The 231,361-nt window shown below is 40.2% G+C and overlaps 1 protein-coding gene across 1 annotated transcript; it reads right to left on the reverse strand.

Annotated features, from left to right (window-relative positions):
• Nucleotides 1-746: 746 nt before the first annotated feature.
• Nucleotides 747-195,777, reverse strand: NCKAP5 (NCK associated protein 5). Its single transcript, XM_063400949.1, has 17 exons — nucleotides 195,719-195,777; nucleotides 172,560-172,693; nucleotides 130,011-130,101; nucleotides 115,989-116,138; nucleotides 93,854-93,922; nucleotides 87,567-87,605; nucleotides 82,211-82,330; nucleotides 63,109-63,213; nucleotides 59,459-59,647; nucleotides 55,139-58,983; nucleotides 54,264-54,384; nucleotides 50,023-50,101; nucleotides 31,522-31,836; nucleotides 29,235-29,371; nucleotides 27,686-27,815; nucleotides 24,957-25,144; nucleotides 747-1,028 (listed from the first exon to the last, which is right to left on the reverse strand). Exons 1-17 carry the CDS (start codon nucleotides 195,719-195,721, stop codon nucleotides 747-749), a joined length of 5,997 nt encoding a protein of 1,998 aa, XP_063257019.1. The 5' UTR covers nucleotides 195,722-195,777.
• Nucleotides 195,778-231,361: the final 35,584 nt, after the last annotated feature.

Consider the following 231,361-nt stretch of genomic DNA (forward strand, 5'->3'; position numbering starts at 1 on the left):
CTACAAGACTCCTGTTTGTGTCAGCAGTGAATTGCTTTGACCCTGATCTTTCAAACAGTTATGTGCATGATTGATGAAGCCAATGCCAGCAGTTATCAGGCCTTTTAATCTATTCATTTTCTTGCCATGTCAAAAGTCAAAACCCTTTTGAAATAAGACACCTGTTGTGAAGTTGTAATAACTGAAATGCGGGTTCCCCTAGAATACCTGTATTGAATTGCACTAAAAGGAAAATATAAAATATGTTTTCTAAAAGGGAGACCATGAGAGTTTATTAAAGACAATCTGGCAGGCCCAAGTTTATGGTAATGCAGTGCTTCTACATACAGTTTTAAGACTAGGACAATTATAACTCTTTTTAAAAAAATCTACTAGCTTTTCTTGTTAATATTAACACCAATTTCTTTAAGTTAGTAATCTGCCATTACAGGAGCATAGCACCAATTTAATATTTATTGCTGTCGTGTACCCCTACAAATATTTTCCCAAGGTATTTACAACTGTACAAATATTCACAAAAGTGCAAAATTAAGACTTTATTCTGTGTGTTGGTTGTGTTGGGTGTGTTGAGCCCCACGCACCACCGTGACACTGCCCTGCCTTATTGCTGTGTGCTGGGGGGTCACAACACCCTGATGTGAGCACAGCCAGCTCGAGGGGGAGTTTTCAAACACAGCCTCCTCTCCCTCCTCACTGCACGCTCCCCTCCAGCTCCATTCCGTGCTGCAGCCCACTGGGAAACGTCCCTAAACGTCGTTGGAGCCTTGGCTGGTGCAAGAGGAGAAGCTGTCGTACAGGGAATCACTCAAGGATTCCAAATTGTCCACATCCTGCCGACCCGAGCTGTTCAAGGATGCTGCTTCCTTCTTTCCATTTTCTTCCTTCTGTCCTTCAACCTTGTTCAGACAGTTCTTCTCTTTTTCCAATAAAAGTACATTATTGCTGTTAAATTTATTGAGAGACTCCAGGGAAATCTGAGATACTCTGTTCTGGGGATCTTCTTTTGTTTCTTCAGTTTGCTTCAATTTCTGTAAAAGTGAGGGAAATATTAAAAGTATATTCCTTAAAAAGTTATCCTGTTGTACACCATTAATTACCATCTTTCCAAAGTTCACAGGGTGAGAGGAAATAGATTGTTAGATGCTTAAATAACTGTTAGGATTAAATAGAACATTAGTGTCCATTTTAGGATAAATCATGACTTGAATGATTCTGCTGGACTCCATTTATGTAACACTCAAGTGCAATTCATGTCCTAAGTCTCAGACCCTGGCTATGCACGTGTTAAACTTCTCCAGCTTCCTCACAGTAATTTAGATCTTCTCCTGCGTGAATACTTTGGGGGGTATATTTAAATAGGTATTTGTTTAAGTAGAGTTTAAAAAAAAAAAAAAAAGTGCAGAGGAGAAAACAGCATTTTCCATAAATTAAGGATGCAAATGAAACTTGCTAGGGAATAGCCTCACATTTTGCGTATATAAGCCTATTGATTTCCACAAACCCAAACTCTCTCTAATAGACAAGAAAGCAACAAGACAGGAAATTACACTCAACTGGGCCAATCCCCACAGACCAGAATCAATCAGGTATTGGCCAGGCCTTCTCGGAGAAGTGGTGTAATTCTGTGGGAACACTGGGCAATGTATTAGCACATTATATTAAAAACACACAGTAGGATTGTACCAGAGTAGTTTTATCCCTTTGTCAGCTACTGGTATTTTCAATCAGAGATCTGACCAAGGAATCATTAGGGAACCGTGTAGGGAGCAGCTCAATAAAAATGACCTGCTGTTTATATAGAGAGTGTTTCAAAATCTGAGTAACTAACTCCTCTCACAGATCATATTACCAGAGAAATATGGGATAGCATTCAACATTTTACAATCAGCATTCAATAACCTCCTGGGCAGATAAGATGCAAGCATTCTGAGACATGCCATCAGAGTGCAAAGCCATTCCTCATTTTTGGTAGTGCCATCAGATGGCAAAGACAGACTCAGTAAATTACCATAAATCCAAGGCATCAATATTTTTGTTTAGCTAGAAAATGAGATGGCATTTCAAGCACACTGAAGGTGCAGCTTGGGCAGACGTGTGGATGCTGTGGGTCATTACGTGTGCAGTTATAAAGGGTCCTTAGAATTTTCTGAAGAATTCAAGCTTCAAGTCAGTCAAATGTTGTGCACGCTGTGCTGCTTCTCCTTGGAAATCTTTGGCAAGAGGAAGACAAATTGTTACAGTTTGATTGCTTGTTTTGATGGCCAGTTAGATAAAAATTGAAATGCCAGTCCAATGACTGTTTTTGTTCTGATCTTGTCACATTTCATAAGATGACAGTGCATGGATTAGATTACTATTTTTGGAAAATGTTTCAAACAAACTTAAGCAAAGCAACAGGAGATCCTAAAGTCTTAGCAAATGAACATTTTCTGCTTGGTGCATTAATTAATCTTGAGTCTAAAAGGTTTTAGGGAATGTTGTGTTGGATTCTAATTTTAGATGACAGTTAAAACTTAGGTCTTCAATATCTGTAATTAAAATGTTTTCTGAGATAGAGGAATATAACCCTTGGAAATGGGAATGAACACAAATTTAGGACCCTACAATAGAAATTTTTCACAATTTCACCTTAAAATGTTCTTCCCTTTGCCCTCATTTGAAATACTGAAAAAGCTGTTTCACTTCTCTGTAGGCCAGATGAGAAAATTCTCAGCCATGGCATCAATAACAAACATTAACACTTTTTGCTTTTCAGAGTGCTAAGCCTAAAATACTTTTATTATAGACAGACGAAATGATTCTTCTTTGTCTTTAGTTTTCCCACTTCACAGCTTTCCTTTAGATAAATTGAATGTGAGTAGTTAGCACAGACTTGGGACCGCAGGACTCAATACTGGAGTTGGTAAGGCCTGTGATAAAACTCTTATTGATTCAAATGGAGGCAATTCCAACTCCTGGCAGGAGGAGCACAGACACCTGGAGAATCTGCAGGACAGAGCAGGCTGGGTAAAGCAGCACAATCAGAGGAGGATTCGGGCTGTCCTGCTGAAGGATGGATTTACACTTCAGGACAGACCAGACTGAGTTCATTGGTATATTCTGCATATATGCAGAATCAATAATTTTTTATACCCTTCAAGCACAACCTAGGCTACAATCCTACTTTAATCACATCCTAGATTCTCATTTATTTTATAGAGTACATTAGAGAAACTGCAGGGAATAAAAGTACTCTACAAATTTCAAGCAACAACATTGAATCATGTGAAGTTGAAGCAAACTGCAAGTAAAAGCAACCTGCCAGTAAAAGATCCTGAGCAGTGAACAGTGCATCTACAATACATCAGGGCTTAAAGGGAAAACTAATTCTAACAGTGGTAGCAAAATTTATTACCAAAACAAGAAACAACTCAGAAATAAGTTATGGGTATTTTTCGGATAATAGTTGGTCTTTTTAGGTGTCCTAGTGCCTAGCTACATCCTTCTGTAAACAAACCCCCTGAAATTTCCTTTCTTTAACACATAAAACTCATAAGCCAGAACAAAACTTTAACCAGAGATATTAATGTAAGAAGCTGCACAATCAACAAATCATTTTCTCTCACAGTAACACAATTATGTACATTCCTAGACCTGAAAAGTCACTGGTCATTTCCTTAACCTCAATTTGTGTCAGAACAGAAATGTTAACCCAAGTTAAGAATTTTTTCTCTAGTTACTATAGATACAATTTGTAAAAAATTACCAAAGAGTGTTTATTTAGATTCATGCTTAAATACGTTTCTCATTATTCACGGCAGTCTCAAAAGCTGCTAGATGAAACAAAAAACAAAAACAACTATTGTGAGAATTTGATTGATAAATTGCATATGTGGTTACACAATATCTTTGGGGGTTTTTATGTAGATTTGCTATTGACTGCAGCAGAGTCACAGTCTAACAAAGAACAAGGGTTAGACCAAAGACGTTAGCATGGTTTATTTTAAGGTAATTAGTTCATTAATGCATTTGAGAGCCACACTAATGTGATCAGCAGCTGCTTCTGCAGAGTGGAACATGGGGTGGGTGTGTCCCACATCCAGGGGATCAAGGTGAGATTGGGTAAGAAGTGCAGAGAGCACCTGACCCCTAAACCACAGCTTCCAGTCAGCTCTCTCCTGATCAGGGGTGGCTTTCTGCACACTGAACAGGAGGTTTTGTCACCACAGCAAAGACAAGGACTCCAGGATTTTGCTCAGTGCTGCTACAGGAGCTGAGATGGGTCCAACAATATTTGCTTGCTCTCACTCAGGATCCTTCTCAGCAGTAATGCTTGAAGCCATTTCAGCCCTAAAGTGTCGACTTTGCTGCTGACTACTCTGATCTGTTCTGTGAACAAGGGGAGTGCTGCACTTGCTGTGGACTCTGCATGTTTTCCTAAGTATTAATTAAGGGAAAAGACAAAAACATGTTGTCCGAGATTTTGGTCTACAGCAGACAGATAAGAGTAAAAAAGGAAAAAAGGCTCAGTGCAGATAAAAACTGTAGTTTTCACAGTGCCTCTGTAAGAACTCTGGCCCATCACCCTAAAGCAGATCAATGGGTAGCTTGTTTTACTCATCCTAAGTGTATTTTTGCATGGAAAATCTGTACCATTATGGCCTTAGGGTACAGGGAGCATTTCTTGCTCTGCTCCACTCTATAGGTGGAGAGCTTCCCACGGCTGGAGTCTCTTACCTGCCCACCTGAGAACAGTGACCAGTTGTCAGGAGAGGAGAAACTCTTCCTGACATACACAGACACTCATCACGAGCCACATCACTTTGAAATAAACCCATGTGTCATGAATCAGAATAATGTTTCCTTGCTGGCAACATCCTAAAGGGAATAACTAAAACCCATTAGTGATGTAATAAAATCTGGCATGTCACTTCAAGCACAGCAAATTAGGAAAACAAAACTAGCCTGCAGTTACACTGATACATTATAAATAGGTGTTATTTCTACATTAATACATCAAATTAGGTTTTCTGCAAACTGTAAAAATGAGAGGTTACGTGTGGGTAGAATGCCTTTTCAGATCAAGGAGCAGGAAGAACTGCAGCCCCTCTGCAGGGCACAGGGATTCCTCAGGTGCAGTGGGAAGGAGGAGCAGGGGAGGGTGGGCTGGTTCACAGGCACACAGGACCCCACTCGTGGGCACCAAGGAAGCAGCAGCAAGGCCATTTCTCCAGTGGGGTAACACACACAAGCTCTGATTATCTGGAGGTCAGGCTGTGCTTATAAGTCCTGCCAGAACCCAGAAATAGCAGTGAACCGTTCTGCAGGATAAATGTATTTTCCAGCTGTCTAAGTTTAGTTAACCAGCACTTTAAAGAGCTCAGAATCAGTTACAAAAAGGAATAAAACGAACTTTATTTATGTCTCTCATGCATTGGGCAATTTAGTTTTTAGATTAACACAAAAGCAAGGAGGGCATTGCTTCAAATGAAGTATAACTGCAAAACACTATTGGTAAAACAAACAAAATTGTGATAAGAATTAAACATAAATCAACAAAATCAATACTTAATTGTATAACTCAAGGTCTTTCATTTCAGATCTGATCTCTAATAGAAGATACAAAGTATGTTCCCTTTTGATATTTTTTAGTTATTGCTCATAACTTTATTTTGAGGGAAAGCAATTTTCTAGATTTTTACTTTTTAAAAACTGCTTGTTACTTTGTCTGCATATGCTCAGGGTAAACTTGATCCCAGGAGCCTCTATTTCTTATTTTAAATTCACAGTTCTTCCAGTTTAGATACCCTCCAAGTCCTGTAAGTGCTTTGTATTTATGACACAATGGGTCTAAGTGGGATACGCTGTGTGCTGCTCATACATGACCTGTTTAGTGGGATAATTTTAATATGTTCACAGCTTTTTGAAGAGCAGGTGCAAGCAGAGGCAGGGCAGTTTTCTGACCAGAGATGGTCTGATCAGAGGCAACCTCTCCCTGCATTCTCTGGTGCTGTTTGCAGTGGAAGGTGTCACGTGGAAAGGGCTGGGCAGTGGCTGTCTGTCCTCCAGCCAGGACAGAATGCCAGGCAGGCTCTCTGTGCAAAGGGAACCATCTCCAGATCCACTGAACATCGGGTGAACAAGCAACACTCTGCAGTGGAAACAGCAGTACAGCCACATCCAGCAAACTACAAAGGTGAAAGCTGTAACTGCGTGACCTCTGCTGCATTACAGCTGAGCTAAAAATGGGACGTTTGAACTTCTTTCTCTTTAAAGCATAACTTTAAATAATAAGATAAGCCTTGCTCTCCATTATACATAGTCAGAAGCTTTCATCTGTTTTCTGGACTGACAGTAAAATAATTTCTGAAATAATTTTTCTTTTTTTCTACTTGAACAGAAATCCCAGAATTATTTTGCTGTAGCAGATAATGACATTCTCAGAGACACACCATCAGATTTCCATAATAAACAGTAAGTGGCAGCTTCTTTTGTGGGAAAAAAATGCATTGCTAGGAAACATTTTTAAGTTGATTAGTCTGTTCCGCAGTTGATAGGAAAGCCAGATATACATTGTTATGTATCATCTCCTGATGGCATTATGGGTTGTGTAACAATGACAACATAATCAAAGTTTACCTACTGTATTTCAGAGTATAAAAATCGACAAATATATTTTAGTATCACAAGGAAAGCGTTTCTCATGATCCTGCATTGTAAGTGAATCACCTTAGAGGAAAACCAGCTATTGCCTAATGAACAGGTGGCCAAGGAGTCGAGACTCATGTTGTCTGTATCTTGTATTCTTGTGTGATTTAGGAGAGAATAGAATTTAGTTTCGTGAATTGGGCCTTATGCTTTCAAAAGCATAATTTTCATAAAATGATGAGAGGACTCAGAACATTCAGCATTCTAATGCCAAGATTACCATCCTCACACATGAGTATTTCCTTGACATGACAAGACTGTTTGACCTGATTAGGTTTACACCAGCCCTCTCTGAACTTCTGCATAATTTAATAAATCAGATTGTTGAGGTCTGAGTTCCCAGGCCTTTTGCCTTCTGTTCAGGTACAAACTGAATGGCACAAACGGGGTTGTTCTGTCACAGTGCCACAGAATGGCCACTGGCTCCATCAACTCTGCATGGACAAAGTTTATTTAAAAAGGAACAAGAAAATACAATTCTAAGTGGCAATACCTTGGAAAATGATAACGGTGCTGGTGCTCAGCCAAGTGTGTTGAGGCGATGCATTGAAAAGAAAAGCAATTAAACACCAGTACTTTCTCCAGAAGGCAAAGCACAGCCTCACTCTGTTCACATTGGCAGAATCACCAATTCTGCTTCTCACAGAGGGAATCTACCCACTAAAAGCAATGCTTAGTGCAATCAGGAGCTCACCACAAGGCATTAAGGAAGAAATATCCATGGTGAGAAAGGAAGCTGTTACTCAGTTTTTAGAACCTGATGGACTGAAAATGAACAAGAGATGTATAGGATTCACTTAACTTCTCAGAGATCCTTTTAGCTTTACTTGTAGAGGGAGTTAAATAGCAAAAATTTTCTGGTTTTCTACTGATTGAAAAAAATGGCAGTGAAAAAATAGTCCTGCTGAAAGGTGAGATTAGTGACAAAGTTATTGAACTTGACTTAACCATTTGAAGGTAGTACTCTTCCCTGACAGAATTATACGAAGGGTTATGTTGTCAGTGATAACCAAATGGTGCTGGAACTATGCAGTCCTAAATAACTTCACTATTTCAATCTTCAGACTCTATTTCACCTCACAGAATTTAAATATACAGAGGTTTGTCCTACTGAATGAAAGTAGTTATCCTTACCTTGATGAAACTATGGCAGATTGTTTTAATAAAAAAGAAATTTTGTACAAAAAAGGGGGCTATTATTTTATCCTAGACTAGAGCTTTGGATGATTTTTTTAAATTGGAATACTTACACGGACCTGAATCCAGGAGGAGAAAAAAGTATAGTTCAAAGTCGTGGGGGTTTTTTTATCCAGTGCCAAATGCAGTTCTTAAAGAGATAGGTTCTATCTCCTATTTGACTGATGATAAAAAATCCTCTCAAACTCAGTAAATGCAGGATTGTACTCATATAACATATAATCTCACTGACATTTTCAGTAATCAGAGTAATTTTTTCTGTATGGCTGAGCTGTTCTCAGACTCCTGTTCCTGAATTAGCTGCGTTCTTGCCTGTCTTCATCTTCCACCTTTGGCTTTTTTGAATAAGACAATACATTTTGGTAGTTACAAGGACACTTATCCCCTCTCTCCCTGGTGATGCTCCTGGCCTGTAATGTCTGTGTCATTCACCCGGAATACTGGAACTAGAAAAATGGAATTGCACTCCAAGACTGTACTGCAAAAGGGAATTGCAAGTGGGTAATGATTTTCCTCACTAGTAATCCTGTCTTTTGTGTACTAGACTAGATTCATAGCCTATGATCATCCAGCTGACCTGTGGGCAAGAAGACAGAAGCAGTGGAAGGAGAATCATGGAATAACAGGACTGTTGAGGTTGGAAAAGATCTTTAAGATCATTGAGTCCAGCCACTGAAGAAGCAAGGTTATGTGGCAGGGTCAAGAGGAAATCAGCAGGATGACAAAACCACGTAGAAATAATTCTCCCAGCTATGGAGCTTGCTATGGGCTTTATGAGGGCTGTGCTGTCTGGGGGAGAGTTCAATGAGTGTGAATCTCTGCTGAAGACCTGCAGAGGAAGGAAAGGGAATGTCCCTTCTTGCAAGTTCTCAAAATGATTCAGGGACGTAGTTTAAACATAGGAGTGAGTTCCCCAGCAAATAGGGCTTTTTATTTTTAGCCTCTGAGGAGGAAGGAAATCTGGGGAGAGACAAACAATCTTTCCAGACCCATCAGTTCCCCTCTGTGTGACCACAGTGCTCGGCTGCTGCAGAGGGAGCCCTCATGTCCATCACAGCAGAACTAAAGCTCCTCCAAGCTCTCACTGGGAATACAGAGGTCAAAATTTTAGATTTGGAAACTGGGTCTTCTTCATTGTTAAAATTTTCTGAATTAGCTTGCTTAAACCCCAGTCCAGCTACATAGTTTATTTTAGGAGCCTGAAGCTGACATTTCCCTTTCCACTACAGATTTTAATCAACTCTGCGTAACGGAGATTTTTTACCTCTAATGATTCTGACCAAAACCCACTGTCCTTTCTTTCCCCTTCTGTGACCCTTGGTTTCTGAAAGGCACTCATGAAACCCACTGGGTCCTCCTCTGCACCTTCCCTGAGTGAGGGTGAGGGGCTGGGCACTCCTGCACTGGGGTAGGTGCTCCTGGAGGAGCAGGGAGCACAGCCCAGGCTGCCTTCCCAGTAAATCTGTAGCAGCCTGAACCACATGCACACTGTTTTCTGACTCTGTGCAATGAGACTGGAGAAGTTCCTTTGTAATCAGAGAAAAGAGGGACGGGGCAGATGCAAATAATGATGCTGGTGACATGACTGCACTTGCCACCTCTCCAGCTGATGTTCTGAGCTGCACGGAGTTCAGCACTGATTCAAGCAAAGCATGAACTGCAGATGGGAACCTATGTTTTAAGTTCATCTGCTATCAAATCCCACATAACAGTGCAGTTATTTACAGGGACTTTCTAAATTTATGCAAACAATTTATCTCTGCTGTAGGGCAGAGTATTTCAGGGACAGCAGCACAACACGCACAAAAACCCAAGACAGAATTTCAGGCACAGGCTGCAGAACCAAATTAAAGCAGAAGGATAAATCCTCTCTTGCAATTTTTAGTTCATTTCAGTACAGCAAGTTGTATCAATAAAAAGCCTATAGTATAAGTCAGCTAGAAAATAAATGCTATGAAGGATGTTCCATTTTATGTTGTTTGAATTTGATTAGTGATTAGTCCTGGCGGTTAAACCACACGGGAACAGCAATCAAGGGTTCTCTACTGCGGTTCTGTAACAACTGGAAAACACTGTTGGCTCATGTCCTATTCCATGATGGGATATTAACCTAAAATCTAATTAATATATGAGTGAATTACGTTTCTAGAAACATACTATATTATAATCAACTTTAAGTGAGTTCCTAACAGGAGATAAGATGAAGAAAAAGCTGTAGAATTACCAGAGGCTGATAAATTCTGTTTACTGTGACTGATGATTTTTATGGAGGATAATTTTACAATCCATCAAACTTTTGTCAGCTCAAGAATCATGCTGCCAAACGTATGCAGTAAATTAATTTTTAAATTTACATATTTATTAAAAATCTTATTGAAAACAGCAGGAAGTAAGCCTTGTTTGAATAATAAAATAACTTGTTATTCTACTGGAAAGAAAACAAAAAACCCCCAACCTCCTATTAAGATGATTTTATAGCAAGGCAATAATTATAAACAATTACAGGAATTAGTTAACCAAACACTGTTTTAAATAGCCAACCCAAAAATTAATCAAGAATTTATAAAAACCTTTTTGGAAGATAATCATGTAAAAAATGCAATTTAAAAGCTAAGAAATTCATGGCTGAGTTTCAGATGTGCTGGAGGACAGGTTTTGCAACGCAGGCCTGTTGGCTGGAGCTCCTGGAACCTGGGGAAGCCCTGAGGAGCTGCAGGTGCCTGCCTGTGGCTGAAGGTGCTGGGGAGGAGAGGATGTCACCAATGCTCCCATGCACAGGGACACAGGGACGTGCCCACTGGGATGTGGCATCTTGGGTCCCTTCCCTGCCCACTGGGATGTGGGATCTTGGGTCCCTTCCCTGCCCACTGGGATGTGGCATCTTGGGTCCCTTCCCTGCCCACTGGGATGTGGGATCTTGGGTCCCTTCCCTGCAGTTTTCTTTGGCTGCTCCTGACACTGGGGCCTGCCCTTCACACTCTTAAAACACCAACTTTGTGTGTACAAAATGGGAGTACCTGCAGGGACATGAGCACTTAGGACAATTTATGTCCTAAATGCTCATGGCAGGTGACAGTCCTTTTTCAACTCTGTAAGACATTCAACAAGAAACACTATTTCTCTATTATTAGGAGAATTAAGAATTAGAATTATTAGAGATAAGAATTTAGAATTAAGCAGAGCAATGCTGGGCACCAAGATGACCACTGCTGCAGATGCAGATGGAAGCTCCTACAGCCAGGAGATTTATAAATGTTGAACTTGCCTCCTCACTGAATTAAAGCAGTGCTATCCATGTTGATTAACATGCATATCATCTGGCTGTGATCCGAGGGGAATTTTAGTTAATTTATGGATTTAGATGTGTTTACTTCATCTTTTGGAAACGAGTACATCTGTTTCTGGTCATGAGAAGCTCTATCCTGCTCCGTGGCTCAGCCAGGCATACAGAATGTCTCCCACTGGGATCTGGCAGGAGGCATTAATGGTTGCAAACTCTCTGTCAGGGGCACAGCCTCAAAACAGAAAACTCAAGGACAAGTTCTGGACAGACCTTTCCACCTTCAGCTCCCCTGGATGCCAGCAAGGCTCAGGTGAAGCACTAACAGGACCTGAAAGGGTGGAAACTGTGCTGAGCCCAGCTGGGCTGTAAAAGGCCCTTCCCACGTTGTGAGGTGATATTTTGGCAAGGCTTTTGAGGCTTTTTCAGAGAAAGAAGGCACAGTGAAAAGATGTATTGGGAACCCTGGTTTTGTGGGTTCTGACCCTCCTTGTCTGCCTGTGAGAAAACCTCTGCTGGGCAGGACTGAAGGAGGAATTTGGTGTGAAGAAGCAGCACAGGCTCCTGCTCCCACAGTGGGCTTCCTGCAGGGAAAGAATAATGCAGTGGTTTTTGCATTGACTCACTGCAATTTCTGGGTTAAAAGAGAAATGTGTGAAGTGACAGCTGCCACATGACTGGATGGACAATATTTTAGGAGATTTATTGACCTTAGCAATGCAGAAGTGTTACTGCAGTATCAATGCTGCAACTGCAGTGAGATGCTGGTGATATAGAACATGTTCCTATGCCTAAACCACAGGTTGTAATATTGTTAATATAATAGGCCACTAGGAGGACTAAAATACAAGTGGAATTCATGCAGGCACACTGTACAGCTAATATACACTCACGTTTTGAATGATGATGCCCAAAAATGATACAAACAGAAAATCTGGATGAAAATACAGAACAAAGCAGCTGCCAGGCTCTACTAGTGAATGAATAATTTGAAAAAAAATGTTGCTGAAAATGAACAGGCATTTAATATGTATTAGAATATGAAAAGAAAAAAAAATCTTTCAAGTACTGATTTCTTCAATATCTTAGATTATTCAGTATTCAAATACTCCTAACAATGGAATACAATTTTCCTCCATGTACAGACATGGTTAGGAGCCCTGTGTGGACAGCAGGACTGCTGAGGGTGGTAGAGTCCTGCCCATGCAAAACTCTTTGCAGGATCAGGGTGTGAATTTGCTTCTGACATTCTGAAAATTCCTCATCAGAGGAGCAATGTGTTTATGGTTAGCCCTTGTAATGCAAGATCCCATCTTGAGCAAGAATGCTTGATGAGAATATTAAGTGATAATGATTATTTGCTTAGAGCTGCTATGGGGCCTTCAAAGCTCTCAAAGCAGCCTGCTAACAGTGCTAGATTAAATTCCAAATGCAGCTGGAAGGTATTATTTATACTCTTCATTTAAAAAATGCGGAATTTAATAGCAAGAGAGGCTTAGCAATTTGGACATTCAACCAGAACATCATCCCTATCTCCACAGTCCTGCACTCTTGTCTGTTAAGCTTTTTGTCAGTATTTGAATATTTTTTGTTATTTGCAGGCAAAAATTTCTCCATGGAAAGGCAGAGACCAATTGTTCTCACTAGGGAGCATCTGAAATACTCTTCAACATATAGAACCTGGCATTTAATCCACTGATCATGGTAGTTAATCAAATGTTTTGCACTGACTTTAGTAGAGTTTGGATCAGACTCTTGATGCATTAGGGAGATAAATTATTTAACTTACTGAGTTCCCCTAGAAACAAAATATTGAGCTGCAAACAAAGCTAACAAACACCAAATGGGATGCCATCTGCTGCAATGAACAGAACATGACCAGTTCCCCCCATGCTTGAGATTTCTCCAAAATACAATTGGAAATACGTTTGTTAAACTCCCAACTGTCTCACAGAATTGGCTTAGCACAGGTTAGCAAGGGCTGGTGCCACCAGCAGCAGCAGGGCAGGCTGTGATGCATCAATTGGAGCTGATGATGATTTAATTCCTGCTGGACTGCCCTGTGCAAACTCCCAGGGTTTTGTGCTGTCCAGAGCCTGTGGGACCTAGGGAGGTGTTTGTCCTCATGCTCTGTGTCCTGTGGACTCTGAGTGGTTTCTCCCCCTGAGTAAATGTGGATGGTAATTATCCACATCACGCTGCATGCACAAATCTGGATTCTTCTATCCTTTGACATCCAGACTCCATGCCTACCGGAGAAACAGGAAAAGTTCTTCTTCCCACAGGCATCTCCCTCAGGAATGGCACGAGATAGCTGAAATTCCAAGTCTCTGCTTTGTACGAAAGTTTTTGGCTGTGGAGGAGAGAGAGTGGGCTCCCCAACACTTTCACAGGAACAGAAGGACAGCGCTGAGCTAAAAGCAGAGCGTGTGACGCCAGTGGGTGACATCAGCCTTAGCCCCCTTTCCTCTTCCCAAGCACACTAATTGGGCAGCCAGGCAGCTTCTGTGGAATGGGAGGGAGAAACCCAGCAGGATTTGCCTTGTAGAACAGAACAGGACAGGAATATAAATGTCTCTGTACTTAAATTTCCTGCCCGGCACACACTTCATCTTCTCGTATCACCACAAGTGATGAAACTGCCACAAACAAACAGAAGCTCCAAAGACAATTTGGTCTTTAGCAGCCAGTCAGGAAGGCTCCAGCCCTCACATCACACAGCTTCTAAATGGTGGCTGCTGTCCTTGGCTTTCTCTGCTTTCAACACTAATGATGTCATAACATCATTGATGCTTTCACAATGGATTTGATTTGTAGAAATGCTGTATTAGAAATGTTGAGCTCTCTGTACCCTGGCTTGCCATAGTGGCACTACGAAACATTAAAAGATAGGAATATGTTCCCATAATAGCGATAGCAAAAATATTCTGTACAATGATACAAGTGAAAGTTTTAGTTTTTTTCAGTTGCCCATACACTAATGTTATGGGAAATGCAATGGGTTTAAAAATACAAAGAATTTCATTATGATATGATCTTAATGGGAACACAGTAGGACCAGATTAGAAATGCACAGTATTTGGCCTTCCTTTTAACCTGGGGGAAATGTCTGCTGATGTTCCATGTCATTGCCCACAGAGCCCATGCACAGAGCAGGATGCTACAGACCAAAATTCTGCCAGTTAGAGGGAGAATGTCTAAACCAATTTTCAAGCATATATATATAAACTCCATGATTTTCTCTGGATCCAAACAACATGAATCAATCAGAGATATCAGCAAAAGCTACAGATTTGTAGCACCTTTGAAAACTGGGCAGCTGAAGTGTCTAAATATCCATTTAGGCACAGCCATTAAGGAAAGAATATTGAAAAAAAACCTGACCTTTATTTTTACTGATTAGAGGCCATAAACAAGTCTCCTCTTAGTCTCTGCAGAGAAAAAATAATTCTTGCAAGAGCAACCAGGAAGCATGTGCTGTCTGCTTTGCTACTTCTGCTCTTCAGTTTCAAGCATTGTCTGAAAATCTTTTACATTTCAAATCTGCTTTTTGTCTTATTATATGTGTTACCAACAAGTTTCCCAATATGGTAACTTCTTTTTTTGTTAGAAGAAATATCATAGACTATTACTGCATAGTTAACATTTTAATTTTATAATCCACAGCAACACACCCTATTCATATTTAATTTCTTCTTTTCCACCCACTTCTGCTTTACTCTTCATCCTCCTAAACCCATCTGAGGCCTTGCTTTACAGTGTGCTTTACAGAGCAACAGCAGGATATGTGCATATGTAATAGGATGTCAGAAAAATCACTTTAAAGTGTTTGACTGGCAGTTTTTCAGATGATAATCACTCGGGGTTTGATTTGCTGAGAGTAACTCTAGAGTAGCTAAGGGAAGTTCTTCAGGCTACAGTTTTTTACAGTAGGTAAAATTTTTAGCGACCTCTACTAATGAGGAGGCAAAGGATGGAGAAATGGAGAGGAGGTGGCACTAATGGGGGCAGAGCCACCAGGCTGTGTCCCAGCCACTGATGGATTGATGAGCAGCTCAGGCTGGCAGGACTCTGACATGTGCTATGGAAACTTGCATCACTCTTAGCCTTTGTGAAGGATAATTAGACATTTAAATGATGTAACTACATCGTGTGAACTTCCCAGAGTTTCCCGTGTCACTTTTTGCTACTAAATCTGCTAAATACCATGTTTGTTTCTCCTATCAAACAGAAACATTACTTTTCATTAAACTAATATGAATGGTGCAAAAGCCTGAAATTCATGTATTGGGGCCTAAAGATACAGTAAGAGATAAAATCTTACACTTTGGGACCTGCTATAAAGTAGAATGTTTGAACTTGCAAAAATATTTACCAATATTTTTCTTAAGGTTTTAGAGAATCCAAGTGTCATGTGCACAAACTCTAGTATAACTTCTCACTTCAATAAAAGGCAAATCACTTTTGGGAAAGGAAAACAGCTAGTGGAACAAACTATAAACATCAAAAAATTATGTCAATATGTTTTTTGTCAATATTTGACATAAAATTTGCCTTCTTTTCAAAGACCATGTTGATTAGGATATTATTGTCGTGTGCATATGGAAAGAAAAAGAGTTGTCTTAAAAATAGAAATAATTTGCCAACATATTCTCAGTATATTGCCACAATTCCTGCTACCATCATCTGTGTAATTTACTCCTCACGTATGCTCCTCGGTACAGAGCTCTCACACTAAAGGATCAGTCATTTCCCACCCTTCTCTGCCTGATGTTTGAGTGCTTTATGCAAAACATATTGCTGTTATAGATGGGGAAGGCAAGTTTCAGCTGGAAGAACAATTCACAAAAATATTACGGTATTATCCATCTCATTTAACTCTGCTAATCACATGGTCCTCTTGGAGTCAAAATATTTCCCAGCTTCAGAAAACAAACAGCTCACTGAGTACACCTCTGTGCCCTACTGCTCTTATCTTGATTGAGTCAATCCAATGTTTATTGGATCCAATCTATTTCTCAGCTTTTCTTTCATTACTAATATAATTTCTGCCATTACAACAATTACACTATCTCACATGCTTGCTAATATTTATCATTTGTTGCCATTAATATGTCCTCAATTCCATTTGGCCCACAGTATTATTGTAATATTCCTATTCCACAGCAACAGAAAACAAACCCGCAGCTTCATTTCCAAAGATGGGGGACTGGAGAGTGCCTGGTTTCCAGTGGCAGAAACACCAGTGCACTTTGGGCCACATCAGCTCCACGTGTCAAACCTCTGAAAAACAGCCCAGAACATTTTCCATTCAGGAAAATCACCAGCAAATGATACTTTCAGTCTGTATGTACTTTTGGTTCCCATCAGACTAAAGGATCTTCCTACTTGCACCTCAGAGCCCCTGTGGCTATTAAATCCAGATGTAATCTCCAGTTATAAAGGCAAATGGACACTGGAGTGCTGGGGATGGGCAGGGACCAAATGTGTCGGGGTCTTACCCACACCCTGCTTATTGCAGCTGCTGTGCCCTGCTGAGAAATGACCTGGGGTGCCCAGGCCATCAGAGCTGTGACAGGGCAGACTCCCTGTGAGCTCTGCACAGCTCTGGGCTGCTCTGAGCTGCTCTGGGCTGCTCTGGGCTGCTCTGGGCTGCTCTGAGCTGCTCTGGGCTGCTCTGGGCTGCTCTGTGCTGCTCTGCACTGTTCTGTACTGTTCTGTGCTGCTCTGTGCTGCTCTGTGCTGCTCTGCACTGTTCTGTACTGCTCTGTGCTGCTCTGTGCTGCTCTGCACTGTTCTGTACTGCTCTGTGCTGCTCTGTGCTGCTCTGCACAGCTCTGGGCTGCTCTGTGCTGCTCTGCACAGGTCTGGGCTGCTCTGTGCTGCTCTGCACTGTTCTGTACTGCTCTGTACTGCTCTGTGCTGCTCTGGGCTGCTCTGGGCTGTTCTGTGATGCTCTGTGCTGCTCTGTGCTGCTCTGCACAGCTCTGGGCTGCTCTGTGCTGCTCTGCACAGCTCTGGGCTGCTCTGGGCTGCTCTGCACTGCTCTGTGCTGCTCTGGGCTGCTCTGTGATGCTCTGTGCTGCTCTGTGCTGCTCTGCACAGCTCTGGGCTGCTCTGGGCTGCTCTGCACTGCTCTGTGCTGCTCTGGGCTGCTCTGTGATGCTCTGGGCTGCTCTGCACAGGTCTGTACTGCTCTGCACTGTTCTGTGCTGCTCTGTGCTGCTCTGGGCTGCTCTGTGATGCTCTGGGCTGCTCTGTGATGCTCTGGGCTGCTCTGCACAGGTCTGTACTGCTCTGCACTGTTCTGTGCTGCTCTGTGCTGCTCTGGGCTGCTCTGTACTGCTCTGGGCTGCTCTGTGATGCTCTGCACTGCTCTGTGCTGCTCTGGGCTGCTCTGTGATGCTCTGTGATGCTCTAATGCTGCTCTGCACTGCTCTGCACAGCTCTATGCTGCTCTGTGCTGCTCTGTGCTGCTCTTTGCTGCTCTGTGCTGCTCTGTGCTGCTCTGCACAGCTCTGGGCTGCTCTGGGCACTCACACATGAGCAGGTTTGGGCCAGCCCTGAGGGATGCTGGCAAATGCCCTGCAGGGCTCTTTGTGACATCTGGACTAGTGTGTAACGCAGCTCCTGCACGCTGGAAAGACAAACCTCTCTCTGTGATTTGGAATTGCTTGCTGAGATGGTGGGATACGGGGTTTCTGCTCCAGTGATCAAGTTTTTCCACTCAGAAAGGGCGAAGTTCTCCTCTCCATACAGTGCCAGAGGGGTTCAGTGAGCACAAGGCTCCAGCAATGGCCACAGGACATCCTGGTGTGCTGCTTTAAATGACAGGCCCAGCCAGCTGCATGTGGCAGGTGACAAGGCACACAGGCACAGCTCACGGGGTGCTGGCAGTGACTGGGGTGTTCAGCACTCAGTGACATTGTGCCAGGGGCACTGGGACTGCACCTTCCTGCCCAGCCACGCCTGGAGTCCTCGGCTTTCCTGCCTTCCACTTCCTCCACGTCTTCTCTCAGACTCACATCCAAACCCTTCCTGCTAGCCCTGCACACCATGTGCTTTAAATGCCACGCAGCCTGCTCTCCTGTGCCAAAGACTTTCTGTCCCTCACTGATACCCAAATACTCTTAAAACTACGTGCTAAAAGATATTTGAGTTAAAATGTCGCCACCTACCCATCCCCATAAATACACTAAACAAACATAAAATAGCCTTTATACCAGCTGGAGGGCTAGTCAGAATGGGCTTTGGTGGCACAGCACTAAAACTACTGAGGCCATTAATGCTAGAAGCAGAACTGCTTCAGCAGATAGCAGCTTCCAGGTTTTTTTTTAGGGTTATGTTTTCCCTAAAAATGTCCCTTGCATGCCATTAAAAAGTTATTTTCTCTGGTGGATGCTGTGTTCCAAATGTTTTGTCTTGCCAAAGCCTTTTAAAAACTTAAGAAAGTTATGGAGAATGCTATCAACCTCCTTACTGAGCCACTCTCCATTGCATAATTTTTTACTAAAACTCTCAGCAGCATAAGAAACCTCAGCAGTTTCACCTAGAAGGCACAGGGAGAGAAATGAGCCTCCTATAACTGCAGCTTTTTACTGTTGCCAAGCCAGTTCCTCAGGCTGGCTGTAAGGATGTTCTTCCACACTGCACAACATTTCTCTTAAGTGATGTGTGTCAAGTGAGGCTTTGGTCCCAGCAGACTGCCTAGCTGGGCTTCAAATTACTTGTTTTGCTGTCTCTTCACTTTACTTTTTGGGGGCAACTTTGATGGCAAGGTATTAGAAACAATAAAGACCTCATTGGGAATATAAGGCTTGGAAGCAGATCTTAGAATGTGAACTTGTCCTGTGGAGGGGAAAAAACAGATACAAGTGATGCAGATACAAGTGATTTGTTGATGTCTGCAGATGTCTTAGCCTATTTCTAATTTAACATGAGCCAATCAGACTTTAGGCTAGAAAAAAAATGTTTAATTCTGTATTATTCCCATGGGTGGTACGGTCAAATCTGCTTTCTTATCAGACCATGCTCCCATGGTTTTTGTCACTTATGTTGTCAAATGCTCCTATATAATTCCCCTGACAATGGGCCTTACATCAACTTGGGCAATTACTCAGACAGTCCCTGCTTTGATGGCACAAGAATTGCATCACTCATCTGAGAATCAAACCCCTTTGATTACACAGAAAGGAAAACTTGCAGCTCCAAGCCTATCAGGAAAACCCTACTGAGGCGATTTTGACAAATGGAAATGTGCAGCTCCAAGGTCCCCACGAGGCCACACTCAGGGATCACAAGGGGTGCTGAGTGTTAATAACACCAAATGTTTACATTACTAGATCCCCTCCCCAAATATATGCAATGATTTGTTATATTCATTCATTACTTGAAAGAAAAGCAACAATCTTCAAACGCTGAAGATGGATGAATGAGGCTGCAGACTTATTTCCCACCTACAGATTGTACAGTGGCAGTTTCTTCCTTAATATCCTGGGTTCATCAGGGCTAGGAAAGCAAATAAAGCTGATTCCCTCCCCACCTTATCATCTTCCTTTCTCTTAAGCCTGGCAAGAAAACAGCAAAGAGGAGGTGAGGTTTCTGGGCTTGATACGAAGTAAACTAAACTAAATTATGCAGTTAGTACACAGAAACCTACTATCACCTAATTTCTGCATTTGATCCAGTCCATTAGATGCTTTCTCTTATTGACAAGGGACCTCTTCTACCTTCCACTACTTTCTGGTATAATAATTTGTAAGAGCTGCTTCAAACTCTGTGTTTGCAGTAACACACACACTGTACAAAACAAGCTAAGACCGAGATCATCAGGAGCATTTTCTGTTTTCTTCTGGTGGTAACATGACATAGGTGTTGCTGTCACAAATTTACAGACAGAAAACAAAGGGGCTGGGCTGCTGGCCCAGCAAAAGATCACCCAGGGCTGTCCCAGCTGCAGGTATTCATGTTATTATGAAAGTTAAAGGAAAGCAATTATTCAGTGCTCACCAGAGTGTGCACTGAGACGTGGTTCCACTCTTCCAGATACAGATGGTAACCATAATAGCTGATTTTTATTAGTTTTCCCACAGAGGAAAGTTTGGGGCAATGTTCATATTTTTAGCTTTTGGTTGAAAGTCTGGTATTCAGGATAAGACAGCTGCTGGTCAGGGGAAAGGAAGAAAGTAGTTCCAGAGGGCAATATGTTCTTTCCAGTTTAAAGTCTTAGGATAGAGCTCTTCCCAAGTGCTAATTGGACCAAAATCGTTATCTTAGGCTTTTCCACATGTGATAAGCAGAATCCCTCCCTAATCACATCTGATATTGTGAAAAAAATTAATTCTCTGTGAGAGCAGAGTGCACATGATCTTCTCAGAATTACTTCAGATACTTACACATGGAGAGTCCTTGTTAAAAGAGACAATTCAGGAGCCAAAGAGCTTCTCTCTTTCAGAGAGAGCAAGGCATCTTAAGAAAGAGTCTCAGAGAAGCCAAATCAGGCCCAAAAACTTTTCTGGCACTTTCTCCAAGATCCGCCTAAAGAGGTGAACAGTGCAAAGCACCCAGTGTGCTGCCAGTTCATACCCAGCTCAAGTCCTACTGACCTCTGTAGGAGATGAGACGCAAGGAGAAGCAGCTCAGGCCTTTCTTTATTTCCCCCTCACTCTTGTTTAGTGCAGCCTGCAGAGGTGTCTGGGCTGCTGTGAGTGATGCTGTAATTCAGCAAGGCTGGAACACCCTCTCTACCATCAGCTCAATGCTCGGAGATCCTCGAGGATGGCAAGTGCTGTGCAATTACCAGACTTAGTCTTGTTTCCTTTCGTGGTATTCTCTCTGCTAATAGGAGGCTTGTGAGCACAACAAGTCAATCATACAGCATTAACTCCCAATCAGCTTACTCAGCTGTAAAATCCTGGAGTTTATCTGGGAATGCTGCCAGGTCAGTCCTTATTTGTAAGTGCAGCCTAAACAGCAGCAACATCTCTAATTTTTCCTTGGCCTGTATTTGCCAGCTCTCTTTAGTGTCTACTTGAATTTCCAGACATGGGGATTTGATCTCATTCATGAATCATCTGTTCCACACACCCAAACTCTGCCATGCTGGATATGGCCAGAATTTCACATTGCACAGACTCCTGTGCTAAATGAGTCCCTCAGTTCAAGTGCCCATGCAATTAACAAGGTAACTGTGCCAGAAATATCAGATTTTTTATGTATCTTGCCACAATTGGAGGAGCACAAGAGGAATTAGAAACTTCTGATGGGTACCAACTCTTTCTACAAGGGAATTTTTCTTTAAAGTGCTCAAGTCATGCTTTGAATCCCAAGCAAGCCTTGATGGTGACTTATATTGAGTAATAGGGACAAAAGAGAGTAAGAAGGGCTGTATTTCAGAGTAAAAGTATGTGATGGTTGGTTAAAGACAGAGAAGTAAACATATTTTTCATAATTTTTTGGGACCTTAAGGATGATTAAGTAATAAAATCTTTGACCAACTCAGTTACTTCTCCAAATAGTTCCTGTTTGAGTATAAAATATGTTAATAAACAATGGGCCTGGGGAAGGGAAATTCATCTTGTTTTCTGAATTCTTGCAAGAAAAAAGTCGCTCGAGCTTTTAAAGTCAAAACAGTAAATTAACTGATGAAATGTGAAATAATTTTTTCACTGCATAAACGTGGCAACAGTCACAATGTTGGCAAAGTGCTCAGGGCATTCCCAGTGTGCAAGGAATGGGAACAGCTGCTTAATGCAGGGCTCAGTGAAGTTGCACTGACGAGGTGTCTCCCATGGGCTGGCTGCAGTGCTTCAGGTGCTGCATATATTGTATTAAATCAGAGGAGTCACTGTTCACATAAAAATACTTCATTTGATACGTGTAAAAATGAGTGTTTCTTGTTTGGAGAATCCTACATGAGGAAAACACACCACGGTTGTTAATTTAAGTGCAAGTTTTCTGGTAACGATTCAATGAATTTTATTCCTTTCTTTGGAATTGTGATTTGCTTTTCTCATCCAAAATTCTGCAGTGTGCCAAAGGATGACATAATTTCAGAATACGTTTTTCATGTCAAAATAAAAGTAATGTAAAATTTGTCTCAATGCCAAGAGGATTTAACCAGGATGCTGTTTAAGGCTGTAACAATAAGTATTTTTCCTTTCAATGCCTAAAAGCCTTTTTAGTTCTTCAGACTATCCCTACAGTGTCCCTTCACAACAGTAATGACCCATCAGCTGTTCCTCTTCTGAAGCTCCTTTACTGTACTTTTTTGTTGATGAAATTTGCTGTGCATAAACTTTGGAGGTAATGCTGGCAAATGCATTGGTTAAGAAGGACACAAATCAAATGACAAGCCTGGGCTGAGAGAGGCTCCTGACTGCCTCATTAGAGCCCCCAGTCTGCACCACTGCCACCCTGGAGCTGCACAGCCCAATTTAATTGGGCTCAGACACTCTCTCAGCACACTTGCTCTTCACACAAGCACCATAAACTCATTTTGCCCATCATGACGCTTTTTTGACACACATTTTTTGTTTGGTTTTTTAAAAGGCTTGACAAATGCCACTTGGGAATTAAATTCAAAACCTGTACGGTTTCCTTTTCCAAAATACCAAATATTCTGCATGAAAGCTGCATTATTCTCCCCCCCAAAATTTTTTTTTAATATATATATACATATATATATATCAATTTGTTGGCCAGAAGTGCCTCTGTCTCTGCTGTCCCCCTCTTTTTGTGGGTAATGTTGCAGATCACACAGTTCTGATTTAAACAGACTGTGGATCTTCTTGGGTTGAACAAACTACAGCTCAGAAAAATTTGCTGTGCTGGTTCAAACAAGGAGTTCAGGGCAACCTGCTTTTCTTGGTTACTTCCTCTCATTTGTCATTCTGAAAAGTTTAATCCTAATAGGCAAATCTCTAGTGCTTTATTGAGCTTCTGCTGCTCAGGGAGAGGCAGTGCTGTTTGGAGAGCTATTTCACATCCTTAAAAAGTAAACTCAAGAGCTCCCCAACATAATGCATGAAAAATGCTGGTGCTGGCTGAGCTACACCTGATGCAATTTCATTTAATTTTGGAGTTTTACAGGATCCTAAGGCCTGTGCCATGGGCTTTCTTTAGGTTTTGAGGCTGATTGGGCATATCGCAGAGATGTCATGTACAAGGAATACATGAAAAGAATTAATTAAAAGTAGATGCAACTCTGAGTCACTTTTCTATATGGAACCAAATCTAATTGCTCTGTTAATAGCAAAAGACCTTGGCCTTCAGAAGGCAGAACTTATTTTTATGTATTTTTTTCATATATATATATATATGCACACATATATAATTCATCTCCTACACATAATTAAGCTATGAATTTCTGGATGTTCAAGATGAGGAATTAAGTGAGTGCTCAAATTATTTTCCTGCACATATCCTTTTTAACACCCTTCTGCTGCCTTTTTTCCTTTTTTTTTTCCTCCCCAACTATGAAGCCAGATTATTTAAAACTGTTCTTTCTAATATGACCCACATATATTAAAATTGAGCCATATTCTGGTACTAATGAAATTGGGTTGATTGGGAAATGAGGCACGTCCATGTCAGGATTTTTCTTTTGAAGTTTGTGGTCAATTTAATATTCAGTTAAGCAGGATTTTGATGCCAACAGAGCTGGAATAAACAGGGCTATTGCCATTTTGTTCTTCATATTCCTTCTGTACATTTGGGCCAGATTCCCAAAAAAACTCTAAGACTCTAACTTTGGTTAATCACCTCTGAAGTTGCAAGGCACAGTCATTTCCTGGAATTCAAAACTGGGGTCTGGGAAGAGATAAAAACTCTTTTTCATTTATGCACTACACCAGTAAATTTCAAACCAGCAGCTCATTCCTTATTTTCTGCCACCACCTTTGTTTACAGTGCAACACTCCCAAAATGTGCCGAGTGCTACAGGCAGAAACAAAAGAGTTTGTGTCTAGAAAGAAGAGCTGGGAAACTGCCTGGGCACAGAACAAAATGATTGCACTGGAGCATGTCTGGGTGGCTCTGCTTTCAACCAAATTGGCCTGTTGGATCAAAGGAGAGAGGGAAGGGAGCGAGACGATGAGGGGAGAAGGCATGAGAGCAGAGGAGGAAAACAGCAGGCTGAAAAGTTCCTCTCCAGGGTTGCTGAGACTGTGTGATATCAGCACAACACTTTTAGGCACAGAAAAGGAAGTGGATTCACATGAAGTAAGAGGAGAAAACAAATTTGTTTCTGTTTAGCGTCGAGATCAACCCATGAGATGAGGACTGATCTTCATCAAAATAATGTTTAAAACCATCAAATCTGCAATTCCAGAGAAAACACCAAGATTTCAAAAGAGAGCAGAAGATAGGTGATTTCCATGGCATAATTTCATTTGAATTTTCAGGAATACTTCTCCAGAGGTTTAAATCATTTAATACATGTTGTTCTACATAAACTACCTAATTATATATGAGGGAGCAGCCTTAAAAGATAAATTCTGTGTTTACTTGCTAGCTTTAAATTTCAACTCCTCACTAATGGTAGAGTATAAGTGCTAGCCTGTCTCTACTTGTCATTTTTGTAAGTCTAATTCTGTGACAGGTGAGCATTCCAATGTAACATTCTGTTCTAAAAATATTCAGATCTTTACTCTTCTGCAGGTCATTAATTTGTTATTTTTTCAAGTTTGCTTGGCTTTAGTAATCAATCATATACTGTGGGAAAAAAACCAAAAGGGAAGTAAAAATAATAATGAACAAAATGAGAAGTAATATAAAAATTACAGTAACTCACACTTGGGCTCTCCTTGCTCTTGCTGTCTTTACTGGAAGCTCCACTCAGCTGCTCAATTAAGCTGTAATGTGCTAATTGCTCAGGTCCATCCTCTCCAAAATGGCCATAGAGACTGTGTTGGTATAAATCCAAAATTGACATTGGGTTCCCCAAAAATGACCTTCTCTGACTTTGTTTTTCCTGCACAGCTGCAAGAGATGCAACAAATAATACCATTATGACAGTCTACATAGATTTTAATGTAATTTTACAATTTTAAAATGTATTTCAATTGGTCTTTAAGGCATCTGAAATTCAATGCAACAGAAACATTAAAAATACTACCTTCTAATTCTCCAATGCATATATAGGGGAGTGTTCACACTTAATGTTTGGGCTGGAGGAGATGGTATGAGACAGACAGAATTAATTTCCTTTCTTTGCAAATTATAGACAAGGTGGTTAATTTGGAGGATCTTCCCACTTAATTATTTGCAGCAAGGTTTTGCTTTTCTCTTTTAATAGACTTGCATGGCAGATATGCTAAGTTCCTTTAGCATACCCTTCAGTTTGGCTGTACTTGGGAGTTCTTTCCTTTTCACTACGTTTTTAGTTAATGAATACAACAGAATAAAACATACACAAGTAAGGTAAGAAAGTGGTGCTTGTTTTAGATCTTGCTGCAGCACAACATCAGGAATAAAGCCCTGATTTCCAGAGTCCAAGGCTGAAAGCTCATTCAGAAGAACAAAATAAAACCAGGGGAATTTTCTGCAGCTTCATGAAAGCACACAGGAGACAGATGTTTATGTGAACATTAAGCTCTTTTCTCACACTTCTTGTTATACAAACTTCAACTCAGCCTTACAACCTACCTCAGGAGAACCTCTGCCTCCCATGCCTCTGACAGAATCACATCAGGGTAGGGCCAACTTATCAGATTGAAATCAAAACACTTTCATGGCTGGAAGAGAAGGATCTGGAACATCTGGCATATTCCCTGTTACTCTACTGACCTTCTCTGTAACATTGGGCAATGCTCTGGGAATCTCATGCTAAGCCCATTAAATCAACAAAAGTCTTATCACTCACTTTTAATAGCCTCTGCATTGGGCACTCAGTCTTTCTGTTCCCCGCTCATAAATGGAAAATAAAAATCACTCCAACATTATAATTGTGCAACCAGTGAGTTTGGGAACTCAGCTAATAAATGTAATTATCTATCCAAAGAAAAATATTCTCTGTGGATTGGTTTGCTGGAGCCCCTGGCCCAGCCTCATGTGGATGTTTTGAGGTTATATCACTCGTGTGCATAAAGACACTGAGACCTTTGAACACAGAAGGGGATAAAGCATGGCTGTTAATACCATGTGAGAATGGCATTTAGAGAGCACAGAACAGAAACCCTGGCCATGCGGAATGAGCACAGCAGAAATATTTTTGCAATAATGCATCATAATCTTCTATTTGTCTCAATCACAGTTATGTATTTTATTCTCTTGCTGACTCAAAAGGGATGCATATACACAAAATTAATGAATCTCTATGTAAAATGGTCACCCCAAGTCATGCTCAGATATCATTAAACCTGGAATCTGCTGCCATTTAAAGCAACTGATAACACATGATAATTTTTTTTTTGCTAATTATGATGAATGCAGAAAAGAAAAAAGCTTATTTACCTCTTTAAAAAAACCCCACATTTCTTGCATTAAATATGGTTTGCAAAAACCAAAACTCTGTAAAAAGATGTGTTTCTGGGCTGACTAAAATGACTTGCAATATTTTCTACAGATTAAACCCACAAAGCTGCAGCAGCAACGTAAATAAATGTAAATATGTAAATAAATGGTCCTGGCTTCCTGTTCTGCTCTGTCCCGTGGAATCATTAGCTCTGTAAATGCCAAATGCTGGAGACACTGCAGAGGACAGCACCCAGCCACCCACGGGGCTCCCATCACCGTGGGGATGGTGCTGAGCCCTGCCAGGCCAGCCTGGGGCTGCTCCCAGGGTGCTGCCAGGACCTGGCACTGCCTCTGCACTGGCCAGGATTCTCCAGCTGCAGGGCTGCAAGGACAAGGACAGAGCCACCCTCCCCTCGGGTCCCCAGGACACACATCTGCACTGGAAGGTGGCTCCCAGCACAGCAGGCTGGTGGGCAAGACAAGGCAGCAATTTCCTGGGTTATTAAACACACAGAAAACTATTATCTCAAGAACTTCACTTAATGTATTTTTATCCACTGGAATTCAGTAAATTCCGAACTGCCATCAATTCTCACTAAAAGCTTTCTTACTTGAAAGCTGCAATATATACAGAGAGGAAAATGAGGCAGAGTTCACTGTGGCACCATAACCAACATCACCTTGATACAGAGGTTGGGAAACTGTGGCCTTGATGGCTGCATTATTTCCACTGGCTGTATAATAGAAAAGAAGGGAAAAAAAAAGAACACTATATTTATAGTCACCTTTCAATTTTGTAATAATGGAATTATTTTTATTTGCACTGCAGAGATTTATGCATAAAACCTGCAAGTTAAGCCCCCACTAGCAAAAAACTGTGGAAGAGGAGAAAAAGCATTTACACATAATAAAAAGGTAATAAAAAGTTAATGGAAAATTAGACTGAAGAAAGATTTGGGGTTAGAAAGTGAAATCTAGACAGCAAGTTCAATGAAGGACACCATCTGCTGCTGAGTCAGTGTGGGGTTGAGGGACACACATCTTTATGTACAAATGTTCAATTACCTTGTCTGTTGTTCTTTGTTAGCTCCACAAGAGTCTCCTCTGCAGGGCTGAAATAACCGGGTTTGTACTCTGGCTCTGGCTCACTGTCAGTGCTGCTCGCTGAGTACGTGCACACCCTTAGAGCTGTGTCCTGCACAAGGAAGGGCATGGCAGCAAGTCAGATAATGCAAATATATCAAAATAATGCTGAAGATAGTTCTGGGAGTAGCACATTTTATGTTCATCATGCAGTATAAACAGGTAGATCAGCTGGTAAAGTCTGCATTACCAGTCTAACTCCTTCAATCATCAGTCTGACATGGGGAAATAACCCTTTCTTGTCCTGCTACATCCCCTGAAACAGTCTGGCAGAAACAATCCATAGTTTAACTTTTTTTTTTCCCTCATTGCAACATTGTTTTCCATTCTACCAACATTTTTGGGTAATTTTATCCACCAAGTTGAATCTTAGAAGTTCCTAAGTATGTTTAATACAGTCTAATTGTAATATGCAGAATTACCACACCACAAATAGTTTGCTGCAAGCACTTCTAGAGACAATTAGAATGCCCAGTAGACAATACACCATTTCTACACCAATAAATCCTGATTGTTTCCTAAATTCATGTCCCTTCTCCTGGTACTTATATTACAGTACTGGAGAGCCCTGAGTTCCCAGCTGATTCCTTTGCCAGCTCTTTCCAGGAAGCAGAGTTATTGATTTTCTTCTGGGAATAAAGAGGAACACTGACAGCTCTGGACAGCTTCTAACCATGGAAGGCCTGAGGGCTCAAACCATTCAGGAGCAGCAGCTCAGTACAATAAACCCCCAAGCCAGGCAGGGGGAAGCTAAGGCTGACATTTTTGGGGTAATGGCATGTACAAATAGCACCTATTACCCCTACACCTAAAATCACCTATCAGTGGCTCTAGCAAGATTTTAGTTCTGTTTGTCTAAGAGGGATAATAATTTCCCCATCTTCCCATCCACGCTGCAGTTTTTAACTGATGCAGAAGGACATCTCTTTGTCAGGAATCCCACACTTGTGGGGAGGGAAGCAGAGCTGAGGATACCTGCACGCAGCCAGGAATGCCCAGCATTAGGGATTGAATTCAGCTGTAGTCCCCAAACCCTAGAGAAACATGTTATAAAAGAATTTTCCTGTTCCACAGCACCTCTCAAACTCTCATACTGCACAGTCATACAGTCAAGGAAGCCTAGTCCTGGGGAAAAAACCAACCTGAACCTCACGAAAAGCAACAAACAAGAGCAACTTTCTAGAAGAGAAGAATGGGCTAAAAGGTCTCCATTTCCTTTTCTAAAAGTGCCTGAGAGGATTTTAATTAAAGTATGTTTATAACCAGGCAGACAGAGAACCTTTAGGTGCTGTATTATTATTAGTGATAAATAATGAGACGGTGAATGAAGGGTAAGGAAGTAAATGCAGCTGTTAAATTTTTAGTTTCTCTTCACACCATTTGAAACCACTGGCCATTAAAACACTGATGCCTCGACACTGGCCACAATACCCATCTCTTAATTTAAGAGATGCCACAACTTCACTTGTACCTTTGTTTTAGTAGTTTTCTTGGGGGTCCACTCTGGAAGAACTTTTCTATTTTCCACAGTCTCTTGGGTGTGTTCTAATGAGGCAGAGGTCACAGAACTCGCTTCTTGTTCACTTTGCTTTGCAAGGTTAATTATTCCTGAATTAAGGGAGACATTATTTAAATTCTAGGTCTCATCAGCACCTTCATGACAGTGTGTCAATTATAATTCAGCAAAAACTGGGGGCAAATTGTGATACTTTCATTATGTCCAATAATATTTTACTACTCAAAGGAACAACTTACTAACTTACTGGAACAGTTCTAACTAAAGTGGCAGAATTTCATCCAAATCCTTTTCCAGTTAAGAATAGAAGAGGAAGGCATGAATTTAAATCCCTTCATTAGCCATAAAATATATACCCTTTCAACAAAGAAACAACATTCAGTAACTACTTCTAGGCATTGTAGGATCTGCTCTGCTGTTTTATGTTCCAAGAGAACAATCTTTTAACATAAATATAATTGGAAGCACCTTTCTAGCAGGAAGCCAGCTTTTTTATTTGCTATATTTGCACTATGCAAAATCAGAACATCAAAGAAGATATATGGTGTATATGAAATAAAGTGATAATTGTAATTTGGATGAGAAAGTGAGGGAGAGAAGAACTGAATGAAGATAGTCTAGTAAAGAATGAGCTGACCCCATCATCTGATGTATACTACTTTTTTGTAACATCTCTTCATGACAATTTAATTAAGATACAAACCTTACAAGGTTGGTGCAGTGAATATTAGCATTAAGATCAGAACAATCTTACTGCTACTGACTTCTTATGAAGCAATTCAATGCTTGCAGTTTCTGTCCAATTTGTTATAATGACAGTGTTTAATCATGGGCTCTACTCTATAACACACTGCTGAATTGAGGTCACACATGTGGCCATTCAAGCATGCAGCACATAATCTATAACTAAGATTTCTCTTCTGAATCCTTCTCAGCTGTACCATTAATTAACAGTACACTTATTTAAAATATACTAAGTATTAAAATATCTTTTATTTAGCTTTGATTGAAACAAGCAGGGGAGTCTGCAATAGAGCATACAATGTGTGTTTGCAGTCTATTATATCACTACAATACTGCACTGGGAATATTGCTAAACCAACTGAGTTCTAGGATCTTTAATTAGAAATCTTCTGTTATCCTATGGACATATAAGAGAGACTTCTTTCCTCCTAGATTCACTATATGTCAGTTCATTAGCAGAACATATATTTGATGGCCTTAAACTAAATTCAAACTTGATATTTAACCTTATATGCTAATTAGACAGAATGTCTTTTATAGAATGATACAGATTTATGCAAGATAAATATTCACAACTTTTACAGGAGCAATAACTGGACTGACAAAGTGCTAATCACCATAACCCCAATAAATGAGTGACACTGCATTTAGTCAAGATAAAACAATACCATTCTCCATTAAACTAATCACTTTTACCATGCTTTATGCTGTTATCTGCTGTGCTGACTATGAAAATTTCCCTATTGTTCATGCTATATGTTTTTTAATGCTATTAACATATATATTAATAACTCTAAAGCCTTCCAAAAACTTACATAAATAGTCAATGTTTGTTTATAAAATATGCACAGACTTCAATGGAACTATTTACTAATACAAAGTTATTTTCTGGGGCTTTGATGGATTGCCAGTCCTTTTATACCTTTGTCAGCTCTTGTTTTATAGCTTAAATGCACACACAGCTCATAAGTGAGTCAGGTATTTTATATTCATATATATAAATGTGTTTGTATGATGTAGTAAAGGAATGAGAGCCTTGTTTGAGGTCAAGGCCATATATTCAGTGGGACAGAATTTATGCATTGAGGCCAAATGAGTTTTTAGTATCAAAAGCAAGTCTTTATGAATTTATCTTTTCTATGTCACAACATGGCTGTGCTTTGTACTTTGTACAGTCTGATCCTGAATATTGCTGAACATCCATATTCTTTTTCAAGTCAACTTCCAAGGCATATGGTTTTTTTCTTCAAGTACTGTTCCTTGAGAAAAGGCTTTAAGTACCAAACTCATTTTTCTTTCTCAGATAAGCATTTTGTTTAACAAAATTTCCATATGGCTCAGGTCACAAACTTGTTAACCTTACGCATTCATAAAAAGAGTATCTTCTTCTCCGCATTTAACATTCCTGTTATCAATTGCCATTATTACAGGATTTCTGCTAATCAAAACAGAGGCCAAGGCAGAACTAATGTGATTTTCAGCGTAATTGACATTTTACCTGAGGAAGCTGGTTTGGGAAGGCGACTTTGAAAAGGTCGTGTACCTCTGGCAGCCATGGCCGGGTCGGATGCTGAGTGACTAATTACGCTTTCCACAGACTCCTGGCTCTCAGCTGCTGAAGGCACTTCTCGCTCAAGAGTTTTGGCTTTTACTGAAGGAGCTGAAAGAGGAGCTGGCTGGGATGCTGCAGAGGCTCCCGTTTCCAAGGCTGGCTCCTGCCTGGAAATGTGTCTCCCCGCCGATCGGTTCCCCGAGTCAGGGAGGGGGAAGGTTCCGATGCCGCTGTCCAGCGTCCTCATCTGGCAGCAAGACTCTAAGGCACAGGAAATCGGTGTGATGGCACGGGGTTAAAGGTATTTAAAGTCAGGGAAAGGATCTAGGGGGGAAAAGGGCCTCTTAAAGGGAAGGTTGTGAGGCAAGGGAAACATTTTGTACTTCGTGAGTTGCCTGTCGCTAGAACACTTCTGACACTTTAACTGAATACAAGGAAATGCCCGGTTGAGGTGCAGTGAAAATAAGTGCAAAAACATTGACACTGGCCTGCTTTGGAGTGTGATAATGGGTCAGTGGGGCAGGTCCTGGAAAGCAATCACAGAAGAAATTTTAAAATCATTTAGCTTGAAAGCCCACAGAATGTCTGGAGAGTACCCGTGTGAAGGATGGAGTAGTGTAATATATTTCTTCCAATATAAATCCACACTCCACAAAGGTTTGGCCTCTCCACATCTGTGTTTTGCTAGTTGTTCCTCATACAAGAAGGTGTTAACCAAAATGCATCATGTGCTCTTACACAAAATTAAGATTTACAGAATTTCTTAGAGGTACCCATCTCTCAGAGCATCCTGAAAATCCTGGACAGCAACAGCCACACCTTTATTTACCTTGTCACGCTCTGGTTCTGCACATCCCAGTTTGGTAAGTGAACACTGTGCCAGGCAGGGATACCTTTAGTACATTTTTTTGGAAGCAGTATGGCCCCACACAGCCCTCCAGCTTATTCCTGCTGTTGGAAAGATGCTGTAGAAACCACGGCACAGGGAAAGGTGCAAGTGCAGCTGTGTGCACACTGCTGTTTGAGCAACCAGCACGCACAGGCAACCCCCCTGCCCTCTCATTCTCCATCAGTTCCAGAGACTTCCCTTTTGTTTCTGCAAGGGGCAAACAATGTCGAAGAGACTGATGGCAAAGTCTTTCTGAGAGCTAGAAACACCAAGGAGGGAACTTCAGCACCAATGGCTGGAAAATGAGCATAATTTAGGTTAAATGTGTGGAAACATCCCTCGACAGCAAGATCTTGAGTCTGTGGCAGAGAATCCCAAAGGAAGCAGAGGAATTTCCTTTGCTTTGAACAATTTAAGGCTACACTAGACTAAAGACATACTGCAGTGAACAATTGTACTCTAGCAGGAGATGCAGAATATCACCCAATATATCTTCTCTGTCTCTATTTTACGTGTTTCTGAGTATTGATTTTTTTTTATGATATGTCCATTTGTTATTATAGTCTGTTGTACTTAGCAGTGCTCTGTCAAGTAATTTTCACTATTTTTCCCTCTGCAATGTTTCTAATACTCTCAAAAAATTTGAAAATATTTCTCCCCTACGGGTTTTGCTCGTTTGCTTTTGAACTAAGAAAATTACCATGGTCATCCTTTTTTAATATTTTCATCTCAATGGGCCTTTTGATAACAAGTAAGAAACTACTTACAGATAAATTAAATATTTCTATTTCATGGTTCTTGCAAAAGGAGAAGCAGCCTATATTTCTGTGGTCCTCCTTGCCTTATCCTCATCACTCAGGATCAAAAAAGGACTCAGAGTCCTGCTGAGCACCTGAACCTTACAGGGCCTGGCTGAGCTGCAGCAGCAAAGGCTCCAAGCATTGTCTTTTAAAGGGCACCAAGTGACTCTGATTTCCCTCACGCTGTTACTGCACGCCAAGAATTTCTCTCCATAGGTAAAGGCAGGCAAGCCATGCCTACCTACATTTTTCAGCACCTTGCTAATGTGTCATAATGATTTTCAAAGTTGCCAAAGTTTTTCCAGGAAAAGTGAAGGAAAAAAAAAGATAATTATATTTGGTTCTGCCGCATCAAAAGGAGGTATCCCATCTACTGAACCCTCTTATCTTAGCTATACTTCCTCTAACTTTTTTGTTGTTGTTTTTGAATAGCAAAATACCTAGAGAGAAGTGGGAGTGTGGAAAGCAATTTAAAATGCCAGGCGTTGCCCTTGCCATTTTCTGAGGATAATCAAGCTGAAACAGCATGCTAGCTCGTGGACAGGCAATTCTTCAACTCAAGACTGTTGGTGAGAGAGTTAGCAAAGAAAGGGAAATATGGAAAAAAAAGGACTTCTGTTATCTGCTTTATAACCAAAAGACATCTGTGCAACACTGGTGGTGTTGGAGAGGCAGAGCTCTTCAGCAGAGAAACAGAATAAACTGAGAACAGCACACAAAAGAACACAGAAATCTGAGGAGTCTCTCTTCTCCTGTCTCTATGGCCAATGTGAGACCTGACCTGGAACCCACTTCCACAGGGGCTCTGAAGGACCTTGTAGTGTTGTTTCCTTTCTGACCATTCTCTGAGAAACGAGAAAGTCATTCCCTCCTAATTATTACAGAATTAAGTAGGATCAAAATGTACATCAAAAAGCAAAGCCACAGCCTTGGCTAAGGGAGAACTGGAAGATGAAAACTTCTATCTTCTGAGGGCGTTTCTTAAAATGACATGTGGATTTCTCTTGCCCACTTTTACCTTGTGGACATCTACAAATGGACCATGCAAACAATCAGAGAATCAAAAAAAATGAATAGTGAGGGCCAGACTTCCAAGAATATACAGTCTCCTGCTGTTTCCAAAATAATTGGGAGAGTGATGGAGGAGCACACCAGTGGTATCACATTTAATTAAAAGCAAAAATAGTTTTAATCGATTATAGTCTTCCCTCAGAGAGGCTTTATCCATGATAAAGGAAATATACCAGGTGGAAAACAGATTTTTAAAACAGCTCCTCCAGCTCAATTTTTAGTTCTGAAAAACCACAAAAGGGTCTGGTTTTCAAAGTGCTCAAAGCTTGGCAGCTCCCACTGTGACACTTAAAGACAGATTTTTGTAAAATTCTGTGACTCAGCTATGTTGAACAATCCTCAAAAACCTAGTCCTAAATCAAGAGGAAACCACAAAATTCTTTGTGGATTTTAATTTTTCATTACTGAAAGTAATTAATTCCCCCCTAAAGCTATATAACACAAATAAAAAAGTATCTTTCAGAACAATTTGTATTACTGAAAGAGTGAATACACATTATCTTGTGTTGTTTTTAAATTTTTATGAAGCAACTGCAAAATAAAAAAATACTTTATACATCCCAGTGACAGCTCTCAAACAGCTTCATGGCCCATCTGATTTCATCAGCTGCACTGACACTTCAAATTACTGTTATCAGCAAGAGCTGCACAAGACTACATAATGAAAATATGTAAAAGTTAAATCTCTGGTGCTGTGACAGTACCACTCAGTAGATGAAAAATGACTCCGTGAAACATTAAAGTCTGGAAAGAGTTATATATGAGCTTAATTACTTTTGCTCGAGAATTCTTCCTGGCATACCAGCCAAATTCCTTGCCTGTTTCTGATTTTTTTTCCCTCCTCTTTCTTTGCCAGGGAAGAAAGGAGCTCACAGAACGGTATTGGCTTTATAGTGGACACAGCCAGACTCATCATCAGCCATTTCTCTGAATAATCAGACTAGAACCAAAAGCCTGAAATACAGAAATAACCCCTTCCCTCCCTCTCATAATGGGGATTTGAGTCTGGGCCTAAAACAAAGTCCCTGGAAGTTCTCCTGTAGATGAACAATTCCAAACTGGAAACAGAAACAAGGAAGAATTTGCAGATATTTCCTAGAGGTCAAGAAACTCTTGACTGCATGGGAATCTTTTGATGACAGGGTGTTGTAAGACCTCAACTGAAAATTTGAGGAAGACCTTTAATGTTGAGAAGCCTCTTAACCACAGGAAAAAAAAAAAGGGGCTAACACTGCCTAGGAAGTTTTCTGGAAGTTTTCTGAACTACTTCTCAACAATTTTCAAATTTAGTATTTTCATGTAGGAAGACGACCCTGCAGCTCATGTCCCACATCAGCTGGGCACCATGGCAATTTGTACAGCTGGACAATGCTTTGCAAATTTGCATCATCGTTGGTGCTTTACCAACATCTTCTGTACCAGTAGAACACCAAGGTCTCTTCAACACAGAGCCAGCACACAAATTGGAGATGGAACAAACAGGATCTGTGAAAACTCTGCACTGCGCTGAGGGTCTGACAAGAGGAGAGTAGGAAAGGGACATACACGCAGGCTGGCAGGTATCAGGAATTCTAAAAATCAGATCATCACTGGGGAAAACAATTCTAGCAACTCATTCTGTAGGTTTTTTTCCACATTTTCCTCTGAAATGCAAAAATTAAAGAGTTAGAAGTAAACATACCCCACTGGTAAGAACTGACAGCTTAGAATTCATTGAAGTATTTTAGGGCATTCTCCTGAGCATAGATAATTTAAAAATGCATCTTAAATACTAGCAACAAATCATTAAACCTAATTATACTTCAACTTTTTTTTTTTTTATTTCTTCTGAAACACTTGCCACAAAGACATCAGAAACACATCACCTCTGTCTCAGAAAGCATCCTTGGTACAATTTATTGGAGACTGGAAGAGCATACCCAGGGAAGCTGAGGGCTGACCCTGCTTTTGTGTTCCTTCAGAAGGGCTGCTCTGGGTCACTGTGAGGGTGAGAGGAGCTCCCACTCTGAGCTGGTACCAGGGTGCCTTTTGCAGTTACACAGCCCCCTTATCTGCTCCTCTTTTCATACAATGCATGAGGAAGGAAAATCAATTTGGGGGAAAAAATATGAAAGAAAGCATAGAACAGCTACTGTGAAGGGAATTGCTTCCAGCACAACATAAAAAATGTTGGTCCAGCCCTGGTGAAGTTTTACACTGATGGCTGCAAAATAGGGTATTACTCAAAATAAGCAGTGGAGTAGAATCCATCCCACTTTTAGATTAGGGACATGTTAATCTTTCTAATGCTGAACCTGTGGTTGAGTCCTAGCCCATAATGAAGAGGATTCATGAATTCCATAAAAGAGAAGACAAATGATGGTGATGTATCTTTTAAACACAGCTTCTGGTTACACTTTTCTTCAATAATGGGAAAACATGCTTTTGCTGAGGGGGATATAATCCACATGTTATTGCAAACAAACCTTTATCTGAATAACTGGGGAGTGTTTCATAATGTTTCCTCAGGTAAGGTAAGGACTCATATTCTAATAAAGCCTTTTTATGTTGTATCCTAAATGAGTTTCACACATGCTTAGCCTATTCACAAATCACATATAAGTCCTGCTTTCCATAGGGACTGTTACACTGCTGAGAAATCCATAAAATAACCCTTGGTTATTTTGACCACCTATTTAAAACAATATGTGCGGGTTTTTTTGATTCTTGAATAATCCATAAAAATCTTTACAGAAACCACAAGGTGCAAAGTTTTACCCACAGAGCTAAAATAAGGCACCCATCAGCAGTCCCGTTAAAGAAGTATATGTACATATACAGTATCACTCAAAATGGGCAGGCAATTCACCTACTCTGAATTAGGCATAATAAAAGGACACATTTCTGGATGGTGGCACAGAGGGAAGCACTTACAGGTTGGAGATGGAATAATTATAGGTCCTACTGTGTTTTTGCCTCTCTACCCACTTGTGCCAGAGTGGCAGAAGGCAGCTGCCTCTTAGTGCTGCTTGAGGGGATTGAGAATTCCAGGAGCAGCTCACCAACCTCGGCCATTCCCCACCATGATGCTACTTGTGAAACACACTGATAGATAGCAGATGAAATTACTGCAAGCAGACCCTATTTCTACTTCCAATAAACATAAATAGTTTCTATTTGGAGGTGGCAAAGTTACAGAAGTCATTATGTTACTTGAATTTGATGGCCAATGTATCTTAACATTTAAAATAAACAGCAACGAAGATGATAAATGTATTTTATGTCAGAAAGATCACAGGTAGTTCTGCTTACATCAGGTTTTCTAGGTATAACACTAGCACAAGGACATATTTTCTTTAAAAGAAGCATCCCACCTCATGAAAAATGTGGAATCCTCCCCTGTGCTCACCACTACAGCTGGTTTGAGATATTCCTCACATAAATTTTCAAGTTTTGGCCTACGAAACTGTACATGATTGACAGCAATTTCAGCTGAAATCTTTAAGTAACCACCAGAATTCTCCACAGAAAGCAGGCATTTTCAGGAATAAAATATCAGTCAAAAATAGCTCTGTATCAAGAAGAGTTTCGCTGGGAAATTTCCAGCAAGCTGTTTTCAGAAGTACAGACTCAAGCCTTGACAGGTTTGAGAGGCAAATAACACCAAATAGGCCTTCTTCAAGGAGTGTCCAGGACATTAAAAATGGGAGGATGTAGTTCCCATTAGTAACAGAATACACAAATTCTAACAAATTACTTTTCTTTGCATCAGAAAGTTCAAGAGTTTCCACTAAGCTGCCATGGGGAATCAGACACCACGTACTGGCTTTCTCCTGGAACATAAAGGGAGTATGGTTTTTCCTAGCATTTTGAAACATGCCAACTTAAAAATTAATAGATTTTCTTTTTTTCTTTTCAGAAGAGTATTTCAAATGTTGATAGGTCCCTGCAAAATTCTTTCAAAAGTTAATAAACATCTTCAGGCTACATGTGGCATTGGCAGGAAGAAGTTAAACTACAGATGGCAAAACAGATCTCTTTATTTGCACATCCTTCTCTTCATCTGCAATGCTAAAGCAACCACAAAAAAAAGAAAACGTATTTCTGCCAAATCATTGTCAATTTTAAGTAGATTATTCCTTCTGGGTTTACACTATAATTTGATCCAGTTGGTCAAAGATGAGTGCATTATTGTTTTCTATCTACGTCTGAGGCACAATCGCTGTGCACAATTAAAAACCCCAAAGGCTATCCAAGGTAAAACTAGAAAAGACCCAAGTTTTCACAGCCCTCCACTCCCATGGGAACTGCACTGCTGGCTTGGGATTATTTCCAATTTATACTAAGGAAGGATAAATTGGAGGAGGACTGTGCTGTGTATTTTCAAATGATGGAACTTCATTCATGGCTACTTGAATTTGGGATTATAATTTATGCCTATTTATAATAACAATAAACTAAATAAATACAAACTTTACCAACTTACTCAATGTTCTTTCTATTTTCTTCCTAGTCCTTTATTTTGCAAAACCCACAAACTTCAATATGTCATTTATCCAATAAATTGTCAGTTGTCTTCACAGTTTTCCATGATCACAATTCCATCCGAAGTGTATTTTCTGAGTTGAAACAGATAATTGCTGCCTCATTTTAATTCCAGTCACATCTTAAAATACATTTCTACTAGTAACTCAAAAGATTACTTTTAATTATTAGAGAATACTAATGATCTTGAACTCCAATTTAACAGTTATCTATAGACCTTTTTTTTTTCAACAAATGTTTCCTATCTTCCTCTAGGCATTTAGATCTGGCTCCTGCACGGAATAGGGTTGTTAAAGAGTACAAAATGAGCTGGAGAAAGAACTTGGGTAATTTTTTAAATTTGCTACTTGACACCCCTGTCCATTAAATACAAAGGTGTACGTGCAGTTTTCCAGCTGGGCAAGTCCCACAACCAATGGCACCTGGAATTATCTCTCTTGTATCATGCTCTTATATTCTCTTTCTCAAAATCTACTCACTGTTCTCAGGAGACAGGATATTAGGAATAGATACTATTTTAGTCCTACTAGAAAAGATATATTGAGACTCATAATTTGTTTGAAGAGCAGCTTGAAGCTCTGTATAAAAGGTAATTAAATGAAGACAGGATGCAGCCTGGCTGTCGATGAGACCAGCCTAGAAATTCTCTGGGGAGCTATTCCTCTTTTCTGGCTGTATGTCCCCAAAGCCTCACAACTTTGCAGCTATCTTTGAGAAAGTTAGAGATGAGTAACAGCTGAGAAGAAGGAGAAGTCCTCACATCTCAAGCAAGGTGTGAATCCAAGGTAAGCAACAGGTCTGCTGCAATGCAGGAGTGTGGCTTTCCTAGGCTTTTTCACTGAGCAGAGCCTTCTGTTTCCCTTAGAACCCTGAGATGGGAAGGTTGGGAGCCAGCAATTGCACAGTCTCAGGAACACCTTCCTGGGGATGGCTCACTTGAGGTGTGGGTGGATGCTCCCCTTCTAACAGGAAAGGCACATCCCAACTCTCAGAAATCCTGTACACAGCAAAGCCCCGGACAGGAAGGTTTGTTATTCACCCAGGTGCCAAGGGCTGCCTCAGCCATGCCTTCTCCATGTAAACACAGGTCTTTATCTCTCTCCCTTTATGCCCCAGTTCTTCACATTAAAACACAGAGCTAACCCCACTTCTCCATCACTGGAGTGCTGCCATGAGGATAAGGAACACTGAAGTTTGGCAGTCAGAGCACAACCAGCCTGCAATCCCTGCCACGAGCAGTGCTTGTGCAGAGATACCTCCACTCAGCTTTTCTGGAGGCTGCTCAGGAATTAACAGCAAGCTGCAAAATACTTACAAGAAGCATTAAGACTGGGGGGTTGCTGGAGTTATTAGAGGCAGCTGGTTTATTTTAAGAATAACTGCATTAAAGCACAGTTAGGGAAGTGAGGAGGTCACACTCAGCATCTCAGAGACATGGGCTGCACACGGTGCCCAGGGGAGCATTTGGCTGTTCCATGCAGGGCTTCTGTTCACTGGTGACTGTGCTGGAGGCACTTAAGGATAACGGGATGGAAACTCTGATTTCCTTGCTGTTAAGCAACTCTCTTATAAATTGGAGTTTGGTTTCACTCACATCGAGATACTTTCTTTGATTTTCTATTCCCAACAGATAGGACTAGGGATAGTGCTTTAAGCAAAAATGCTGCCTCTGGTAAACATGGACCAGTTTCTAAGTGCATAGGAAGCTCTGGGGTTTGCAAATGCACTAGAGAATGTACTATATTTATTCTGTAACATCACTGCTTTTTGTTTGTTAGTAAAAAAAAATACTGAAATTAAAGCCACATGAATATTAAATGAAGCTTTAAATAATTTATTTTTAGTTTTGCTCTGCAGATGGCTTTACTTAAGGGTACTGCTAACAATCACCTAAAATATACATGCACACCTGAAAAAAACTGATTTTGTTTCTTAATTAATGAAAACTTATTAACAGAGTGAGTGCACAAAGCTTTAAGTAACTTTTAGGTGCACTATAATCCTTCCATTCTGGTACCCAAGTTCAGCTACTCCAAACCAGGTGAATCAATGTGGAACTAACAGCAGGCAAGCAGGAGTTGGTAAGAAACCATCATGATTTGAAAGCAGAAGAATGAACTGAGATTTTCTTTTCAGGAATTCTGTTTTTTGCAAAAAATGCATGCCACGCTACGTGGTGCTACAAAAACACCATTAGGATAACAGCTTTGAAACAACATAATGCACCTCTCCTTGTTAAAGAAAAGAAGTAAGGAAATTATTTACTGTAAATATATTGCTTGATTTCCTTTTTCTTCCCTAACAGTGAACTGTCTGAACACTGAGAAATTGAGAAATTGATCTAGTATTAAAAACTATGCACTAGTTGTATAGGGCTTATTTCTCTCTTAGAGTGAATTTTTTTGAAGAGTCTGTTTTTCTATGATCTCCAATGATGATTAATTGCATAATCATATGTCAACAATTCAGGTGTCAGACTGAAGACATGAATCAAAGCTCAAACTCAATTAAAAACAGCAACAAAATTAGGAATAGTCATCCTGTCCTCAGAGTGAGAATCTGGAAAGGCATATGCCAATACAGCTCAAACTTAACTGATAATTCAGGTAAAAATGTATTTTTCATGAAGGTTATGCTAGATTTCATTGCAGAAAAGGAGCATAAAGTCCCTGTGAGCACAGATGAAACGTGTTTAAGATGACACATCCTCACTAGAAATGCTTTTCAGTTTGCTCAGTTGTACTTCAGGTGTATGAATTAATGGGAAATGCATGACTGAAGCTTCATAGACACATCCACAGATGCCCCTTGCCAGGAGCAAAAAAAAACATGTAAAGTAAAAAAGTTTCAAACAGAAGGACTCATACTGCTGTGGAGAATACCAGTGTGTGCTATCCTGTAAGAGGTAGGATCATCAGGCACAGTCCTGATCTGAGTGATAAAAATGAATATAGATTGGGCTAGACTGTAAAGTACAGTAAATCACCACAGCAGCATTCACTTCAGAGTGGCAGAACCCAGCCATCCTGTTTAATTGACATTTTAAGCCTGAATGAGACCAGCAGATTCTCAGTATCTCGAATAATAATTAGACTGTATCCTATATATAATGCATAAAGAGACACACTTCTCATTCTAGTGATAAAATTTGGTATTTCTGGGAGAGTAGATGCAATGACAAAGAAGGAAATTAACAGCAAATCACTGTGGCTAATAAGGAAGTGTTGATCCAAAATATTAATTCTCTCCACACAGAGAAGACAAGCCAGACAGTAGGCTGCAGCAGAGCTGTAGAAGAATTGGCAATTTGACAAATGCTGTGTGTACTATCTTTAAGGTAAAAAGAAATAATTTGTCTTTGCCAGACTGCAAAGAAGGTAAGCTGACATAAATTAGAAGACATTAATGGATGTTAGTTTCTTATTATTCACATTGGCAAGGCTCTCCATCATCTTCACGAAAATACAAGTATCAACTAGAAAAACACACAGAAAGTTTCACTCTGTTATCACAGGCTCCTCCAGACCATTACCTCAAAATCAATCCCTGCAGCAAAGCCCAAGTGCCAAAGCAGTCAAGAACACAGCCCAGCTGACACTGCTCATGCTGTTTCTGGTGCTCCAAACACACAGAACACCACTCCTCTCTCACTGTCTGCTCTGCAGTGTAGCGTGTTCACCTTCTCACCCATACAAAAAATATTTTACTTTATTTCAGTAAAGTTCCACTGAAAATATGCAGAGCAATTCAGTAGAAAGAAAGGATATTTAGTCAGCTTTATGCACCGGTGTGAGTATTTCTGATGAGCAAGACCTGCAATGGTAATTAAGGCTGCTGCACACTGCCCTGGAAGGCCACTCAACAGCAGCACCACAGCACATCCTCAGCAACACAAATATTGCAGCACAGCAGCATGGGACTGCTAAATGTTGTGTAAAGTCTCCCAAAGAAATGGCCCACTGGTCAGGGACAGATGTAGGACAATGACCTGGAAGATTTAAAAAACTTGACTGCTGAGGTCCCTGAGCAGGACCTCCAGCCTAAGGGGATGTTTCTGCACACAGGACAGGGAGTTGTTCCTGCAATGCCTGCTAGTTATTAAACCAGATCTCCCATCAGTGATGACTCATTTTAGCTGCTCTGGTTCAGAAAAGTAAGTAAACAACAGCCACAGGTAATTTCCACAGTCCTGAAGGATCAGAAAATGAAGATTCTGGAGTACAAAAGGGGAAGAATAGTGCTTGATAGTTCCATGGAAATGTACGTGCTTTGGGGATATTGCATGGAGGCAGCAAATGGTATAAATTTAGAGGGACTGACTGAGGTATTTTGGCAAGTCAGAGTACAAATGGAAGTGCTTTTCATCCAGATGATCTCAGTTCTGTTTGTGCATTTTCAAACGTGCCTCCTGTCTGTACAGTAACACCATGCTAAGTAGGATTGTGATGGTCTCTCACATCCTTCAGGACACTTGTGGCACTAGAGGCTTTTTTTTTTTTTGTTCTGTTTTGATATTTTTTTAAATGAACAAGTTTGGATCCCAACATTGCTGGGGCAAGCAATTTATTTTACTATTTATCAATTCATCATTATTCTAGCAATTGGGAACCTAGCCCTTTGGAAGCTGGTTAGACACAGCAAGTGATAGATTTTTATGTTATCTGCTATGCTGAACTCCCATTTCAAGGTTCTAACATACTTGCTAAGCAATACAACTAGCACCTACAGATCTAACACCAACCTCTCAGCTTCCACATGCACACAGGGCTTGGGAAAACAGCTTTGCTATGATGTGCAAAAAAGTCCATGCATACTTGTACCATTGCTCATATAGGGGGTTAAGGAAAAATCTAATACCTTATCACAACTTGTATCAAAATGGAGCATTTTGCAAATGTGAAATAGGAACAGACCCAGGCTGGAAATGGATTCAATAATAAATGGTTTTGCTTGATGACTTTTATAGACAGCAACCTCATGTGTAGAGACTTCCAGGCATTCCACAGCTTTGCTGAGTGGTGATGGGGAAGATAAAGCAAACAATTTTCCTTTATCTGAAAATGCGTAAATGAATGACTCAACTGCTGTATCAGTGATGATTGCTAAATGGTTCTTCACTTCTATCAATGGCCTGATGAAAGGAATTAATGCTGACAGGGATAAATTGTTTTCTCAGGCATTGAGACTCCATGACAAGAGAGGATTTCTTTTGAGGTAAAAAGACATTATATCAGTTGAATATTGTTCTTCTTTACATGCATTGGAGGCACTCAGTGATTTGCTGGGCATTTAAGCAAATTGTAGCTGATCCCTTTGCCTCTCCACAGTAATGTGGATCACCTCTCTCTCCTGAATGCACAGGCTATAACACAGATAAGTTTGCTCACCATCTCTCCTCTCTCACTTATCCTGTTACATTTATCTCAGAAATCCATTACAGACCTCACATAATCTGTCTCCAGGTTTTGAGGGTTTCTTAATGTAAATGTGTTTGCTCAAATATATCAGACTTAATGGATGTGCTTTAGGATGATGCATGTCAAAGTTAATGTATTTACCACATTAATCAGGCTTGTTTCCTTCACATCTATTTCAATTCCCCAAGAATGAGAAAACATGAATTTAATAGCTGTTTACTTAGTACCCCAGTAAAAACACCCAGTTTTAGTAGTTTACATAATAGTGGACAAAACCAAGAGTTTGGTTTGGCAGAGGGGTTGTCCAGCATTTTTTTTTCTCTCATTGGAAACTTGGTACGAGCTCATTAAACAAGCAGAGGCACTGCTATTGTTTTCAGCAAGCCTTGGAATAAGACACTGGATAATTTACATATCTAAGCACTAAGAGTATGTACATTAAATGGCACATTCAGAAATGGAATGTGAAACATAATTTCTCAGTTCTAGTGTTCATCAGATTTAGATTTCAGAAAGAAACCAAAAGAAAAAAAAAGGGCAGATGGCAGTGGAGCAAGGATCTGTTGGTTAGAAATGGTTATTGGTATGGATACAGAAAGGCTCTGAATGAGAGTCTGGATTTGGGGGGAGTCCACACAAGCAGTGACCACCAGTTTCAAATGATGCAGGTGAACAAACATGAGGAGAAAGGTGAGGAAAGAAAATGGATCCATTTGTGGGAAAAACATATGTAAGAATCAGGAAGAAAGGAGGAGACAGAAACAAATTTATCTGGAGCACTAGAAAGAATGCAGGCCCTTCTCATGGAAAGGTCTGCTCATGAAGTGTGTTTTCTTATTATCATATATATAATTTCATAGTATGCTTACTGGGTGCTGAATAAAACAATATCAGAATACAAAAGCCAAGGTTATCATCTTTGGTATTTGATACGTCAATACAAATAATTGTAATGCTGACATTTCATTTGAAGTCAAACCCACTTCTATCTGCAAAGTTACATGTTCTACCTTTGCTATCAGTATATCTGTAAAATTGCTATCCTGGAGCTGGCAATTTATCTATAAAACTTGCTGTGAAGGACTTTCCTGGTTTCTACTAAAAAAGGAGTTTGATCACTTTGCTGCATATAAAGCTTAAAGGAGGGGATTTTAAAACACAACATATAAAATACTCACTATCTCTCTGGAACATGAAGCATCTAAGGGATTCAACCAGATGCTCCCTTAAACAAGACAAATCTTAAAAAAAAACAAAAAAAATGTTTCTTCCTTTTTCTGACCAGATTACCTTTAAATTATGCTGCAAAAGCCTTCTGAAAGGTTGTTCTTGGAAAGCAGAGAAAACGATGATAAAGCCTGCCATAAGGCAGACCATGATCAAGAACTTTAATGGATTTGAGCACTGGGCTACAGCAGAGCTACAAAAGAATCCCTTGACCTCAGTGTGTGTTTTTGTTCTGGCACAAAGCACCTAAGTCTGCAGTGCACTTTTAATGTTGCTTTGATAGTGTGGAAGCCCAACCCTCTACCTAGCTAGAGACTTTTCAAAACCCTTTAAGTCTCTGAAGACATTTGCTGTGTCTACGAGGTTCCCATTTAACACTGGATGAATCCATTTAGAGCAACTGACCTGGACCTCTAATGAAAATCTGACAAATATTAGTTCCAAGTCCTTCAAAGTTTCAAGAATTCTGGCTACATTTATCTTCATAATCTTTGTCCAGCTCTCAATTTCACTTGGAATTCTCCAAACACACAACAGGGGTCAATGCACAGTTAGGTAATTTGTTTCCAGGAAATGTGAGTCTTTCTCCTGTGGATTCTAACCCCAGCCTGCCTCAGGGGTTTAACTCCCCACACAACTTCAGCAGGAAGCACCTTGTGCTTCCAGGGGAGCAGGCAGTACCAATAACACCCAGATGTATTTTGGATTGCCCAATTCTCCTGTTATCAAGTATTTGCTCTCTAGAGAACCCACAAGAAATTTCAAGTCTATTCAGATTGCTAAAATCTATTTTATTCTTACCAGGGATGTTATTTTGATGAAAAAATCTGCGAGCAGTGATATCCCTGATGACAAAACTCAGCAGGCTTTTATTATACCACGAATCTGGTCTTTTAGCTCAGTCAGTGACATATGAATTATAACATTTGAAACCGTAAGATTTCCAGTTCAATAAAACAATTCCTTCAGATGAACTGCTCAGGCTTCATGTACTCCCTGAATTTCAGTGTTTTAGACCAGAAGTGTTTGATTCCCTTATGTTGCTAAGGATGGAATGCCTGCTGGAAACCCACTATGGAAAATAAACATATTGACACATAGAAATATCTGTGTGACAAAAAGAAGAAACCCTCTTTCTTTTTATTGAAACCTCAGTATAAATTTAAGAAGACTTGAATCTTTCCCAGACACTTCTCATCAGCCTATTTAAGCTGAGGCTGTGTGTGAAGCTTAAGTAGATCATTAGCAAAAAGTTTATTTCATTCTACTTGCTCTTCTAGCATAATTTCACCCATTTGAGGTAACAGACAAGGAAACTGGACCTAGAAAAATTATTTTCATGCAAATTTCAAACTGGGGCTTGATAAATCACCAAAGTGTTTCTGTCTGAGAAAATGGCACATTCAGTCTTTCCCTTCAGCCTCAGCAGAGGTTCATACCAACACTGAAGAATGATATGATTAATTACAACTAAATTTCCTGTTCATTACCGATATATTCCCAAAAAGAAAACAGCCTGTTAATTTGTGTATTCTCAAAAACAATGTTGCTGCATACTCCAGTATTCCCATGTGAAGTTGTCTGCAAGAATGAATTCTTCAGTAATTAGCATTTGTTTACTTGTGCCATGGATTTTTGTCTTTTCCCTTGAAGCTGTTTATCAATGAAAATTCTGAATGCATTTTAATTAATACAATCACACTTTTCCAGGAGTAGCAGCTAATTTGAAACAGCACTTGAAATATGAAATATTGAACTTTAAAACAAACGCTTTGTTCTTCTCATGATGTCCAATTATTACATTCTGTATGTAAAGGTGCCATCTGTAACTGTCTTGTACGTTTTGGGGCCATTGTGACAATGGGGAAATTCAAGACAAATAATGACACTTCCACTCCCTGGAGGGGAACAGAATCCTTTGCTTTGCAAAATAAAGGTGCCTTTTTTTTTATGTTTACAGGGGAACAATACTGTCAGGAGCTTGACACATCGTCTGTGCATTCAATAAAGGAATTTTATTTATAGGAATACTTGAAGACCCTGCTGTACCTGTCTGAACTGGAGTCTGTTATGACACGAAAGGCAACTTTTTGTCATGTCCTTCCTCTTACTAGGTACTTTAGCATTTTCCACTTCATCCCTCTTTCAAAACACAACTACTTCATTGCAAAGGGCTTGGGGGAAGAGCTCTGAGGATGACTGGACTTCCAAGGGATCCTCCTGTCTGGGGGTCCTGCTGTCTGGGGGTGGGAGCACGGGCAGCATCTCTGCTCCCGGGGCACGTTTGGATTCCTCACAGATGCTCCACCAAAAGCACCCAGGGTGTAACACATTTTTAAAACTTTCCAAATGGTTTAAATGTATTTTGAAGAATGATATAGCACAACATAATGACTGCTTCACATGGGAATGATTATGTGTTCCTGAGATATGAGTATATGAGGAGGGAAATTGTATATAACTGGGCACTGATGCTTTCTTTCAACTGAGCAATTCTGAAGAGCCAGCAAAATAGTCAAATTGGTTTAGATCAGCAACTGACAATTAAAAACCTAGCAACTGGTATTTTACACATTTTTTGATTCATACCCAGAAGTATCTCACTGTTAGAACATGATGAACCACAATTGTCTCACATGACACCTACCTAGAAGACTGCTATTAGTATCTTGTTTATTGGTTAACTGGGCAGGACTGCTGTCAGTTTAATTATTTTAGTGACAACTACAGGAACACGTGCTTTTCCTGCTGCATAAAAAACATTTTCCCTGCTTAATCATAGCCTTTCTGCTATACCTTCATCTCTGTTTTGATAAAACCCAGTAGAATAAATGCATTAAAATACAGCTAAAAACCCACAGCAAACTTTGTTTTCTGGGGAAACAAGGGGAATGCCTTAAGCTGCTGGAGAGTGGATTTAGGAATTAGTAAGAAATTCTTTACTATAGGGGTGGTGAGGCTATGGAACAAGATACTGAGAGAAGCACAAAATTTCAACAGGGAAAAAAAATCAGTATCTTTCTATGCAAACTTTTGTATCAGAAAAATGCCAGAACCTCTCTCAAGGAATTTTAAAAGCATCTGACAACCTGCTCCAAAACCACTGTGTCCTGTCAGAGACTCAGATTTGATGCCTGAGGGAGGAGCAAAATATTAATCCTCTCAAAAGCCACCAGAACTATATATTACAGGACCCAATAACAAAAAAAAATCAAAATATAGCAATTAGGCCTCAGCCACAACCACCAATTACACTGATGAACAACAAGAATGCTCTGGAGTTTTTTTATGAAAAAAACCCCAAAACTACGCAAATAGTTGTTTTGGGGTTTTTTTTCAGTATCTAGATTAAAAAATTGAAACATTTGCTATAATTCAAAGTTGTGAGAATTTTTGGGATGGAGGCAAATTAATTATTTCAGTATGAGGAAAAATAATTTTAAATAATTTTAGGTGAGGTATTCTCTGCTGGGCAATTTCTGGTAACAGAAAAGAAATCCTTTATGCACAGCATGAGAGGCATGAATTTCTGTTTGCAGGGTAGTGACAGAATGCCCTCAGAGCCTTACACTGTATAAAATTCTTGTTATTCAGTTGCTGTCACGGAGCCAGGTTATGGCTGAGTTCTCAGAGAGGGAAGAGTTTAGGGATCTTTCCTTCAGGTAACACAGCCAGAGTTTATTTGTCTGAATTTGGGACTGGAAGGGCTGTACAAGCCAATGAAGCATGCAAACATTTTCCTACTGCCCCCAAAAGAAATGTGTTTTGACATGATACCTCTGCTTGGTCTTGCTGGGTTGGCAGTACCAGTGAAATGAAAGAGATTCTGGCTAGAAAAAAATGGAATCAGATTTTAACTTTTTAATGAAACTTTTTACTGCAGTCTCTGTCTGCAAAGGGAATTTTCTACAGGTGAATTTTCTTTTTCAGCCAGTTCCTTGTATTAGTGACAGACTGCTCTGATACAAACCTCAGACTTCTGTTTTGTCCTCTATTGCCTATAACATATTTTTTACATGAACTGAAATGAAAAATTAGTACATGCTAATCATGAGACAGGATGGATGGTACCAACTTTCTACAGCAAAGACAACTTTATTTTCAATAACAGCTTTAAGATCTTCTGACCAGACACCTGTCTGCTGCTCCTTGTGGTTTAGTTTATCACGGCAATTATTCTGCTATTTCAATTTTATTCTGAATTTTACTAGTTCAAGGGCGGATGACAGAGTTCTAGTATGTCAGGATTATTCCCACAGGAAGTGTCACACACAACAGCCCTTCTCTTAAGCCACTGTGTGTAACCCACTGTTCTTGGAGGCTGAAATGACCTTTCACAACCAGATCCCAAGGCCCTCCAGTCAAACACTGCACTGACCCACAGTCTGGCTATGCAGGAGCTAAATCAAGGCTAAAGCTGACACAAGGGGGCAAACAAACAAAGTAATGAGAATTAAACATGTCTTTTTCACAAGAGAACGGACAGCAATAAAATCCAGTGTAAAATATAATTTTGTACCTATCACATGACTCTGACATGTAGTCCTGGTCATGGTGTCCTCCTCTTCTTCTTGCAGGTTTTCTGTGACTACTTTAGCCTGTATATAGTGCAACAACAAAAGTGAAGAACATCTGTGACTCTGTTTATGTTGCTTCATGACAACTACAGAATGTTTTGCAGAAATAAATCAGAGTAAAGTTACACGGCAGCTAAGAGTGGAATATATAACCTGTCATTCTATGAATGATATCTGACGATAACAACTTTAATTTCATTCAAAATCACAACATGCAGCAATGAAAAATACCATTGGAAGATGCACTTCATCAAAATAAAAACTTAATATATGGTGTGGTATCTCTTTAGTTCAGTTTGCAAACACTGAACTTTGGTGGTTTTATTTCCACCTCTGTTTAAAAGCATTTATTCACTAGACAGAGAGAAAAAATCCATTTAGGAACACAATGCATTCTAAGAGCCTGTATGTGGTATTCAAGTCTGTGTTATTCAAATCTCTCAGATATTCTGTGTTTTTTCAAAGCTGTATCTTTGCCCTGTTATTCTGCTCTCCTATTTCCCAGGTGCACAGATAATCTGAGTCTGTCCCTAGCACACAGTGAAATCCCCCTCCATCACCTGCCATCAGTGGCCCCAGCTCAGTTTCAAGGACTTATTTTTCTGCCATGCTACCTACATCAAACAGGAATAAAGATACTTCCAAGGTGCTGAGAGGAGAAAAGGCAGAACCACAGAAAAAATTGATTTCAATATCTCAGGGTTCTTAAATGATTTGCTAATCACTCTCCGCTGCTTTAAACTGCTTACAGCATGCTCACAATAACAAGAGCACATTTTGTAATCGAAACCACTGGAATTTATCATCATTTGCATGGCATATCTTTGATCACAGTGTAAGTCCTCCTTGCTGGGTTACACAACAAGCCCTGTTGACCTCTTGTGAGCAGCCTAAGTAAAACATCCTAGACTTGCTCCCTAGATTTTTAAAAGTGCATTTATCATCTCTTAATCCTAGAGATTTGATTGCATCTTTTCTTTCTTACAAAACACCTCTCTTCAGGCTATGCAAAATGAGGAGCTGAGTGCTCACTTGGCATGCAGCTCCAGGTGGAACAGTTTCTCACATTTGCAGAGTGCATGGCCAAGAGCTGCTGTGACATTTCTCAATATTGCGATGGATGCCTGGGCGTTCCCCAAACACGCACACTGCGCACGCAGAGTGCCACACTCAACTCCTGTTGTCTTGGCTTTGCTGCCACGTTTCCACCTCACAAAGTGAGGCTCGTGGCTGTTCTAAATCACACAGGGCTGTAATAAAATCACAAAGATGAAATGAAGCAGCGCAGCACAGGAATGATTGTATCTCACCTTAAGCTCCAGCCAAGGACATGAAAAAGTACTGGAGAATGTGGAATATCCTCGGTGTAGGCTAAAGTGTTATGTATTCCTGCTGGCTGGCCTGTAGAGCAAAGTGCTTTTTTGATGAACACTAAAGGGAAGAGTCTCCCTCTGAAGGTGAATGCACAAGGCCACCACTGGTGGAACATTGCTTTTTCCATAAATTCAGTGGCAGTCCAGCAATAACGCTCTTTGCATGAACAGAAATCAGAGGTAATCGCTGCATATGTTATGGCATAATAGTGCCTCAAGCCTTTACCTGGCACATCACAGGAAAAGTGATTTAATCATCAAAAATTAAATAGCTTTTAAAGGAAAAAAAATCTGGCTAGAAAATTTATGTTAGCAACTGTTCTGGGCAGGATTTAAAGCAGCAGTATATATCTGATAAGCAGTTTGGAACTACAGCAGCTTCCGCACTGAAACACATGACTGAGTGCACTTTGCATTGTTCAGAAAAGAAAAGAAATCTTCCTGCTCTAGGGCTTTTCAAAAGATTTATGCTGTTTTCTCCAAAAGCATTAATTTTGTCCTTTTATGAGCAAAAAAAAAAAATGCACAACAGGGCATTCTACTGCATGTGACTGCTTTCAGTCCCAGATATCTCCCAGCCCTGTGCAATCTGCTTCAAAGTAAGCAGACAGCAAAGAGTAACTGGAAATGATAGTAATAAGATTCATGAACTTTGAATTTAAAGACTTTGCATTGTTTTTCTTTTAGAAGTTTGGAGGACAAGATGAAACACCACATATTGAGGAATCTTAAGGTATATTTCTTTCATAAGTTAGCATTAATAACTGTAAGCACGTATTAAATCTCATTATTCTAGATGCCATCAGTCTTTTGGCACTAGATATTTCTTTCAGGAATTACATGCCACAGTAAACACAATATGAAACTCAAAAAAATGAAACATATAAATGTAACTTAATCTTCAAAAACCATACAAAAATACTTTGTTTCCCTCCTAACAAAAGAGGGTATGGTGTAGAAGAAGCAATGCCTTTTCACCATGACTAACATTTCCTTAAAAACTAAACAGTATAATTAGCATTCCTCCATTATTTATGTACATTAAGGACAATCTCTGTAGTTCCTTCATAAAATGAAGTGTGTTTCTTTAAGATATGCCTAAAAGACTATTACTGCAGCATTTAGAAAGACTTCACAAAATGACAGACAAAAAGCACAGCAAATTATTGCAGCATTAGAAAATAATAAGTTGGGAAGAAACTGTAGAAGCAATGTGTAGAGTTTTTTGTACTTCTGTGCAGTGAAGATATACCCTAAGCTGTCAGGACCATATTAAATGGGGCATAGTTAAACTGAGTGGCTCTGATAAGGGGCTCTGCTTTGCTATCTAAGTTCTAGATCAGTTGGATTGAATTTCCTGCATATTGCACATTTCCAGACTTTCATTCTCTCTCTTTCCTTTCAGTGACACTACAAGGACAGCCTTAGATATGCTTATAATTTGTGGTTTTATAATGCAGGAGACATCTACATTTTCAAAGAAGAGATGATACCAGAGGAGTCAGGAGGAAAGTTTTCAAACACATTCATTTTGCATATGTTCCCTGTAAGTTTTAAGAAAAATGACCTTGCAGATGTTCCCAGCAAAGATATCTGTATTAAGGTAAAAAAAAAAGGAAAAAAAAAATTGCCTGAATTTGAAACTGTGTAGGGAATGCCTTGACCTGAAGCATCTTCAACACCAGCCCTAAGCTAAGAGTTTTTTCAGTTCCCATTACAAAGCTGTTTGCAACGTTCCCAGAGAATTTGTATTTCAGATTCCCCCAGATGAAATTGTTGTATGTGCTGCACTTCAGTAACTCACTTCTATCAGAACAACAAAAGTAACAGTCTCAGCTTCAGAATAAATATTATAATATATTTGGCACAAGTTCCAGGCTGTTCGTTAAAATTGTGGTTAGGGTTAACAATAATTGTAATAATATGAACAAGAGAGCTACCTCAGGAATGAGGAAAGAACGCTATAGGGTTAAAGCATCTCTGTTCTGCTTGTGCTTGACTTTAAAACATCACGGGAAAGGCTCTTGCTAGGCAAGACATTGCTCATTAAATTCTAAGGTTAATTAAAAGGAGCTTCACCAGGAAGGGCACCCCTTCAGCCTGACTGTAGGTTACAATCCCAGACTCTGTGTGAACACTTCTCAATGCAGTAAAGTTAGTCCAGAACCAGACTCCAGCAGCTAACAGAAAACAGGATAATTTTTCTTCTACATTACAACATTCCTCCTCTCTGAGTAAATTAAATTATCAGGTACAGTTAGTTCCTTATTGAAGTATAAAACTAACTACAGGTCATTAACAGAGAGGTTTTTAATGGCACAAAGTGAGACACAGACCCAATGTATGTTATTGCTTTTGAACATTCCCTCTTAAGTGACAAATATTCATTCCCAAATGGGGTCAAATAATTTGCCTTTTCCACACCAGCAGCGCACTTTTTAAGCTTAATGACTTCTATAATGTTCAGAGGAATGTTCCTTACTGGTATGCAATTCTCAGGTAAAGGAGAAAAAATAATAATAAAAAATGGTCCTATTATTTCACCCCACTGCAGTATGACTATCACTGTGCATGCATCTTTACTGGAATTGAATTGCCAGCAGAAGCAGTAGAATCTTCATGACTATCTGTATAATGTGGCCTATAGCCAAGCTGCCAACTTTTGCATTAATTCACAATCCTCTAGCTACACAAAATCTTTCTATCTTATATATAAACAGTTATTATCCTGTTTGACTGCAATGGCAATAAGAAACACGTCCAGAAGTTAAAAAGAAGGTAATAATGTTTGCATGTACTGAAGCACTTACCAGGGTCTGATTCTGCATTTCCATATCAGCTTTTGTGTTGCTGTTTTTCCTGTGGTTTCCTTGAGAGCTGATAGAGTTGCCGTGAAGAGAGGAGCCCTGGGAGCTGCCCTTCGACACACTCCTGTAGGAAACATTATTTGATCCACTTTCTGTCTGCTGAGCTGCTTTCTTATCAACTCTGCAGGTAGAGAGTGATTCCTCTGATAAATTGCATTGCCCTTCTTCAATCACTCTACTTTCCCATCCCTTTAATGCTTAAAGTAACCCCTCTGTATCTTTCTGTCTCTAGACCTTTGAGTGATAAATGTTTCTAACTAGCCTTGATCAAACCTGTCACTTGCAATTTCAGGTAGTATATCAATTTAGCCTTTCACACGTGATGATTTATATGATATTTGGGACTGCTGTGGGGCAAACGTGAAAACACAATATACCAATTGTGAAATTCTTCTGTGACCAAAGGTTGTGATAGCTGGAAAAGTAATTAATTCTGACAAGTCACCAAATATGTGTTTTCTGGTTACAGTACTGGAAGATGGAATACATTGAAACATGTACCTAATTACCCTCTATCTTTACACACCATCTGCCTAGATTCTTGATTTCTGGAATAATTTGAATTATCAGCTTGGATGTAACTCACCTATCTTTAATTTCAAAGACCAATGGTTTGGTTAACAAAGTAATATGAGCAAAATTATCATCTCATTGTTAATTTTTTTTTTTCCTGTAGAGATTAAAGTCCCAATTGTGCACCTACTGTTTGCTACCATGCATTCTTAGCACAAAAAGGAACATATACTGAAATTCACATCTGGCCATCTGTATAGGTACATGGACATCAACACATCCCAAACTGTGTTCTGGTATTTTACCTGTTTAAAAGCTCTCTCATAAAGCTGTCTTTTGGTGAGTAGGCAGCTGTGGTAGAACCTTGGACTTGTCCACACTCAATCTCACCAGGAGGGTCTTGGGAAGGCTTTGTAATTTTGCTCTCCATAGATAAAATGTCACCATTGTCTGTTTTCCTGTTAATTTCATTTTCTATTTCACAGTGTTGTTCAGTTTTCTTCTTTTCTTTTCTTCTCTCTAATTTTGCCTGCTTAATTCCAAATCCTGAAACTTTTGCATCCTTTTTCTCCACCTTAGTTTTAGGAACTTCAGTCTTCCTGCTGCTCAGTGCTGGGAGCTTACTCTTCCGGAAGCCAAACCAACTGGCTATAGAAGGCCCAGTCTTCTGTTTGGTCTCCACAGTGGGGGATTTGCTTTGTCCCTGACCCTTTTGCACATTTTCTTGAATGCATAACATGACTTTCTCCTCTATTGTAGGTTGCAGAGATGGTGAACTCAAAAGATCATTTACCTTCTCAGAGGTTTCTGCTAATTTTAAAGACATTTGCTGTCTTCGCGACTTTGTTGCTTCCAGTTTATGCGGACACCTTACTCCATCGAAGCTCTGGAAGGACAAAATTTGTTTGGAAGAGACATCAGCCGAGGCTTCTAACTCCAATTCTGCTGACAGAACACTTTTCTTACCTAGAGCTTCATGCTTAAAGCTTTCAGCGCTTTTCTCACTCTGCACAGACAGACTGTGTGCGTCTTTCTGAGAAAATGGTTTGCTTCCATCACATTTGGAATTGCTCTGAAACTGGTCCACTTTTTGAGATGATCTGAAGGGCAATTTGCTTGGGCTTCCATGCTGGCTATTGCAACTACTTACATTTCCAAGAGAGCCTTGTCTACGACAAGAATTTTCTGTGGGTTTAGAAGTATATAAAAGAGCCTCTGGTGTCCCTGCTGCCCCAGGAGTAGCCTTGATTTGAAGTCCTTCCATGGCTGAGTTCTGCCTCGTTAGAGAATTCCCTCTGTCAGAAGTGTTTGTAATAATCTGAGTCCGTACTTTCCCCAGACCCTCTGTCACAGGGGCAGATGGCTTCTCCCCTGTGTGACTGCTGAAACTCTGACTACGAGCTTTCGCCCCGTTCATGCCCAGAGCTGGCTTCAAGTGCGACTTGTTGCTAGAAGAAACAGACCTCTTCACTAATTTGTTTTCTAATCCATCTCCTCTGTCTACCACCAAGTTGCAGCTTTCATGGGAATGAGCTGATGCTGTATCCATGCTAAGTCCCACAGCACAATTATTTTTTACTTCAGTATCAGACTTGGAGTCCTTTAATTCCGCATCTGTTGCACCTTTGGTGGTTACACACACAGGCTCACTTTGCCTGTACCTACTGGAACTCACATTACCCTTGGAAGCTGCATTTATACTGTCTTTTTCCTGCTTCCCTGGTACAGTAGAGCTCTTGCGGAGCAGCTGGGGAGATTTGACAAATAATTTCAGTCCTACAGGGAGACGGGTTTTCATTCCCCTCTCATTAGAGTTCTGAGAGCCATGTGCAGCATCGCTGGCATGAAACAGCCTTGATGGGAAATTGTTTACCTGAGACAGCAAAGGCTCACTTGTGCTCGTCGTATGACATTGAGGAGTTGTGGGGAGAATGTTTGTCATCTCTTGTAGCTGATCCAACCCACTGTCACTGGAAATATTTTTTTTGCTGGAATATGTGTCTTGTGAAGGAGTTGTTTCCAGTGACGGACAACCCAGAGAAAAGGACCTGGCTGTTTGAAAATCTGTGCTGGAATACTCACAACTCCTGTGGACACCCACCTGATTAGGGTTTTTTGGGCAGACTTGCTTTGTGGAAACTTTGGAAAGTCCTTGGCATGCACTGTGGGATTGCTGAGATGTGCATTTATTTTGCATAATTCCTTCTGCATTTTCTTGAAGGTAAGATAATTCAATTTTGGCCCCAGAAGATACAGTTTTTGCTTGCTTTTCATGACTAGATTGATTATGGAAGCCAGAGTTCACAGTCCCTTTTAATGGAGATGACTTCAGTATATTTTTTGCTGTTTCAGTGGGACCAGCTCCTCCTAACTTTACTGCTAGGGGTGGAGAATTAGCATAATTAGGCCGAATCAACAGGGATGTTGACCTGCCTGGAGGAAGGGGTGGGGATGGAGACCGGGCTTCTACGGCAGCTAAATCACAATGGGAGTCTCTGGTTGGAGGTTCCCCATAGCTCCTGGGCTCTATAAGGTGCTGAGGCAACAGTGGTGGTGCTGGACTCTGACTCTTTGGATGCTTTGACCCATCTCCTCTGCCAGGACGTTTAAAGTCAGGCAGGGGGTGGGCAGGGGCCTTTGGAACCTGAAATTCGACTTTTGAATCAAAATGACGAGGTGGGCTTTGAGCCTTTTTGAATCTTGAAAGCTTTACAGGTGGCAGAGCAGGCGATTTTTCAAGGGCTGTGGGGCCCACTGACAGAGCTACAGGTGCCTCCCCACTCTCAGTCACCAGAGTTTTCTGGGGAGAAAATTTACCTCTGCTGGGTATTTTAGTTACATTTGGCTTTTGATTGATTCCTGCATGCACAGTGGAGTTTGAATTGCCCTTGTATGATGCATCATACACTGGCTTCACTAGTTTCTGTCGTGAAGTATTCTGCTGTGTCACTCTTCCACAGCGTGAAGATTCACCACAGGTCAGGGGGATAACTGTATTTTTATTCCCTGTATTATCTTCAAGAGTATTTTTCCCACTTTCATCTTCCTGTCGTTCTAAAGCAGTGTAGTTTCTAGCATTGAGTCCTGGCTGCAAATCAGCTCTTCCCTGAGGTATAAGTTCAGTGTATTCTGCACTGGACGTTGTTTGTGGCTGGTTGATTGAAATCTCATTTCTTGTAACAGTGACAACTCCAGTCTGATGTGAGCTGAATTCAACTGGCTCACCATCCTTAGCATCGTATATTACCATAATGCACTCTTCAGAAGAGGTCTTTTTTATAACCTTTTGTTGTTTAATGAAACTGCATGTCTTCAGCCTAATGTCTGAGTGAGCAGGTATCTGATTCTCTTCTTTGCCAGGAGATACAAACTGAGAATTCTCCGTGACTTTGAGCAAGTCAGAGGTCTTTGTATACTTCTCAGGAAAGGGAGTTGCTAATAAATCTGAGGGACTTTTTTCATCACTGCTTTCTATATGCAATTCATCCAACACTTCATTGTCATCAGTGTCTGAAAGCTGAAAATTAAAGTCCTTCCAGCCTGTATTAGAATGGCTTTGATTTAACTGTAACTCAGGCAGCTTTGCTCTGGTGCATGATTTTACTTCTGCCTGAAATCCACTGACAAAACTAGTCAACTTCTCAGGTCTTTCCTTTGAATTAAAAAATGAACTTTTTTCTGGCAAATGTTTCCTGTTGGGATCCCAGTCAAAAAGGCTGTCGGAAATGCTATGAGTTAATTTGTTACAATAGGTCCTGCAGTCTTTGCTTGGAACTTCCTGCAGCAACAGTAAGGATGAAGAGTCATCATCTGCATCATCATGTGAATCTGAATCATAAGAGAAAGTTTTGTTGTGTTCAATGCAAATACTTCCCATTTCCATTGGCTTACAATGAGCCTGTTCATTATGGCCACCACACTTAATTCCAGGTGAATAAATTCCTTCGTTGGAGTTCATGCAATCTTTGTAACCCCATTTTGATATTACTGAAGGTGGTTCAAGTAATATTTTTTGCTCCTGCAGTTTTTTCAGCCCTTCTAAGATATGATTTTCCTTGATACGAGTTGGAGGTAGATCTTCTGCAGGACTTGAGAGGTTGCTGGGGAGCGAAGAACCAATGCTCACTCTTTTATCCCACCTCACCGATGACTGTCAAAAGAAAATAAAAATTGCTTGTGTTACTCACAAGTGCTGTCAATAAAAGTGTCACCATTTTGGTAAAGAGATAGAGGAGTTGCGTAAGGGCATTCCATTCCATTCCTTGATATTTATAGCAAAGTTCTTTTATAATAAAGGATTTCACAGTGGTGTGAAGGCTGTGGCCCATTAAAACCCTGTAGGAAGAACAATATGAATGGAAGGATTAAGATAAAGAAGAAGAGCAGTTCGGACTATGAAAGGCAGAATAAATGTCTGAACAAATGAAGAGACTGTAAGTAAGCTGGAGTGATAAAGGAATAGCTAAAAAAAATTAAATGGGGGGGTTAAACCGTTAAGTTTAGTGACAGCTCCTTTCAGTATAAGAGAGAGAAAAGTAAAAAAACTTCTGAAACAGGCAGCTTTTCAATTAATCTTTTTTCAGATTAACCTAAAGTAATACTTGAAGAAAATTAATTTGATTTACCCTTTTGCTTGTCTTTCCATCATTCCAAGTGTAGGAGGAACCACTGGAATATTCACTGCAAGCACTTGAGAGGGAGAGTTCACTGCTGCTGCAGCTGCTGCGAGGATACAGGCGGCTAGAGCCCGTCACATTTAATTGACTCTGGCACTTCAGGACAGGTATGCTGCATTTCACATTCTGCTGGCATTCCTAAAATATGAGTAGAAATTGAAATATCTTATGGGTAGAAAATGATCATTTAACTTCCTTTTGATTAAGAATGGCAAAGAAAAAGCGGTAAGCCACTTCCTCCTTCCTCTCATGCAGTTTAGCCTCTGGTGAATTTAATACAGAGAACCAAATTTAAAATTGCTAACAATTTATTTGTCAGGAGGAAAAAAATCCACAATCCTCAATGTTTTCTTCTTTATTCTTGGACTAGTATTCTATTTGCTCTTCTTACGGCAAAGATTATTCTGAGTCTATTTGAATTATGCTTCATACATAAGCAGCCGGTAAGATACAGAAAACAAAGTTATACAAATACAAGCACATCTTGACAACTGCATTATAGCCCCACAATGTAACAGATGAGGCTGCACAGCTTGGACAAGGTAAATTAATTTAGTATCCTGAGCAGAATGTCCACTGAGAATGGAATCTCTCCATTACAGTCTAATTTTGGTTTCCTATCTAGTTCAAAGCTTTGTCTAAGAAACTCTCTGACGTAGGACAATCCATCTTCGTGTCGCTCACAGACAGCTGAAGCCTCTTGCTTATGCAATTTATTGACACTTTATGGCTGCCTTTAGTACTTGTGTAGTTATCGCCCCTTTCCAAATGCAATTTCAGCTGACTGTGACTAAGTGCCAGCTTTGAAGAAGAGAGTAATGAAGAGTAGATAGCACTTTAGGTAAAATATTAAACCTCTGTAGGAGTAGCTAGGATGCCTTTAATTTGTTTTCAAACTAATACTCTTGAGCCTAACAGCACTGGAGCTTCTTTAGTGTTAAGTGCTTGCACTGTTCTCCAGTTTCCTTACAGAATCAGACATCATTTTAATTACCAGGAACACCAGACATGACTACATGAAAAGAGGTTGTAATGAGGTGAGGGTCAGTCTCTTTTCCCAAGCAGAAACTGATAGGAAAAGAGGAAACAGCCTCAAGTTGTGCCAGGGGACGTTTAGACTGGATATTAGGAAAAACTCCTTCACTAAAAGTGTTGTCAAGCAACGGAGCAGGGAAGTGGTTGAGTCACCATCCCTGGAGAGATTGAAAAGCTGTGTAGATGTGGCACCTGGGGACAAGGTTTAGTGGTGAGATTGGCACTGCTGGATTAATAGTTGGACTCACTGATCTCAAGGGACCTTTCCACCCAGGAGTGGGTGAAAGATCAGATTTTATGACCTTAATCATGAAGGTCTTTTCCATCCAAAGTGAATCTATGATTCCGTGTCTTTGTTTCATAAAACTTCCCATTGGATTTCATTAAGGCCAACTGAAACAATATTTATTGATTTTTGTATGTAGATATACTTCAAATTCATTTTGCTTAAATGAAGAATTTACACTTAGGAAGAAACAAGAAATCTGAAGTTATTGAATCCATAAAAAAATTATTAAGGCTGTGTATGCCCTAGACACAGCATCTTCATGGAAATCTTTGGAACAACACTCAGTTTGTGGGCACTTCTCATGTACTGACGTTTGCTGGCTTTCTGCTAATTTCTTCCATTTATTCCCCCCTGTTCCTCCCGTTTATTATGACTGGGGTTGAACCTTTTTTCACCTGAATGGGAGAGAGCAGAATTTTTGCTGCTGAGGAGTTCATCAGTACAGCTGTTCATCGCTCAGCTGACATCATGATGTTCTGGTTTTGACAAACCTAACTACAGGGCAAATCATTATTCTTCATCACAGGCAAAACCTATGAATGGGAAAATCACTTAGAGGCACCAAGAGCACATTTCACCTCTGGGAATTATTGGTACATGCTCTCCCAGGAAGTCAAATGGATGTAGGAGAAGCAGCCTTTAAATCCACCGGCTCTGGGAAGAACACATCTTTCAGCATCACAGGCAGGCTGATGCCTGTGTTTTTGGCTCTGAGGCAGATTTTGCTGCTTTGTTGAGACAGATGAGTGTTTATTTCTGACATTGTGGATCCCCTGGGAGACCCCCTGCCATCTCCTCAGCTGTGGCAGTGTCACTCCTGGGGAGGGTGACTGTACAGACGCCAACAGCAGCAGCTGCTTGTTCTGGCTATTCCTCGGCATTCTGGCTCTGGCATCAGGAAAACATGTCCTGTGGAATTCTGCCCTTTACACTGGGCTGTGTCCCAGCCATCCCTGCACTCAAGGGAAGGATGCCTGTAAATCCTCTCCTTTAAGCACTTCCTGCAGGAGGAAAGAGATCACAGCACAGGGACAAGTATTGCCTTCCTGTCATCTTCAGCTACTCTGAGAGCCTCTCCATCCCCTCACTTTGTTTCCTTTGCACCTAAGAGAGGAGAAAGGCATTTGGTCCTACACTTTCAGCAATGGGAAAAAATGGAGCCATCTAAGCAAAGCAAAAGAACAGTGTATTACTGTAATCATCTTTAAGAGAGGAGAAAATGTGCAAAAAATATCATGTCACTCCAGACTATGAAGTAGGGTATCTACTCAATTTCTAGATTGCATTCAGATCACTTGAGAGACTGGAGTTTTCTCCTTCAATTTGCCTTTATTCTCTAAATTATTCAAGAAAGTACTTTGAATAGCATGTTTATGATGCATTAATTAAATACATTTAACTTGCATATGGGTCTATTAACTGATATGGTGAAATTTTAATTTTTTGTAATCATGACTCTTTAGTCATTACCTTTAATGAAATTAGAGTAAAAAGACCTGAACGTGGTATTACAGCTTAAAAATGTAATTTTCACAAGAAATCAGACAAAATTGAAATAATCAGACCATTAAAGACACAAAACTCTGTATTAGAGCAACTTAACCTGAAGGCTTAATTAAATATAATGCAGAGGGTTGTTAGCATTTTTGTGAACCTTTGAAACAATGCCTTTTCATTAAAGTAGGTATTACAAGGGAGATTACATTTTTGTTGACACTACTATACTTGAAGATCAAAGGCACAAGCAGGTTCAATGTTTTGTTCTTGTACACTTTTGTTTCCCTGTGTGTGATTTTTGTTTTTTAAGCTACTTTTCTCTTTGACAATGAAACATGAAAGCCACGCTGGTGAACGTTTTGCCAAATAAGCACAAAGCTCACTCCATCTGAAAAAAAAAATGCAGAGCCCATGAATTTTTAAAAGTTCATACATAATATATCATAAAAGTGGGATGAATAATACGGGGCACAGGCTTTAATAAAAAGCTCCTTGACCATTTCTCAGAGATTCTGAGATGTAATCAATACCCAAAAAGGTGTACTGGGGACATTGCTAAGATTTACGCTTTTTTTGTGCACAGTGACACTATCTGCTCACTATATCAACCGAGGACACAATATTGAATTTCAGAGAACAGAAGGAAGTAAAAGCATTGTTATCTGCCTCAACAGTGTTTCAATTCAGAGATCAGCTTTATGGCTCTTCCCTGACACCAGACCTCAGAGGAGAAAAGGAGGTTCCAGATGAGGGGGACAAGGGCAGCACAAACACTCACGAGCATCTGAGCATCAGCACTTCGAGCCTGCACCAGGCTTCGGTTCCGTTCCACTTCTGAAAGCAAATCCCCAGAGGAGAGGTCCAAGATGCGTGAGTGGAGTTTCTGGGGGGCAGAAGGGAGGGAGCAAAGCATAAGCATTTGTCAGCTATTCAGAAGATCAGCATTTCTAAAATTCCAAACTCTGCTGTTAAATTTCAAGGGAAATGAAGAGCCTGAGGTGAAAGAGGATTTGTTCTAATTTGAAATGTTGCTCTTTGTGCTTACTTTGTCCAAGACTTCCTGTCTTGAGGACAGATTATCCTTCATCCAAAACAAACTCAACTTTTTCTTCTAGTCACTGCTTTGCAACTTATCATTACTTCACACACAACAATAACAAATGAACATGAGTCCCACCATTTTCCGCAGTGTTTGACAGGTTCCAGTAAAAAAAGCATTAAAATGAACTACAAAATTAACATTTATAAATCAATCAACATGTTAATGTTGTTTTATTTACGAGCTGTTACACCTTGCGTGAATGATTGCAAAAGTGACCCTATTTTTAACCAGCATTGATCTGCTGAAGGCCTCCTCTGCACACATTTTAACTCAAAGTCATTAATGTCATCTGTTAGGAACAATTAATGTGAATAGAAAATAATTACATCAGGGAACTGGGGACTCAGAGGATTTTGTGCATTAATATTCACATGCTGTTCGATTATATACACAGTTCCTTTCTCAGTTTTGCTTGGAAGGATGGCTAAGCTTGTGCCTTTCCCTCCATGTTCACCTGCACACTAATTCGAGGGCTTTCAGTCTGCATTAAGCCTGGTTTGGTTTAATTGCAGTTTCAATAAAATCCATGATTTATGTGAATGCCTCAGCCAATGACTTCAAAAGAAAAAGTATCTGCAGTCTTGTTAGTCCTGGGCCAACACACCATGTAACAGGCCGTATGGATCTGACTCACAGCCCACTGCAATCAATGAAAATGGACTAAAAAAAAAAAAACCAAGAAAAAAGGCCTTTGGATCAGGCTCTTTTCACTTTCCCACTAATTCTTCAGGCTTGCAACCTAAGAGACCACATCCACCCCCATCAGCTTGGAGGAACAAAAGGGGCAGACCCTGCCAGGTGCTTTGCTAGAGGACTCTGCGGGGGATTCAAACCATGGAGATTTGTCAAGGCTGTGTGAGTGCCCCAGAACCCTGTCCATCCAAAAAGACTGGCCAAAGAGGGAAAAGGATTCTATAGCCAGAAGAGCCTTCACACAGTGTAGCAGTAGTTCCCTGCAGGGTCCTGAAATGCAAGTCACACAGGATCTTACACCCAGCTACTCCCCAGCCTGCTCTCTGGGAACCCACTGCAGAAATTAATCTGCTAGAGAACAAAGCAGGCAGCCTTTCCTACAGCCTCTGTTATCTGCATGCTCTGCTTCAGGCTTCTACTCCAGACAATCTAGGAAATTTTTAAAAAAAACTTCTAATTATGAATTTGGGAGTAATTTCTCAAGAGTTACTTATTCATCCAGGTTTATTAAAGAGGTACTGTCTGTTGCAGAGAGATTATGGAAAATATTTTCAATTATCAATATTCTGTATAAATATGTATTATCCAATCTATTGTTGAATGGATTAAAATACTGAAAGCACTCAGTATCCAAGATACTTTTCATTATAAATATTAACTACATCCAGGCTGTGTGTTTTTAACATCAGTGATGCCTGGTTATTCAGTGTGCACCTTTCAAAGTGCTACCATTAGTATTACTGTCAGGTGTTTGTTAAACTCCAGGTAAAATGCCTGCCTAAAGTCACAGATTCACTGACTTTGTACATTTGTTCCTCTTGACAATAATTCCAACTGCATCACTGAGCCACCAGAGAATTCCACTGTTTTCAAAACTAGGAGTCACTAATGCCATGAACAAGTGGTTTGAGGACATATTAATTACTTTATCCAATGAAACCAGTCACCTGAGATATTTCAGTGGAAGCTACAACAGTCAGATCTGTGCCTTGGAGATGATGACTGGGGACATCTGAGATGGATGAACGTTTATAGGTGAAAATGTGTTTTCCCAGAAAAAAAAGGATCCTTGAAATAGTGCTAAAGGAATTTTACAGTTGTAATGCTGTCTTCCCATTTTTCCCCTTTCCCATTTTATTACTTAAAAGGAAACATATAAACATTTCAATAAGGAAAAAAAATATTCCCCTACAATGTCATCCAGTGAAATTTACTGTTACTTACAGAATACAGAATCTGTGTCAGACATAAGAGCAGAGGTGAGCCCAGTTGGAAGAGGCATAAACCAGAAACAATTTTTGATCAGAGATCAGTCACAGCCCAGCTGGAAACAGCTCAGGGTTCTGGGGTCCCTCCCCATGGCTCAGTGACCAGAGGGGCTGGGCTGTCTTTGAGTCACCTTTGCCACTGCTAAACTCAGTGACTCTATAAAACTGCAGTACCAAAGGCAAATCAGCAGACTAAAATGATTAACAAAGAAGGAAAGTGTGTTCTCAAGTTGTATAATGTGATTATATTTCTGTATCAAATGAGATAATCACATTGGGAATATTCCTCCCCACACATATGCAAATAAACTAACAGAGGTGGTCAGCATGATGAGTAGCATTAACAAACAGCATAATAAAGTTTGAGGTCATTAATTAAATATAATCACACAGCTCTGAAGCAAGTCATCCAATTACAAAAGAAAAGCATAATAAAAATGTTTCTCTTTCATTTATTTTTCTTTTTCCTTCTCCATTGTCTAATTAAAGAATGGGGAAAACTCTAGTATTTGTTAAAAAACTCATTAATGATGCATTTAAATCAAGCAACAGATTGTGCTAAGTCTCTTCATTCTGATTTCTTCTCAGATACACAAAATGTACTGTGTCCTTTATGGTTATTTTCAGATGACAGTCACATAACTAGATCAAGGAGTGCCTTGAAAATGGTACAGTGTTAAAATCACTGTTGTTGCTATCACGACACAGCTCAACAAAAGGCTGCACTGCACAGAATGACTTCTACAGAAGAGATCACATCACCTTAAATTAATATTTAAATATGGAACTGAGGAGTTGCAACTAGAAATCCAAGTGGTCTGCCCCATTTGTTGTGCCATATACAATGATAGGGGGAAAATGAGAAAGAGGTGCTGGGGGGCACCTGGACCCCTGTGGGAACAGGAAAGCATCAGGATCACTGGGCTGCAGACCTGAAAATCCATTTGGAACTGAACACAGCATGGGCTGGGCCAGCTTCCTTGGAAATAACCCTGTACTAAGTACTACAGAGCAGGTGTGGACTAAAAGGTTTGTTAGTTTAACTGGACCCATGTCTGTGCAGAAAGTGGGTGCTGAGAGGCCAGGGCAGAACAGAGGGGACTTCCCTGCAGATTCCTGTGACCAAGAGCAGCAAAGCTCCTCCTTCCCCTGTGGGATTGATGCAGAAAAGGCTGTGCCCGTTGTGGTTCAATGCCAAGATTAACTCCCGTAAGCCACATGAAAAATAAAAACAAAGTAATTGATAATTTAGGTGGAAACCTATTATATCAAGTGCAATAGGAAATACAATTATCTGGCAGGCAGATAACCAATCCATCACCCAGCAGGCCAGTCCCCCCTCCCCCAGCAGCATTCTTATTAAGACTTTCTAGGAAGATAAAAGAAAGCTACTGCCTGCTGGCACAAGGCAATATTACAGAGACTCCCCATACCATTGTGCCTCTTGACTCTATCTCTGTAGAATATCTCTCAGTTCCCATCTCCTTTTTAAACATCTAATGGTCTGCAGCATTGCCAGAACAATTTTCAATGAATTATGCCAAATAGTACACAGCTCTCCAATATTGGATGAGTTAATTGCTATTAAATCAATTGGCTTTGTTTTCCTCACATGAGCCAAAGTCTATCATTCACAGGAAGAAAATTCTCTCTCTAGATACCAAGGAGACATTTTCATCCTGCTGCTGCATGCCAGAGCTGTAAATGTTTGTTTGGTGTGTGTGGCCCTCTCCTGTCTGTGCTGTTTTTCAGGGCATCACAAACCTGAACAGGCACACTCTGGCCTGCTTCCCTCTGCTTCCCAGCCGCTGAAATCGGGCTGGCAGGGAAAACCTTCTCATTTCCATTTCACCATAAAGACAGGAGGGCACAGAAGGAAAAAATAATATTAGGCAAGATATTTGTATATTATCAGTTTATGTAAAAGCATAATCTTTCATTAAACAAAATCTTGATTTTTGTAGTCCTTAGATACATTTCAGAGGGGAGGTTCAGCTGGAGATGAGAACATCCTTCACCTAGCCCACTAAAAGTTACCTAGAATAGAACATGCACTGTTCAAAAAACAAAGTGTGAACTTCTCATCCACTAAATATTCTGGAATTAGGGAGAAAATTAAGTATAGTTAACGAGAAAATAATAAAACTTCCAAAAGTAGAAATCAATTCTGCTTTTAGACAAATAAGATTTTGGAATATATATTCTTTTGACATATGGAAATTCTGCCTTCTAAAGAGAGTAGAACAAGTGGCTGTCGACAAAAACCAGCCAAGTATGAAGCAAAAGTGAAAGCTGCAAGAAGATGCTTCCATTTCTTTAATTCTAATATTCACCAACATAGGAAATATACTTGCAACTGTACACTGTGTACATACAGAAATGCCTGATGTGTTATTGTATGTAATTGATATCACAAAACCAAAAGCATAATAATTATTTTCCGCTCTGGAAGTTCTCTATTTAAAAGAAAATTCAGAATTATTTCCTACTATCCACTTCCTGTAAGCAGAACTTCATGGCTAACACTGTTTGAACTTTGTCGTAAATGAAAACCAGGTCTAGTTAGTGGTATCCTCGCCCATGATAGGGAGGTTGGAAAGAGATGAGCCTTTAGATCACATCCAACACAATTCAGTCCACAACTCCATGAAAATTATTTTTTCTCTTAATGTTGGGCTATGTTTAACCATTTACAGGTTTGGGGCTAAAACTAGAGTGAGAAACTAACACCCTTTGACTGTTTAAAATACTCCTTCCTAAAGAAAAGTAATTAGATGTTCATCACTCAGACCTCTAAAAGCCACAAATAAAGCTCTGCACAGCCAAGAACATCCAATTTCTGCCTGTAAGGCCAATGAACCACATTAAGCCAGTTTTTCTATTTCTCTGTTGCTACAGGTACCATTTCCAACAGACCAAGCTGTTAGTGAAGATATTTGATACTTGACAAAAAGCATGGAACATCCTCCAGCTCAGTCTGGAACAGGCAGAGGAGCTCAGAAGTCTCACACCTTACAACTTTATTTAGTAGGAGCATGTACGTTGTCTTTCACATTTCAAATTCTGTTCTGTCTTAGGGCCTGGAAAATAAACTCCATTTTCTCCATCTGTTGCTGCAAGGGCTCTCAGCAGCTGTTACCACTGGAGATAAATACTGCTTGTATTTAAGGAAATAAGGGTAATACACAGGAATTTAAGGAAAGAGGTAATACACAGTGGGTGAGCCCCAGAGTAACTCTGCCAGTGGTCTGGGCAAACAGTTGGAGACTTTTATTGATCCTACCAACAGCTCCTTAAAACACAGGAAGCAATCACAAACATGCAGAATTGCTCCGTGGTGATAGGACGACGTGTTCTACATAAGTGAATATTAAAGGATTAACTTTAAAATGCATTTCAGTAAGCTAAATGAGTTCTTAGTACAAAAAAAAAAAAAAAAAAAAAAAAAGGAAGTTTCAGCTAGTCCTTAAATTTCAAGTGAAGTGCGTGGATCTAAATTTTCCATTAATCTAATAAAAATACTCCCATGGAAGTTCAAATTTGGCATTTTCCATCTGTTTTTGTTATTTTTCCCTCCAACTAGGCACAATTTTCTGAAAAACCTTTTACAGAAGATGCCAGACTTTAAATCCAACCCTGGTATTAACAGGGGTTTGTCATTCTGCTGGCAAATCCTCTGGGTGAGTTTACTGAGACTAAGGCAACATCCAAGACAAAGTACAAGGGTACCAGAAACTAGAAACATTTGTTTGGAAGATTAGGGTGCTAAAACAACATCAGAAAATCCTGCTAACAAGGCAATTCCAGCACAAAAAGTAAAACAAACTTTGATTTGAGTCGGCTGCAGAGTTTCCAAGCTTGCGGCTCTCTATTACTATTGAACCATTCAGAGATGGCAAAACTCAGTGAATTAGACCCAAAGTAACTCCAAAGGCTGGAAAATTCTATTCTAGGGTATAAATTGGGAGGTATTAAGCAGGCATTTGGTGTACAAACATAAATAGCATAATCTCTCTGTATTCTTCAGAGAGTTGACAACATTAATGTAAGGCTAAAATTACTCCTGTTCCAAATCCTTAGGTTTATTAATTTTTATAAACTGCTTTAAATAAAGGTTGCATTGAAAGACACAAAGTAATCCCCTTTGATCCCAGTTTTCACTTTGTATATCTATCAGTGTTTTCAAGCTTTGAGATTCCGAAGTGTTAGTTCTCATTTTAATAGCACTATGGTAGGAGTCAGTAAATATTGCAGTAATATGAAAATGAGCTAATTTAATTTCTAAGGAAAGTGCATGTATAAAGTTCCCTGTGGTTTGTAATTACCGTAAAGTCAACAGTTTACATCAATGACCCAGTAATCAGCTACTCAGAACGTGAATAATTAATGAAAAAATGTTTTCAACGAGCTTGCAAATGGAAGACTCCTTGGAGTACGGTGAAACAGCCGTGCTGTGAGAATAGTGATGTGCAGGAGCCGAGCTTTTATTAAGCACATATTTGCATTTTGTCTCTTATTTTTCTAAATGCCTTCCCATTGATCTAACACTGGTTACTGTGTCAACTCCACTGTGCTAAATGAGGACCAGCACCACAGAGGTGCTGTGAGTTATGGCAACACCAAAGAGTGAAGGGCACACCCTGCACATCCTGGTCCCTGCTGCTGTCACACTGCCCACTAACAAAACCATTTATTTTGTTTTTAACACTTCAGCGTTGGCAGAAAGAGTCTAGGAAACAACTCTGTACTGAAGTCCTGCAACAAGGAAGAATTATCCCATTAATCTTTTCTGGCATTCCCCACACATGCTATCTATGCTTCAGCAGTAAAAAAGCAGGCTGCTTTTTATTATTTCACTGTATTTAGGAAATGCTTTACTATAAAAATACAGGAGAAAAGTCTTACTTCTGCAACAACCATTGCATTCTCAATCTTTATATGATTAAAAGCTACTCATTAATTTCAACCTGCTGCTAAACTTCTCATACAATGACAGCCAGTGACATTCATAACATTGGTCTTTGCCTTTCTGATTCCTACAGTTTAAAATCCATTTTCACATTCACTTTCTGACTATGCCCCAAAATAATCTAAAGGAATTAGGCAGACCTCAGTGAGATCTTCTTATTGACATTTATGTTGATCAATGTTGGCTCTCCTAGAATTGGAATCTACAGATCAATTCCCTTATTAGATTCGTTCTCAATGCTGCCATGATCATTTTATCACAGAAGCTGCTGCCATCAGATGCTGCTTTATCACTTTATAATGGGATAAGCTGAAGCTTTCCTCTGGCATATAGCTGGAAATGATAACTGTCTGAAGTCTAAATATTTCTTTCACAGATTTTAAAAAATATCTAATTAAATGCACAGGTCTGTTTTTAAAACTATTTTCAACTGAGTTTACCTAAGCAGCAATAATTTTTGTCCACAAGAAGATTCCAGCTCTCAAGGTGTTAAACAAACCCCAGTGCTAACACTGGAGACTGCCTTATTAATCACTTTCTTCTTGCTGAGCCTACGAGCCAGATGACAGAAGAAAAGAGGCTCAGAATGAAGATATGACAGAGAAATCAAAATGGTCTCAGGAACAGTAGAGTTTTATATGGACACACAAACACACGTGCAAACACTCCAAAATAGCATGCACAATACATACACAAGGTTTGTCACAAGTGTTTTATCTGGTTTGGAAAATATGCAGGGAGGTAGTATTTTTAGTGAGAGTGGTGTTACAGCTCCTGTTGATAGAGGAGTTCATCACATTAATTTAAATCTCCAGTAAAATAAATTAGCTTTTTTATTGCCAGGTTGAACTACAGGGCTATGATTGTTATGTATTGCTACAATCTAACTCTTAATGGCATTTTAGCCCTGTGGTGGTCAAACAGAAACCATTTCAAACCTTCTAAAGGCTATTAAAACATGTGCAGATGTCTGGAAAATGAATACTATTATCTAACACTAACCTTTTGCCTGTAGGAGGAAAAGGAGAGAGAAGGCTCAGGGAAGATGTTTTAGATCAATACATGGCAACTCAGGAGGGCAAGCTCCGTTTCACAGGGAAGTTCATTGGCTGTGAACAGGGGATTCAAGTGAGCAGACACATCCTTGTTTGGATTTCACTGAAATCATTCATTTACTCACAAATAATTTAGAGAGATGGGCAGCGTTTTTGCCATCCTTCCTCACTGCTGCTTCCCAAGGCCCAGCAATCTAGACACTGGAGAGGTTCATTCATTTAAATGACAAGAGCACAGATTTGTCAAGGTTCATGTTAAACAAGCCATATTTTCCTTGCTTCTGCATTATGCATTAAAAAGTCTCTCCATTCCTCCACCCTCTTTTCTTTTTCTTTTTTTTTTTTTTTGTGTGTAATAGTGTTGAAATGTCATGTGGATTTAAAGGAGTTTAAAAGTAGGAGGAGAGTTGCAAGAAATACTTTTACTGTTAGTTTAAGGCTTTTACATACATATTTTCTCTCCAACTCTAATGCATTGTTTTTGTCTCTGACAGAATAATTTTTAATAAGAAGAGACTTTTTTCTTGAATACCTGGATACAAGGTCCTTGATTCTATTCCTTTTCCTCAAAGCACTTACTTAAAAATATGATTTAGAAAGAATAAGTGGGTAGATTCCAAGCTGGTAGGAATTATTGGCTTCACTTGTATTGAAATGAATTTTTGTCAGGACCGGAGTTACTCCATAGGCTTCCCAAACTTCTGCTTTTCAGAAATAAAACTTCTAGAGGGTCATAAGTGTGGGTCATAAGAATATTTCATTCTTGAAAGTCCCAAATCTGACCACAGGACCTCCAGATGGCACTTCAAGTTCTTCAGGGTTTACCCTGACACACCAGAATCACAGGGCTGGTGTAGGACACAGCACAGCTCCGGACACCTGGTGATCTCAATAAGCATCTCAGATCCTGGCTGTGACCTTCTGGAATTCCACCAATCCCCTCTGGAGCGATGAGAAACCGTGGCAGGATCTCCCCACCAGCCTGGCCAGGTGAGGCTGGAGCACAGGTGAGGAGGGAGAGCTGGTGAGGTACCAGCAAGGAGAGGGCACGGATGGCCTGAGGACACAGGCCTGCACTGCACCTCCCTCCTGTGAACACCAGGAGATGGAAAATGAGAAACGCCAGGCACTGCTCCCAGCCCAAGCTGTGCTCTGCAAGGAAAGGCACCATCGCCTCCAAGCATTATTTAGGACCTGAACTGGCCTTGGGAGGGCTAGGGCTAGGCCTGGCATGGAAAAATCCCCTCTCCCACCCTGCAGCCAGAGGCAGCCTGGCCCAGGTTGGGACTTTTACTCTGTCTCATGGCTGAGAGCTGCAAACCCTCTCAGCAGCTGCCTCTGTGCCAACCAGCTCCTGACTGGGAACCTGTGCCCTGTGAACTGATGCTTTTTCCTCTGTGGATAAAAGCAGGGCTTAGAATACAGGATGTATTATGTAGGAATTTCAAAAGGGAGCAGCTCCCATTTTGGCAGTAGCCAGACTTTTAGAAGAGCTCAGCACAATGCCTGAACACTTGGAAGTCTGGTCTCATGTGAATGAAGGACCTGAGGACCTAAATGAAAGGTTAAATCCATTTGTTATTCCCCCAGGAACGAGTGCCAGGCGAAGACTAGTGACAGGGCAGAGAGTACTCATATTTCTAATTACTGTCAAGATCTCCTAGGGATGATTTAGTCAAATAAATCTAAGTGAGCCTCTAAAACACAATGCTAATCTCTGGTTCATGCTCACACTTGCACTATCCATAATTCATAATAATTGTGTCTAGACCTGTGTCTGTGCCTGCATCTACTGTACGGGAAAGGTACACAAGGCTTATTTAGAAAAAAAACAGTTAACAGTAAGTAACAGAAACTTTAAAAAAAAAAAGATTGAGCATTCTTGCTTTTAAAATATAACTGAATATAAAAATTTAGGATCACAACACTACAAAATTAAGTAGCTCATTTCTGAAATTGTATACCAGAAAGATGAGATGCAGAGTGGGAGTATAGCTGAGATTTTCAAAGCACTGCTATTAATTCATGATGCCATTACTTTGGCAGTCTGTTTCCCATACTTCTAATGCAGTAAGATGGAGTTTAATTCATGATGTTGAAGATGCCCTTGTGATGCACACAGGACACAGACAAATCTCTGCCCCTTGTGCACCCAGACATCTCCTAGTGACTAATGGAACACAGCCTGCCCACATCTAGAGAAAGGAAGGAGTGGGAATGCAGTCTAAAAGTGCTAAAAACACAGGAAAACTCAAGGCTGTCAATATCACTTTGTTAAAGATTTAATGACAAAGGTAACTTTTCCCTTCAGCTCGTCCTTATCAAGAGATACCCAGATGGTAATTTAAGAGTTAAGGCACTAATGGACTCTTCAGTTTCACTGAGCACCTCGTGCTGATTTTATCTTGCAATACACTATTTCACATTCTCAGCGAAGTCAACAGAGATTTAGTCAATAGTGCCACGGCCTTTGGATGAGAATTTGAATCTTACCAGTATCCAAACTATCATTAAAGATGATAGGTCATTTGGGAAACAAAGGAGAGCATTAGTAAAATTCAATACTAAAAGATGAGGTTGGTTCCGTAGGTGTTTTATGATTCACTATGAGTAACATTTTATTCAAATTATCAACCCTTTCTTCCATGTGCAGCATCTGTAAGAATATACAAAAATATAAAGTGTATCACAGGAAAATTAGTTTTTTCCCATAACAGATGGCAACAGAAAATACCTATTGAGTAATCTTATGTGCTTCAACTCTTAGCATAATGTTAGTTTGTTTCATTTGATGGCATGTGTAATTTTACATTACCAGCAATTCACACTGGCCTGATACAATCTGAACAGTTTAAATGTTATGAAGCAGAGCACTTACTGGCACACCTATTTCTCAGTAAAAGAGCCATGATTCTGTATTGCTTCACATCTTCAAAGTGCCACTGCACTTAAATAACAGTAACAAAACCACAGTAATAAAGTAAAATATAAATGAGCTATTGGGTGTAATAACAGATTAAATTAATCCTTTATCCATTATTTATTTCATGTATGCTTTTGCATAGTTATCCATTCTTTAAATCTCAAAGTTTTAGGAAAATAAAAATGAACTATATACTTAGCTCCATTAGCGCAATAAAAAGAAAATCATAGATCTGTAATAATAAGGGTTATAATTCTGTAGTGCTTTAGAATTTCAATAGATTCCCATTTTACCACAAGGCAGAGTCCTTTAAATCTTTGAATTAATTTTAGACATTCTTTTGGTATTCCATTTGAGAGTCACAGAGTGTGAAATGTGCACCATGATGAGAAAACAATTACCCTGCACACCTGTTGTTTGAGCACACTGCATTTCAACAGCACTTGCAGTGGCTGCTGTTTTATTCCTCTGTGAAACCCAAAATGAGGGAGGCTTTAAAAGCTGACCTGATGACATGAACTTGCACTTTTATATGTAAAACGTGGCTTGTAGGTACCACATCACACCCTGTGATAACATTAGTACAAATCCATGCTGATTTTTGCTATCAGAATGTCCACGAGAAAGATTTTTTCCATTTAGAAAGGAAATCTGAATGAGTGACTCTTGACTTAAATCCAACAACTATATATTAAAATAAATAAATTGCAAACTGCAAAACCAGAAATGTATCAGACAACACATGGATGTGTTGGCCACACAAAATATAAACACATGAGTAACTCAGAGTTTTCAGTAAGTTCACAACCACTCTCTAAGCAGCCTCGGTGCTTACACTTGACCATTTATGCAGGGATTCACATGGAAAGTTGCTAATAAATCTTGTTAATATATCCAACAAACAGAACAGGCTGAAAGTGCAGCCACAATTTAAGCTTTGCTGTAGGTTAAATATAACTGCATGGAATAAAAAAGCATGTCTTTTTAATGTTTATTCCAAGTGTGAAGCACAGGGCAGGTTTGAAAAGGAATATAGCAATATTCTTTCTCATTGTGGAATTCCTTTTTAAAATTTATTCTCATATGGAATATACAAAATAAAGGAAAAAAAACATGAACAATATTCTTGTACTTAATTACTCTGTCCACATACTTGCTTAGGGTTTCAAATGCCATATTGGATTCCTGCCATCATGTGGATCATCACTGATAATAAAAATCTATGCATAGAATAAAGAAAAATTGTTGGTTCACTCAGTGTCAGCTGCTTATTTTTCTTTGTCTAAAAATTGGCAGTAAAATCTCACTTTTGTTGTCCAGGCCTGTCACATCAGTACAGCCCCACCATTCTCCTGACACAGGCTTACTCTGAAATACTCTCTTTGCTCTTGAATAATGCCTCTACATTTCTTCAAAAGTTAAAAATTATTGCTCTCCTCAGTCAAAATCATTCATAAATACTTCACCAAGGAACACTTGTGGCTTTCCTGAAGATTATTTGCTCATTTGATTTGCTAGTTTTGCTATCACTGTAGCAATTTATTTTCATCAGGATAATGGAAATGGCTCATTTTTAGACTTGGTAGCTGAAATTTATCTATTTAAAACTGCATCACAGAATATCATGTTTGTGCTGATGTGGAAAACCTTTCAGTGGTTTTCTGTGGAACTTCTCCAGGCTAGTTAAAATACTTGGACAGAGGAATGCTGAGCAGCTGGGGGTAATTTTCTCTTAAAAGCATTATCATTCTCATCAGAACTACATGCCCTGGGAGCTTAAGTTAATGTTTTGATTTTGTTTGAGAGCAAATCGGTGAGAATTGAATTGCTGAAATAAGGGACAACAGTCTGACAAGCAGGTAAATCACCAAAACACAAATTACTGATGGAGCAAGCCTATCAGGTTGGCTGATCTGAGTCCCTGATAATAAAATACTGTCCTCCACTGACCCTCTCACCGTGCTTTGCTGCAGTTTGATCTGTTGTGAGGATCTTGCCCTACCTCTCCTCTCATTCCACCATCTCTAACAAACATTTTTGTGTTCCTTTTTCAGCCTGCCTGTGTGGGAGCTCCTTCAAGGGAGCTGCATATCAGATACATCACCAAATTCTTCAGGTACTGTGCTGCTGTTGTGCATTCAAAAAAACAAAAAAGAAACCATACGGCTTAGAGAGATTAGGTGGAGTTTCTCCAGAAGGAGATGTTTCCTTTCCTTCCCTCATCACTGGTTTTTTTGGTCACCCATTCATCTAACCAATTGTCTCTCCTAAATATTTTATCTCTGTAATATTTCTTCAGCATACATTTGGAGCTGCAAACAGGACACTAATAAATATGGTTTATAATGTATTATTACACTTTGATGATTTAAGTTGAGATGAAATACAGACTTTGAAAGTTTTGTATTTCTGTCTTCCCAGATATTATTGGTGAGTGAGGGCACGGAACAAATAGTAAGTAGATATCAGTTTACTGAAATAATGCAAGATTATTAAACAATGACATCACCATCCTCACATGAAGAATGTTCTTTAATTTATTCTTAAAGGTCTCAAAAAGCCTGAGTATTCCATACTACATCACTGTCCTGATTCCTGATATACAGAAGCATTCTTGTCATTTCTCATGGCTACAGGCTGGAGGCTCATGAAGCCCCTGGGGCAGGATCCTGCTGATGGTAACTGTGCACTTTGGTAGCCTTGACCTGGAGGAGTCAATCCAGCAGGGCTACGGCCTCAAGGCTTTTGAGAACCATTAATAGACTAAAATCCACTCTTAAACTTCTTAAAAGGGGTTCTACTAGCAGTGGAATTCTTGGATAAAGGCAATGTACTAGTTTAAATTTAACATATCTCAAACCTGCTTTACATTTATATAATCACCTTCTCTCTTATTACAGCCCTAGAGAATGTCTTAACTTGCAAGCAGTATTCAATTACTGCTGAAGAAATTAGCAGATCTGGAATTAATTTCTCCTTCAAGCCACCAGTCCTGATTTCTGAGCAAGGAAATATTCACTACAGATGCTGCCACACCTTATTTATATTTATATGTTTACAGAGGAGAAAAGGACAGAGTTTCTTCTGGAGCTGGAACTTTCCTGCAGATTTGCAGACAGGAGTGCCTGACAATCTGATGCATACAGAGGAATAAATGTGAAGTAAGCAAATAAGCAGGTAAGCTGTAGGACTTTCACAACTTTAAATACAATTTGCTGATTTGGTATCAAGTCTGCCTGCTCCCTCGAGAGCCTGCAGGCACCTGACTTCTGTGAGAAGGAAATTCTACTGCTGCTGGGCATGTAACAATCCACTTACTGAAATGTACTCTGGAACGCTGACAAGCTGCTCCCTAACAGTGTGTGACCATCTTTGGGTTTAATTCCAAACCCTCAAACACCTCCTCTCTGAAACACCTAAAAATTACACAGATCTATTGCTGTAAAGCAGTGCAGCTTCACTCTTAACCTCCTGTGTTCAGACTTCATCATGTCTGACGATGCCTGCACCAGAGGTCAGGCTCTGAGCCCAGGCATTCCATCTCCTTTTGGCAGCTCTCAGGGCATTCAGGTGCCCTCTTCTTCTTCCCATACATAATAATAATGTACATAATAAGGTCGTGGGGGCAATTTACCCCTTCCTGCTCAGTTGTGCAGCTCTTTCCATCCTCCAAATGTGGGGCCACACTCTGTCTTGGACATCAGGGCAGAGCTGTCAGGGTGTTAAAAGGGCTCACACCAATGCAGTCATCACAAAGTAATTATTATTGAATTGCCCACCTGAGAATTCAACACTCTGTGCTGTAGAATTTTAGGCAAAATTTTAGATGGAAAATTAAATAGTGTGGATGGTAAATGAGTAATAAATGTAAGTAATTTAGCCAGGGAAACACAAGGAGAAAATAGATGCTTCAGGAGACCTCCCTGTTTGCTCCTGGGGTTGATAAAGTAGAATTTTTTATGATGGAAATAAAATTGCAATGAAAATATAGTTTAAGATCAGGGATATTGTAAATCTTATGATTAGAAATATTATCTTATACTTTCCCAACTATAAAAATTTTATTACTTATTTAATCAAATAAATCAACTGAATAAATTCTGCTACTTGCCACTTTTTTATCCCTTTTCACAGAAAAATCCTGCATGTTTTATAAAAAAATCCTATGACAACAACTTTCTGGGTGTGAAGTGAAACAGGACTTCTCTCATGGGAACAATTCATCTAGGAAACATCTTGAATTTATGTAAACAGAGCTGTATAATATGAAAAAAAATTGAAGGGATATTTATAAGAAGGCAACCCCTGATCCCTGTCTCATCCCTTCAGCATCTTCCTGTACATCACTTCCACAGATTTCTCTCTTCTAATCAGTTTTCCTCTTCTCAGTTTTAAATCTTTGACTGTTATCCCCAACTCTTTGTCCCACTTGCAGATGAAGCACAAGGTGGGTCACTAACTTGGAGTTCCTGGGTTTCTTTCCTCTTGCTATGACAGGCAGAATTTAATATCTTTTTAACAACCACATTAACAGAGGAAAATGAAGGCTGCCTGGGCAGAAGCCACTCTTTTGTGCTAGGTTTTAACTATAGCTATTGCTCTTTCTCAGATGGTGCCGACACAAAACACTTTTGCAAGGCTTCATCATTAAAAAAAAAAAAGCTGTTTCAGAGAGATTTCCTGAATATTATAAAATAACAATAATGGAAAAAAAAAAAGGTAATCAGCCTTCTCCTTATTTATCTATTCTAGTACTGCCTCTGTAAATCACACACTTCAGCTACCAAGAATGTCCCCAGAAAGAGAGAGCAGCTCTTAAACCTGTCTACAATATCAGAGGTGAAGAGATAAAAGCCTGAATTTTCTTTTTAGCCTCCTAAAATTTTGCACCAGAGACTGCATTACTTATATTTCATGACACAGCACCTGTGTCACTCCCTGCAGGCAGTAAGCACACCAGAATTCCCGGTGGCAAAGAACCCACATGGTAACACACACGATCACAGTATCTCACCAGAAATTCCTTCAAAAACACTGTTAGGCACTTCAGCTTCATCAGCACTTACACTTTTGGTAAATGCATGAAAAAGTAACACTTTAAACACCATTTCTACAGTGCAAGATTCCTGAGGCAGTCATGAAAACCACACCACGTGAATTTAATTTTTTTTTAAATTGGTAGCAAAATGAGTGTTTCTTTTGAAGAGTGTGAGAAGTAGGAGCAAAACCAACACAGTGCAATTGGGATGGTGTGCTGGCCAGTACTCTGCAGTCAAATTCAAAACACTTGTACATTCACTGGAAAAAAATGGGAATGAACTGATATCTAAGACATATAAATGTATTATTGGCTTGCAATAATACACACAAAAACCTATGGCAATGGTGAAATCTACAATTACCTTTACTTTTTTTTAAAAAAAAGAAATCAATATTTCTGTTGAAATTTGAGAAGTCAAAATGTTTACAGATTAAAAATAAGCTTAGTCTGTAACACAAGAGTCTTCTAATGTCAAATATGGAATAATTTTATGATAATATACAATGAAATCACAGAGGTTTATATGCAGAAAAAGTAGCTAACATTAATTATTTTTATCATGTGCCCTCTACCACGGCCTTCTTCAAAATCTGTAGTTTTACTGAGTGTGGCTACTCCTAGGATGAGGTCAGCATTAAATAAAATTGAACTATATTGTATCAGAGAGCACAGAAAAGGTGAAAATGCCCCATGCCCCACCCCCAGTTAGCAGAATTTACCCTTTCCCTTGACTGGGGTCACAATCTAACAGGAATGTCCTTAAGCACATATTTTTAACTTCTCTGTAGAGTGACACATTTAAACCAATATTTACCTCCTGCTCTAAATCTGGGCTCTGTGCACTTCCAAGAAGACACAATGCAAACTGTTCTTTCATTTTATGCAGGCACACAACAGTATTTGCTCAATTTCAGTCCTAAGAAAACATCCTTCCTCAGATGTTGCATGTGAGGCTGCAAGATCACAGACTACACACCATTTATTCCAGTCTAGAGTATAATTAGAGGATAATTAAAATTCTGGAAACTCACAGATTTCCTGTTTTGTTTGGTTTGGATTTTTTTTTAAGGACATATGAAGTGTTTTAACAGAAGTTCTTCCTTTCCTAATGTACACTGCAACTTTTCTCTGCTTTTTTTTCACCTAGTGGGTTAAAACCTATTGATAGCAGCAAATTTTGCTCCAGGGAGATCTGGACTTTCTGAATGAACTTAATTCCCTTTTGTCCTCAGCCAATAATGACAAATCAAGTGAAAAGGGAGGAAAAAAATCTGTGTACATTAGTTCCTGTCAAACTGTGCAAGAACAATGATGTAAAATAGTTTGAATTCGCCAGGAAAATGTGTTAGATCATTTGGTTCTTTCTTCCACCTGGTGCAGGTTCATCCCTTTCAACTTTTTTCAGAGCTGCTGCACAATCCAGTTTCAAGGATCTCAAGGCAAAGTGTTGATCCCACTTTTCAGATGCTATCTAACACTTCTGTAGCATTCCCAGAATAACCTGGTTTTATTGCTGCCACACAAGGAATTGGGGATAGGAACTGCATCTGTAATAATGAATGTGACTTCTGTGCAGTCTAACCCCAAGCTGACATCAGCTGCAGTCAGACACTTTGGAAACAGAAAAAAAAGAAAAAGCTACCCCAAACCAGGAGAAGGAGCAGTAGATGAAGCTGTCAAAAGCAGAAGTGAGCAATGAAGAACTGTGGTGGATGTGTCAAAACTGTGAATGGATAAAGATAAATCAGTCCTCTGTACAGGGTCTGTGAAGGATGAACTGGGAAAGGAAGCAGGGCACAAGGGACAAGAAAGCAGAACAGAGGAGGTCCTGACCCAGCAACACAAAAATCAACACAAAACCAAGAGACAGAACAAGAACCTGAGGAAAACTCAAGAACCCAGATCCCTGTGATGGTGACCTGTGCTTTAGAGTTCCTCAGTAAGATTCTCTTGCCTTTAACATCAGCTGTGAACAGACCATTTCTGCAGAAAACCCAGCCCACCCTGAGCAGGGTCAGCGGCCCTCAGCTGTTGGACAGCAACGCAAGGGCCAAGTCTTCCTCTGAGTTACAGACACAGAGCAGTGAGGGTTCAAGCTACACATTTAATATCACTTAGCTGATGTCCTGCAAAGTTCTAATTAGTCCTCATTTGCTGTTCTCCTAGCTCATGGGCTGATTTGGTGGAACTTCTGCACAGCAATTCTACTTCTCCAAAAGGATGACAAAGTGATGGGTTCATTCACAATAACAGACATTGCCAAATGAAGAAGGAACCTGACACATCTCAGTATTCCAGAATGGCAAATGAGGAAGACGTGGGTCACTTGCTTTCTCAGCTGTATCCTCCCATAAAACATTGGCAAAAAAAAAACCACCCTAAGCCTGTGAAGATGTACTTAAACCCTTGCAAGTAAGCTGAAACCAGGACAGTATCACATATGGCAAAAGTTAAATAAATGGGCTGTCTTCTCACAGGAAATTGCACTGTTCACCATCAAGCAGGATGTTAAGGAATACGAGCTTCTCCCCTGCAGAGGGATAATGAACCCGTATCATTCCATTTATCATAGGGAAGAATCACCCAGAAAAGTAACTCACTCTGCAGGTGTGCTCCTCTCTCCAGATCTGCACACAGTATCTGAGCTCGCTGGCACACATTCTCAGTTTCAATGGGATCACAGTACAGATAACAGATATTTTCTAATATATTAAATCTATCAACTGTCATTTCCCACTTACTGACACAGCCTTGAAAATAAGAGAAGCATTTTATAATTTTCAGAAATACAAAGCTCAGGGCCTGCTTCCTGCAAAGGCCATTTCCTACCTGAAGGAGGAGGTCAGAAGCTGGTTTGACTTTCTGCTGGAAAAGCACACTTAAAGTTCGATTCTGTTGTTCCAGATCAAAAACTCTCATTTTCAGCTTTATACATTCCTCCCTCAGACCCTGCAGCACAAGGGAAAATATTAAGATTAGAAAGCAGGTAACAGAAGCATGTAAAAAGCTCTAATGTCAGATACTAAGAAGAAATAAACACACAACTTTTAAATTAGTATAAATCGGAAAAATGCGCTACTTCATTTTCTCTGGTTGTTTGATCATCCATTATAACATGAAAGGAAATCTTATAATGACAAACAGCAGCTTCCTGGTGCCTCCTTTCAGAGTTTTCTGTTAGCATAAAAATGACTTTGCTAGCAATGTGTTCCATTTTGCAGCTGCCAAAAAGCATAAAGCAGCAATTAATATATGAATATTGTAATAAGCATGAGCGAAGTAAAATACATAAGATATACTAAACCAGGCAGAAGCTCAAAGTGGCACTGTGCCTTCAAGGTACTCCTCTGAAGTTTGAGCCCTTCCTTGCCTTTTTTGGAACAACCAAATCAGCCCTGCTGTGCCTGATGTGGGTGGGTGGGCTGTGTCTCCCCTGACACCCCGGGACGTGGCCAGCTGGGCAAGAAGGCCAGTGGCAGCCTGGCTGTGTGGAAATGGAGTGGCCAGCAGGACCAGGGCAGGGATTTTCCCTCTGACTGGGCACTGGTGGGGTCACACCTCAAGGGCTGTGTCCAGTTCTGGGCCCCTCACTGAAGAAAGACACTGAGGGGCTGGAGTGAGTGCAGGAAAGGACAATGGAGCTGGGGAAGGAAGGGGCTGGGGCACAAATCTGGTGAGGAGCAGCTGAGGGAGCTTAGCCTGGGAAAAAAAGCAGCTCTTTTCACTCTCTACAACTCCCTCAAAGGATGTTCCAGCCAGATGGGTCTCTCCTCCCAAGCAGCAACTGATAGGAGAAGAGGAAATGGCCTCTGGAATGGCCTCCAGGAGAGCTTTACGTTGAATATTAGGAAAAAATTCTTATGGAAAGGCTTGTCAAGCATTGGAACAGGTGGTGGAGTCATCATCCTGGAGGGATTTAAAAGCTGTGTAGAAGTGGCACCTGGGGACATGGTTTGGTGGGCTTGGCAGCACTGGGTCAATGGTTGGACTCAATGATCTTAAAGGTCCTCTCCAATACAAGCAACTCTATGATTCTATCAAAAAGATTTAAAATTGGCCATTAGAAGCAGAGGGGGAATGCAAAACCGGTCAAGCTAATAATGTTTTCAGATACAGCTAATTATCCATCCATCCATCCATCCATCCATCCATCCATCCATCCATCCATCCATCCATCCATCTCTGTCCATCTATCTTCAGTGTAAAACCTGCTTTTCCTGGTGACCTGAAGGAACACAGGATTCTGTCAGAGAGAGGATTTTGGAGACAGTGCAGAATCTGAACTGAGCTTTTCAGCAGATTTGTACAGCTGCCCATTTTGAGGTAAGAGAGCTTCACAAACCAGGAAAGGTAGTCTCCTAATAAAGACTACGTGTAAAAATAATAAGCTGCAGCCATATCTCAGTTGGGTTTCTTTTTTTTTTTTTTTTTTTTTTTTTTTTCCGTTTACATCTCCAAAATACTTACCCTTATTTAAATTTAGGACATTTGCTGCCCTGTGGTATTGCCTAGCTCATATTACTTTCCACCATATGAAGGTGCAGAAACAGGCCTCAGCACCCCCATATGCTGTCCTGTCAATGCCATTAACAGCATGATGACCTGGCCTGATGAGAAAACAACTCAGAGGGGGAAATTATACTCAAATATAGCTTAAATTCTTGCCTGCAGTTGCTCTAATCTCTGCTGTAACCAGCACTGAGGTTATAAGAGGTGAACACACAATAAAATATGTTCATCTTGAGACTCCCAAAAACCTGTAAACATCTTTTTATGCATATGTATCAGATTTTATGAATACTGGATGAATGCAGTTATTTTCTCCTGATGGTTTTATAGCATTTGTTTTAGGTGGCTGTCAAGTGGCTGTTCAGTTGAAATTGCAAGAGCTTTCCAACACGACCCTCAAAAAATCTTGAGGCTGATGATTTCTAAAGCCCTGAAGCTTTGTTTCCTGTCAGTGAGACCTCTTATCCCTGGTCTTGCACAAGGCAATCTCTATTAGGAATAGAGATTACAAGCATCAAGACCCATCATTATCTGTCTTTCACAAATCAGAGAATTTAAAACTTAGCCTTGGCTGTTACAACAGTGCTTAACATTTCAAGACTACTAAGGGCACTGAACAGGAAAAATGATTCACAGAAACTAACAGTGTAGAAAAAAATTAAACCTTAGCAAGGCCTCTGCCCAAAACCTTCCTATCTTACAGTTTTAAAGCCATAAGATTTATGTTTCAAACTTTAGAATTTCTGTAAAAAAGTGAAATATAAGATAGTAGATTACCCACCCAGATGCTATAAACCGTGCCAGTGGTAATGCCACACATAGCCCAGAGGAGAAATGAGGCACATAAAGGTAGCAGTATTCTGGTAAAATAAGGTCTGAGTTTAGAAACTTGAAGTCCTAAAATTACCAATTAATACAACTATCAAATGTCTGAAGCATATAATTCCTCTCCTGTGGGCAAAACAATGAGCTATTAAAGCAGCAATCTCCCAAATATTTAAAGTGCTCCTAGGGTTTCAGTACAGTGATATCTGAGCATCTCTGCAGTCTTGCTTTATCTCTTCAGCGAGCACGAGATTCACTCTTCTCCAAAATGGGATCCAATGACCTCAGCAGAGGTTCCAGAAAAACACTGCTCTCCCTCTGGACAGGCTTCTTTCTGCTTTAATTAACACTTAACTCACTTCTTTTGTAATATTAAATTGATGGAAATGGAGAAATAGCTTTCATACGGAACCCAGAGTAAAAAGAGTAATCTCCTGAATACACTCCTATGGAGGAGACTGCAGTGCAGGAAGTAGATACATAGGTCACAAAATGATTTAATTAAGTGGTTTAGCTCAATTTTCAAACTGCCAATCGAGGTCTTAATGGAAAAAAATTTAAAAATCCAGTTCTCAGCAGTCCAATCAGCTCATGTTATATGAGAAGTCTTTGGGTGGAAGGGGAAAGAATGGATGTTTTCGGTATTATAGCATACAGGTTTGCCTCAGTTAATTTTGTTGGATATCTGACTTCTTAAATTTCCTAGAGGCAAAATTTTCTATTAGTAAGTGGTAGAAAATCCATAGAATTTTGCTACATAAAATTGTGAAATTATGCTGCGTGGCTAACTCAGCACAAATTCAATTTAATGTAGTTTCTCCAGTCACATCAAAAAAAAAAGTCTCTCATGGTAGAGAAATTCTATATGTATTGTAACAAATTACATACTTGAAAAGTGAACGTTTAAGACTGTAATTCCATTTCAAGGATTCAGTGACATTGATAAATCACTCAAGCTTTGCTCACTCAATTTGTGTCACCAGGATCTCTCAGTGGGATCGCAGTCTTTGCACATCCCGGCAAGTACACAGCGCTTTATTCGTCACATTACAGCCTGTACTTAATTTAAGCGAAAATTAGTCCTTGAGGGATGGTTTCAAATTCACAGCAAAGCCCACACAGTGTGTGCTGCTGTGCAGAATCACTCTTCTCCCTTTTGTGAAGGCTCCCAGCTCTTCTTCACGTCTTGCTCTGCTCCAGAGGTGTGTTATCTCTCTGTGGCATGACTGACTCTGCCTCACTGCTCAGCTGCACGATGGGAGATTTATCTGTTTACCAGCCACTATTTGGGCTCTGATATCTACCCTTTTGGGACTGCAAAAGTGAGGAGTGCAATTTCCTCTTTATTGTACACTATTGTGTTCCTGTCTTTTCTTATAAAAGGACTTGTATGAACGGTGTCAGGAGCACCATAGCAGTTAATTTTCATTAGCATTTAGAAAAGTACCCTCTTTCCTCTTTCTATGGATATTAAATTAGCTGTTATTACTCAGTAATAGGTAAGCAGCTGTTAAATCCCATCAACCCTAAGTAAATCACTTTATTAAATGTATTTGGATCTGTTTTTATTGTATCCTTAGGAACTCCTTGGTTCCTATGGGTTTGGAGGGATTAATTACTGAGGAAGCACATAGTCATCAAAATGTCTGACACCTTTGCAAAGGAAATCAGGAAGCTCCTCTCTCCATTTGAGAAAAATCAAAATATTCCCAAACTAGACATTAATATACTGAGATTAACCCTCTGGTGAGTATTGCATCCCATATGGTTTTATAACACAAAATGTGCATGAGGTTTTTGTGTATATTAACATGAGAAAATACCTCCATTTCCATTTAAACTGTACTGAAACACCTATTTGGGATTTTTTTAGAAAATACCTCCAATTATATTTCTAGCAGGTGTCACAGGAACAGCTCTGCAGTCCTCTGATGATGCACAGACCCTATTCCTACGTGTAAACAGAGAAGAAACACAGCACAGAGAGCACCAGGGCAAACTCCCCTGGATGTCGTGGCTTGCACAAATCACCTCTGAGCTGCAACACCTCCAGCTGCTGGAAGGCAGCATCCCCCTTCCAGAGCAAAAACCTTTGTTGTGCATCTAAAAATCATGGGATGAGGAATGATGCTTTCAACCCTGCCTGTCCCCTCTTTCCCCACTCCTCCCTTTGCAGGGAGTCTTCTGAATGATGTCCATAAAGGGAGCCAGCTTCAAAAACTATTTGCATCTAGAACACTTTTGTGCATGTGGCAAGAGTTTTTTTGATGATTTTAACTTGGTGTTTCTTGCTGCATTTTAAGAACATTATTGCTTGTCCTGTCATGAAGTGCAGACAAAACAGTTTATATTCTCCTCTCTCTGCTTTAAAAGACTGCATTTATGCCTCTTTCCGAATCATTTTTTTAAAACTAAATGATCCAAAGCATTTTAATAATGCCACATCCATCAAGTGGTCTAGACCTCACAAAGGACCATTCCATGAATATTGAAATGCTCATAGCTTCTTGTTATAGAACTTTATATTTTGTTTGTCTTTCCCTCTTTCTCCCCCTGACAAAATGAAATCACAGAATCGTGTTTAACTCAAAAACCACTTCAGAAAACCAGAACTCCAGGCATGACTTGATGCAGAACAGATCTCTGTAGAAGCCACAGTTGATCTTTTCATTGTTCCAGGTTTGCAATTATCCTACACGTATTTTTCTTGTGCAGTAGTTCCCCTGCTTACTGAATGTGTGAACACAGTTTAAAAATGTCTACTCTTTAAGAATATATATGTATCTCTCAAATAAACAAGGAATATCTGCAAGCTTTAAGTTACACTGAAAATACCCAAATCACAACTTACCTTTTGAGTAAGTAGAGCCTGAACAACCTGATTAGCTACCTGAAAAAAAAAAGGTAAACAAATTTACATATGTTAGCATGTTTGTATGCATAAGAATACCTCCTTCTGTGGCCTGTCCTGGTTTCAGCTAGGGCAGGGTTGATTTCCTCTCAGTACCTGTTACAGTGCTGTGTTTGGATTCAGAATGACAATGGTGTTGATAACACACTGATGTTTTGGTTTTTTGCTAGGTTGTGTTTATCCTAAGTCAAGGACCTTTTCTTAACCTTGTTTCATGCTCTGCCAGTGAGGATGTTCACAAAGGAAACTGGGAGGGAGCATTGCTGGGACAGGTGACCTGAACTGGCCAAAGGGAAATTCCACACCACAGAATGTCATGTCATATAAACTAGGGGGGTTGCCAGGAAGGAAGCTTTTCTTATCTCAACATACAAGTTTTATGCTGATTCTCCACCTGCTCAGATCTACTGGATTTGAGCAAATGGCTGTGTGGTGTTTCATCTCCATCTGGGCTAAAAACCACGACAGTCCTTTTTTGGCACCCAGTGTGGGGCCCAAAGGGTTAAGGACAGACCTGACCAGAGGGAGTTAAAAGATTTTTATAAACATTCACTGCATTGGTTTCACAGTTATCCGTGGCTTTACACTCCACTTTCCATCTGCAACCACTACCATTTCTAGCATTTTCCTTATTTATTAGTATTTTAATCGGATAATACCAGTAAGAACACATGAAATTCACATCAACTACTTCTGTGCTAGTCCTCATTATAAGCAAATGTGCACTGTAGCAATTGCAGTGTGGCATGAGGGGCATTTGGTTAACTTCTGTCATCTCTTCTTTGCAGCAGATTGAACTTTCACAGTTGTACATGCAGCTGGTGTGCATCAGCACGGATCGACTGCATTCACCAGAGCAGATTTTACCAGCCAAGGATGGAGGCCTGAATGTTTTCATGAAGTTTAATTGTTTCTTGATTAAGTATTGACAAAATGGTACATCTATCATGACAAGCAGAAACCATAAAGTGCCACAGAAAATTAAAAGTACCTACTGTCATCGAAATGTGGTTGGAAGGCATTCACCCCACACAGCATAATTGACTTGAACGAGATTACACACCATTGATTAGAAGAACTATATAGTCAACAGGGAATTTTTGAAGTTATTTATTTTATACATCCTTCCTAATTTATATTTACCAGCAAGGATAGGGGCAGTGAGGTGGAAGAAGGAGGGACAGAAAGACTGAGGTAAAATTTTTTTGTTGATGCTGCCTAATTTGAAGGCCCAACACCATGTAGCACATCTACCACACAATGTGATGCCTTATCCTTTTGCTCCTGCATTTAGGCAGAGCAAGTAGAGAGGTCTCTCTTAGAAAAAAGAGATTTTTGATTTGGTTTTGGTATACAGAAATTACAGTAAAATTTATGCAGGTATCACTAAATAATCTGCATTGATTCTTGTTACTCTTGGCAAAAAATAAAACCCCCACCACCACTGATGTAAACTCGGGAGCAAAGAGCTGCAGCAGCTAATTCACTTCTGTAAATAATTTACTTCTGCTAGATACAAAAACTACATTTGATTCATACTCATAAAATTGCCTGGTATCAAATTATTTTTCCAGACTGGCCCCTAACTCCAGGCAGCCTGTGGAACAACGCTGCGGAAGAATCGCTCCGTACATGATTTAACAGCAGACACAGCCTAATATTAGAACAGTAATAAGCAACAGGAGTAAACATGCTAGGGTTCTGAAAGCCCATGTGCCTTGCCCTGCAGGCTCCCAGGCTCTCCATCCCACACTGCTCCTCCTGGCAGGTTCTTTAAGGTCTGTTTGCTCTACCTGAAAATTGAACAAACCCGAGCGAATACATTATTTCTTTACTTTCTGACACAGAGTTACTTTAGCAAGGAAGAACTAAAAAGGTTCTTTGAAGTGTGCACTAGTCACTCACCACAGCATAGCCTACAAAATGACTCCTACAGCTTTACATATTGTACAGAGGAGTGTAAATGGCATAATATTCCACACGGGAAAGAAACTGAACCTGCTGATGCATATATGACAAATTTTCCAGCTTTTGAGTGAAGAGAGGTATCTAAATGGAAGTACCTGCCAGTGATTCATGGCCCCCATGGAACTCAATAAGAAAGATATGCAACCAGGTTCTTTAGAAAAATGTGGCTGGTTTTTTTTCTATTATCTAGCAACTTGGCAAACTGTGTTGTTATTACTATTCAAGATTCTCAGGTCTGTATTTTTGGTATTCAGCAGGAACAGAGGTGGGAAGCCTTCAGTGAAATGTTCTGCAGTTCCTAAAATTAATTTAGCACTCAATAAGTGGAATCATAGCCAAATGTTTGCATTTCAAATGAGGTTGCCATTCTACTCCTACAGCATATGGAAATAAGCTGCTAAACTCAACAATCTACTTCATTTTAACTTGCAGGTATCAGGAGACACCATGGATGTGAATGAACAACATGAACCAGCTCCACAAAACTGATAGTCACAACTACCAAAAACTGTGGAAACTGAGATCACTGAAGGCAGAGGAATTGACTTCTGAGATGCAGAAAATGTGAAAATGTGAAGTTCCCACTTATATGAGGCATAACTCTGGCTCAATCCCAGTAAAAAGCAGGCTGTAAAATCACTTGACCTGTGATAACTGCAGTTAATCAAGGTGAAACAAGGAACAGAAAGAGCTGGCTGGTTCCTGGGTTTGCTGTTCTGCAGAAGGTGACACTCCTTGCTTTCACACTGTCTGCCTTTCCCCTGAACTTAATAGCCAAGATCTCTGGTGATGCTTCCTTTTCTGGATTGTAATAAAAGAGATAAAAGATCCAGCTTCACTCTTTCCTTAGGAAATTATGTTTACAAATATATGTCATAAAGTGGTATTAATAGAAAAGGTATAAAAGAATGAATCAAAGAAAGGAGACCCTAATGCAACATCTGTTATGCCTTTTACAAGTACTGAGAGTTTACACAGCTGCCTTTAATGTATGATTCCATATGCACCAAGATATTTCAAGTGTACTAAAATAAAAGATTTATCTTTTATTCAAATCTTAAAAACAGAATGCCTTTTTTTGAAATAACTCTGCATTTTGATTAGCTAATTCTTAAAACATCAGCAAAAATATCAACTACCCCAAGTTGCATAATCTCCTGCATGTGAATACAGTGAAGCTTTGACAGAAATCTCAGTTGGCACAGTGATGTGAATAACCATGACATTGCCACCTACAGATAAACTGACAGCTGAATTCCACAATAGGAAACTGGGATTAAGCACGTTAACCTCAAAGCCCAAAGGTACAGGAAGACAATCCTGGGTTCTGCGTTAAATTTTTCAGCAACAGAAGAATACATTTATGGAGTATGTCTGAAATTAAATAAGCTCTCTTCTTATTTATCAAGTACTGGAACATTTCAATGACACTTTTTTCCAAATACTGTTCCAGGCTTTTTACATTTACACTTCAGAGGTGAACAATTATTTTAAAATCAGTGAATAATTGTTAAAATTCATAAAGGACTCTGCTCAGCTTGACCCGTATGCTTTTCAGATTTAATCTCTCTGAACATTTGAGTTTCATTGAATTTTACCATCAAAATGATTATACAGCATGCATTTTTATGTCACAGTTGCAGGCATTTATATAATATTAAATGTAGGACATTATATGAATGAAAAGTACTATGTAAAGCAACTGATTAAAAAAAAGAAAAATGAGAGAAAATAATGGCAAGCTTTAAAAACTCAGCTCTGGAACCTCTTTGCTACAGAAAAACCACAGTGGCTATTTTTACTTCCTTCATACTCAGCTTAATGGCCACCAACACCTGAGCAGAGAGCACACAGTGCATCACGAGTGTCCTTTTCACTTTGTGTGACCCTGGGGGACCACGCAGGTGACACTGCCAGGGTGGCCAGGTTAAATGGTGCTGGAGTGCCCTGAGCACAGAGTGCCTGTGCCTGGGGGAGAGCAGCTGCAGGCTGAGGCTGCTGAGTGAGGAGTGAAAGACGGCAGTGCTCTCTAGAGTTATCAAATGATATTCCCAGGCCTCAATCCCTCAAGGGCCTGTCAAGCTCCCCAGAATGTCACAGCCAGGATGGCCAGGTGGTGGCTGGGGAGGGGAGCACTCCTTGTGCATCAGCCCAGGAGAAGTTCACTGCACTCACGGCTAATTTGGATACAGAGGCAAAATTAAAAAATTAATATCATGGTTGCAGTAGGCACTCACAGGTTTCAGTGGCAGCTTCAGCTGTCCCAGGTTTGGGTGTGATCACAGCCCCGTGCTCCAGGAACTGCTCTGCCCCTCACTCCAAACCTGCCAGGTGCCCCTGAGGCAAAGCAGGGCTGCAGCACAGACAGATACACGGCTGCTCCTGGAATAGATCTGCTCCTAAAAACACTGAGCAGCTCCTGAGAGCCAGACTGGGGAAGGGCTGAGGAAATCTTCACTGTCAACAAGAGGGGCTGGTGGGAGTTATCAACAGAGCAACCATCAGACTTACAGCCCTTAAAAAAAAAATTCCAGTGAAAATATTTTCAAATATTTTTAAATTTTTGAAGAAATCCTTACGGAAAGCATTTTATTTGCTTAAGATCTCGAGTAACAATCCCTGTCTGGAAAGGACTTCTTGGTTATTAACTAAATTTCTGTCTCATCTCCTATTCTCTTTATTGTTACTATAAAGAAAGAGGGTGAGGATGTGTGATTTCTTGTGCAGCTCCACCAAAGGAAAGTGCTCAGGTGGACGCTGGCTCAGGATTCCTGCAGAATTTGCAACTATTAAATATGGTTTTCTTGCCTCAGTCACTGGCAACAACTTCCTCACCCCAGTGACCAGAAGGCATTAGGTCCAAGCTTGTGCCAGCTGAAACAATGCTGGTTACAGTGCTTCTGCCAAAATATTATAAAACACAAAAAAAGAATGAGATAAACAAAAAATAAGACAGAGAAGCCCAAACCCACAGGTGGTGAGGAGCACTTTCTCCTGAAAAAGATGACACAGTGAGAGAAGGTGGATATAGCTGTGATAACACAGAACTGAAAACTGCCAAAATAATGTTGAAGATAACATAGTTCAGAGCACAGTTTGATTTAATTGTGTGATCTTTAAACTGAAACAGTGTGTAAAAAACAATCCTGGGTCAGAAATCCATCATGTTACTGCAAACAGACTAAAAGCATGTTTTCTGTCCTTCTAATCAGCATGGAGAGTTTTGCTGAGATGGACAGTTACAGTGCTTCACTCATTTCCAAAACTAATTATGTAAGCAGATTTTGTCCTAGACAATCAGAAAATAATTTTAAGTCAGGCTCTGTAATTCAAACAGAAGTTAGCAATTATATGGTAATTTCCTCCTTATCACCAAGATATCCACGCCTGGTTTGAGTGAGCACTGAAGAGTGACTCAGGCCACTGCAGACTCAGAGCCACAGACAGGCAGAGCATGGCCCATGGGAAGGTGTATCTGCAAATTCCCTGACAAAAATATGCCATAGTGGCAAAAGAGAGGATTTGCTGATGAAAATATGCACTAAACTGGTGCCACGACACATCCTTATTATGGAATGGGTAAATGATTTCTCTCTCTTTGAGCCACTGAGAGTTTAAAACTGGTTTAAACACAAGGCATGTTGAGGAGCCTTGTTGGGAGGAACAAGTGAGCATCAGTACATGAGTGGAGAAAGCTCCATGCAACAGGAGGCAGCAGACACCTCTGCAATGCAGGCATTGCTGGAGTGCTCAGACAGGATGTGAGGGGTGAATTATACTCTGGCTGTAGCTGGAAGCTCTGATCCAGCCAGCAGCTAGAAAAATCCAGCATTAAAACTGGGTATGTAACCCTAAGGGGGGGCTGAGAGACTCAATTCCAGGTTTTGGAATGTATTGCATGGGAAAATTGAGGGATTCTTGATGGAGAAGCCACTGCCACATGTGTTCCACCCTACAAAAAAGGAGTGCACAGCAATAATAGACAAATTATAATCTCCTCCTCCTAATGAAAGCAAACCTTCTTTGTATTGGTCACAGGGATATCAACTTTTCAGTGAAGAGCTGTGGTCAAAACAGGATTTACAGCAGAGGTCATGGAGAACACCACCTCTGACTGCCAGACACATGTTCTTGGAATTAATTAGAATGAGGTAATACAAAAATTGCAGAACAATGTCAACCTTTTAAGAGAGGGAGAGATTAATTTGTATTAATTTAATTATAGCAGCAGGTAAGAACAACCTTTTTATCTACCTTACCTCATCAAGACATCTTTCATACTGTTCTCTCTGATTTTCATTTTCCAGAGCCAGCGCTGAATTCTCTGCCTACAGTAAAATGGAATAAATAAGTAAATATGTAAATTTAGCAAAGGATATCTTTCAACACATGACAATTCATAAAAATCCTCAGGGGGGTTTACCTGCTGTACCTCTTCAAGACGCAGAATAAAATGCACCGCACAATTTATTTTGCTGCAGGTTGGTGCTTTTGAGTACAACCAGAAGTGACATTCATTTATGAGATTATTCACACCCTGCATTACAATTTAGAACAATATCATAGCAGATATTCCATGTATGTCCACCATCTCACCTTGTCAGGTGCAATAGAGCTGGCAATGAAATACTCTCAAAGATATTGACATTTCTTCTTAGAGGGACCTTGCTACCTGAGAACCCTTGGACACAAACAGAGGCAGCCACTATCCCAGGGAAACAAGAGCCAACATCAGGTAAACCTTCAGCTGTGGCAGCCCTTCTCAAGCCTGGTTTCTGCAGTGGGGAGCCCCACATGCACAGATCATTGTTAATAGTCTTTACTTACAGCTTATTTCAGGAGTGAGAGGATTTTTGCTCCATCTAAATGTAGTCTTGAAGTCAGACTTTTTTTCTCCCATATATGTAATTTTAATAATGATAAAATTTCCTGTGCAACAGGGCCTTTCATCTGTCTTTAGTTTTCATAATGCTCACATTTTTGTATAGTGAAAACTTAAAAATAGCACAGTCTGGTAAGTAAATCACAGTAAATTATTTTTCCCCACATATCTGTATTGACTTTAGGAATTCTTACAGTATGGGAAAAGGAAAATCTCTGAAGTGTGATGCAGTTTCACCAGAGCAAGCTTCAACTAGTCTTCTCTTAAAGACTGAGAAATCAAGACAAAATATATAAAAATCTATGAGTTAAAACTGGCTCTAGAAAACTCTGCCTCCCATGCATAACTTCTCATCACACAACCACAACACCAAAATCAATACATTCCCATAATTACAACTATTATGCAATTTACAGTACTTGCATTAGTTTAACCTTCTGTCAACCTATAAAACTTAAACAAGTGCTGTTTCAAAGGAATTCAAAGGAATTGTGGTTACACAAAACAACAGTGATAAATATAGTTAACATTTGCAGTTTTAGAGGAAAATTAATGTAATGTGCTGTATGGAAAGACTCTGAGAAAGATGTACAGTTTCCTCGTCCTTGTTAAAAAAAGTCAATGAATCAACAAAATAAGAATCCCAAAGTCTATTAAATTGATTCATTAATAAAAACTTCAAATCCAGCTGAATCATAAAAGTAAGGGTAGGAAGCAAAAGCAAATGTACACCATTATCCAGCATCTTGAAAGAGATTGAAGAGTAAAAGTGTGGGAAGAAACAAGGGCATATAGAGTTTACTTATTTAAAAGTCTAAATAAGCAAGTGTACAGAATCTGTGCTTTATCTCCAGGGCACAATTAAAGGCAGCAAAGGTGGTAAAATGCTCTGCATCATATTTTCACAATGTCACCTATGAATGGGTTCAACATATGGCTATAAAAAGTCTATGGGTGATCCTGCAGAGAGCACTGTGAGATGAGGCAGCAAAAAGTAGCAGATGCAAAAGTGGCAAAGTAGAAGAAGAAGCTGCAAAAGCAAAAGCAGCAGCAAGAAATCAGGAGCTGGAGAGTAAATGGTCCTCCACACTGAAGAGGCCATAGTTTGCTTATACAGACATATTCTTGCAGATTCATTGATAACATAAAGAGATATTGGTTACATAAAATATTCCTGAGTTTTCAGATGTTTTCTCTATGAATATTCCCCTAAAATGCCATCCAAAAGAAATTCTTGCTGTTTTGAAGCAATCATTAAAGGATTAGTCTGCACAGACTTCCACTCACACATAATGATATACTGATGGATTTTCTTTTTAATTTTCATTTTTATTAACAGAAAAATACATCGTATGAGTTTATCCTAAAATAGTTTGAGCAGACTGCTTGCACACAGAAATGTGTAAAAGAACTACAGCACACACTTCTACTATCTGGAATATACAGAGAGCTCCCCATGCTTCCCTCACTCCATGGTTTGGAATGCTGTAAAATGGAATGTTAAATCTTCCTGGATCTGTTCACTGAACCTCTGATTTCAGCAAGCTATTCCATTACAAACAGGCTACCAAAATTAGGAAATCTAAATCTGACAGCATTATAAATAAATGCTACATTTCAGCTCTTATCAATCCACAGTGGAAACATCTGTATAATAAAACCAATTCTCACACCACTGGTTTTAGAATTGTAGTGAAAGGATGTAATGCAGTCAATGCTAGCTTGACTTTTGTGCTTCTTGATTGCCAAGCAAATCATGCCTATTTATTTGGCATTTTTATAATGAGGACTAGAGTAGAAGGGAACACTTGACTGACTTTGCTTTACAATCTGTGCCAGTTCCCACAACATGGGAAAACCAGTACTCAATACATTATATCGCTCTACAGTGCAACCAAATACTTGATAATAATCCCCATTCCCCTGAAAGTATTCATTTGGAAAATTCGTAATAGCACTCACAGTCTCAAAACCTTGCCTCCTAATCCAAACCTTCATTTATTTAACAGAAATCATTGGGTTTTGATGTTATTGTAAGGCTGCTCAATTTTTGCTCCAAAGGATCTGCTTTCCTCTTGTATTGTATATTCTGGGCATCCTTTGCCAGTTAAGCAGGGTACATCTCCTTGAGAGGGACCTGCTATTAAATTTCCATTTTTATTTTCAGGCCACACTCAGAGAAGGCTAAACTGCAGGAAAAGCCCCCCTCTCTCCCCACAGCTTGAAAGTTTTTGCCCACTTGCAGGCACCCAGGGGCAGTGACAATTCTGACCCCAGTGCAGCCACCAATCCCACCCATGACCTGGCAGGGGACTATGCAGGGAACACTGAGCATGCTGAGAACAAGAACTGAGAGACCTGAGAACTTCCTGAGATTGCACTGATTTCTAGAGTGATTTCTAGTTTCAGGCACAGCTGTCCTCTAGGAACTTATGTATATTTTATGTCACACGTAAAAATGAACAATCACTCTCTGTCCCCCAGCCTGGCTGGCACTGCAAGTGATGCACACACAGAGCTCTCAGTGCCTGCCACCAGCACCACAGGCACAAACATCATTTCTGGGGGGACAGCTCACAAAGTACAGCAGCACTCAGTCAGCCAAAAGCAACTGGGTACAACTCAGATGGAACATCAGTACATGCTGCTTTTGGATCATTACAGGTTCAAGGATCCTAAAATGTCAAAACAGACTTCCCTCCCAGTTCTGATTTGGGAAAAAGTATTTTGCGTAGAGTCTCTCCCAAAACTGGAAAATTTAAAGATGGCTTGGACAATGCTATCCAGCCTCCAACTTCCTGAATTAGCAACAGCATGGTTCTGAATTGTGAGATGGAGTTTGAAAGGTAAAAACTTCAGACTACTTCAACAAAACAGGCTGCCTTGAATTGATATCACTGCTAACATACAGTCATTATGAGAGACTTTGTCAACTGATTTTAATTCCTTCCTCAGGATGAAATACATAGCCCTGGTAATGATAAAAATTCTGTGAGTCAGCTAACAGCTTTCTCTCTCTCCCATGGATATTTTCTCCTGTGGGGCAGCTGTTAGCATGGTTTCAAAGTTAATAAAAGGCCACACACCTGATGCTTCAACAGACAATCCTCTGCACTTTTATAACGACAGTGAAATTAATTAAAACATTGAATTTTCTACTAGATTGCACGAATAACAGAAAAGCATGACTAAAAGAGGATTATGTACAAGACAGTTTTCCTTACTCAACCTTTGTCTCAGAGCTGAGACAAAACCAAAGGACGGGAGAGGGAAGAAGGAAGAAAGCAGGGAGTGGCATGCATCTGGCACTAAGGGAAGAGGAGATCATAGAATCACAGGCTGGTTTGGATCAGAAAGGACCTTTAAAGATCACCTAGTCACGGGCAGGAGACGAAGGTCTAAAGGTTGTACATCTAGTTAGCAGCTCAGCATGCTCTGAAGGTATCATCAAGAAAGGTCAAGAGGAACAAAGTTATGACAGTGAACTTTAAAATCCCTGACAGAACGTTACCCCACAGTTACCAGGTGCACTCCTTTGTTATTCATACTAAGCCCTTTGTTCATTTATAGAAAGCTTTATTGATTTACACAGACATTCATTTGTCATGCCCACTGCAGTGTATTAAGAGCTGTCCAAGCACTTCAAATGTACTCAGGAATTTTTTCCTGCTTTCAGCCTCTGATTTTGTGTACTTCTGTGGTCACAGCCTCCTACAGCACAAGAGGTCACATCCTGTCATTGGCAAAGTCAGAAGTGACACTCTTGCATTTTTTCCTTGGGTTCTTGGAGCATTTTTGGTAAGCTGCTGTTCTAGGAAGAGTTTACCACTTGAACTACCTCTGTATCTTTGGTCACAGGGAACTTTTTGAATGTCTCTGTCCCTGCTATGCAGAAAATTCATCCTTTGAAAGACTAATCCAACAAATTGTCAAAGAAAAGTTTAACATCATACTTATGCTGGTCAGAAGAGCTGAAAATTACATTTGTGCTTTTAAATCAATGTAATTGTAGCAACAAAAGCCTTAATTTAATTCTACCACTATAACAGCATTTCCACTGGCCACTTTCCAGTGCCTTTTATATTAGTAAAGACAGCTCTTTGCTAGGACTAAAACGAGAACTGCTCCTCAAGGCCACCTGTCTACATTTGGATGTTTCCACCTTGTCCTTTACACGTTTCCCACAACAGATCAAAGCTTGGGCAACCATGGAGCAGCTCCCTGCTGAACAGCTCTGCTCCCTGGCCCTGCATCCCCAGGACACTGAGACTGGGGAGTGCCACCTACTGATGAAATACTCAGTGAATTTAGTGAAATAATACTTAACTATAGTGGTTTTTTTATTTAAATGTCCTAGTTTTAACTACTTCTTCTGGATCATGGAGATGAGAGAAAAAAAACCAAAACACCAAACAGAACAAATTAGTGATACAATGACAGCCAGGCTTCTCACCCTTTCTCTGAAACACTTAACCTTCTCAGTAGCATAATTTTCTGTTTTATTTTTTCATAGCCTGTTGTATTTAACCCCAGTTAAAACATTTGACATATGTTATCTGAAATACTGAGCCAGTATTTAATTCCCATTCACTTAAAACATGGCATGAAAGTAAAACATATGTGATGTTAAATAATAAAACACAGGAAACATTTGACATACTTTATCTGAAATATTCAGCCAGTATTTAATTCCCATTTGCTTAAAACATGGCATGAAAGTAAAACATATGTGATGTTAAATAACAAAACACAGAACTATACAAGTGTCAATTATAATTCTGTCTGTAAAAAGGCCACATTAAACCTTATTGGGCAGCACTGGTGGGGATCCTTCTTGCAATTCACAACTTCAACAATTTTTTTAAAATTTTTTTACCATTACAAAACTATATTAAATCTCAAAATCTCCCATGATCTGATACAGCTGTGCTATCCGTGGGTTTGGAGACTCATAGAGAGCAGTACAACCTTCTAATGAATGCTAAAAATCAGAAGTATTTATTCAACATCAGGAAAGCAACCACTTAAGGTTACAAAAACCCCTTGGGTTTAAATGTTGTGAGCAAAAAGCAGCCCAAGGTCTGCTCAGCTTCTTACGATGCCTCACCAATTATTGATGAGCAAATTCATGTATTTAAACACGAATCTACAGCAGAAATTATGTAACAGTGTTAAAATTTGTGCTGATTTCATGCCGTCAAAGATCAGAACTTGTTAATTTTTAGCAGATTTTTAGCATTTTGCAGGGAGAGACTCCCACCCACAGTCCTGACTGGGGCTCATAACCACAAAAAGCCTTTTCCTGTCTGCTGAGCTTTTCCCAGTTCACACAAGATGAAACAATGAGGAAGCCTCCCTTTGGAAAGAAGAGTGTAACTAGAATTCAATCCTGCAAATCTACTTATATTGGATAAATGCACAAACTTCAGGAGCCAAACCCACCAAACCAGAACCAAATGAGATTCACACACTGCTGATGAGAATTAAATGTGTTCTAAAAACGACTAAAGCAAACCTCATATTCCTGGGAATTCCTCTGTGGAATACCATTTTTTTTCCCCAGAATTTAGGGCTGGAAATGTGCAACTTGTTCAAGCATGGCAATATTTGTCCTTTTTTTTTTTTTCTTTCAGTTAACTCTAAAGTAGTTAAGAATGATGAGCCTTTAAAACCTTCAGCATTTTCCCTTCTGACACCACAGAAACGTTTGGAGTTGACATTTTAAGAAGGTTAGGAATAGATCTGGCAAAACAGACTGCATTATAAGCACAGGCTTATCTTCCAGCAAATAATCACCTAGGCTACTACTAACAGATATATCAATAACAAAGTTGTGTGTTTCCCTGCATGCAAATTGTAGAAAACAGCAAATTCTACCAGTATTTACAGAGATAATAATAGATTCTCAATATTTCCACTGGTAAAGCACTGTAAATACAGACCTTTGTACAAACGGATTAAAATTATGAAGGATGTCTTTTTTTTCCTCCAAAAAATTCTCCCAAACATAATAAATAAATTTTTAAAAAAATCTTCCACATAAAATATTTTTTGAGCATGAGGAGTAAAAGAGATCTGAGGCAGCAGAGACAGCCAGCACACAACTGTATTTCCTGAAGTTAAAGACATGGTCTACAGAACACATGTACACTTGATAAAGCACAGAGGTACAAGCATGGAGAGCCTAAAGCCCCACCAAGATTCTCATCCCATTGGTTTTTTTCCCCCCTTCTTGTTTTAAGTGATTTGTTCCCTTATGGAATTGCTTTCCTTAAGAACTGAGAGCATTTCACTCTGACACTTACTGTGCCTCACCATGTAATACTCACAGGCAGTTATTTCTTTTATCAAAAAAAATAAAAGTCTCTGGTCCAGGAAAAAAGGTCTGAGATCCTGAAACTGCAAGTCAAACTAAGATTCTTACAATTAACACAGACAGATAAAGGCAAGTGGTGAGGACTTGATTAATGAAAAATGGCATTTTGTGTTTGATATCAACTTGTATGTGACACACACCTAAGCATCTTTGCATTGAAAACTCTTATAGGAGCCAATCACATCAGATTTGGTCAGTTGCATTTATTTAAATTTTTCTTGCCAAGGGAAATTCTAACTCTTTAAAATAGTAATGATTTGAAATTAGTAAAGCTTAGTTGAAAACCGTTGACTATCTGTAAACCCAGCGCTGAAGCTCAATCAAAAAACTTATGGTGCAGTCATTTTCAAAGAAAATATTTGTTTTGCTTTGCAAGGAAACATTTTGGAGAAGATTTTTATCAAATATAGAAGCGACATTGAAACCAATAGCTTAATTTTGGCTTTGAATCCTTCTGAAATTATACATACGGAAACCACCTTTAAAAATGTTTTTAAAAGTAGGTTTTCTTTTCTTTCTCTTCTCTTCTCTTCTCTTCTCTTCTCTTCTCTTCTCTTCTCTTCTCTTCTCTTCTCTTCTCTTCTCTTCTCTTCTCTTCTCTTCCCTTCCCTTCCCTTCCCTTCCCTTCCCTTCCCTTCCCTTCCCTTCCCTTCCCTTCCCTTCCCTTCCCTTCCCTTCCCTTCCCTTCCCTTCCCTTCCCTTCCCTTCCCTTTCCTTTCCTTTCCTTTCCTTTCCTTTCCTTTCCTTTCCTTTCCTTTCCTTTCCTTTCCTTTCCTTTCCTTTCCTTTCCTTTCCTTTCCTTTCCTTTCCTTTCCTTTCCTTTCCTTTCCTTTCCTTTCCTTTCCTTTCCTTTCCTTTCCTTTCCTTTCCTTTCCTTTCCTCTTTTCTTTAGATCTTTAGGAAAACTCATGTATTTTAAGCCATTTTTCCAAGCAATAAGAGAGGCCACTTCAGAATTTACTGAGAATGAGTTCTCCTTCAAAGCTGGGCAGTTCTGACCATGAGCTCAGTGACACTGTGACAGTTTTGTTCTTGCTGTGATTCCATTATCCACACCTGAGCAGCACACAAAGCTTCAAGGTTCATCTAATGGGAGGTTGAAAAGAAGAGGACATTTCAGATCTGTGTGAATCTGAATGAAAATTAATGTTTGGGCCACTTCATCCCGGCAGAAAACACTTCTTATTTTTCCCCTCTTGTCTCTGAGATATTCAGAGAAAATATGGAAATAGTACTACTGATTCTTGGATATGGAAAAAGAAGAGTAAGGGAAAAACTGCCTTCACAGGTAGAAAATCTTGAAATTAAGTATGAGGAAGACAAGGATTACCTAGAGTATATTCAGGATTTTTTTTTAAATTTCTAGAAATTCTATCTATCAAGAGCAGCTCTTCTCCTCCAAAGTAGCTTTCCTATGTTTTTTTCTAATAACATCAAACTGAAAAAAAAATATAATTTCACAGGTCAGTGCAAAAAAAATTGCTTTAATGCTGGAAGTGGTGCTTCCAGGCTGCTCAGTGCACCTGAACCGAAGGGCTGCTATTAAATTATAGTGAACAGTAAAAATTTGGAGCTCAATTTGGCACCATCTTCAAGGAAGACCAACACCAACCTCCTCTGCACTCACCCATTCCACTCCCCCAAGGAAATTAAGTTTGAGTTTGCTCATGGGGGCTGATGATAGAAACAAAATATTCAGACTTTACTGCCTTCCTGCTTTTTGTCCCCTCATTTAATGTATAACCTACAACACAAATGTATCCCACACCCAATTATTTTGGATCTCACTGGAAGGTAAAACAACAGATGTTTTGCTCTGACTTCACAGAAAGGGGATGCTGAATATTTACCAAGGAATATTTTTTCCTAATTATTTATCCTCAGTTCCTTCATTCAGTTCAAACAAAAGTAATTATGAACTAAAATGATTTAAACTGACAGTCTGGAAAACACTGATTACATATGCTTGAATGTCACATTCACTGGTTGGCTGATGGGAAACTCACACCAGTTCTCTGCCATGCAAGTGGGAAAATAGATATTCTTCTTTTTTTCCAAAGAAACATGTATGTGTTTTTCTGAAATGGAAAAAATACAACATACAACTACTGGTTTTTCACGTTAAAAAATGTCTCTTGAGCTTTTTTTAAATTTGAATTCTGAGAAAAAGAATGACTTTTCTTTGTGATACTATGCAATAGATTAAAAAATTATGTGATGGCGTAATTGATACTGCCACAAAGCATTTTTAAACATAATAAAATATAAAATATATTCTTTTCCTCCTCCTATGCTGCATCACTTTGCTCCTTTAAAGACTTCAAGTTAAAAGCTTTCCACCACAATGAGCCATTAATGTCGCCTGTCTCACAGTCCGCAACATAAATTTATAACAAGTTTTTCTGTTTTAACTACATGGGAGTGCTGAGTTATTCCTGAAGGCGATGTTTCCTGCAATTCCACTCTCTCCAGCAGAAGTCACCCATAAGTCAACCTCCAAAATAAACTTCTCTTGATGGCTTTGGATGTTTGTGTCCCTCCCAGCTACGGAGGGAAGCCCAGTGGAGCAGCACAGGTACCGGTGCTGTGCTGTGGAGAGCAGCAAATGCCACACAACGTGCAGCAATTCTTTTGTAGCCACTAGCCAACTCCTAATAACTGCATCACAAAATTGCTGCTCGTTTCTTGCTAGCTGAAATGAAACTCTGTTTGCAAACATCCCCCTGTTTCTCCTGAGAGCTTTGGACGTTTTTCTCTTTTGTTCTTGCAGGCACACAGCACGGATTGGGCAATGCCCCTTGCTCCACACAGCAACACGTGGCTTCTGCACTGACATTTGTTAAATTGAAAGCTCTGATTCATTTAATTCTTACTCTTTTAGAGTGGATTTGCAGAGTAATTGTATTTGGCCCAGAAGAACAGCAGCCCAAGCCTCAAATTCTGTCTTTTAAAAGGTTCAGCAGATTAGAGGGTTTTTGTTTTTTTCTGCCCTGTGCAGACTGTGCTCACTTAGAGGAGATGGGATAAGGATCCCATGGAAACTCTGATGTGGCAGCACCTGACTGTGATCCTGACTGGTTATAGGAAATGTCTCCTGCTGATCTGGCTGCCACCAGGTCCATCCACATTGGCTTGGGGGAGCTATGTCCTCATCTCCAGGGCTTTTTCTGGTCATCACACTGAGCAGGCTACAGCTCACACCGTGGTGTGACCCTGCATCCCATGGGTTCCTCTCCCAGGAAATGGAACTCCAGCTGCTGCTGGGCTTACCTGGAGTCAGAGTGACCCCAAAATGTACACAGCACAGGTCTGAGGATCTGCTCCTGTTCCACTGCTCCCAAGGCAGGCACACACTTATAACAGGATTTTCCACATTAATAGGGAAGCCCTAAGGAAGTCAGCTGCCAGGACAAAAATGGACCCCACAACACCAAAATAAAACAGACCTGTTGGGATCTTTTTCCTGCACACAAGAGAGATGGCCTGAGGAACTTTTCTACTTGGACATTTTTATAGCTTTGTACATTATGAAAAAAAAATGAAAACCTATACAGAATTATATACCTTCAAGCCAGCTACATGGAAAGCAAATTCTATTGTAATTATATATTATTAAGTGTGTTATATTAAACTGTATTATATTAAACTCTTTCTCAATTATTAACTTAACCTTGTTCCTCAGCATATAAAATTTGTCTCAGATTTTGTTCTTCGTACTTACATTTGTTGGCAAACTACGTTCTAGAAGGCCCAAGAAATTCTCCCACAGCTTTGGGAGAATGTGGCAAACCAGAGGTTCTTAAAAAACAAGCTTTGGCTGAAAATCAGTCTCAAATGGCACAGACTTTAGGTTAAAGTTGACTCAGTGGTGCCCCAGTAAGAAGCTCAGGCATGAAAGGCACAGCAGCAGCAGCAGCAGCCCAGCCCTGATCTGCAGAATGAGCCAAATTCACATCACACATAACCAAATACAGCTCAAGTGCAGCCACTGGAACTGCACCCACCTTCACATGTCTAAATCTGATAGCCAAATGTAATAACATCAGTGTCAAGGGTGAGGAAATGTTGCTGTTATCTTATTCCAAGCTCCCGTTCAAGAGCAGGATCAGTGATTAATCAATTGGCCTAAAGGGAAAATGCAGAGAAAAGAACCAAAATAAATTGATGTATGAAATACTATGCAATGTCACATACACCTAGAACTGATCACATTTCTGCTCTGTCAGACTGGCCTGCAATTGGGAAATATTCCTGCCTGGCAGACGTCACCAGCGAGGCAAATCGCTTGCTCAAAAAGAGGAGCAATTCTCATCTCTTATTTCTATTCAATGTCTGTGAAAAATACAGGTTTTGCCTAATACCGGCAAAGTTCTTTTTTACAATGAACTAAGAATACTTACTTTTACCCATCTAAATGGGTAAAAATTTGAATAGTTACCTTGGGGCCTCTGCAAAGGGCAAAATATTTGAGAAAAAGAGGATAAGGATGACCATCACTGGAACGGAAAAAACCCTATATTGTGTCATAACAAGAGGAGCAAGAGGAAGAGTGTTTCTTTAAAAGTGAAGTTATATCAACACTATCTGCAAAGATCTGCCAAAGCTGGCTCAGGTTGCTCACTCTGGTTCTCAAGGGGAGTTAATTGGCTCAAATGAAAGCTATTCCATGCAGCCCCACTGCTTCTGCTACCTGAACTACTTTGCATGGCAGGGCATTATATAAAAAGATGATGCTGTTTATAAAGCTTGCAACAGAGCCTTTTTCTGTTTCACACCTCCTACCTTAATTGAATCAAATTTATGCATGCATGTGTGTAACAGCAATCTCTGCACGGCGCTGGGGAGACACGACAATGTCTAACAAAATCCTGCTTATGAGATACAGATCAGACTTAAGTCACAGAAAGAACACTTGTTGTTTAATAAAAATAAAGTTATAATGGTCATTATTTTAACAGCAGCTGAAGTGTAATGACATCAAATGGGACTGAAGGAAATTACCAAGGAGGATGTGACAGACTTTTCTCTAACATGTCTAAGGTCTGAATAAGCAAACTCCATAAGGTCCAAAAGATGAAAAAGGAGGAGCTATTGGAGATAATTAAGGAGAAACTTCAGCTGTTTCAGCCCCATGACCTCTTCACTGAGAAGCCTCCACTCATTTCCAGATTACCATTAACTGTTAAGAGAAATGCTATCCAAGTCTTGCAGCAGGACAGAAACAATAGAAGAAAATGCTTTAGCTTCTGTTTAAACACACAGCAGTCTCATAATGCACAACTCTCACACTCATTTCTCAAATCTGAAACTGTTGCTGCAATAACTTTACAGAGGATTTTGTCTAGCAAAGTAGCCAATGTGTAGGTACTTGTTAGATTTTAATGAAAAACTGAATGAAAAATATAGGTCTTACTTGCTTCCTCTATTTAAAATATCCTTTTCCTAAAGAACTTAAACATTAACACCTAGAACATTTAAAATCAGAAGGGTTTTTCTGAAGGAAGAGACCATTTGACTGAAGAAACCTGCATGCTTATTAAAGGGAAGCAGCTGTAATCACCAACTGAGCACTTCTAAATAATTTCCACGTGTTGGCCTTGTCTGAGCACACAGTACCCAGAGGAAGAATAGAATGAATCCCAAAGATGAAGGGGCACTGTCACCACACGTGACAAAGGCCAGCAGGGATGCCAGGTATCCCTGTGGGAAGGGAAGAAGCTGTGCCCTCTAGATGGCATTATGTGCCTGTAGATCCCTGTAGAGCTGCAGAGCCCTGCCAGGCAAGGTGACCACATCCCCACCTGCACAGCAAGCAGGGGCCCAGAGGTTGTTTATCCAGGAAAATCAGCTGGCAGCTCCTGGGCTGTGAGGGAAGGTGAGAGCTGCACACTCCTGCAGGGCACAGCAGGGCACAGACCTGCTTTTCCCATGTGGGAAGCAGAGGAATGGTGCTCAGCCTAAGGTGGAAAAAAATGGAGGAGCTGACCCCATATGGAGAAAGGCAACTTAACTGAAAGGCGTGGGCAATATATGCAAACATAGAATAAAAACCAAAAACAAACAGAAAAAAAAATATTGTCCTTATGAATAAACAAAACTCCCCTTGGCATTTAAGAGCTTCTAAAACAGACAAGTGTACCCTAAAATGTGCATGTAGCCATCCATATCCACGCACATGAGGCTATAATGCATCCATGTGAAGCTTTTTTGGCTATACACTGAAATTTAACACTTGCTTAGTGATAACCAGGTATCTACAGAACCATCAGCAAAAATCAGTTTCATGCATAATGGGCCAATGTCAGACTATTCCATGTTTGATTTATCTATCCTCTCTGTGTATTTATAACTAATCTTAAAATCTGTGCTTGTCACCATGACAGATTAAGCAGACTTAAAAATAATCGTTTGGGTATTTTCTGCTGTGGACAATCAAATTAGCTGCATAGTAAAGCCAGTGAATATCGAATTTCAAGAGTATGTTAATGATACAAATTTCACATATGTGGTTAAGCATTTCCCAGCACAGGAGCCAGCCCTTACAGGCCGGAATTCAGCAGTGCCCCTAATTCTAGTTTATGAGTTTAAATATACCTGCCCAGATTCCTTTCTCTAATCTTCAATCTATAATCTGTATTTCTACAAGATGAACTAAAAAAAAAATCACTAGCAAATTAAGAAAAAGTGGTGCATCACCATGAGATGTCAATAATGTTTGAGCATTTTCAAGGTTAGTAAAGAGAAATTATAAAAGAAGTTATTTCACTACATTGTAGTAAAAAAAAGTATAGTATATAGTATAGTATATAGTATATAGTATATAGTATATAGTATATAGTATATACTATATACTATATACTATATACTATATACTATATACTATATACTATATACTATATACTATATACTATATATAGTATAGTATAAGTATAAAGTAAGTATATAAAATAAATATAAGTACAGAGTTGTAAGGGATTCAGCTCTAACAGCAGAGGTAAATTAATTGGGATTTCCTATGCAGCCTGTGGAGAAGGTCCACAGAATACTGGGATTTTAAAATGTTACTTTGAAATGAACTGCAACTATTTATTTAGTTTATGAACTGTAGAGCTGTCATTGCTGTCAGCCAAATTGCATGCATTAGTATGTAAATTAAAAATACAGGGCGTGATTCTAAAACTCCCTGTCACATAGAAGCTTGCTCTGAAACAAGTGGCACTGTGAGTAATGAGCAGGCTCACAGAGAGGGCTTGTGAGAGCCAGGCCCAGAGAGCACAGCTGAGAGAAAATGTTTAAAAAACTACTGAGTCTCCCTCTGTGCAATGATGGATGTGTGGGGATAAACACAGCCTGGATCTGTAACACAGGCTTGGAAAATCTCATTGCATTCCGCAGGGAGAGTGGATTCTCAATTGTACCACAGGCCTGATTGCTAAGAGAGGTAAGTTACATTAACTGCTGATTATCTGCAAGAAGGCACCACACTTGGAAAGAAGGGCACTGCAAAACTATCATTGGATTATAAAAGGCAGGCAGAAATATCAGACTCCTTCACTGCAGCCTAGCAAGGACTGCGTGCAGAATACAGTTAACATTCATTACGATAGAGAAAATCTGACAGGTTTAATAAAAGCGAGATGATTTTCCTTGACTTCTGAGACTTACCTTTTCTTCACTGACTGTACCTATTCCTCAGACCTTCTGGCACCAAATCATTATTCTTGTGGCCATATTAAGTGCTCTGAACTATTTAAAGACTGCTGCTATGTCAGCCAGCTAAGTACCACACAGCTTTCTCTGTGGCACACAGCTATAAGGAAAGAACCACTGGACTACAACTTGGAAAATCCTAGAAAAAAATTAATTTATAACTTGCTTTTTACAAAAAATATATGTAATTTCATTTGGCTGTGGTAAAATGAACATTATATGCTTTTATATCTATTATTATATATGATATGTTCTCATTTGTTTCAATAAAATTTTCAGATGTCAATATATTGTCTTGAGGATTCTATTGTATAATTTTTACAACTGCATGCACCAAAACTTAGGAAAAAAAATCATCACTGTAGGTGAACTAAAGGATATGCTAAATAGTAGCCTGACTGAAATATTAATGTGAAATAAAAAAAATTGCATATGAGACATATGCATATATTGCATTTTCTCCCACCTGCAAGATGTTGGATTCACTGTCCTGAGAAAGAGCATTTTATTCTGCTTTGTGAAGGAAGAACCCAGGAACAGCACAAGTTACTCACTCCTTTCCTCTGTGCCTTTACCTCACTGGGATACACTGATGTGTGATGAGCACTGAAGCTGGACAGTGACTTTCACCTTGAAAACTTTTTCATGAGCAGGCTAGAGGAGAAAAACTCTGATCCACAGCAAAATTCATGAGTACTTGATGGGGATGACACAATGACACGCTTAGAACAATTAAGTGCCGTTTTAAGACACAACAGAATGGAAATAAGAGTTGAAGCATACTCTGTTGAGCAACTGGTTGAATTAGCTTATTTCAATATATTACTGCTTTGTGGGTATCTCAGAGGACAAAACAGAGAGTTGATCTGGAAGCTTTTTCCTTTTCAACATGTGCTAAAACCTCAGAAGTTCTGCATGTCATGACCCAAAACATTTAACCTCTGAACCACTGCCGTGGTGTGACAGAGGAGATGCAATTTGATATTCTTTTATTTTCCCTTAGACTCCATCAGAAAAGAAAACAACACTGTTTGTAACTCAGACTAAAATTCCCAGGAGGCACCACAGCTGATTTTAGAAAGCATTTTAAGGTTTCATTGAACTGCACAGTGAGAAAAATGCAGATAAGCATGGCCTCCTCTGTATCTCTTGGACTATGGAGACAATGACTTCATGTACAGTTATTTTTATCAAGGCATTCTCCCGTTTCAGGAGATGGAATTGTTTGGTGAACAGTGGATCAGAAGTCTGTCTCTAATGATAGCAGGAAATGGTTACAGCAGTGACAGAGTAAACCTGAACAGCTCTTCTTACATCCAGTGGGCAAAGGTATTTTCAACAACCCTGTTGTAAATTCATATCCCTACTAGATCATCTTGATTTTTCCACGCCAATAGAGAAATTGCCATGAATTTCAACTGGCTTAGTGAAAAACAACCCCACAAAATAAAAGGAGAGAGAAAACTAGAAAGATAAATATTTTACATGTCTGAAAGAAATATATCCTCTTCTCTTTAAATACTCACCACATCCTAACTGAATTGAACTCTCTGCCCAGGAGAATCCTCGCCCACATGAGGATATTATTTCCAGTGACATCCCAACAGATAACTCTGTGCCAGCTATGGAGCTCCACACCCGCATGGCTGGAAAAGCCACGGGGGAAGATGTGAAGTGGCAGGAGGGGTACAAACATTTGGGAAGGACGTGATTTTGAGGACTTCAGAGGAGCAGGTGGGGACAGACAGCAGGAGGAAAGAACCCCAGGGCACAAAGGCAAGGAGAAAGGCAGCAGCCATGAGATTCGCTTTGCAAAGACCAACTGAGCCATGGGGGACCTACAGTAGATGAGCTCAAGCACCAACAGGTTATAGAAAACATTCACCTTGACAGTACTTGTTCGATTTTAATTTAAAATTTATTCAGTTATTGGAAAGCTGAAACAGTTTGCCAACACTGTTATCTGGAGAGAGCTGGAATGAACTGGGCTGTTTGTGAAACCAGTGATGCAGCTCCACTCTGATTCATTATCAGCCACTGTGTAAGTTTGGAAAGAAGACTTTCCCTGCCTCATTGTTTGATCCCTCGCTACAAAACACAAAAGAGTTCTTAGGCACAGTTCAGAAAACTAATTATAAAAGTCTCCTACTGAAAAGATTTAAAAGTAAAATAATCCAATGATTAGACTTAAGTAGGTTGGTCTCTGGTAACAAATCAGCATAATGAATCTGGTTATGTGGATGGCCAAGGCATTGGGCTAAGAGGCTTCCGGCTGAATTAAACACATGGGCTGGAACATGACTGGTTGCTACAAAATTTTTACAAAGTTGCTACAAAATATTTAAAAGTTTCACGATTTTTCTATGCATCTAAGTCAAGTGATTCACATTCCTATACACCAGTGAATCAGCTGATTTTCAATAAACAAGAAGCCTTTCCTCACAGATATTTTTAGAAACTCAGAATCTCCTCTGCATATGGTGTGTTTCTTTCCATGGAAAAGAAAATTTTAGTTTTCTTACCATTTTAAATAGCTGTACATGCAAAATCATTAAAATAAAAATAAGTAAAAGAAAATAAAGAGGAAAGAAAAAAAAAAAAACAACCAAAACCAGAAGCATCCCATTTAAAGTTATCTTCTCAAAATACCCAGAGGAATTATGTACCCTTCTCATATTTCTTTTTTATAGTTCATAGTTCATTGCTATCACATCTTTCTTCCTCTGCAGAGTAGTAAAAACATAATATGGGAAATACTTGACATACTTCCTCATTTGTTTAATGGTCATGATACAAGGGAAATTACTCCCCTAATATATTTCAACATTTAGCTTATTATCCTGAGTAAGTTTTCTCCCAAAGCTCAACTTATTAAAACAAAACACATCTTTCTATGATGAACTGCAAAGGGTAAGAGGGCAAAATTCTTTAATTAAAATTAGAGTGGTTCCATGATTCTACCCCAGCAGATACTGCTCCTGCTGCAGCTGAGTTTACTGAAACTTTCATTGAGTCTCACTCACCCGCAAGCAATGAGATTTTCACACATGAATTAGGCTTTTCATTCAGGAACTTCAAGGTTACAATCTAATGCTACCCCAGTGGTTTGCTGGAAAAGGCAAGGCTGGGAGCAGCCCTCAACCAGGATTTTTTGAGGCCAAAAAAACTCTTGGGGAAGCAGACACTCAGCAAGTGGAACCTCCTCTTTGCTTATTTTTAATTTATTTTATTTTGAATGCAAATACTGTCAGCTGTGCACTGTCCCAGTCACTGCCAGAGCAGCCAAAAGCAAATACCTGCTGAGCAAGTTGCACTCCTGCAGTGGCAAAGGAGGATGTCCAAAAGAGCTGGAACACTTCACAGAGTCAGACACGGTTAATTCATCCTGAATTACCCTCCCTGCATAAATGTCTGTGCTAATGACAGACTTAATAAGCCTTCAAAGCTGACACAGTATTTATCATTGATTAAATTTTTAAAATCAAAGTAACTATAGCTTTTACAGACATGTTTAGATTAAGACTGACATTAATGCTGTGTATCAGTTTAAATCACTTGCAATTATGCAGGTGCTTGGTGCTTGTATTTCAGTCATTTGAGGCTAAATTGGGGCAGGCAACCCATAGCTCCACACTGGATAACAAAGCTTTGGGACACTCTTAAGGCCTTTACAGACACTGTTTGTCTAATATGGAATATTCTTAAAGCTTCCCTCTGTGGACTGTAAATGTGTAAATTGTTCTTGCTGGAGAAAAGACATAGTAGACAATCTTGAAATGAAACTCCATGTAACACCTAACATACCCAGGAGAGCAAATTAAGGCTTTGAGAAAAATCTCCAACTTGTATGTATATGACTTTGGAAATGTCACATTATTGTTTTACTGTAATTGTGAAAATGGTGAAAAAATCTGGAATTGCTGTATGGGGGTTGATGCATGTCCAGAATAAATTCTACTTTTTCTATATTTCTGGCTACAGTTAATAAAAAAACCCAACAATTCTTCTGGTGATGAAAGCAGCATTAAAAAAAAGGAAATTTCACCACACAGTTCAAATGTTATTCACCATATTTCATTAATATTTCATTTTTTGCAGCACTCCAGATACACAGCAAAGATATCAGAGAATGGTTTTTTTCTTTGTAAGAATTAGAAGGCATTTGATCATAACTACTGAAGTAAATTAAATGGCATTTCAAGAGCAGCCAACAAAAAAATGCTGAAGGCATGAAGAAATTCTGATATCCAGGAAATCACAATTAATTTCAACTAAGTAAAATGGGGCACAAGATGGTGTGAACCATTTTTTTATTTGTCATCTGTTTCATTTGATTAGAAACGTATGGCATTTATCAGTCAGTAGAAATAGGATTTGCTGTAAATGATAAAGGACGTAAAAAAATTACAGGCAAAAGGAGCAATGGGAGAATATGTGTAGATATCTCTTATCAAAGTCTATGATTGCTTTCACTTGGGCTGACTACAAAGATACTTTATTATAGTGATTTGTATTGTTCAGTGAGAAAATTTCCAGGATAAACAGTAGTTAATAAAACATAAAAGGTGTTACTGAAATTCATTTGGCAATACAGTTGACAACAAAAAGAGAAATTTTAAGTACAACTCCCATGATACAGAAGCTATTTAAAGGAAGTTTGCTGTGGAAATGAAGCCTTGGCCCTTTTCTCATTCTTTCCTGCTCCAGATCCAACTGACCAGGATGGCTGCAGGTTTTTTCCCATTCACAGAAACTCCTGAAGAAAACCACCACGTACCTCACACCCACAATGTCAGTACACCAGGAAGGGCAGAAACAATTTGCTCTGTGTATGGAACAGGGATTATTTTCCCCCACAGACATTCCAAACAAAAGAAACAAAATAATCTGTTATATTGTACACGTATCTGGAGGAGCTACCCATTTATCCCTGAGCTGGGGGATAATCTTTCTCTTTTGGTACTTCATTCACTGGAAAATTAGCTCAGATTTACCAACTTTTTATGTGAGCCAAGAAAAGGTATTAACCAGAACAAAAAACATCTGCTGGACCTAAACTTTCATAGAATAAAAACTTCACATCACTTGTGCAGGCTGTTCCTTACATGTGCACTGCCAAATACAATTATATACATGTGTATAAATGTAAATTTATAATATATGTGCTTTTAAGAGACTTTAAGAGAAGCTCACCCAAGCAAGAGGTCAGTGAACACAGCTGATGAGGAAGAGGATGAAATAATTCTACAATGCCCTAACACACCAGCTTGTCATGTGCTACAGCCGAGTAACAAACAAATAGGAAGAGATATCAAAAGCTTTCTTACCACTGATGCAATTAAAGAAATTATATTAATAGGCATTAATATAATTTCTTTAATTTCATCAGTGGTAAGAAAGCATTAATGGCATTAATGGATTGGGTCACACACTCTGTTACTTTTACCAGCTTCTATTTATAGGCAGTGTTCAGATTCCAGAGGGCACAGATGGAGGAGCAGCTCTAGTAAGCACTTTATTAGCCTTTCTGATTTCATTTATTCACTAACATCTAATCATGTAAAGTAAGATTAAAGATCCTGACACCCACAGCACAAAAAACTAACAAACAGTAATTTTTGTTCCTTTCTCGATAGTCTAATAAAATATTTAGAATAATTAGTCTGAAAATAGTAAAGAATTAGAACAATTAATTGCATATAACTTAAAAAAAGTCTCTTAATTAATAAACCATACAGTCTCTGACACTACAATTCATATTCTTCAAGAGAAAAACACAGCAAAAATACATAATTTAAAGAACACACAGTTAACAACACTTTGTTTTGATTTTATTGGATCACAATTAATGTTGGCACTGGAGTTCATCTTTCTACTTTGACAGCTCCTCACACTGCTTATGCAGATTAACCCTTGCAGTATTTGCATTCTTTAATCTGTGTTTAGAACAAGCCACTGCACTACACCAAACCTGTGAGGAGGAATCTCCCCTGCCCTTCCTGAGCCAGGTGCTGCCTGTCCTTAGTGCCACATTTAATATCTGGGCCATTTTCACAGCTGATAAAGGCTGTGACATTGCTGAACACCTCCCCACCAGCTGAGGACACAGAGAACTGCAAACGTCATGTACACTGATTAAGAATGAGGCAAAGCAAACAGAACTCATGCACATTTTGGAAATGAAAGACCACAAGGAACCAACGATCATTCTCCATCAACAGATAAAGCAAGACTATATTCAACTGTACTCTTTTTGAGTTTTACTGTCTTAAAAACTTAGTAGCATGGCTTTTTTCTCCCCAGGGCGAAATTAGAGTAATTTAATATTACATGTGTTTATTTTACAAACAGTCTAAGCCTTTAAAGTAAAATGCACGGACTGCCTACACCTTTGAGATTTCAGATCCTGTATTTAGATCCCAGCAGGATTGATTGTAGTTGTTCATATTTTACTTTTAACAAAGTCCTCAAGAACAAAAACACAGAGTTTTAATCAGAGTACAACTCAACACAAAAATTACCATGTAAAAGGGTCTTCACATTTAAATAAAAATGTATAGGGCCATTGATAAATCTGTTGTCTCCCAACACCTCACACAGGCAAAATGCTACTCAAATCATTCTAAGGCATTCATTCACCCATACCAATAATGCTACAGAGATGCTTAAACAGAAGAGAAGGGAGGAAACACTAGAAAGGTGAGAAATATGACTTTGTAGTAGTTAAAAATTAGATTAAAATATGCAGTCTTATTTTTCATAGACATGGAAGCCCACGTTGCTATCAAGGAGCACAAAATAATTTCATGTCTATTGTGGTTCAAGCTTTACCTGCACTTTGTCCATGGCTGCCTTAGAAAACTTTGAAACTTTTCCTCTAGTTAGAAGCTACCACAAGGTGCACTATTTTGCAGATCCTAATTTTACAGAAATGCACTCAAAATGTAGAGTGTGCAGTTCTCCATGAGGTCCACAAGGAAATAGATTTTCCACAGCCCAGCAGCAAAAAGGCCTGAGCTCTCCCAAGCAAGCAATCCAGCAATTAAAAACTGAGCAATAAACTACACTGGAGCAAACCTAGTTTTATGATAGCTGTAAAACCACCTATATTAGTCTTGCAATATTAATAATTGAAACAAAACGAGTAAAACCGATTTTTCTTATTAAATGGTCTCAAAGGAATTAAAATAATGTATTAAGTTCCTTTTAAAGATATGTGATGCTCAGCATTAGAGAGGGATCCTTTTAGTGGTTCTAAGCTTCCTGTTCATCCTTGGTAAATGGATTGTAAAAAAAATACCCCCTAACATGAAATCAAGTGAACTGTGAAAGATTAGATTAATACTACAGGGTGATTCAGTGCCAATAAATGAACAAGGCAGGGGGAAGGGTGGTCTTTTATGTGTGAAGCTGTTGTGCTTCTTACCTCCAGAGCTTTCAAACGCTCCAAGAGCAATTTTGTTTTTTCCTTCTCCTCCTCGGTGCTGCTGCTCTCACTTCTTGAATCTTCATCTGCCAGTGTGCGAATTTTTTCCGTGCCTTCTTTACATCTCCTACTGTCTTCTGACAGCTTTTCCTGAAATGATTTTTTTAAAATGTCATTACTCACAGGTGCAAATGAAGTTAACTATGCAAATATCTCCAATTCTCCCTTGTATATGAATGAAAAAAAGACAGAAGAAGTTGCTAGTGACATGATTAAAGTACTAAATAAGTGGAGTCACGAAGGGTCTGTGACACATGCTATGCCAATTCTGCAAGTGTATGCACAACTTAAGAGCTACATCTACTTCATATTTCTGAAAAGTAGAACTCATCATTTCTTTAATAACTCCATTTTCTTCTTTAAAAGTTGCAATGAACATTGAACACACCAGCTTTCAATGGTAGCATTTTGCCACTGAGAGATAAAGCAGTTTATTGAGGAAAAGCTAACCTATGTTCATGCCTAATGTATTTCACCTTTCTCCATCTAGAGCTAATATTGGAATTATTAAATAATGGGCTGAGAATCAAGCTGCTACCGGAAGAATACTGATTTAAGATCTTCTCTAGCATATAACTGGAGAGGAGACTGACAACAAAACTTTCAGAAGTTCCCCAGTCCACTTCTACTCAGCCAGCTTGAGTTGTTTCAGCTGCAGCTGCTGAGCGGACGGTGGCTGCTGAGTTCTACCAGAAATTATAGCATTGAACAGCAAATCCTGCTAACTCCAAAAATTATCTGTCCAAGCTCTCTGTCCACAGAGAGAGTGAGACAGACACCAAGACTACAAGCAGGTAAGTAGAACTGCCCAAAATGACAAGGCAAGCATAAGAGGAAAAAAAGAGCACTCCACAGATGTCAGGATGTCGAGAGTGAACCACCATGGGAGCACAACACAGGGGGACAGGCTCTGCCTTGCAAATACCTCCTCTAATTGCATGGGGAGATGCAGTCTGACAACTCACGAGCAGATTGAGAATGGAAAATGTGACATAAATCAACATTAAATGCCGTGTGTCAAAATAATTCCTTCAAAGAGCATCTAGTGTTCTTCGTGTGCCTTCCTCATAATTATGTACAAAAGCTGAGACATTCATGATCTTTGAGTCACCCCATAACTGAGATGCTTTCCCCATAACTATTACACCACATGCACTCTGTCTAAGCACAAAAGTGTGCATTTTCATCAAGAACTGATGCAGCTTGAATATCTGTGCAAATACAACTGTTTGAGAGTTAACAGCAAGGCATTATCTTAACTAAACCCCATACAGGTAAATGAAATAAAAATCAGCAATCTGGATCACAGTCACAATGACGTCTTTTCAAAATATTAACTAGCTTAGAAATTGACTATTACTATGTTAAAACTTTAATCAAGAATTAGTTTTAGATGATATGGGCTTAATTACTGAACACCCTTACACAAACCACAAAGCAAAGATCTCATTCTGAACCCCCAAACATAGATGTCAGAGCCATTCCATCAGGTTTCCAACATGACTGCTACCCTGATCACAAAGGAACCATAAATATAATACTTGGGCTTTGTTTTCACTGTTGAAACAATCAAGTATCTGTAAAAGAGCCATTAAACCATTTTTGCTTCAAGCTGCCCTAAGGAGTGTATTGAGATAAAAACACTTCAATGAACTCAGGGGAAAGAAATGACAAAGGTATATCTCCGATGCAATTCAAATACAAACTATTATTTTTAGGAGGGAATGTGACATGAATCAGATGTGGCTAACAACAGAAGAAAACATAAACATGCACAGGGTCACCTTTCCTGCACAAACTCAGGGAAGCAATTTCCAAGGACAGGTAGAAGAAAGCACAGGTTATGACATCTCAGGAAGTGGAGCAATGCAGCTTCTCACAGAGCAAATCCCAGCCACACAAAAAGTAACCTGTTCATCTGCTAATTACAAAATTAGATGAACTTTGCACACTAGTGGCATAATCAGGAACACACATCCTGTTTTACTCTGATGTGCACTTGAACACCTCGTGACACTTGCTGGTGTTACCCCAGTGCTGAAGTACAGCTCACATGGTTCCAAAAGCAGTTTATTACTGAGCAATAATAAATGAGTTCCAGCATTTCAGCCATGGAAAAGGTGCAGAACAGAGGACAACTCTTCTCTTCTTCTCAACCTTAGAAACTGTGCTTAGACATGCCCTGTGCTGAGGGCACTGCCCCATCACATTCCCAGTTCCTGGGTGATGTCCAGAGAGGACAGAGTGGAAAACCCACACTGCAGAAAGCAAACAGGTATTTGTAAAGCGCCCTTTGTGCCAAAAGTCAAGTCCCTGAAGAGGGAGGATGACAAAGGCTTCTGGAAGGACAGAAACCTCTGGAGTGTGCAAAATCTGTTAATATCAAAGGCAGCTGAGTGCTGGGGGAGGAAGGCAGGGGCAGAGATCTGCCAGAGGAAATGTGCATCTCCTCGGGATGTTGGTCAGATCCTACAGAGGGCTCAGAGTGAGCGTGCTGAAGGCACAAACAGTGGGCTAAAGCAGCTTGCTCCTTTTTTTCCCTGGACTACCACACTTCCTGCCTTATCTCAAATAAAGAGCACCTTTTGCCATTCCTGAGCAGTCTCTGCTGATGCCTCACATATTGCACAGTCACAGCAGCCTGTGTCCAAACTGAGGGACAAGATCCTCCCCAGGCCCAAAGGCCAGCAAAGGCAGAGCAAGGGCTGTCCTGCTGATCAGTGCAGGTTAATTTCTGGGAAAAGGTAACAGATGGAAATGGGGCTCTGAAAGTAAAACAGCCATTTAAAAAATAAAAAATAAAAGGAAAAGAAAACAATAACTCTGCTCTGGATGTCCCCAGACCAATGAGTTAAAGAGACATGCCTGTACCATGAGAGGATGCAAACACAGCAGCCTGAGGAGAAAACTGAGCATTCTGCTCATCTGCTTCTCTAATGCTCTGTGTCAACAAAGAGACAATAAAAATATTAAAAATTCAAATCTTACTGAGACTAGGATTACGCTGCTCAGTGTAGAACCATTTCCACAGAAATTAATGAGAAACTTACAGTGGAGTCCCACATTGGGTAAGCTTCTCAGGCTGGGTTAGCCTGTCACTGCTCTTCTGAAACCAACAGCATTTTGCAAATTGTAAATGACATTCTGCCCTGACCATTATTTCTAAGCATGCAGTTTGCTCCATAAATCAAACAAGCAGTCCACTGATGATGAACCCTTTGATGAACCACCGTGGGCCCTGTGGCCAATGGAAAACAAGGGATGGAAGCAGCCCAGGGATGGCAAGCTCTCCAGGATCAATGGGAAGAGATAAATCACTACAGACATTGATCTGTGAAGCTGTACAATGCAGTGGCCTGACTGAGACTTATCAGAAAGCTGGATTTCAGTTAGCTGAGCAAGGAGAGAGCAGCATAATATTCCCTCTTTTCACTAATAAACAAAGTAAGAACTATAAATTAAGAGAGCAGGAAACCCACCTGAAATTGCAAATAACAATTTACTGGAATTTGTGGAATGCAAAGCCAATTTTCTCTCTTCTCTCTTCCACCTACCTTTCAGAATACTGAACAAGAAAGTGTTTTCACTGTTGATAAACAGGGAGTAACTATAGTGATAGAAAAGATCATAGAGAAGCTTTCACGAGATAAGAGAACAAACTGCCCATTTCAGAAATTACCTCTTTCTTCATCCCAAGAAAGGCAAAAGGCTGCTAACCCTAACAATTATTCATTGGGATGTCTCTCCTCTAAGAACTGTCACCTTTTCAAGGAAGAGAAAAGCATTGAAGGGATACTTAGCCAGCTATTTCTTAACTATTATTTCAGAAATTATGTTACTTTAGAAGTTTTACTGGTAGTACCATCAGCTGTCAGTCCTTTGCCCTTTCTTCTTTCTGAGATGCTTTGTAGGAATCACACTACACACATGCACACACTGAAAAGGAGAGGAAAAAAAAGCTCACTTTAAAATATTTCAATTTACAGCTATGAAATTTCAAACCAAGAAGAGTAAATGTTAAAAGACACAAAGAAAAAAAAAGTAGCTGGCAAAGATTATTCTAGAATTCCTTTTTTTACAGTGAAAACTATGATTAGGCACTGGACAAGTGGCCATAATAATACAAGATAATCTAATACTGCTATAACTGGATCTGGGATCTAGAGCACTGATTGTAAACAAGCACTCTCTCTCAAGCACTTGTGACAAAAATCTGATTGAACCAAACAATAATTTAAAAAGATCAACATCTATGAAGTGCTGATTTTCCCAATGAGTGTTGGATTACATGAATTGCTTGTCTGGAAAGTGATAAGTAATAATTAGAGATGACATCTTTGTTTGTAGAAGCTAAAGACCATTTTCACGTGATAAACACAAGGCCTTCAGAGAAGTGAAGTTTTTCAGATGCAATGCAGTAAGGATCCCTCAGATAAAAAAGTTATTTCAATTTTGGGTGTCAGATTGTGATGCCTGAGTGGGATCTTCTTTTCTGAATTCCTTTCAATTCTTCAACTTTTGAAATTTATTAGAGACCAAAGTTTTATAACAGTAACAAATTCAAATTCTTCTGAAAGTCATGCCTGCAATTATCCAAAATCACACTTTAATCACACATTAATTGACCAAGAATAAGATATATGTAGGATATGTAATTAAATAGTGCTTATGATTGCTCATAACCACTTAACTGAGGAGAAAAAAATCAAAAATATTCAGTGTACCTATTAATTGTTCTTATAGAGAGACAATGGTAAAAGGCATCCAAGAATCCAGTCTATGTGGAACCCAAACTATGGAGATAACTCAGCACCTCCAAACACTTCAGTGCTTTCTGTGGTGTGCCCAGAGCTTCCACAGGACGTTCTAAATAAGATATTTACTGAAGAGTTATCTTAGATTCCAGTGACTGAATGTGGTGATCTGAGTGTACTGCACTACACTTCACAGACTCTTTCTATAATCAAGGCAGCCTCTTCCCTCCAAACCCAAACTGCAGTTTACAGATCCATACACAGAATTGTTTATGTCTGCACTGCTTTTGGCTGGGGTAGAGCTATTTTTTTCTCACAGTAGCTGCTGGGTGTTTTGGATTTGTGCTGCAAACAGCGCTGACAACACCAAGGTACTGCACCACTGCTGAGCAGTGCCTGCATGGACCCTTTGTGCTCCTCACCCCACCAGCGAGGGGCTGGGGGGCAGGGGGGGCTGGGAGGGGACACAGCAGGGACAGCTGACCCCAGGTGACCCAGGGATGTCCCGAACATGTGGCATCCTGCTCAGCAGCAGAGGGGAAGGCTGGCCGGGCTGCACTGCTCAGGGACTGCCTGGACATCAGGCAGTGAGCAGCTGTTTACACCTGCATCACTTCTCCTCTTGGGCTTTATTTCTCTTTGTTATCTTCCTTTCCATTATAATTTCTTCTTGTTTTTCAATTTCAATTAGTAAACTATTCTTTTCTCAACCCATGAGCTGTCACACTGTTATCCTCCTGATTCTCCTCTCCTCTTCTCTGGAGTGGGGTGTGGGGCTTGGTTGTCAGCTGCAAACCACACCAGTATTTACAATTTATAAATTGTGAAGGCTTTTCCTTGCAAGACCATCCCACAGCCTTGATGCACTCTTAGATGATGTCTTTTCAGCACTGTTTCCAGTGCAGACCTCCTACTGTTCCACACTATTCACTGTGAGCACTATGAAATGAGAATTTCTGGACTGTTGATGAAGATAAAAACTGTAGATGAGGGTTTATTTGTACTTTCATTAAAAAGGCAGCCTCGAGCTATGCACAAACAGCTCAGTCTGACTGCACAAGCTGAAAAAAGGCAGAAATTGCTCCAAGGACTACAGACTTAACATTCCAACAAATTTAAATTTGTTTTCCAGTGTCACCTTGCTCCTCTTTCTCCTCCACCATGACCTCTTTTTCCTAATACAGCATTTGAAAATTTCCAGTATCTTCTGATATACTTTATAACTGATTTCATTTAGCAAAACCTGAGATGTGTAAAAGACACATATATTAATGTGAAGTGTGTTCTGCACAATTCTCAGTAGTAGGACTTACTCAGGAGTAACCACTGATATCTCTGTGATCTGATTATGTCTTTCCATATGCAACTTTAAAAAAAAAAATCTTTATTTCCTAACAGGAATCCAATTAAAACATAATAACCCAGGTCTGAAAAAACCACAAACCAATCATAAATAAGCAAATAAGTTACAATATAAACAAAAAAATATGCAACTAAAATGATATGCAATTGAAATTATCTTTTGAGTATAAGGCTACAAATATGACTTCTGTTTTACCTTCCTTGCTTTTATCTATGTATTCAGCTGTTTTCTCTTGCTTTCTTTTCTCCCAGTGGAAGGAGAGACTAAAATATAGCTTTGCTTTAGACAACATATCAGTAAGTGTAATAATAATATATTTTTGTTTGGCTAACAGCTTTTCTTCACAACAAGCTGACCAAAATTGAAGGAAAACAAAGGAATGCAACATATCACAAAAGTTTACAGAAACATCCCAAATTGTTCATGATTTAACATTACCCTTGTCAGAAAAACATATTAGATTCTTCTTTTTCATCTCTGGATTTCACTTAGAGAGTAAGCAGAGCAAGCAGCGACGCTCCCCAGATTAAATACTCGTGATGGATAAGAGCACCAAGTACATACTTTATGTTTCTGATCTCTGCCTCCCTCCACACGCCTATCAATCTCAACACACTCCACATTTTTCTCCTCTCAGAACACTCCTCTCCAGTACAAGCTATCGTCCCTGCTGAACAGCTCTGCAGGAGCATTAATAAATTTCCCAATGATGATTTTATTGGCCGTTCCATGCATCAAAAACATATTTCTTTGGAAAAAGTTCCGATCGGAAAGGAGCGTAGGAGCAGAAAATGTTCAGAGTGCGCTTGAGGATGGAGTGCACTCCTCAGATCCCTGAGAGGGGATGGGATTTTGTGTTCCTGGGTTCCCAGCACCAGCTCCTGCCCTCAGGGAATGGATATTCCCATTGCCAGCAGCACTGCCACCTCTGGCACTGCCAGAGCCAGGATTGAGTGGTTTGTGCAGGTGACTCTGCCAGGCCAGGGCTGGGGCAGGGCAGTGTCCAGGAGCTCTCTGTGCTCCTGGGCCCTTCCCAAAATGCAAACCTGCAGTTACACTGATGAGCAAAGACACCAGCAGCAAAAAAGAACTGATCTAAGAGGCTGTTCCTTCTTCATATATCTAGATACGGTAATAGGAGAGTAATATTCAGTGTGATTTTTCATGCAGATATTGTCTTAGGAATTGGTTCATTATAGTACCATAATCAAAGCAATAATCTTTCCTTCCAGGAAACCTACATGTAGCATTTAAACTTCTGTGAAGGGGTTTGTGGGTATTATAGTAACCACACTTGCCTAAAGCTACAGTATTAAAATACCTTCCTTTGTCTGAAGTAGAAATAAGCCAAACTATTCTGAAATTCAAATTCAGTAAATTTTATGTAACACCAATTAAGGCAAAAAAATTCACTCTGGATTTAAGTTGCTAGAAATAAGCCAATTTACCTTCCATAGTATTTTGAAATGAGATCAGTGTATTAACTGACTAGTTCTCACCATAAGCACAATTGCAGAAGTTGACCTAAGAAGTTACCTGTGGGATTAGGAAGAAAAAAATTATATTATATTGGTATATTATTCCTGGTATATTATTCCATTATCAGGTAATTTTTTGAAGTGCCAGGGAACAGTTTCATTTCTCTCAGACTTGTCAGAAAAACTTCTGAAAGAAGATCAGAACTCATCTGCGTGGAAAAATTAAAGGTAGGAACAATCATTCTAGTTTAGATTAAAACTTCAACTTTTCAAATACATTATTGTAATTCAGATTAGCTATCTTAACTTTTCCTGATCAGAAGAGCACTTTCATTCCAAAATAAATTTACTGGTGTACTGCTAAGTGATTTCTTTTGTTAAAATAATTTTCAAAGACAGAATGATTGTGATTTCAGCATAATCTAACTCCTTTTTTTTGCCTCAGAAAATAAGCAAAACTTTGGATTTTTTCAACCAAGCAAAATTTTAGATTTTTTTCCCACTTTTTCAAATTTAACAACTAGCATTGCTTTCTGCTGGTTTGAAACTATCAAGGAAATAATATCAAAATGCAGAATGAATAGTATCTTTTATGGAGATGGGGAAGTAGGGAGAGAGCAATCCACTTGAGCGTATAAAGTTCACTTGTTTGGGGAAATTGAAAGCAATGGAGGACTTTTGTAGATTCATCCCCAAAGTTAGAACAAGAAGAAAGATACAGCAGAAGACAGAAACACTGCATAGGAGAGGGAAATGTAAACCAGAATTACAGTCAGTATAATACAATGTAGTACCATCAAATCAGTCAATCTTTGCCTCTTGATGCTGTAGACATCTAGAGGATGTGTGATGGATTAAAGTGGTACCATAATGGCACCTGTACACTGTGAAAATGTAGATCTCTGTCTGGAGACCTCATCCAGCCTTCTGCAAACTTAGTACTCCAAGGATTGGCACCACATTCTCAATGCAAGGCCCTGATGGCAAGAAAGGTGGGCAGAGTCAGGCAAAAACTGTGGGTGACTGGATATAATCAAATATGTGGATTACTCTTGTATAGTTATATATATATATAACTATATATATGTTATATAAAACATATGTATATATGTTGTACAGGATATCCTTGTTTTGCTTTCTCTTTTTCCTAGTTCTCTGTTTTGAGATGCAGCCAAAGCCAGGTTGGATGGGCTTGGAGCAACCTGGTTCAGTGGAAGGTGTCCCTGCCCATGGCAGAGGGTTGGAATGAGGTCAACTTCAAGGTCCCCTCCAAAACAAAAAATGTTGTGACTCCATCGTTCTGGGAAGGAAAGAACAGCTTGTTCTCTGACAAACAGGCACACACATGGCACATTTCACTCATGAGACTTTGCTGTGTTAAACACAACTCCATCACAAGGGTATCACAAACAACCACAAAGGGAAAACTCTGCATCAAAACTGAAATTCTGAACAGTGTCTCAGGAGCACCATCACGCTCTTGTGGGGGTAGAGAATCCAACCTCATTTTTGTTAAATACTTATCAAAATCTTTGCATAGTGGTGGTAATCTACAAAAAGCCATGAGGTATCACACTGTTACTGAGCTAGCCCTGGATTTCTCTGCATGGAAAAGCAGTCCAACAGCAAATGCTTGTGTCCTTGACATCCCAGGATTTCCAGTGGAGCTCCGAAGAGTGCGGATGGCTCCCCTCTGCCCTGTGAGACAAAAATCTGCTCATATTTGCCTAGAAATGTGCTCCTTAGCAGCTCAGGAGGCCTGGTTACATAGTCCCCTGTGGGCACTTCCACTCCAGAGACAGATGTTTAAGGATATATATCCTCCTTCTGCAGTAGAATTTAGCATTAAAAGTCCTGCGTGGATTTTAGCTAGGGAATCCAACTAGTGCCTTTTTTTAAATTCATGGCCATGCCCCATCTATAAAATGTTACATATCAATGGCCTGAACAATAAGTTTGTATAATTTTGTGTTAAGATAAAATTCTATTGCCAATAGTTACAGTTTTTCTTCTCGTGAAAGAGCTGTTGACACCAACGGCTGCGCAAATTAGAAGTGACAGCCACAACAACTGCTCCACATTTGAGTAATACAAAAGCATGCAGACAAAAAATTGGGTTGATGCGGCCAACAATGCCACCTGAAATGTGCCTGTTATCACTTGTGTATGTTTTTATCTCCCCAAAGTGACTGCACCATGTCTGTCTTGAGCTTTAGTGCTCACGCGGAAAATTTCAGAACTATAATAAATTGTAAACTTACAACAAATTCTCTTCCTCATCTATTTCAATCACTGACATAAAAATCAAAATGAGTTAAAAAAACTTAAAAGTCTTTGAGTGATCTGTAATCAGGTAAGACTCTACTTAGAGTATCCAGCATGGTGATCAAACAGGACAGTTTTTTGATATCCAAATCTCAAGGACAAACTCAGGAAGGAAATCTGTGGAGTACCTGCTATAAAGTCTGGGGTTCAAGAACTGCACACAATTATTTCTGGGGAATACACGAGCTCTTGGTTTTGCCTTTCATAATCTTATTTTCAGGTGCTCAATGTCTCTTGGAAACACCATAAAGTTAATACATACTAGAGTCTTTTAGTCAAATAAACTTTAAAGTAAGAAATATGATGGTTAAGGCTATTCAAATAACATGCATTCTTGTCTACATTTATGCAAGCATTCATTATAAATTTTCTCTTTATTACTATGTAAAATGATAACAAAGGAGAATTTTATTTACAGTCCTGCTTCTTAATTCATTTACCTAAAAGAAATCCCATTACTCATCTGTAAGTCCAGCAAATTAAAATCCCATAGGGCATCTAGCTCCCTGGAAAGAGTTAGAATATTTTGCTTTAAGTAAGAATACTGGCAAGACCTAAGAAAATATTGCAATAACACTGCATGCTTTAGGCTCCACCTTCTTATTGTTATTATTCCAACATTACCACTATGCAACATTTAAAGTTCATTAGCAAGAATATTTATTCTGGAGTCAGGCATACTGGTATTATAATAACTCAATTTCATACATCCCAGAACAAAAATTAGATTTGTTAAAACAATATATATAGATAATGTTCAATACATCAAAAGAATTTATTGTGCAGTTATCCTTTATGACTATTCAGATATTCACTTCAACAGACTTCACACACTAAAATTAATTCACCCCTGTGTCAGAGAACGTGGGACATATGCTGATAAGTCACAGTGGAAATCACCTCACTTGTCCCCATTTGTTATGAAATACAGAGTTGTGAATCTGCACTAAAATCCCTTATTCTACTGAATCAACTGATCATACAGTTTTGATCATATCACACAAATCAAAGAGAAAATGTGAGATTCAGGCTATGTTCCATAAGGTAACTGCATGTAGAGGATGGCTTTCAGAACAATGTTAGCAGTTTTACATTCAATAAGGTTTCTGTATGCATATGAACATAACATATAAAATTTCATTTATACTTCCTTCACAAAAGAAGATTGATATTATGATTATCGTGTTCCCAAAAACCTGAACACATCAGTGCTTTTAAGGAACATTACCCGGGTTTTACATTTGGTGTTTTTAAGGAACATTACCTGGGTTTTACATTTAGGTTCTATTCCTATTTGTGAATTATCCTTATAAATATATCAAAAAACTGCCTGAGTACATTTGGAGGAATACAAATGAAATGTCTTTGTTGCAATATTGATGTATCTTGCTGAATTTGGACACAGCACTTATTTAAGATTCATCATCTATTTAGGTAGTATGTTTTGTCCATGATGCTGGTTCCATCAACACATTAATGATTCATAGAAAACTTCATTAATGTGTTTCTCAATGTTAAAATGCTTTGTGAACATTTCAGGCCAGAGATCTTTTGCCAAGTAGCTGTTTTGAGGAGGCTCTCAGGTATGAGCTGTGAGTGTGACACGCAGTCCCTGCCCAGCTTTTGCTGTGTGACAGTGACAAACACACACCCCATGAACCCCTCTCTGACCCACAGGGGAGGGAGCCATCCCAGGACACAGGAATGCAGCCATTCCTCAGAATTCCCAGAAAAAAAGCCATTTGCTCACGTTTGTTATAAAAGTGAACAAGAGGGATCAGCGGCTGAATGACTCAAAAAGACACTGAGGGAAAAAAAAAACCCCACAACATTCACAACACAAATGTTCTGTATTTCTGATGTATTTAACCAGCCACAGACTGGTGCATGATGCAGCAGCCTAGCTATTCCTCCAGGAGAGGAAAACCTACTGCTTCTGAGTCATGGGCTAGGAGAGGAAATTCATAAGCAAAGAAGATTGCATACCAGCAACATGCAAGAAATGAAAATGGCTAAAAAACAAGCTGAGTGACATCATGAGTGAAAATGCTCGCAGGAACAAGAAGAGAACAGGAAGGGAAGGAAGCTGTTATGCACTAAAATAATCCCAGAGACACAGGTATGTGTGTGTTTTAAGGCCCTGGGACAGAAACAGCTTCACTCTGGAAGAAAGCAAAGCTCCAGTTTAAGGGATTTGCCCAGAGTCCCATCCATCAAATTCAGAAAGAAGGGAACACAAGGGGTTGCTTTGCCAAGTGGAGGGGGCTGTTTGCTAGAGCTGAAGGAAAATGAAGAACTGTTCTGGCACAGTAACTGGGCAGAACAGCCTTGTTGTTTTTGCTGGTCAGGAAATAAACCCAGGCAATATTACACAAAACACACCACGGTGCCCACTCTCCTGCCTGGCTGGAGACAACTAATGTCTGTATCAGTGTGGTCCAGAAGGAGAAGAAAACCCAAGACCATACACAAATTCTCTCCTTTTTCGAAAATCAAGAAGCAAATAAAAGAGAGTGAAAAAACTACACAGAAATATACAAGCACTGAAATTGGAATGACACTTTATCTCCCCTCTAGGAAAGCAGCACACAAAATCTCAAATTTCAAAGACCACATAGCTAATCTTTCTCCAGTTTAGTTCCCAAAAGAAAAATAAAGAACCCCCAAACCCTCAGTTCTATGAAACAAAACTGGAGTACTTTTTTTGCTTTTCTTCTTGAGAGTGCAAAACCAAAGAAGTTTAAACCTAATTGTGGTACCACCTTCCACAGTGAGATAGCACAGAGAAAAGCAGATAATAAAATCATTCCAGATGTCTGTAATGATCAGACAAGTAATTCACGTTAAGGAGAGACTGACATCAAGCCCACTTCAGAACAACCACTATATGGTGGCAGGATTGAGAGGATTATATGGATTTAAACCATGAAATAAAGAAGGGAACTGAGTTTCAATTTTGCACCCCAAAAAGATAGTGCATAAAACAGAGATGCCTTTGTCACCAGTTTCTAAAGAATGATGTTCTATTATAACTTCAACAAAAAATTTAATTTGTCCTGAAATGAAATTTTACAAGCTATCATTTGAACAAGAAAATTTGATTTTATTAAAGGTTAAACTAAATGATTCCTTTCTCTACAACCCAAGCTTAAAATGAAAATTTAATTACAGTGATAAATACTCTTTAATATACATTTTTGTTTAGCTATACTGCTGTGTTTTTTATCCATCAGCTGTAAGAATGAACTAATATAACTAAAACTTTTGAAGTGTTTTATCTGATGTATCACTACCTGGTATAGATTTTAATATATTATTTCAGAACTTTATAAGAATGCTTATTCTGTTTAAAAATAGACAGCACAGGACTGACTTCATTAAGTGATATTTGAAAGAATTCATGTGCCTGATATTTGATTAGCTGAGATGTATCTCACTCCTGTTTCCAGACTCTGAAATTAAAAGGTTTTCCATCACCTTAGGGTCACTGTTTCCAGAATGCAAAAATGTAAAATTCTTCTGTCCTATAAACAAAAGAAAAAATTCTAAAATCTCCTAAATTCTGTCCTGAGACACTCCCTCTACCCCTAGTGAGGGTGATAAAATGCACCTGCCACAAGCAGGGATATGAAACTGTGAAGCTTGATAGGGATCCCCACACCCAATAAGAACACGAGTGGTAAAATTATCCATCACAACCTGAAGGTCAAGTTGTCAAAACCTCCTATGTTTACTAGAGATGCTGGAACATACGACTTAAAATATTAAGTGCTTTAATAAAAGCTTTAAAACTAGTTTCTTTGTCCTCTGTGAACTGTGAGGAGCAACAACAGCAGATAACACAAGGACAATAAAGTGAAAAACCTTAAACTCTGCTGAGAGAACACCTGGGAAAATGCAGGTGGAACCAACTCCCACTTACAAGTATTCATAATTAATAAACAAATAGAGGAAACAATGCCAGACACATTTATCTCTGTAGTGGGATTTTTGTTTCAAAGAACTTTCCTATCACAAGAAACAGGTAATGAGTCACTAATACCTGATATACCTTCATGATATTGACAGTTCCTTCTCCATGCTGGCCTGGGGATCCTTGGCTCTGTAGCAGATTTCTCACTGTCTCCTCCATTCTAGAGAATAAAAATATTTATAAAAGTCAAATGCATGGAAACAATTTAAGAGTTGCATTCAGCGTTTTTGTTCTTTACAAGAGCCCAATGCATCCATGGCTACCATGAAATTAATATTTAAAGACAATCCTAGCCTCATAATGTTCTCATGCTCCATGTTATGAATAACACATTAAGGGCACTCCTTTATCTTTTGAATATGCACAGTAATTAGTTGTATTGTTTAAATCCTACCGGAGCTCCGTTACAAAAACTAAAACCAAACGCATGCAGAAGACATCACCTTGTTAACAGTGTAAACACCACCACGATAAGATGATTGCCATTAAACAGATTAAAAACCCCTCTCTCAGCCGTGCTCTGAGCCAGCAGTGAGGTTTGTGCAGTCCAGACAGGCTGTCCATGGCATCACTGCTGCTCACTGCCTTGGGTTATAGGGGTTACTCACCCTGCCCTGCCCCTTCAAACAGGTGAAAAGCACGTCTGGTACCACCTCAGGAAAACACAATCAGCTTCAGCTCCATCATTAAAGGAGGAGGGTTTGCACTTCTGTTTTAGAAGCTGTTATTAGACACCATCAAAAGTCCTCTTTGACCTACACACATTCATCAAGAATGCTAAACTGATTGATAATAACACTGATAATAACACTAACCCTGCTGAATGCAGCCTGCCCAGAATAAGGAGTTCTGCTCCTTCCCACAACTGCAAAAAGGGAAGCCACCTGTGGAACACTGGTCCCATTCAGGGTGGATCAGAAATCCCATGGGCTTAGGAGATGTTTCTTAGGAGATGTCACCAAGGCTGACCACAAATAGTGGGCCTGGGAGTAGGGCTGGCTTCAGCTATGGGTAAGAGGAGGAGAAGGATCAAAACCTTTTTGGAAGAGGAGCAGTGATGGACACAGCAACAAAGACACTGGGTTTCACAACAAAAAATGGTGAGTGGCTATTGCAGCCAAAGGTCCTCACACTTCTCCCCACTCCCCACATCCTACACAGATTCTCATCCCTGTACAGCCTCTCCTTCTGCCGTGTTACAACAGTTTTCCTCTCTCCCTTGCATATTTTCCACTCTTTACCTTTCAAACAGCCTCAGTCCCTTGAGATAGTTGGAAAAAGCCCAGATGGAATAGGGGCTAGAGAAGGGAAAACTGCTGTGGCACAGGCACAGGGGTGATGCAAAAGCAGGAGAGAGAAAGGAATACCTTAACTCGTACTGCCAGAGACACTGTATATTGAAACAGTGACCTTGAAGAACGTGCCAGTATTCCTGGGCATATCAGACCAGGAACTGCCTGCTGTTGTTTATTTCTACTGTGTTTAGAGAAACATGACTTTTTTGTAGTACTCTTTCCAAATGAAATTGAGCAGAAGAATTATTCACATCTCTTTTTTCTAGTTGTTTATTTCTAAGGTAACAATCCGGCGAGACAGAAAATATTAGCTAACTGCTCTGGCCAAAGGCCAATAGCATTACATTTTATATGAGCCTCACAGTCTTTCTGTGCTTTCAGTCTTATCAGAATGAGTGGCATTGCCTAATTTAGCAACAATGTGATGTTATTCCAGGTTTTCTCCTCTGAAGTCAGCCCACTACTCTACTTTTCAAAAAGCTGACACTGGGTGCTCATTCTACTCAGATGAACACTGACATTCTACTTATTCCTGTGATGTCTTTTTGTCATTGATGTGCAGACTTCTACACTGCCAGAATGCCCACAGAATAGTTTGACCATCTGTTGACCAAATGTGCACAAAACCAAGCCAGCTCTAATCTCTAGTGCAGACAGTGGTGCAGTTATTCAGTTGCAGATTGGAGCCATTCTGCTCATAGGCTGACCTTAATCAGATGCCTTTTACATGAAAGAACAAATCATTTTGGTCCACACCATAAATTCCTGTGCAGTCCTCACTGAAAGATTTAATTTCTTAACACGCCCAGCATTTCGTTTTTAAATTAATGGTGTAATAGCATTCTTAATTATTGTGTTTATCTAGGCAAATGCAGTTCCAGTGCTAGTCCTCCACAACATTCTTCCAAATTAATAAACAAACAAAAATGGGAGAAAGACTAGATTCAACCAGCACTAAATCACAGTTTTTCAATTTAGACCTAAGAGTATTAATGAAAATAAAGTCTAGTTGCATATTACTATGATCACATAAACCAGCTCAGGAAAATGATGAATTCTGAAATTCAATAGGTCCTTTAATCTCCAGTCAAACTCAGATGATCTGTTTTGGACCCCGAATTGTTGCACAGCCTTACAGGGACAGGCGAGCACACATCTTGTGGCAATCAGGAACACCTTCCATCAGCACCCAGACTTCCAAGCAAGAGGGCAATTTTTGCAACATGACCAAAAGCTCAGTTAAAGTTTTAAATAGTTGAGATTTCTGTGGTTTTGCTCTCTGCAGCTACTGTGAAAGTCTGTAAGAGCTGACAGCCACAGACAGAACAGCCTGTGTGGTCACATCACTATCAAACCAGTCCTGGGAGGATCCTACAAGCTCTGGGAACCCAGGGAATATCTGAGAAAGAAGAGAAAACGAGGTTCTGACAACCAGGGAGGTGAATTATGCTTACAGCCAAATTCACTGCAAAGCTCTGGTGGCCAGTGCTCTTGCAGTTTGTGAGCTGCTGCTTCTTCACTCACATCCCAGTTGTCCTTTTTTAGCACCAAATATGGTACAGGAGGATAATCAAGACTTGTTTCTTATGAATGGGAGTTTTTGATACACAAATTAATGGTACCTTAATTGAAAAGCAATTGTTATCTTATGATCTATAAAACTCTATAAAATAGTGATAGCACATGCCAGAGCAATTTATTACAAACTCTATTTAAAGAATGCAAAAATAATGGGGTTTCTGTACATTTTCCCATGTTTTGCTCCCTGAACAAGGCCACCAAAGGGTATGAAAATTTTGGAAGTGAAGCAAAAAAATGATGAGCTGTATGAAAGGCTATTTTCTACACATTGACCTATATTTTCCCCCATTCTGGTAACCACGAAAGGTTATCTGCTCTTGGTTTTGATTCTAATATCTCAGCTGGACACAATCCAACATCCACCACTTCCAGATTATTTTTAGGATAGTTATCCCCACACGTGTCTTCTGCCTTCTTGCTGGACTGTTTGCCAAGGATTCTCTGGATCTTATGTAACTAGCAAGCTGTTAAAATCTGAAAAATCAGTCTCTAAAGCTCATCACTTCTGAGTTTCCATTCTTCAGGTACTATTTAAGAACATTTATTTCCCCTTTCTTTTGTGTTTTATTTACTGTCTATTCATCTGAAGCATCTCGCACAGTGCCATTGAATTTTCTGTTACATCTGTCATTTGCATGGAGATTTGTCATTTTCTTAAAACTCAAGTGTTTCTTTTAAATTTTACTTTTTAATGAATCTAGGGTAGGTTTTTTAGGGGAAAAATAAATAAAAACCATGTTCAACACAAGCTCCTTAAGTTTCCTGACAAAATGCTGGTTTAGTGTGGGGGAACAGATCTCCACCAGTCCTAACCTAAGGATAAATTCCTGAAAGCACAAAACAGAAGAAGAAATGAGGCATTCAAAAACAAGAATCTGTTCCTGAAATATAAGAATTTAGGAAACATCAAATATTAACGCTACTGTGGAAAGCACTGTCAAGATTCCGTCTGGAAGATATTTATAATCACAAGTGATAGGAGTGGCTCATCCAGAGAGGATTCCACAAAAGGGATTGCTCTGAAGCTGTTGAATTGACAGTCTGTGCCACAAAAAGAGACTAAACAACTTGCTAAACTTAAGAGACCAAGGGTTTAAGCAGCCAGGTATGACTTAGACAAGAGAATCCGTGAGAAAAAGTAAAGTGTGAAAGAAAACTACATCAACCTAAGGCAGATGATTGACAAAACAAGTTGTATTTCATGGTTAGAAATACAGTTAGGCTGGAATTCGGATGTTTTTAATCATTGAATAAGTGAGACCCTGAACCAGCCTACCATGTAGAGTAACAGGATGAGAAATACAAACAATTTTAAGCCACAATTGATTCATTTACAAAATTAATTACACATCATGGTCAGGAGCTGAGGACCTGAATTTATCACCCCCAGGTTCTTGCTACTATTGTCCTCAAACATTCCTACACTTAAAATACACAATTTATTCTGTGCCATTGAGAGAATACCAGGAAATTAATCCAATTGCAACAGACAAGTTATTTATTTCAGCTATTTTTTTTCCGAGTGTTTTGCTGGGCAAGGGGGAGACAGGAACCTATGGAAAGGAGGAAACATCATTCCACAGCACACAGATGTTCACGTGTCCAAGGCTGCAGGAGGAAGCTTCCTCTGTGTTTTACTGGAGATTTGTTTTTAACACCTCTCAAGTTTGAGTTTCTGACAGCTCTGCTGCCTCCCTCTCCTGCCTGGCCCTGCTGGTGCAACTCCCTGCAAGTGCCAGAGCAGTTTCAACCAGGCCAGGCTGGGCAGACCCTGCTGAGGCTGATGCATCAGTAATTGAGAAAATTAAGCTCCTGAATTTCCTATCAGTTTTCTCAGGACCACCACTTTCCCAGGCAGGCACGTCCTTTGTGCCATCCCACGGCAATGGCATGGTCAGAAAACCTGCTTTGTGCCTCTCTCATAAATAAATAAAGTTCTGCCATAAATAACTACTCTGTCTGCTCAGCCATGTCCCACCCAGCCCTTCCTGCAGCTCTCCCTCCAGGCACAGGTAGCTGCTCAGCACTGCAAGGTGGATGACAGCTTCAACCCCTTCCCCCTGACCTACTTCATTCCAGATCTCCACAGGCTGGCAGCTGCCTTTTGCTAGGTGCCATCACCTTCCCTCCTCATCATCCTCAAGCTGATGGGGCATTACTGGTGGTTATTTCAAGTGTATGTCACCAGAATTCCTTCAGATTGATTCTGACTTAGTCTCACAGAGATGTATCCAAAGGTTTCTACAGAATCCTACTGCAGCAGCTGAGCTTTGTATTTCAGCTTTTTCTTTCTCATGTCATGCAGGGTAATTTTTTAGTCTTAAAGAAAAATATCAATAACAGATCTTTTTTCTATCTTCAGCTTGTTACTTCAGTCTAGTTAAAATTCTCAGGAGGGTGTTTTTTTTTCCAGCTCTTATCTGTGAAAGAGTGAAGCTTCCTGCCTCTCTCCTATTTCAGTCTCCTGACTTCTCTTTTTAGTTAGAGATTTCCTGGAGATGTGGTCTGGGTTTTAGCTCCTGGAGCTGTCTCAGCCCTTCCTACCACCTGATCAGACAAAGGACCAGGTTCCCCTGTGGTTTCTCAGATTCTAGCTCCTGTTCACCTGTGAACCAGCTGGTATTTTTACCAGCGGCCCTTTGGTTGTCTCTTTGGAGACTGCATTCTGTCTGGCCTTGTGACAGAGCTCTGTGCCTCTGTCCAAGCATCCCAGCCCTCTCTCCAACCTCACAATCCAACCAACCAAAGATCTTCTCTCAGACCCCGGATAAATCTGTCCCCCTGCTTGTTATTTTGAACTTCAGGTTTGGGGTTACTTGCATCTCACTTCCCTCATGACTCCATTCAGAGCTTTGTAATGGTTCAGGTTAAACAGGGAAAATATCACAGAGGCTTTACAAGATTTAACAAAAAAAAGGAGCTCATCAGCAGCAGTTCCTGTTCACAGCATCCTTGCAGGAGTGTCTTTCCTTCTACCTGGTTTCAATTAAATCAGTGGCTGGCTGAGCTGCAGATGCTGCTTACTCCCCTCTATCTCCAGGGGCTCCCATCAGGAACAGACCTGGCTGCCTGCTCTCCCCAGCTCCCCCTGACCTGCAGGCTCATCTCCACACTGTGCAGTGTCACCCCAAGAGCCTCCTGTGTGAGCCATGGTGGCCCCAGCACCAAGTGTCCCCTCCTGCCCGGGCTGTGTCCCAGCCTGCTGTCCCCTCCTGAGGAGCCCCTGCAGCTCGCTGGGAGCCCATGGCTCCAAGGGCAGGGGACAGGAGACAGCCTTCCACAGAGAATTTAGATATTGGAAGTGGATTAAAAAGAGAGAGAAAGAGAAAGGCAAATGGGTATGTGATAAACTGAAAAAGAGAACTGACAGATGGGAAATGCTGGGGCTTTAAACCCCAAGGGGTTTGCAGTTCTGCTTAGGATACAGCACTGGTACAAGCCTTGTAACAGTGAGCTGGGAGAAGCAGAATGCTCAATATCCCCATTTAATAGTTCACTTGGAAAATAAGGTAATAGCATCCTTCTTAACAGCAGCAGAAAGACGCACATATAATGTATAATTTATATTTATTCTTTCTGTTCATCAGCACAGATGCTTATCAATCCAGAGATACCCAGGCAAATCCTTCTCCTGCAGCACCATCACCACCCTTTCCCACCACAGGCCCTGCGGCATTTGCTAGTGGCAAATCCAAACTGCACAAGCCATGCTCCTTTCACATATTCATACAAGCCCCTCTTTCCAAAACACACTCCAAGCACATTTTCCCCGTTGCCCAAAGCGCAGCTCTCAGAGGATGAGGAGCATCCCAAGCATCTTGTGCAGGATGAAGGCAGCGACTGCAAGGCCGCGCTGGAGTGGAACAGCCCCCAAGCTCCAGCCACACGAGTAGAGGAGGCTCCTTCCCCAAAGCAGACAACCTAATCAGGTTCTCCGTCCCCCAGACCACACCATCACTCCAAATTACACAGAAATAAAGCTGAGCACAACTTTTACTGTGTTGAACCACTGGCCATTGATCCCAGTGGAAATTTTCCAGGCACCCCTAAAATAACACGAGTGCTTTGAGCACCAGCTAAGTAGGGTAGCATTTCGAAAGACCTCAGCGTTGGCACATCTCTGCTCCCACACAAGTCTGAATTCTGTTGTCACGCAATGGCAGGCCTGACATTTCTCTGAAACTGCTCTAACTACCATCTGAGCCAGGAAATGTTGGAAGTGTTTCCATTGTCTCTCTCAGTCATATGGATTTCACTCATCAAACTTCTATCTACAGCAAAAAGCTTCGGAACGGCAACAGGAATCAGTGGTAATGTTTATTTCTGTGTTGACAGATAGACAAATGCCATATGGACTGCATGGGTGTCTTCCATCACCAGCCCTGTATATGATTTTGTGAGTTACAGGCACAGAGGAACAAAATCCAGTCCAAGACTAAGCCTTGCAGAAAAACTGCTCACCAGCAATTGAAAGGATTTTTCAACTGGAAGGACTGGTCCTCCTTCAGTTCCCCAGTAACGTATTTGGGACTTTAGGACTGGAGATATTTTCATTAACTGTAAGTGGACAGAACCAGGCACACACAGAAAGTTAATTATTGTGTCATCTTAAACACACATGTTTAAGTTCAAACTATATTCATGCTGGAAGCACCAGAAATAGCCACAACTAAAAGCTTCAGAAAAATTACAGGCAACTATACAAACAGACTGCAAATATTTCCAATTTAAAATAATAGTGGGAGTTAACTTTTTTTCCTACATTTTAAAAAACATTTGTTTTTCCATATTTGCAAATGTTTAGCTGGATGGAAAGCTATATTTACCAGTTCCCCCAAATACTCATATTTCATTTTGCATATCAGGACCCTGATATTGTTTTAAGTTACTTACAGAATTGTACAGCCACTCAAAACTAAAAAAGTCTTGTTTAATTCTGAGTCACAGCTTCAAGGTGGTACCAAGACCAAGAAATTCAAGAAACCGTTCCCAGTTTGGTTCAGTAACATAAATCTTACATCAAAAATCAAATTCACATGACAGTTCCAGCCCTTTCTGACATTGTACGGCCAACTACAAAGCCCCAAACTCCTGCACATGTAACTACTCAAGACCCAGCTATGAGAGGAAACTTCCCACTTTGAACTTCCCCCAAAACAGGTCACCTCTGATGTTCACAAAGAACATCAAGAAACAATGATCTGGTTCTCAGCCATGAGATTTGCTTAAAAGTACTTTTAAAGACAACAAGCAGTATTAATAAATATAAATTCTTTTGAATTTTTGGACTTCAGCCTTTTCAAATATCAGCTCAAAAAGACTACGATAAAAAAGCAAAAAATGGAGATTTTCAGGTCAACTGTGATTTCCCGAAAACCTCTAAATATAAGATCACCAAAGATGCATGAAATGTGTAGGAATACTCCAAGTGATGTTTGTGTTATGAATAATGACATGGTATTTTAATTCCAACCGGGATAATGTGCTGCTGTAGGTATATCTAAAATTTTTCTTCCCTTTCTTCTCCTCAGCAGAGAGCTTGCTTTAGATATTCCAGTATATTCCAAACAGAGGGTAGGAGGCAGCTCTGGGCTGATCAGCTGTGACTGAGTCTTCAAGAGCAGCTCATGTCCTGATGTCCCTTCTGTGTGCCTGGACCACATCATAAGACAAACCCTCCAAATTACCAAGTTATGGAATGAAAAATATATAAATAAAATGCTTCCAACACGTTTTGCCTCAAAGTAGATCCAAAGTGGCTGCCAGGACAGTGAATGCCAAGTATCTCCTCCTGTGCATAGGAAATGCCTTCTTCCAGGTGGTTTTCCTGCAGCACTGCCTGGAACAGCACAGGTTCCTGTTCCAATGGTGCCCAGCTCAAAGGGAATTTATCCTTCTGCAGGACAGATGCAGTGAGCAGCAATAGAGATCCTCTACTACAGAAACCTCAGACGTACAAATAATTCCCCTCACAGTCTAATTTTTAGGTGGTCAGAAAACACCCACAAGAGCAGGTCACGTCAGAGATGAAAGGAATTAAAGCTTTGTGGCTTTAGATTTCCAAATCACAGCGGCAGAGCCAAGCAGCCTAAACAAGTAATATATGTTCAGAGTAACAGTCTCCAAGGGCTTAATTACCTGTGTCATTAGGCAGTGGTATCCTCTCTAAAAGTATATTGACAGCTTTTCTACAACCAAGCAGTTGATAATGAGGCAATAAAAATACATGACAGTGCACACAGAAGAGTGCTGCAGCAGGGTCATAAACAGCACCATCAGCTTTGATACCAACAAACAAGAGCTGCACGGAACTAATTGTGAACTGGTCACAAAAAAATCAAGGACATGTATTTTGTATATTAATATCTTCTCATGTTCTCCCTTTCTGTGTGTAAAAGCAAAAGAAGATAAGAAAAAGAAGGGAGAAAGAATAATACCATGGTGCAAATGAAATGCAAGAGGAAAAAAAACTAACAGCTGCATCAAAAAAAAAAAAAGAAAAAGGACAATTTTGTGTCTCTGTGTTAAGAGCCATAAAGCACTAAACCATCCTTCCAAACACGGTATTCTGTCACAGCCACTATCCATTGTATGATGTAACGAAAGGAATACACAGCTTCAAAATGCCAAATTTGACACTATTGAAGCCCTTCTCTTTAAATTGGCTTATCCTGAAGACGAACAGAATAAATGCAGGGAAACATTTCTGTATGTAGGATTTGCACTGAAACGCACAGAAATATTTGCTGCATGGATGTGCTTCCACTACTGCCTGTTCCCATTTGAAGAGAGAGAGAATTGAGAGGAAGATAATAATACAAGACAGGAGGATCAGAAATAAAGACAACATAGCATAAAAGATGTAAGAGAATACTGAGGACAAAAAAAAAAAAAAGACATGAAAAATTTAAGCAAGAAGTAAGAAGGTAGAAAAAGAAAAGTGTAACAAAAAAGTTAAATGTAAAGAGAAGAGGAGTGAAAGGAAGTCTAGACATCTCTAAGGTGCAAATGTTTAACCATTTGTACCATATTGGTATTTCTTTTGTGAAACAGGAGAGCTGTTAGCTGCTCTTCCAACAGGAGATCATTTAAGCAGGGCTTAGAGAAGGATTTTCAGTCCGACTCCAGCCGTAAGTGGAGAACACAGCATCGCTCCCTCCTCCCCGTTCAGGCACTCATTGTTTAATCATTTGTCTTCAGCACAGCACGGGATCCACTCTCAAACAGCTCTGCGGGACTTCAGCCGTACGGCTCCCATCGAGTTTAATGGAAATCCTGTGGGCACAGCTCTGTATGAAGCTTTCAGAACATACTCCAAAAATCTCTAAATAATGCACTAGTTGAACATTACGCTGTTTACTTCTCATAGGACATGACCATAATGAAACAAAGGTTAGGTCATTTGTCAAAGTAGTATTTATTGCAAAGCTCTTTAATGTTTCCTATAGGGATTTTTTTTCCATTGTAAAAATATTTAGCATAACTATTTAGGATTTCTTTTTTTTCCACATCTAAAACAGAGAACGGAATCAGCTCAAACCTCATTTGCTTGAGAAAGGAAGATCCAGCAGTTAACACATCAGCCTAAGCTTCAAGAAGCCTCTTTTCAAGACTTCCCACTGTCATAGGATACCTCTGTGGCTTTGTTTCAGATTTTCCCTCTGAAAACTGAGTTAACAGTTTCTATTTCATAGCAGCTTTGTGATGATTATAAATACCAGTGAAGCACTAATCAAAGATTCATCAGACACCAGAGAAAAGCCTCACCATGAGCTCCCTGCCTCCCTTCAAGAGGAAAGCTGTTTCCATGATCAGGTCTGACACAACTTGAAAGCTTTGAGAAATGCAAATCTTTGCCATCCAGCTCTATGAAGACAAGAGCTCCATTTCTGTGCTTTCACCTTTCACGAGCAGCATTCAGAACATCCACGAAGATACAACTTTAATCAACTTTCATGTACCCAAACCATAGCTCGTATTCCATCATCCCTTGGAATAAAAAAACAAACTTGGGCACATAGAAAGTTTCAGGGACTTCCATTTCAGGGGGCAGATCCTCAGCCTTTTGAACATGTGCTAAGTGGAAATGCTCCACTGCAGAAAAAAGGCTGATACACTCGCTAGGCAAAAGTTAAACCAAGGAACAGCAAACAGAGCATATTTAACACACATTTCTAGCTTCAGAAATAGCACTAGATGTAATATTAACATCACTGGTTTACTACAACCCCTCACCTTACCCATGCAATTTGTGCTACCATGAAAATGTAAGATCACCTCAGGAATAAACACATTTATGTTAAGATAGCTGAAAATCTGGCTCGGCAAATAAAATTCTTATGTTGTGAACTGGATTAGCGCTTTTTTCCTGGATATATAAGAACAGATACCAGATATGGCAATCTACTATGAAAACCTCAAGAAATATCTGGAAAACATGAAGTTCAGCGTTTTGCAAGATTCTGAGTTTATGTCAGAGGAATGCAGAAAAATTAGATGAGTCTAGAAACCACTGTGTCTACCAGTGTCAAACCATACCAGCATGAATTCTTGCAGAATTGCCTAACTTTGAGCACAACTCATTCCACTGAACTCCACTGTTCATTTCATAGAGTCAGGGCCTTTGTGACTTAAATGGACAGGCTTTATTTCAGTTAATCTGGGAAACAAAGCCTCACAAGCCTGCCTTGCTAAGAAATTACCTAGTGGTTCTCCTGAGGGGGAACCCCTCTAAGCAAGAATCAACACAAAGAAAAAGATCCCTTTGAATCCTTAATTAAATATTATAAAAAGTTGAAAGAAAACTATCATTATCTTATTACACACCATTACCATGCTGGAGACTGATTTCTGCCAAACCAAATTAGATATTTCTGTCCAGGAGGGGAAAAGGGCAACAACAAAAAAAAAAGTCACAGAGATACAGGAAAGAGAGGCTGGGCTGGACATGCTGGGAGTGAATGTCAAGCACTGAACAGCAGCAGCTGACAGTGCCGAAGTTTTAAATAGTCCATTTGTCCTTCAGAAAGGAAAGATTATTTACTTTCAGCATGAGCAAAAACGCTACATAGGGCAGGACCTCTTGTGCAAGGGGAATTCCCATGATGTGAGATTGGTCAGGTCCTTTTATACCCATAGCTGGGCAGGTGAAAAAGCTGGGCCCTCAGGAATTTACACAAAAGCAACAGAACCTGTGGCCACAGGAGACATCTCAGACTCCTGCTTGCTCTGTTGATTTAAGCTCTCTTTTATGACACAATTATAATAATTCACAGTTTCCAACATTCTGTAGTTATACGGAAAAAATGTTTTTATGACAGATGTGACCTGGAGAGGCCAAGGTGGGCAGAGAGGACAGGGTGGGCTCGGGCAAGCAGAAACCAGGATGGATTAGACCTCCCTAAAGGGGGCTGCACTTTGGGAAACACAGATCTTCCATGGCTTTAGATAGATGTCAGCCAAAAGGGAAGAACCAAACAAGTGGGCAAAAGTCCTGTCCCTGCAGAAAGTCACATCCAGAGCAGTGGGTGTAGAGTGGGTCTGTCACAGCAGAGACAATCCCACCTGACACAAATGCAAGCAATGTCATCTTGCAGAACATCCAATGCTGGCATTGAGTGCCAAATTAAACTAAAATGAAACTGAATTGCTTTAGATCACCCACGTTCACTTTATTTTTAAAATAACTGCTGTAACAGCAGTTTGTAAATTATCTATATTTGTCTGTTCATATTTGTCTGTTCATATTTGTCTGTACTAGCATGTTCCAAACAGCAGTTTTATTTCAACATTCTTATAAAATAAGGATGCTGACAATCTTTTTATTAGCACTGTGCTAGCCCAGTATTTTTATACCTTTGTTAAGCTCATTGCTAATGATTCACTTCTAAGTAATTTCAGAATACTACAATAAAGTGTAATAGATTTCCTTAATCTTCATGATCTCAAACCCTAATTCACTGCTGAAGCCACTAAACACATAGCATGTTCTGAGAAATTGCTTGGCTGTAAATGGCATAAACTAAAACTGCTAAAAAACCAAACCTACTTTTTGGAAAATGTAAAAATTATAAATCCAGCAATATTTGGAATTGCTGAAGGAATATGGTAACTCATTTTACAATAAAGGCCACATTCCTTTTCACATAGCTTTTTTTTTTTTTTTTTTTGATATTTACACTGATGCATCTCCACATGAAAAACCAGTCTTATGGGAGGAGAAGAGACAAATCCTTAACTGGTGGGGTGATCACTTTTACTGTTTGGTTCCTAATAGTGTTGGTTAAAGGCAAATCTTTTCGAATTTGAGCAAATAAATCTTGATTTTAATAGATTATATCCACAACTCTTTGAACAAGTGGAAAGCTTCTGGATTTTTAATTCATTTGGGAACAAGTCTTTCAGCCTCTCACTGATGAAAAATTAAAGCAAGAGATAAAAGCCATTGTTAGCTTAAAACAAAAGCAATCAACTCATTTTACTATTGAGTATTATTTATTATTTATCAGAGGCTGCTGTTGTCGAGAGAGTTGTTTCAAGCACCTGCTTATAAACATTATGAAAACATATATAAACTGGAGGAATTTAAATGTTAGCATTAAGGGCTGAAAAATGGTTAATAAACCTAAAATACTGTGTATTAATCTGAAGGGAGAATGCACCTCCAGCATAAACATGCCTTTAATAAACAACAGTTCTCAACTGTGAACATAAAGATCCCATCTTCCTCTATTCTGTGGAATACCTGAGAGTATTAATGTTGGAAAATCCAAAAAAAAGACATCCAAAATCATTTGGCACTTCCTACATTCTGTGTTTTGTCCTAAAACTTTCTCATTTTTGGTAAAATAAAGGCACAGGAAAAGTGGGTAACTTGCCTAGAGTCAGTCAGCCAGAAGGGTCCAAACCTCATTCAGATTTAAGTGAAAGCAATTCCTGCATGGGTTAATAATTTAGTCAGAACAAAACCCAGCATCCCAGTTTAGTCCACACCAAGTACACTCTGCCTCTACTTCCTTCAATAATTAAAGGCATTGTTTTACATCTTAGTCCTTTATTTAGACACAATATAAACTCCCTGGTTTGGTTTAAACTCTACTCTGTAATCCAAATATTTAAAATACAATTATTGTCTGATAAATTCATACAGAATCACCACTTATGGTTTTTTGGGGGAAAAAAGTATCATCTACTTCTGAATTGGGCTTTGAAAATTTACACTCAGTGTGGATCTAAGATAATGAATATTTTAGGGTGTAATATTGTACTGGGTTGAAAATACTTGCGTTTTAAATATATGAAAAAAATCACTTTTTAACAATCATAAAGATATTTCATTTGGCAGTAGAAATGAACAGGTTTCCTTCAGAGTCCAAACACACATATGGGAATCCATATATAAAACCTGTTTTGAAAAAATATTATTACTCATTCTATATGAATGTCTAGTAATAGATAAATGTGAAAGTATTATTAAGTCTGTGCAAGTCTGATTTTAAAGAAAAATATTCTTAAAATTGCAATATATTCAAGTTATTGAAGTTTAAGTTAAACTTTGTTAGAGGACAGCCAGTTCCAACTGTTAATTATTTTTAAAATACCATGAGAAAAAAAATTATCGATGTCTATTTTTTCACTCATGTTTACTTTGGGATGAAAAATTTTCCTTGAGGTTTTCAAGCCATGCAGACTGCACAGATTACACTGAATTACAACACTCATGCTTTATTAAAACTCTCAAGTATATATACTAATGAATGTCATCTCATATAAAATTTATATATTTCTGCCCACACATTGCACAAAATTGCGATAAAATGCCAAGTATATAAACGAATGATAGGAAAAGTTTTATGAACTACAAACACAAGGTCAGTAGTGCTTCACTTCTGCAAGATAAATTTGACATCTGGATGGCACAGTGAATCACAACCAGAACTGCAATGGCCAGGGAATATAAACTGCCTATTAAAAAATAAACAAAAATACAGCAAATCCCTCTTACGTGGACTTCTCAAAACACTGCACCACCAGAAGCTACTGCTGAAACTGCTCCATCCTCCAAAGAATCATGAAATCCTTCTCTGAGCCAGGGCCTTTCAATAGGATTTTCAATCCCATTTGTACATAGACTTCTTATATGACCTGGTAATATGAATAAATAAGAATTCACCCAGTGGTGTCCATTTCTCTCACTTTTCTTTTTTTCAGCAGGTACCTGTGCTCAGCAGCATAAGATGGCCTGCCTTCCCATGGCAGTGTAAAATAATTCTGTCATCCATGGCATATTTCAAAACTGACAGGAAAACACATTCAGAAAAAAAATACTTTAAAAGAAAATTGATTTCATTCCACTAAGTATTTAAATTTTTGTTTGTCTTTTTTGATGAGCATGTCTGCAATGTCTGCATTTAGGCGAGCATATGCAACAAGAATAACAGACAGAGAAAGCCACTCATTATTGCTTTTAACAGAACTGCTTAATTCAGGCCACCTCCTAGAACACAAGTCTTACAAAAGCTCAGATCAGGTCCTCTGAGAAGGAGTCCTTAAACTTTCTTTAATGGTAAAAAGTTCACAGCTACAGCTGGATGATGAAATGGATCCAGTGTGGTGGCATTTGGGCAGAGTTAGGAAATGGTGGGTTGTACTTTCATTTTTTGTGGTTTTTTTTAAGAAGAATCTTTTCCTTTTACCTTTGCTAATATCGAGTTTCATTGTCATTTTGATTGAATGTTATTCACACCACTACATGTGCACATAACCAGTCTGGCTCCAGGGTTTCCTCCTTGGTGCCCTATTTTTAAATCCCTGCAGAAGCTCAGACCCTGTGCTAGATTATGTCCAGTGCTGATGCTGCCACAGACATGACAGGCAGATTTAATTTACTCAAATCCAGAGCCAGCCCAAATTTGTGCATGCATTTAATATTCAATTAAAGGAAAAAACAGCAAAGAAGGAATTCCCATTAATACATTTTCAAAAATTCTGCTGGACAGCTTTCCTTAAATATTTTGGCTGCTTTTATTTCTACAGTTAAGAAAATGGTGTCTCAGAGAATTAGTATTACTTTTATAAGATCTTATAGCTGAACTTTCTTTTTATCTGAGTTACTAGCTGAGTATATTCACCACAATTAAAAGCAAGATTGGGGATCTTAATGCCATGTTTTTCCAACTTTAGAACCAGATAATGCACACATATGTTATTTAGGAAGACTTAATAAAAATCTATTAATAGACTTTAGTAACATATTCCCCAGGAAATGCCCTGATGGCCTATTCTGCATTATCCTAAAGATTTTCTTTGATTATCACTTTGGTGATTACTGTATTATTATGGGTCCAGTTCAAAGACCAGTGCAGTACAAATTTTCAAAGTTTACACCTTCACACCAATTTAATCAACAACTCACACCAGTTTTACAGTAATTTACAACTTTTTAACTTCTTTAACCTCTGACTTTTGTTCCACACATTCAATTTTGAACAGAAATCTGTAGATATCACCCACAAAGGAGCACTGCAGAAGTGATGACCAACACAAAAATGCAATAGGATGGTGACTTCTTTTCTTCTCTGTTCAGTTTTAACTTTTATAAGAAAATGCTGATTTATTGAAAGGTAAGAAAAAAAAATACTAAAAATGTTTAGGATCTCAAATGGGAAAATGTGCCTGATTTTGGTCCATCCCCAGTCTTCAGTCTTAGGTTGCTATACAACCTTCCTCAGGCCCACTGTACACAAACACCCTCAGAAAAGGATAAATGAGATTTGGAATTAAGTGGATATTGCCAAAAACTATGATAAAAGATGACATAAGCACTCCAGAAATACTTCCAGTATCATTAATTGTCCAAAACTCACAATTAACAGAGATGTAACAACTACAAACTGCAAGGAGCTTTAAAATTACTGAAACCTTTCCTATCTATCCTCCTTGTGGGGAATAGAACCAAATAAAACCGGTTGTAATTCCACAGGACTCATATTCAATTTAATTCAATTATTAGGAATGTGTGCACCCTGCAGGACAGCCTCATTAGGATGGCTCAGCAGTTTGTTTTCAAATGGGACTGGTAAGTCAACATTTATGATGAGCCATCACAAAGGCTGCCCCTCCACTCTAATGGTTCAGAACAATCAGATATTACAGCCAATTCAAAACATTGCAGAACAGTGAATAAAACTGTTCTGCAGTTGTATGTCAGGAGGATCTGATCTTCCAAGCAAGAGAAAGACACTGCTGGAAATTTTTGTTTCCTTTCCTGCCTCCTATGTGTCATTCAGAATAGCACATTACCTTGTGAGGATGCTATCCCTACTGTTTTCCTCAAAGAAAATGAACTTTAAGTTCTCTGGATTGCTACAAGAAGTAGAGGACTGCAATAAAGAAGAAAAAGATGTTTTGACCTCAACATCAACAGGTCGACTTTGTTACACTGCCTATCTGCAATACATTAAACAGCAATGTCTTTCTATTTTGCCCTAAGCAAAAAAACAATCAAATGTTGCCCAAGACAAAATTCTTCATGCATGTTTGTTATATTTTTCCTCTTCTCCCCTTCCACATCTTCCTCTCCCCACCTTAAACACTGCTTCTCTCTTTTGGTAATTCTTGTAACACAGGAACAAACTGCTACAGAATAAACTGTGTTTGTGACACGTTCATGTGATTAAGGGAAAAATTTCAGCACTTAAATAGATGTTTTTCTTTTTAGCATAGTACCTGAAGAGGCAAAATATGCTTCTTTTTCCACTACTAGGGATATCTTTGTAACATCATAATCCTTACCACATTAAATCTGCTGGTTTGATGACAACAATTGTAATAAGACCTGAGGCATGGACAGGAGCCCATTGTCCAAAGGCACGTCTGTGAAGTCAGACACAGCTAAATCCTGGGGTTCAGTGGCAGGTCAGCACACAGCTCTTTCCAGTCCAAGGAAACAGTTGAAAAAGAAATCAGCAATATGTGGAAGCCTTTTTTTTAATCCTTACTTAAAACATAGTGTTACTAACCCCAACTTTTTAATGGGATCCCTCTCTCAGAAGCATCACCAGCAGCACTGTCCATATGTTGTGCTTCCCTAAATAAGCCGCAACAGACACTTTCCAAAAAATTATTTATATGTTCACTTATTTACTAAAAGGAAAATTCACTCTAAAAAACAACTAAGAAAAACAGTTATTCTATTTTCAGACTAATATTCACATAGCAGTAAGACAAAAGTATTCCAGAATATTTCACTTTGATTAGTTGGTCACCAGCTCCCCCAAATCATCAATGTCCACGAGCTGTACAACCCAGCTCCTAGATCTCAATTTGGCCAGGTCTCGTCTGGAAGTTTTGGCTCATTTTCCTATCCTCAATTTTCACTTTTTATTAGTTGAGTCATTGGCTGGGAGCCATTAGTGAAGTTCTATTTTTGCCATTTCCTGCAAAAGTGTCAGGGAGGCATTTAGTTTCCACAAGAGTGGGTGCCCTGCTTGGAAAAGACACAGAGCAGGTGAGGAAACTGTGGGGGTTCAATGGGACACAACCAGACTGAGGCTGATGCTTTGAGTGATGAAACCCTACCACCAAGGCAAGTGTCTTGCAACAGCAATAACTTCCATTTAAAAGAAGAGGAAAGTAATATGAGTTTATGTCTTTCAACTTAAAAGGATCAAAAAGAAAGTATTTTAGAAAGGCAATATAGTTACAGCAGTTTCTCCACTGCTTATGGGCAGAAATTCAGACATTGCATCATCCCCAGTGACATGGGGAGTTAGCAGGAACACTAACAGTCCACAAGTTCAAAAAATGTTCCCAGATCTGCATCACTGCTACACATGAAAATTTTGTAACACTTTTAGAAAGCAACACACTGTAAAGTAGAAACACAACAGCTTTAATTTTGTTCGATGGCTAAGTGGACCCAAGTAAAGTTTTCGTGCAGCTCTGACATTACCCCCGTAACAAACCATGAGAAAATAAGGAGATGTTAACCAAGTTCTTGTCCCAAGAATGCTGTCACATACATAATTAATAAGGTCCAGTGGCAGAGCAGGGATACCCATCTCCTCACTGCACCTATCATCTCTTGTTACTATTCATGACATTACTTAGCTGTAGGTCACTCAAATTCATTTTCCTAGGGTAATATTATAACCTTGCAGGTATTTGAAGCAGACATAATAAAACAAAAAGGTTAATTGTGCATTCTGTCAGGACCATGTGGCAGCAGGCCATGACCATCAATTGCCTGGTAAATCTTATCTCAGTTTTCTTTGCTATTTAAATTCTCCCTGGCTGAATGATAATTTTTCATTGTCTAAGCTGTCTAAAGAGTAGGTTTCAAAATAAAGTTTCAGGTTCTTTTGCTCATACCTTGGTTTAACATTCTAAAAGCCCTGATTTTGATAATGCTTTGTATACTCTTACAGATTACTCATTTCCTAATAATTTAATACTATTTGCTTTTGTTGTTTAAATGTATTATGAGACTAGTCTCCCTTAGTACATGGCTACAATTGAATGCATAAACCATCTTAATAAGCCATAATAATATGAACTTAGAAAATGGTATTCCTTTCTATCAGCAGTCAGGACAGAATATACAGAAGGCTGAACACTGTAGCAATTTTTTTTTTACACTTTTGGCCAAATTTAACTCCCAGAGGAAAAAGTTCAGCCATGCCAAGGACAATTTAGAACTTCATCAGTAAGATCACTGTGAGCAACTGATGTGGTGGGTGCATTTTGAATAAAACTATCACCTCTGCCAAGAACTCAAAGTGTCTTAAATCATGGTCACAACAACCAAATAATGTGGGGAGAGAAAGGTGATGTTGACCTCTGTAGTTGGAACTACAAGCCACGGCCACTGTGAAGAACGACAAGAGGGGTCTCCAAATCACCAGCTCCAGGAGAGACACGTGGCAATTTTTTTTCCAGTGACTACACAGTTACACAGACCAATGCAAAAGGAACTAATTCTAGAAGGACACCAGCTTTAGGGGAAAAGAGAATATTCCCAAGAGGAGGTCATTCATGTGCAGGACAGCAGAGCAGGCAGACACCCTCACCCCTGAGTAGATACTGTGTCTTCCAGCTCTGACTCAGGTGCTGCTTTCATTCAGTGGTCAAAAGAGAGGATCCCCCACACCATCATTTCTTCTTCCTAACAGTTAAAAGACAAATTCTGAACTGTTCACCCATGGCACTAGTTTACACACATGAGCTCCATGAAGTGATACAGTCTGACACTCAGCAGAAGTGAGACCTTTTTAATCACCCTTCAGAAGCACCTTTCTCATAGTGGGAACTTGTGCACCTAATTTGGGGGGTTTTGTTCCCTCTGAAGGTATATTTTTATTCCACTTGAAATTCCTTTACTTTTTTATATGAAATTCCAACAGACCTACAAAGCCCAAAGAAAGTGGAACTAATTCATGCCTGTGTTCCTTCAAGACAGCAAACACTTTCTTATTCACTCAATATGATACTGTGCATGCTGGAGCAGCCAGGCACAGATATTAATACCATCACTCTGTTCCAGTAATTAATAGCAACTCCCCTCGCAGCTCTGATAAGCTGGGAAACATTTCATTTTTTTTCCTTTGCTGCTCATGAAATGCTAATGGAAGAGGAAGAGGTACAGGACTCTTGCAGTGACCTTGCAAGAACATTTTAAAGGACTGCAGCTCCTCCAGACTGACCAGAGTCAGCATGGAGCCATTACGACTCTCCACCTGTAACTGGGAGGGGACACCCACTAAAAATTTAGAGAGCATGCAGCTCAATGAGGCATTTCAGTTCTATCACAACACATTATTAATGCCAATTATGGCATGAAAGATGCTAATGAGAGGTTCTTCAGAGAGCAGGCAAAAAACACCGATCAGTTCTAGAGATAAGGTTTGTCCTTATCTCACACCCAAACACACAATGATCTGTTGAAATTTTGCAACCTGTTACTTTCCCTGTTATTTTCAGAGGTACCTAGAGGTGTTAAAATGGAAAACCAGGCACAACCTTCTCTCTCCAGAAGAAACAGCTAATAAATAGGATAAAGACTCAACATTACAACTGTACACATATTTTCTCATGTAATTTGTGGAACATTTCCTCTTGTCCTCTTACCCTTGCATGGAAGAATGACACACATCCATGTGGAGCTTGGAGAGGGGTGTGGAACAGGCCATGCCAAGACACTGCTGGCTGGAGAGATACTAATGTAGCTTCAGAAAGCACAGAGTGTGTGTGGAGAGCAACATTTATCTATGACAGCAAAAGGCATAAACCTCTCTTTGGATGCTGGCAGAGTTTGTGGAAAGAAATACACTTGTACTAGATCTACACAGTCCCAGAAGATAGGACATGAAATTCTGGGGTACGTTAAGAAAATTGTTATTAGCCCAATACACATGAAAATCACATAGTAAAGTAACAAAGCCCAGTAGTACATGTTTAGTAGTAAAATCAAGTTAATAAAGTAGAATTTTGTTTTATGTTTCCAGTGGTCCATTACTAAACAGCATCATATGAAATGATGAGCTTGAGATTAAACTTCTCCCAGGAGGGTATTTTTCTGCTTTGTTCAGTTTGTTTGTTTATTTTTCAGCACGTAGATGCTGATCATCAGCATGCAAACTAAAGGATGAATGAAAAAAAGGAAGGATTTTAAAAGGAAAAACAAAATAAAAATTTAAGAAACAAATTAGGGTATTACCAAAGAACATGCTGAGTAAAACCACATTTGACTGCCACGTGTTCTCTTGGTGTTTATTTTGCTTGTGATTTCTGCTGTATGGGAGCCATCACAAGCAAATTAATCACATCAGATTTCTAAGAGGATAAAGTGTCCTCTTCCAATAAATACAAAGAGAAGTTCTCATTAAAAAGCAAAACAAGACAACAGGGTTTGACCTTCTCACTATGTAACAATATTGCCATCCCATGGAACAGACCCAGTGACAGAGGCATTGGGCCTGGACTACACTGAGCAAATCCAGGTTACTGGAAGAGATCTTACTTCATTACTTTGGTATCATAAGGAATATGAGATCAAAAAGCTGCTGAAAATCTTTTAAATGGTCAATAAGATTTGAGTAAAAGTAATTCTTGTCATTTTAATTATAACAGCATTTATGGTAGAACTGTAACCAGCCAAGGAGAAAAACTTGCACAAGACAAATATGAAGCTCTGCTGAAAGCAGCGGGAGGTTTTTCACAAAAGAAAAAAAATGAAGACTATCAGATATTTAGTATGATATCAGGCTCATGTGCAAAATCACAAGAAGTATTTGAGCTATGACTTTTTTTGTACAGGGCAAAGCTTTTGCTTAAGAACCCTTTATGACAGCAGGCGGAAAATTAAATGCTAACCATGTATTAACATAATTTACTCCAACATCAGCTGCCACATTCATCCTCAGCTGGAAGACATCTACGTTCCTCACTTGCAACTTCCTCTCTCCAGCCGTAGCCACAGGGACTGTTACAGTCTATATTCACATATGTCTTTCAGCACAAAGACAGGATTCTGAAGTATTATGAAAGGTTGGTTTATGTGCATGTTAATGTATGCCTATGAATTATGAAAGTGCAAAGAGAGCCAAAAAATATAGCACAGAATATCTACCTACCTCTATTCACATTCTATCACTGTGGCCTCACAGGGGAAAGGTGACAGCCACAACTCACAGGTTTTAGGTTTTGAGTATTGTTAAGTAGCTTCACATCTTTTTGCTTCTGTGTGTCTGTTGGCAAAAGAGGTCTGTCCTCCACTACAGGGGGATTTTCAATCTAGATTAATTACTTATCAGATCCAAAAGAGCAAAACCTCAAGAAAAAAAGCTCCTTGTGAAATGTGGGATAGCAGTATTTGCTCTTTATGGCTAAGAATCTTGGTTTATTTTTCTCCAGTGGTGCTGTGATTCTATAATTCATTTCCTTTATCAACAAATACCTTCCCTGTGTGTTTCTTCTTAGAAGCTACAAATGAAGCAAATTCTATTGTTAATCTCTCATGTTTCAGTAACAGATGCAGGAGTGTATCCATCTCTGGACAAGTTGATAATCCTCCACAAAATCTGAGTATGTTAGGACTCTGCCCATCTCCACTCATCATAAACTTCACAGTTTAGAATCACAGGAAGAACATTTAACTGCAGAACTGCAACAAAGGCTTCTTCTTGCCTTTCCCTATATTGGTAGGAAATTTGATGACAAACTTTATAGCAGTTATATAAAATATTTTTACTTTTTTCACCCATAAGAAGAAGCTGGGAAATATATGCACAAACACTATTGTCACACTATTCTTTTTTTTCTTGTGTGCATATTTCAGCAATTACAAGTTACAGGTGTCATATACCCAGGCATGGGGGGAAAAAAGTGATATTTGACATTTGCTTTTGGTTTGTGGGTTTTACCCTTGCAATTAAAATAGTTCTCTAAAGACGTCTCTACTAGCTATGCCTTTTAGAGTCATAGAAGCAGACTTCCTGAATAACTGGGAAAGATTTTGTATGACTAACTGGATAAATTTGGATTTCCCCTATATAGTCTCCTCATTCTTGGAGCTGAAAACCATCAGTTGTGTTTTGACAGAGGCTTATGGTCAATGAAGAATCTCCTGAGCACAGCACTGCAGTATGCAAGGCCTAAACACCAGATTTTATACACAGTAACTTCCCTGCAAGAGCAGAAGATACTGACAATGTTTTAAGCACGTGAAAATTTATCATTGAGGGAATCAGGTTTAGAAATGAGTAATTTTTATGCAGGCTTAAATAATGATTGAGATGACAGACTGAAAAAAACTGAAATGCAGATTTAAAACACTAAAACCCAGCAAATTCATAAAATACCCTTAGAATGGTGGTATCAAAAACTGTCCTATTTATATGTCGTTGAGTTGTAAATACAGATAAGTTCTTTTAAGTCTGGCATGTGAAAGCTTAACACATGAGAGCTCAAACTGAAGAAAACAAGCCTACATAGGGATTCCTGTCAGAAACCATTACCTTCACCTGCCAGAAAAAGCCTCTGTTGTTGCTGAAACAATCCCCAGGAACACAGCTCACCACATATAAAGAAGGCTGCACACTTAGCACAGAATTTCTCTGCTAGGACTTTCAGCAGTGCTGAGACACACAGGAATGCCTATGGATAGTTTTTCCCATTTTACTGCTGCATTACACCAAGTGGGTGGAACGTACCCATGCAAGCAGCACTGTTAGAGCTGCTCTGTGACCAAAACTGCCTTTAGCATTAAATTAAATGACTAAGTTGAACTTGAAGGGACTGATGGGGAAGAATATAATTCCTGGAATTAAACATCTCATCGTGTATTTGTACATGAAAACCTGCCTAACAAAAGGAAAGAAGCTTCAGCCTGTAGTGTAAACAAACTTTTTACCATCTCACAGGATAACATGTGTAAGACAAATAAAAGATGTAAATTATTTTCAGTATCCCTAGATATTCAGTATGACCAAAGTTTGGTATGGTTTGGGTTTTTTTTAAATTTTTATTGATAGAATCATCTGTGAAAGCTGCTTAACCTAGCAAGACAAAGAAAGGAAATACCCCAAACCTCTGCATCAATCTCTTCTCCCAGAGTCCTGGCAGTAGACTGAAAGGAGGATAAAGAGACAAGTGTTCACAAAAATGTGTGGAAAACAAAAATACATACACCTACAGAGAAATAGATAGATAGATAGATAGATAGATAGATAGATAGATAGATAGATAGATAGATAGATAGATAGATAGATAGACAGATAGATAGATGGATGGATGACAGATAGATGATAGAGGGATAGACAGATAGATAGATAATAGATGGATGTCCAGCTGGCTGATGTAACCAGCAAGAAATACTGTCTTTCACGGCTCATTGCAATCAAACTGATCTATACAAAACAAGCAGTCTACAAAACATAAGATTGGCCTAAAAATTAATTACACCCAGCAGGAAGAATTTGATTCATCCAGATTAGTTACTAAAACGCCCTCAGGGGGTAGATATAATCTTTCCTTAGAAATGAATTAAAGATACGATTCCAAGTGTCATGCTTTGAACATATAATCAATACTCCCATTACTAAAATTTCCACTATGAACTCCTTAAAATGGTATCAGCCGTGTAATTTTGAAATCTGAAAGAAGAGCTGACAAGAGGAAAGCCTGTGGTTAGACAGGACAAAGGCACTCAGTTAACCCCAGTGGATGTAACTAACTCAACTGCAGCAGGGCCACATTTTCCAGCCCCTTCTTAGGAATTTCCTGCCATGGGAGCACACTGAAGCTCCAAGGGACACAGCAAGGTGCATCACCTGCAAATGAGAACACTTCTACTCCATGGACATAAATGTTCTACAATAAAAGATGCCCACAAGGAGTCTTCAAAGATGTTTCAGCCACTGCTTTTATAACATCAATGCATAAGAAATTTGATTAGCAAACTGACAACATGCAATCCACCACTTTAAAATCATTCTTGGTTTTTTTCTGAAATTCAGCTATTGGTTTTTTTCATGAGGCATCTATCCAAAAGGTGCTGGAGAAGCCAAATAAGTAAATTATAACGATGACTTCATATCTGACCCTGATCATAGTTTCAATTAGTATTGCAGTTTAGGACTTATGGTATATTAGGGCTAGAAATTCAACCTGCTTGAAAAATACAGAAGTTACAAACCAACAGATTTTCTGTTTCTTACAGAGACAGCACTGCACTGTATCAAGAACTTCTCATTTTCCAGCAATCCTTCCACACATTTTAAAAACTTGTGCACTGTCTCATCCTATACCCCAAGGGTCTTTCCTGATATCAAAGCTTAAAAACTCAAGAACTTAACTGCACAAAAAAAAAATCTGCAATTCTATTCTACACCTGTGATGACTAAACTGTGAAACTTAAGACACTGGAAACCAGAAATTAAAAAAGAAAGAAGACAAAAGATGCCTAATACTGGGTTTATGAGTAAGGTTTTCCTCCAGCTATTTACAGCTCTCTCATCTTTGTTCTAAATTCTAGTCTTTATTAGAGCAATATGTAATTGAGCACCAAAAAATCTAAAAAATGTGAATATAACTGTAAGAGCAAAAACATCTTAAAATTATAAATAAGATAGATGGTTAGTGACCTTGTAAATTTGTCTCTAAAGAAGACAAACCTTCAAAAGATCCAGGCTGAGATGCACATGAGACAGACTTGGTTTATGTGCAGTCAGTTCTCAGAAGTCATCGCCATGACAGGTTTTTAAATTATGGGAATTTAAAAAATTGAACTAAAATGGTGAGGAAGAAAAAGACAGAAGATGACTAAAACTTGGATATTAGTTTTTAAGTCAACAATAGCATTATCACAACTTGTAAATGAGATTAAGAAAGCTGTCAGAACACTTTTGCTGCAGTGGAACTAACCCATGATAAATCTATGAAACTATTATAATAAAGGTATCTAAATCATGGGCAGCTTAAAATTGTGGCTTGCATAAATCACACACTGCTACATATCAGAGTTATATGCTTTCCATGGCATGAAAAATGATGAGATTTCACATAAAACACTGAAAGAAGGAACAGCTCTTCTGACCAACACTCCAAGTTCTCCAAAAGGGGTCTAAAGACCTCTTAAAATTGATTGCAGACAAGTATGAACTTTAACCATCAGCATATAATCAGCTTTATGAATTTTACTGTATCATTCATCTTAAATTCTCTCAGACTTTACACAATCAATAAGAAAAGTTTCTCCAGAAAGATGCAATACCTGCAAACAGCCTCTCTTAGCATGAAATTAAAGCCAGGCTCCAGTGCACAGGCTCTGCCAGGCACACTCCTCCTGTGCACGTTCCGGGACATCGCCAGGTCCTTTTTCTGACTTGGACAAATGACTTCTCACAAAGGGCTACTCAGCAACTGAGCTGCTTTTTAAAAAAGCATCAACGTGGCCCCACACTGAGCAGAGACTCTTCTGCATGAAGCCCTCATTACTCATACATTTCAAATCTGTTGCATGAGCACACGGGACATCAGAACCACCCATTCTGTCTGGTGCTCTGCTCCAAAGCCTGCAGAGCTCCTGTTCCCCCTTGCTGCTGGGGAAATGAGGCTTTTTCTTCACCACATGTTAGCCAGGGGCTGACCTACATCAGGAAGAAGAATGAATCTTCCACTAATCCACATCCTAATAGCCAGACTTTCTTAAACCCCAAACAGGAAAGCCAGGCATGTGACAGAAGTGTCATTCCTGCCCCCACCATTCATTAATAGTCTTCTTCTTCAACTTCTTTTTCATATCCTTTTTTTCTCTTTGCAAAAATATATCAGAGGAAATTAATGACATTTATAACAATCTACTGTGTTCAGAAATTACGAAGATATGATCTGCCATTACTCTGTTTATCAGGAAGAGAGGTATCTCTGTCGTAGTATTTAATGCAATAAACCTTTTAAATCAGCTTTAACAGAACTCAATCAGAACGTGCTTGCAGTAAGTAATATTCTGTACTGGACCTGCAAGTTGTTTAGTGAAATAGCATCATCCATGCCACATTGAATTTTGAAACCCAAAATTATACAGTGGATTGATTTTTTTTTTCATTTCCAAAGGTTCTTAATCCGATTTGGGAGCCAGCAGACTTAGACCAGGTAAGCAGAGCTTTCATCTTCTCGATAAGTGAGAAGACTGGTGCTGACTGAAAACTCCACTCCACTGGACAGGCACCTCTGGGAATGTGTGTCAGGGATTTTTCAATTTAGGGGTTTTAAAAAAAGGTATTTGTAAAAGGTCTTGTATGATCAGAAGCATACTGGTGGTTAGACCATGGAGCTTGGAAATTCAGGCAGAAAAGCATTTTCCTGACATTCAGTGCTGTTCTCTCCCATTTACTCCATTTTTCATGTTCAATTTTAATCTTTTTTAGTATTTTTTTAATATTAATTCAATACTGCTTAATAGGCTTGATCAACTTCTACTTCCCTTTGTTTTTCAGGCAAGCATTCCATGCCGGATGAAGAACTCAATCATATTACAATTCTTATGAAGTTCATCAGAGTCAAGACTAGAATCTTTTGTCTCAGGTGTGACATTACTGAAAAAACAAAGCTTTACTTTACAAAACACTGTGAATTCCACAGATGAGAAGTCTCATGTATATAAATTTTCATATATGCATGACAAACAAATATTTTTTATCTTTATTGGTAGTTTCTTTTTTGCCTGTTGCCTCCACAGGATACATGAAGACAGAGACTGAAATCCCCATCTCAGAAACTGGATTATTTGGCTCTCAAGTACCCAGAGCAGCTGCTGGTGAGGCCCCAGGGACACCTCCTGCATCACAAACCCACCCAAGGGAAGCCCACAGTGAATGCTGTAACAAAATCAAGATTTTTCCGTCTCAATCCTGCACTCCACTTATAAAAATGGGTTGCAGAATGAAGCCTTCTGCTCTGCTACCCCCTCTCAAAAATAAACACTCAGATATTTATCAGGTGGCCTGTTTATGAGGTTATTTTCTTAAAGGAGAGGAGCTGTTTCTACCCACATGCTACTGGGGAATTTAGTTTTGCTGTAAAACTCCTGCGGAAGGAATTTTGTCCCTTTGTGAACACCTCAAATCCAAAAGAACCCTCATAAACCCAAAAATCCTGTAATAAATGTTTAGCCTTGCTTTGTTTAAAATGTGTGTTTTAAAAATATAATTTAAAATTCTTGACAGGAAGCATTCCAGCATTCCCTTCCTCAGGAAGCACAGGTTACCTGAATTTACCTTTCTTGATTCTGGGAAGGGAGACAAGACCTGCAAGGAGTCGTCACTTTTCCTGCTCAGTTCCCTCAGCAGTGGCTGCTGTGGATCCTCTTTAATGGGAATTAGTTGGCTGGGTCAGAGCAAAGGCAACACTTTGTGTGCTACAATCACTCTCTCTGCCCACAGATCCCATTTCATAGCAGAACTGCACAGTTTGGATCAGTCACACCAGACTCGGGTGTTCTGTGCTCCTCTGCTCCTCACTCCTCATCAGGAGCACACCACCAAGGCACGTGCTGGATTGTTCCAGAGTGCACAAGGCAGATTTGATATAAGCATCCATGCACAGCTATGAAAGACATCAGGTCTGATGATCAGCCCCTGAGTATGGGGTTAGAAATAATGGGGTCAGTAGCCACTTGAAACATTTTTATGGCTTCCATTAAATGCAATCTGTCTGTGAAAACTCGACATCTGTTTAGAGCTCATTTGTGTCTTTTCATTCATACTTTTTCTTTCAGCTGGTAGATGGACTAGATTTTCAGTTACCAAAGTTTTCTTCCACTGTTTAAGTACTTCCCATCCTATTTTTTAATTCCATATATAATTTCACAGCAATATTAGTTAGTGAATTGTTCAGAATTCATCTGTTTGTTTAATGTGAAAGGTCACTATTTTCATTTAGAAGACAACAGAGGAAACAAATCCTAAGAGATTTTGAATCATTTTCATAATCTTCTTTTAAAGCCAACCGATTTAGGAACAGAAAAATAAAGGGTGAAACATGTTTACACAAGTATTTCTTCAGGTCAGAAAGAGAAAATTTCAAGCTGGGTATACTCTGAATTATTAGATCATATTGTTTATTACACTTGTATCAGCTTCTGCAACATGAGACACGACTAATCTTTACAGATCTCTACTTCCATGGACCAGAAGGGCAACGGAGCTATTAGTACCATTTATTAAATTAATGTCTTTTCTCAAACATAGATTTTAAATTTCAGAAAGTGAGATTATTTCTCCTTGAAAGCACTGCTTATCTTCCCATCATACTTTGTTGAATGACATTTTCTGCAGCTCAAATAACCAACGAGCTGGTGCCAGTGCTGGCCAACAGCTCTGCATGAGGAGCTCCCTGCACAGCAGCCAGGGAATTTTTATTCCAGGGGGAACAGGGAATGGAAGATGCACTGCTGCAGACACCAGTGCTGCTGCTGTGGTACTCACTGAACACTCACACTGCTGTCAGCTACCACCCCAATCTGGACTTACCCCAAATATTTTGGTGGGAGAAGTCGTGTTGTTTTTATTTTTAATTTATGTCTGCAGCTTCACAGGCCATTAGGTAACTGTAAAACCTGCACTTGTCTTGGAAAATCAAAACATAGCAGGTAAATCAAGTAAACTCTCAGAATACCTAAAATGTACTCCTGTGTATTACTTGCATTATTATTACTGGTGTGTACACACAACACATAACAGCAGATGCATCCAGAGGTTTAACTAAAAAGTCTGAATACAAAACATTAAGAAATAAAAGATGATAGTAATATATTCTTTTGGTTTAATCCAAATGCATTTATAAAATTGAGAGCAATGTCATTTGCAGAATAACCAGCAATGTTTTGGGTTTGTCTGTGTAGCAGAAATAAGCAGAACTAGCACAAGAATTGGCTGGCACGGTTTAAGCATTAAATTAATCTCAATACTGCAGACATAAATTTCTGTTAGAATTACATAAGAATATAGAGAGACTAAACGAGATGCTTAAAATAAAATATATTCTTATCTACTGTATTTATGGGATAAAAACCACTGGCCCACTTCAACTTCAGCATCAGAATGAAATCACATCCTCAAAGGAATTAGTTAAACAGTCCTAATCCTTCATCTTCTAAATCCAGCACTAACTCTCAGAGTTTATAATGTTTAATCTGAGCAGTGAAGAGGACCATCTTCTGAACATGATGATTAACCCTTCAAAACAAGAATCAAGGCACAGACCAAAGATTCAAGATGAATCTTCCAAGACTCCAACACCGCACCAGTATATTTAACTAGAAACGTGACTAATCCCTAGGCTAATGAGCCTTGCCAAACAGCAGAAACTCAGTAAATATCAATCTGCTTTGAATGCAAGAATTAGAAAAATGGCCATTCAGAAACTCTGCTGGGTGTTAGTCTGTATATATTTGTACAAAGAACCTGATATACGAGCGAAAACTGAGCAGTATTTCGGTGTGCTCCGAATAGGAGGAGCTCAGGACAGAATAGGTGTGAAACAGAAACAGTTGGACACATAAATGTTCCACAGTGGGCATGGTGAGATCATGCAAGGATCATGTGCCACAATTGCTCCTAACAATGTGGGGCATGAAGTTTCTTGGCCTCATTTTAGGCACAAAAATTTATGGGCAGCAAATAGCTATCAAGTAAGTAGAGCAAGTCAAGAAAATAGAGGAAGTGAACTGAATTGCCTGGTTATAATATAAATTACGAATTATTCTCCATCACAGCTATGTTGGTTTGTATTTATAACTAGATTAATATTAATATTTTAATATTAATATTTAAATGCCAGATTATTGTAAACAGAGACTGTCTCTTTTACAATTCAAAACATTATTAACTATTGAATAATCCTCATAAATTGGAGGGGAGGGCTTTGAAGAACCTAGACAAAATAATGAAGCAGTGAGTTTTTCTCATTGCACAGTATTTCATTAGGACTTCATCAATGCCAATACTGCTCCATAGCATGTGCCAACCTAATGATAAAAGGTTATTTCAAATCTTCATATACTCCAGATGGCAATGATTCAGAAAGAATCTCACTCTTTATTTCAGCAGGATTAGGAAACCTCTTATGACAACCTCAGTTGACATTTCTCATCCTGCCAGCACTACAATGGATCCTGGTGCCCGTGTTTCACATTGCAGTTGCCAGTACAATTGTACTATTACACACTGGTTGAGAACACAAATACAGCACTGCAATAAACACAAAATACACAGCACAGGGCTCACAGTGAAATGCAGGCAAGTCTGGAACAGGAAAATATCACTCATTATTTTGCAACACTATAAATTTCAACTGAATGAAACCCAGAATATTTTAAGTATTTTCATAAGGACACTCACTAAAGTACAAAACTAGTGACACCAGTGACCCATTATTCTCCCCAGCACACACTAAAATTGTCAACAAATATTTCAGAAATAAATCCAAATGGCCCATTTGAAATTCCGTATTTTTTTAACATTTTACAGTAAATTCACACCAATATAAGAGACCCTCTCACTATACTGCTACTTTTAGACAAAAGAAGCTCTTTTCTCAGGGAAGGACTCAGACTATGAAGAACAGAATTTGAGAGACATTTGCCTTTTAAGGAAGACACCGGCAGCTGGATTGTTTTGTGGTTTTTCTCTGCACAGTCAGAATTGAAGTGTAGCAGCAGCAGCACTTTGCAGTACTTGAGAATATGAAGAAATACTTTGTCTTTAACAGAATTCATAATCTGAGATACATTTGCACTCAACAAGCCAATGGGAAGGATCTCCACTGTAGACCACTTTTAACACAAACTCACTTTGATGTGCTGTAATTGAGACTGCAATTAAACCAGTGAAGTCCCTGGCTTTTTAATCTACTGATTACCTTGCTCTGCCTTTCATGAAGTAGTGGTTTTGGTCAGAGTTTTCCGGTTTGTTACTGATTTTTCCAGTAAAAAGCAATATACACAAGGGCATTGTTTCTTGCTAACAATCCATATGTGACCTATAAAGGATCAGCCTTCTCATGGTCAGTAGACACAAACGGGAAGGAATCTTCCACATGAAGACAAAGTGTGCAGCAATAAAAGCACAAACAACTCAGTGCCTACAGAAAGGCTTCAGGATGAAGGATGAAACCTACAGCTAGAGACAGAAAAATGTTTCCTTCTGATCAGGTGAGGCAGTGTCTCAACCCATGCCACATTCATTCAATTAATAGACTGCGGCTCGCAAACAGTGATAAGGGTACTGCAATTTAATGATCTAATCTGTATTCCTAGAAAATGAAAGCTCAGTTCAAAACACACAGTTAGCTTGGTTTTCCAGTTCTGGCATGATGTACATCTTTCTCTGCTATGTACTGACATGGAAAAATGGACAATTAAATCCCAAAAATATCAAAGAACAAAAATACTTGCAGAAAAAGGTATGTCAACGTCCAAAATGCATCACAACCTCCTGTGCTAAAACAAGACCACAGAAATCCCTGTTCCTCGCAGTGTTAAGCCTCATGATCTCACATCTCCTAACCACTTTCCTCATGACAAATGCAGCCCTTCCCTGGCATGCCACTCCGTCCTTCCTATCTGGAGTGGTGGTGAAAACCAAGAAGAGTAAAATCCCTTATCTTCCCAGAAAGCAATTGAACTGGGATTCAGTTATCATGGAACAGAACGACGCGAAAGAAAAATCTTCTCCAAGGTAAAATGTAAACCAAGACTCTTCAACAACTTCCTAAAAGGCTGAAAGTGATTTCTACAACGTGCCTTGTTCTGAACTGGATTTGTAATTTCTCTACATCCTTTTGTGGCATATCCTTAATTATCTGGTTGTCACCAGAGGAGCTCATTGTTTGATGCAATACAATATTCCACTGACATCCCTGGGACAATGTTTTCAGGATATCTGCAGTTATTACACTGCATGCTTAGAAGATGGATGTTTTCTGAAACACATATTTAATTAATGTTATTTAACACACAGTTTGACTGAAGGGTAGTAGTGCCCAATTGGTAAAATTTGAGATTATGGGGCGGGCACTACACACAGAATTAAAACTACATTAAACTGAATCATTCAAATCAATCTACATTTGCTTACAGTATCTGCAAACTGAAGCACACATTATGACCAAAGATAATCACATTAAGATTTCTGGCAATGCTCTACAATAGGAGCTATCTGAAATAGAAGACAGTAATTGTTACTAAATTGTGACAGAATCCCTGTGGAGTTAGGAGTTATAAAAATATTAGTCATGTAGGTTCAGGATGATTAATGATACTGCAAAACCTATCAAGATTGTAGCAATTAACCCTTTACAGGCAAAGCCCACAGTAATTCCTGAGATCCCTTCCTGCCATAAGGCAGACATACCTGACTCTCATTGCTGCATTTTTAATGCAGTTACCTGGCCCCTTCCAGGAGCTGGTGGGGATCTGGTTCACCAAGTTTCCTTATTTGTTTGAATAGTTTGAATCATGTCAGATGACTTAAACTGTTCCCTTTGTCCCTCAGTGTTTCATTCTTAAGAAGGGAAATGCCTATTTCTTTCCAAGGAACACTGCCTCTGCTAAGTCCGGATCTAAACCTGGGGAGAATCAGAAGAAAGACCTCACAGCTGTCCTTGCTGATACTGATGGACTAAAACCAAGCATATTTTCTTTTTTTACATCCCATTTTTTCCTCTACATGATATATGTCAAGAAAATGAACAGGCAACATCCGTACAGCTGAAAGAAACTCCTTATGCCTTCAGGAGATAAATCCCTGAGGAAAGACTTGTAGAGTAGCTGTGAAAATGTAGTATCAGAGTAAGACATGAATAATTAGAAGAACAAGGTCTATAAGCCAATAGATACAAGGAAAAAAAATCCATCCTGTTCTCTTAATGTTTATCATTATAGCCTGAAAAGCAAAACTCTACAAACGAGTGCATCTAGTATAATAGCTTTTCAGCCTTAGCTATAGTCACTGCAACCTTTAATAATCATATTTGAAATGTGTGCATAGAGGCAAACACACACTCAAAATGTTTTGCTAAAAGAATAATATTAAAACTAAATTTTTAAGCTGCTCTGTCCAACTCTGAGCACTGAAAAACAAATGAACTGCTGCACAGCCTGTTACATTAGAACAATACTGTGAAATAATTACAAGTTCTAAGATAAAATTAAAATTACCATAATAATTCTCCTGTGAAACAATCCAATCTACGCAGACTACGAATTGTGGCTAGGTTGAAAAAATGCATTACCACATCAAGTCAGGCAGATAAATAATTCTATTTTCGTTACTTAGTGGAGATACTTAAAAGGTGATGCAGAGCAGGATGAAAAACTGATTATATTTGCAAATTATGTATTGGTCACTTTGGAGGACCAGCTCTTTACCCACACACCATCACTAGAAAGGCAGCTATGCAAACTGTGAGTAAAGACATAATTCCACAGAAGGTTCTTGCTGGGGAGAGCAGAAGTCCCAATCTGAAGGGCCCACCTTTGGGTACAACAGGTGTATCCAGACAGGGACATCTTTGTGCCTGTTCTCCTGCACTGTTCCCTGTTCCACTTCCTTCAGAGTACTTTTGTGAAAGGCCCTTTCTCCTCCCTGCATCATATACACATTAAATCAAAACAAAACCAAGTATTCTTCTATCATTCTACTCAGAGAGAAAGCAGTCAGGATTTCACAATCTCCTCTTTCCCACAAATCTTTAAATTTCTATTTAAGGTACTAAACTCCCTCAGAAGTACTCAGAACACTCTTTTCCTTCTGCCCCTAATGAGAGGTGAACTATAGAATGGTTTGGGTCAGAATGGTTTGGGTTAAAAAGGACATGAGAAATCATCTACTTCCAACTCCTCCACCATGGACAGGGATGCCACCCACTAGATCAGACTGACAGAAGTCACACCAGAACCTTTAAAAGGACGAGCACTTTTCAGGACGAGATTTTATCTGCTTGCAATTAAAATGGGAGTGTAGGCTCCCTGGTTTAGTTTGATGTAAAACTGTAAAGGTAAAACATAGACTCAGTCAACCCATGAACCTTTGAAAATTCCAATCATGTTCATTAAAGACAAGTACAACTACGAAGATCATTTGACTTTATGTCAGCTTTTTAATCATAATATTCCCTCATGGTTTAATTTGCTCTGTACCTATCACCATCAATCTGAATGCACACCACTGCCCGTTAATGTTACATTTACAGTCTACAAGTTTTATAGTACAGAAAAATTGCTAATACAAGCCACTTCAAGCATCGAACAGGAAAACAACCACAAAAATTGTGATCATAAACTCACGTTTCTCTCTGATCCATTAGTAAAGAGGAACAGTCTATAATCTGCAAATTGTATATTGAGCATGAGTTTTCAATCATTTGACAAAAGAAACCACAAGTCTGAGAGGCTAAATAAACTAAAATGAGATAAATCCATGTTGTTCGGGTAACAATTAAAGCTAACCATGAAATCAGAGGATCAATCTTATTTATATTGATTTTAAGCATGTGTGTCTTTCTGGCTCCCCGGGGCAAATACTCACTTTGAAGAAATCAAAGCGTGGACACCTCGTGTGGGACTTAGTGGAGCACAGGGAGGACCACCAGCTGTGACAGATACACGCCATGGGTGTCTGAAAATTGTCCCACAATTTCCAGATCAGGAAGGGGTCATTAATAAAAAGTGCCATTGTACAACACTGAAGGGTAGGACGAGAAGTCAAAGAGAGACGAAATCACTGGGTTGGTGTAGAAAAAAACTCTGCTGGACAATCCTGTAGCTGAAACCAGACTGATGTTTTTAAAAACAGCCTTTTATTTTACCAGAGTCATCCACAACAGATCCTAAGTAACACTTGTTCTTTGCTGGTCTTTTTCTCATCTGTTCTTTCCTAGTTTAACTCCTCTAATCAATTTACTAGGACATCATTTATATTTACACAGATCTCTTTGAATTACTGGATTCAAAAAGGTAAAAACTGTTCTAAAGGTGATTCTCCATAGTATTATTCCACTGTAAGGATTTAAAGCCTTTATCATCACACTGCCTGGGTGTTTCCTCCATTTCCTTTTTTATATTCTTTGTTATACGGGTATTATGAAATTTAGATAATGTTTTAAAAGACAAAGATACACAATCTGAAGTAGGGAATTTTGCACGTTCAGGTTCAGAAAGATGGATCTGATTTTTACATGAAGAAACTAGACTTTGAAGACTTCTATCCCAATGAAACAGGAAGCAGAATATCATTTCATGTCTGAGAAATCAGCAAAAGGCAATAGATGCAAATGTCCAGAAATATGAGCGTGATGCACCCTGTGAGCACACAGACAAACACAAACCAGACACAGGATTTCCTGAGCACACACATCACCACGCTTTAGCCTGGGGAAGATAAAATTACCTCTTTCCCTGGTCTCCATGCAAGAAGGCTGTCACGAAACACCACCACATGATTTACCAGTGCATTGGGTACTGAAATAGGGCTGGCTCCTAATGCAGCCTCAGAGCCCTCAGAGCCCACAGAAGATGGAGAACTGCAGGTCCCTCCCTGTGCATCTTGAATAACGCCTGGAGCAAAGCAATCCCTTGCTCTCTGAAAGTCAATATACATCATGCAATACAATTTGCTATAACTTCTGGGCCTGGCATGACTTCTGTGTTTCAAGTTTACCCTGGTTCTTTAGTCACTCTCTGCAGTCACTCTGAGCTCATTGCTTTTGTTCGTTCTCAACTTCAGTATGAAAATATTATTTCAATCTGATGGTTTCTAATGTGAGAATGAGAATTTTGGTTTTGAAGAAAACTGAGCCACCACACTCACTGAAAGTATTTCTCATGTGCATGTACTTTCAAAACCATCATATTCATACATAGAACTAAAGACTGGGAAAAATTTGGCCTGGCATCAAAAATTATGAAATTTCCATTTGATTTTTTGTTGGTCAAACAACAGGAAACCAGCATATTTTACACAAAGTAACCCAGAAACTGAGTGGGGTCAAATTCCATACAAACTTGGGGCAATCTCCTCTCTGGGCTTAGTTTCATGAGTTTAGTAAAGCCTTTCTTTTATTTCCTGTCAGATGAAAACTATTCACGCAAAAGCTCCTTGATCTCACTTAGAATAGTTCTTGACAGTTCTGAGTAACTACTATGGATGAAATATGTACCCAGGTGCTGCAGATGCCCATAAATAAACACACTGATGGACACACCCCAACAGTGGTAAGCTAAAAGAAACTCCTTTGTTTAACTCTGCCAATTCTAATCAAAAGGTAAGATCAATATCCTAAGCAGTCAGAGCCCAGAAAAGCAGCATTCACACCACGTCCTGAGGCTTGCAGAGTCCAGCAGCTTCCCCCACAACCCTGACACCCACCCTGCTGCTCAGGGGAGGAGGTGGAAGGGTCAAGAGTGAAGGAATGAGGTTGAGCCTGGGAAGAAGAGATGGGTGGGAATAAGTGCTATTAGTTTTGTCATTGTCTTTCACTACCCTACACTATATTTAATTAGCAATAAATTTAATTAATCCTTACCAAGTCAAATCTTTCCCCTTGATGGTAACTGGTGAGTAATCTCCTGTCCTTAATCCATGAGGGGTCTTTTGCTATTCTTTTCTCTCCCAGCCCTCTTGAAGATGGTGAGTGAGGGAGTGGCAGGGCAGCCAGTCAAGGTCCATCTCCACGTGTTTGACAATGCTCATCCTGCAGCCAGCAGCAAGGCAGGAGCAGGTGAACAAGAGACACACCACACATGGAGAACTTATCTGTGTGTACACCAGATTTTCCTTGTGACGTTTCTTACAGTATCAGCTCATAAAACCCAGCGGTATGTGAAAGCAGGGCAGGATGAGAAGGTCAGCCTTCGATACAGATTCTGTCTCTGGGCTAACCTGTCTCCCACAGTAACCCTACACACAGGCCATGCAGGGGGAATGACAGGAGGTACCTGCAGAACCACACAAAGGAGAATTGCAGACAACTTCCTCTGTACTCTCCCTCTGAGAAAAGGACTGAACTCACACCCAGTATCTTACTCACCCCTGCTATGACAGAAACAAAGGAATGCCATCAATAGGTGCCAGGAGAGCATTTTAATCTCCCCAGAAATTAGATTAAGATGTGATTAATGGTTGGCCTGAGGCAGTGTGACCAAACTCAGGGCCAGCTGAGCTGGTGTGCACTTCCCAGGCACGGCCCTGGTTGGATGTGGATTTCCAGCCATGGCAGTAAGGACACAGAGGTGAAAGCAGGTGTGACCTCCAGATGGAGCAGACCTCAGAAATTACAATGTGATAACTCCACATCAACATGCTGATGCAATGCATAAAAATCTCCTTATCACAGCTGCAAGGAAAAAAGGTATTATTCCCACTCACCTATTGACAGGAGAGTGGAGCTAGGGGAATTAACAAGAATTGTAAAATACACAAAGGATGTGCCTAAACCTATAGCCGCACAGTTCTTATATGCCAAGTGTTGTAGCAGTAATTTTTTCCCTTTCAGAAGCAACAGGCTTAACCCTACAGTCAATATTAATGTGAGGGGAATACACAGTCTAATGAGAATTGCACTCATCCTATTCACAGGTCCCTGGCAGATCAAACAAGGACCATTTCCTACTTTTCCAATCACATATATTCTTAAAAGCCTGAGGCAATTTTCCAGTCACAGACATTGGTACCAATAAACAACACAACTTTAACTGAAATAGTTTTTGAAATTTACCCAAAAGGGATTTTAAGATTTGATAATGGGCTCTTCAATTACTGTTTCCAGATAGACTTTAAAATAGGGTTTATTGAACTTGTTTCATTGAGACTAAAATAGTGATCAAAGTAACTTAAGCAAAGGCACCTCTTTTACTGTTTTAACATTTAATCACAGTTTAGGGTCATTTGAACTGTATGCATTCAACAGACAATCAGTTCTGTTGCTTACTGATGTACAGCAGGGAAATGCAATCAATTTATACTGTTTCTATTAGTGTACTTTTTAGAATGACACTATAAATCACACCTTCTGCTGTGGGCAGAGTTGTTGCATTTCTGTTCCTACTGTTGTAGGAAATGCGGAAAGAAGGAAAAACACAGCTGAAACCAACAACGAGGAGGTAAATGAGGCACAGTGTCCAACAACAAAAATGGGAAAGTCAGAGTGCACTGTCTTGGAAGAAACTGGGCTGATTTTTTTTCACAGGGCAGGGCTCTGTGCATTTGAGAACTGTGCAGCTCCACAGTGTCATGCCAAAAAGAGCCTTGTGGAATTTAACAGCTGCAGCGAACCAAGAGATCCCAGTGGGTTTAAGAAAGAGAACATCTCAACTCAAGGTGAGATTAGACCAAGGCAATGCAAAGATAACAGCATCCAACTACAGTGTAAAAACCCAGCTTTCGTATTAAACATTTTTCCTGCAGGGTTTCTCCACATTTCAAACGTATTTCATCTCCAATAAAATTAAAACACAAATTTAAAACGACATGGATACATGTTACAATTCTGAAAAAGAAACTTCAGTTTAAAAGCCCTTTCAGCAGCTATCACATATTTATCAAACTAACTACTCTGTCAATTTAAGGCTCTGGCAGATTTATGCAGGTGTTAAGAAAGAGAACTTCGATTTATTTCAGACTACTGGGCTGAAATATTGCTTACTTGGTAACACCAAAACGTCATTCAATAAGAAAACCTCTCACCTTCTGAAGTTCTGCATCTCAAACCATATGATTATATGACAGATTAAAGTTTTCACACAATTTCATTTAGGAATAGGGAGCATTGCTCTCCTGTACAATGGGCAACTTACAGATTACCACCAACTATTATATTTCATTCTTTCCATCATGCAAAGAAAATAATTTAAAATGTATATGCAGAAAGAAATATATGTCTAGGTAGAAAGGAATGTCTAGGTAAATCCCCTCAGTTCAGGAATTACACATATTTAAAAAGATTTTTGCTGTAGTATATGTTCTTACATTGATCTATCTACATCTGAAAGACAGAATGTTTGAGCCCAAAATATTATTTTCTAGTCATCTTCTTTGCTTGGTTTTAACATTTTCTCCCATCAACATTTGTTTTGTCCTGTTTAATTGTGTTCAAATTAAGAATAAAAGGTTGCAAATCCTTCAAACAATACAGAATCTCTAGGCAGCACAAGATTATCCAGCTTCCAGTTCCATTATTTGTTCAAGCAGGATAAGAAAAAATACACTCATTAAGAGAGAAAGTCTGTTTGAGTTAGCAAATATCTTAATAGTCTACTAAAAATCCGTAAAAATAACCTTTCATATTCATCATAACAACCATAATGTTCTAAAATAAAACAAAATATTTAAGTGACACATTCTCTTCCTAGCACCTGGCCTACACTAAAATAAAACCACAGCCTGATGGGGCCAGCAGCAGTTTTCCTCACAGGAATAACAGGGCTAACCAAGTCGCTGTTAATGAAAAATGATATTTAAGTTTGCCTTCAAACAGTTTAGCCAATGTGCAGACAGCCTTAAAAAGAACATAATGCTGATTTAGAGGGCCATCACCTTTATCTAAATCAGAGGGACAGACATAAAGAGACAAACAACTTTAATTCAAAGAACTCGCGTCCCTCTGCCTCTCGATAGACCTGAGCGCGCTCGACTACAAACAGCAGTGGAAGAAAAAGAATGGATTAATTTGAAGATAGTGGACTTCAGGGATCCTGACTAATAAAACAGTTTTTCTTTTCAGAAACATGGTAGAAATGAATCAGACTACTGCAGTTCCACAGGAATAATGAAGAGCTCTCCTGGAAAGATCTGAATATGCATCAGTTAAAATTTTATGAAGGTACTGGGAGCATCACTCTGGAGACTGGCTCCCCCTCACCCTTCTTTTCTTAACCACGGCTCCATCACCTTCAGATTAATTTCACAGGTTTCTAGCTACTGCAGCAATAATACTGTTCTAAAATCAGGACCTCAGGAAATTCTCCCTTAAATAAAGATTAATATACAGTAGAGCAAAATATTCTAACCAGGATTACACATGAGGTGGATTTATTTTGTGTAGATTACTCCAGGGACTCATCAGAATAAGTAAAATTGAAACCAAGGGTCAATGAAGAGAAACAACAGAAAACTAAAAAAGAAATGTGCTTACCATTTTTAACAGAGAATTTCAGAATTAACTGAACACTTCATGGTTTTTCAAATAGGTTTTTTTTAATTTTGCAGAGAATTAATGCTAATTACTCCAAACACAAAATAAAAGAGGAGAACAAATTTTATTATTGCTATCAATGGTTTTTGCAATGTTGCCTAGAAATCCAGATTCAAATCAGAGGAGCAGCATGGCAAACATTGAGGAAATAAGAAAAGAAATACAAAAAATGCCCAAAGCAAAATACCCTAAAAACCCCAAGAAACATAACGAACGAAAAAAATAACTCTCCAGGTTCTTTTCACTTTATTAAACTGAACTCAAGCTTTTAACAATTCACTGATCCTAGGGAAGGAGTTAATATTCAGTCTTGATGGAAAATACACATGAAATTCCATTGTCTCTTTTGATTTTTAGGATTGTTTTGTTTCTGTTCATGAGGAAAACAATGAAAAAATCTGTCTAATGTACAAGATCTCATCATGCACCATGAAAACAATAGATAACTCAAATCCTTACGATTATCATATGAATGGGCTGTGTTAATCCCTGTTCTAAGCTGGTTCTCTTGTAAATGGAGCTCTGCTCTAGCCCAAAGCTCTGGCCCAGGCAATGCAGGAAGAGATTTGAAGCAGGTCCAAGCAGGATGAGCTTGCCCAAAGCTGCCAAAAGGCTTCGCTTTTTCCTCCTCTCTTTATTGACACTGATCAAACCCATTCTTGTTTATAAGACACAAACAGCCACATACTGACTTATCAGTGCCATGTGCACTTCTTTAGAAGTGGAGACCTAAACTTAGAAAATTATTGGGAATTCTAGCAGAAGCAAAATCCCTAGAAATGAAGATTTTCACCATCCCATAAAACAATGGCATAAAGCTTTGAAGTATTCCAGCAATCCTTTAGCCAAGAGCCTGTGGTGTTCACAGAATTTCAGAGGGAGAGCAGGTTTTGCCTTAGAGCAGATCCATTCAAGCTATCAACAGGTCTGGACAATGTTGCTGCACCAAATACGTTTTTCCCATTTTTGGATGCAGTTTATTCGTGTTACATACCTGGAAAACTGTTCCTGCAGCCCCCGCATCTGAGCTCTGCTCCTCTCCGACTCCAGGGTCACCTCCCGTAATCTTTTTTCACTCTCAAGTCTCAAATGTCTTTCTTCCTCCAACTCATGTATCAGCTTCTCACGCTGCAATGCCATAAAAATTTATTTATTAATTTTACACACAAACTACACTTTTAGGAAAAAAAAAAGATATTTAATTTGGGAAAAACCATTAAAAAATCAATATAACTAACCTACTAATCCAGTCCCATCATTTTTGTGCAGATATGTTACAGAGAGAAGAACTTTTTCAGAATATCCCATCACACCGAGCTACCCTTCCTCAGCTCACTCATGGATGTCAGCACACTAAAAAACAAACACCCACCCTCTCCCTCGAAGGGCTCTTCCTTCACCTCCATTCAAAATAAATATAAAAATTCTATTTGAGATCTGTGGCCCATCTTGCTTGAATGCAGACATGGGGAGCATGAAACAAATCAAGAGGTCAACTTGTCACCCACCCCTGAATGTTTCAACCTCACAAGGAGGAAAAGAACCCAATTCTGCAGCCACTGGTTTTCTTGTTTTGGCTGAGAGGATCCCTATCAGTAGAACAGAGTTTATTTGAACTTACTCAGTGAAGGACTATGATAATGGCTGTGTTTTAAAAACTGAGTACAAAACAAACCAATATGAATATGAGAGCAATAAAAGTGTCACTAATATTACTAACAGCTCTCAAAGACAAGCAAGATATGGGGTTTGCTAATTCTTAAAACATAGGACCCAAAATCCCAACCTACAACATACAGCACTACCTGTATAAATCTACATATGTCATGGCCTAACCTTTTATTTTTAAGAAAAGAAAGAGCATCATATAAAGGGTACCTAAAGATTTTAAAATCCTCTTTCAATAGTGGCTAAACACAATTAAAGAGGAGCAGAAAAATTAAACTAAAAGTTATTAAAAATGTTATTGCAATCTAAAATATGTATTTACAGCCTTTTCCATGTGACCCTGCTAAATGGAAATGAAATGAAATTAAATTTTATCCTGTTGAATTTCAATGAGATAACATCAATAAAACCCCCAAGGATTTTATGTGGCACTGCAGCACTCTGTGTCAGGGATGGGGTTCCCATGTCTAGGAATGGGTTCAGTCATTGTAAAGCCACAGTGGGTTCCCCACCCATCTGCTTTGTGCCTATGGTGCAGGGAGATTTGCAGCCTGTCACACAGCCTGATGTAATTCCATGTCTGACCTAAATTTTCATGACATACCTGCAAAAATGTATATAAAAATTATCTGTACAGTTTCATTAGTAAATAACAAAGGTGTCTTAGACATAAGCCATTAAATGGGCAAGACAGGCTATTTGTACAAATCTCACAGCTATAAATCTTACTGGATAATAATTTACAATAGCAGTAACCAGGGGACCAAAAATATGAACATTGCCAAGTGGAAAACGGATCTTAAAGACAGTGATAAATAAGTAGATGCCACAAAGGGAGGCTGCAAAGGTTTAAATGAAATATCTATATGCTTGTGAAAAAATAGGAGGAATTACTCAGAGAACAGAGGGGTTCTGTCTGGTTGGCCATATGTAATATCTGCAAAATGGAAAACCGAACAAGAACAAGAAACAAATTACTGGCAAATAAATACATTGTTCTAACTAAATTATCTGATCACTGCCCTTAGTGTTACACAGCCCTGTCCTGCCAGGTGCTGAGTAATCCTCAGTTTCTGCTGCAGGAGGAAGAGCAGAGAGCTCAGCACCAGGCAGAAGACAGACAGCAACTGCTCACAGAGGATAACTCAGGCTAATGACATGGGAAGAATGTTCACAGCACTCAGTATTGCTCCAGCTTAGATCCCATCAATGCCAACTTCAAAATGATCCTGCTCCAGGAGCTCTTGCTGAATGCTGTCTGCATCTCCTCTTGTAGGAAGTTTCACTGCTGCTAAAGGGACATCTACAATCTCCCAAGTGAGTGGGTAACAAGGAAAATGACATAAAAGAAATATATAACTACCACCTGGGACTTAAGAAAAGCTTTCAGAAGATACTGGTGTCTACAGAAATTGGGCTTAAAACCAAATATGAAGCTGTTCCTACAGGAACTGAGAAGGCATCTTGGAGGAAACACCTGAGCGGCCAAGCGGACCCAAGGCTGTGCCTGAGCTACCTGACACAGTAAAGCTTATCCACAACAATGGACTATAAACCAGAAATTCAGCCTTCATGGCTTATTCAGCATCACAAGAGCCACAATGATCTTACTCTGATACAGCAGCTACCTCTGCATGTCTGCTATGCTGACCACGCTCTGGTCCTCACATAGATCTTCCTACATTATGTACAAAGCCAAATCTCCATGGGTTGGACAGACAAAGAGGGACACTCTAAAAAGCAGATGAGTCTCCTGTTCTCCATTTCACTGCCAAGGTTTCTGCAGGTTGCTCACAGCTCCACTGCCTGTCCTGCAGGGCTGTGCTGTACCTGCAGGCACAGCCACGCTCCTGCTCTTCACAAACCCACCCCTTCTGGTGGAGAACTGCACACACAGCACGGATTCACAACCCCAAACTTCTCCCTGCAGGCCCAAGAGCTGGGCAAGCCATTTCTAGGTTTCATTCACCTCTTGCTGATAGGTCAGAGAATCTTGTTGCTGCCATTTACTCCTATTCACATGGGGAAGGCTATGTTATCATCCTACACAAAAAGATGGGGATACCCACATGGGGACTTTTTCCTTAAGAAGAAAGAAGGTAGGAATTACCTTAAGAAAAGTACTCCTAAACGAGCAACATATGTGCATTACAAGAACAGTAACATTTGAGGAATGAAATCCCTAAACATTAGGAACTTCTGGAATGAGCTAAATGTCCAGTTCCAATTCAGCCATCTCACGGGCAAGAATTACAACACATTATTAATTACAAGAGCTGTACAAAACTCCTTCTCCTTTAGGTTTAGGGATGAACAACAAACCAGTCACAAGGCTACAAGAACAGAAACAACAGCACTGACCTATGGCCCTGAACTTCTGGGTTCTCTTCCCAGCTACCAAAACCCTCCTGTATGAACGGGGCCAAGACTTGCCCACAGGAAAGCTGCACAGCAACAACACCATCAGCCCTCACTGCCAGCACTCCTCACAAGAATTTATTGGCAACCTTGCAGCACTTCTGCCATTTCTTGCAGGCAGAAAGCAGATCTGCTTTCAGCCAGATCACAGACAATAAATTCTGTGAAGTGGGGAGAAAAAGGTGTAAGAGACCACCCACACTTGGGAAGTTTTTAGTCTGCAGGACAAAAAACTCTCAACTATACTACACACAGAAAGTAGCTCCCAGCAGTAGTGACCTTATCCACCAGAAAAGAGAACTAGATTCTTATTCAAACCCAGAAAATCCATAATGAAGTGTCAGAAGAGAGAAGTGAGCCTAACATACAGAAAGGCCAGGATTAAACAGCGATTTTTTTAGATTTTTTTTGTCTCCTGGAAGAAGAAAACATGTCCCTGAACTTTGCAGGAATTTTGTGCTGACATAATGCACTTTAAAAGCTCCTCTGTGCTAACCCCACTTTATTTCTGCGCAAAAAAAAGGTGTGTGAGAAAAAATAAACAGAACTCCTTAAAGGTTTTATAGTGAACACAAGCTTAACAGAAAGTAATAGAATTTGCATGCTATGTGAAGAAAAGGTTGACTAAAAGAAGTATCATGTGAAATGCTTCAGTTCATTTTAACACTAGAAAAATCATTGCCTCTTCCAATGAAATTATGTATTCCCACTTGCCAATTCCTCTTTAATTGCAGATTCTTCTCTCCACGAGTTCTGCTCAAACTCTTTTTCCCTGCTTCCTCTCCTTGCCTTCTGCAGCACAGCTGTACCCTTCCCTTCTTAGAAGCATAACCTTTACTCGATTCTTGCTTCCCCTTTTCAGCCTCCCCAGAGAGCCTGACTTTCATCACATCACCCAGTTAAATCCCTGATAACTTTCCAAACAGGCAAAAAATTCATGTGAACAAACTAGAGTGAAAGACAGTGTCAGCAAACTCTCCCGATACTTCCGTGCAAGTACTGGAATATTTTAACACGGAACAAAGTTTCAGGGGCTGCTCATTACGCTCCTGAGCCAGTGCCTGCACTTCAGCAAGCTCCTTTTTGTGTAGCTGCAGAAATGTTCGTGTCAAAATGTTTCATTCCTCATCCAGGCAGGGACATGTACCACACGTTAAGTCATCCTCTAAAAGTTAAGGAAGGAATCCAACCTGAGCTACTCACGATCAAAACAAAACGCATGAAAACTATTTATAACGAGGTTGGGAGTAACGCATGTGTTTGACAGAAAAATGTGATTTGTTCTCAGCACTCCACGGAGAGAGCAAGAGACACCATTTATTCTCAGAGTTACTAGCTGTGCTCATGGTCTAAGGACTAACCCCGTGCAGCCACACAAGTGTCTCCCAAGAGGAGCTCAACCATTTGTGTCTCCCTTAACTACCCTGGGATGTGTCACAAACGTCAGCACCCGGTTCTTTCCCGTTCTACCCAAGTGCCAGTGTCTGGTGTGTTGGGTGAGGAATGTGTGTGTGGATGGGGCAGGAGGCAGCCTGCAAGGCACACAGCAGCTCGTGGTGCTCTGGGGTGAGGGATGCACAAGAGACCCTTTGCTTCTGAGCAGCCTGACACCAGCACACAGAGGGAATGTGTGGCACGGCAAGGGTTGGCATGGAGATGCTGATGTCTCATCTCCTTTTCATTTCAGGGCTATTTCATAGTTAACTTTAAATCTAGATGTGGATGACACTGAAACCTTCCAAGTCAGGGACCTGAGTTTTACCTCTTTTACCTGTTACTGCTGGTGGAATCATCCAATGACTCATCAGAATGGCAGGACCAATTTCATGAAAATACTTCTCAAAGAAGTACTCAGTGATTTCTCCCCATGAGGGTCAAGCATTTCAGTAACTCAAGCAGATTTCTCATTCCAAAACTCTCCATCTCCCTGTATTTATCTTGGTGTACAAACTTCTTTGTAATTTTTTGTCCCTCAGGTCCTGCTGAGGTCAGCCTACCACATCAGAGCATTTTCTTTTTTAACTTGTTAATTTACCTTTCGCATTAAAAAATCATGCCATCATAATCAATAATTTTATCTATATGTTAAAGAAAAACGTGGCTGCGTGTCAAGATTTAAAGCTAAAGATGAGTGCAAGTGAAGAATCAGGGGTGTGGGGTACACACACCCCACACAGGCTGCACAGGGCATTTCTATCCATCAGGGACGGCCCTACATTTCCATTAGGAGCTGCTCCCTCCTCCTTCTGTTTCGCTTATCCTTGGGCCTTTTGAAAAGTGGCTCTTCAGAACAGTGAGCTATAACCTGGCTGATTAGTTCAAACATCAAAAATGTCCTAAGAGGGGCACACATGCAATCTCTCATCATTAAGGTTATATTATAAGCAGGAAAAAGAGCTACTGATTAAGTAGATATAAGAATCCTCTAGTCCTGAATTTGTTCTTTGCTTCCCCTGTGCATCGTAAGAAAGGGTTTTACTATGGGGCTGCTAATTATGCAAACTTGGGACCAATATTTTGTCAAAAAAAGTCTACATGAGAATATTTAGCACAGGCTTAATGTTGCCCAAAATCAGGCTAATAACCTTCACATTAAATTTTTAACAACTACTTTAAAGCATTTGCTAAAGAGGGTCACAATTTCTGTGTAATTAATATTGATCTCAAGCAGATACTTTGCAATGAATTTAAACGATAGGAAGAAAAGATTAAAATATTTTTTTGGTTTAGAGTTTGAAGTACCATTAAGTCATTGCAAACCTAATCTGAGTTTTCACGTATTTATTTTTAATGCACTTTCTGATGCTGTTCCTCTGATACCTTGCCATAGAAGTCACAATTTAACAGACTCATAGCCTGGTTTACAACACATGCCAAGAGCCAGAGAGAATGTAGCCACAGAGTAGACAACAATGAAAGCTGAATGAAGCAAACAAATAGCAGCCACTAGGAAGCATATTAAAATTAGCTTTTCTAGCAAGTCAATGCCCAATACTATTATGAATAAATATATACATTCAAAGTACTCAAACCCACTATTTTATCACCCTTGTAAGCCCTTTTGAAAGACTGCTGCAGGCAGGAGCCACAGAACAGCCTGGGACAAGAGATGAGAGAGGGATGGGGAAGCAGTTCCATTTTTCAGTAATTAATTATGAAATATTAATTGAAATAGAAACTGGAATTTGCAACTTAGTCTCCCAGTTGGTTTAACAAAGTAACTCATTCTTTCTGATGCAATGAATATTTAATTCTCCCAACAAAATGCATGGTGATTAAATGGTATTTGTTCAAGTGCCACAAAATACACCTGAGCCCCAGCAGCAGCTGGGGAAAGGGAAGTACAGATGTTCTCTGTGTTACAGGTATTTTGTGAGAGCTTGTGTTTGGGCCTTGCAAATCAAACAGCTCAAGGAGTCCAAGGTGGCTCACCCTCATCTCTCTAACACCGAAGGTGGGTGGAATCTCTTTGGTGAGATTTTTACCTCTCTCCACAGGCAGCTGGAGCTGCTTGTTCCCCTCCTGCAAAGCCCAGTGCTCTCCCCTCAAACTCCTCATGTGCAACCTGCTCCCACATCCAGCACACAGGATATTACAGTCCTCTATCTGAACCTATTTCACCCACAAATGACAGGAAAGAAATGTGATTAAAAACTAGAGAGCATATATCATTTTTTATTTCATCACGAATTGCACTGGGTACTGTATTTTTGTTCAAATTAAAATGAGTCAAACTTCAGTGTCCTTTGTTTGCTACTCATCGATCCCTGTTAAACCAAATGTTTCTCATTCTGTAATCAATACTGCTCTGCAAAAATAAACCCAGGCACTGACAAACAACTTTGCAGAACATTGCACCATTCCTTGTAGTGGACTTTCTCAGCATGTAAAAACATTCCCCCAAAGAATGGGGAGAAAAGAAGTGCACTGCTTATTGTGCTTATTACAATTTTTACAGGCTGCTTACAGTGGAATCATTTTACTGAAGGAAGACTTATTAAATTAACCAGCTATTTATTGAAAGCAGGGCATTCCAACAGTGGCAGTGCCTTTGTCCCCCGTTACCTTTTCCAGCTCCACTGGGAATACTGACAAATACACTGAAACACCCAAAGCCTTGCCAGGGATGAAGGTACAGGTGTATTTAAAGCACAGGGAAGCACTGAAGTAAAAACAGCAATAACATAAACACCTGGAGGGTTCATAGAGGGAGAGGTAGCTTTACTTCCACATCTCTTCAAAGTAACAAAGTTAATGCTGAGGTTGTGTGGCTGCTTTGCAATCAAAACAAATTTTTTCATTTCACCTTTCACCTGACAGACTTGTACTACAGAGGCTAAGGAAGAAATTTCCTTGGTTTATATTAAGCCTCTACTTTTTTCCCCCATTATTTTATGATGTAACCATTTTCCTTAAATTTATTCCTGCTACAGTTTTGCAACAGTAAGACATAAATAGTACAAAAAGCAGTATCCTAATTTTAGGCTGGTATCTTCTAGCTTTTTCATAGCAGTAAGAAAAAAATGATGGTTCTTGAGAACAGCATTCTGCTCCCAAAACGACAGGCTTCCCCAAAACACAGGGGAAAATCTAACTGATACTAAATGATTTCTTTTAGGATTTTCTAAAAATGCCTTTAAACCAGGTAAAATTAAATAATTTGACGCAAATAATTCATTTTCCACTATGAAACACTATGTAAGCACATCTGTCTCTTTGGCTTCATCTCAGACTAGCACGGATATCCCATGATTTTCAGATGTAAACCTCAAGCTTTTCTTGCCTCTAAGACTAATAACAAAACAGGAAATGCTCATTATTACTATTATTATTATTAGTGATATTTTGGTGACAGTAATTTACACACTTCATATTGTTGGGTGATAATGCTGCTCCAGAGCCATTCAAGGAAATTAGAAACTGTTTCTTGGTGTAGTGACTCCTTCTGAACAAAATAAGATGCTAGCTTTCATTGTGCACTAGCTCAAAATTGCCACCATGTGGAAGGACAGCAACTTAATTTAGCATTATTTATACTGCACTGATATGGTTTTAATTGCATCTGTGCGACAGAATAACTGCTGTGCTGAAGCTCCTTTATCATTGCAAGCCTACAATTAATCTGAATTAGGCAGGCTATTACACCAGCAGTACTGTATATATAGCTGGAGTTGTGATAACATTTATTTTACAAGGGAAAAAAATGTAAATAACCCATAAAACCTTTTGGCTCAGAACTGGATGGTGAGAACCACTGTGTGCCCATCCCCTCCTGGAGCTGTGGGGAGCCACCAGTGCCCCAAAAGGGAGCTCTGGCTGCCCAGCAGCTCTTCAGTTCTGTGAAACAACCACAAAAAAATCAGAGGCATCCTGGGAAAAGAAATTAAATAGTAAAAAATCCCCCTCATAGTCTTCTAGAAGTTACCAGACTGAAGTGAACTTTGTGGAGCTGTTCCAGTCCTGGAGACAGAGCTGCAGACACAGAGCCCTGCCAGCAGGGCAAGCACATGTGGAACATTCACACAGCTGGGACATCCCGCCCCAGTACCACCATTCCCTCAGCTCCTTAAAGCTCATCTCTGAGTCATATTTGCAATGTCAAACGTAGGCAAGTAATACATTTTTTGAAAATCTTGTCTCCCTAATAAAACTGTTGCTATTTATTCAAATTCCCAATTGATAGGCCAATTTTGAAGACTTGCTTCAGTTTTTAGCACAATTAATTTCTCCATTTTAAACGTTATTTTCTTGTAGTTGGAGGGGTGTAGAGAGAATTACTGTTAGTGAATCTGAATGTCCCACATAGTCAGGTCATGATTTTTTTTTTTTAATTAGTAATCTTTAAATGATAACACTTTAAAAAATGAATCCGCAAACGTAATTGAGCTTCTAATAGCTTCTACAGACAGCAATTAAAGAAATCTCATTTCTCTAAATTAAACATAATGAAATGTTTTTCAAGTTCAAATAAAAACTTGCTAACTCTATTAAGATAGGTATAATCCATATGAATACCTAGTATTCAAAAGTGTGAAGTAAAAAACTCTGTCAATACCAAAATTAGAAACAGTGGGATTGCTAAGTAATACAAGGAACAAAAAATTCCCTGAAACATCATAGATTACAATGGGTAATTATCATTTCAAGTCCTTTACTACATGCTTTTTTTGGTAAGGTAACTTGCATTACATTAAGATTTCCAACTAGGCATAAAGCTGTTTGTTTGGATTTCATACCAGGTATATAGAATATCTTCTTATTAGAAACAAAGTTTTATAACCAAGGTAAATTGCTCACAAAAAGATTTGCCTAATTCAGTTGCAAACAAGCAAAAATCCCCAGTCTCTGTGTTTCTCATTTGTCTGAGTCCAGAAATTTTACAGTGATGGTGTTTGAACCATAAAACAGCACAAAGAGTGTGTGCAGAGAACAACTCACAAGAGCCAACCCACCTGTGCCAGCAAAGTGTCAGTTGTTTGATTCTCCTACAATTTTGTACCAGATCTGCAATTCTTGAACATTTCCTGAAGGGATATTAATGCAGCAATGCAGAAAACAGGAGGGAAAATGTTGTCTGGCAAAACAAAAGCTCCAGCTCACAGAAACAGAACTGAGGTTTGGGAGCTTGAGTTTTTCATAAGAGCAAAACTGTATCTGTGAATAAATAAAACTGGCACCAAAACATCAGCAATAGCACAGGTACAGCCTGTGTTTACATGCATAAATACTTCACAGACTCTGAGAGTTCAGAGCTGAATGTTCTCCTGATGGCACACTGCAAAGCCTCTCAGCCACTTTCTGGTGGATTTATTTGAACAAACAGGCCATGCAACAAACTCCCCACACACTAAGATAAGAAATAAATAAACCAAAGATAAGAAATAAATGATCGAGGAAGGGACCAGATTCCAGAATATGCCTGAGCTCATGGGATATTGTCTATATCTGGCAAGCAGAAACTCCCTCTTGGATCAGAAGTCTTGCAGCAATTTATGTGAAGCTCTCTCAAGTACATTCCAAGTTCTTTGGACTTTTTGTGACCTACAGCAACAACTGTGCTCTGTGTAGGTGCACGAGAGGAGCCTTAGGCCACGTGGTTTAGTGTAATTTCCACACTTGCACTTGCTGAGATTACATTTGATTTTTGATGTGGCATTGGTTTCTTCTGTACCTAAGTAATAGGTATTTGCTGTCAGTTTGGATGAAATTCCAGCCAAGACATAGACTTCAGCAGGAAGGAGTGAAGAGAATTCTTGAGCTCTGAAAACCAGGGTATCCCACAGCTAAGAAAGATTTACTGAAGTGTTTTTAGAAAGTCAGGCATGTTCCAGGTCCTGTCTTCATTGTTTAGAATGTCTATAGAAGATAAGTCCATGAACTGTGGCAAACAGTGGTCAGCTCAGGCTCAGAAGATTTATTTAAATTCCTTTTAACCAGGTAATAGTATTTTATTGATAAGGCACTATGTAAACATTACCACAGAACAGTATTTTTTACATACTTGCAAATGGCTATGAAGGCCAGACAGAGGGGGGGGGAGAGAAGTGAATGGAAGACTATGAATTCATAGTCATGTGGACTTTGATTTCTTAAAAGAAAAAAAGTCCACTTAAAAGAAATTGTTACAGTGGAATAGTGCCCAGCAGAAATAAAACACAATTTGTGAAAGGGCAGAAGAGAAGGGTCAGGTAAAAAAGTCAGTGAAAGGTGATGTGTCACTCGTGCTACACTTGTATGGATTTTAAACTGTGGAATCCACAAGAAGCAATGCAGAATTTGCTGCTGCACTCTCTGAAGTGTGCAGTGCAGGGGAACAGAGCACGAGTAACACGAGGGCTCAGCCACCAGGTTCCCTCTGGATCCAGCTGTGCTGGTGGCCAAGGTCACCGCCCCAGGCTGGTCCTTCCTGGTGGGCAGCTGGAGTTCACCAGCCTCCCCAGTGAGCAGAGAACTGCCTGGGGCTCAGCTCAGGAACAAGGCAAGGCTTAACTGAGCCCCCAGCTGGGCTTTGAGGTAACCTGGAGGGTGGTGCAGCGGAGCAGAAGATGGAGCAGCAGCACAATCCCAGCCAGGGACAGCAACCCCCAGCAGGGACACAGCACATCCTCAATGCCTCCTGCTTATCTGCAGGGCCCGTGTGCCTCCTCTGTCACTGACCAACACGGCCTGCAGATGATATAAATGCTTTCTTTTCTAAAGGACTCAATGCTCACAGAACAAACGGGCACGGGGCTCAATCAAGCGTTTCCTGCTTGGATCTGTGTCAGTGAGATAGGAGTTAAGGCAGCAGGATAAACTCAGGATGAGCACCAGGAAAAAGCACACTTCTGAGAGTTTTATTTGGCTTGAAGGGATTGGTCAGTGGAACTCTGGTGCTCAGGGAGCTCTGGGATTTACTCACAGGCTAGGAAAGTATGTGGTTTCTTGCCCTAATATCGAGGAGTGTTAGGGCTTCTTCAATTTCTGTACTTCTCATTAATGTGTTTGTATTTCCTTCTAGTAAATAGGATGTCAAGGAGTTAAAGAAAATTTATGAGGCTGAGAGAAGTAGAACTTGACCATGCCAGTCACGAGATGTGGCTCAGAACAGTCTGCAGTGCCATCAGACCCCCACAGACCTGGGATATTCCAGTATTTTCATTTTCACACACACTCTTCTATTTGCCTTTCTCAGCTGACACATTCAACACCTTTGGCATCACTACTTTGCAGCTACCCTTCCATACAGCATTTCTTTTCCTCAGGCTCTTTACAGCATTCCTCATGAACATGTCACATCTTATTACAGTTTTTCTGTGTCCAGTTGTACAGTCCATTTATGGTTGGTAAGTGACTGCAAAAAAAGGTGCCTTATTTACTCAGCTGTTCCTTTTATGGATTCCAGAGTCCTGTTGCTTTAGCTTTCTGACAAATGTATCTGTTTTCCATATTTACCCCTCTAGCACTGCAGGCACTGCCATAGGCAGTAGGGAAATGCTGTGGTTTTTCTGTTAGCTGGCACATCCTCTTTGGTATTTTTAACAGAGCTGCCACTACAAAATCTTCATTAATGCTGACAACACACACACTCACAAGAACTGACTCAACTTCCAGGGGCCAGCCTGAGTTTGAAAGTCTGCTACCTGGCAGAACATGAAAAAATAAAATAACCATTTTTTCATGCAGTTATTAATTCATTTGCTGGTCAAAACAAAATAACTAAAAAATTTTGTCTCCACCTGATATGATTTTGCATTATCACTTTTCAGTAACAGGTCCATTTGAATTTCTGTTTGTGTTTCCAGAGACCAATTTCAGTTCAACTCTAAGTGCCAGCCTTTAGAGGCTCTACACCTTTAGGCCCCTTTCTTACTAGACCAAGTAGCCTGGATACACTTGTACAGCTGAAGGTCAGAAACAGATATAAAAACCCTGAGACTTACTTCTCTGGTCTTCATTACCACATTCATCTTTTTTATGAAGGATATACCTGTTCTTTGGATTTAACCCTAGTTTATCCTCGTCTATTAATTGCCCATAATCACATACATATCTCATTTAAGACATAAAAACAAATCTGGCTTTTTTCAACTTAATAATGAGTGTTGACAATTTTAAGTGTTAGCTTGATATTCCTGAAGAGAAAAAGTCATTATGTTTCCTTTTCTACAGAAAATACTAACTACTAGAACCAAGAGGCACAGCTCTACCCTTTTCTACCACTTCCACCTTCAGCACTTAGTTGAAAAAAATCAGCAGCTATTAGACTGAGCAGACGTTCTGCTCCTGGACAATAAAACACATAATCACATAATTAAAACTCAGGACATTCCATGAACATTTTCTACCATGTAGAGCACTAAAACAGGAGTCAGGAGAGTCATTCTGAATTTTTTAGTACGTTTCGGCCAGCACACTAAATTTTCAGATCATTTCCACACGTACCTCCCTTGTCTTTCACTGGGGCAGAAACTTTAAAAGCAGGAGAGTGACCCCTTTGCCCTGAACCAGGGCAGCTCAGTGAGGCTTTAGAGGCTTCCTGAATCCCAGCCATGCCAGTGTGGGTACAGCCCACTGGGCACAAGGGGTATGAAGAGTGGGTTAGCAAACTCTTTGTAGCTATATAGTCTTTAAGTTTTAGCAAGAAATAAATTCTGCTGCACATTTGCAGAAGAGGAAATTTGCTCTTGCCCAGTGCTTCTGGGGACTCCTGCAATACATTACTAAAACAAACAACTCCTGCCACTCGCTCAAGCCACCAAGTTTGACATCAAATTCAACACAGGAGAATTAAGAACAAACTTGTCTAAATGGGGCTAAGAACCAGCCACACTGCAAATGAGCATGCAAGCAGAGCTGGGCTCCTGGGAATCAGGTGTACAGGAGTTTAGCTCAGCTCAGCTGCTGTGGGTTTATGGGCACCAATGCCCCAGAGTACTGCTGGTCCTGCTCCTGCCCAGAAATCGAGCTGTAAGCCAGTAACTACATGGAGAGAGCAAAACCAAGAAAATATTCTCCTTCCTGTCTCCCTTTACACATTAAACACATTTCCAGAGCTGATATTCTTGTTTCTTGCAGTTCACAAGAGTATTTCTGCTCACCTGCTCACGTTCCTTCTCAAGCTCTTCCTTCTGATGTGTGTCAGATCACATGCAGTCTTCACACCTTGACTTCCACTTATCTCCTCCCACCTCCTTGTGAACAGGTTTCCCTCAGCCACTGATGGAAGATACAAGCACTGGAAACCTGCCTTTAGACTGTGAGAGCTGGCAACTCTCAAAGCCCAGTTTTAGTATGAAATTAATTTTTCAACTTCTCACTTAGTGCGTGTATTTTCTGACAATATCTCCTGCATCACAGGTTTTCCCTTTTGAGGTGGTTAATTATGAATGACATCAGGAAGTAGTTCAAAACTCAAAATTTCCGACAAGCACCTGGAAATTCTGACCTGCTCCTCTACAGACATCCATGGAAAAAGTTTCTTTAATGGAAAACTGTGCCAGCCACTGCCACAGGGCACTTTTTAATACTTACCACCAGGAACAGGATATTCCCAAGAGATAATGATTTTTCCCCAACACTCAGAAAGTATTTCTAAATAAGCAATGTCACCACGGATGCCAATCACAAAAGTGCATCATAAAGATGTAATTACACAATGAGAGCTGTGTGAACACACACACTGAGCCAAATCCCCCCTCACTATTCACTCCAAGGCCCTGGGCTGGGACTGTTCATGGCACCAGCACTCCAGGATCCAGCATCAATCAGCACTTTTGGGAAGACCCTGCCTCTTCCCCACACCACCTACACAGACAAACAGACAAACAGCAGAAGAGTCAGAACAAACCTTGTTTTACAAATTAGCTATTTAGATCAGAAATTAAATCTTTTCCAAGATTATAAAGGATTTAGGTGGCAAAGGTAATTACAGGCCTGTAGGACACCAAAGTTAAAGAACATGGCCATTAATGAATGGAGTGAAGAGGGGTTTTAAGCACCTGATTATTTACAGTCACACAGCAAGGCACTGCACAGAAGGCACAACTTTTCCATGTAGTTTGGAGAAGGAAGAAAAGCCACTTCACAGCCAGGTAAGGCCCTGTACCAGGCCTGGCACTTTCATTAATTTCCAGACTAACTACAGAGTGCATCATGGCAAGCGTTATGGAAATAACACAATCCAAACATCACAGTCATTCCCACAGTCTAGACAGTCTCCTCTTGCAGGACATGCAAGCGAGTCTGATCACCAGCTCCAGACTTGGAAAACTGTGTCATGAGATCTTCATTATGAAAGATCCCGTGGAATATCAAAAGATGCCTTATCACAATGCAATGGACACGGAGCCAAAACAAACAGAAAGTATGTAAAAGCAAATTCCTGACAAAGCAAAAAGTGAATTAAAGTTTATGAGAACTGGAGTTGGGAGGGAAAGGACAGGAAGAATCACAGTTGCCCAGACTATATGAATTTGTACAAAGCTAAATATGTTTAGTACAGGAAACCATTACTTCCTTACTACATTTTAATATTTCTTTTAAATCTTGGAGAGAAGTTACAGAGAGATGTGATTATGCTCTGCCAAGAGAAAAACAACAAAAAGATCGTGGGAGTTAATGGAACAAGGAACATTGTCCAAAATATAAAGTCCAAATCTTTTTCAGATGAGCTGTAAATAGTTTTCCTGTCTACCTGCAAAGTGTTCAGTGGTCAGAAATGTGCCATGAGTTTTTCCCACTTTCTGCTGTCTCTCTTTTATTCACCCTCAACAGATTGTTTTCTATGTACCTGTGTTGTGTCACTGCCCAGAGGGAGGTGACAAGCCAGCAGAACCTTTCCCTGCTCTCTTGGTGCTGTGGAGCAGTTAGGGATCAGGGCTCCATGGGCTGTATGCTGAACAGAGACTTGTTGCAGTGAGGAGTTTGTGCACCCACGTGCAATTTAAAGCACTGCTTGAGCTGACTCCTTCCAAGGGTCAGCACTGACTTCACAGAACAAGCCCCAAGAAATTAAATAAATGGGAAAATAATAGAAACAGCACAACTGAGCAAGTCTTGGTATATAAATTTTGTCCTTTCTTACACAGAAACTTTCTCTCCTTACTGGTAACTTTCTCTGCCCCATGCAGGGAAAAAATCAAAACCTTTAATTAAAAAAAAAAATTAAAAGAAGTCTTAAGAAGATAAATTAATGGATTCTTCTCTGTTCCCCAAATTAATAATGGAAACACATCTTTTACAGAAGCAACTGCTGGTATTATAAATTCTACAGTAATAGTTTAACTACTGGCCACCAAAAAATAAACCAAACAAACCAAGCCCAACAAAAATCTAGCAACTTCTTTTACTTCTTGTAACACACTAATTTCCCCAGGTACTTCAAGAACAAAGCTGCAACACCACCTATACCACAGCAATTTCACTACTATTAATCTGTCTAAATTTACCTTCCTAGTTTGCATAAAATTGAAGCTGTTGGCCCAGTGCACACATTCACCTTTCCTCTTCCTCATCCTTAGAAGTTGTGACTAATTCAGTCCTACCTGAGATCTCGTTTTTTGCATGAGCTAAAACCAGACCAGAATCGTTCTGCCTTTTCAGTGTGCAGATTGGTGGCCCTATTCAGGTCACCCTCTCAAAAATATTAATCCAGTGAGAGTGTGGCTCACTCGAGTCAGCTCCTGCCATTGCCTGGAGGAGCTCAGGATCGCAGAGCTTAACCTTTGATATGAAAATGTGTGCAATTCACTGTTATTAGTGCATGGGCGCATCACTCCCATTAGGCAGCGAGGTATTGCCTAGAGCAGGTTCCATCTGCTCCCAGTCACAAAGCAGGATTTTCTCCACGCTGTGTGCTCCAATGCTGCGCACACCCCTGGGTGCTGGGAGACTGCCGTGCCCTTTCAGTGCCTGCACATCCCCTGCCTTTGTTATCTAGAAATGGCAATTTCTACTGCAGGGCACTTTAGCCAACACGACATGCTTTCCACAGATTGCCTCTGTTTTACTTCCAGACCTTATATAAATGCATTTGGATGTGGGGTTTTGTTTCCGTGTTCAGTGATTTTTACATAATTCTGTTTGACTTTTTTTTTTTTTTTTTTTTTTACGTTGACTAAATACTTGCTGAAGAGAGAGGCACCACTTCGGTGAGTTCCAGCTGAGGGGAAGAATCTCATTTCTGCTCCTCTGGATACGGTGCCGGTGCTGAAGCGCGGGTGGCGCCTTTGGAGCGGCGCGCTCCGAGCGCGGCCCGGGCACTCCAGCGGCGCCTTTCCCGCGCCTGCAGCGCCCTCTCCTGGCGCAGGGCGGAGCGGGGAGCGCCCGGGAGAGCCGCGGGAATAATCCTCGGTCCCCGGGAGATCCATGGGAATAACCATCGGCCCCGTGGATAAAGATAAACCGCGGGATAAACCGCGCTCCGCGACTCGCTCACCGCCCCACGGCCACCCACGCCTCGAAGGGCGGGCGGCTGGAGCAGAGGCAACCACGCTCTCCTCAGAAAATGACTGCTGGAAGTGTTAACTTAAATTTCCAACTTAAATCGTGGAGAATACCTAAATTCATAAAAGCTTAAAAATACAGAACTTCAGAATATCCATTTTTGTATTTGCTGGAACCAGCAAGGTTCCCAGCAAAAGGTACGCAGGACATAAAGTTTTATTTAAAAGCCACTGAAGATAAAACTGCGAAGTTGTGAATGAGGACGTTTGGCCTAATGAAGTATGAAAAATTAATGAGGTCCAGGGGCATTAAACCAGGCTTGTAAAGAATTTCGATAATCATTACTGATGCTAAAGCTGCTACTAATGCCACTGAGTTTCCATGAGGGCTGCATGATGAAGTTTCTCAGAATAAGGAGCTGGACATCAGGGCTATCTATACATAAATAGACAGCTTCACAGAGAGGGCAGCAGAAGGGTCAGATTGCTTCTTTCTGGCTTAGGATATTTAATATTCAGTGAGACATTTCAAACCAGCTACTTTATCTCTCTTTCTCTGCTACTTTCTAATAAAAGCAGGGATAGATGCTCTCATAGAATGTACGGACCCAGAAGGTGGGAAAGAACATTTAGCCTTTCGTATCTCATCTTTAACACTTTATTACTGAATAGCTACTACTTCTAAAAGGCCCGGGTGCTTCTGTGGCAGCAGCTGTCCCCAGGTCCGGGGGGGTGGCAGGGGTTCATCACGCCGGTGACAGCGAGCGCCTCTGCACCCATGGCAGGACATTGTGCTGCCAGCTGTAACCCTGGCTCAGAGCAACCTGAGCATTCCCCATCTCCCTAAAGGCTGGTACACAGTGCAGGTGTTGGGAGCTGGGCACGCTGACCCTGCTGGCTGATGAATGGGGCAGCGTTAAGGTCAGCTGCAGAGCTGACCACAGGGGTGGTGGCCTGTGTCAGTGCCCTGGAAGAGCTGAGCACCAGGAAAGATAAATGCAGCTCCCAGGGGAAGAACAATTTCCTACAATCACAGGCTGCCTCTCTCACTGTGCTTTTTTTGCTTCCAGTTAAAAAAAAAAAAAAATTGCTTTCTATCTTCATCTCGTTCAGCGCAACAAAGCATCATCACACTGGAGTATGATCTCTTTCTTCTCACCAAAAATTAGCACCCATGCTAAAAGCCTGAACTTGAGCAAAGAGCAGAAGACTGAAACTGCATACAAGCCTCCTGGGAATTTAGGAAAGCTGAGAACAGTTAAACTTTCAACTGACTTAATGCAGTTTCAGTCAAGACCTTTTCTGCACTTCAACACATCCATCTCCATGTGAAAGCTCCAGTTTGGCAGTGCTTGATGAGAAGAGGCAGATCTTTTCAAAGCTGATTACAACTTCTGATTCAATCTGGAAACAAGAGTGGTTTGCACTTCCCGTGGTTTTTGAAGAGGCTGTTACATATATCTAAACCCATTACATTTAAAAAAGTTGTAACAAGCAGAAGTGACTCAGTTCCTTACAATAATGGGACATGTTACTGATGCTGCGAGTTTTTTACGCCTTTTCTTCTTTATTTCTTCCAGTCTTTATTTAAAAACTTGCAGTCTCCACTGTTTTACTGTAAAAACTGTTTGTAAAGCAAGAATTGTGCTGATCGCATCAAAACTCATTAATATAACTTGTTTTTCCATTATTAGCACCATCTGAGCCTGTTGAAAGCCTTAACCAGGGCTTTAATTTTTCCACAGAGAGCTTTAAATTAATTAGTGGTTTACATGCTAACAAAGAATCTGATACATTCATAAATCAATCTAATGCAAAAGGATTACTGGAGGGTGGAAACCTATTCAGTGGGGACCTCACATTCACTTAACATGGTGTGTTTTCAACAAAAGGGTGCAGGTGTGGAATAGACGGGCACCAGGAAGAGCCCATGATAATCACTTTGCATCACTTAAGGACGCAGCAGGACACAGGCAAATCAGAGCCTAGGGCCCACCCTGAGTGAAACCCATGTAGATATAAAAGGCAATATCATCCCACTTTAACCTTCACAGCTAAATTGCCAGAGTGGTACAATTTCTTTTATGTAGGTTACAGGCCACTGAACTAATGGAAAACAGAGTTGAGCTAAAGGACTTGGGTGGAAAGAACAAACCAACAAAACTATATAGCACACATAAAGGTATCAAATAAAAACTTTTTCTGGGTAATTATTGAACTTATCCAAGTTACCAAACATAATGTAATTGTAAAAACTTTTGGTTCATTTTAGGCTTTTAAAGTAGTTTCTGCTAAAACAACACTTACTCTGCCACAAGAACTCTACTGTTAAAGTGTGGCAACACTTTTCTCGTATTTTTCCTAACCTGGCACTGTTCACTGTTAAGAAAATTTCATAAAAATGAACACTTTTCCTGATCACATCTTGTATCCAAAGGTGCAAATTCATGCACTTCAAAGATGTAAAAAATACTTTGATGACTAATGTGGTTTTCTGTCTTCAGTATGTTTTGAAATAAACTCGTGATTTGCTTTGAAAGCTGCTTATTTTAATAATGGGATCTCTGTCACTACAGACACCTGCACAGTCCCCATCACAAGCAGTGAGAAGGGTACACAGATGAACTGATCATCTCCATTTCCTTTACAAAGAGTCATCCTTGATGAGTCAGAAGAGACATGACTAAGAAAATTGTGAACGTGCACACTATAAAATTAAAGACCATGAGTGACAGGAAGAACCAAACAACAATCCCGGCTCAGTGCTGCTGGAACTTTCAAGGGATGGATAGGCAGTAACTCCACATTTGGATAGTGAACAATCAATATTTACTGATGGTGGTTCATAAAATAAAGAAACTTGAGTAATTGTCAGGTATTCCGTGTGAATTACTCAGTTCACAATTAAAGTAAGTCATAAATCCACATAATCCAGTATATGAGGTATCAGATTTTCCATACAAACATATGGAAAAAACATATCACAAGATTAATCGTATGGTTTTGGTGATAAACATTTATCTTAAAATTAAGTGTCTTCATCTTCTGCAGTACCTTCCAGTAACAAACCAGTCAGGAACACTGTAACTCAGGACATCTCAAAAGTTCCCAGTGCTCCCAGTTCTTTTGGGGAGCACTGTGGGTCCCACACACTGCCTGATCTCCAGCCTCAGGAAAACCTCTCATATCCACCCATTTCATCATCACTCAACATGCTGACAGATGACAGACCCATTTCTTCAGCACAGACACCACAGTGTAAGTAGCTTCTATAGCACATGCTTTGTGTTTATTAGTCATTGGTTTTATGAACCACCTTGCAGTGGTTCCTGGGTTCTGGTGAATCCCAGTGGGAAGGGCAGGGAAAACCCACAGCACCAGGTCCTTCCAGCACACACAGGGACAGGGCACACATTCCCTGCTCTCTGACTTTGCTCACCCTTACAATGAGCGTGTTTTACATGAAGTGGTCACCTCTTACCCATCTATCACAGCAAAAACTATTATTTGTTTTAAAGAAGCAGAAAATGGTAGCGGGTGTCACATGAGGTGCCATCCTGCCCAAGGCCTGCGTGGTGCCCTGCACGGTTCCCAGGATGCAGGGCAGCTCCCTGTGCTCCCTGCCTTGCTTCACACTGCCAGAAACGCTCTCCATGAGACCAAGTGAGGCACTGGAGGGGCCACTGGAGGGGCCACTGGAGGGGCCACTGGAGGGGCCACTGGAGGGGCCACTGGAGGGGCCACTGGAGGGGCCACTGGAGGGGCCACTGGAGGGGCCACTGGAGGTGGCATGCACTGCCACCTGCACCCTTCCCAAATGCAGGAGCTGGTTCCATGAAAACCTTCATGCCAATCTAACCAGCACAACCAGCAAAAAGCAAACAGGAGTGAGTCAAGGCGATTAGCTAATTAGTGATTAAATGAAGCCCTGGCCTGTCACTGGCAGGGAGGCTGCTTTGATCCCGAGTCCCAGGCGGTGACAGCCCCGCCAGGCCCTCGGGCGCCCTGTGGCTGGCTGGTGGCCCTGCCAGCCTGCTGGCCCCGGGGGATGGCCATCACACCAAAGAGCAGCACATGGGCTGGGCGCCCTGCAGGCAGGCTGCTGGCAGCCAGCATGGCTCAGGAGGGAGCCCTGGGCCTGCCAAAGGCCTGCTTGCTCAGAATCCCTCTCTGAAATTTCGCTGTGAGCGTTGTGAAGTATTTGCTCCAAAGCCAGGATGTGCCCGGCTGCTCGCCACACGCCCTGCGAACGAAGCTACACAACTTTCTTAATCCCTGGCCTCCCCTGGGTTCAAACAGCCCCTGGACCCTTGCTGCTCTCACACTGCTCACAGCCCTGCTAGTTCATTAATGTTAATTAATGACTGCCGTGCTTCATATTAAAATCACCAGCTCTGAGACACAAAGAACTTTCCATACATCAACTGCTTCAAAGCAATCGTCGCTACAGGCACACTGGGCTCTAGTTGCAGGACAATTGTGCATATTGCCCCTCAGGGAAGAGGGAAAAACTACCCAGTATTTACCTTGGGGGAAGACTGCACCCCGGAGAGCTACCTGTCAGCTCCTAATGGGTTACAACACTTGGCCTCTCAACAAATTATACAAAATTACACCCCGGTTAGCAGAGAGAAGTGAGCCACAAACCCTCAGTGAAAGGCATAAGAAGTGTCTGGCAGGCAAGAGAGGAGACCACAACGTGGGTGCACATACCAAAAGCCTTACCAGCTCTGGGAGGTTAATCAATATTGCTCATTTCATATAGTCTTGGATCATCCCACTAAGTATATTTTACACTCAATATATTATGTTACTGCAATGCCTCCAAGGGAATGCTAGCTTTTAAAAAAATAAAGAAAACATTTCAAATAGAGTAAACAGCTCTTCCCAGATTTTGACATTTATTTACACTGAAAACTAAAATGCAATTGCAAATCCAATGGCTGATCTTTGCCATTCTTCCTCAGGCAAAATTCCTCCTGGAGGCAGCGGGAGTTTTATCTCAGTCACAGACTCTTGCATTGCAACTTTACCTGATAAAAGTTTGTTCCTCAGTTCCTCCAGGACTTCTGTACCCATTCACACACATTACCCATGGGCCAGTCTTCTCAACTGCTTAAACCCCTTCCCAAAGTCTCCTTGTGGCTGCAGACCCAAGGGCAGAACATCGGTGTAGGGATGGGAGAGGGCAGAGGCTCCCAGAGCTGAGCTGGGCACATCTGGGGCTGTGTGAGAGCAATGATCTCAGAGCTGGCTTCTCCCACCTGTCACTTAGGGCCCTCCAAACCTCACTTCACAGTATTAATCACCAAGGGTTTATAAATGGCTCATTGGAGGCAGGTGGGATTCAAAGGACCCTGCATCACACAGCTCACAGAGCATCCCCTCCCCAGAGACCTTCTACAGCTGCTCTCCACTAAATTAAACAAACTTGGACCACTAAAGTCTTTCACAGCCAACTGTGCAACTCACTCACATCAGGGGCATGTCCACGTATGTTCAAGGGGACAGTTTTGGTTTTAAGGTTTTTGAACAGGTCTGCTTTATCCCATGGATGTTTAGGACACTTTAACTGAAGATAGTTAAACTCCTTAACAAATGGGAACAGTTCCTCAGATGTTAAGTAATTAAGCATACTCAGCACATGTTGGCTCCCAAAGAAAATTGTTTTGAAGAGATAAGGCACTCTATAAATTGAGGTTTGCGGTCAACCAAAAATCTGCCATTTCATCTTCTGCTCACAAGGCTAATCTCATGAATTGGTACATGAAAAATGAAGATACAAGGAGCATTACATGATTTACAAAATTATCAGATCGGGGGGCGTTTTAAAGCTTGTGTTCTTTCATTTTTCTGTGGTTGGCTAAGATTTACCAGGCAAGTAAATACACCGCTTTTTGATCTAGAACTGCCTTTCTGTGCTTGCCTTGCTTCTAATTCAGTGAGGACCATCAGCAGAAAAATGAAGCAGATTTTCTCTACCATGGTTCTTCCAAGGAAGCAAAGCCTTGAGTTTCCTCACATTTATGAACACATCCCTGCCAACGCTTTGTCGTGTCCTGGGTGCTCTGGTGACCACCTCCAGCCAGAGCAGACGTGCCTGAGGCAGTAAGACAAGAAGAGCAAAGCAGGCACAGCTTACCATGGCTCCTTCGCTCTTACTCTGGGCAACTTCCCGCTGCAGCCGCGCCACACACAGCTTCTCCCTGAGGAAAGAAAAGCCATGAATAGCAGCTCATCCCCCCTGGCTTCCCCATTCCTGCACACCGCTGGGGTAACCCCCGCAGCCCGCTCTCCTCCCCGTGCTCCCCTGAAATATTCACTGCCTGCGTTATTGTTCCATCTCATGGCAGTTTGACAGAGCTGTCAATAAATCAGCTGAATCCAAACATCATTTGCTTCGTTCAAACAACAAAGTAGCTCATCATGTTGGTGATATGGAAACAGACCGTGCCAATCTGATTGTGTTATTTATTTTCCTGCACATCAGCTTTATTCTGCACCATATTAACACATGCCAGAAGGCTGTTGCATCATCAATAAATATAAGCATAAAATTGAAATTAAAACCATCTATTCTATATATAAACACACTGCGATGCATTTTGCAAATACTTAATTATTAGATTTTTTAATTAGTCTTTTTTCATATAAGATCCTTACACAAATGTTTGGTTCGACTCAACTAATAATTCATTTGTTTAATTAAGGATTTGGCAACCACAACACAAGTTTTTAAGTACACTGGAAGGTTGTAAGAAAGGAATGAAAAGCAGTGATTAGCATACACAGAAAAGGAAAGATAATCTCCCATTGCATGGCCTGGGGCAACTCCATCCCCCAAAAACCTACAAAGGTGCCAAGCCAGGGGAGAAGTAGGACCCAGGCTCTGAAAATGCTCCTGTCACTGACTGGGTCACTCCTATCCAGCATGGCAAACGAACTGCTCTATTTTAGTCCCAAACTTGCAGAAAAGAAAAGAAGCCTTTCTCAGGAAAGGCTTTCATTTCTCAGGAACCATTCCTGACGAGGAAGTGCCTGCCTGATTCCTGTGGAATGACAGCGCTCGTGTCACTCAGCCACAGCTCGGGGTACACCCGGGTCACTGCACCAGTCCCCCCTCTCCACTTCAGCAGGAGATGTGGGATTGCAGCCGGGTCTCTGTACTGCCCACCAGGCCCCACTGCTCCCCTCAGCATTCCCCAATCGTGGGGACCAGAGCAGCACCAGGCACTGCCAAAATCCTGATCTGCTCACAGGGATGATGCTGGAACCATGAATATCAGCAAAAGTCGAAGATGATACAGCCACAGCCCTGTAGAAATTGTTTGTGTTCTCCAGCACGATATCAAGACTTTATTTGGCACATGTGAAAAATTATGGAAAATTGAGAAGTGGCATCAGTCCAGCATAGAGAGCCTTAACTCAGGTGTCCTAAATGCATCTTCTAAAAGACACGTACCATTCCCCCCTTCCTTGCTCAGATACTATCACAGGCAAATTATAAAACTGGTTAATCCTATTTTAAGGATTTAGTTCATCTGCTGGAAATAGCCCCTCGCATTTTTGCACTGCTTCAGTGCCCTAATATGTTCTAGTGGAAAAAGCAAGTATTCCCTTTGAGGAGGTTTTGACCTTTTAATTACAAAACAAATGCCTAAAGATATTTTATGAGAAAATATGCGGGGGGTGGGGGGAGAATAAACAAACAAACCCCCCCACAAACCACTCCTCCATACACTTCCTGCCAGTGGTCTGGTGAGATTTATTTAGCTATGCCTCCTACATCAGGAATACTCCTACTTCCCTCTCTCCATGTTAACTCCAACATGGAATCAGTTACACATTTCTGGAATTTTACTAGAATAAACTTCACTCAAGGTCCGTTCACAAAGAAGATTCCTCCAGTGAGGCCAGGTCTCCCCAGTCTGGTTGAGGATCCTGACTGAGGTTCAGCAAGGGATTTAGCAATTTTCCTATTGAAGGACAGCAAAGACTGGCATTCTCAAACTTTGTTTATAGCATTGCTGCTGTTAGGAACAGAACCACTTTTCAATAGAAAAAAATTAAAAAGAAACCTGACTATGATGTAGGAGAGGGGGAAAAAAAGTGCCATGGTGGGTACAGAAGAGCCATCTGCTCCAGCAGTGTCTACGAACAGTCAGCTTTGAGGCAGGCAAACTTTGTGCTCCTGCTTGCTCCCTCCCAGCTGCATTCCCAGCTGAAGGAGCTGTGGTCACCCTCCCTGGGCAGGACGTGTGGCAGGAGCTCGGCGTGCCTGTGCACCACAGGCATCCCTGGGAGTGTTCCAGGGAGCTCTGGCAGCGCTGCCCTTGGCCCCTGCCCGCGGCAGCCACTGCCCTCCACCTCTGCACAAGCACGGCTGGTGTGCAGGGCAAGGAACGTGGTCAGGCTCCCTTTCCCAGCCAACAGCGTTTAAAACTAATCTGCAGTGCTGGAAGTTTCCATATGAGATAGATGACAGGAAAAAACAAGGACCTTCATGTCTAGGGATGACCAAATAAACCCTCTGGTTAGTATCCACCATCTCAGTCAGTTCTGATTAAGGCAGCACCTTCAGTGACTGCTCTCAGCCCCCATTTTTAACATGGTGTTACAACTGAATAAACATTTTACTATGACTGAGCTGTAAAAATAATAAGCTTTTAGCTGCCTTAGCCTTTCAGATGTTTCAAATGCAAAGAACATTTGACACACAGCTTCAAAGTCAATCTCATTTTTTAATCTTTGCTTTTAAATAGGAAAAAACAGTAGCATCACTTTGTTGCTATATGGTTTTATTTATTTTTAATCAAGCATGTTTCATCCCTATAGCATGATTAATTAACAAAGTTAATTAGCAACTACAGCCAACCTGCAAGGAAACAAAATCCTCTCTGGGGATTTAAAATATTAAAACAGGTTCATTGAGAAGGTCTCATGTTCTGTTTTGAAAAACCTCCAAATGATAAAAGGTTTACAAAAATGCTCTTTGAAAGCACAGTTTATGCTCTTAGGTTTGAATATTTGTATTGTAAGTGGCAAAATTCCCAGCCAAGGACTTTGCAAAGAAATAATTAAAGAAGCCAAACAAGGATTCAATTATACCCTTTCCAGATGGAACCAAGCACACACAAGTAGTCAGTGTGTGCATGGAAGAAAGATACATTTCAAATCTCAGTATCACTGCAGATATTGCAGTAACTTGTTCTAAAAAACAACAGCTTGAGGAAAGCCCATTTAGTTCAAGAAAAATATAAATGTGCTGAATAATTCTGCATATTCAGAACTCTCCTTAGACTAAAATTTCTCCTTGACTCTTCGTTCCCATCAGGTTCGACTCATTCAACCACCAGACAAAAGAAACCCTGTATCAGATGACAGTAACAGGTCCAGCAAGGAACTGCGCTGCTCCAGCTCCTCTCCATCCACAAGGAGAGAGGCTGGAGAGTCAATTCAGTCACCAGCCCCTACCTATCCCCTAATTGTGAACAGATGCTGATGCTCGTCCTGGTGTGCTAACACATCTCCTCCCACCAAGCACCACAGTAAAAGCTGCACTGGGTACATAAAAGGCTCCATTTTTCTCAGTTGTTCTTTTTGTGTTGCTGCTTTACATCGATATAACAAACCCAAAAACTCTAGCAGTGTACTTCAGCTTCCCAAACTTTGATCTTCATTTTTATTTGGAAACCTGAGATTCAGAAACTGTCAGATATAGGGCTTTGCATCTCCATCTAACAAAGAAAGATATTACTTGAATTAGCTTCTGAATAAAGTTAAATTGTGCTGAAATACATCCATTTTCCAAAACCTAAGCTATACAGAACCAGGATATATTTTCAGTGGTGAATAGATATTTACCGTTTTAATGATGAAAAGCAATTCTATCTTTAATGAAGAATACAGTCAAGACTCAAAAAGAATGGGAAATATCTTAGAAACATCTCCTGAAACTGAAGTTAATGCTTCAGCAAACCTTAAGCTCCATGATCCCCAGGGAGAAGAAGGGCTCCATCCACCCTGACACCATCCTCCCCTGTCCTGACCAGCCCCACAAGCTGCCAGCATGCACTGACAGCTCTTACATTTTCAACAAGTGCCAGCATTAACAATGATTTCAAACTTTTCCTAGTCTCCATGTAAATTATTACTTCTCTACACAACATAATTCAATAGGTATGAAGCTCTCAAGTTACCAATTCCTTTCTCTACCTGCCTTTTTTTATTCATGAACAGGAACGTGTTTCCTTCATGTTTCAACCTGTCTTGGAATTTTTCACTCTGAAGCAATTTCATTTAGAAGCGATCAGTCCTGCACCACAAAGTGAAGCCCACCTTTCCTTGTCATTTTATAACTTCCACTATTTAAAAAGCCATAAAATCACCTCTGGCAAAGTCAAGCTTTGAAAATACAATGAACATTTGTTTTATTGTTGGTGACTGTGGCCAAGCACAGTAGCCAAGCTATATTCCAGCGAGTCCTTCCATGCCTTCTGGAGGCTATTTTGGAGCAGAGAAATCCCAATCAAGTTTCCACTCTACATTAGTGCTGTGAGATTCAGAAGATGAATTAATACTTTGTTCTCGTGGAGAAAAAGCAAACGGACTGACAGAGACTCAGAACCCAAATTTGCAAAGCCTCCCAAACCTCCTTGTGCCTGGGAACAGCTCCTTGTCCACCACCTATCAAAACTGCTTTTCCTCTTTAACTTTTCCCCCCTATATCATTACTTGTACCCACAGCATTGTTCTTCCAATGAACCATAAAAAACCACAACTAAACCCCATCAAACATGGATTAAACACAGCACGGTGCTCACAACTGACCCAGGGGCAGGGCGCTAGTTTGTGCACAGAGACACAGTTTGTGCCTGGCTTCCCTCAGCTCCTGCTTTCCAGGGAGGTTTCCCAGGCTGACCAGGCCTGACCCCATGGAGTGGATGTGATGTGACAGGGGAAGAGCTCAGGGCGGAGGGGCTGCGGTGAACTCGCGCCTCTTCCAGCTCCGACCGCGGCGCTCAGCGCGGCTCCTTCCCCGAACTATCACCGCGGGGCCTGACGGTAAAAGAGGGACTCCACAGACATTTTCTGAGTTGCAAGCAGGTCAGGGCAGGAAGCAGGAACCCCCCAAGTTTATTTACAAAGTCACTTATATACATTTCCTATAATGTCCATCCATTGGAGGATGGAATCCCCACCTTCCAATCCACACTGGTCAAGCTAACCATCAATCACCTTTCTCTCCCAACTAGAAATATGTAAACAATGAAAGACAGCAAAACATGGCCAGTGTTTACATTCACGAACGTTTCTCTTTCAATATGAGCACTCGACACACAGGAAAAAACCTCATGGCAACACCAAACCCCATGCACAGCTGCTCCAGGAATGTCAGAGCACCTGGAACTGGGCTTCCACAGCCTCAGCGCCTCAGCCAGATCTGGTAATAAAGGAGTCATCCTGAACAAAAGAAATATTCATTGCAAATTTAGAGCTGAGCGAAGTACGGGCTTTATTTAAGTACTTTTACAATAATTGCAAGGACCGGAGTTACAATAATGGAAGTACTAATGCTGTCAGGCAGAAGCAGGAAAGATAGGATGAGCCACCAGGAAGGAGCAGCTCCTATTCACTGCTGACTTATTGGTAATAAAAGATAAGCCTACAGAAAATATAATTTACATTAAACTTCTCTTCTCTAAGACATGATTCTGCCAAATCCAGACAAGTGAAACAGGTAGTAACTTACTTAAACTGTATTTTCCTTAGGTGATACTAACAGCAGGGAAAAAGAAAATTATAACTATAATCTAAAATAAGGATTGGCAATCCTCATGGGCTCCTCACCAATTTCCAGTGGATTTTCATGTACATCAATCTGAAAAAGTTCAAAGACAACCATCTAGTTACTTTCCAGAAGCATCCAAACAAGAGACGTAACACAAAAGAAACGTCATGGAAGAAATCACAGAACAGGTCAGAAAGGACGAGGCAAAGAGAGGAACTTCATGAGGGCAGAGCCTCCGTTATAAAGGCAAAAACTTTGGCCAAAAAATGGGACAGTTATGGCAAAGAAATTAGAAAGGAAAAGTTGTCAGGAGTCCATGGCAGATTATTCCTGAATTTCTTCCATGACAAATTACTCTCCCAGCACAGGCACGGCAGCCAAGGTCAGCTGGGCACCTGGGCAGGGTAACTGCCCTCCCCTGAGCACCAGCATGGGAATGGGCAGGGATGCATTGTTAACACAAGCATCCTCTCTCACACTGGCTATCTTTATTATTTCATTGATTTTCAGCACTGAAATTAGGAGAGCAAATCTGCATGCTTTAATGATTCATAGATATTTCACACAATATTTTAAATATATCTATTTATCTGTTTCTTAATGCTGGAGTGTCTTCTTCCATTACTAGCACTGACTCCACAAAGCTGCCCACCTTTCAGATTTTGTACCTTTTTAGGCAAACAAACATAGTTAAGGAGGTTGAAACCCGAAGTGTGAAATGGTGGGGGTTTTTTCTCTTGAACATTGAGATGGTTTTTAACATTGCTGATGCAGAAAAACCAGCAAGTGAAGAGAAAAAGCTTTATAAATACAGACCCTTAAGTAACTTTTGTTATTAACTCTGAAATAATTAGAATGACAAGAAATAGAGCCACCAAGCAAGACATGGACATGGTATCAACCATCACAATCAATGCAGTTTCTTACCTAAGAAAGAAATAGGAAGAAAAAGTGATTTCTCCCCCATTACCCACATATTCAGCTGGAGGATAAAAGATTAATGTCTGTGTGATACAATCTCAGCCAAATCACTGAGATAATTATGAATTATACCAAGCAATCATTTTACAAATCTCCTGGAACATCTCACTTTATGACCATTATTCATGAGATTATGCATTCAACTGCAATTTTTTTTTCACATATATTCCTCTGAAGCCTTTCTTTTGGTCTGAGACTCCAGACCAAAGAAGACGAAAATGAGTTTTTAGAAAGACAGAAATGGAGAGAAAACCCCACGTTTTTCTAACCATCTCTAAAGTCTGCAGAGAGCAGTGAGAGATACTTACAGACTTCTTTTAATAAACAGCCCAAGCACAGAGCAGTAAATTGCAGCAGGCATGTGAGTTACACCTGGCTATCAACTCCTCAAGTATGAAACATCAAAACCTAAGTGCCAAGAAACACCAAGTAAACAGCACCAGAATACTGAACTCTGATATACATGTAAAGTACAAGTTTTCATATTATAAATTAAATAGTCCATGCATTATGTAAACCTTGGATTTATCAGAAAGCAAAGTTAAGGTTTCAGCAGGGTCAAATCCTGCACAGATTTGCTCCCTGTTTAAACCTTTTGATTCAATATATCCCAGCAAAACTACTACAACTCACTGCTCAAAATAAATGAGCACTGGATCCACCACACAAAATTTGTTACTATTAAAAGTGGTACATTATCTATAAACCTTACTGTTACTGTTCTGAAATCCACACCTTAAAGTATAGAGCAAAAGCAATTTGACAAAATCACACTCCTGTAGTTTGGAATTTTTTGACATAAGTCACTGATTTATCAATTTTAATGTTACATTAACAGTAATATTTATATTTAATGCTGTATTATTTCTGCCAATAAGTTGCAATCCAAGAATCATACAGCAGGAACTTGTACAATTAGGCAAGCTGCCAAGTTCCAAAGAATTATCATCACGGAAAACCTCAGTATTCAAAAAGAAAAAAAAAAGAAGGAAAGGACTAATAAAAGTCAGTATGGAATATTAATTCAGCAAAAGAAAAATTTACATACAATATAGGCAGCTGTTGCACAGAGATCTCCATTTTTTAGTAGGAGAGTTACTGCTTGGTCTTTTTATCAGGTGCTACTATTAAAAAATATTTTACACTAAGGAAAGCATGTTTAATCAAAGCCCTTAAATGGTACCTGATTTATTCCTGAGAATCCTTTCACTGCACAAGGCCTACAGTTTGCACTTTCCTAATTAAAACATATTGTAGTGTTTATCTGCTTTTTGATGGCATCCTCAGAGCCACCTTATTATTCTTACAACCTTCTCCAGGACAGGTCAGTGTGAAAAGCAAACTGTCTCTCTGTACATGACTAATTCACCTGATCCTCCCTCAGCAGAATAAGGTCCAGGAGCTCCAGTTCTTTAAGTGGGAGGGTAGGACCATACAGGTTGCTCAAAAGTTCCCAGTTTAGTTTGACAGTGCAGCTGAGTTCAGAGTGGGTTAAGAAAGATGCACAGGGTCACTGCTACATGGAAGTCTGGCCCATGGAGAGAGACAACAGTGTAAGTCACCGCCTTTTAATCCCCCTCATTCCCAACACACACAAACTGCCACTCTTTATTTCACACACTCACAAGATGCCTTTTTTTGGTCCTAATCCCCTAAAACACCTGCTCTCTTTGCTGGAAGAACCAAAGCAGTTCAGTAGAGCTGACACGGGCCTGGCGACACATCAGCCCCCAACACAAGGAAGGTGCTGCTGAAGCAGATGTTGCTTCTAAATTAGTCAGATTTTTATTTCTGTGACTTGGTGGCACTGAAAGCAACAGCAGAGATGTGAATGGAGAAGCTCTGCCTGTAGAGCTATTAAAAGATATTTTTTTAATGCACATTCAAGAAAGCAGAGACAGAGCAAGGAGCAGGTAGGAACCACTCTGTGTAAGGGCACTTCTCCCACCTTGCCTGCCCTGAACACATCATTCAGCACCTCTGCTCTACTCCAGATTTCAAGCCAGCCTACAGCTGCAGGTCATGCACACAATTCCTGTTATGACAAGCAAATCTGTTCCTCCTCAGTGCCATTGCTCTTAGCAGTGTCTCCCAGCTTGTGAATGTGTAAATTCTCATCTCTCTGTTTGCAGCTTTAATCTGGATCGAGCCATTCCACAGACTAGATAGAGTCTCAGTTCTTGTGTTTCTGGTTGGGGTGTTACGGATAGTTTGCAGTATCAGATCCTTACAGAATATAGATTTGTACTATTTTTATTGTATTGTTTATTTGTGTTAGTTTGGGGGGGTGGTTTTCTTAAGTAAATAGCTGGAATCCAGAAGATATCTATCTCCTGCTGTATGATGAATTCTTCAGTTTGTGACCCAAACCCCTTCAGCCATTTCTAGCAGAAGTGAATTATTTTCTTCACCAAGCCTACATGCAAGATAACCTTGGAAAATGAAAAACAAAGGAAGAAACAAGAAAACAACGTTTTCTTTTTGCAAAGGACTTGGAAGTTGAGCTAACAAATTCCCCCAATCACTTTTCCTCATATGTATTTTTTCCTCTGGAGATTTGTCACATGGAGATGATGTGCTGTGGAAATTCTTTTGAAAGGACATGCATTTCCCTAAGGGGTTTTTAATGAGAATTTATTGCTCATGAAAGATTCAGGATTGGCAGCACTTCAGTCTTCAGTTAATGATCTTTTGTTTATTAACATAAAATGCATCACACTTAACAGGAGTGTAACTTTCCCAACCAATGCATCAAAGCACGAAAGAATTCTCACTCCTTCCGTCTTATCCCCTGAGGCTGAGAGGGTGTTAGCTGAAATTTATATGGTTGTCCTCTATGAAAATTAAGTCAGAACTCCTGTTTCACGTAAAGCTGAAAATCATGGAAACATTTTTTCATAACCAAAGTTATCCAGACATAAACCAACAGCAAGAAATGTCAGTACACTACTATGACTTCTCACAGCTCCCATTCTTTCCACACAAACCTTCTACCAGAACCAGAAGGTACTTGCTTGGTCCTAATCCTAATTACTTTTACATTCTGTGGGTAACATTCATGCAAAGTACTGATTCCACATCCTGGTAGTAAATTACCATCTTTAGAAAATCAACAAATTTGCAAAGAGTGATGAAGACTATAGGCAACAGGGTCTGTAAATCAGGGATTCTAGAAACAACACAACCCTAAGGCACCTCTTGTATATTTAAGGAAATGAAAAGGCAGAAATACATTTATTCACCAAAAAAAAAAAAAAAAAAAGTGAAACTCAGCACTGAATGAAAATGGGTGTAAGGCACAAACCCCAAACTCATTGTTTTGGATACTAAGCTCAACAAAACTTGCAGATCCTACTGCTTTATCCTTAACTAGCTTTCCTTCAGCTCTGCCCAAGAGATACACCCAGTTCTCATTTGTTTGTGGGAATGTTCGGAAAGATTTTCCTCCCTGCTCTCTACAAAGCCTTTCACTTTTGCTCTTACAGTTCAAAGAAGATACCTGATTTTGCTTCATTACTGGTTGACCTCTTACCTCTGTTTTCCACTCCTTTGTTCCCAGATCATCACAACAATTCCTGGTATCCTTTGTAATCTCTTTTTAAAGGAAGGTGTGATGTGTTTCTATCCATCCAGAAAGCCCACAGCATGAGGACTTATGGTTTCCTTAACAGGCTGCACTTGCTATGTCTTTTTTCTTTCTGAGCTATATTTATTGTAAACTCTGTAACCTCCTGGATGTCACTCATGTCCTGTTCTAACTGAACACTGAAACACCTTGTAAAACCCATGTGGATAAGAAACAAGACCAAAGTGATTTTTATGCTTTGCTCACTTTGCTCACAACCCTCTCCCCTGACTTTTTTTGTGTGTGTGTGTCTACACAATTGTTCAATACTTACATATTTCAGTATAAATCACTAACAAATCTGCAACAACCTTCCACTCGCAGAGAAAATGCAGAAAAGGATCAAACCTGGTGAGAAAGAGTCCTCTTCTTTACTGAATAAATTGTTTTCTTTTTGTTTTTTCTTGTAATCTCATTTTTCACCCTCAAGAATACTGTTCTGGTAGGACACAGAAATACTGCTCGGTTAGGGGGACGTTTCTGCATGGAACTGTCTACATTTTAAGGCCAAAGGAGCTGAAACTCAGATCAGGCCCCTGGACTTGTGTTTTCTGTTGTAACCCATCCCTGCTCTCTTCTACCAACCCACCTGAGACACAAGAGAATTTTACAGAAAATCAAATAATCTAAACAATGAGGTTACACTTATGGATACAACACTTTCGATACAGCCCCTGCAGGAGCCTTCCAATAGGATTCTCAGCAAGTGACAGATGAAATAAATGAAATAATTATTTTCTGAAAGCATTTCTTAAAGTCTGCATCAAACATATTAAAGATTTACCAACAGGCAATAATTGCCACTCAGTTTTCAGTTTCAGGAATGCAATCCTGTTTATTGAATGAAAAGGTTTCAAAAGTAATTCAGACATTCTTATAAATTTCTGTGGACTTGGGTAAGCTACAGCTCTGTGAAGAGAAAAACAGATGAAAGCTAATAAGGATTTTTTTTTTTTTTTTTTATTCAAAGTGATGTTGTAACAAACTTCCTTGGAAAAAGTTATAAACTGCTGGACTTCCCACAGTCCTCGCCCAGAATAAGGAACATTTTTCACCGTGCCCTAAACAAAATAATGTTCTCTACACCACACCTCACCATGCCAGAAAGAAAACAAGCAGTATGCTGAAAATCACTTTGAAGTATCCTTCAGTAACCCAACACACGAATTCATATTCATACAGCCTTACAGCAATAAAATCAGTCCCATGCTAATAATATAATTGCTTCTTCTATCATTCTGTCTATAAAAGAAGACTAGATAAAGTCAAAGGCAGTGGCCTCTGGCTGATTATGTGTTTTGACAAATTAGATGATTAACTGAAACCTCAAACCCAAGCTTTGCTGTCTCAGTAGACCTAGAAGAGGAGAAGAAAAGCTTTGCTTTTGAAAGGACACGGCTCTACAGGGACGTGAGCCCAGGCTGAGAGCGCTCCTCAAAGAGCAGTGTTTGCACTGAGCACAGAGCCACGCACACAGCCCAATTCCAACAGAGAAACTGCAGCTGCCACTTTAAATAATGCAAGCAGCATATGGCAATAGATGCAACACGCTCCCCAACATGTTCAAGTAGAGATGGAGAAACTAAGTTATCAATGACAGTTTTACCACATAATATACCAGTGTACACTTAACAACACTGAACATGAAATCCAGACACATCAGTGGGGCAATGGCAGTATTTCTATATTTATGAAGCTGTTTAAATTCACATACAGTCAAATCACAACTAGGAATAAAACAGGGAAGACTGAATAGCAACAGGCACAAGGTCCACTTGTGTTGTTCAAGCTGTTTTACCGAGCTCAGTTAAACTCAACACGTGGTGACCTGAACTTGCCTCAGTGCTTCTCAAGCCCTGCTCTCTGAATATTAAATGACAAAACATTATCAGCTGAAAGCTCAGTGCTGTCTGTCCTTCCAGTCAGTAGCTCAACGAAGCTGGGCCAGAACTGTTACTTAGAACTTTTCCAGTTATTGGTGATGTGACTGAAAATGCTCTTACAGAAGGCTGTACTGTCATCCTTTCACAAGTAAACACAATCTAAAAAAACAGCTTTCTGTTTAGAACCTGAATCAGGGAAGCAAATACCTTCAAGAAACCCCAGACAAACAAAACCCTCTTGGGGCATTTTAAATGATTTTCCCCAAAGACAGCAGCCAGCTCTGCTCTGCGAATGAGGCCAGCTTCTCAGAGCTCAAATAGCATCAACTTCAATGGAAGTTCAACTTCAGCAAACAAAACAAGTAATTTAAAAGATACGGATGAATGAGGATTAGGATGTGTTAGTGTTCAGGCATTTCCAAACATATTAAATGTATATGAAGAACTACTAACTGTCTGGAGTATTAAAATGGAAATGCTTTCAGCAGTTCAAATGTCAAGCAGACACTTAGGCAATTCCACATTTCTCCAGTTTCAGCAACAAATAGCATGTTTTAAACTCATTTGATGTTTGAATAAAGCTCTTTGCCATTTTCCACAGCAGATGCATTGGATCTGGGTAATGAACTGTGCTCTGAAATAACTTATTGCAGTCATCACCACAGCCAGCTACATCACCTTTGGCAGAAAGCAAAATAAAAATCACACAGTGCTCACATAGCATCACCACAAGTATGACTTCATTTACAGAAGCAGGTAAAGCTCCATTTCAAATCAAGGTATTGATTATTTCAGAATTTAATCCCACAGTCAAAAGCTGTAACAAGAAAATAAATCCAATAACGGGAATTTTCCAATTAAGTAAGTGACCCTAATCTTGATTTTGAGTTACTTTGATATTAGAGATCATAAAGTAGAACCACACTTTAAGTATCCAGGTTATTAGAGTAGGAATTAAAACAGACCTATATAAAATAGGCAATTAATTTTGTAGGTAAATCTCTCCCATCATGGCCATGCCTTTAGTACATAAGATCAAAACATATGACAGAAAAATCATACATTGGTACCTTGAGGTTTTTCTGCTTAAACCTAAGCTTCACCTTATAATTTCCTTACCTTATTTTAATAATAAAAGGGTCAGAATGAGGCTGCAACAAGCACCTGCTTTAACATCCACCCCCAAGGACCAGCAATTTTCTTAAGAGAAAACCAACAGGAGCAAACTCCTCCATTCCCTGGGTTCATTAGCAAAATTCTAACTGTGGCTCCTCACAGTGATTTACAAGAGTGCATAAAGAGCTTCTGAAAGTACTTGTCTGTACACAATACATGTCACTAATGGTCTAAGTTGTTATACAGGTGGTCAGAGCTGCTCTGAACATAGGGGATCAATATCTAAGAGATGTTTGGGTTCACTTTCCTTCCCAAAAGCCCCCCCAAAGCAAAATAGGAATTGCTTCTCCTTTTTCACTAGGCTGCAAGAACCAGCAGACTTCAATTCTCTAAGACACTTCCACGCTGACATATTTTCCCTAACAAGATATTGTCTTAATTAGTTTCATCTGCCATTTGGAGGTTATCTAGAAGACAAGGATTTTTAAGGATTTTTTTAGTGAAGCAGAAAAAGCACATATGTTTTTAGGTTGCATATTACTCCCTATTATAAACCCAGTACTTGTTCATTACTGCACATCCCACAAAAAGAGTTTGCACAGCTGACATTGAAATCTAATTTCACACGGAAATGAAATGCTAGAATATTTTTCTGCACAAAATACCCACATATTCATGACTTTATCGAACGTTTTTGGTGAGAAGGCATGTCCCAGGCACAGAGGAGCTGCCTTGCCCTGCTGCTGGCTCTGGCCACAGAGGTAAAGCCAGCACCAGCCACGCTTCCCTGGCCTCTGCAAAGCTCTTGGCATCAACAAAACGTCCCAGTGTGTCAGATGGTAATAAAGCCACATGCTAAACTCAAAATTATTTTAGTTAGCATACTGCTGCTTTTTTCTCAGTCTCAGGTAAAGGCAAGGAGAGGACAGAAAAGGATGAACTCTCAAGGTACATGAGGTCTATCAACAGGTACCTTCCCCCAGCACTATCATGAAAAAACTGTACCTACACATAAACAGTGCTTCTGTATGCACCTATAAAAACTATGGCTTTGTTTAAAAATCCTCAGCTTCCAATTTCTCAGAGTTGCAAGTGACAGATAGAGAAAATCATTTATTTTCTAGATATGTAGGGAATAATTTTTCTTTTCCCCTATACACAGATCATGGTTTTCATAGTTTCCCAAAGATATATTTTCTTTAAAAGCAGTGATATTTTTGGAGCATTACCTGCAACAATAGCAATCAACTTTAATGTTTCTCAGTGCACACAAGTATTGACAGTCAAAAGTACTAATGAAGAAAAGTATTTAAAACCACTAGAACACGATGGCCATCATATCAAGCAGTAATTTGACACTTTAAAGAGGCAGCCAGATGGCTGGTTTCAGTCAGCCCATTTCCACTGCCGAGTATTTAATGAGCTGAGCTACCCCAGACAAACAACCAGCCTGGATTTCTAAGAGCAGGACAGTGATGGAGCTGGAGATCAGCAGGGTTTAGAAATTACTCCAGGCTGGGGCTGGCCAGTCCTTGGCAGGGCAGAGGCTCAGCCCCGCTCCCTGGGCCAGCAGGACGACTCAGGCACCTGCTGGAAGCCCCTGGGCTGAGCAGGAGCTGCGGGACATTCCTGCAGGGCTGCCCCAATCCCCCAGATGGGCTTTTAATTACAGCCCCTGCCAGCCTGCCAGCCCAGAGCCAGCGCCTGCACACACTGCCCTCTGCCAGGCCCAGCTGGCCAGCCAAAACCACACTGGGAGAGATTTACTGCAAAGGGAGAGGGATAAAACGCTGGCCCTGCCACAAGGCAGAATTCCCTCTGACTCTTCAGACTTGTACTCTACTGAGCTCCTCTTCAGCAGAGACCTCCAGCCACTGTCACACTCTGGCTGGACATTTTCATTTAGGGTATAAATGTGCTCCTTCCTCAATGGTCAGAGGATTTTCCCAGGAGTTCCCTGCCAAAGAGTCTCACTAAAGGCCAGAGCCATGCTTTAACCTATTTATTGTACTCCCCCACACCCATCCTCTCCATACCTGTATTAATTCCCCCCACAGCCTCTCCTTCCCCAAAGCACATTGCTTCTCACCAGGATTTTAATACTGCTCAAGTTCTCACAGTTCTGACACACAGGTTTTGCTGCTGGTTCTCCAAAGCAAACTTGGTTTGAGCCTGAAGTCAATGATTCTGGACAGAGCCATTCAGGAACATCAGTGTACTGTCTCTGGACATCACAGAAGAGGACAAACCTGGGGAGAGCCAACCCTACAATCTCTGAAGAGGTCAAAGCAGCAGGATCAGTAACTGCAAAGAGCTGACACAGCCCCTCCTGTTATTTTACACAAAATGAAAAATGATGTCATAAATTTTCATAAATTGCTCAAATATTACAATCTGAGTACTCAAATACTTATTTCTAGCTCAGCACTCTACAGGAAATGTGCACTTTGAGCCGGTAATAGAACCACATTAATGACTCCCAGAACCAGCCCCAACTTTGAAACAACGTGCCTTGAGCCTCACTGCAGAAAGAAATGAAGACATTACCCATGCCAACCACATGAAATAATCTCATACTCAGTGCTCACTGTTACACAACACACTGCTCCAGTATTTACTGCCCTTTTTATGCTCTTCTATGCACAGAAGCACACAACATTGTCTTTATTTTAAACTAGGCAAAGTTTGAGAGCTTTCCTGCGAGGCAAGAAATTTTATTTTTCATTTCATTTTTAAAAGGAATTAAAAATCTAGATCGCAACATCCAACAACAAACAACAGTGGAAGTCAGTGCCAGGCTTGCTTATTCTCAGAAATAAAGTTAAGCAGTCTCAGGACTTTGTCATTTGAGCATAGATTGCATTCTGGCATATCAGATGCTGCAGTAATGGGATTTTGTAAATCTGAAATGCATTCATATTGTGGACATAAGGAAATCTCTTGATGTTTTACTTAGTTCAACGCTCTTTTTCATCATATGTACCAACCCATGCCCCCCTGCCTTCAACAGCTAATAACCAATATATCTGATGAAAATTAATTGTCTTGACAGCTTGCATAAAAACTATAAAGGTGCAAAGGAAAACTGCTGTGGCAGCATTTTCTTTCTCTGTAGGACAGTAGCTATGGAAACTATCTTCAGAGGCCAACTGGCCGCCATCCCAGTGCAGCACAGAAAAATCAAAATGCTACTTTTAGAGGGTTAGTCACTGGCACCAGTCATAATTATCAACATCTACAATGTAGCTGCACATCAGCCACAGCAAAATATTGGTTGATGCTGTTGGGAGCAAAGCTGATAATGACATCATAGCACTACTGCAGACCTGGATAATACACAGCCTTATAAACTGGCCTCATACTGATAATTATTATGATAACTTGTCAAGAAGAGCATAAAAACATGTAAAAATAGACAGCTATCTAAAATATCCATGTGAAAATCATCCAATCTCCTAACAGAAAATATTTTATTATTTATTATGATAGAAATACTCAGGTAAATACTTGCAGATGAAGAGGAAATCTCTAATCTTATTTAACTGTCACATTTCACTTACTGAAACTTATCCTTTCTGAAGGGTTTTATCCCATATAGCTGGCCTGAAGAAAAGCTGTGATTTCTAATAGAGTCTGACAAAATCATCATTTTTTATGAATGCTGAGCAATTATGAAGGATTTTTCCCTGAAAGGTAAGACACAAAGGAGCCAGAGATTCATTATTGCAAATACATGTGGCAACTTTCACTGCCAGCCACAGAAAAGTTTCTGTGGAAATGTAGTCACAGGTCATTGATGAGACTCAAACCTTTGAAAAAATACATCTTCCATCCAGAACAGTATTTAAAAAGTAGGAAGATTTCAGTCGATAAGAAACTTACTTATACAGAAGAAAGCTGGAGTATACATACACCTCAAGTATATACATGATTCCACCATTGCAGAGGTTGGTATTTCATTCAACCACACAATTTTGTGACTGTGCTATTCTCTAGTGGATAATTTCTCTCTCAGTGGACACCTTACTCCAGTTTCTCTGGAAAACTCCTTCTCTGACACCAGCAATTCTTACTGAAATGGTTTATGGAGGCTACCTAGGAAGGACAGAGTTATACAGACCGGGTTTATGTCCAGGCAATAGCCAAATTCTCCCCACTGCCACATTGTACTGGCTGGGTGCACTGGGGGCTGTGGAATTGGTACCTCTTGCAGGATCTGATTTGAAACCTTGGAACTCTGATGTGAACTACAAAACCAAACATGAGCGTGTCTGAGGCACTGGTTATCCTGGTGACCTCTGAGCACCCTCAAACCAATGGCCTCATTCAAAGAAGTCTATGCCTATGGGCAGAAAATAAGAAATACGGCATGTGCCTAAAATACAAGATATTTCGACAACTTAAAAATTCCGTTTAGCTCACAGATTGCAATTGCTGTCATTCCCATATGCCTGTATCTCCATCCTGCTGTTTCTGCTGGGAAGCTGTGACCCATCTCCTCCCAGTTCACCAGGATCTACAGGCAGATCTGGGATTCACAGCAGCTGTATACCCATTCTGCCTGCTGAGGATCCTCTAACCCAACCACTCCCCTGGCCAGCCCACTCCAAATCGAAGCAAAGCAGGCGATTTTCAGGCTTTTAAACCAATATGAATTACTATAAATAACAAGTAGGTCAAGACCATGTTTTCCCTTGTGTTTTCTCTTGCTCACAACAAATGATCCAATCCTGACCCCTGCAGGTCCCTGTCAGGGTGGTACAGCTGCCCCTTTGGGGCTGACTGGGTGAGGTGGCATAGCATCCCTGGGCAGCCCAGGGGAAAACCAAACATTCTCCTGTCACCTTGGTCTGTCTCCTTTTGACTTTAGTCACAACCTTCAACAATCCTGCAAGTGCTATGTGATTTTCACAGATGTAAGTTTTTTTCTCTTATAGAGGAAAGATGTTTAAGCTGTATTTATTGAAGCTCTAACAATATATGCCTGTTCCTTATTTTTCCTGTTAATAAATTAGCAGTGTTGAGCAGCTTTCTCTATAAAGCAGCAGATGCAGTCTCTCAGAAATATGTATTTACTTACACTACCTATTAGACAGTCAAAGCAATAAATTAAGACCTTCAATGCAGTCTTAATCCAAACTATTTCACTGTTTGACTGAGTGCCTCACCATTTGGAAAAGGAGCTTTCACACATCCTATCCAGACCTCACTGATGCAGTAATTTGTAATAGCACTGTAGAAGAAAAACAACAACCTGACAACAAAAAGGGGCAAGTTTTCTGCAGGCAGAGGGAAATTCACTACTGCTTCAAAAGGGAAGAGAAACACAGCTGTAGGGCTGTGATTTCACCCTGCCATGTAGGAGTTTTGCTTCTCACATATTGACTGGAGTAACTGGAGGGAAGAGGATCATGCCATGCCTAGATCCCCCCAGTGCCATCAATAAATCCATGCCTGGATGGAACTGTGGGTTATAGTTTAGATATAACAACAGCTCTCATTTATTTACCTGTTACCTTTACATAGTTATATCAGCAGAAAATTGCACCAAAACAGAACAGAACTATTTATTACATGCCTCACACTGAGGTTTGATCCAGCTGCTACTAAACAAACCAAGTTATGGTTCAACTAACTTGGACCTGACTCAAAAATACGTGGTCCATGCTGCCACCAGAAAAGAGGAGATTAACAGCACTGAAAGGAGTGACAATAGGGTTTGTGTGCCAGAAGCCTGACTTCTTTTCCTGTGTTAATCTCATCAGAGACACCCATGACTGAAAACCTTGTCTTGCCTACCGTCCTTAAGACTATCACAGCTACACGCTGCCAAGTGAAGATGTTAAGGAGATTAATCCAAACTCTAATAATATTTATCTTAGTTTTGCTAAAAATACCTCTCTTAGAAAAGCCTGTACATGACAAGGGAGAGATAAACTCACACATTGATACATCCCTAACTGTCCAACCTCCACCCTTGCACAAAACCCAGAATCAGACAAGAAAATGCACAATAAATAATAAAGCACGTTTTCATTACTCTAGGGAGTAAATCCATCAGGGACCACTGGCACCATTTGCTTTAACAGTGCACACTACACCAGTAAATTATGAGCATTGGCTTTTAACAAAAATATATTTAGGTAGTTATGAAAATTTGGATTCTTTCTTTGACACAAGTAGCTCTACCTTAGAAAACAAGTCCCAGTAAAATAAAAGATTTCTAACATCTTTTAATGCCACACTTACTCTCCTACAGTTTTACAGGTTGGTTTCACCCTCACTGAAATGCATGCTGTTGCAGATCTTCATATCTTTCTCCACACCTTCTTTCACACTTTACTATACCTGTATCGTGAATCTCAAGACTGAACAGGTTGTTCCACTGATTTTTTTTATTCCTTTAGTTCTGACACTTTCCTAACTCAGCTTTTCAAACTTAATAGAATATCCCTTTGCAGTTAAGTATTTCCTGCCTTTGATTAATTCCTGCAAACCTCCAATTCTCTTCCTGAACACAACTTCACTGTTTTTTTCAACAGGAAGGAAACTAAAATTCAAGCAGGTAATTTCCTTCTTCCTCACCTGCCACGATCATGTTGATGTCCCAGTCCCTCGTCTCACTTGGTCACCTTATTCTTCCTTAGAGTTCTGCTGTTCCTGGTTCCAATTCCTTGCCATACAGGTCTATTACAGTCTCTTCTAGCTTGAAAACAACAGCTTTCCTTGATTTTCCTTCATTCTCTGAACACTGAACAACTACACTGCCACTCATCCTCATCCTTCTTCCATGTCTTTCCTATCAAGATACCAAAGTGGTGTTTGACTCTCTGTGAAGTTGCAGTCTCAGGAACCAACTCCTAACTCCTCATCAGGGAACCATAAAGCCCCTGCTCCCCTCAAATCAGGAGCTGGTTCACCTGGAGTCCAGAATAGGAAACCTTGGGATGTGTTGGGACTCCCTGGGTTTCAGATATGGAGTTTGGACAGAGGCAGCCCCAGGTTAGCAGGAGACATCAGCATTTGTAGGCTCCTGTTACCCACCAGTCACATTTGGACCTGTCAGACACAGTGCCAGCCACAGAGGCTCAGCAGTTTTGAAGCAGCTCTTCAGATATCCAGCCCGGTGAGAATGTCAGGCTTTGAGAACAAATAGAGCCCCTGACATCAGAACAAACCTATCCTCGCTCTCTGACTAAAAATTCCTCATTTTCCTTTGTACCCTGCAGTCTAACTCTCATCATTTGCTAAGCTTTTGTTTCACACACAGAATGTGAAGTTTGGGAGACAGACATTCTTTGTGATCATATTTTAATCCATTAGGTGCATTTGCACTGCCAATTTAATGTGAAGAGGGGCATTTTCTCAGTGAGAACTTGACGTGCATTGACATTTAAGGTCTTGGGCCTGCCATTCGTGCTAGTATGCCTTGATTTCCCCCTGCAGCTGAGCTCCAGGACAACACCCTGAGCACCCCAGATATAACACAGAGGCAAGGTCCCCAGCAGCTGACTCTTTGCTGCATGCCCTGGACAAGCAGCTGGTGCGACCTCTTGGGCCAGCTGGGAGATGAAGTGGAGGTGTGGTCCTGGACCCACCAGGGACCACAGCAAATAATCAAGTTTTTTCTCATTTATGCCATATCAGTTGGTAATACCAATGCTCCTTGTCTGGGCTCTACTACAGTGCCAAAGCAAATGTAAATAAAGTTATTTAACAAAAGTGAGCATTAAAAAAATAAATCAAATCATAGCAACATACTACAACACTGTAATCGTTCATTTCCATGAGGTAACATTGAAAATGGTGACTGGATAACTTACTCATCTCCAGGATAAAAAGCCAGTGTTACTCGAGAGAGAGCCCTGCAGCAAAACTTAGAGCAAATTGTTCCTATGTTATGAACTACAAACACCCATCTAGAGCTTAGATACCAGAGGCATTCCCAGCAGTCCTCTCTACCACCACATGTGCTATTTGCATGAAAAAATATTTTTATATGCTTGAATGTTGGCACGTCAGATTCCCATTAACACCACCAGGAATGATTGCAATTCAATCTCATGTTCAGTGTCCACCAGGAATCACTTCATTGCAGATGCCAAGGAGGCCAAGACATAACACATGGTTACTGTGGCTCCGCTGGTAGCTCTGGTCTTCTCCCAAACTCAACAGAAAGATGCATTTATTGCACTGGGTTTGGCCCACATTCCCCTCTGACCACATGTCACACAGGTGTGCTCTTAGCCAGGACACTGCTGCCCTTCACTGAGGTCACCATTTTACAAATGCCAGCTGGCTCCTGTGCCTGAACTGGAACATCCACTGGAATGCACACATACACAGGGGGCATGGAGAAGAGGTACACAGGCAGTCAGTTCAAAGAAGGGGAGAGAAAGGGAAAGAAATGGAAGAAAAGTTCTTTAAAGATCAATGTCTGTTGCCACAGAAATTACTATTTATGACAATGAAACCTGAAATTATAATTTGAAATGCTTAAAGCATATAGCTCATCTTCAGAATTAAAAACCCCACTCAGAATATGGATGTGGTATACTTAGGCAGAAATTACTTTATCATCATCAGCTATACAATGGGATAAGGATTTTGGCTTCCTGTAGTGGCTTAGACCAAGAGCATGGGTAAAACCTTGGCACAGAGAAGAACTGAGAGGACTCAAGTGGACATAATGAGAGAGCAGCTGCATTGTCTATTTAGAACAACACAGGCCACCAGGAGCCAAGAGCCTTTTTAGAGGGGTTTATACACAAAGCAAGGGAAGTTATTAGAAGGTGGAACAAAGATGTACATGGATAGCAACTGGTATATGTTTGGCTCAGACACTTGGAACCACATGGATTTAAGAGAAATCCCATAAAGAGCGACAGGGAAAAGAAGAACACTTCCTTTTGTTCTTTCACAGCACATAGCAGTGTCGAGAATTTTGTTTCTGTAATATATCAAACTTTTTTTCCCCACATATTGGTTTTTCCTTCATGATCTTACTTTCATTCTGATTATTCTGAGGAATAATTTATGTTTCATATGCCAACCATCAGTGCACAGACCACAGCAAGATGCAGAAGTACTTGATTCTCCTTTATGAGCCATTAATTTCTGTATTTTAAAGATTCTCTCTGCAAAAAACCCCAAAAGCTTCCTATGTTCATTTCAAATGATAAGTGTGGAAGAAAAATAAATTCTCAAAGAAGCAGACAGCTTGAGAGTTTCTGACGTAAGTCTTGCTGCATTACTCTCTCTTTAAATCATTTCACTATATCAAAACCAAATGTATATTTTTTATATTCCATTCACATCACCTTGAGACTGTATCCATCATCAAATGTCCTAGTACTATCAATTCTTTTGTCATTCCTAGGAGTTTCCGTTATATGAGATCCAAAAATCAAATAGTTAGAACCAAGAAACAGAATTCTGCTGCTGTAATAATCCCTCCAGACCTTCTTCAGAATGGAAGCATTAACACAAATCCTACCATCAACCCTCTGGTTGACATTTTTACAAAATATCATCAGAATTGCCCTTTCATTCTCTCCTTTCTGAGCAGTGGAAATTGTGCTTTACTGCTCTGATAGCCTCAACTTCACCATGGTGCAGTTCCAGGTGGAAAAAGAGGGTTTAAACATCAGCCAAGAGCAGAAACACCATGCCTGTGTCTTCAACACCAGTCCCAGGTCAGTTCCATCACTCAGTGGGATTATGTTTCAGGTAAATCACCAAACTAACAGCAGCTGTTGAATTGCACTTCCTGAGAACTGGAGCAAAGCAAAAGTGGATTGGGTTTTGGGTTTTGGGTTTTTTGTACAGCATCTCTTTGCAAGCTACAAGTGAACAGAGACACACACACAGCTTTGCATGCAGAGTAGCCTATCTATTTCATTGCTGTAACTCCAAGGTTAAGCAGGTGTCTAACTGGTGGCAAAATCAGGGGCTTAAAAGGAAAATTAATTAGTGTAAGAAGTGGATTTATGCACAACACCTGGCTGCTGCTGCTGCTGGGCTTATCTGTGTAGGAATTTAGCTGGTGGAGACAAGCAGTGGTGTAGCAGTAATGCTCTACAACAGTTGCAACCAACACTACATGGCACAGAAGAAGAAAAGTTAACCATTAATAATTATTACAGAAAGGAAAGTTCTTTGATAAAGAAAGAGAGCGACAAAAAGTACTACAAAGCATACATTTATACCTCAGCAAGAAAAAATTGTCAATAAGGGTGTGCTACATGCAATAAACTGCAAAAAAATGCAGATGAGAAAAAGCTGGAGTGGGAATAAATTTCCTAGTAAATACTCTAAAAAAGAGACCAGATTGAAAAAGCCAAAAAAGTACATACAATAACATACAAGATTTCTGAGCTAAAGGATATAATCTTCCTGTCCATGATGTTCAGTGAAAGGAGAAGGTACAAGAGATGCTGAAACCACTGTGAACGTTTTATACTTTTTTTGTTTCATACTTTTTGGTTTTTTTGAACATCCAATCCATCCTCCCCGATGCGCACAGCACCGAGGAGGGGACACACAGCATATGGGTCACTTTAACCACGTAAATCGTGCGCTGTGACACAAACTGGGACTGTTCTACCAACACAGGCAACCTCCAGGTGTGAGGATTGGGCAGAACAGGGATAATACCGCACGCAGAACCTCAGACAGAGGCAGCACAGCGAGGCTCCAGCCTCATTCCACACACCCAGAATCCACAAGGAGCTCCAGGCTGAAACCTGGATGACTCAAATTTTTATTGGAGCATTTGTAACGCAATGGCAGCCTAATAATGTACTTTTCCACACTGCTTCCCTGCACTGCACAGCAAATTTCGGGTTCTAAAAGAAACATGTAAATCCGTGGCAGCAGAAACCTGATGACATTTTTATTCTTGCTACTGGCAAGCCCCATGTAATGCCAGTGGCATTAATCCCAATGTTCACTAGCAAAAGGAACTAAGTCCTAGTAAATTCAGCCAAGGGCACTGGTTGCTCTAAGCTGAGAGGGACTTCTGTATTTAGCTTATATGATTTGTTTTCTCTCTTAACAAGAAATGGAAAAACATTTGTGGTATTCATGGCAAAAAAAAAAAAAAGTATTTTTGGTTTATCACCAATGACCAGCATAAAAATGCACGGGAAAAAAAAATCTTCAGCATTCTGATTACTGCCCAGCTATTCCCCAACCACGTTTAAAACTCTAGACTGCCCATTCCAGCATTTCAGTGCAATTTTTATTGACCTACTAACCTGTAACTCTGGGAAGCCTGGAGCTAAGAATGCAATAATGGCTAGCAAATACAAGTCTCCAAACAGAGTGTAATAACCTTAAGTAAACTACTGCCAAGCAAAAGTCCTGCAGATCAAACAGTTCCCACGAAGCCTTATGCTATTAACTAGCAAAAGAGTCCCATGATATCTCCATAGTCATGCACAATAACAGAGCACTGTGCTTCTGTTTACTTACATAGCTTATCTGCAATCCAGTAATGTATACAGCCAGCCCCTCCGATGTAAATCACTTCTCTATTTCATGATACTTCCCTTGTTAAAACTTTGCTAGCTTCCTAATGATAAACAGGGGATTATCTGGAATATCTGTTTTTAAGGGATGGGCAATAGACACAAAACCATTTCAATATGGGGCTCTATATTGTTGCATGGAGAAAAAGAATTGTTAACATCAAAACAAAGTTTGCAGCAACATGGTATTTATGTGGCTCTACATTTTTCTGGCTTCAAGGCCCATTCATACTTCTCCACCTCATTTCTGTCACTGCCTGGATAACCCCACCTTGGGAGATGGCTGGTGGATCTAACACCCTACCAAAGCCAAAGAATCAACAGCTAAAAGCCTCATGGCCAGCAGTGGGTCACTCAACACTCTGCGTTTACCTCATGCCCTACTGCTTTGTGTGCTTCAACTCATTTCAGAAATATTTCTTCTCTGCCTAATAGACTTCTTGCATGAGGACAGTCTGAATCCAGCCATCAGTGCAATGTGGTGGGGTCAAGACTTAAACAATCATGAATAAAATTAAAACAGAAATAAAACTCATTAGGATGCTCCTTCAAGAGGCACAAAACGGAAACAAAATCCGCTGCCTCTGAAGCAACAGGGCTCGAATGCAGACCCCGCGGTGTCCTTGCCCGCGGATCAGGGAGGAAAAGGCAGGGCAAAGGCAGGCGCGCTGCCCTTCTCCGCGGGCCGAGGAGGGGCTGAGCCCCGCGGCGGGGCCGGGCGCGCCGGGGGCGGTGCGGGCTCCGGCCGTGCGGTCCCAGCCCGCCGCCCGCTCCTCGTTCCCCGCTGCCCGCTGCCCGCTGCCCGCCGCCCGCTCCTCGTTCCCCGCTGCCCGCTGCCCGCTGCCCGCAGCGCTCCCGGCGCAGGGACGCGGCCTCTGCCGCCCGGGCTGCGGCACCGCCGGCGGGGCGGGGAGGAGGCCGGGCCGGCGGCGGGGTGCGGCGGCAGGTGCCTCCCCCCGCCCGCGGGCCGCGCCCGGCTCCGCTCAGCGCCGCGGCCTCGGGCGGGGGAGCGGCGGGCGCCGCCGGGGCGGGCGCGGGGCGCCGGGGAAGGGGAGGAGACGGCGGCGGCGGGGCGGGCAGGAGGCGCGGCGGGCAGGTGAGGGAGGGAGGAAGGGATGGACGGACGGACGGAAGGATGGATAGATGGATGGATGGATGGATGGGGGTGCGGGAGTGGCCGCTCCTTACCTGGGGCGCGGTGGCGCATCCTGCGGCGGGCGGGGGCCGCGCGTCCCGGCGGGCCGAGGAGCCCCGCGCCGCGCCCCGCCTGGGCAGAGCGGCTGCCGCCCCCCGGGCCGGCCGCCCCGCCGCCGCCGCTCGCCTGCTCCGCTTTGTTCCGCCGCGGCGGCTTCTCCTGCCGCTGCCGCCGCAGCCGCGGGACGCGTAACATGTGCCTGGGGAGGGCGGGCGGGCGGGCGGCTGCCCGGGGTGGCACTTTCGGCGGGGCGGGGAGCGCGGCGGCCGGGCCCCTCCGCCCCCGGCCCCGTCGAGGAGCGGGGCTGTCAGATCCAGCCCATCTGCCGCGATCGCAATCGGTCGCAACTGAATGGCTCCGGCAAATCTGCGGCGGCAGCAGGGGCTCGCCGCGGCGGGGGGGTGGCGGAGGCCGGGCCATTGTCTGCGGCGGCCCCCGGGTGCCCCCGGGCTGGGGGCGGCGGGCGGGGGCTGCCCGCGGCCGGGCTGTCCCGGAGCCGCGCAGCCTCGCCTCGGCCGCACCGGCGCCGGGCAGCGCTGCCTCTGCGGCGGGGCCGCTGCCCGCGGGCTCGCACAGCGTGGGGAAAAACCTTCCACAGCCCCGAGTGCTGTGCTCGCCTCGGGTCGGAGCCGTCCCAGCGCTCCTCCAAAGTTAGGAGAGGGCAGGCGGCGTGGCGGAGCCGCCCGGAGGGACTGGGATGCGCCCGGGGCAGCGGCTGTGCCCGCAGGGCTGCCGGGGCCTGGGCTGGGACACACAGGTGAGAGTGCGGGGGGATGGAGACTCACAGGCATGCACGGCTCGCTTTTAAACCTCGTAGTACATAAACAAGCAGTTCCAAAAGAATCGCTGAAAGCTTTGGTATCTGCTAATCCAAAAATAGCAAGTAAAATTTTTTTCCTGGTTAGAAGAAAATCTAACTGCTACGTGATACAGTTTTTTGTAGATACCTCGTGTGTGTAAGAGAACCTCAGATACGGTACATGTGAGATAACCTAAGCGAACACTGAGCAAGAGTTCAGGCAGGATTTCCCAGTTTAATGAGAGAAAGTGAGAGATCATGGAAACGGTGAGAAAAACTGACATCATGCAAATGAGAGACAGAGGGTGCACTGGAGTGAAGAGACGGCAGGAACCAGGGCGTCAGGTAGATCCTCATCTATGGTGCTGGGACAAGAATCAAAATGTAGAGTTCTATCTGAGAGTCAAAGACAACAACTGGAGAAGCAGAACTTCAAAAATGAAGATAGCAGGTGTTTTTCTGGATTTTGAATTTGGAGGTTTTTTAGCAGAGGAGCTCAGAAGAACAAATCATTGGATAAAGTTCAGATTGGATAAAGTATTAGATTAGCTGAAGACAGTGCAATAAATTGCAGAAGGAATCTCTTCCTGTGGTGGTACAGAGAACAGTCTTTGCAGCTAAATGTGTTGCTGTGTAAACCCATAGCCAGATCTCTTAATGCAGATTTTCTCCCAGGCTGGCAATTCCTTTTTCCAGTGTGGAATGAGAACCTTCAAAATTACTTGAATCTGTCAAACTTGTAAGTTTGTCCTTAACAGGACACAGGCACCTTGCTCTCTCCTAAATGAGACACAATTGTTCAATTTTCTGAGGGCTGATCTGAAGTCCTGGGGTAGTCAAAGATCTGGGGTTTAATTAACTGTAATGGGGTGAAGCATAAAGTCTGTACTAGACTGTGAATCAGAGTAGATGATAGTGATGTTCTTAAATATTGCAAAACTCTGCGACAGAAAGCAGCAAAGCAGCCCGAGACAGGAGTGAAGCATCATGGCAGACAAGAGGTCCTCTCCAAATACAGTAGAATTGGGGTCTCCAAAGAAATTGTTATTCTCCATTCAAACATGCTTTCATCATTTAAACCATGACCCTGCCTGGGTTTTAACTGCTTTGCTGTGTAGGAAATCACCTTGAGAAACTCTTGTAAGGGCAAGTGTTACCGACAGAGTAGAAGATAGGTTAACTCTCTGTTGAAATAGAAAATCCCAATAAAATATAATCACATTTTAATGCCTGTTGCTTGGATAGACAACCCAAACCTCCTATCCAGACTCCTTCCTGATTACTGGTTGCGACTGCAAATGCAGCGTGGTTTTTGAGACTTGGCCAACACGTGAGTGGCTGCACTGGATCTCTCCAGAAAGTCTGTGTCATTCAGTGTCATTTCTCTTCATTGGCAAGCCTCAAGTATCCAGGGGAAGATCCAGCACTTCACCTCTCTCCAACCCCCTGGGAGCTCAGAGATCTCCTGACCCAAGCCTGCCCTCTGTGTGTTCAGTACATCTCACTAGCTCCCTTCCAGGACTGTCCACCCTCTAACTGAACCCACATACACTTTTAAAGTCCGTGGTACCATGGTGCAGATGCTCTGATCCTTGTTTACATGAAAAATCTCTTCCTTTAATTTGTTTTTCAGTGTGCTGCCTGTTTTTATCCTACAGCCTGTATTTCTTGCTTTGAAATAAGCAGTGGACAAGCAGCTCATCTCCATGCTGCTCACATTTTAGCTGTCACTCCCCTGCCTGGGTTACTGCTTTTTCAAACTGAAGAGTCCTAGTTGTTTCATAAATGGAAACCAGCTCCTGCTTATGATGACCCTTCTCTGTCTTCCCCTGAACTTACCCAGGTTTTTGACACCTTTTCTGAAATAGGGGACCAGAACTGCAACTGGTATCAAGCAGTAAAATTACTGGCACAATCATGGTCCCTTCCTAGGTGTGGTACTGGAGATTCTGAAATATTAGCCTAGTCAGGGTCAAGTCTTTCTATGAAGTCTGTCAATTATTGCATACAAAGTTTCTATTTGAAGACCACATTTATCTTTCCGTGATTCTCCTTTCCTGAATTCCTAGTGAAAACATGGAATGGTTTCACCAAATCTGCTAGATTAACAGTGGCTAAAGGGACAAAAAAAAAATTTAAAAAATATTGCCAGTTCGTTAATTATTTTCAGGCCTAAGCTTACACTCACTGAAATCAAGAGTGACAGACTTGGTCTCTTACTCTGTAACTAGAAGTGATTTAGAATTGAAAGGAACCAATATTTATCTATAACTTAAAGCTATAATTACAACTTGAAAATGTTTTTTATGCATATCGAGCTGCACTGTATCTGACTGCTGAGATACTGTTCTTCTGTGTCTCTTTAAGATTAGTAGTATCTCAGTTTCATACACAGCAATAAGTACATGTTCCAAATCATTATTTCTTGTCCCTAGGCTTGCACAATTTTGTCTAGCGTAGACATTTACAAGATAATAGACCAGTCTTCAAATAAAATTCATGACTTGGCTCACCATTGCTTCTGAGAGATACAAATACTGCAGTGCTCATACTTCAAAACGCTAAAATGAAGTAGATGATATCATTAGCTCAATGCATTGCTGGTAGCCATAGTTTTAAATAAACCAACCTAACAGCTGGCATGGGCAAATGCAATGGTTTGGGGGATTTTTTTCATTTTCTCACAGGCACCAAGCTACCATGGGAGGGACAGATACTTCCTGAAATGATATCTGATTCCCTAATGTCTAATGTGCATGTATGTGGAGGGGATGTACCTGTGCTCACGGCTGCATTCTGCAGCTCTTCCAAGTGGGAGAGGCCCAGGAAAGAACAGGGATGTTGGCAGGTTGGAAGTGACTGATTTGCACAGTGGTCAATAATGCCAAAACAACCACGGAACCTTTAAGACAGTCTCTGCTCCACGGAGAAACTTCATACTTAAAAATCTGGGAGAGGGAAGAAACCATGCACAATGCAGTTCTTAAGCTTTACTCCCTTCTTGTCCTTTTATTAGTGGTCCCATATTTACTTACACAGGACTGAGGCTGTGTCTGGGTGATGTAATACCACATTTTCAGATGTTCTACCGCGAGGTTACTGGTGCTTTGCACCAGCGGTGTTCCGGGGCTCTGTTAAACATGAGCAGGGCAGAAATAATCACATGAACTGACGTCATTTACAGAAATAGTTGCTCTTTCAGCCTGACACAGGGCACTGTTCAGGGAGACCTGAGGCAGTGCTGCCCTTTTGAGGATTTCAGCTCTGGGGACGATTGCCAGGCCAGGCTATTGCACACAGAGCTGTGCAACAGGAGCTGACAGGGACACTCGTGGAGCACCCTGTGCTTGCAGGAACAATCAGCCACTGGAGGAGACGCTGCAAAACAAACTGGTCCCCAGTAACCATGCTGGAATTTCCCAGTGCAGCAGAACCACAGGAAGACAGGCACTCTGGCTGCTGCCTCGTGCTGATGTGTTAGCATCAGCTCCTGCTGCTCATGGGTGCATTCAAACCTAAAAGGATTCCAGAAAAGTTTTCTCTGGATCTCAGTGGAATTAGAATTTAGATTCTTCATGGGAATTCTGAGTATCTTTTGAATTGGCCGGATAAAGGGTCAAGTGCTGCCACTTGCACATTTCCACACTGCAGAACAGAAGTGAAGTCATGGCTTTACTGTCGCAGGGAGGACACAGCATTTGGCCATTTTTTGAAAAATTTACAACAGTGTTATTAGAGGAAAGGAGGAGAGGAACTGAGAGTGTTTACAATCTCTGGGGTGTTTGTGGACCATTTCTCCCAGGGCTCTTCAGGAAGATAGGTACTCCCTTGGCATTTGAACTCTTCCAGCCATGAGGAGTGGAAGATCATAAAAATACAGACAGCCTTTTAGGAGCCACAACATATGTACTTATATCTTTCAAAAGGGCTTCAGAGGCTTGTGGCTTGCCAGGAAGGGGACTAAGAATCTACTGAATGAAAAAAAATAGTGGATTTATTACAGCATTATTGAGAACTGGACTGGGAAGGATTTTTAAGGTAGTGTCAAACTTCTTCAGTACAGGGCACATGTTGATTCTAGCAGGGTGTGGAAGCAGATCAGCTTCTCCCTCTGCCATCTTTAAAGGTGCTACATAAATGACAGCAAAATAACTAACCTGCAAAAGCTGGTATCTCCATACTGCAGAGTATTTGGTGGAGATCAGTCTGGGGTTTTTATTTTTTGCTTATTTGAATTATACTTTCTGAATTCTGCTTAGCTAATCAGATGGTAATAAAACTAAGAGCCCTGCATTTTGCAAGCTTTTATTAAATTTTGAAAATCTCAGGGGAATATCTACATAAGCAAGAGTTAGCAAATCGTGAGCTATGCAGATTTAAGTAGGGAAAAATATGCTCATGTCTTTAATATGTGATGAATGCTGCTTTATATTTGAAACCTTGTCCCCAGTGGAACCCATTACAATAATGTTTATACAGGTTTATGCTATAAATGTATGATATTTTCCCTACAGCAGAATATGTTGGAATTTACTCCTGATTTAAAAAAAAGTGTGAATGGGTAATATCCCAGAATCTGGATTGCTATAGGCACAATTATGCCCTTTTATTAACAAATGAAGCAATGAAAAATAAAATTTGTTAACATAAAAAGGACTTTGTACAGCAGGCTGAATTGACAGAAAATGTACCCTGAATCTCCTGCACCACGTGTGAACTGGAAGCCAGCCAAATCCTACAGAATTCAGGGAAAATGGATTTTCAGGTGCCAGTCTCACACAAAGCCTGGACAGAGGTGCTGACTGTCATGGAAAAAAGGAAGATGACAGTGATGGATCAGCACACAATTAAATAGCAGGATAAGTAGTGTCACAGCAGTATTTTGGCTGCACAGGTGTCCTGCTTTCAGCTCAAGCAATATTTGTGCTGTAACAGGCCCAGCCACATGACACAGGGTCTACATCCATGGTTTTCTCTATGTGAAAAACCCAATGGTTTCATCAGCACAGGAACAACCATGTACTCTAAAATAAACTGCCTGAAGAGAATAGGACAGAGCCCTTCTCTCCTGCTCCCATTGCCACTGCCCATCCTCTGAGGGAGGACATAATTTACTTTATACTGTAGGGTGGCAAGGGCAAGGACAGCACTTGGACAGAAAACATCCAAAGAAAGGTCACTTCTTCCACCCCTCATCATGGATCTCTTCTATAAGCTCCACTACTTTTCTTTTTTAAAAGGGATTGTATTATTTCTTGTTGCATCCTTGGGGCTGAGGAGATGAAAACCATTTCTCAATCTGTGTGGAACAAGGAGGCCCTGTTCTCACTCGGGGTCTTTCTTTAACGTAATTTAGGGGAAATAAAAAGTTGAGCACTACAGAATGAAATAGAAATGCTAAACTTGATTATTTAACTTCTCTTTCACAAGTGAAACTCATTTACAAGGAAAGGTGCTAACCTGACTTGCATGACTTCATATACAATTTCTTCTTGGCCTTTTCTACATCTGCCATCAGCAGTGCCCTATTTGTAGACTTCATCAGTGAAACAGATCAGTAAGGTACCATTTCTTTAAAAACAGCAAATTCATTGATTTTCCTTTTCTTTCTTAAACCACCACACCATCTAAAGCCCTATCTCATGGCCTGTGACTGTGCAGTACTCATTTCTATGATACATTTTGACATGCTGGTTTTATAAGGGCCTGAATTCTCAGTTGTTGCCTTGATGTAAATCCATAGGTTTTCCTCTGCCAAACAGGAGCCAGGGCTCTGTGTAAAGATAAGTTGTTCAGTCTCAGAGAAGACTTCAGGGAAGTGCCACTCTTACTCATCGAAATCATTCTTTGCTCTGTGAATAAAGCCAATAACATAATTGGAATTATCTGAGGAGTGAAATATGATTCAATTTGAGTAAGCACGGCTGTGTGCATACATTAGTGGAAGAGTAAGTCCAGCACCGAATAATGAAATGAGAGTACGGTCAGTTTGCATTTGGAAATGTTTGATTTCCAATGAGGAACGAGGCAATCTCAGAGCAGCAGCAGCAGATAATTGCCTGTTGTTTCTTTAGATGGTTGTGTTGGTGTGATCTCAGTGTCCCCTCTGAGGCTGGGTGCTGTGGCAGAGGAGCAGCTGCCCCGAGGTTCCCCCATGCAGCGATGCAGCAGTTGTGCAGCGCCCGGTGCTGCTACCTGGGCCAGGCTGCACTGCAGGGGACAGACAGAATCCTGCCACTCACACTCAGCGTCAGACAAAACCACGACAAAGCAGATCTTTTTTTCCCTAACCCTAAATAGCCACTGGAGTGATATATCTGCATACACAAAAGAGTTTGTTCTTAGAAAACAATCTAAAACAAATGCAGAACCATGCCAGGATTATGCATTTCATTTCCCAGCATACAAATGAGGAGCTAATTTAGTCTGGGCTGTTCATGCATTTTGCTTTTAACAAACATCCATATGCCAAATAGACCTTCCACGTACTTCCCTGCTGGAGTTTTTTTTGCTTTCAACTTGGTAGGGAACATTTGTGATCCTTAGTCTACCAAATATATCTAAAGAATATATTTTGCTCAAGGCCTTCTATTTTATAATTTAAGAGAAACAAAATCAATTCATAGCTCTGGTAGTCTTGCTATTATGACAAGCATACATCTGTGCAAAAATACCCTGATCCCTAATTAATTGTAGAATGTTATTAACATTTTATAATTTAGCATTGGTTAATTTATTTAATTTTATAAACGCATCCATATGAAGTTACTTTTTATGGACCACTTTTTCATCTTTTGCCTGCAGTTCTGAAATCTGGGTAGTTTAGCATAGATACAGAGATATTTGCTTGTATCCAGATTATTTTCTGTTCAGATGGTTCTCAGTCCTTTATGTAATGACTTCAATACTGGGCTTGACACCTCACTCCTGACTCATGCAGCACTGATGAGCAGTGTTAATGGGAGTTTTTTCCAATTAGAGGGAACAGGCTGAGAGTCATGTTCTTTAAAATTAATACTTTTTATGAATATATAATGCCGATCATATTTCTCATTTACCAGAGCACATCAAATTGAGTTTAATTTTAAGTCAGCTTAGTAAATATTTCATTCATTGCTGAAAGAGATTTATTTATTGATCTGGTAAAGAGCTGCACATAAAATTACTATCAACTTTAATCAGATGAGGACAATCATTTTATACGACTAATTAGCGGAACTAATAAAAAATCTGAGCAGGTATAAACTTCTGTGAAGCATTTATATTTGATGGAAAGACAGTGATCAGTCTCGATTTGAGCATTGAGATAAATCCTCAAATGAGCACTATAAGCACTGCAACTGCAACAAGTGTTCTAGCAGCTATTCAGCCTTTTCCTGTGCTTACACATTCAGTTTTTATAGTGGACTTATGTAGTCCATCAGGCTCATTTGTAATCTTTAAACTACCCTCGCTTACTTTTCTATGACCCTATTAAAAATACAATCTAAAAGGCAAACAGTAAAAACCTTGCTTTTCTCTGTATTGGCTATTCAAGTTGTTCTCACCCACTTTGGCCCTGAGGAAGTGTCTTTTATGGCTGTGGTGTGACATGGGCACTGTACCATGGGGAGCCAAAGGCAGCAAGGGGTTCTCATTCTCAGCTAGTACAATGCCAGTGCTTTTTGTGGCCTGTAACTACATCTGCACTGCTCACTGAGCCATCCTCATTTATACTCAGCTAAAGAAAAGTACGTTTGGCCAGAAATAAAATACATCTTTAATTGGTGTCCTCGTGCACATATTTAAACACCAATCCAACACCAATGGTCATCTGAGGCAGTACTGTGAGCTCTGTAATACAACTTCATAGACTTATATGGTTTTAAGCTACATTTTTGTGTGTTTTTTCACAAGTAACAAGAATAAGAACAAATAAGAGTAAGAACAAATAAGGTAACAAATCAGAAACATCACTTTAGAGAAATATGTATGTTACAATGTTAGTTGGAAGAATCTGAAAATTAGTACTCAAATGACTCCTAATTGCCAAACTCAGTTCTACTCTACCTCATTCAACCTCAGATTCAAATAGTAAGGAAACTAAAAGGAATCAATGTTTGCTTGGGCTTTACAAATTTGTCATATACATCCAGCAGTGCTGTAGAGATGTAGGAAAAAAACCCCAAGAAAACACAACCCCAGCAAAACCAAAGACTGATGAAGAGACAAGAGGCAGGCTTTAGTGGATAATACCCAAAACTCTTCTCCTGGCTTTGTGCATTGCCAAGATGGTATCACCAGACAGATGGATCAAGAAGCAAAGTAGAAGGAAGCCTCATGCCCTTATCACATCACACCTCACCGCACCAACCTCTAATCAAAGATTACAACAATTTGGGAAGATAATTCATTCCAAACATAGCCTATAACTCACATTAGCATCGTAGACCAGAGGCAGTGTTTGTTATGAGAACTTCCAGAGTGGGTTAAAATGGGAGTTTGGCCCCAAGACCTGGCTGCTTACACCTTCATTTCCCTCAAGCCAAGTTACTAAACCCTGGCAAGGAAAAGATGCTTGTGCAGAACATGACCTTATTTAGTTGGGGTAGCATTTGATTTTTTTCTCAGCCTTCATTACTGTAATATCATACACAGAGTTTTTCCTTTGTGTGCCATGCAACTTTTTCCCCTAAGATTAGTCTTTTTCTAGTCAAGCAGTTTAAAGCTAATCACAGTTGTTATTTTAATCTGTGCTCACCATTAGGAATTCTCGCCGAGCTATTCTGCTTGTTAGCAATTAAGGCTTCCCAATGGAAGTTCATGATTACAGCAAAGGCAACCTGTTTAATGCTTGGCACCTCTTCAGTACACAGGCATTAAAA

This window comes from Prinia subflava, chromosome 6, assembly GCF_021018805.1.
Source record: "Prinia subflava isolate CZ2003 ecotype Zambia chromosome 6, Cam_Psub_1.2, whole genome shotgun sequence".
In the NCBI taxonomy this organism is placed as follows: domain Eukaryota; kingdom Metazoa; phylum Chordata; class Aves; order Passeriformes; family Cisticolidae; genus Prinia; species Prinia subflava.

What these genes read in the sequence shown, in the direction of transcription:
- NCKAP5 (XM_063400949.1), bottom strand. An exon ending in ATATCATGAAGGTATATCAG is followed by an intron (nt 116,139 to 130,010) that starts GTATTAGTGACT and finishes AAATCATTTCAG; the next exon opens with GAAAAGCTGTCAGAAGACAG. An exon ending in ATGAAAGATGTCTTGATGAG is followed by an intron (nt 87,606 to 93,853) that starts GTAAGGTAGATA and finishes TTTTTTTTTCAG; the next exon opens with GTAGCTAATCAGGTTGTTCA.